Here is a 288,358-nt window from a genome sequence, read left to right as displayed (position 1 = left end):
CCTCCCAGCGTTCTGTCCTGTTTTCTCCTCCCACCTATCCTCTAACCAATAAAATGGGCCAGGGCAGTGCCTTTATTAGCCAATGACCTTCCTCCATCACTTACAAAGCAGCCTAATTCTTTCATTGTGGTCCTTTAATCCATAATAAAAAGCCCAGGTGGTCCAGGACTGAAAGGATGTGCCACAAAACACACTTGAATCCCAGCACATGAACTTCCATATACTGTACCAGTTTAAGGAAATCTATGAGCTTGTAAGCGTCTTCCCCAGTGGAGAGGTCCACGAAGTCCTTGGGCAGTCGGTAGCTCAGGTAGGGACTGGGCTGCACTGTGACTTCACTGTTTGTGCAGCGGAAGGCTGGAGAATCCTTTACAAAGAAAAAACAGCAAAGTCTGTCATTTTGTTCTTCGGTCGACTTTCTAAACTTAAAAACAACAGTAGCACAATTTCAATGCTATTGTTCTCTTCTGTACTAGAGAAGGAAGAAAGCAAGACTCTAAAGTAAGAGAAGGTACCAGAATTTAAGATACTTCTACAAGGTTACTAGAAAGTGAACAGAAAGTCTTTCGCAAGTACTCTGCCCTTGGGGAAGTACCTTGCCTTTCACAGGTAATGAGGGCAAATGAGTACTCTGAATTCCATACTTTTTTATACTCCTCTTAGATCATCTGCCATTGCACCATCTATGTGAACTGCAACTCATTCTTTAGTACACTTGGTCAAGTCTTGTGTATAATATGGACATGTTGCCTTGTGCCAAAAAGGACTCCAGAGACAGAAGGCCTTGGCTATGGACTTCCCAGGTGGCAGATATGTAGGTGAGGATGGCTGATGTCCAGCAGAGGAAGACAAGACGGGAACTTAGACAAGACGGGTTGCCTGCTTGAGCAGGGGTGGGAGGTATTTAATTGAGCAAAGGCAATGTATCTGTAGCTATCAATGAATATAACTCTTCCCCTCCCAGCAACCATTTACTTTGCCTCTAGTTCCTCAGGCAAGCAAGTTTAAGGGTAGAAAAAGGTAATGCAAATTTGTTGAAAGAAAAGTTAACTATGAAGATGGGAAAAGGGAAGAATGAAGCTGAGTAAATAAATGTGGTTAAAGAAAAAAACAATTAAGATGATAGCTACAATGAACGTGGCTGGACTCCAACAGACAGGAGTAGACAAGAAGAGGGTGAAAAACACAACACGCTAAGTTCAACAGAGAGCTCAAGGCTTAGGAGGGCAGGCAAGAGTATGTTCAAGGCTTAGGAGAGCATGATGGAGGAAGGTCATTGGCTAATAAAGGCACTGCCCTGGCCCATTTTATTGGTTAGAGGATAGGTGGAAGGAGAAAACAGGACAGAATGCTGGGAGGAAGAGGAAGTGAGGTCAGAGTCTTGACAGCTTTCCTCTCAGGAGCAGACGCCTGAGAGAGACGCCATGCCCCGCTCCCAGGATGAAGCTCCGACCCAGGATGGACATAGGCTAGAATCTTCCCGGTAAGCGCACCTTGGGGTGCTACACACAGATGATTAGAATGGGCTAAATTAATATGTGAGAATTAGCCTAGAAGAGAATGGGCCAAGCAGTGTTTAAATGAATACAGTTTGTGTGTTGTTATTTCGGCCATAAGCTAGCAGGTAAGACCGGTTCTCACAGATTATTAGAGATGGGTTGATCGGGATGTGAGAATTAGCCTGTAAGTGCTAGAGCTAAAGGGTCAAGCAGTGCTTAAAAGAATACAGTGTCTGTGTAATTATTTTGGGGCATAAGCTAGCCGAGCAGGCGGCCAGGGTGCTGGGAATGCAGCCCTGCCACCCTTATTACTACAGTTGGCGCCCAGACGGGTGGACAACTAAACCCACTTAAAAAACCTGAGAAGACTTAAAAATAAGGGAGAGAGATTTCCTAATTCGGCAACAGTAGCAGAAAAAAAACGCTGTGTCATTTTAAAACGCCACTTCCTGGGGCTGTGCCGCCATTGTGATCTCTGTCTGGCTCCTGCGGGAGACAGAGCTTTTGAATAGAGCATTTGGAGTAAAGTGCTACAATTTGTTTGATGGCAACTAGACTCGCTGTGTTCTCTGGTCTGCTCTGCTTGTTTGAGGCAAGCATGCACTTTCTTCTAAGAGAAGCTTCCTGACTCAGCTTTAGCTGCATAGCCTGCAGCTCATTAAGAGGTCCTGCCATGAAACACTTAAATGGTGTTGAGGAAAAGCTGAACGCATGCTTTTCGGTTTTCAGCCGTAGCAGGAAAAAAGCTGCGCCATTTAAAAATGCCGGCTTTCTGGGCTGTCCTGCCAGGACAAACTCTGACTCTTTTACACAGGCGGTTCCTGCGGTTTGCAAGCACAGGCTGCTGAAGCTCGCTTGCTGGCAGGGACCTTGAAATGACATACAGTTATGGCAGTAAACATGGCTACAGCCTGTATATCCGCCATGAGGCTGGAAAGCTAAGAAATGGACTAGATCTAGCTGACAAAGCCACGCCTTTAGTCCTACTGAGATTGCTTGGTAAATTAAAGACTCGTGTGGTCAGAAAAAGAGAGATATACAGTAAAGAGAGATTCAAAGACAAAGAAAATTTCTAAATGGTTTGAAGTGTGTTAAAAATATACGCAGACTAAAAGTTGAAGTTCTTAAAGTAAAAAACAAATAAAGGAAGAGAGTTGTGTGTGGTAGCACACGCCTTTAATCCCAGTGCCTAGAAGGCAGAGACAAACAGATCTCTGTGAGTTCAAGGTGTAGTAGTGTACACCTTTAATCCCGAATGCCTGGGAGGCAGAGACAGGCGGATCTCTGAGAGTTCAAAGACAGCCTGGTCTACAGAGTTACTTCAGGTCAAAGATACAGAGAACCTGCCTCAAAAAGCAAAGAGTTAAAAGTAAAAATAAACAAAATAGAGGTTAAAACACAGCTGCACAAAGATGGAAAATACACAGAGAATTTTGATACTGTATGCTATTATGCTCTCTTTGAATTGTTTGAATGCTGAGGAAGGACAAACAACTGCTAAAAGATATTTGTTTATAAATGCTGCTGAACTAATCCAACATAGATACTTTGAAAATGCCTTAAATTTGAAATTTGGATCTAAGGACATGATACTTTGGAAAGGAGTTTCTTATTTTGTTTTCACAGAGGATGAGACACTGTTCATTTCTTCTACTCCGATTTGGTATGATGGACCACGCCCTCCTGAAGGGTTGGTGTGAACACCTTCAGAAAATTGCTTCGCTCAACTGCCAACTGAGATGAAACTAGCACACAGGTTATACCATGAAAGACCTAATTAACGACGCCCCCATTCAGCAGGAAGCAGTTTGGAGAGAAAAAACTGCGCCCATGTTCCCAAATATGGTTTATAAACGTTCTTTTACATTTAAAGGGGGATATGATATAGATATGAATAATTTGCATTAGTATAGATTTTGCTTTATTGATAGAGATTTAAGGTCAATTTTGTTATATGTATAAGTGTTTCTGATTTTGATTAAGGTATTGTGATTGTGTAGTTCATTTAAATATGTACTGTATAATTAAGAAATATAGGTTGTTAATGGATAATCATCGATAATAGTAAAGCTTGTAGTCATGTTAGTTAGATTTTCTAGATATATAGAGATGTATTTCAGTTAGATAGACATTCTTCATGTCTTTCAAAGATTACAGAATAGGACATTTAATGTTTTAATAACTGAGGACTTTTCATGACAATGAGACACTCTGCTCCTGGCAGCACCAATCTACTTCAAGAGGAAGATGGGCATCGAAGAGGCTCGTTATGGAGTTTTGATAGCCATTTGGGCAAGAAACTGCTCTTGCCTGGACTATTGCACAAACTGGACACAGAGAACCCGCAGAGAGAGGACTACTGAACTTGCCTAAGGTGAGATGATCTTTCGGGGTTCCTGATTCATTTTGAAAGAGTCTGCGAGACATTCTGCAGGACACAACAGATAGTGACTGAACTGACTTTGAATTTTCCTGCTTTATGGAAATGTCTGCTGGATACCATGGGCCTGAAGGCTGAAGATGGATGCCCCAACGGTACAAAAGAACTTTGGGTGACTGTCCAGGCAGCGAGATGTCTTTGTCATTTCTAGAGTTTGAAGTTTCTTAGTTCTTGTTTACTTAGGTAATATTATATCTTTCTGGTGTCTTTGATGGAGTTAAGAATAGTTAGTTATAGTTTTCCTTAGTTATGATAAAGATTATTGTAACTTTTACTTGATAACTGTTTTGTTATATGTAATTTTGCTATGTTAAAGTTAAAGCTTTTTTTTTGTTTAAACCGAAAAAGGGGAAATGATGGAGGAAGGTCATTGGCTAATAAAGGCACTGCCCTGGCCCATTTTATTGGTTAGAGGATAGGTGGAAGGAGAAAACAGGACAGAATGCTGGGAGGAAGAGGAAGTGAGGTCAGAGTCTTGACAGCTTTCCTCTCAGGAGCAGACGCCTGAGAGAGACGCCATGCCCCGCTCCCGGGATGAAGCTCCGACCCAGGATGGACATAGGCTAGAATCTTCCCGGTAAGCGCACCTTGGGGTGCTACACACAGATGATTAGAATGGGCTAAATTAATATGTGAGAATTAGCCTAGAAGAGAATGGGCCAAGCAGTGTTTAAATGAATACAGTTTGTGTGTTGTTATTTCGGCCATAAGCTAGCAGGTAAGACCGGTTCTCACAGATTATTAGAGATGGGTTGATCGGGATGTGAGAATTAGCCTGTAAGTGCTAGAGCTAAAGGGTCAAGCAGTGCTTAAAAGAATACAGTGTCTGTGTAATTATTTTGGGGCATAAGCTAGCCGAGCAGGCGGCCAGGGTGCTGGGAATGCAGCCCTGCCACCCTTATTACTACAAGAGCAGGCAGCGGTGAGCTCAAGACTTAGGAGAGCAGGTAGGGGTGAGATCAAGGCTTAGCAGGCAATTAGCTGAAGAGCTTCTCCTTCCTATAGAGGGGCTGCAAGGATCTGCTGAGAGGACGATAAGGAACAATGGCTGGAAGAAATGAAAAGCCTGGAGAAGTGGGACCAGCCTGGAGACAACTGAGATGAAAGCTGACCAGGACACTCACCACAAAAGCAGGTCACAGTGAGAAGAGGCCCTGGTCTGGGTAGATAGGTAGCCACCGCTCTCTGTGAACGCACAGCAGGAAGCAAGGACCAGAGGAGCACTGGTACAAACTGACTGAGGGTCAAGGTTCTTCTAGGCGAGCATGACAGGCAGAGCATGGAAAATCCGAATAAGCAGAAAAACTCTGCTTTCCAGAGAAAGCAATGAGCCCAGGGACACCCATTCTGATGGGAAGTAAGAGCCAGCAAAGCTGTGTCTACGGGACCCTTTCCCAGAGGTCTAGGTCCTGTCTATGCGATCAAGGGCATGGTGAATGGACTGAAAAGGTCGGTCTTACCTGCCCCTGAGCATCCACTTCATTGAAGTCACTTCTTAGGTTGTTCAGCTCTTCCCAAGTAAACAACAGTGAGTCTGTGACTTCCCCAAATGGATTAAAGTCAATCAGCCACACCTTCCCCTGGAGCACAGACAGAAAAAAATCAGCTAAATATAAAATAAAAACAAACACAGCCTATACTCTAGGATTAAACAGGCATTTTCCTATTACTTTCCCTTCACAATCATCTTAAATGCTCAGGAGCTATTTCAAATGATCATCCCTCAGTGTCCCCTCCTAGAGTCCCGTGTCAAAGCAGACAGATCTAAGAGGGGGACTGAAGCAGAGAGAACCAGTTAGAAAGGCCCCATTGAGGGCCCATCTAAACACACTACAAAGAGTACAGGAATGTTTTTTATTTTATTTTTAGTTTTCCATTTGGCATTTAGTTTGCATGTATGACAGAGCTTGAAAGCACACGAAGGAGAGAGGAAAAAGATTATCTCAACCTTTGAAAGGAATTTCCTGTCTTCAGAAACAGCCTACTAGATGCTCACTTAAGGGAAAGAATGCTCCAACAGTTCAGATGTGCTGGAGTCAGGGACAGCTGAGCAGGAAGTGGCCCATACAGACCTATCTGGACTGGGAATGTGTGCAATCCTAGAGAGTCAAAGCCAGGCCATTTGATCACAAAGCCATTTGGGTCATAGGTAGACATGTTTACTTGAAATTTTTATCCTTCTACTTCTGGTTTGCTGTGTGTGTGTTGGGGTACTTGTGCAGAAGCCAGAAGGAGATGTCAGCTGTCTTCTTCAATTGCTTTCCCCTTTAGTTTTTGAGACAGAGTCTGTCACTGAACCTGCAACTCACTAACCAGGCTAGACAGGCTGGGCAGCAAGCCCCAGGGACCATCCTGTCTCTACTTCCCCAGAACTGGAATTATGATGTGGGAAGGTCATTTGTCAATCTGTTGTTTCATTGGTTAACCAATAAAGAAAACTGCTTGGCCTTATAGGTCAGAAAATTAGGTAGGTGGAGTAGACAGAACAGAATGCTGGGAAGAAGGGAGGCCAGCCAGACACCATGCCGCTCCTCTCCAGGGCAGACGCGATGAAGCTCCAGCCCAAGATGGACATACACTAGAATCTTCCTGGTAAGCCACCAGCTCGTGGTGCTACACAGATTGTTAGATATTGGTTAAGCAAGATATGAGAGTTAGCCAAAAAGAGTCTAGATATAATGGGCCAAGCAGTGTTTAAATGAATACAGTTTGTGTGTTGTTATTTCGGGGCATAAGTTAGCCAGGCGGCCGGGAGCCGTGCTGCAGGAACACAGCCCGCAGCTCCTTCAACAGAATTATAGGCACATGCCATTGCATCCAGCTTTTCAGATATGGGCTCTGGGGATCAAACTTTGGCCCTCACAATTGTGTGGCAAGCACTTTACCAACTGAGCCTTCTCCCCAATCCCTGATTTTCTACTGACGTGTTCACTTATTTTATGTACTGTTAACAATTAGATGTTTTATTATAGATGCAAAATTCTCACGTCTTGATCAGATAGCTGTGTCAAATTTGGACACTCCAAAGGAGAGAGAATGCTGAGTCAGCATTCTACTGATGCTGTTTTCATCTAGGCTAAATAAAATTTTAGAGAAGATGAAGTACCTTAACAGGGCTTACTTCAAACACATCCAGTCAATGGCATGGAGTCACTTCAAGAAGTTCTCCCCACATGTCATGTAAGTAAGGTTTCTATTTAATACAATCCCCAGGAGAAATCCTACAAGCTTCTCTTGCCACTTGAGCCATTGGCACACATCAGCCTAGCACCCACCTGCCAATTCTTAGACCGTATGAAATAATACTAGCCATCAGTCAGCCTGACATAACACCAGATTTGCTTAGGGGCCTATAACTAAGATAGCTTTAGTAGCCTGCCTGTTGTTTTTAACAAAATTCAAATTCTCTCTTCTTGACTTTTGTTTGTTTGTGTTTTGAGATGGTTTCTCTATGTAGCCCTTGCTGACCTGGAACTCAGTTTATAGAACAAGCTGGCCTCAAACTCAGAGACCCACTAGCCTCTGCCACCTGAGTGCTGGAATTAAAGGTGTGCACCACCATGTCTGACTCTATTTGAATTTTCATTATCAACAAAACCATCACATTATCAAAAAGGGGAAAACTCTGAGAAGTGTTATACCTGTTAGTCTAGGAATACTGACTATAAACTAAAATTGTATCTCAATACAAAACCAACAGCTGGGCGGTGGTGGCGCACGCCTTTAATCCCAGCACTCGGGAGACAGAGGCAGGCATATCTCTGTGAGTTCGAGGCCAGCCTGGTCTACAAGAGCTAGTTCCAGGACAGGAACCAAAAGCTACGGAGAAACCCTGTCTCAAAAATCCAAAACAAACAAACAAACAAACAAACAAACCCAGCATCATTGGTAGCTGGTTGCATTTGCTCTGAAAGGCAGATACCATTTTCATAAGCCCCCCAAATAAGGTAAGCCAGCTATAGTGAGGCATAAAACTGTGCAGAATGAAATTTTATGGTTGAACATGCTTTTATATGACATCTCAGGCCTCAGTCATCCTGAGCAGTTAATTCCATACAGGGAAATTCGTAAGAAATGAAGACTCAGACCAATGTTTCTTGAATCAACCAAATGACCACTCATCAGTAAATGTCTCTAAACTAAAAAGACCAATCAACAACAGAATCTGTCCCTTCAACAAGCTCAATCTAGATCACAACATACTTCCTAAACAACCAGAACCAACACCACCCACAATATGGAGCACACTGCCATGGGACAGAGCAAACTCAGGCGTGATGAGATTACAGCAGAGCTCAGGAGAACCTGCCTAGCTGAGGATGCTAGAAATGCTTCCCAGATGGCTGCTCTGAGAAAGATCCCACTGCACTGTCCAGTGCTCAAGTGAGTCTTCTGCCTCAGCCACCCAAACAGCTATAGTTACAGCTAGCACCACGGTCCTCAGTCTTCGCAACTCAGAATTTGGAGGACAACAGTAACAGTGTGGGTGAGAGAGCAGTGTGGATGGGAAAGCCGATAACTGCCGAGAAAACTCAAGAATAATACAACCATATTTGGTGAGGTCACGGACAGCAGATTGTTTTGGTTAGTGTGTAAAATTCATGATGGTTTGTTTCTACAATACACTCTGCTGAGGTGTCTTTAAAGACCTCCTATTTGAAACAGGATGAAATTCAAATTGAAAGAATCCCCCCTTTTTTTTTGGCGGTGGTGTACACTTTTATTTTTATTTTTTATTAATTATTTATTAAAGATTTCTGCCTCCTCCCCGCCACAGCCTCCCATTTCCCTCCCCCCTCCCCCAATCAAGTCCCCCTCCCTCGCCAGCCCAAAGAGCAATCAGGGTTCCTTGCCCTGTGGGAAGTCCAAGGACCACCCACCTCCATCCAGGTCTAGTAAGGTGAACATCCAAACAGCCTAGGCTCCCACAAAGCCAGTACGTGCAGTAGGATCAGAAACCCATTGCCATTGTTCTTGAGTTCTCAGCAGTCCTCATTGTCCGCTATGTTCAGTGAGTCTGGTTTTATCCCATGAAAAGAATCCCTTTAAATGTACAGACAACAACTGTGAGAAAAAGGGGAGAATCCCCAGTAGCCAGAAAGGAAAGGAGTCTGAAAACCAGAGGTAAGAGTCTAGTTGAGGAGCAGGAGCTTAGGGAGCTTAGAATTCCTCCCAGGAATCCAAGGGCAAGGGTTTCAACACCACACAACAGGCAGGGACTGGCCCAAAGGAGGAACTTAGGACTAGGGAGCAACTTCAGAGGGCTCAAGTTGATGTGCCAGGCTTTGTTGACGCCCAGTGGAGCCTTACCCTCTCTGAGGGTTAGATGTGGGATAGAGAGGGCAAAGGTGAGTGGAGCGGAAGGAGGGAAGGAGGGAAGGAGGAAAGGAAGAACTGGAATTGGTATGCAGATTGAAAAAAGATTGTTTCTATATAAAAAAGTAAATTAAAATAAATAGATAAATAAATGAATGGCTGGAGAGATGGCTTAGAAGTTAAGAGCACTGGCTATTCTTCCAGAGGTCCTGAGTTCAATTTCCAGCAACCACATGGTGGCTCACAATCATCTATAATGAGATTTGGTGCTCTCTTATGACATGCAGGAATATGTGTCAGAACACCATATATATAATCAATAAAATCTTTAAAGAAAATGTGCCAAAAAAGAAAGAAAAATAAATGCCTACCGACTGACTGGGAACCAAAGGCATCGTCTTTCTCCAGAGTTTGAGAAACATGATAGGAGCAAATGGAAATTCTGATCTCTAAAGTCCTTAGGATTCTCACAAGTAAAAGCTCATTAAAGATTAATTCAAAGTAAAACAAACAAAATGAACGATGAGATTAAAGGAAACAACATGGGTGAAAGTCTGCAAATATAGCAGAGACTAAAACCCCAAGATCTTAGGTGGAAAAACCATCATACTGAGAGATAATAAGAATAAAAATACTGATGTTAGGACAATTGAATAAGGTCTAGAAAAAGACAAAATTGGATCCATATTGCACAGCAAACAGATAAATGAAAAAATACTAAAGAAATCAAAGACTTAAACATAAAGCAAGAACTCAAACTAGAGGAGCTAAGAATGGTGGCTCACACTTGTAATTCACTGCAGTCAGGAAACTGAGGCAGGACTGCCTTGAGTTCAAGGTCAGGCTGCACTAGTTGGAAGGATCCTGTCTCAAAACAAACCAAAAGACTCCCCATATAATCCAACAATATTCTGTTTATAAGACAGCTAAACATAAAATCATAAAAAAGATGAACTCACAAAACAATCCCAAGCCTGCCATACTATTGATATCAGATAAAATATATAATGAAAAACATATTAGGAATAGAGAAAGCCCCTACTTAATGGTAAGATTTCACTTGAAATGATCTGTCATGGTTAACCTCAACTGTCCATTTGCTTGGACTGAGAGACACCCAGGAGATTAGTAAAGCATATTTCTGGATTTATCACTGAGGGTAAGTCCACAGATGACTGCTACAAAAGACAGGACTGAAGGAGAAAAACTCACCTTGAATATAGGCAGCAAAGGCCAAAGAAAGGGTCCTTGGAGGGAAAATAAAAAGCAGACAGAAGTCCATCGGTGCAGCGCTGGCCCATACACTCTTTCTTTCTCTGCTTCCTGGCATTCATGAGCTGAGCAGCTCTGCTCTCCTCTACCACCTCATTCTCTGGTGTCTGTCACCAAAGGCTCACAGTGATGGGGCCAAATGGCCATGGACTGAAACCTCTGAAACTGTGAGCCAATATCCATATGTCCTACTTTGATTTACATCGTATGTTTCTTCAAAATAATAAAGGCTGACACAGAAAAATTAGTATTATCTAAGAACATAACTTCAAAGTAGAGAAGAAGAAACTGACACAACTAGAAAGCAAGGTATTTTAGTAGACACTGGATTTTTTCCATGTGATAAAGTCTACACATCTATAAAAATAAACTAACAGCACAAAGAACCCGTTCCCTCCTGGTCTGCTGCACCAGTTTATCGGTTCATTGATAATACTGCTCATTGGCAACCCCAGCCCTTCCCCCAAAGTGCACTGAGTTTACAGAGATCCACCAGCACCATTCGCTCTAGAAGCTGCAGATTTTAGGAACAAGCTTGATCTAGATATAGCTACCTGTAGAATATAGCACACACAAGCTGAACTTCCTTTGGCAAGCACACACAGAACGTTTCCAAGGGCATGATCAAGTTATAAAGTCAAACTTACAAAAGCAAGACTCAAAACTAAACATATATTCTGTCCAAAGAGCAATGAAACTACAAGTTAATAACAATACAAAACATCTGAGGGGGGGGGAGAGATTTATTTTTTAAGACTCTAAAACAGGACTGGAGAGATGGCTCAGAGGTTAAGAGCAATAGCTGCTCTTCCAGAGGTCCTGAGTTCAATTCCCAGCAACCACATGGTATCTCATCTGTAGTGAGATCTGGTGCCCTCCTCTGGTGTGTGTCACATAATAAAGAAATCTTTAAAAAAAAAAAATCGAGAGACTGAAAAAAAGTCTATAAAATAACAGACAGATGGATCTCTGTGAGTTTCAGGCCAAATTGTTCTACATAGTGAGTTGTGAGTTCTAGGTCAGCTAGAGCTACATAGCAAAACCCTGTCTCACAAAAAGAGAAAAAAGAAGAATGCACATAATGACTAAATTCTACTGGTATATTACCATCCCTGTGGGAACTCGGAGAGCATTTTCCACGGCCCTATTTCAGACGTACTGAGTGGGTAGGTCACCAATGTGACGAGTACGGAACAGGACTCTGCAGACTAAATCAACACAATAAACACAGGTGCATCAAAGTGCCGCCAGGTACAAACACACCTCAGCTATAGTTCATGAACCAGACCACTTACATACATGAGTTCGCTTTCTACAAGAATAGCCTCACAATAATATATTCAAGAAAGTGTCTAACAAACTCTGATACACGTGCCATTGAGTAAATGCAAATGAGTTGTACAATATGGTCTAAATCTCTGAACAGAAACTGTCAGGATGTTTAGACTGGCGTGCTTCTCACTTTTAAAAATGTAACTAGTTTTAGATCCACACAATCTCAGCTACCATTACTCATGGACTCGTCCAACTTCACGTTAAGAAATTCCTCAACTCTTTTACAGGCGAAACAGCTGCTTCACCTGTCAGCCCTACTAAGTCAGTGATCACGACACCTGCCAAGGACAGGAGGAGACAGCTTGCTTGATTCCAACATTTCCAAGTGGCAGTATATGAAATAACTGGTTTAGTAGCTGTACAATGTGGGCAGACAACACATACCTCACAGCATTAGACAGACAGATATGGGATTAAATAATACTAACAGCCTTCTGGGAAAAGAGTGTGTTCTAGACAGTAGGCTGGGTTCATCCTGCTTTAATTGCCTTGATGCTGCCTGCAGCAGGCCAGTCCTCACAAACATTTACATGTCTGCCACTTCCGTGTCAAGATAATAAACTCCTCCACTGTCCGCGGTTATACTGATTGAAACTTTCTGTCAGAAGCGCAGCAGCCGGCACAGTGGATTCATATATGCTGGTCGTGTGAGCGATCTGCCAGTCTGCAGTAAGAAGCAGAGCTGAGTGATAGCCAGGGACTCTGGGCTGCAGGACCAGATTTCTACCCATGAACTCACCCCGCCTCCCATTCTTTGGAGCTTTATTTCCACACAGCTGAAACTTTCCAAAGCATTGTTCCTGTCTGTACCCTGCTTCATCTATTTGTGTATGCGCGATGTGTGTATGTACACACACAAACCAGAGGCTTACACTAAGGTATTTCTCTCCACTCGACTCATTGAGGCAGGGTCTCTCACTGGACCTAGAGCTCGCTGGGTTTACAGCACTCCAGAGTGCTACACCATGACCGCCTAACCTTTCCGTGGGTTCTGAGGGTCTGAACTCCGACCACCATGCTTGCACAGCAAACACTTTATCCACTTTAACTACCTTAGCCATCTTCCCAGCCCCAACTCCTCTCACTTTCTAACCCTCCTTTCTAACGCTTAGATCTACCTTCACTCTAGAAGAGAGGTGAACAGCAGACAGTGACAAGAGGACAAAATTCTATGGGCCACATTCGCTTGGTCAGTAGCATGGTGGAGTGGGAATGAGACACCGGCTGGTGAACGGGTCAGGCGTGAGGAAATCTATCTCTAACAGCTCAGTCACCAGGCAGACTCACAGGACAACATTCAGACTGAGGCTTCTCTGAGAATCACATGGCTTAGACAATGAAATCTCTGCTGTAGGAAGTTTGTGTGAAGTCAGGCTTTTGTTTTCTTTTTCATCTCACCAGTTTGCATCACTTTTAAGATGTTAAGTAAAAGTGTTCGATGTTTCTCAGAAGAAGATATACAGATGGCCAACAGACTCAAAAACACTCAATCCACCCACCAGAGGTGTGCAAATGAAAGCTAATGAGATTGCCCAGCACCAGCCGCAACAGCTGCTATCAGAAAGAACAAAGATAACAAGTGCCGGCAAGGATTTGGGAAACAGTGAGCCCTCATGTTCCTGGGAGGACCGTAAGCTAGTTCAGCCCATGAGGAGCAACATGGAAGTTCCACAAAAAGTTAAAAACAGGCCTCCTGTCAGCCTGTAAAGGCACTTGCTGACAATGCCGATGACCTGGGTTTGACTTCTGAACCCACGTGGTGGAAAGAGAGGACACGCGAGTGCCTCCACACTCTCACACATTATCAATGTAAATAAATAAATAAATAAAAACTGGAAGAACTGTATGACCCAGCAATCCCAGTCCTTGGCATACATCCGAGGAGAACTCAGTACCTGAAGAAACCACTGTCTCCCATCTTTATTCACAACACTATTGACAATAACCTGTAAGTGTGGATAGCTTAAGGGCCAGTCAGCTGATAAATGGGTAAAGAAAATGTGACCCAAATACACAACAGAATAATGTTGAGTAATAAAAAAAACCTGCTACCCAGTTATCTGAGGCAACACAGATGAACTGGAAAGCCTTATGTAAGGGAACTAACTGAGCCAGGCAAGGGCGAATACCACAGGACCTCATTCATATTAGAAATCAAACCAAGAATCTCACAGGAGTCGAGTAGAAATGTGGCTACCAGAGGGTGGGTAGACAGAAAGATGGGCAGACGTTGATCAATGTACAAAGTTAATGTAGGGGAATAAGAAATTCTGATGTGTTACTGCATAGCAGGGGGACTATTGGGATGTCCAACCTTTTAACATTGGGATAGGATATTGTCACCCAAATGTATTGGGTCCCATTAATAGCTATCCTGGGTCACATGTGACCACAGGCTGCAGGTTGGAAATGCCTTCTACATAATGATGATGTTCTGTGTTGTTCAAGAGAATTTTGAATGTTCTTACCATAAAGAATTACAAATATTTGAGTAGAAAGCTGTTTACCCAGAACTAAACATTACATCATGCAGACATGCATTGAATTGTTAAATTCGTCTAATTTTTATGTTTTTATGTATTAGATTAAAATCAATTTAAGTAAAAAATGTCAACCTGGGCTGGGGAGATAACTCAGTTGGTAAAGTGCTTGCCTCACAGTTACGGGGGCCCAAGTTTGATCCCCAGAAACCACAGAAAAATGGCAGGTATGGTTGGGACACATTTGTAAGCCAGCACTGGGGAGGTGAGACAGGAAGACCCTGAGGCTCACTGCCTAGCTGGCCTCATTTAATTGATGAGATCCAGGCCAATGACACTTGCTTCCTCAGTTGGAGACAGGTATTTCTGAGGATATTCCCTGAGGCTGTTCTTTTTCCTATGTGCACAACCCACGTGCAACATACAGCATGTGTGACCTTTCCACATGAATATGAATACATATACACACTCATTTAAAAATTTAAAGGATAAATATTAAAGAAAAAATAAAGAATAAATGTAAACAAGATCACATCTTTAGTTAAAGCAAGTCATGCAAAGAACCCTTTAGTTGACTTTAAAAGAAAGAAATTAAGTACCAAATTCCTGGCCAGTTAAGTGTGTACAATGAATTATTTTCAGCAGGGTCAGACCTCCCAAAAAGCGTGAGGAAGGATATAAAGTAGCCACTTATTTATCTACTTGTTCCTTTACTAGTCCCTGCATTGAGGGCACATGGCCATATTCCCGAGATCAGATGAGATCAGGCACATTCAGGGTCGTATGGCTATAGACCATAATCCCAACACACAGGAGCATTGGTAGGAAGGCCATGAGTTCAAAGCCAACCTGGTTTATATAACAAGATCCAGGCCAGCAGAGCTACACGGAAAGACAGTTGCAAAAATAAGAACGCTGAGTTTCTTCATGTTGGACATGCTATGTAAGGAGTAACCTTGCAGTGTGAATTCCCAGACCCCAGTTTGAGAACACATTTCTTGAGCAGCAGACTATTGTGGCCTTAATGGTTGTGCACTCTGCTCGCCCTTCCTTGCTTTAAAGCAGGTTAACTACAGTCTACTTACCCTACTGTCTCTGTATATATCGAACACAACTGCAAAGAAAAAAAAAACTCAGTTACTAATAAACTAATACTTTTATAATCCACATCTTTTGTTGAAACTCAAGTACATTTTATTACTAAACACAACAGATCATTAGCCTTGAATACTTAACTCTTCTAGATCTCTAAACTCAGTCAGGAATGGTGGCCCACATTCCTTAGCACTGGGGAAACTAAGGCAGGAGGATTGCTGTAAGGTCAGGGTCAGCTTGAACCACCAGTGGTATCCAGGCCAGTAGACTATAGTGTGAGACCCTGTCCCAAAACATCAATTAACCGACTCACTGATGAAACAAAATTCCAGACATAAAAGCATTCTGTGCTGTACTCTCTGTTTAACTGCCTCCTTCTTCTCTACCCGCAACTGTAATGATTCCTCATACTTAAAAATGCAAACCAAACACCAACATCATCTGAACCAGTTGCTTCCATGGGCAGAGGAAGCTGTCACCAAGAGAAATACTAATAAAAGGAGCATCCATTACTTATCTGAGGCGTGAAATGAGTAAAATTTGTCATAAGAAAGCACAAAATGTAATTATAAGACAGAACAATTCATCTTCTTTTTTAATTAAATCTGCTACGGAACTCAGTCATGGCAAGTAGAAAAGGCATAAATCATAGATATAATTCTAAGCTATTCAAAAACTCTCTTACACACCACAAACTTTCAGTTCCTCAAAACACCCCCCAGCTGTTTGCTCTGCGGCCCCTGCTGTCTCTGATTATACAGATGCTAAAATAGAGAAGCACCCTGAGGAATGCAAACCTCTACAAGCTCGGAGAGAACTGCACTGGCATCTCGTAGTGTTACCTGACTAAATGAGGTGAAACGCACACAGAAATCACCAGGATATCAACTGGTGATAGAGAAGCACGCTAAGAGCACAGACTTTGAGCCGAGTGTACAGACGGACCACAGTGAGTGAGGCTCAGTGACCAGTCTCACGTCACCGCACTGACAGAGAATACTCACAGTCTTCATCTAAGAACTTATACTGTATGTGTTCCTTGAAAAAGTCTTGAATACATCTGAGAATTTCTTCTTTTTGTTTAGAAATATGATCATAGTATTGCGTGTAGTCCCTCTGAGAAATACCTGGCAAGAAAACATTCCACAGATGTTATTATACAATGCTCCTAAAACACCAACATGTAATTCAAAGTGGTAATCAAAGCCATTAAAGCTGGCCGAAAGGCCAAGCAGGTGAGCCCTGCAGCACAAATGACTCAGCCACGAGGTCATGTGGTAAGAAAATCTTTAGCTCCACAATGCCATGCAGTCTTAATTTTGGAAGTAGTTATTTTATTTAGCAGAATGGAAAGAATTCAGTCGCAAAAAGCTTGTTGAGTAAAACATGCAAGTGGCAACTCTAAACCTGTGCATATGCACTTTTATTTTTCTAAGAGTCTTTTCAAATCAATAGCCTCTTCCACTGGGGAGGGGAGTAGCCCTCTCACACACCCGCCTTCTTCACGCTCTCTCTGTAAAAGCAGTCTATTCTTCCTGTTTTGGGGAAGCTGATCTATCTTTAGAGGCTGATCTTTCAAGTCACAGAAAATCAAATATTTCCTTTTTTAAAAAGTGAAAGGGCTGTTGTATGAATTCAAGTCCTAGGGAAAAGGTTTCTACTATAAAGAAAGGCTTCTTTAGCCACACACCTAGGTCTCTCTCTGCCTACTTAAACTAAGGACTATCTAACAGTCAAAATGCCTACATTTATTTTAGTTATGGAAATGAATGCTGATATCACATTCAACAAACAGTGGTGTGATGTGGGACTTCCCCATTGTATGCTGTGAATATTACCATTGGTTAATAAAGAAGCTGCTTTAGTCTATGGCAGGGCAGAATATAACAAGGTGGGAAATCCAAGCAGAGATAGAGGAGGAAAGAAGGCAGAGTCAGGGAGATGCCATGTAGCAGCTGAAGAAGAAAGATGCCAGAACCTTAACGGTAAACCACGAGTCTCATGGTAAAATAGAGAATAATAGAAATGGGTTAATTTAAGATGTAAGAGCTTGCTAGGAATACACTTGAGTCATTGGTCAAACAGTATTGTAATTAATATAGTTTTGTGTGATTATTCACATCTGGGTGGCCAGGAAACAAAATCACAGTCCCTGTTTACAGTGGTGAGCTGATATTCAATTTTACTTCCCTTTGTTAACAAATTTATTTTATAGAACACATGCAGAGATCCACAGCCAAACATTAGACAGAGCTCAGGAAATCCTGTGGATGAGGGGGAGGAAGGATTGTAGGAGCCAGAGGGGTCAAGACCATCACAAGAAAACCCACAGAATCTACTAACCTGGTCTTATAGGGGCTCACAGAGACTAAATCAACAACCAGGAAGCCTGCATGGAACTGATTTAGGCCCTCTGCATATATGTTATAGTTGTGTAGGTTGGTCTTCTGTGGGACTCCTAACAGAGAAAGCAGGAGCTGTCTCCGAGTCATTGCTGGCTTTTGGAACCCTGTTCTTTATACTGGGTTGCCTTGTCCTGCCTTAATACAAGGGGAGGTCCAGTCTTACTGCACTTGATATTCCATGTTTAGCTGATATCTATGGGAGGTCTGCCCTTTTCCTAAGAGAAATGGAGGAGGAGTAGATTGGGGGAATAGAAAGGAGAGTAGGGGGAGCTGGGAGGAGAAGAGGGAGGGAAACCTCAGTTGGGATGTAAAATAATAATAATAATAATAAATCATTAAAAATACATTGGAAAATTTTAAAAGAAATTATCTTCAGCATTTAGCTTGAATAAGTGATAGCTAACAAAATAATAACTTCAGAGGCAAGAACACGATGTACTTGTCTGTTGAATATATTTTCTTTTGCTCATGTAATAAACAGTGCCCTACTAACAGAAATAAAGATTGTAGGGGGCTGGAGAGATGTCTCAGTTAAGAGTACAGACAGTTCTTGAGTACAGGGGACAGCACCCACGTTAAGACTTCTTAGGATTAACTCCCTCAGCTTCAGCTCCAGGCAAATCCAATGGGCACCTGCACTATGTATGTATAACCCCATACAGAAACACAGATACACGACTAAATAAAATAAATCTTTTTTAAAGAAAGAAAGAAAGAAAGAAAGAAAGAAAGAAAGACTGTTAAAACTTGGCTTTTTATGCTGTTTACAAGCACGTTATAGCTAGTAACACAAAACTTTCTAATATTACAGACACTGTGTGTAGAGATTGGGAACAGTTGTTCCCTCCATCTCTAGAGTCCAGACAAGACTAACAATGCCACCTTTCTGTGTGGAAGTCGAACATAGGCTCAGGACCCTCAGTAACACAGGGCTCAAGACTCTATCAAACAGAGGCAGCAGCTGGCAGCAAAACTGCCCTAATCACTTAAGTTATTTCCTTCAAAAGCTTGCCTTCTTTTCTTTAGCTATTTTATTATTTAATGAAACATGACAATTGTACTTACTTATGAAATAGTGTGATGTGACATTTTGAAATACGTATGATAAAAATGATAAAATATATATTCACACAATGAAATACAATTTGATCACAAAAGAACAAAATTCTAAAATTTATTAACATAGTTATCCTTCTCTTTTAAAAACAAAATATTAATCATTTAAATGTTTATGTGTATGTGTGTGTGTATATGTGTGTATTTTCCTGTTCAGGCATGTGTGAACACACCCCTGCAAGCAAACAAGTTCATGTGGTGGTTAAGAACAACCTACGGGAGTTAGCTCTCTCCTTCCACCATTTGGCTCCAGGGACTGAACTTAGGTCATCAGACCTGGTGACCTGGACCCACTGAGCCACCTCACCAGCCATCTTCTTTTGGAGATTACTTTGGGTTTAGGGCTGTAACAGAGCACTTGCCTAGCACATACCAGGATCTGGGTTCAATTTCTGGAAACACATACGCATTAAAGATTACCTTCAAGGATAAAAACTCACCAATAAGCTTGTTTTCCTTGACAAAACATCGGAATTCAGCCCCAGGAATTAATTCACACCATTTTCGGAGGACAAGCTATGGACAAATGGATAAATATAACAGAAGTATACCAGAAGACCCTTTCAGACCCTTTCACATCAAGACTTTATTGTGATGATGCCATAAAAGTGGTTTGAGAAAAAGAGGCCACTTAAACAGGAGATGTGACATGAGATGCAGGCAACGGAGCTGCGACCTATCATTCTAATAAGAAATTGTTCTGAAACACTTTAGGACAAAACACATTCTTGTCCAGTTGGGGTTTAGGTTTGGCTCAGTGGTGAACATTTGCTTGAGCACGCTTCTTAAGAAGCTCAAAGCCCTTAGAGTATCCCAGTCAAAACACTCATTTTGAGAGATCAGAAATGCACTGAATCAAGCCTTGCAAATGTGGTATTTTAAAAACATGATAAAAGGCAGGAGAGATGGTTCAGTAGTTAAGAGCACTTGTTGCTCTTGTAGAGAACCTGGGTTCAGTTCCCAGAACCCACATGGCAGTCCACAATCTCCTGTAACTCCAGTTCTAGGGGATCTATGCCCTTTTCTGACCTCCATAGGCACCTAGCACACACATGATACATAGACATATATGTTGGTAAAACACATATAAAATGAAATTAACAAATTAAATTAAAAAATAAAAATAAACACCAAACTAAAATATTATACATTCTTATGTATTAAAGTTGGCCTTGGAATAGGGTATGTGTGAAAATATGGCTATGGAAATTTTATTTAGCAACAAATACGCTACTATAGCACATTAACAGCAACAAGCAACACACACAGTAGTTGATTTTAAAGCACAAAGGGGTAGAGTCTTTCTCCTTGCCTAGTCTTTCTGTTGTCCTCAGAAGCAGCCAGAACTTTCTGGTTCTTATTTGTCTTTCTAGAAGTAGTCCAGGAATACGTAAGTATATAGCATATGGAAACATTTTTAAAAATACAGACAGAAGCATATGCTACATGGGATTCTACTTGCAACATTTTTCACTTTAATTACTTGAGGAATATCACTTCCCTAGCTTTAACTCTTGTGTTCTTACCATGATGATGCTGTTTCAAAACAAAAGCAATTCAACGGCAAAGGACTGGTAAGCAAATCTTAACTTTAAACGATGACATTCCAGCCAGTATTATACTTCAATGAAAGACTAAAGAAGCAGGACCAAGGCCCTGCCTCAAGTGATGTGCCAGACTTTGTTGACTCCCCATGGAAGCCTTATGCTCTCTGAGGAGTGGATGAAGGGTGGGGTGGGTGGAAAGTGGGGACATGGGAGGAGGGGAGGGAGTAGGAACTGAGATTGGTATGTAAAATGAGAAAAAGATTATTTAAAAAAAAGGAAGGAAGGAAGGAAAAAAGGAAGGAAGGAAAGAAGGAAGAATACTAAGAAACAATCTTTACAGTTCTTGTACAGCTAGCACCAAGTCCAGCAGGTGCTTCACAGGAAGTGTGCAGCAAAGCAGTAGGTGTAAATATGTAATATGCATACAAATAATGCTATAAAAGACTGCATAATGACATAGGAAAATAACACTCTAGAAATCGGTAGGAAAAAAGTCCACACTGGCATATAAAGATCCCAGTAACAAACACTCTAAGACCCACTAACTGTTTGGTGACCTAATAATAAGTTCAATATCCTACAATAACCAGAGAAGATGTATGGCTATAGTTATTCAACAGAATGAATATTCAATTCAGGGAGTGTTGGTGAACAATATTTTTTCTTTTGTGATACTGGGAACACACCTAGAGCCTAAAGCATGGCACACAAACTAGGCTGCTTGATGAAAACACGTATATGTAGAGATGTCTAGAAGCAAATAATGAAAAATTTTAATCATGGCACTGAACCTAAGACATTATAAAAACCAAATATGAAAATGTTTTGCAATTAACAAGCATAGACAATTATACTTGCTTCAAATTTTTCAGAAATACTGTATTTTAATAATGCAAATTAAAAAAAGAATCAAGAGTATACAAGTGATAGCCTACTATGCAGCATTTAAAGGACAAGAAAACTCTAGATTTAATTGATTAGTTAAGAAATTAGCTGTATTTAAGAATAGTACCCATTTGAGAGATATTTATATGTACATTTTCAAAACAATGGAGTAAAACCAGGAGTCTGCAATGACTACAATGCCTTCTAAAGCTGGGTCATTACTTTCCATTCTTCGACATGTTCTTTCCAGGATGAGTGAATGATACAGAGGGAAAGCGAGGATAAGGTTTTTCCTGTCAGTGTAATTTGGATTTGGAGTCTCCCTCACAGGATCCTACTTTTCCACTGCTTGCTCTCCAGCTTGTGGTGCTATTTGGAAGGCTGTGGAGGAGCTGGTAGGTGGTGGCCCTGGCTAGCAGACACAGGTCACAGCACAGTACAGGCTCTGAATCAGACTTGATTGGGTAAAAAGCACAAAGGTGTTGTAGAAATTATTTTAAGGTGTGTTACATTTGTTTATGCTATGGAACATTTGTTTAATGATGCAAAGATGTGTTGCATTCTTTTATGTTTCATTTGTTTAACTCTGTGAAGCTGTGATTCTTTGCCTGTCTAAAACACCTGATGGTCTAATAAAGAGCTGACCGGCCAAGAGTGAGGCAGGAGCAAGGATAGCGGGGCTGGCAGGCAGGATAAACAGAGAAGGAGCAAGGGAACAAGGAGAGGAGGACGCTAGGGGCCACCCAGCCACCCAGCCAGTCACAGAGCAAGAATGAAAGTAAGACATACAGAAGAAAGAAAGATAAAAGTCCAGAGGCAAAAGATAGATGGGATATTTTAAGATAAGAAAAGATGGCTAGAAACAAGCCAAGTTAAGGCCGAGCTTTTATAAGTAATAATAAGACTCCACATGTATTTATTTGGGAGCTGGGTGGCAAGACCCTGAAAAAAGCAAAAAGAGTAAAAAAATATCCAACAACACAAAGACATTTATTTTATTAAAGAATGCGTATATTCTAATATATAGCCTATAAACAGTACATACTCATTTTTCTTTCTCTGGAGGTTTGAATAAGAATGGCCACCATAGGCTCATAGATTTGAATGCCAGGGAGTGGCTCTACTAGGAGGTGTGGCCTTGTTGGAGGAAGTGTGTCACTGGGCTTTAAGGTTTCAAATGCTCAAGCCAGGCCCAGTGCTGCTTGCCCATCTGGATGAAGAACTCTCAACTACCTCTCCAGCACCTGTCTGCCTGCATGTCACCATGTTTCCCACAATGACAATAATGGATGAAACCTCTGAAACTGCAAGCAAACCCTAATTAAATGTTTTCTTTTATAAGAGTTGCCATGGTCAACAGAACATTGACTAAGATCTCTCTCTCTCTCTCTCTCTCTCTCTCTCTCTCTCTCTCTCTCTCTCTCTCTTTGAGACAGAGTCTTACTGTGTGGCATTGACTAGCTTGAAGATTGCTTTGCAGACCAGATTGGCCTTGAACTCATCGGTCTGCCTGCCCCACCTGAACAATATATATTCTTCTATACGTATGACAAATTTCTGATGTTTAAAAATTTAGTGTTTCTAAGTTCCCAGAGAAATTAGTCCAAATTTTCAAATTTTTTTTATTCATTTACAAATAAGCAGCACTAGTTCATGACCTTTGACCAGGATTTTTAGTGTCATAAAAGGCAAAAAGATGCTTACCTCGTATTCTATACAAGGATCTGGAGAATCATCAGTACAATGAATGAATCTTTGGAGAGAAAAAATGCAATTGAGTATTTTTTAATATGTTAGTTTATGCACAGACATGTTCATAATTAGTGTGAGAATCAGATTTCATAGAAAGTATCCAGAAAAAAGGGACTAATGCAAATTCTGTCAACAGTTATTAAGTATTACTTAGTGTTATGCATTATGTCATCTCATTCAATCCTCAAAACAGCATGAAGAGTTCATACACTACTCCAGTATTCTGTTGTTGGGTCCAAACTTCATAAATAAGCAAGGACTATATACAAAACAGGCTGCCCAGCTTCTCAGTGAAGGTAGGATGCCACTGTACACACTCTCAGTGCTGGTCCAGCTGCTGAGACTCCAGACTGTAGACTGCTCTATGACCATGAGCTCTGCCAATGGGAGCCACACAAGTGACCATACTCCTCCAATGGAGGTAGGATGATATCCATTCTCCACCTTAGTGCTCACTCTGTGGATGAGTCAGCATGCTGACTGTGGCTCCATGAACATTAACTTGGCCACTGACAGCCATACAAAGTGGTTGTCATTTCAAAAAAATATTTGACAGAACAATTCAGCCGCCCACTACACCTCCCTCTAAGTATTGTTCCATGAACAATGATATATATACACCAGCATAAAACGTCCATCTGTGCCAAGCACTAGGCCAGGCACCAGAAGCACAAAAACACCTAGGACTCTCATGTCCTTTAAGAGGGGTAGCAGAGAAAGCTAGCAGGTACACACAATTTCAGAACACTGAGGTGAATAAACTCAAATACTCTGGCATCACAAATGAAGAACCAACTGGCTGGCTGTCATGTGAGGGAGGAAGAAGAGGAAGTAGGAAAAGAGTTTATGTGTAAGACAAAGGGAAATGTGTCAGGGCAGGAAGCGAATGAGAAGGCAAAGAGCTACATGAGATTAGCATGGGTGGGGTGCGGAACACAAGGGGAAGCCAGTGATAAGGATGAGCTGGGTAGATTTTTCTTCACTTTGACACAAACTAGAGTCACCTGAGAAGAGGGAACCATATTGAGGAACTACCTCCATCAGATTGGCCTGTGGTTGACATGGGAGGGGCCATCCTACTGTGGGCAGTGCTCTTGGGCAGGTGGCCCTGGGTTGTATAAGACAGCAAACTGAACTAGCCACGGAGAGCAAGTCAGTAAACAGCACCCTTCCACGGTCTCTGCTTTTGTTCCTGTCTTAGCTTCCATTGATAATAACTGTAAGCAGTAAGATAAAATAAGTCCTTTGCTCGCCAAGTTGCTTTGAGTCTGTGTTTTATCACAGCAAAAGAAAAGCAAGCTAAAACAAGGAGGAAACACAGATGATGTGGTCCCGGGGTGGTGGTGGGGACTATAACGGGGATTACTACATTTCATTGCATTAAAACTATCAGGATGGCACAAAGTTTTAAGGTCGTGGGGGAGAGACTAGCAATGTGAGGCAGACAGTGAGAAGGCTTACTACAACAGTCTCAGGAAGAGAGGAAAGGCTAAATGAGGCAATGGGAGGGGAGAGGGAGAAGAGTACCACACAAAGCCACTGGGAGGGCCAAATCACTCTAACTTAGTGAGGGATTAAAAAAGGAACAGGGCTGGAGAGATGGCTCCATTGTTAAGAATGTATTGTTCTTGGAGGACCCAAGTTCAATTCCCAGCACCCACACCAGTGGACTCTGTTTTTACAGGAGTGAACGTCACATGTGCCAAGCACGGCTGGAAGCCTTTCTCAGCTGCCGTCTCACTTAAACCTTGCAGTAAGAGCTGTCATATTGTCTCCATTTATCTGAGCTATCAAGGCTCAGAAGGGTGAGGTAACAAGTGGGAAAGAAGCATTCAGTCACAAGCTGTACCACGTGTCTAGGATGGAGATGCTAGAGCTCTTAGGTTAAGCCTAGTAGGTAGACAGAGAGAGAGGTATGTGTATACACACACACTATATACATACTGACAAGACATTAGCCTAAAGAAGTACCAGTGTTGAAAAAGAAAAGAAGCCAGGCTGTAGTAGCACACGGCTTTAATTCCAGAACTCAGGAGTGTGAGGCCAGCCTGGTCTACAAAGGGAATTCCAGGACAGCCAGGGCTACACAGAGAAACCCTGTCTCAAAAAAAGTTTAAAAAGAAAGGAAAGAAGGAGGGAGGGAGGGAGGGAGGGAGGGAGGGAGGAAAGGGGAGGAAGGGAGGAAAGGGAGGGAAGGGAGGAGAAAAATTTATCATTAACTATATCATATCTCCATGAGAAAGTTGGGGAACCTGTTTTAACATACTCTAGCACACAGTAGTGCTATCTGAAGACCTTATTTTCCCTCGAAAGCAAAAATTCCTTTCTTCAAGCTCATCTAAAGTATATTACCCAAAGGAGCTATATTCCAACACTAGCTTTGAGTATATTTAAAATTTCTTAAGCAAAAATGAATCTTACAGGTAGTTTTATGTTAATCAAAATTGAGGCCATGAAATGTCAGGTTAATAAAAATTAATACAATTGTTCCAGTCTCTAAAAATAACCACCTTTTCCCCACCAGGACCAGCAGCATAATAAGACTAAGAATATTAATAGAGTTCCTAGGTTCTGACACCCAAGTAAGTACTCAGGATTAGAGTACCCATACAAATAAGACAAGTAATCCAATGCATGTTAAGAAAACAGGAACTGCTTGGTGTAGCAGTGCATGCCTGGAATCCCATGACCCAGGAGGCTGAGGCAGGAGCACTTCCATGAACTCTAGGCTAGCCTAAACTACATAGTGAGTTCCAGGCCAGCCTGGGCTAAAGTGCATAAGAAAATAAAACTAAAAAGGGAAGAAAGGAAGACAGAGGAAAGGAAGAAGAGAGAGAATAAGGGAGGGAGAGAGGAAGGAAGGAAAAAACAAAGGACCAGAGGTCAAGAAAGAAAAAAATCATGCCAGCCGGTGGTGGCGCACACCTTTAATCCCAGCACTGAGGCAGAGGCAGACGGATCTCAGTGAGTCTGAGACCAATCTGGTCTACAGAGTGAGTTCCAGGACAGTCAGGACTGCTATACAGAGAAATCCTGTCTTGAAAATAAAAATCATAATCAAGAGCGTAGGTTCCGTATTAAGAGCCTTAGCTGCTTTTCTTTTCTTCTTCTCTTCCCCTCCCTTCCCCTTCCCTCCCTCCCTCCCTTCCTCCCCCCCCCCCCATCTTTCTTACAGTGGTTTTACGAGACAAGGTTTCTCTGTAGCTTTGGAACCTGTCCTGGAACTAGCTCTGTAGACCAGGCTGGCCTTGAACTCAGAGATCCACCTACCTCTGCCTCCCAAGTGCTGGTATTAAAGGCAAGCACAACCACCACCTGGCCCTTAGCTGCTTTTCTATTGTCATGATAAACACTGTGGGCAAGGCAACTTATAAAAGAAAGCATTTAATTTGGGGACCATGGTTCCCTAGGGTTAGAATCCATGGCCATCATGGTGGAGAGCATGGCAGCAGGCAGACAGGCATGGCAATGGACAATATCTGATAACCTACATCGTGATCCACAAGCACAGACAGGGAAAGAGAGACACTGGGAATGGTGTGAGCTTCTGAAACCTCAAAGCCCACCCCGGAGTGACACACCTCCTTTAACAATCCCAATCTTTCCCCAACAGCTCCACCATCCAGGGACCAGACACTGAGTGCCAGCCATCAGACTCACATGTCTGACCCCTCCACTCCTAGTGCCAGGGTTGCAGGCAAGGACCACATATCCAGCTTACATGTGGGTGTTGGGGACCTACACTCAGGTCCGCATGCTTGCACTTTGCTGATCCACTGCCCCGACTCCACTTGTTAAAAATGCTTCTTACAAATACCAATTCCGAATCTTAGTCATCATATTACTACTTAAAAATAAGTATATTTATATACATATTTACATTCTACCACCTTATAACATTATTTTTAGCTAGTTTAACATTTATGTAATTTTTAAAATGAGTAGTTTGAGAACATATGTGGTAGCGGAGGTTATTGCTGTAAGCTTTTTCTTACTGAGATGACTAACCAGATGGCCAAGTATGTTTATGAAGGGGATGCTGAGCCATCTAGAGGCTGAAGAGAAAAGTCGAAAGGAGCCCGTCCAGGAGCTCATCTTGAGCAGACATCAGGGACAATCTGATCATAGTAAGACCTCTCTCTTCAGAAAAAACAAACAAAAAAAAGTTGAAAAATTACAACATTGTGCTTCACACTAACCAAGGCCTAATTTTATGAAAAAATAAATCATGAGCAGAAAGACAAAGGACAAATTTTGAGCAAGAAGAAAATAATGCATCAAAGTTTTGGTGGTATAGCTTTTCATGTTGTTCAGAAAGGCAAAACAAGAGTTTTGGCATGCAGATGCCATTTCTTTAGCATTTTCAACTATGGTAGAAAGGGAAAGATTTAAAAAAAAAAGTGAAGTAAGAGTGATTAGATGGTTCATTAGAATTTTCATAGATCTTTTCTCCAAAGAGGCAAAATACTTAAATTTAAAAATTAAACCACCTATGGTAGTTTGAACGAGATGTCCTCCACTATCGCAGACACTGGAACACTTGGTTCCTAGCTGGTTGCACTGTTTGGCCCATTTAGGTATGTCCTTGCCAAAGAAGTCTATCTCTAGGGGTGGGGCTGGAGGTGCCTGAGGTTCCAAAGCCCCATAACATTCCTAGTTAGGGTTCTCGCTTCTTGCTCATAGTTTAAGATGTGAACTCTTAGCTGCTCCTGCCACATGCCTTCCCTCTGACGTCAGACACTAACCCTCTAGAACCATAAGCCCAATAAACTCTTTATTTAGTCATAGTGTTTCATCATAACAAAAAGTAACTAAGACACCAACACCATCTAAAGCACATATATTGTCATCTAAATAAATACAACTGAAAAATGATAGTGGCACAGTTACGTCAAGTCCACTTATACACAAAATTTTACTCCTGAGGCTACTGCTGAACTTCATTTGAAATTATAAACGTTTTATCAGCAGTTTTAGTGGCCTATGATTATGATCACTTATTTAAAAATAAAAATTCAGCTAATTATGTAGTGAGCTCACCATGCTTTCCTGCTTTTTACTCATCAGTAGTTACTGATTTTGTTCTTATAAGTATATTTAAATTTTATAATAGGAAAAATTACTAAAATGTTTTATCTATCTATCTATCTATACTGTGTTAGTAGTTAGGCATACCCATTGTAGCATTTGCTACAAAAGAAAAAGAAAGGTCCGCTTTGAAAATACCACTTGCGGGCCACAAGTAGCTCATGATGCAGAACTGTTAGAGTACAGCATTAGAGAGTAGAATTTTACCAATAGGAAGGTACTCACAAACACTTACGGCTGTGTGAAGTCACGAGTGATGAAATCAGAACTCTTGAACAGCAGGAAGATGTCACTGAGGGTGTTGCACTTCAGAGAACTATTCATTGCTATCCAGTATGCATCCTAAATAATAAACATGTGTGAGTTAAGACACATCCCACAGCTGCAGCTCAGACACATAAATGAAAGCAACAGCGCACAGCACCTCAAGGGTTTGAAGAAAACAGCCAAGCAAATTTTAGTAGAACTGTCGGATATCAAACACACTTCTTAACAGAAAGAGCATGACAAGGGCATGCCAAACTCAGTTATGTACACTGAAGACCAAGATGGTTCAGTCGGTAAAGGCACGTCCCCAAAGCCTTCATCACTGAAGATCAATACCTGGGCCACACATGGGAGAAGAAGAGAACCAAGTTCCACAAACTGTCCTCTGACCTTCAAGTATGTATGCACAAGAACACCCACAAAACAAACAAACAAATATAACTTTTTAAAAAGAAGGGCAGTTGTGCACATTGAGATAGTAGGATCCACACTTTTCAGCCCAGGGCCAAGTACTTTCCAGTGTTTTTCATGTTAATATGGAAGGCGAGTTAATGAAGTCACACACAACAGCTAAAAGATTCAATGGTAAAGAAACAGCTATTGTCCACAATAAAAGTCGTCATTTCCATCCTTCCTGTTTGGGAAGAATGACAAACACCTGGGGCTGGATGGCCAGCATAGTTGAGAGTCTATGTATTCAATCAGAAAGGAAGAAAGTGAAACAGTTTCAACCATCACATCCTAAAACAGTGGCTACGCTGGACATGTGGACAAAACATAAGGGGGCAAGGCTCAGTGCAGTGTGATTAAGTCCCACTTCCATAGTTACAGGATAAATACTCATTGAAAACACTGGGAGGAAGAGAAAAGGAAAAGAAACACTGATAATTACCAAAACTATCCAATTATCCACACTACATAGAAGAAAGCACTCGTGTATACAAGCCAATAAATAAAATCAATAAACAAATGGACAAATAAGGAACTTAAAAACCAAAAATAATCTTCCCATCATATAGAGATGAAAATCTGACTGAGAAACTAAAAATGAATTTAAAAACATCTACATGATGTCTTTATAATTTTTCCCAATGAAAAAGGCAGTAACTTCTGGTTAAAGGAAGAATACCTAGCATTTAATTCCACTAAGACAACAGTATTTACATAACAAACCACACAGTTGAATTAGAAAAAAACAAAAGAATGCAACTACCAACTCCAAGGAAAGTAAAATATGGAATAAAACATACTAATAATCATAGTAAGAATACACCAGTGAGTACATGGTGTTTACAAAATGAAAGCCACTGAAAACACTTAATACTGGGAGAAACCGAAGGCACCGCCAAGAGTGAATACACACTTCCTGCCGCTGTGCACAGCTCAGGTGTGGGAGGGGTGTGTACTGACACAAAGACTAAAGGGCAGCGTTCAAGGGTTGGTTCTCTCCTGCCTTGTTGGTCCCGAGACTAAACCTGGGTTATCAGGCGATCCCACTGAGCTATCTCTCTGGTCCAGCATATTTATTAGTACTTTTCAACAGAGAAAATCTTGCTCAACCGAGAAAGTGACATTTTAAGAACTGCAGACTATTGAAATAAAGAAAATTCTAGCACAATTGGCAACACGAGGGATCAAACTGTCTTTTGGTAAAATGCATAGTATTTCACAGACCCAGGAAAGTACACACAGCAAAATCAAAAGAATAAAACAGAGGAAAAAAGATAATAAGCTCAACAGCATTTTTTCTAGAATTAGGAATATAATCAAATCTTCCATGGGGATAGAAAATGAAATAAAGAGCAAAACAAACAAGTATTCAAATAAAAAGATTTTCTTATGTGTACCTACCCTTGGGGCGCTCCAGTTAAGCTTAGGGAAGACACTACCCCCCAAGGAATTGATAGCTTCCTGCACTTGAGTGTTGAATTCAGGAAACTCTGGTGCCTATAGAGACAGAGAACAAATCATGAACAAGTCAGTATCACGAGAGTCACAGAAAATATGATCAATGTCTCAAGATTGTAGCTAGGATGTTAAAAACAGAATTCTTTAAAAGACAAATTATTGTTCCTATTCATCCACTCGACTAAATAAAATCCGCAAGAAAATAATTTACTAGAAAGAGCTTTTCAAAGGGTACTTCCTAAAACAATCAAAACTCTTATCTCTGGAAATACACATGTCTGTCACCAAGTGCACGGTACAAAAGGAACAAATCACTTGTTCTTTCTGAATACTTACATAATGCCAGCATCTAAAGCCAACTGAGCTGGCATATGCCCTGTAATCCCACCACTTGGCAAGCAGAGACAGGAATCAGGAGCTCAGGACCATTGGCTATAGCAAGTTCAAGGCCAGCTGGGCTAAGGGAATGGGCGAGAAAGCAGTATAGAGTGTGCTCTGCACAGCAAGCATAAGGACTTCAGTTTAAACCCCAGTACAAAAGCCAAGTCTGTAAGCCCAGCAGGTTGTAAGGGCTCACTGGCCAACCAGCCTCGCTGAATGGCAAGCCCCAAGGTTATTGAGAGACCCTGGTTAAAGGCAATGAGAGGAAGGGCGACAGAGGACAACACCCAGTATCTTCCTCTGGCCTCCATGGACACACACACAAATGGACTAAGGAGAATTGGTATTTGTCAAGAGAAGAGATTGGGGCGGGGTGGGTAATGCCTGGACATACACTCCAGTTCTCAGAAATATTACGCAATGCTTAACAGGCCATCTGTGGAAAAGGGCCAGCGAAAATGAAAAATACATGATGTGACACACTACTATTTACAGACAAGTTTTAATACAAGCAAAAATCCCAAATAGTGTCTGTGTGAGTTAAAATGTCCTTTTTTTTTTTTTTGGTTGAATTAGAAACAGACATTTTTGGATAAAAAGTAACTCAGTCTAGTGTTTGTTTCAACCAGGAAGTGACAGAAAAACTACTATTCAACAGGAAGATGCACTTGATTGCCAAGAGGCCCTGCCTTTCGGTAAATATCAACAGGGATGGAAACAGGACTTTCTGGGAGCCAGAACACAAGGACATTGACAAACACTTCCTGTCACTCTGCCTGCATTACCCTCTAGAGAGGGGGATTGCTGACCCCTACTGGGCAACCGTAGGTTCTGAAAAAAATCTAATCAAACTCCATAGTAGAAAAATATTCTGACAAAGTCTAAAATTACCTACACACTACAAAACCCATGGACTCTCATGTTCTAGTCCAGAGAAGAGAAATAAAAAACTGAGAAGATTCTGGGAGAAAAGGCCAAAAAAGTAAGCTCTTAAAATTGGGAATATACCTCCCAATTAGAAACAATTCATTGGTGGTGGGTTTTGTTTGGTTTGTAGGCTAAAACTTGATCCCTGGCCTGTGTGCCAGGCAAGCACTCCAATACTAAGATACACTCTCAGCTCTAGAAAGGAATTCTAAGCCAGATGCTAACCTATAGGCTGGTTAACAAGTTCTCTCATGGTTTCATAGACTGCATCGTATCTCTCTTCCACTAGACTACCACTAACTCAGCTTATCAGAGTCATGAAGATCTCTCAATGAAAACTGAGTTAGGAACCCTGTATTCCCATTTGCCTCTTCCATCAAAACGATGTACCACTCCTCCCATGCAAATTACTTCCTCTTAATCACCAGAAGCTGCTGATCAGGCTGTCCTAGAGCTGTCAATAAAGCCACTTATGTAAGCTCTGCACCAGCAGTAGTTTCTAAAAGATACAACTGGGGCAGTAGAGATGGCTCAGTGCCTAAGAGCACTGGCTGCTCTACCAGAGGACCTAGATTTAATTCTCAGCACCCACACAGCGGCTCACAACTGTCTGTAACTCCAGTTCCAGGAGATCCTACTCCCTCTTCTGACCTCCAAGGCACCAAACATAAACATGGTGCGTAGACATACATGCAGGTAAAACACCCATACACATAAAATTAAAAAAAATTACAAAGACAAAATAATTCCATTTCCCCACTCTACAAAATATTGTATGGAAGGACCGCTACATTTCATACATTTGCTTTGGTTTTTGTAGTGCTAAAGATCAACTCTGGGGCTATGTGCACTTTAGGCAATCTGCAGAAACCCTGGGGTTTTTTGTTTGTATTGTTTTGCTTTGTTTTTTGAGATAGGTTCTCTTGTACACAGGTTGACCTAAGAATCACCATGTAATCAAAACTTGAACTCTTGACCCTACCTCTGAACCTCCCTTTTGCTGAAAGAATCACTGCCATGCACCACTAAGCCCAGGTCTATTTATTACAGTTTAAAAGATTTGATTGGTTCTCCCAAATCCTCAAAACCAACCAACCGTATGAAATACTAAACTATGAATACTACAGAAAAATTTAAATTATAAAGAATTTACATATAGCACACCATTATGTAATTTTTCACTATGCCCTACTATGAACAACTTGGTAAAATATAGCTAACGCATAACGATGCGAATGACATTCCATGGGTATTCTGAAGGGATCCAGTTGCCACCTCTCCCATCCCAAAGGACTACATATTCACATAATACTCCTGATCACTGTCTTTTCTTTACATTCTATTTTTAACCAGTTTTATTTTATTTTATTTTCATTAAAAATTTCCACCTCCTCCCCTCCTCCCATTTCCCTCCCCCTCCCCCTACTCCCCCTCCCCCCACTCCCCCTCCCTCTCCAGACCAAAGAGCAGTCCAGGTCCCTGCCCTGAGGGAAGTCCAAGGTCCTCCCCCACTCCATCCAGATCTAGGAAGGTGAGCATCCAGACTAGGCTCCCACAAAGCCAGTACATGCAGTAGAATCAAAACCCAGTGCCATTGTCCTTGGTTTCTCAGTCAGCCCTCATTGTCAGCCACATTCAGAGAGTCTGGTTTGATCTTTTAACCAGTTTTAATTACTACCTAGTTCCTCTAAGAGTTAATAAAATCTTTAAAAATGTGTTAAATCAAGAGTTTCATATCTGCATTGTAGTTATGATTTTATACTATAAAAACAACTTATAAACAGATGGCATTAATATTATTTCAAGCTCACAGCTCAATTGCCAGTTTGAACACGGACACCAGTCAGCTGTCCAGGGGAAAGTTCTCATTGTGAGTGAAGTAAAAACCCACTTTCATTTGAGATCTCATCAGCTGCTTTCTAACCTCAATCTATACCACACTCATTCAGAGAGGCTAGTTTCTTTTTTTCTTTCTTGGTCTGAATTGTTTGGTTGGCTGGCTGAATGGTTGGTTGATTTTTGGAGACAGGGTTTCTCTGCAGCTTTGGAGCCTGTCCTAGAACTAGTTCTTGTAGACCAGGTTGGCCTCGAACTCAGAGATCCGCCAGCCTCTACCTCCCGAGTGCTGGGATTAAAGGCGTGCGCCACTACTGGCTGGTCTGAATTGTTTTTAAAAACTACAAAATGCATATAAAATTACATTTACTCATGTTCCTAGATTGAAACATTCAAAATTTGGGCATGTTTAACTCAAACTTTTATGTGTTTTTGTTTTACTTTTTTTTCAGTGAAGCAAAGCTAAACTAATAGTTAGTTGTATATTTCTTAAAGGATAAACATTACTGAGAGGAATAAAAATCCTAACCATCATTATAAAATTGTTGTATATTCTTCTACACTCATGACTTTAACTCTACAGTACACACACTTGTCCATAAATATGGTACTCTAAGAATTTTATATACTATTATGACTTGCTATACATACTTCTATTTTTTAAGATTTTATTTTATATGTATGACTGTTTTGTTTGTATGTGTGTATGTACTGTGTTGTATCCAAGTCTGGCACCATAGAGGCCAGAAGAGGGCAACAGATTCCCTAGAACTGAAGTTATAGCCGTCTATCAGCTGCCATGTGGGTCCTGGGAACCAATCCTGGGTTGTCGAGAAATGCAGCCGGTGCTTTTGGCTGCTGAGCCATCTCTCTAGTCTCCAGTCCCTACACACACTTTTAATGACTTGACTTGGGGGAGGGACAGAGATGAATCCACGTTGCACTGTCTTTAAGCAATACTTCCAAATACAAGTTCACCGTGGTGCTTCTGAAATCTTAGTATTTCCTTCTCTGTTTTTGAAACAAGGCCAAGGATCTTAGCCCAAAATGGTGTCCAGATTGCAATCCAAATTGCACACCCAAGTCTCCTGAGTGCTAGGTTTATAAGTAGGTGATTCATATTCATCCCTCCCTCTCCTTCTCAAGGATGTGGTGTTCCTCATTCAATAGCTTTTAACTTATACTAGTGAATGATAAACTCCAGATTTTCCTTCAATGGACCAGGTTTCAATATCTCCTTGACTAAGAGTTATCCATCCATGAGTGTTCCTAGTGCCTGTCTCCACTTACTTCTATCTGGAGAGCTTAATTACTTAAATATATTTATTAGCTTTTTATTGTAAAATAATGGCAGACTTGTAGAAATGTAAGAGCAGCAAGAATGCCTACATACTATTCAGACTCTTTTCTCCTTTCACCCTATTGGCTTTGTCGTCGTTCCCCAAACCCTACTATCTAGGCATGTCTATTTATTTATATTTACACCATGTAGTGAATTCTTTTCCCATGATGTTTTAGAACACACTGCAATCATTAATCCCTTTACCCCTAAATATGAATATATATTTCCTAAAAAAAACTGTTAAAACATCCTTGTAGAAAAGAGTAAACAATCACAATCAAGAGGCTTACATAAATAGAACATCACTGCCTAATCTCATTGTACTGAAGCATGCCCACTATTCCTCACAGTCTTTTATAGCAAAAGGAAAACCAGACCCTTTTTCTTATCTAGAATCCACTGCAGTCATGTTTCCCCTAACTTCTAACAGCTGGTTCTCTCTGTGGTACTTATTGCTCACGACCTTGATGTTTTTAGAGAGTTTACAGAGAGCTGGCTTCTGGGATTTTTGTCATGATCCCATCATTCTTTTCCATTCCGTTGGTGTCTGGCACAGCAAGCTACTGTGGGTCCATTTCACTTTCCAACTTCAGTACTAAGTTTCAGTTTAGTGGAGAATGGTGTTCAGAAGCCTGCATAAAGGCATGAAGTATGCTCCCTGCCACCATGATGAATGTCACTGATTCTGCAACTTCTCAGTACACAGGAGCATGGAAAACACACACACACACACACACATAGTTAGCACTGATTTCAAGACTTATTCATTTATTTGTTGGATGGGTTGCTGTGCAGTGTGTGCTCACAGAGGCCAGAAGCCATAGAGCATGAGATCTCTGGAGCTGAAGGTACAGGTGGTTATAAGTCACCTGATATGGATGCTGGAAACTAAACCCAGGACTTCTGTATTACCAAAAACATTTTTCCCATTCCCACTGTTCTGATTTTAAAGTTTGTGTCTCTCCAAAATTCATGTCAAACCTGAATCCCAACCACAGTGATATTGGGAGGTTTGACGTTTAGGAAGTCACGAGAGGCTATACCTTCATGAATAGAGTTAACAGCTTCATAAAGGACACCAGAGAACCTTCCAGCTCTTCATCTCCCCTGCCTCCTTTAGCACGGTCTTATACAGCAATAAGGGGCCATCTTGAAGCAGTGACAGCCTCTTCCCAGACACTATGTGTACCTGTTCTTGAATTTCCTACGAGAAACAAATTTCTAGTATTTCTAAATTACTCAATCTAGGAAGCGGATACATGTGACATGAGAGCAGAAAGAAGAGCTAATTAAGCACGCCTTTAATCCCAGCACTCGGGAGGCAGAGGCAGGCGGATCTCTGTGAGTTCGAGACCAGCCTGGTCTACAGAGCTAGTTCCAGGACAGGCTCCAAAGCCACAGAGAAACCCTGTCTTGAAAAACCAAAAAAAAAAAAAAAAAAAAAAAAAGAATGGGAGCACCAAAGAGAGGGGAGAAGATCATGGGGAATGAAAAAGAGCAAAGTGTGACAATATACGTGTATGGAGATGTCTGATGGAAGTGTGATAATATACGTGTATGGAGATGTCTGATGGAAGTGTGATAATATACGTGTATGGAGATGTCTGATGGAAGTGTGATAATATACGTGTATGGAGATGTCTGATGGAAGTGTGACAATATACGTGTATGGAGATGTCATGATGGAAGTGTGACAATATACGTGTATGGAGATGTCATGATGGAAGTGTGACAATATACGTGTATGGAGATGTCATGATGGAAGTGTGACAATATACGTGTATGGAGATGTCATGATGGAAGTGTGACAATATACGTGTATGGAGATGTCATGATGGAAGTGTGACAATATACATGTATGGAGATGTCTGATGGAAGTGTGACAATATACGTGTATGGAGATGTCATGATGGAAGTGTGACAATATACGTGTATGGAGATGTCATGATGGAAGTGTGACAATATACATGTATGGAGATGTCTGATGGAAGTGTGACAATATACGTGTATGGAGATGTCTGATGGAAGTGTGACAATATACGTGTATGGAGATGTCATGATGGAAGTGTGACAATATACGTGTATGGAGATGTCATGATGGAAGTGTGACAATATACATGTATGGAGATGTCTGATGGAAGTGTGACAATATACGTGTATGGAGATGTCATGATGGAAGTGTGACAATATACATGTATGGAGATGTCTGATGGAAGTGTGACAATATATGTGTATGGAGATGTCATGATGGAAGTGTGACAATATACATGTATGGAGATGTCATGATGGAAGTGTGACAATATACGTGTATGGAGATGTCATGATGAAACCCATTTCTTTATGTGTGAAGTACTTGCTTTTCAGGAGTGATCCCCAGAAGTCACATAAAACTCAAGGCCAACACTGAAGTACATTGAAGTACATACTTATAATCTCCCAGCTAGAGTGAGGGACTAGAAAGAAACTTGGAAATTGCTGGTCAGCTAGTCTAGCCTAACTTGCATGTTCTGACCACTGATAGATTCTGTCTCAAATGAAGTGAATGGTGTTCCTTTTATTCTTTCTTTTTTTTTTAATAAAAGATAGATTTATTTATTTTTTTATTATGTATACAGTGTCCTGCCTGCAGGCCAGAAGAAGATGCCAGATCAAATTACAGATGGTTGTGAGCCACCATGTGGCTGCTGGGAACTGAACTCAGGTCCTCTGGAAGAGCAGCCAGTGCTCTAAACCTCTGAGCCATCTCTCCAAGCCCTCTTCCCTCTTCCTTCCTTCCTTCCTTCTTCTTCCCTTTGAGACAGGGTTTCTCTGTGCAATAGATAGTCTTGTTGACCAGGTTGGCCTTGGACTCACAGAGATTTGCACCCATCTCTGCCTCCCAAGCTGAAATTACCACTACCAGTTATGAATGACATTCTTAGCAATGATACCCAAGGTTGTCCTCTGGACTTCACATACACATGGGCATGTGTGCACGCACACCTATATGTATATGCACCTGCACACATATACATAATAAGTAAATATTAACAAGTAGATAGAAATGAATTGTCCAGTATACTTTGTTACAGCAGAAGGAACAGACTAAGTCACATACATCATCTACCCATCTCTATTATTAAATGTGAGCTCATATACTAATCACCCTTACCCCCATTAAGATTCAGGTCAAGTGTATCAGTGGATGGATGGCTACATACCCATGAGAGCACACAGAGCACAAAGTGGGTGGGTAATCAAAAAAGAGGACTCAAGTTGGGAGTGGGGACGGGAGGAGGGTCTGAGAAGTTAGGGGGAGGAGTAGATATGAATATGACCAAAAAATACTGTATGTAGATATGAAATCTCAAAGAGTTCATAAAAATATTATATTTTAAAAATCTTGGCCACATATTGTTTCCCATTGAAGCATTTCTGGATGCCCTCAGTTAACTGTTTTCTCTGCTTTGACCTTCTGGCCAACTACCTCCTGCCTTAAGACATCCTGCTCCCTGGTTTACAAACCCTCCGATGGCAGAAATCAAATATCTTTGTCCCAAGAGCCCAGTTTAGTGGTCTGAGTATGATAAAATCACACTGAGCTAAATGGGATTTTCATATACAAGAGTGATATGCATGGCATCTGGAGTAAACAAGACAAAAATGTCCCATCTCTGCATCTGTTGGCATGGTAATCTAAGAAATGACACCATCTCTCCACATCTTTTCATGTATCCTTGAAACTGTATCTCTTTAATCAAAATAAACGAAAGCACCTTTGAGTAGTACTTCAGTCTCACTCAAAAGAAATAACTTTATGCCATTTAAATATCCTTGAATAGATGAATACAGACTTTTCACTTTAATTCCTATTCATCTGGGAATCTCAGAGCTAATATTTGGCCTAACAGAAGCAAGTGGAGCATCAAATATGTACTTTTGATATTTCTTTTGTAAGCAGAGGAGAAAGAGGGCAAACGATGCTTGTCTGTTAATGACGTAAGGTTTTTCATAAATAGTAAGTGATAATCCACGGACAGTAGGCTATCCCAGCACAAGCACATTAAACCCAGAGGTAGGCACTTAGGCCTTGAGGCTCACTCTTGTGCGACAGTGTGAGCCTGCTCCAGGTTGGTGCAGCTTTGCTCTTACCGTTAGTGTGGTTGTGTTCTCATCATCGGACCACTGCATGGACAAGAAGACAGAAAGAAAACATTCAGTTTAAATGCTATACTGGGATAACAGAGGCAGTATGGTACCTAAAAATGACACACAGGAGACACCTTTCCCTGAACATGGTCTATGAGGAGATGGCTCAGTAGGTAAAAGCACTTGCTACTCAAACATGAGGACCTGAGTTCTAATCGTCAATACCCACGTAAAAAGCCAGAAGCAGCTGTGCAGTCCTGGAACCCGAGTGTTGAGGTAGGGTTGAAGGTATCCATGGGGCCTGCTGGCCAGTGCTAGCCTAGCTGAAGCACAGCGAGCTCCAAGTTCAGCAAGACAATGTTTCAAGGAAACACAACGGAGAGTGATAGAGCAGAGTACTGGGTGTCCTTCACTGGCCTCTGTGCACTCGCACAAGGGACATACATAAGCATGCACAAGCTCAGATACCACACATATATACCATGTATGTGTAGATATATATTTGACATAGTATGTCAAAGTAAGACTTTCATGCAATAAAACCTAAGGTAAGATCTGTCAAAAGTATTTCAGAGATTGTCTAAATGAGAACAAATACTAAACAGACTTTCTCTACTGACCTGTGTTTCTTCTGCTTCGTTATCACTGTCTGCCTGGGAACATGTTGGCTGATCTTCCCTAAGAAAACATAAAGCAAAAATTAAGTGAGAAAAATACCTTGGTGCCATGAAGACATAATTTCAAATGTACTGAATTTTATAAATAAATAAATGCAAAATGGTTTTACTACTGGAGAGTAATATAAAGAAATGTTCAGGCCAGACAGTGGTGGCGCATGCCTTTAATCCCAGCACTCTGAGCTGGCAGAGCAAGGCGGATCTCTGTGAGTTCAAGGCCAGCCTGGACTGCAATAGTGAGTTCCAGAACAGGCTCCAAAGCTACAGAGAAACCCTGTCTCAAAAAACCAAAAAAACAAAAAAAAAAAGAAAGAAAGAAAGAAAGAAAGAAATGTTCACTTTTTGAAACATAAATAAAATATGGAATTTAAAATTAATATGGAATTTAAATAAATAAATGTCAGGCGGTGGTAGTGCATGCCTTTAATCCCAGCACTCAGGAGGCAGAGGCAGGTGGATCTCTGAGTTTGAGGCCAGCCTGGTCTACAGAGCAAACTCCAAGACAGCCAGAGCTACACAGAGAAATCCTCTCTAAAAAAACAAACAAAAACAAAAAAAGAAAGAAAGAGGGGGCTGGAGAGATGGCTCAGCTGTTAAGAATACTGACAGCTCTTCCAGAGGACCTGGGTTCAAGTCCCAGACAGTTCACAACTGTCTGTAATTCCAGTTCCAGGGAATCCGACAAGCTCACACTGACATACATGCAGAAAAAACAACAATGGATATAAAATAGGAATAAATAAATAATTAATAATTTTAAAAACAGGAAAAAAAGGGGAGAGGCAATGATGCCAAGAAGCCAGAAATAAAATCCAGAAAGCTACACTAGCAATCCAGCAGGCAAGAATGAGGCTAACCTGCACACACAATAAACTGCTGGCTAGTGTGGGAATATGACAAAACGTCTGAAAACAACAAACAAGGGGGCTGAAGAGGTAGCTCAGAAGCAAAAGCTCTTGCTGCACAACCCCGAGGACCTAAACATAAATCTCAAGGACCTGCTTCCTTGTTTCTTTATTTATTTTGAGAAAGGCTTTACTATGTGGTAGATTGGCCTGGAAATTGGTGGGTAGACCAGACTGACCTTGAGTTCACAGAGATCCATCTGCTTCTGCCTCCTGAATGAAGAGGATGGTGTGCCTAGGCTAATCTACTCACCCATGCAAAACCGTTGATTTAATCAGTACACTGGCTCTTTATGATTATAAAGGATTGTTTTCTGATATGCTTTACCTTCCTGAAACCACCAGAGTCCCGTCGTCGAGTAGATAGTCTTTCACATTCTGAGGAAGTGGGAGGATGACACTGGAAGAAATAAAACATGTCCTTTAGAAGGACTAGTCACAGTGGAGATGCAGACAGATTTTCTGGGGGACCGCCAGCTCATAAAAAACCCATATGGAGACTTATTAAGTATGAAAGCTTGGCCTACAGCTTAGGCTTGTTTCTTTTTATATTCTTTTCTTTCTTTCTTCATTTATGTTTTTGTTTTTTGAGACAAGGTTTCTTTGTGTAGCCTTCGATGTCCTAGAACTAACTCTGCTGACCAGGTTGGCCTGAAACTCCCAGAGATCCGCCTGTCTCTGCGTCCCAAGCGCTCCACCACCACCAGGTTTAGGCTTGGTTCTAACTAGTTCTCATAACTCACATGAACCCATTTCTACTCATCTATGAGCTGCTACATAGCTCATGGCTTTTACCTCTCCTCCTGCAAGTCCTGTTCCCTGGGCTTCTGACGGGTGACTCCTCCTTTCTTTTTCCCCAAGCTCTCTCTGTCCAAAAGTCCTGCCGAACCTCTTCCTGCCTAGTTATTGGCCATTTAGCTCTTTGTTAAACCAATTGGAAGGTGTCTAGGCAAAGACATATCTTTGTACAAAAAGATTATTCCACAACAGAGAGAAAAGATCCCACACAAGTCATTTTATAACCATTTGTGGAAATAAAAACATATTTAGATCATTTTAACATGAAACATAGCAAAAACCAGGAGCTAATATAATATGAATAGTGACTGCAGTTCATATAATTACCACAGTAGTTCTTACAATGAAATAAGAAAACAAAATACCACCCAAATCCTGAGAAATGAACAGAAATCACACTGGCCAGAGCGCTGAGAAAGAGTGTAGAACAGCCATCTCTAACAGGAACATCTATATCACCCTCACTCCCGAGGCTCGGGGGACACTGCTGAAGAGCTGGTAGGAATCTGTAAGCGAGGCTGGAAGGAGCACGATGACATGCTGTTTTCTGCACAGTACGTGGCACCACGCTCATGAACTCCCAGTAGCCGTGGTAACCAGCAAAAGAGCAAGATAGACAAAATCCCAGCAGGCCTCACTCCCAGCTGAGAGCTATTGACAACTGATGGTTGCTGTGGGAAAAAGAGTCATTTTTCTTAGGTGATGTGGATACTGGAAGATTGCCCAAACTCCAGTGGATGGCCTTACTCCGTGCACATACAGGCATCACTAACTAAACTGAGAAAGATAGTAGGGAAAAAAAAGCAGGGTAGGAAGTTGGGAGATGCACTGTTTCTTAGACCCGAAGATGGGCAAGGGGGAAATGGCAAGACTAGGATCAAAATACCTGTGTACATGTAGGAAATTCTCAAAGAATAAATAAAAACTATTTTTAAAAAGGAATTTGCATAATCTTCTCTGAATCAAAACTCATAAACATTAAATACCAATGCTAAGCCAATAGGCAGTATGTGTATTTTCAGCTCTGAAGTAGACAATGTCTGCCATATGCCGTCACCTGATCTGTCTGGATTGTGGAAGGGCTGTCCTGTTAGGTGCTAGTGATATCACCGCTGGGTTAAACAGACCAAGGAAAGGGTTTAAAGCAGAATAAATGCTTTTAGGCTGCTAAACGACAGCTTAGTGGATAAGGCACCTGCCATCAAGACTGATGACTTGAGTTTCAAGCCCTAGGACTCACATGGTGGAAGGTGGAAACAGACTCCTGCAAGCTGTCCTGGAACCTCCACATGCCCAACATGCGCACGTGCGCACACGTACACACACAGAGACACACACAGAGGCAGACACACACACTAACTAAACGAACATTTTAAAGGTGGTTTCAGGCAGCACGGCTTAGGCATAGACTGTCTAGAGACGCCAGACAATCCCACTCACCAGCTTATTTCCACTGACGTCTTCACATACATGGCATACATTTTAAGTGAATTAAAATAATTTGCTCAATGGGAGCTTATTCAATTCAAAAGGAAACAAGCAATGTTTTGTGTGTGTTTATTATGTACTAGAAGGAGTATCAGCACTTTAAATATGTGACATTCATAACAAACCTACCACTTTCTGTGTTTTCCAAAGGAGGGCTAGGGAGATTAAGAAATCTGCTGAAAATGCTGCTAGAACCAGAATTCAAAGGCACACACACACACACACACACACACTACCTATCCCTGTTAGTGAATGAAAGCCTTATCTGCATCTTTCAGATTTAAAGATTGCTTTTGAATGCTGGAGATGGTCTCTTAGCTGCCTTGCATTTGAATGATAAGAGAACAGATTCACCAGAGGCATTGTGCAAACCTGCGTAGACTCCTTGTTCTAGGCCAGGGAACTAGAGAACAAGTATGACTCCACTCTTTTTCCAGCTGGATTGCTGCTTCTTAAACACTGGACCATCAGCAGCAACGTAACCACCTAAGGTTTCCTATACACGACCGCACTGGAGCTTCCCAACAGACTTGCAGGTCGGGTCATTAACACTGCCCTCATTTTACATTGAAGGAACTTCAACTGTCACCAGACGGGTTAGTCAACAGCAAAGCGCACTACCCAATTTGGTTTGGTTTTGTTTATCGCCTGGCACTTCTGGCAATTCCAAAAGTATCTATCTCGATTTAATTTGCCTATGACCCTCACCGCTTTCCTAGCTCTCTCGACACGCGCCTTGACTCGCGTCAGGAAACACGGCAAATGTCTGATCTACTTTGTTAATCCTGTCACCTCAAACCTCAGGGAGTCGACAGCTCCACACCTTCGCTCCCACTGAGTCGTTAGAAGGCCTGCCTTTTTGTTTAGTTTTCTGGAGGAGAAGGGATTTGCCCAAACATCGCAGCTCGCCTCTGGGCATCTTACCTCTTGATGGTAAGGCTTCGGAAGAGGGGGGTACCAGGCGGAGAACTGACAGTGACTAACATGCTCCTTCTTCATCCTCCACCTGCCGCGTCCACCGCTGCCTTTCTCCTCTCCCGCCAGCACTCTCCCGGAACCCGGCCTGTCACTTCCGGAAGTGCCCACCAAGCTATTTTGATGGAAGGACTCTTCCGGTCCGTTAAAAGTCAGGAGGCGCTAGAAGCTAAAGTAATGGTGGAGGGTACGTTTAGCATGCCCGCACAGACTCGCGAGACACAAAAAGACTTTGAGTCCGGGAGAGAAGCATCATGAAAAGTATAGACTTTTAGGAAGCTTACAACTCCTCTATCGTCTGTAGACACCTCGACCCGGAAGGTAATCATCTGAAGCTAGCAGAGTTTCTACGGGTGCTGGGAGGAGGACGTGTGCACAATCCTCCTTGCACCACGAGAGGCGCCGGTGTCTCTAGTGGTGGCGCCCGCTTCTACGGAGATTGCAGCTTCTGTCTGATTGTTTTTCCTTTCCTCCTCCATCCCTTCCACATCTCACAGCTTAGGGTAGGTAAGTAGGCGCGCGCCAATCTCGGTACTAAGTGTCCTCGGAGAGGGGAAGGGACAGGAGGGCGCGAGCACTGCTGATGGTACTTAGGACGCAGCTAGGCGCGCGCGTATTTCCCAGCCCGCGCCTGAGCGCGAGAACCCGAGATCCAGGAGAACCAGCCTGGGCTACGAGAGGAACCAAGGAACAGCACAATAAACATTTGAACACACTAGTCGAGGCATCTACAAGAATGGTCCCTTCTCATTGGCGAAAGTGAATTTCAGGAGACACAGGGAAGAAATCCCGCATGCACGATCCTGGGAAGGAGGCACGTATTTTACGGTCCTGGAGATGAAAGAGGCGATGTTCGTCTGGGGAAGCAAGGGAAAGAGGAAAGTTGTGCTTTGAAAGCTTAAAGTTCATTTAGTTTAGTCTTGAAAAAGTCACCAGTGTGGAAAAGCACAGATTTTATCAGTGTCGCTGCAATGGTGAAATCATAAGGTTGAAAGAGTTTTTACGTGAACTTGTGGCTTTTCTCCCTACTCCTTTTTCCATCTGTCTCCTTACAAAGTTCAGTTTTGTTTCTTTAAAAGAAGGAAAAACCCCCAGTTTCGATATCCACCCCCACCAAAAAAAAAAAAAACAAAAACAAAACCCCGCATATTTCCCGTAGCCTGTCTAAGCAGTTTAACTTAGAAAGATAGAACCCCAGCCACTGTTGACTTCTTTAAAAAGGTATTTGTTAGAATTAACCAATGGAATACTTTGTATTTTGAGTTAGAATACACACATAACAGAACTATAACTTGTTTAAAAGTTCCAGGTGAAGTGGTTGGAAGTATTGTTTAAAGAACACATTTTCAAAGCCAAGATAAATGGGTTATAGTGGTGTAGTGTACGTTGGTGGGTTGTGAATGACAACAATTCCAATTCAGGTACCTGTGAAATCCAGAATTAATTAGTTCCGTGGTTTTTTGTTGTTGTTGTCTGTTTTGTCGCTTTGAGACAAAGTATCTATAATCCTGGCTGTCCTGGAATGGGCTATGACAATGGTTCTCAGCCTGTGGGTCGCAACCCTTCAGGGGATGCACGTCAGATATCCCGTATATCTTACTTTTGTATTATGATTCATAATAGTAGCAAGATTGCAGTTATGAAGTAGCAACAGAATCATTTTATGGTTGGAGGTCACCACAGCATGAGGAACTGTCTGTATTAAAGAGATACAGCATTAGGGAGGTTGAGGAACACTGTAGACCAAGCTAACCTGGATGGAGATCAACCTGTCTCTATCTCCCTCGTGCTGGGATCAAAGGGATGCACCACCAGGTCTGGCTGCTTCTTTGAGGGAAAGCATCAATAATCCGTAGCTTCCTTTTCCTTTTTCTGGGGGATGGTGCTTGCACAGTTAAGAGACAGAGCATAAGTGAGAGGCCACTAATACTTTTTTTTTTTTTTTTTTTTTTTTTTTTTTTTGGTTTTTCGAGACAGGGTTTCTCTGTGGCTGTGGAGCCTGTCCTGGAACTAGCTCTGTAGACCAGGCTAGTCTCGAACTCACAGAGATCCGCCTCCCTCTGCCTCCCGAGTGCTGGGATTAAAGGCGTGCGCCACCATCGCCCGGCTTCACTAATACTTTTTTTTAATTGACCTGGAGACAAAGTTACAGTAAGAGGAAATATTAGCACTGGTTGGAATGCATTTGGGTAAAGTATTTTTTGTTGAAGTTAGTCGATCTATGGGAGAAAGCAGACCCAGGAACGTTATTCATTTGGGTAAAGCGATTCTTTAACAGCCCAGCAAACACTTGGGCACAGAGACTGAGACAGTTATTTGGAGAGAATCAGGTAAATTGTAAGCATTAGGAAGATGACAGGACAGAGAAGGAAACTGGAACAGAGTCTTGTGTATTCTGTGGCTTGATTGTTTGTCGTGGTTTTTCGAGACAGGGTTTCTCTGGTAGCCTTGGTTGTCCTAGAACTTGCTTTGTAACCCGGCGGTGGTGGCACACGTCTTTAATCCCAGCGCTCAGGAGGCAGAGGCAGGCGGATCTCTGTGAGCTTGAGGTCAGCCTGGTCTACAAGAGCTAGTGCCAGGACAGGCTCCAAAGCTACACAGAGAAACCCTGTCTTGGGGATGGTGGGGAGAAAGAAAGAACAAACTTGCTTAGTAGACCAGTGTGGTCTCGAACTCACAGAGATCCACCTACCACTGCCTCCCGAGTGCTGGGATTAAAGGCGTGCACAACCACACCCAACCTGTATTCTATGTTTTCAATAACTGTTTTTAGCACTGAAGTAGGTTCTGCTGCAGACAGACTTAGCCAGAATTCAATGAACTGACACCACGAATAGAAGACGTGCAAGTGTTTAACTGCCACGCTTGTTTTTATTTTCAATTTTTACAGGGTAGAAATAATCATATGTACTGTGTACCAGTGCAGGTGGGTAGTCCAGCAGGCTTGTGGAGATCAAAGGACCACTTTTCGGCCTTGGGGAGTCACTTCTCTCTTTCCACTGTTGGCTCCTGGGGTCTCACTTGAGTACTCAGGCTTCCATAGCAAGCTCCGGTTGAGGTGTCCCAACAGCCCTCTGGATTTTTTAATTTTTTTTTAAAATGTCAGTACCATTAGGGGCAAGGGGATTTACTGAGTGATTCCAAGGTGAAAAAAAATTTTAGTCACCGAGTAGTAGAATCTCAGTAAATGTCAGCTCCTCCATCACCCATTGCCCATCCCTACTGGGAGAAAGGACACACTGTGGACCTGAGTGCTGTTCCACCCCTACCAGTGTGAGTGCAAGATCTCTTGACTAGTCAGAGAATAATTTTCAGTGAAGGGAAGGGCACTGAAATCCATTTGATGTGGGCACTAAACTTTTACCCTGTACAGTACAAAAGAGTGTATATAGCCTGGTTTTTAAAATAAACTTTTAAAGTTATGATAATGGCTAAATTTTTTTGTTTTGTTTGTTTTGTTTTTCGAGACAGGGTTTCTCTGTAGCTTTGGAGCCTGTCCTGGAACTAGCTCTGTAGACCAGGCTGGCCTGGAACTCACAAAGATCCGCCTGCCTCTGCCTCCCGAGTGCTGGGATTAAAGGCGTGCACCACCACCGCCTGGCCTTTTTTTTTTTTTTTTGGTATGACTAAAATTATTTAACATTATACTGGTTATTTCATTCTTGTTTCTTTATTAAATGAAATTTCTATTTTTTTAAATTAATTCTTTGACATGTGTGTACTGCTTCTCATCCACGTAACCCTCTCTCCCCACCACACACACCTATGAATCTTCAGGTTCATGACTTGATTCGGTTTAGGCAGAGCCGTCTATGTGGCCATTGGATTAGGACTGTCATTGTAGGCTGGTGGGGGAGTCTCCAGTGGCTACCTAACTGACGGCAGTGATTCCCTCTGTCCCCTGAATTTTTACTTAGGAAATAGTTCAACGGTGAGGGTTGGGGCCCCTGAGTCCCTCCATCCTTATCTGACTGTTGAGCAGAATCATTGTCAGTAGTCAGTAGTTTGGGGAAGTTCTTAATTGTAGTTGCTGTTCATAAGATGGCATTTTGCAGCCCTTTTTCCTGTCTGCCAGCTTTTTCTTTCCTCCCAATCTTCCATACTGTTCTTCTGAGCTTTGGCAGGGATGCTATAAATGTCCTGTGTGGGGTTCAACACTCAACCATGATTTACTCTTAACACAAATGCAGTCCTAACAGTCTAACTTCATCTCAACTCCCTGGAAAGTGGCTTCTTTGGATAGGACTGAGGATGGTGATTGTCTATGAGTATTAATATGTGCTTTTAGTCAGCACTCTGGAGGCAGAGGCAGGCTGGTCTACAAAGCAAGTTCTGAGATAGCCAGAGCTGTTGCATAGAGAAAAAAAAAGCCAATAATACTAAATTATTTCTTCAAACTTTTTAAAGTTTTAATTCATTTTATTAAGGCTAGGAGATAGCTTACTTAGAACGTCAGAAATCATTCAAGATGCCTAAGTATGGCACCCTTCAAAAAGCCAGGGTTGATGGTTCAGTTTGTAATCTCAGTGCTGGGGAGGCAAAGACAGAAGGCTTCTGGGATAGGATGGACAGTCAGCCTAAGCTAATTGCTACGCGCCAGAAAAATAAGGTGGGTAGTTGCTGGGAACAAACACTGAAGGCTGACTTCAGGCCTCCACACACTTGTGCACAAGCACACCTGTCTGTTCACACAAAGCTTGTATGTGCCCCACACAACCACATTTTCCCTGCTCTCTCAAAGCGCCTTGTTGATTTCTCTCCTTATGTAACGGTCGCAACCGCCTGCTTGTCAGCCAGGGTTTCACTCAGGCTTTGAACGTCTACGTTTTGTTTTCCTTTTTTTCTTTTTTGAACTCGTAACTCACCATCTTATCCAAGCTAGTTTCAAAGTGGTGGCCTCAGGCCATTCTCCTGTGCCAGCCTCCCAAACGGCAAAGTCCTACTTCTTTGTTTTTTTTTTGTTTTGTTTTGTTTTGTTTTGTTTTTTTTGGTTTTTCGAGACAGGGTTTCTCTGTGGCTGTGGAGCCTGTCCTGGAACTAGCTCTGTAGACCAGGCTGGTCTCGAACTCACAGAGATCCGCCTGCCTCTGCCTCCCGAGTGCTGGGATTAAAGGCGTGCGCCACCATCGCCAGGCAAAGTCCTACTTCTTAGACAGGATGAGTATTGAGCAATGTCGACAACATTCCTCAGATTTTATCAGAGAGAAGGCAGTGACTTGTTCCCTCTTGTAAGGATTTGTTTCACTTTCCATTTTGAACAAATTGCAGCAATTCAAGGAATGGTAGCCATGAGCAGCGTACTAACTCCAGGATCTGACTTTAGTTTCTGGTTTCAGTTTTGCATCTTAACTCTCACCTGTCTCTTTTTTATAATTTTTAAAAAGTCTTCTGAGATTATAATAAATTACAGTATTTCTCCCTTCCCTTTCCTCCCTCCTAGTACTACCATATGCCCTTTTAGATCCTTTTTCAAACCCACGGCTTCTTTTGTTATTAATTATTATTACATGTTATGTTCCTAAATATGAACTGCTTAGTCTGTGGAATGTTAACCTGTGTGTATGTCTTCAGGACTGACCATTTGGTATAGAGCAACTCATTGGTGCGTCTTCCCTGGGGAAGATTGTTTCTCTCACTCTTAGCCTTCCTTAGTTGCCTGCAGTTCTTTGTGCTGAGCTGAGACTGTGGGATTGTAGTTGGGCTTTTCTTTGGGCCGCCAGCTCACAAAAAACAACAGAGAGATTTATATTAATTATGAAAGCTCGGCCTTAGCTTAGGCTTTTTTCTGACTAGCTGTTACAACTTAAATTCACCCATTTCACCCATTTCTTTCTGCCTCTTGGCTTTATCTCCTCATCTGCATATTGCTTATCCTGCTTGCTGTGTCTCCTGGTGTCTCTGCCCTTCTTTTTCCCAGCGTCCTCTCTGCCTGGAATCCTGCCTAGCTATTGGCCCTTAAGCTTTTTATTAAACCAAAATGACACATCTTTACAGTTTACATGAAGTTTATTCCACAGCATGAGATTGCTTCTGCCGCTGTCTTAGGGTTCAATTGGTGTAAGAGACATCATGCCACAGTAACTCTTTTAAAGGAAAAGTACTAATTGGGTGGCTTACATTTTTAGAAGTTTAGTCCATTACCATCATGGTACAACATGGTGGTATGCAGACAGACATGGTGCTGGAGAAGTAGCCGAGTGTCCTACATCTTGAGTTGTTAGGTAACAGGAAGAGGTCTGAACCACTGGGCATATAAGAGCCCTCAAAGCCCATCCCCACAGTTACACTCTTCCTCTAGCAAGGCCACCCCTCCTAGTAATTCCACTCCGTGGCCCCCAAGTGCTTATAAAAATAACATAATGCAAAAAAGTATTCAGTCCAACTTTAAAGTTCACATAGTCCCTCACAGTCCAAACTTATGTAAAAGTCTGAAGTTCAATGTCTCTTCTATGATTCCTACAATCTCTTTTAACTGTAATCCCCTATAAAATCAAAATCAAAAGTCCAGTCCCCTGCTTTCTTGGCCTCTGGCCAACTGTCAGTATTAAACCACCGTGTAAAAATCTTGTATTCTTTTCCTTAAATGTTGTGGTCACCCCACTTCTAAATACCACTGCCAGGTATTGGTTGGTTGTGGTGGCTTACACCTGTTTTCCCAACACTTTGGATGTAGCAAGCCCTGGGCACTTGATACCATTCTAGGCAGTTGAATTTGCCCACTCAGACGGACTGCGTGGTTGTCTAAAAGTTATTTTTCTTTAGAAGTAGAACTCAGAAGTTTCCTTGCATCAGCACATTTCCTTGGCTGCTGTGCATTGTCAACAAGAAGGAATGGCTATCTAGAAGACAGAAGGACCTCTAGTCAGACTTAATGGACAGGTCTTTAATCCCAGCACTTAAGTAAGAGGAGGATCCAGTGTTCAAGTCCAGCCTCCACTACATAACAAGTTCAAAGCCAGCCTAAACTACATTAGACCCCATCTCAAGAAACAAAGAAAAATTAGACCGTCCTTTTATGTAAGTAGAGAGTGTACAAGCTGAGACTCACGGGTTTCCCCCTTCAGCCAATTGTCCACGTTCTACATTGGTTACCTGTGGTAATGGCTTAGATCGATGCCCTTCACCAAATGCACCTGGTGCTTGTCTCTCATCCCAGCATATAAAAGGTAGGTTCAGGGTTGCCAGGAGTTTAGGGTCATCCTCAGCTACAGCAAGGCCAGCTTAGGCCACATGAGACCCTATCTCGAAAAATATATACGTGTATATGTATGTATCTTCCAGGCCATAGTGGTGCATGCCTTTAATCCCAGCACTGAGAAGACAGGCAGGCAAATCTTTGAGTTTGAGGCCAGCTTGGTCTACAGAGAGAGTTTCAGGACAGACAGAGTTAAACAAATGCAGCGTAAACAAAAGTCACACACCTGAAAATAATATTCCCCAACATATCTATATGAATATTCACATATATATAACAATATACATAGTGTGTGTGTGTGTACATGCATATAACAAAGAAAGAAAGAACTTGCCATTCAGGCTACTGAGATGACCCATTGAGTAAAAGTCTTCCTACACAGGCCTGACGAACTGTTTGATTCCCAGAAACCATGGTGGAAGAAGAGAACTTATTCCTAAAAGTTGTCCTCTGGCTAGCCAGTGGTATCACATGCCTTTAATCCCAGCACTCAGTAGGCAGAGACAGGTGGATCTCTGTGAGTTCAAGGCCAGTCTAGTGTACTGAGCGAGCTCCAGGACAGGCTCCATAACTACTGAGAAACCCTGTCTCAAAAAAAAAAACAAAAACAAAAACAAAAAAACAAAAAAAAAAATTCACACAGCACATACAGACATAATAAAAATGAATATGAATTTTTATGGGGGAAAAGTATATAGAAGTAGACTGTTGGGGGAAGATTAAAGATTTATTACATTCATTCATGCTGTGGAATATTTGTTTAATGATACAAAGGTATGTTGCATTTGTTTGACTCTGAAGTTGTGTTACTTTGCCTACCTAAGACACCTGATTGGTCTAATGAAGAGCTGAGTGGCCAGTAGCAAGGCTGACGAGGGCTAGGTGGGACTGCCAAGTGGAGAGGATAAATAGAAGGAAAGAACAAGAGGAGGAAGGAGGATGCCAGGGGCCAGCCACACAAGAGGGAAAGGAAATATAGACAGAAATAGAGAAAGATAAAAGCTCAGAGGCAAAAGGTAGACAAGATAATTTAAGAAAAGCTGGCTAGCAACAAGCCAAGCTAAGGCCAGGCATTCATAAGTAAAAATAAGTGTCTGTGTATTTATTTGGAAGCTGAGTGGTGGGCCCCTAAAGAGTGATGCTGTGGGACAATGGTATGGTACCCTGTAAAGATTTGTATTTTAATAAAACGCTGATTGGTCAGTAGCTAGGCAGGAAGTAGAGGCGGGGCGATGAGAACAGGAGAATTCTAGAAAGAGGAAAGGTCAGTCTACAGTCATCACCTGGATGCAGAAGAAGCAATATGAGAACACCTCACTGGTAAAGGTACCTCTGCATGCTTCCTGAGGCAGTTCTCCCAGAGAGTCACGAGAGAAGATGCTTTAGTAATAGATAATTTTTTTTTAATCTATTCCAATTCTTTGACCAGAGACTCATGTTTGGGGGAGCCTGACCAATCTCACTCCCTTACAGCGGAACTTCCCACCTGAGGATTGTGGAGACCAGCTAGGTTGAAATGGAGAACCAAGAATCAACAGATTCTTCTCAGAACGCCAAACAGCACATTATTTCAGAGGAGGTAGAGTTTGCTTTTTCCTATCCTTTCCCTTCCCCACATAACACTAAGTTTAAAATGAATGTGCAGGCTATTTTTTTTTTATTACCATGGGATTTTCATTCTTGAAGATAGTTTGCAAATGTTACTCACTCCTGTTTCAAGGCTAAGCCACATTTTGCTATTGTCTGTGAACAGTGGTTTATCCATCTTAATTATATGTATAATGAAATTGAGAATAAGTATATTTTGGCTTCTAATAGAGAAATTCTTTCTAAAAATTGCCCTGGAGAGAAAAATAAATAATATGTGGTTTTGCACATAGTATGTGGTTTTGAGATTTCATATTCAGTAATTACATCTTGCTGTTTGTCATCCCAGCATAAATGTTTAAAATAATAAAAACTTAAATTGTTTTTAGGTGGTGGTGGCGGCACATGCCTTTAATCCCAGCACTTGAGAGGCAGAGGCAGCTGGATCTCTGTGGGTCCAAGGCCAGTCTGGTCTACAAAGAGAGTTCCAGGACAGCCATAGCTGTTACTCAGAGAAACCCTGTATCGGGAAGGAAAAAAAAAACTTCAATTGTTCATTGTAGCTCAGATTCCACTGAGCTGTAGAACTAATGTTGAATAGAGTTTTTAAGGCTTTTTTCTCTGAGAAACCAATTGTTGTTGTGGAGAAATTTTACATATTCATCCTGGAACTGTGGTCCTGACACTTTTCTGGATTTCTTTTTGATTTAGAATCTTTCTGTGTTGTCTGTGAACAGATCTGATAAGGATTAGGTTGGTGTTGGCGAGAGGGTGGGATGGGGCTAGTAAGAAAAGGTTATTATCACAGTGAAAATCTCCTCAGCTCTGCCTTGTGCCCTAGGTGGCTTATATTCCTAGACTCCTTGCTGTGTGGGCAGAGCAATTCCTGATGCCTGTCTTGGATTGGGTGGGGACTTGGGTATCAGAAAGAAAATCTAGTTTTTTATTTATTTCCTAGTAATTTTTTTTTTTTTTGAGACAGGGTTTTTCTGTAGCTTTGGAGTCTGTCCTGAAACTCACTTTGTAGACCAGGCTGGCCTCAAACTCCCAGAGATCCGCCTGCCTCTGCGTCCTGCACCACCACCATCCAGCTTAGTAAAATTTTACATACAACTACACACCAGTGTGGTCAGCTTAGCACGTATAACCTGGGGTCTGAACTAGAGAAACACGCAGAAGATCTCCTCCACACACACCCGTACTCCCGTGGTTCCCTTTTTCTCCCCAGCCCAGGTATTTCTATTTTTCAGATACCAAGCGCCTACTGGCAATGAGCCACACCTGCTCTGCTCCATCCCTAGACAGCAATTCTATCCCCTCCTAGTTCTACCAAAAAAAAGCCCACACTTAGGGGACCAGCTTTGAATACTTAAGCTAGAAACTTTCCCACAAATTACTGGGGGGAAGGGACATAGAGAAAATTTAAAACAATACATGTTTTGATCTTTTAAAAAAAGACCAACTTGATTTGAACATTTCCTACCTTATAACTATCTGATTTTGTTTTAGTTGATTTCGGAAGGAAAATGGATCAAATTTGAAAAAACAACTTACATGGATCCTACTGGTAAAACTAGGTAAACTTCCTTCTTTTCTTTCTGTCTTTGGTTACTCCAGGTCTCTCTTGTGTCTGTATGGACACAGGTGTGTCACCATTGTAAGCTTTCTTTGAAACAAAGAGTCAAGTCCAGCTCCTGCTCCATTGCTAAACCCTTGGGTCATTGATAATCCCTGAATAAACTGAATTACAGTTGTTCCTATACCCAGTCTAACTCCATTCTCCATAGTACTGTGGGCCGAAAACGTGTCATTCTGGCTTAACAAGCTATAGAATACTCAACAGTGTTGATTGCTTCCTTCTAGTAAACCCAAATTTCTTGGTGGTTGTTGTTTTGGGTTTTTTGTTTTGGTTTGGTTTTTGAGACAGGGTTTTTCTGTGTAACAGCCCTAGCTGTCCTGGAACCCAATCCGTAGACCAGGCTGGCCTTAAACTCACAGAGGTGGCCTGCCTCTGCCTCCCAAGTGCTGGGATTAAAGGCATGGCCACTACTGCCCGGTTTAAAACCAATTTTTAATGTCTGCGTTAGAAGAAAAAGAAAACAAAGCCATTACTGGCTATTATATTTTAAAAGAGCTGTAGATGCAGCTCGGGGTATAGCACTTGCCTAGCATGTGCAAAGCCCTGGGTTTGATCCCAACCTAAACACACACACACACACACACAAAATGTAAGACAGTAGGAAAAAAATCATGTATTAAGTAGGCTTACTATTTATTCAATGAAGTGTAATAAGGAATAAAATAGAATAAAGCTGAATTTAGTATCTAGACTATATCACACCAAGTCATTACAAAAAAATTTCACTTGCTACACAATCATGAAAGAATCGTGAGTGTGTGTGTGTGTGTGTGTGTGTGTGTGAGCAAATACATTTCCCAAGGTGACAATACATAGATTTGTTGGTGATTGAAACAAACTTGACCTGTTTCTGCTGAACTAGCACAAACCTTAATAAGACCCATTACTTGAGAGCTGTGGGAGACATACTAACAGACGGCAGACAGAGCTAAGGATGGAGTAAACAGAGGGTGGGTGCAAACCCAGTACTCACCAGTGGTAGGACCTAAGCCTGGGATACAGTGTTGTGAGATGTGTGGCTGCTAGAACTCTGTACAGTGAAACAGTTTGACTCCTTTTCTCTGAAAATGAAGTTTGTAGCACAAAATACACCCTTTAACAGATCTAAAGAATGTGTGTCAGTTCACGCCCTCTCGTATCTTCCCTGACCACTCTTCGGGTATTTACTGACCAGGAAAATACATGTCTAAGTCATTGGCCCAGTTGGGCTACTATTACTGCAGTGAAGCAACACAGTCAGAAGCCCCTTGGAGAAGAGAGAGTTTATTGATCATGCGTTCATGTCACTGTTGGTCATCAGAGGAAGTCAGGACAGGGACCTGGAGGTAGGAGCTGATGCTGAGGCCCTGGAGAAAGGCTGGTTTCCCTGCATTCTACAGAACCCAGGGATGCCACCACCCATCATAGGCTGGACCCTCCCGCATCAATCACTAGTTAAGAAAGGGCCCTACGGGCCTGCACATTTTGTCAGTGGAGGCTCCCTCCTCTCTGGTGACTCTTGGCTTATGTCAAGGGACATAAACTACCCGGCACAGTCATTTAGGATTCTTTTCCTCAGGATTCCTGTGTCTAGGTTTCATTTCAGAGAGTCTAGTCTTTAATTTGGGAATGAGTTTGTAAGTCTAACTACCATGTTTCTGCTGCCTATGTAGAGCACTTTGACGTACCCTCTTCCATACATAATCCCCCTGGTCACTGATGAAGGGTTATGTACTGAATTAATATAATATCTCTTACCGTGGTGTCTAGCTCTGAAGCATGACGATTGACCATGATTTATTAATTTATAAACATTCATTCTCTGTTACCTCAAAGAAAAGCATATATATAAAGGATAAAAATAGCTAGAGAGGGGCTGGAGAGATGGCTCAGAGGTTAAGAGCATTGCTTGCTCTTCCAAAGGTCCTGAGTTCAATTCCCAGCAACCACATGGTGGCTCACAACCATCTGTAATGGGGTCTGGTGCCCTCTTCTGGCCTGCAGGCATACACACAGACAGAATACTGTATACATAATAAATAAATATTTAAAAAAAAATAGCTAGAGAATGATTTTTACTAGTGTCTCATTCATGGAAGAAGGGATCCTAGAAGTATTCAGTACTAATGTTAAGTCCTTACATTGGCACTGCAGACGAGGCTGAGTCGCCCCTTGCCATCTATCTCCTACCTCGCCGGGGGCTAGAGATAACCGCTCTAGGTCTCTAAGGAGAGACCAAATGGAGTAATTTAAATTTAAATAGAAATTCCAGTTCTAAAGCTGGAAGAGATTTTTCCAGATGATTTACTCTTCCCTGAGTTACACAAAGAGCAAGCTGCTGTAGCTTCGGTTTAGCTGGAGGACAAGTATAAGTGTGGGTGAATCCATGAGAACCCGAAATTAAGGGATATCAAGTATTTATTGGGGGACACTCACAAATAACCATAAGGTAGAGAGCCACCGGGGTCCTCTGCCCTTGGGGGCACTGAAAGCTGCAATCAAATCTCCAACCACCACACAAGAGAGCGAGCACGCTGCTTCTCTGCTTATTAGTCCACAGGTAGCACCTCAGACCACGCCCAAAGGGCCGGTACCCCAAAAGGTACTGGCTGAATGAATTGCCACAGCAGACAAGTAGAGAGTGAGCTTTTCTTGACAGCGAGTCCACATCCGTGAGTTCCAGGAGAGCGCCTGAGCTGTCGGGGGCACTCCTGTTGTAGTGTTTGGAATGTGTATTGACTCTACTGCTGCTCATGTACGGCTCATTGCCACTCATTTACTTCCCTTACCCACTGTAATGCTGCCACTCTGTTTTCCTTATTCCTAGTGTATTGGGATGGGACGTTCGGTGCTTTCCCCAGCACTGACTTCAGTCTTTAGGACTAACCTTAGGAGGCAGCAGAGATCTGTCACAACAGGTGTCTTGTCTCTGTACTCGGTATTATGTGTTGGAAATGGCTTGGGGTTGGCTTTCTTGCTACTAACAGGAGTGTCAGGCTACTGTGAGTTGTCACAGCAGTGTGTTTGGTTTTTGTTTTCACACGCTTGCCTTGGGAAACTTGGGTGTAATGCCGAGAGGTGTGCAGTTCACAGAAAGGGTTTGTGTTTACTCTTGCTTTAAGCCACATTAAATAGCTGGTCCTTTTTGTAGGGATGTGATATAATCAGACATCAAGGACAGCCAGGAAGAAAGTATGAGCAAGAGAGCCCCTTGGAGCAGGATGTCTTGTAATTTACTGGACTTAGCCTAGTGCCTAGAGCCATCCAGATTATAACCCACCTTTAAAGCACAGCCTGACTTTGTTTGCCTGACCACCTCCAGCATTATTTTAGCACTGCTTCCCCCTCCCAAGAGACGAGAACCAAAAGAGGTGAAATTTTCTGTTATTTACTCCCCCTTTTGAACAGTGTGTTTTTTTTCTCCCTTGTAACTCAATTTCCCATATAACCCTACCTGATGTTCCTGTAAGAGCAGGTAGAATAGCAGAGATACTACCAAAACCTGAGAGCAAGCAGCTAGGAACAAATCACTAACACGAAGGAAGCCATAAAAGGGAGCGAGAATGACGTCAAACACTTCACAGCTTCTTCTAGGGCCCTGTCCATTTCCTTACATAAAGCCACACTCTTGCAAAGAAAATCTAATTCCTCAGATAAGTGAAACTTTCTGCTTCCTTGAATTGTGTGGTTTGGTCACATATTTTACACCTGCATAATTTCAGTGGTTCATGTTGTGCATGGCATCCTTTGTCCTTGGAAATGCATCTGGAATGTCGCACCCCTGCGGAAGGCCTGGACAACTGCACTACCAGCTTATGCTGCTGACTGTAGACTTACGATTCAAACCAAAGTACTCTGAGGGCGCAGTGGCTCCAGTGCTCAGCCGCTTCCGCTTAGATGGCAGCCAGAGGCTGGGGGGAGAGGTGACAAGTTTCTTTATTTTCACCTGTGCTACAAGAAAGCACAGTTGGCTGATGAAGTACAGGTCTTTACTGTGCTCCTTGGCCACTCTCAGTAGCATATTTGCATGCATTGCATTATGAAGTTTTATGTCTACAGAATATTCTTTCCTCTGCCACTGATTGTTTTTCTTTGTTCTCTGCCTGCATAGAACTTGGGAAACAGTGAAACTCACAACCAGGAAGGGAAAATCTGCTGACGGTATGACTATTATAACTCTCTTTATGAAGGAAGCTAGCACATGAGATTATAACCAAAGACCTCAAAGAAGAATTACCCTCAGCTAGGATCTTTTATGCATACACTCACGTAGTTTTCTGTTTTTACAGTGCTGTGTTTTAGAATTTTCTGTATAAGTAACTTCTGGCTCCCGTTTTCTAAGCTAAGGGCAGTTTTTGAAGGAAAGATGTGTTAACCTATGTCAGTATAATTTGAAGGTACGTGCTGTGTCTTCATATGTTAGGACCAGTGGAGCCCTTTGTACTCTGAAAGTGAGTGCCTGAGGGTGCGGTGAAATGATCACCCACCTTCATGCTTCAGTTGAGCGGAAAAAGAATTGGGAAAGGGCTTCCGTGCACCTCCCCTTCCAGGCATAAATGACTTGGCTGTAACCACACCAGAAATATCCTGGTAGCCACATGCGGTCTGGAACAGCTGAGCTTTTTGCTTTGTTATCTTGGTTTGGTTTGTTTTTGTAGGAGGCAAACAATTCCTTTGCTCCAGCTGCTCTTAACTATCAATGCATCTGGGAGATGCTAACAATCCTCCTTGATGGGGTCTCTCTCCACAGCCAGCGACTTTCTGGTTTTGTTTTAAGGCCAAATTATTTGGAGCAGAAGAGCTTATATTCTAGAATAGCAGAAGTCGGACCATTGACAGAGAAGACACAGCGGATCTTCACTGGCTTCTGGCATAAAGGAGATCTAGTGGCCGCAGACACTCTTCACCAGGAGTCACCTCACTGGCTGCCTGGGGAGCAGGGGCTTCCCATGCTTGGCCCGGTGTGACATGTCTAATTTCAATTTCAACTTCATTTTTTAAAAAATTGTGACTGAGCTGGTAGTTCACACCTGTAGTCCTATACACTTGGGAGCCTGGAGCAGGGAAATCATGAGTTTGAGTTAGCCCAGGCAGTAGACACACATAGGCTCCATCTAAAAGAGAAAAAGGAAAAGGATGTTTTGACAACAAAAAGTGAACTTTTTATAATTAAGAGTATTTTAAAATCTGACAGAAGTGTTACTTTTTAGTTTCTTTTCTTGTTTTCTTTTTTATTGTTGTTTTTTGTTTGTTGGGGGGGGGTTCTTGTTTTTGTTTTGTTTTGTTTTCTGCTGTGTGTGTGTGTGACAGGGTTTCTCTGTGTAGCCCTGGCCATCCCGGAACTCAGCGGACCAGGCTGGCCTCAAACTCAGAGAACCGCCTGCCTCTGCTGGAACTAAAGATGTTCGCCGCCACTGCCCAGCTTATATTTTACATTATTAAATGAGACTAGTTCAGAGTGCTGCCAACATGTAGGTTAATTAATTGCTCACTGCTTCAACAGCAAATTCAGAGTATTTTAGATGCATCTTCAAATCTGAAATTTATGTTGGATTGCTGACCTTTCTTAAGGATTCCTTAGCTGTGTTTCTGTTTGACAGCCGTGTCAATCATCCCAGTGCTGCAAAGAACTCTTCATTATGAGTGTATTGTTCTGGTGAAGCAGTTCCGACCCCCAATGGGTGGCTACTGCCTGGAATTTCCAGCAGGTGAGTAACGCCAGGGCCTTTGCCTGAGACTGAGCATCACATTGCTTATGTCTTAACATCTTTTCATCTGTCCACGTGGCAAATGTTTAAGTAATAAACATGTCTAAGGCTAGGGACCTCTGGAAGAGCAGGCAGTGATCTTAACCTCTGAGCCATCTCTCTAGCCCCACACAGTATTATAGCAATGTATTGGACTGTACTCATGAAGAAATCAATAAACCCCGTGTATTTATCAAAAGTGGTATACTTTACAGCCAGTTTCATGAACCTCGCTAGGGTTTAAGTGCAGTGTTTACCCATTTAACAAAGCCCAATTCACAGCAATATATAGTTAGCTAGTTTCTTTCTCACTTGCCATTTTATTAAGAAAATAATAACACTGAAAGTAATTTAATAATTTAATAACCTACATTTTACTTGTTCTTTACACGGTTGTATTCCATTCAGGAAAATGAACCTGAGTTTTTACTTTCTCCCTCTTTTGACTATCTGGTCTCCATAGCAACCTTCAGGGCACTTCCTCCTGGCACTTTATTGCTAGGCCTCAGGATTTTTCTGTGAGGAAGGAAAGCAAGATAAGTAAATGGTTACCATACCAAAAAATGAAACAAAAAGAATCAGCCTCTTGTACTATAGTCACATAACTGGCTCCAAAACCTAGGCTGTTTGGCCACCACCAAATCATCTTTCCTCACGGTGCTGCTCCTCTTGTACAGAACATGGCTGAGATGTTCATGAAAACATCTGGATGTAAGCAAGAGGCAGGAGAAACACCTACCATAACCTGTTTGGTATGCAAGGGTGACCGTGACTTTCCTAAGTCAGCTCCTTAGGAACTGTTAGAAAGATGTTCAAAGAACTGGCTTCCCATCTGTCCTCCAGGGCTCATCGACGATGGGGAAAGCCCAGAAGCAGCTGCTCTGCGGGAGCTAGAGGAAGAAACTGGCTACAAAGGCGATGTTGCTGAATGTTCTCCAGGTTTGTATTGCTTTTCAGATGTCAGTTTCTTGAACATTAATGTAACAGGGCTTCTGTATGGTTGGAGTGTAGGCAGAGAGGGACCAGGGATTTAGATCGGTTTCCAGTCACGTGCAGTGATGTTTGTGATTCTAGTCCTCCAGGGCTGAGGAAGCTGTGTAAGATGAAGGTCAGCATGGGCCAGACAATAAGACAGTGTTTCAGTGCCCCTTTACCCCAAATTAAAAAGGCGGGCTCTCCATCTGCAAGTGAACCGCTCTTCTGCACGAGAGCATGTAGAGAACTGAAAACTGTGAAACCAGCTTGTCTGCAGTGCGCAGCAAACCTTGCTACTTTCTCACCTGTCCGTGGACACTCCCCATCAGAACCATCAACCCTCAGACCCCCCCAGACTGGTGCAGGAACTCCAGGAACTTTGAGAGCATTTTGATCACATTCTACAGTCTGGTAGCATCTACTGACTAGATACTGATGGCATGAACCCTGAGCCTCACCTCCTCTGTGACATTTAGTGAAACAAGTAAGCACTTGCCTCATTTCTTAAGACAAGTTGTCACTTCTTTTCTCAGCTGTGTGCATGAATCCAGGCTTGTCAAACTGTACCACACATGTTGTGACAGTGACCATCAATGGAGATGATGCTGCAAATGTAAGGCCGAAGCCCAATCCAGGTAAGGGTGGGTATGCTGGATGCATTTAAGTGGGTTGAGCTGCATTGAGTATCTTAACTCGCTAAAGCAAGCATGGTTTTCACTGGAAGAATCATAGTGTGCCACAGGTTCTTCGTGGATACTTGTCTGCTTCCCAGTGTTGGGTAGGTATTTTGACATAGTCTCTTTATTTAGCATTTCATTGATCTTTTATGTGTTTTGTTTTTATAAAATGTTAAACTATAAAAGTTATATTATTTGATTTTATAAAATGTTCAATGTCCAATTTTTTGGTGTGTGTGTGTGTGTGTGTAAAATTGATTCCTATTTAATGAGGTACAGGCCCAACTAGAAAGTGAGAAACTTTAAAATCGCCTTGGTTTTTGTCTTTATGTGTAAGAGCAGCAGGTGTTAAAGGCTGCAGCCTTTATTCAGCCAGTTTTATATTTGGAGAGTTTGTAAGGTTAGTCTTTGCACTAAAATATCCCCTAGCAAGTTGGGGTCCAAAAGCATTAAGACGCTGTCAATTCCCTGTCCTTTTTTCCACCCCTTTGAAGGTGGATTAATAGACGGGTGATTTATCAGTACACATGGTTATCAATACACACACACCATAGTAAATCATGTTTGAGTGGTAATTTCTTATCCTTGTAAATTAATCCTGCATATGCTTAATTATCTCTTGTAGCCAGTTTTAAATGCTTAATTGTTTAAACTGCATATATTCATAAGACATGGAAGAATTCCAACTTTCAGTTTGGGGTGGTAAAAGATTGTGAGCTTAAGGATGGTAACATTTGCATAACTTATATTTAATCTTGCTGAATCTTAATTTAAAAATGGTTAAAATGATAAATTTTCTATTGTGTCCACAGGTATAAATGTGGCAAACATGAATTACAGGATATGCTTTAAATTTTTCTATGAAATGATTGGAGAATAACATCGTTATGCTATTGAAATTGACTTTACTATGATATATTTAGTAGTCTTGAGTTTCTGTTAGATTCTTCTCCAGTTTTTATACTTGCACTGAAGTCTTCCAAAGGCTTGTCCCAGCAGGCTGTACTAAAATATAAATGTTCTTCCCTCTTTTTATTTGCAGGGGATGGAGGTATGTTATTCAACTCCCAATGGCTGGCCCTGTGATGGCTTAGTGTAGTGGTAATGACGGCTGCAGACATTTGGGGCTGTTGGGGTTCACTCCTGTTCAACTTTATTTTCACTGTATTCTGTTTGTTTAGAATTTGTGGAAGTGATTTCTTTACCAAAGAATGACCTCCTGACTAGACTGGACGGTAAGCACCTTAAGGTTATTACCCAGCCTTCTCTTGGTTCCCTGTCCCCATTTCTATCCACTAGGACATTAGTGTTATTCCCTCATCTTCATCTCATTAATGTCAGACACCTAAAAACTTTGAAAATTACTGTGGACCAATGCTAGTATTTTCAAGTGATATACAATTTGGAATATATATATTAAAAAAATTGTGTTGAGGGAATGCTTTAATAGGGGCCTTTTAAAATTTCCCTACATAATAGTGATTATTTTCCTGCAGTCTAACCAAAACTATTGAGTTCTTTGATCAGTACCATGTCCAGATGTAGATGTGTATCCAGCTGCACTGGTGTATTAGATGTCTTTGTGGACAGTCAAGTTAAATCAAGGTAAACTCTGACAGCACACACTTGACTGAGAAGCTGATAGAATGAATGAACCTTAGTAAATCAGGGCCAGTTGGTTATATCAGCCCATCCACAAAGACAGTGCAAAAATCCTGTCAGATATTGATACCTTCCCTAGATCCTGTTACTGAGGAGGTGGCACAGGTGCTCCTCTGTGCCCCAGCTTTGTGGACCCCAGCTTTGTGGACCGCTATTCACTCAATTGTGAAGAAGCAGAGCCTTTCATGATCCCATTTTTTTTTTTATAGATCTCTTTCAGGAAACAGATAACTTATTTTTGCTAGAGTTTTTAAGTAATTACTTTGGAGATTAACATAAAATAACAAGTATTCGTTGACCTAAAACCATAGGAATAGTCCTTAATTCCTCCCATGCCAGTGATTTATGGCTTCCCTTATGCAGAGAGCTCTATTTTGAAATGTCTATTGCTATTTAAAAATTAAGTGACTATCTTTCAAAAAAAACTATGGTTTTATATTCCCAGACAGCTTCAATTTCTTCACCTTTTCAAAAACTAGACCTGAGATAGAATTCATCTGAATACCTCAAAGTCAAATTAAATGCCACCATTTATTCAGAAAAGGCATGGCAGCCAATATTAGGCAGTACAGCTAATGATCGGACAGGCCTGGTGAGTTTGAGGCTCTGCCACCATTATCATTGTTACTAGTTTCTTGTTTTCTTGAATCAAGTAAGCCTCTTCCTGTGAGGATGCATGAGAAAACTTAGACAGATAATGCAGGCAAAGTGCTTAGCCCCCAGGTGCTTAAACAGTATGTGGTAAATGCTTTGTTTATAGAATGTCCTTCATAGGGTTCTCTCTCTCGTTCACCTGACTTCCCTTCTGGTCTTAGGAGGGGATAATTCAGCAAGAAAGAGGGGAGGGTGAAACAACCAATTTACCTAACCAGTATAATCAAACTACAGGAATCAACATTCATGTTGGTTTGTCACAGAGTGGCATACAGTTCTGCTGTACACAGGTGAATAGGACATGACCCCTGACCTCAAGGATCAGTCCTTTGAGCTTATTCCCAAATAAGTGGCTAGGAGACACTGGGCCAGTGAGATGGCTGCATGCTGTCCTGATGGGACATTTGTGTCGCTACTTTTAATCCTTTACTGTGTTAATTTTAGACTGTGTCCCCAGCATCTAGTATAGGAACTGGCATACATTGTGAACAGTGATTGTCTAGGCTCTCCTGTCATCATCTCTAAACTGTCATCTTTGCTTCCTTAGCTTTGGTAGCAGAAGAACATCTTACAGTGGATGCCAGGGTCTACGCCTATGCTCTGGCACTGAAACACGCGAACTCGAAGCCATTCGAAGTGCCCTTCCTCAAATTTTAAGGCCAAGAAGGACACTGGCCATGTTTTGTAAATGAGACCATAAGGCCTTCATCATTCAATGTATTCAATTAAGTTTAATGTAGATCGGAAATCAGCTTTTTCATAAAATAAAAGCAGCCCCGACTGCATGTGGCATGGAATTATAATACAGAGAGGATGTAACCTTCATTTAAACTTGTCAAATGCGTATGAGAAAGAACATAAATGTAGGTATGTATGTTAAGATTTCTTCAACTTCACCTAGTCTAGAAGGTGAGGGTATTTCTCAGGAATAGACTTGAGCTGCAAATTAGGTTGGCTATTTCCATCCTCAACTCCTAAAATAAAAATTATGTACTTAGGTCTGCAAATAGCTACTTATTAGATTCATAATAAGATTTTGATTAGATTTCAAAAGAAGAGGGTTAGGTTTCGTTTTGAGACAAGTTCTCATTCTAGCTCTCACTGGCCTGATACTTGCTTTGTAGACCAGTCTGCCTCTAACTCCTAGAGGTCCTCTGCCTGTCTCTGCCTCTCCATTGCTAGGATTGAAGGTATGCACCACCACACCTGGCCAAAATAAGTTTTAAAAGACTCTGATAGGAAATTAATTGGTTTCTCCTAATTCTATTTGCCTTATGGAATTTGGGTACTTTAAATGTAAAGTCAACAGAGAATAACATTTGCAGTAAATATTTAGCTACTTGTGGTACATGCTTGTAATCCACCTTCTTGGGAGGCTGAGGCAAGATCATAAATGTGGCCAGCCTGGGCTGCATAATGAAACTTTATCTCAAAAATAACTTTTAAAATGTAGTTGATATCCTTGTAAGGCCATTTAGTTCCTAAAACATGCCAAGACTAATGCTTCCGTAGTGAACGTGGTTAACTCTTAATATATTAAAGGCTAAAGCTAAGAGACTGAAAACTCAGGGCCCTTCCTGCAAGTGTGCATATACTTTAATTTCCTATCCTTACCTCAGAAAATTGTCTACTAAAGCTAAATCCATAGGAAGATTGGCATTGACTCCACATGTATATTGATGTCAACGGGCATGGGTATAGGGAGATACATTAGCCAGCTATCTGAAAGGTAAAACTATACTGGGAATGCAACAATGGTTTCCATCGAGTGCATGGAAAACTCATCAGCCAACAGTTCTGCCAGTGTCCTTGTTCTGATGAGCTCAGCTATTGTGTTGACTACTGTAGCTCAAGGATTGCTGTCTTGCAGCTCAGCCTCTAGCAGCATTCTCAGCATGATGCTTGTTGACCAGCTCAGTATGTTTGCAGCTGGATCCAGGGTCAAGGCAAACTCTCTGAACCTTACAAAGTGGTTTACCCATGTACAGTCAGGATCCATGCTAAGTGTTATCACCAACAGGTATTTTTATGTAAAAGTATAAGCTCTTTCTACAAACCTTTATATTGGACTTGAGGATGGAAATAATTCTGGAATTTTATAAACCAAATCTGCTTTCCTAATGAATGTGAAAATTAAGACCCACCTTTCTATACAACAGTAGCCTTTCCTATGATTTTAACACTTTAAAAAAAAACAAACTTGTTTTCTAATCATAAGCATGATATTTCTCCAAAGATACTAGTTTTTCCCATGAGTTCCCCAGGATCTTTCTTTCCCCCATGTTGCTTCCATCCTCTGAAATGAAGAAACAGGCTCCATACATTCATCCTCTCCATGGGGCAACTCTAGAGCCAGGTGCAATGGGAGTGGTCTTTGGTATTGGCCAGGACACAACATTTGTCCCATTCTCCCTGACCTTTGTGTCTCTTTCCATTTGTCCCATTCTCCCTGGCCTTTGCGTCTCCTTGTTCTAGGAGTGCAACTGGGCAAGAACACGTACCTCCTAGACTTGTCCTTAGTGTCATTTGTATCACCTGTGCACCTCAGAAGGGCCTGTTGGAGGTGAAGTCAGACTCAAGAGGGCTGGCCATCTGGCATCTTCACTGGATTTTTGGCTACATTTCTAAGGAAGCTTCCCTTTTGCATTCCTCTGTAAACACACAAAATGGGTCCTAATGCCCCGGGGTGTTTCCAGTGCCTGACTTCACTCACCTCCATAGTTATCTGACTTCATGATCCAAGTTAAGTCAGTACTACCTCCCATTCCTACTAAGGAAATCAATGATTGAAAACTGTACTTCTGAAAATAACTTAAAAATTAAATTTGATAATTTTTTTGAAAAATAAAGTATGCACTCTAAAAATGCTAGAGTATGTTTTAAAACACTTTGCCTGTCCCTTTCTAAATATGCATGAGCACCCTTCAACTGCCACTGCCCTTCAGGAATTTACAACTGAATTATGACTACATCTAACTTCTTTAAGCATATCTGGATGGTTTCCATAGAAATACAATGAGCTTACAAAATTAATCTTAAGAGAACATTTAATACCGCATCTCTTTATTTTTCCAACACAACCGCAACAGTTTTATTAAATAAAACTTTATTGTCTACTGTTTACGTTTGGGTCCTGCTATGCATGTAAGAGACAAAGTCCTAGTTTGAATTATTCACTGTTCACTTCCACTCAACTACAGACACTGCTTGGGGAAAGGAGAATACTAATGGTCATCACACTGAGTGCTGGAAGGAGAAGGCAGAGCCAGTGCAGCTGCACAGCACTCTTAGCTGTCACTGGGAGAAGAGGAAGAATGAAAAGCAGGAGGAATTAGAAACAGTTGTTTCCAGTGACAGAAATAACTTCGATGTTTGACTATTGCCCATCCAGGCTGAGTGGCAGTTTGGAGATAGGACAAATAAAGAGGGGTCGGGGCTGTTGAGGGAAGGTCAAGAACATGGATACGATGAGTTAAAAAAGTATAAAAATTATCTAAAATATACATTAGATATAAATGCTCCGTAACTCATTAGGGAAGCTCAAAAATACTGGAAAGTGGCAATTTGCACTGTTTAATTTTAAACAAGGGAATATTCAGTGTTCTGAATGTTGTGTGCAAAGCTAGTCCATGTCACTGTCTTGCTGTCTGACCAACAGCTAAGCAGATACACTGCGTCCCAGCATCATGGGCAACACTAGATGGACGGTGCCAACAAATAATGTAAACTTCAGTTTTAAGGCAGCTGGTACTAATGCTGCACACAGGCTTAGCTTGGTGCCCATTTCAGAAATGGGACAATTAGCACTAAAAACAACAGACTGAGGGAAAAAAAGGGAATCCGCATTATTTGACAGAAACAGTATGTCAAAATATTTTCCCTTTCACACACGCAAAGAAATATATGAACATTTAGAAAAACAAAGCACCCATCCCTCCAACTTCAGCCTGTTCCTTAACAAATATTTCAAAATACTGATAAATAATAGTGACTGCAAGTAGAATCCCAGTGCCAGAGCCAATGGCCCCAAGGAAGTCTGCTAATACCGACAGGGCACCAATGCACAAGCCCCCAAAGGCAGCTGCTGTGGGGATGTACCTGAAAGACAAAAGAACTTCAATCAGGCAGTAGGGAAATGGAAAGAAAAAAACAGCTAGAAGCAATGTAATGTCTAGTTAGCTCGAAATGGTTCCCTCTAAAGAGATACAAACTAGTCAGAACAGGTCCTCACTACTGAGACACTGTCCCCAACAGATGGGAGACTGACTAAGGCAATAATTATGAAACCCCAGATTTTAAAAATAATAGCTGCAAGGCAATGCAATTTTTAGGACAGAGGATTACATTCTGGGCTGAAATTTAAGTATTATTTATCATATAAATGGAGCATATATTTTGTGTGTGTGTGTATATATATATATATATATATACATGTGGATATATATGTACAAAATATGCTCTACATATAAAACATAGTGTATGTTACAGTGAATATATAGTACATATATTTTTTCAGACATGTATCTATAGCCTCAAATTGGCCTAGAACTCATAGCAATCCACCTGCTTCAGCTTCCAAGTACTGTGATTAATAAGCTACCACACCTAACTAAAATTTGGGGGGTTTGTTTGTTTGTTTGTTTAGACTGAACTCATGTAATGAGGGTTGGCCCTGAGCTCATCCAACCCTCACTTCAGGAATTTCATGATCAGAGAGACATATGCCACCACATCTGGCTAAACTATGTACTATTCTTAAGCAAGTATCCTTAAATTCCCTCTTGTAAAAAATTTCAAACCAGGCACATATATACACAGGCAAAACGTTCATACACATAAAATAATTTGAGATAGAAATACTAGGGCCAGTTCAAGAAACTGCTGAACTAATGAACAATGCACACACAACTGGGTTTTGTTGTACTGGCTTGGTACTCATAAGGTAGCCCAGGCTGGCCTTGAACTTGAGTCTCCCAAGTGCTCAGGTTAAAGGTGTGAATTATATATTTCAAACTGTATGTTAAGTGGTACATGAATTTTATCTCAATAAAGCTGTCACCAAATACCCGATACCTGAGAACAAATCCTATTTCCTGAATGTGAGGGTGCCAGGGTCTTAGAATTTCCCTGGTAGCTCACGTACAGCTAGCCAACAATGAGAACTACTAATATGCATTACGTTAACACTGGGGTGAGCAATGGTAGCACAGTTTCAATTCTAAATTATATAGGCTGCCTAAACAAAGCCTTAACAAGAACAACACCAGTAGACATGCTGACATAGAAGGGACCCAACCCTAGACAACTACAGGCAACTAAGGAATACTGAGAGCAGGAGAAAACAGCCTTCCCCAAAGAAGAGCCTCTGGTTATCCAATACCAAATGGTTAGCTCTGAAATCATGTATATTTATCATGTAACAAGAAGATTGAACAGATTTTATATATAATATATATAAATGTATAAATTTATGAATGAATATATATATATACACAGACACTTCTTTAGGAATGTAAGATACTGTGAACCTGAGAGACAGCAGGTAGGGGGAGTACACTAGAGGGGGAGAAGGGAAAAATGGTATTTTAAAAAAGTAATTTTTAAAAAGATTATAAAAGGGCCAATCCTTATGTGGAGAACAATTAAGACTTAGTTGATTTTAGTTCTCTTGTGAAGAGTAGAAAACTGAATTTGAATAAATCCATGTCCCTCAATGATCAAGGAAATGACTTTATGAGCGTACCTGTTCAGCTCGTGGACCATGGAGGTGTCTCTGTGGCCTCTCATCACCATCTGCTGCTCTTTCAGCTGCTTAGCCACCTGGCCAGAAAGAAGACTTGAAATAAACTTGCTTTCTACACTAGAAGAGCCTCAACACTGGCACTGTATCGCTCATATTAAACAGAGGAACTGAGGTTTCAGTGCTGCCAAGCATATGCTACTCATACATTACATCTGTACTCTCAGCATTTTTTTAAATTTTTTTTTTTTAATTCCTTGGTTTTTTTTGAGACAAGGTCACTGTGTAACAGCCCTAGGTGTCCTGGAACTAACTTTGTAGACCAGGCTGGTCTTGACCTGCCTGCCTGCCTCTGCCTCAGGAGTGCTGGGATTAAAGGCATGTGCCACAACTGGCTGGCTACTCTCAGCATTTTTTGTATTAGTTCTGTAAGTTTTAGAGGATCATAAAGCCACAGTAAAAGTCCAAAAGAACCAATTTTTTAGCCTGCTAGGGATATGTCTTACTAAGAATATATGAACAAAGCTAAAAACTGTATTTTAGAATCCAAATACTATGATTTTTACAAAAGTTTCCTTTAATACATTTTTATTTTATGTTCATTGTTTTGCCTGCATGTATGCCTGTGTGAGGCTGTCAAAGCCTTGGAACTGGAGTTACAGACAGGTGTGAATAGTGCTGGGAATTGAACCCGGGTCCTTTGTAAGAGCAGCCAGTGCTCTTACAATGAACCATCTCTCCAGCCCCACAAAAGTATTTTTAACTAGTCATATACTTACATCTTTGGCTGACGAACCAGACACTTCTATCCATGTCTTAGAAAAGAATGCACATGATCCCAACATGAAGATGATATATACAACTACGTGGACAGGATCCTCAAATATGGCACCCATGGACTCGGGAGGAGACAGGTAGTAGCAGAGGCCTCCAACAGGGTAAGAACGAGCAGGTCCTCCCCCACTGACATCCTATCAAACAAGAATTAAAACAAACAATGGTCAACCTGACTAGTTGAGAATACTAGGGTTTTTGTTTGTTGCTGAGGATAAACCCAGGTCCTGGAATACCAAGCGCATGCCATAGAATGTATTGCACCATAAACCTTAAGATTTGTCTCTGTTTTGGGATGAAGTCTCACTATGTTGCCCAAAATGACCCCAAACTCTTTTGAGGTGATCTGCTTTAGCTTTCTGCATATTTAAAACTACAACTGTCATGGCCAGAATATACATGTTTGAATTTTTCAAAAATAATTACAGTGTTTTAACTTTTTAAAGAGAAGCTTTATTGTTCTGTGAGTGTACACGATGCCTGTGGGTGGTGTGTGCTGATATGTGCACGGCACAGTATACGTGGAGGTCAAAGGACACGTTTGTGGGACTGGTTTGCTTCTGCCACCCTTTCATGGTCTCCGGGTCTAGTCTTAGCAAACACCTTTACCTGCTGAGCCATTTCACCAGCTCATGCTGATTTGAAACACAACAACAAATGAGCCTATATAATTTAAGAAGTTAACCTTGCATCCTTCAGTCCTTCAAAATTATGTACTTTATTTTGTGCAAGACACTTTGTTTTGAATAGATCATTAACAGAAGAGTGAGTTTTAAAAATATAGATCTATGAAATCTGGAGGAAAGATATAATCTCTGATTATATTTAGAATCTGAAATGGATAACCATTGCATTTTGAAGTTTTAAGAAAACAATCAAGCCAGGTGGTGATAGCTCACACCTTTAATACCGGCACTTCAGGAGGCAGAGGCTGACGATCTCTGTGAGTTTGAGGCCAGCCTGGCTGACAGAGCAAGTTCCAAGACAGCCAGGGCTACATAGAGGCTATACTGAGGCAAGAAGACTGCCTAGTCGGCCTGGACTATATAGCGTGAGACCATGTCAATAAACAACAAAGACTACAAACAAAGTCACTTTTGTGAAAGCAACTATAATTTTTAGCCTAAAAAGCTATTCAGATGATGTAAGAAAATGCTTTCCATATAGTAAAACATTCAAAACTACCTGGCAATCTTAGTCTTAGAACATTTACCAAATTTTCCAAATAACAAAATGATACAGGTAAATAAATTTCAAAATGCTTCAATATCTATCTCAATCAGTTAAAAATACAACTATGAAATATAAATTTTAAATATTTAATAAAAATAAACATACTCACGGCCCACTGTCCTAGTAAGTTTACTAAGAAGTTGCCACTAAATCGAACAGACAGCATCTGGGAAATGACATACAAGTTTGACACTAGGGCAGACTGGAGAATTATGGGAATATTCGATGTGTAGAAGAGCTTGATGGGATAGCTACTGTATTGTCCGCGATACCGGGCCGACTTAATGGGCAAGTCCACACGAAACCCCTAAAAATGAAATCACTAGTAAGAGGAACTGCATATCAAAGATTGCAGAGAGAGGAAAGGATAGCAGCAGAGAATTGACAAACCAGCAATAAAATTTGTCCCTTACCCAAAGATCCCTTTTTCTAGTTCATAGCTAGTATTGTCCACCTTCAAACTAGGGCACACTGGTTCTTGAAAAGCTGATTTATTAGACACCATCCTTTCAAACAGCATTCTTTTTACCAGAAAAAGAACAATGACATCAGTGAAAAGGTTACACTTACCTGAAAATATATGACAACAGCAAACACGAAAACTGTGGCGATGAGATTCATGAGATTGGGGAGGTTCTGCCGATAGAAGGCCTCCCTCAAGGCTCGAACTTTGTCTGTCCTGGTGGCCAACAAATGAAATAGAGCTATGACTGCACCTTCAAACTCCGTACCTGAGAAATTGAGACAGAAATGAACTGTGGGTGCCTCTTCCAAAATCGTCTCAAAAGTCTAAACAAATAACTTGAACCTCGAGTCAATTTACCAATTGATGACTCTGTTATACGTATGGCTTTGTAACATGGCCAAGCGTGTGGGTTCTAAATATGTTTCATGGAGGCAAATTTCAACATAAATCTGCAATTTTCATTCATAAAAGTTTGCCTCTCCTTTAGGGAAAGGAAGGAAGTATTTTTAGGGATAATAAAAAGCAGCAGCAAAGCAGAATAAAAATGTCAGAATCAGAGCAGGTATGTTTATCTACCATGCTTGCCTTTAGTTGACTGCACCAAGAATGTTAATAAATTATCAGTATTTTCTTAAGGCTGGGATCAAAGTTAGACATTGACTAGTTAGGACAGAATGACAACTAAGAAGTGCAAAGAGATACAGGGAAAAAACAGGATGAAATCTTTCAAACCTTAGATGCTAATACAAAGCCAGCTAGAGAGGCAAGGGTATGAGTGCTCTCAGAGGACGGCCAAATCATAATCCACTACCTTTCTGTCCTTCCGGTAAAGCTGCAATCGGGGAGGTAAATGACTCTGGCAGCAATGGCTTAAGCAAGGTCAACAAAATTGTAATACAGTTTGCAACCACTGAAACTTTAAACAAGCAGAGGTTAGATGCACTCTTTTGGACTTACTACTGCATACTTCACACATCTCTCTGCTCATTAAGTTTTAAACAGTTAGCATTCGTGGTCTAGGGTAGCAAACTGGAGTGCCTAGAGGCATGTGCTGCTGCATTACAGACTCATTTTCAGCATACATCCAGCAAAGCTCGTGCAGTTGCAGTCACTGTGCAATGTACCTCTGCCAGTGTTAATGGTAGTGGGACTAAAGGCCTTCCAGACAATGGTTTCACAGATGTTGGTGGCAATAAAGAGGGAAATACCAGACCCCAAGCCGTAACCCTTCTGTAGCAGCTCATCTAACAGCAGCACAATCAAACCAGCAACAAACAACTGTGGGGAAAGAAATGCACGTAAGCAGAAGCAAGAATAAACTCAGGAAGGGGCAGACGAATGGCTAGTTCACAGTTTGTGCATTCCCATTGTCAAACCCAAGCACTGTTCTTCACCGCTGTGCTATCTGCAGCCACTGCCTGCTCTAGTCTAGTCACCGGTCAACCTAAAAATCGAAGGACTAGGACTGCTGCCTCTTTATATAGCAAACGTTTCACCTCAGAGTTATATTTATACCAGCTAGATAGTTTCACTTACAATTTTTAAATTGTGCCCATGGTAGAGACACTAAATAATAATCACAGCTTAGAATTTGAAAGGAAGAAACATAAAATAGTCCAAATACCTCCATGTAAGTAAAAGGCCAAATAAATTACAGAAAAATTAAGAGATTCTTCACTCCCTAACGGATAAGATGAAATTAACACTTTTTATAAAGTAATACATCTTCTATATAATACATATAGAATAAGCCAAAAACTAGAGCACAATTGAGTATAGAAATTGTAATACAAAAATTCATGCTATGCTTATTATGACAAAGATTGCATACAGATTTGAAAAGCTAAGATTTCACTATGTTTTCTAGTTCATCTTTTTTTTTTAATAAAAACATACTAAATTTAGCTTACGGCTATTCTTGGAGAAGATACATCTATAAAAACATGTATCAATAAAACCAAGCCACAGTTTCTGTGATGTGGCTTCTTTCTGGCTAGAATAATCTTATGGAGAGGGAAATAAGGCATGAGCCCCAATCTTACTACCTTACACTTTACACCCTCCCCTACAGAAACAAGGAAGTAGTTTTGATTCCTCCCAACTCAAGCAGCCCACCCTCATTACACACTTTACCTACTATCACCTGTCAATGAACACGTTAAGCTGCATTATACCGTTTGAGCATGCTTACCTTACACACTGTAGTTGGTTTTTTTCTTTTCTTAAATGTTACTTCAGTGCTTGTACAAAGCCTAACTTGTCTTTTAAAGTTTTTAGTTTGACTTTCAAACAACTGGAAAAGGGGCATAACTCTCAAACTCCTGAGAGAGATCACTGTAACCTATCTCTGTATGAAAATCAAGTTTGATATTTTGACAACGTAAGAGGGAAGTTAGGGCTGAGTTTTATTTGGACACAACTGGGTAATTGTGTCAAAATACCAAGTTGAGTGTTCCCTGTCACAAATCCAGTAACAGTAACCCATCCCCACTGACGGGGAGAGTGCATACTCATAAATCAGTAGTCTTGGCTCTGACAGATAGATGGTCTGTCCAAAGACACAAGAAGTCCTACAATAATGAAGTCCCCTGTGCAGAATAATACACCTAGAATTGTTCCTGAATATCCTTGAGAATGAGACTCATCATCTTTTCCCAGGAGGAGTTAGAAAGTATAGATAAATCTAAATGAGGAATTGTTTGTGCCATTTAAGGAATAGAAGAGCTAGTAAACACCATGTGTGTTTGTGGAAGAGGAAGAGGAAGCAGAGAATGACAGCAGCATCTCCATGAAGCCCAGGGAGAACAGAACTGTGACCGGTAAACATGCGAATGCACACTATGACCCTCTGAGTGGGTATAAAAGTGCACTGGATGTCAAGTGGGGTGTGCATACCCACTCCACTTAGCTTGACAAAACACACTTACCTTTACTATGTGCCATGCACAATGACACTTTCTATTTAATTTTTAATTTCAACCAAGACTCAATTTAGATTTCAAAATCAATTAGTGGAAAGAGCACTATGTGAGCAAAACAAAAACAAAGTGAGAAATACCTTCCATACAGCATGCAAACAGTTTTCAAAAACCTATGTTTCTAGGTGAACACACACTGATCCAATCATAGATCTTCAGTGTAGCCACATATTGTCAGTGTTAGCAATCCCTTGAAAAGACACAAATGGATCACTGCCCACCAGCAATCAAACATGACATTTTCTTTATACATTAACACTAGAAGAATTCATCACAACACAGATATTTATATACCAGAATTTATGTCAACAAGTTAATACATATTTGCTTATTTCAATCTCAGAAATAATGAGATTTCTCAATGTGCAAAAGAAACATTAAAATAGCCTGAAATGCTGTAAAAGCTACCTCACCTAACTAGGCCAGAGCTGCTGAGCTACATTCCTTGACTCTAAGCCTAGCTTTTGGAAGGTGCCAGAGAAATTACACTGGTACAAAATGTTCTGAGGGCTTGATAGTAGTTCTGAATGTCTTTTTAGAAGACAACTCAAGGCTACTTTATGCTAACGGAGTGTCTCTGTAACAGTGCAGATTTAGCATTTTTAAGACCCTGAATCAATCCTTAACTCCAAAAGAAAACAAAAATTAAACAAAAAACCATAAAACTTTATTTGCTGCATAAAGCAAATGTTTTAAAGCAGTGGTTCACACAGAGTGATGGCAGCACACGCCTTTAATCCCAGCACTTGAAAGGCAGAGGCAGGCGGATCTCTGTGAGTTTGAGGCCAGCCTGGTCTACAAAATGCATTCCAGGACAGCCAGGACTACTATTACCTGGGGAAACCCTGTCTCAAAGACAAACAAACAAAAGGACAGGTTCTCAACCTTTCTAATTCTGTGACTCTATAAAATACAGTTCCTTGTGTGGCGACCCCAACCATAAAATTATTTTCATTGTTACTTCATAAATTTAAGTTTGCTACTGTTATGAACTGTAATATAAATACATGATATTTAGGATTTCTGATATTTGACCCCTGCAAAAGGGGCATTCATCCGCCGTGCCAGGTTGAAAACCACTGCTTTAAAGAAACAAGAACAAGCATGATGTCCTCAGCATATAAGAAACCATAAGCGCTGAAGGATACTAAAGCCAGGGGCAGAGGATTCTCTTTGCCCCATCCTCTGCATCTTTTCCTTTTCCAACTCCCAGTGGCTATAATGTCAAGCACATGATTTGTAAATGGAGAAATAAATGAACCATTACGCTCTTAGGACACACATTTTATGCTGGAAAAGAATGCACTAGGTCTCAGCAAGTTAGTAAAGACCCAATAATACATTGAAAATCCTGCCCTAGAACACAGACAAAACAGTTATAACCCATTATATTATTATCAGATACCTGACAATCTCTCTGTCCTGAGTCAGGCTCACTGAATACTCTTTCTTATTTGACTTGCTTCCTACATAAGGTTTATTTAACAATAAAAGGGGGGAGGGATTATGTACATCTGAGATTGTCATATTTCTCAAATACTGGCATTTGTGATTATTTTAAAAATATTTTCTGAATTTGATCTTTTGAACTATTAGGGAAAAAATCCTAAATTAATTCTAATTTTATACAATAGATCAAATGAATTTCCAAGGTAACCAGAACCCCAGGAGACATATTTTATTAACAAAACTTTAAAAAAATCTTCTGAACATTACATACAATCAAAATTATGTTGGTCTTTAAAATACCCATTTCAGAACTCCATGGAGGGCTGGGATGTCATTAAACTGGCAGCTGGCTTACTATGCACAAAGCTCTAGGTTTAATCCTTAGTACTCATAAACCAGATAATGGTACAGCAGATGTATAATGCTAGCACCTGGGACATGGGGGTGGGAGGAACAGAAACTTAATGTCACCTCAGCTACATACTAAAATTGAGACCCATCTAAGCTATATGACATTGTCTCAAATACCTCCATACAACACTCGTACCTGAGTATACATATGGTATTCTGCAGACACTAAAATTATTTAGAGCATCATAGTTTCATATTCCACCAAGAAAGAAAATAATACTGTTAGAAACCTGGGTAAAGACCTAAAATCTGAGCACTCAAGATGTGGAGGCAAGAGGATTCCAAGTTTGAAGACTGCCAGTTAAACTACGACAAAATATCTTATTACTACAAATTAGGTATTTCAGACTTAGCTGCTTTTCATCAAGTTTGCTGTTACTGTGCTTTCTCTAGACTAGCATGTTTCATTTCAATGATAACAATTTAATATTGCACAGGCTTGTCTCTAATTGTTGGTTCAAGAATCCTCCGCTGCAGCCTCCCAACTAGAACTAGAGGTTTATATCATCATGCTGGGTTTTCTGAAGTGACTTCAGCCAATAAGGAACTTCACATATCTACTATACCAATAGTGCATAAAGTAACCAACAGCTAGAGTGCTGATCCCTGCAGCTATGGCCAAGCAGACTGCCACACAAGAGTGATGAATGCCCCACCACTACCACCTGGCTGACAACAGCAGGAATGCACTGTTAACTGAGGGAATACATTAGAATTTCAGAGACATCAGAATGTAAATATCAAACAATGACGGAGTGGTATCCATAATTCTTTAAATGACAGATTCTAAAGCTATGAAAATAAACTTTTTAAAATCAACACAATGTATGTGTCACTTCATTTGTAATATGTAATTAAATAAAATGACTCAGAAGAAATGATTATATCATTCACCTACAGAACTGTTAGATAAAAGGGACCAAACTGTTTTTATTAGCATATAAAAACACAGGATTTCTTACCTGTATAATGATAAGGAGGCAGATCCCAGCACCCATTTCTGCAGGGTCCCCGTACATCCCCGTCATGACATACACAATGGCTTGCCCAATGGTAATGATCATACCAAATACTGATAAAAAAGGAGCACATGCTTACAACCAAAGACAAAAACCAACAAAACCAAAGAACTACAGGAAACATCTTTCCCCAAACCATCCTCAAATTTGGAAAATAACTCTATTATTGCTTACGTTTCTGGGCTCCATTGAACAGAGCTCTATCTTTGGGTGTATCTCCAACTTCAATGATTTTGGCTCCAGCTAACAACTGCATGATCAAACCAGATGTTACAATTGGGGAAATACCCAATTCCATCAATGTTCCTGTAAAGGAAGAAAATGAGTAAACAATTTGTATGAATGAATATGTAAAGAAAAGGTCTGGATGAATATCTGAAATTTATCAATATCCCAGAAACATGCATCATAAATGTTGGTGCATTTTATAAATACTGATTCACTGAAAAAATAATAAACCTTCCAAGAAACAGTGAATGCGTAGACTGTGGGAGCCCACGGATGTGGACTTGTTCCACCTTCACCAAAAGGACAGTTCAGACCTATTCTTGCTCCTTCAAGGTTATGACAGGAGGTTTATCCCAGGGTGTGGTTATTAACAGGATGGTTTGACCTAGGGTGTGGTTACTTGATGCTTTGGGTATTGAGAAGGTGATTACTTTGTTTGTTCCTTGTATAGTGGTAAAGAAGTCTTTTATCTTCCCCCTCCTCTTTGGACTGGGGTATATAAAACCTATAAAAAATAAACACGGGGCAGATTCAGTATTTGCTAGGTTGTCCTCCCATCTCTATCCTGTGTCTCTGTCTTTTCTTTATTATCTTTAATTTTTCTACCTGCCATTTCTTTATCTTACACTTCCCTCCAAGCATGGACGAATAGGCTAGGTGGAACCTGACTGATGTCGTCACATGGCCATGGGATATAGCAACAGACCAGTGCTATGCTCAGCCTTGATAAAAGCAGCCCCTCTCTACAGTGAACAGTGTTTATACAGAGATGTATGACTGGCCAATGTGCTGAAAACAAGTGACTACTAAGTGTTCAGCCTTCATAGGAAGGATCATATTACTACCACCATCCCCATGTTCAGAGAACAACTCAGAAAAGAGGTGGAAAGAATTGAAGAATTGGATAATGGGAAGAAGGCTCTGAAATGCTGTAGGATGTACATGTTATGGCCGTGGCACTCATTAGCCCACAGCAGATACAGTTGGCACAAGACGGAGCGACTGAACATTTGTTCTCCGTGATGTAGCCAGCTCCACACCCATGCCCTGGTTAAACCCACTAGGTCACAAAGTAACACTAAAAACAAGAGGCCTGCAGAGATGGTTCATCAGTTAAGAATACTGGCTGCTCTTCCAGGGGACGCCAGTTTAATTTCCAGCAACCAAATGGTAGCTCACAACTATCTATAACTCCAATTCCAGAGGATCTTGTGCTGGCCTCTGTTGTGGGATAATGCTTTTGCACACTGTAAAGATTTGTCACACGTATTAGTTTAATAAAACACTGATTGGTCAGTAGCCAGGCAGAAAATATGAACAGGACAACTCGACTAAGAATTCTGGGAAGAGGAAAGCAGAGAGTCAGCCACCCAGTCAGATGCAGAGAATGCCTTACTGAGAAAAGGTACCAAGTCACATGGCTAAACATAGACAAAACTTATGGGTTAATTTAAGTTGTAAGAGCTACTTAATAATAAGTCTAAGCTAAGAGGCCAGACAGTTTATAATTAATATAAACCTCTGTGTGTTTCTCTGGGACTGAACAGCTGCAGGACCAGGCAGGACAGACACTTCTTGTCTATAGGCCTCCATGGATACTAGCTATGCATGTGGTACACAGACATATATCTAAGCAAAACACCCAAAATATAAAAATAAACTAAAGAAAGAAAAAAGAGAGCGAGAGATGAAAATGGGATGGATGGGATAGAACTTGATGAGAGGATAGGGCTAGTAGTGATGGGGGTGGGGTATTAGTAAGTGTGGCGAGAATATATGAAACGGTTAATGAATTTGGAGGATAGAAAAGGAGAGGGTGGTGCTGGTGAGATGGCTCAATGATTGAAGACTTTGTGGCAAGCCTGGCAACATGAGTTCAATCCCTGCAATCCATGCAAAGGTAAAAGGAGAGATCAGCTCCAAAAAGTTTTCTTCTGACTTCCACATGCTCACTGTGACACGTGTAAGCATACAAACACACACACACAATTTTAATAAGTAAATGAACCAATATTACTCCTATAATCTAAAAAACTACCAAAAAAACCTGCCATTTATTCAAAAATATTTCCCCCAAACATGCATCACCATTTCTCAAATTCAAGAGGCTTCTGGTCCAGGGCATCATCTCCTGACACTGAAAATCTTGGGATTTTTTTTTTTTTTTTTTTTTTTTTTTGGTTTTTCGAGACAGGGTTTCTCTGTAGCTTTGGAGCCTGTCCTGGAACTAGCTCTTGTAGACCAGGCTGCCTCAAACTCACAGAGATCCGCCTGCCTCTGCCTCCCGAGTGCTGGGATTAAAGGCATGTGCCACCACCACCCAACCAAATCCTGAGATTCTAATATCTTGAGGAAATAGCTCAGTGGGTAAAGAGTTTGTGGCACAAGTTTGAAGTAGAGTTCAGATCTCCAGCATCCACAAAACACCATTTGTAATCCAAATTCGCAGGATACAGACATGGGTTACCTGAGGTAAGTTCTGGAGCACTAGAACTGGCAAGCTCTGGGTTCAAATTGGAGACCCAGTCTCAGTACATAAAGTGAGCTGGACATGATGGCACATACCTGTAATCCCAGCAATTGGAAGGCAGAGGCAGGAGACTATCTGAGCGTCCCAGACACCCTATACAGTAGAGAGTGATCGAGGAAGACACTAGTCAACCTTTGATCTTCACTGTGTACACATACATATGTGTACAGACCACATACATTCACACACATGCACGCACAAAACACATACAATAAACCCACTGTTGTCACTATTACAATAGTGGTTTCTCCTCCTAAGCCATGGGTTTCTGTTCTAGCTATCCCATACAAAACCACAACTGATGGCAGGATGGAAGTCAGAAGTGCATACCTCTGTTGGATGCAAGAATAACTCTCATCCAGTAGAAGGGATCTGCAGAATCCGATGACATGATCCCAAACAGTGGAATCTGAAACATCATATAAAACAACAAGGACACTCTTAATTTAAAATGCACTTGTTTGGCCTACAATGCATGTTAGTTACTTCTTGTGATTTCTAATAAACAAGCTTACCTTAAAGTTCTCTAACAAACACCAGATATCATTACTTAGTAAATATATATGCCTGTAAATACAGGAGAATATGCCTAACACTGCAATATATCTAAAAATAGCAAAGAAGATCAATTTTGTTATTTTTCATCACAATTTAAAAAAATACCCCTAACAGATTAGTGTATGTATTTGTCAAGGCATGGAACAACTTCGCAAAACTGAGAGTATCCACCAACTAGAATAAACACAATCCTGATTGAAGACCCAAGGAAATGTATATAACTGGAATAGTATGCAGCCACTGAAAACAATACCTATGAAATTGTAATATTATAACATAAATACTTTCTCAAGGTAAGAAGAAAATGTCATGATTTTCCCTTCAGGAGAGCATTTGGAAATAACTACAAACATATTCGACTGTCACAACTTGGTGGAGGAGAGCAATATTGATTCCTGATGAACAGACATCCATACCCAGGAACAGCCTGTAGCATGATAAATAAAAACCCAAAGACTGATATTGGAGTTCAACCTAAAGGTCAGAAAAGCAAAACAGACAGCCACTGGTTTTAACCTCTACCTCAATCTGAAATGGTGATCCTGCCTCCAAGAATCCTCAGAATGAGACTGAGTCTGAGAGCTGTCTCCTCCTGTCTTATAGTCCTCTCTAGTGCTGGGATTAAAGGCATGCATCATTGCCGCCCAGTTTCTATGGCAACTGATGTAGCTACTGGGATTAAAGGTGTGTGTCACCACTGCCTGGTCTGTAAGGCTGATCAGTGCGGCTGTTTTACTCTCAGATCTTCAGGCAAGCTTTGTTTATTAAAACACAAGTGAAATATCACTAAAACGGCCCCCAGCACACAAGATGCCTAAAATTCAGTAGTACCAGTATTAAGATATCCTGGAATAAAAACTAAAATTCAAAATTGCATACAGTGTAAATGCAAAAATAAGAATACATACAGAAAATAACACTGAAAAACCTTTCCAGTGTTAAAATACTGATAATATCTAAGAGATAAGATTATAATTGATTTTTGTTCCTTATCTATCATAAGACATCATTTTCCACCCAGTTATTTTGACAAGGTCACACTAGCAATTCCAACACTTAAAAGACTGAGGCAGAGGGACTGCTTCAAACAACAGCAGGGGGTAGGAGGAAGAGGAGGAGGAGGGAGTGGAGAAGGAAGAGGAAGAGGAGGAGGAAGAGGAAGAGAAAGTAAAGGAGGAGGAGGAGGAAGAAGAGGAAGAAAAGGAGGAGGAGGAAGAAGAGGAAGAGGAGGAGGAGAAAGTAGAGGAGGAGGAGAAAGAGGAAGAGGAGAAAGAGGAAGAGGAGGAAGAAGAAAAGAAGGAGGAGAAGGAGGAGGGGAGAGAGGAGGAAGAGGAGGAAGAGGAAGAGGAGGAGAAGGAGAAGGAGGAGAAGGAAGAGAAGAAGGAGAAGAAAGGGACGACAGAGGAAGGAGCTAACTTTCAATTTTTGCCCATGACAGGCCCTTGTTTAGTTCCCTTACCATACTGGGGAGGAACCCAGGGCCTGATACATGCTAAGTAAGCCCTTCCCCACTGGGCAATGCCTCCATGCCAATACACACATATATGACAAAGCAGTTAGTGCAAGCTTCTTCTCAAACATGATAGATTCCTTTCTCAAAAATGCAGGTTCAGGCCGGGCGGTGGTGGCGCATGTCTTTAATCCCAGCACTCGGGAGGCAGAGGCAGGCGGATCTTTGTGAGTTTGAGGCCAGCCTGGTCTACAAGAGCTAGTTCCAGGACAGGAACCAAAAGCTACGGAGAAACCCTGTCGCGAAAATCCAAAAAAAAAAAAAAAAATGCAGGTTCAGGCACAAAGAAAATTACATTGCTAATTTCAAAACTCTATAGCAACTGAGGAGATAGCTCAGTTAAGAGTGCTGTCCACACAGCATGAGGACCTGAATTAAGGTTCCCAGTGCCAAAGGAAAAGAACCGTGTGCCAGTGCATGTCTATAACCACAAGACATGAAGGGACAGAGGCAAGAGGAAAGACACACACACACAGGAAAAAAAAACTGTAAAACAATTTTAAAAGTTCCAAAATATCCTCAAGAAATTTTAAATAACTGAATCTCTGGAATATTTAAACTATTATTAAGTTAGGTGACAGAAACGGTAACTCAGAAGGCACGACTAGTTTGTGCGTATCCTGTATCTGTGAGAAGTGAACAAGGAAGTCACTGTGCAGTAACTCACTAGCACTACAGGGACAGCTCCTATCTACGGCCTTGAATAGAACCCTCTACATTTCTCTGGTGCTGTCAGATTAAGTCCTTAAATGTCCAAATAAATCACTAAGTTTATTTTCTGTAAAGTCTTTCTTTTAGCAAACCCAGCAAAATATTAATATAATACAGCACTGCGGAAAACCCAAATACTCCCTGTTCTAATGGAAACCTGAACTAACTGTATGGAGATATGGAAAATGAGCACTACAAATCATCTAGAGCAGTGGAAAGTCAAAGCTAAAGAAGGAACGTCCGGGATGAGACTGCAAGTTGCAGGCGTGGAATGTGGCTTGCTATTTGCCTAGCATGCTCAAGGGTTAGGGTTCACCTCAGTGCTGAAAGTGAACAAGATGGCAAGTTGCAATCATATTACAGATTTCCCCCTCTGGCACATAATAAAATATAAACATAGGAAAGAATAAAGGCTAATCCAAATTTTAAAAGCTGCAGGAAAAGGAAAAATCTCCAAAGCAACTATGACGTTAGCTTGACTGTTAACTTGGTAGGATTTAGAATCACCTAAGAAACAAGCTCGAATATATCCACAAAAGTATTTTCAGAGACATTTAACCGAGGAGGGAAGAGCTCTCATAAAAGTGGGAGAACCACCCCATGTGTTGGGTCAACAGGTCAAGCAAGCTGAGCATCAGCATTCATCTCTCTCTACTTCCTGACAGCAGACACGATGTGACCAGCCACCCTATGCTCCTGTCACCACACCCTCCTGACAGCAGACACAATGTGACCAGCCACCCTATGCTCCTGTCACACCTTTCTGCCACTGTGGACTGAACCCTCAAGCTGTGAGCCACACGAAACCATTTCTTAAGGTGCTCCTGCCAGGTAAAGAGAGTGGCTAATACAGCCGCTAAACAAGAAAAAAGTGATAGATTCGAAGCACCAACAGCCATGGTGCAGGGCACAGAAGATCAGTAGACAGCTGCCTACCTATTACCATGTAAAGCTAACAATTCCCAGAATGCCCACCAACATTTCAAATGTGGAGAAAAGGAAACTAGAGATACCTTTGTTCTTCGTTTTCATTAAGAGGAAAGAGAAACAGCAGCTGAGAAGAAAGAGAAGGAAGTTGAGCAAGGAGGGTGAGTGGCTAGGATGAAACTGAAGATTATGGGGCTACGCAAAATTTGAGAACCGAGGAGTGGCCTGAGCCTAGAATGAATTAGAAGCTCTCAAGACAGCCAAAAAAAAAAAAAAAAAAAAAAAATCAAAGCAGAGCCCTAGAAGCATCTAATGTAATGATCTCAGCTTATCTCACCTCCCACCATTCCCTCAAGTTAGAGAAAACTGGCTGGAACTTGTTTTATGTTCAGTTGAAATCACCCACACTGGGCAGATCTGCCCAAACGTGAGAAAGACAAAAAGCAACCACTTAGCAACTATATAAACACAGGGAACTAGGTAACACAAAGGCATAAATGGGCCAAAGCAGGAGACATTCCTAAGAAATAGTACTGGTTTTTTAATAAGAAATGTTGTGTGTGGGGGGGGGGGGTATTTTTGTGATGAGATACTGAATGGGGGGGGGGGGCTTATATAAACTAGGCAAGCACCCTAAGGAATCAGGAAGGTAGGAAGTGTTTTGTTTTGTTATCATTATAACATTAAAGATAGGGTCTCTCTAAGCTATCCGGGATGGTTTTCAACTTGAGACTCTCCTTGTCTTAGTCTTCAGAGTAGCTAAGATAACAGGCCAATGATACTAGACATGGAGCTCTTTCTTCTATTTATGTTTCCTTTTTGGGATCTGGGTAATGATTTAAATCCCAACATTGCACTATCTGAACTTTCACAGGCTAAAGTTTGTTGATCACTATATTAGAAGATTCAATATTTTTAGGATGGTAATTCTCATAAATTGACCTAAAAAGTCAAAGCAGGAAATATATATACATATCTCATAGTCAATGAACTTTCTTACAAAAATACACATAATGATTCTAGATGTTTCTATAAAAATATAAAGGACCTAGAGTTGGTCCTTCTCAATAAAGAACAAAGCGGCAGAACTTTTCCTAACTGATCAGTGTAAGAAAGTGACATCAGATTCCAGATGCTGCTCAGAACACAATATATCCAGTAGCTTTTCCCTGTCATGGCATCCTACTGAGACATTTGGGTCCCTAGCTAAGAGACTTTCAGGTGCCAGCATCTCTCTAGCCTGAGAAGCAAGATTAGATCAAAGTGAGATTATTAGATCATGGCCACACATCTTGCTCCTTACCCTCTTCCCTGCCTCCTGCTTGGGAATGAAAGAGCCTGATTATAGGCTCATGCTGTGATTCTCAGACACACGTAAGAAGAGACCCACACTTCGGCCATGTGGGATGCTTCCTTTCTTCAGAAACACCCCCCTGGCATGCTGTCATTGATGCTGGGACCTCAACTTTCCTCACAGTCCCCACTGTGCTACTGCCTCTCTTCCTATCCATCTACGGCATTAATAACTCGTATTGCCTGTGTTAATAAGGGTGTCTATTGCTGTGAAGAAAAATACCATGCCCAAAATCAACTTGGGGGAAGAAAGAGCTTATTTCATCATCCGGAGAAGTCAGAGCAAGAACTCAAGACAGGAAACGAAGCAGAGGCTTTGGAGGACTGATGATTATTGGCTTGTTCTGTTTTCTTATGCCATCCAGGACCATCTGCCTCAGGGTGCACCACCCACAATGTTCTGGGCACTCCCACATCAACCATTAATCAAGAAAATGCAAAGGGCATAGTGACAGACAGCTTTAATACTAGCACTCAGGAGGCAGAAGCAGGCAGATCTCTGTGAATACTTGTTCAGCCTGGTCTATATAATGAATTCCAGCCACATACATAGTGAGACCTCTTTCAAGAACAATAGTATTGATGTTGGGCAGTGGTGGAGCACACCTTTAATCCCAGCACTCAGGGGGGCAGAGAAAGGTGGGTTCAAGGCCAACCTGGTCTACAGAGCAAATTCCAGGACAGCCAAGATTACACAGAGAAACCCTGTCTTGAAAAAACAGAAACAAAGCAAAAAAGATACTTTACCAAATATGCATCTTACAAAAAAAAAAAATGCTCACTATCATTAACCAAGGGAATTTAAACTAAAATTGCACCTATGAGGACAGCTACTGTTCCTAATAGATGAGCTAGTTGAAAATAAACAAAACCTTAGCATAAGACACATGGGCGTCTCACCTGGAGGTTCACAGGTAAAGAACACTGAACACAGGTACCATGCAGACCAGCAATAGGATCCTAGTCATGCACTACTGGGGAGGAGAAACTCTTGTACAAAAGTGTTCACAATAACCTGTTTCAGCAAAAAGCTGCACATAAGCCAAATGTCAACAAATAAGTGAATGCACTGTGATATATTCACGTACAGAAATAAAAACTGCTGACATGAATAAATATCAAAAATATTATAAAGTCAGAGTCTAGACACCCTGCTACATATATGTGGAATTCTAGAAAAGACCAATTATAGCAAAGAAGGGCAGATCAGGGCTTGCCTAGGACTGGGGGTAAGATGAACAGTGAATGAAGAGTTACAAGGATCTTTTGAGGGTAACAAAAATGTTCTGGACTCACTTATGTAATAGACTCTTGGGTGTACACATCTGCCAATATTCTTTAGAATGTAGAGTTAAAACTGTTACTTTGTACATATAGCTCTCTAAAGTTGATTGTTTTTTAAGTGGGGGGACAACTTCAAAGATGTCAAATGCATATGGGAGAAATATAGTGCCTGCTTTTTTCTTTGAACTTTCTGTGTGTGCGTGTTTTTTAACTACTCTCTCCTGCCCGCCCCCCAGAAAAAAATTAAATCAGGTTCAGCAGTAAAAGTTCTTTAATAACCCAATCTTTCATTCTTCAACACACATGGAGCAACAAGATGGCTTAGCAGGTTAAGGCACCTACAACCAAATATGCCCACCTGAATTCAATTCCTGGAACCCACAGGGTGAAAGGAGAGAACCAACTCCCACAACTGTCCTCTGGTCTACACACACATGCCATGGTGTGAAGCGTGTATGGATTCAGATACACACACACACACAAATAAATATTTAAAAAAAGAAAAAAAAGGTGGGCAGCCATGGCACATGCCTTTACTCCCAGCACTTGGGAAGCAGAAGCAGGCTGATCTTTGAGTTCAAGCCAGTCTGGTTTACAGATCCGAGTTCCAGATTAACCAAGGCTACATAGAGAAACCTGTTGTTGAGGGAAGTAGGGAAGGAGGGCAGATCTCTGTGAGTTTGAGGCCAGCCTGGTCTACAAAGCAAGTTCCAGAATAGCTTTGAAACACTGTAGAAAGAGAAAAACCGGTCTGGAAAAAAGAAAAAAAGAAACAAACTAATAATAATGCTCAGCGTAAAACATGACTTGGTCCCTCAGTCACACAGCACTTGCCTTGCATGTCCAAGGCCCTGGGTGTGATCCCCAGATCACAAAGAAATAAAAGCAGCAGAGCTCAGAGCCAAATAGATGGCTCAAAAACTAGGAGTCCTTGCTGCTTTCCAGAAGACACTATTTCAATTCTCAGAACTGACACTGGATAGCTCACAACTAACTGTAACACCACCTGTAGGAGATCTGACACCCAATTCTGGCTTCCATGGGCAACTGCACACACGTGACATACACACACATACACACACACAAACAAAACACAAATAAAAATAAATCTTACCAAAAAAGCATCACTCAATATATTTTAGTATATTATTTTATCATTTTTCTAATTCTTACTAATCAAGACCTTAAAATAATACAGACATGTGTTCAATAATTTGGTCACATACCTGACAGCACACTAAGAAAATGAAGAGTGTTATAGCTGTCCATAGTACCTTCTCTCTAAACTGAATCTGTACAACAGAAGTACAAAGAATGATCAATCAAAACCAAGAAAAACCAACTCAAAGCAAAATTCCACATTAAGGATGATCACCATTCCCCATTAGGCACGCTCCTATTATTTACGTACCCTAGCTTGTTCCAGCTAAAGTAAACAACCAATCAACTCAAACCTAACTCTCTTCTTTACCAAAAGAAAGTTATTATTTGTAAGTATTCTGTGTTCTTTACATATTCTAGATATTAACCCTCAGTCAGTTGTACAGCCATGGAAGAATAAGAATTTTCTCTCATTCCGTATGTACTCTGCCTGCCTTTTCCTTTGCTGTGCAGAAACTTTTAATTTCATGAAAATTCCATTTGTCTGCTGTTGGCATTATCTTCTGAGTGACTGAGTCCCATCCAGAAAGTCTCTGCATACACCTGTATCTTAAGATGCTTTCTCTACTCTTTCTCACTGTTCAGGGCTTCTGAACCACCTAGCGATGACGAAATTTGAAGATTTGACTATAGTTTGTAATAGTTAAGTCTGTATCTCCAACTAGCTCCCATGTGTTGCCACAAAAAAGATAATTTAAATATAAACATGCTTCATGATCGCCAGCTGGTGGTAGCATACGGCTTTAATCCCAGCACTCAGAAGGCACACACAGGTGGATCTCTATAAGTTCAAGGCCAACCTGGTCTAGAGAGTGAGTCCCAGGACAGCCAGAACTAAGACTTCACAGAGAAACCCTGTCTCAAAAAGCAAACCAAACAAACAAACAAAAATGATGCGTCATGTACACTGTACAGGGAAAATAACTGGAGAGGCGGCAAAGTAGAGCAAATCTAATACACGTTTCATGCAGAAAGGGAATTGCATGAAACACTGAACAATTTTACACAGTTCTAGGATATTCATAAACTATCAAAAGTTTTATTTTGTATGCCTAAAGTAAAACTGAGTAGCCATCTCTACCACTTCAAATCATTAAAAATTAAAGGTGCTTCTAAATAAAACAGTAAGTCCAACAAAAGTTTTATCAATCTTTAGGTCCCTATTTTGTTATTAAAAGGGTAGTATGATAACTGAAAAACTTGAAATTAATGTTTTTTTCTGGAACTTTAAATATCTCAGTTCCAAATACATTCAATGACTGAATAATGTAATTTAGTTATGGTACCTCCTAAACACATTCCTGCTATTTCTTTCCAAACAAGAAATCAAAATATGGGATTATACAATTACAATTTATTATGCAAACTCACCAAACCTACCCAGCAGACCTTATCATTAACTAGCAATATATACATCCTACAGTGAAGAAATTATAAAGTTCCAACATGGCCAGGAGAATACCATATCTTAACTAACACACAGGCCAAGAAGCACTTGGGCTGGAAACATTATAACTTAGAGTAACATTTTTGATAGAATGAGAATCCTAGTCTTAAAAAGGGTCTGTAACAGTGCCAGCCAGACAGTTGTAGTGATTTGAATGAGAACAGCCCTGTAGGCTCATATATTTGAAAGCTTAATCCCTAGTTGGCAGAACTGTTTTGGAAAGGATTAGGGGCCTTGTTGGAGGTGTGTCACTGGAGGTGGGGTTTAATGTTTTAAAACCCCATACTAGGTCCAATCCTCCCTCCAGCCTCTTTCCTGAGATCCACCTGGTGAGAGAAAAACTATAGTACACTAGGGAACAGGTACATATGCATATATAAGAAAAAATACATATAACTTAAAAAACTAGAAGCAGGTCTATAGTTGTTTGCAAGATGAGGAAACATTTTTGTACTTACAACAGAAACGGGTCGGGTAAGCAAACGAACCTTGGTGGTTTGGCAGAATAATTCACTCTGCTACTTGCTGTATTATATTAAAGTATTATACTTACTTTCCTTTCAGGCTTCTGAATTTCTGGTAGAACTGCACAGAAAGGTTTGATAACTTCTAAAAACTTGACTGTAAAAGAAAATTATCAAGTTTAAAAATGTATCTGTGAACGGTTTGGAAAAAAATTCTTTAACAGCTGTTTATCCCATCCACCCAAATTAAATAATCATGATGTTCTCAAGTTCAAAGGAGCTGGCCTGCAATAGATAAAACCACCCAAATGGCTAGGAGGTAAATAATGAAGGAAAGTGAATAATGAGCCATGACTTTGCTTCTTCGTACTTAAACCCAATCTTGTATTTACACAGAAGGGAAACCTTCAGATCACCACTATGAAAACTACGCAAACGCGGTTTATACAGTACTTAGATAATCCACTAATAGATGGTAGAAAAAAGGGAGCCTTTCCCAGGGACGGTGTAGTAGGAACTGAGCTTAACAAGCTTAACTCATGCACTGACCTAAACAGCTTAGAGATGGCAACATTCACTAGACAGGAAAAAATCAGGATCATGTCCTACAGGCAACTTTTTAAAGTCTACCAACTCTCCTTCATTTCCGTTAGCCACATTTCACAGCTTGGTAACCATATCAAAGTAACCATATCTCCAGTAACCATATCAAAGTACTTACAAGAATCAGCTCAGAGAACAGCAATTACATTTCATTAGAAAGTACTGCATTCCCAAGCTATTTCTGAAGCAAAATAAAGTAAGATAAACCAAGGTTTAGGGATAGACATTAATCTCCTAAGTCCCACTGGACTCAAAGGTGGAAGTAACTGATGTCGCTTAGAATTTATAATTGTCATGTTTGCTATTTAAGTTTGGACTACTTATAAAGTAAATCCATATTAAAAAAAAAAAAAAAACTAAGGGTCACATCAAGAAACTCTATTCCTTTTCCTTCCCAAGCGACTCTCTGGGATTTCTTGGCATTTTATGATTTACTGTAACTGGCGTTCAGGTTTAAACAATGCTGTTGCGTGCGGCCATGTACTGCCTATCCTGAGAATTCCATTTGTCATTCGTAATTCACAGCCAAGGGTCTCTTCTGTTTCCTTTCCAAATGTCTACCAGCTGGCCAACTGGGTGCATCGCTTGGACCTGCAGTTAGGTATGCCTTTATACACAAACATGTGAACTGCTAGGTTAAGTATCTGTGTGAATACACATGAGGACGAATGTTTGGGGCAGGGCCCTCTTAGAACCCCCATTACACGAGGTCTCGTCCTTATCGCGCGCACCAACTTACAGTTTTCAATGAACACTACAGAATGACTGGGATGAATATTTCAAGGAAAATGCTGAGCTACCGATCACACGCCTTTCCTCCCCTAAAACACACGCTATGAATCACATTTTTTTTAAAAATTGGGGGAGACTTATTCATCTCAGCACGCCAAGGAAGCGTGATTCAGGAATTAAAAAAAAAAAAATTCCTAAAATCCAGAAAAATCCCAAGTGGTCCAAGCTAAAGAGAGTGTCCTAACTCCCCGCCCCCCAGCCAATGGCTTCCCCGCGCCAACCACGCGCCATCAAGGCCGCCTAAGGGGCGCAAACCAGGACCTCCGGGTCTCCGTGACACGCCGGGCAAGGCCTCGCTGACCAGAGACGCCTTGGCGGAGGCCACCAGCTAGAGTCATCCGCGGCGACCACGACGAGGCCTGCGCATCCTCGGCCCCCCTGACGACCCTAACGGGAAAGCGGCTCCATTGCTCATAGCTCGGAGGAACCCGCGACCCTTGTGGTTCCCGCTCTGGCCATCATACTCACTGCCCATGGCGGCGGCTCAGGACACCAGGCGAGGACCCGCGGCCTCGCAGCTGCTTTCGCTCCCTTCCTCACGACTCTGGCCTAGGAGACGGAGGCTTGGGACACGCTCCGGCCGTCCCCACACAAGCTCCGCCCACGAGTCATGTGACACACGCTCTCAGCTCCTCCCAGACCCGCCCCCGGACCTGGCCCCAGCCGTTGGACGACGGCCACCGCGTTGCCATAGTCACCGTTGGCGCGGCGGCAGGGGCGGGGCTGAACGCCAGGAGGCGGGGCTTATCTGCCATAGTGGGCGTGTCTTGATTGCCCTACCCAGTTCCATGGCCTCCCAGAGGCCTTGGGGGACCCAGAGTTTCCCTTTTCAGAGTTGGTTTCCCAGATTGGGTTTCCTAGTCCAGGCATCCTGCTGGTCCCCTGAGGCCGGGGGGTTGAGCTGCCAGAACCAATCTTTTCTTTCAGTCCCATCTTAACTGTAACTTCTAAGAGATTTGTAAAAATTGGGGACACACTTATGCATTCAATAGCCTACAAAAAGTACTCTCCAGTTTACTATCATGTGCCTACCCCCCCCCCCCGCCGCCGCAAGTACAGACATCAAGGTTTTATGACTCCTGTGATTGAGGGGTTCGTGGAAGTCAGTTCTTTGACCCCTCTGGTGGTTCCTGCCTCTCTAATTTTTGCTTTCTTGGACAGCATGTGGTAAAAAAAATACACAAACACACAGAGTGTTAGAAATCAGCGAGCCCTACATTTAATCCTCATGAATGCCTTTGGGCCATCAACCTAGATGGCTACTTTGACAAAATATGGATAACAGCAGCCACCTCATGTGGGTATGGTATAGAAGTTAAATTGAGACACTAGACACAAGAAGGCCGTCAAATTAATTTTTCTTGCTCAAACTTTAAGCCACTCCCCGAAATCAAGTATCTGTTCTAAAGTCTGCTGCAGCAAGTTGAGTCGCAGGTACATCCTATGCTCAGTCATCATCAAATCCAAAGATGCGCTCACCTGTTCAGATCTATAGCCAATAAGAAAACAAGATAGCATCTGCAGTGGGGGCGGGGACTGTTAGAGTTGTCTTGCAGGGGCCTGCAAGGGTTTTCCCACTTCTTATGGCCAGCTAGGAAAACTCAGGAGCTCTCTCACTCGGATCTGGCCATCAGTGCTTACTGTGAGCATCGACACATCCATTTGGTTTCCCAGTGTGTACTGGGCCTCCTCACAACATTGTAGCTTAGCGCCAAGAAATGCCACTGGCAAAGAGTCTCATTTTTTGCAGTGTGTAGAGGCAGCCAGGAAGGTCTGCTCAAGTTCTGAGAGAAGAGAGAAAAGGCAGCATCTCTAGGGGCAGGCATGACAAAGCTGGAAGATCTTGAGTAATCTCCCATCCTTTGAACTCACCCTTATTTCATCCTGCTTTGTCAGCCATTATTTTTCTTCCTCCCACCCCTACCTCTGTTCCTCCTCCCCCTTTTCTTGAGACAAGAATCTCTTGTACCCCAGGAATAGATTGATTCCACAGATTAACTTGAGTAAAGCCTCCGCTATTGGGTCTTTCTGGACTTTCTACACGCTACCCAGAACTTCTTGACTGATATGCTTGCTACCTACTCTATGTCTAGCAGGAATATCGTTCTACGTTTAGTCTTCAAATTGTTTTAGCAAGAAATCTCTCGGGTTGGAGAGATAGCTCCGCAGTAAAGAGCACTGACTGCTCCTGGACTTGGGCTCAGTCTGTGTTGGCTAGCTTCACGTCAACTTGACACTGGCTAGAGTCATTTGAGAAGAAAGCTCAAGTGAGAAAATGATCTGTAAGATTAGCCTGAGGGTAAGCCTGTCCAGCATTTTCTACACTGGTGAGTGAGTGATGTGGGAGGCCACAGCTCACAGAGGGTAGTGCCACAACTGGTACTGGGTACTATAAGATAGCGGGCTGAGAAAACCATGAGAACACAGCCATTGAGAAGCATTCCTCCTCAAAGAGACCAGAAAGACTTCATCCGGCCACTGATGGGAGCAGCTGCAGAGTCAGACAGGCAAACAGTAGGGAGTCCTGCAGGAGAGAAGGAAGGATTGGAGGAACTAGAGCAGTCAGAGACACCAAGAGGACACAGAATCAATTGAGCGGGACTCAAGGGGTCTCATAGAGATCAGAGAGCCTGCAAGGGGTCTGAGATAGGTTCTATGCATGTTATATCTGAGTAACTTGGTGTTCTTGTGGGACTCCTAACAGTATGAGCGGGGGTGGTCACTGACTCTTTTGCTGAATTATGAGACCCTTTTCCTCCTGCCGGGTTGTCTCATCCAGCCTAGATGTGATAGTATGTGCCTGGTCTTATAGCAGCATATTATGTCACGTCTGGTGGCTGACCCTAAAAGGCCTGCTCTTTTCTGAGGTGAGACTGGAGGGAGGAAGGATCAGGGGGAGAGAGGAGGTGGGGAACAAAGAGCAAGGGGAAACTGTGGTCAAGATGGGATATATGAGAGACCAAAAAAAAAAAAAAAAAAAAATCCTCCTCCAGGACTTCTGCTTCAGTTTCTGCCTCCAGGTTCTGCCAGGTTCAGTTCAGTTTTTGACTTCCTCCAATGATGGACTGTGATGTGGAACTGTGGGCTGAAATAAACCCCTTTCCCCTCAAGTTGATTTTTGGTCATGGTGTTTTATCAGCTGTAAAAAGTGCCCAGGACCCACATGGTAGCTTACAGCCATCAGTAACTCCAGTCCCAGGGTATCCAGTGCTTTCTTCTAACCCCTGTAGTGACCTGCTATGCACATGATACACACACATACATGCAATACATACACATAGGAAAAACAAACATACATACACATACATACATGCAATACATACACACAGGAAAGACAAACATATGCATAAAATAAAAAACAAATTTAAAAAAAAAGCCCCTCTTGCCAGGCATGGTGGCACATTCTTTAATCCCAGCACACAGGAGGCGGAGGCAGATCAGACCAGCCTGAGCGACAGACACATCCAGTTCCATGGCACCAAGGGTTATACAGGGAAGCACTGCTTTAAAAGGGAAAAAAATTTTTTTTAATTCACACACTGCTAGTTTGTTAAGGACCAAAGCCTTCTAAAGCAAAATAAAAACAATGCTATATGTACACGAACCCAGAAAAATATTTCTTGATGAAATATCTTTTTACTCTTAAATTGTTGTTTCTTATGTTTTGATGTTCATTCAATATATCTGACTTCATATGAATAAGAGAAGATAGTGAACAATACTAAAAAATCAGTAAAAGTTTTCTAAATTAACAGGTCTTGTAATTTAAAGAAATTGGTAGGTTTTATGCTTCATTTTATCAGAAGTAAACAAAAACATGATAGAGCCAGTTAGGGGTTATTTGTACAGGGTGTGGTGTGTATTCTGTTGGTTTTGTCCAAATTTCCCTCAAAACAAGCTTATTTTATGTAAAATGGACTCTCTGGGAAGAAATTGAGATAAAAATTAAACATGCCAGTACATCCAAGAGATATTTACAGAAAGCTTTTGGAACTTCAAGACTAAAAAGCACTGATTCATAATCTGTGACTTCCTTCCTGGTCAACTCTCTTTTCCTTCCATTCTGTAAAAGCAATACTGTTTGTATCGCCATTTTAAGAACCTTAAAAGTGGAGCTGAAGAATTCAAACTTAGTTCCCAGCCTGCACATCTGGCTGCTGCTGACAGCTATGTGCAACTCTAGTTCTAGGGGATCTGGAACTGTGGCCTCTGCAGGCACCTGCACTCCATACTCTCTGTCTCTCTCTGTCTCTCTCTCTCTCTCTCATATACACACATAAATAAAACTACTCTTTTTTAAAGTACTAAAACTTCCAAGATAATATAGGCAAACTAGAAAAGTTAATTTCCGAACATATTTCAAAATAGGAAGAGCAAGTATATGGAAAATAAAGCAAAAACGATTCTTACAAGGTAGAAAATTTTATTTTACTAAGAATAATGTATCATTTCAAGCAAAATTGAAATTCTCCCATGATTGTTGATATTTTAATTTACTAACTACATAATTTAAGCTCTATTCCTCAGTGAACATTAAACAAGCATAATTATGGATAGCACATATGAGAAACTCATGTCACATTTTTAAGAAGAATAAAATACAGTAGTATATGCTTGACTTGAAATTCTTCAAATGGTCCCTTCTGAAAACCAATTCGAAATATGGCTGTTGTTGAAATGGAAGACACTTTTATGGTTCATGCAGGTAAAACCATAACAAGAAACAGTAAACTTGTGAGGTACATTGTTATGAAGAAATTCAGAAAGAGCAAGACAATTCTTTTTCCTTTTCTTCCTTTTTTTGGGGTTCAGGACTGAGTTTCTCTGTGTAGCCCTGGATGTCCTGGAACTTGATCTATAGAACAGGTTGACCTTGAACTCAGAGATCTGCCTGCCTCTGCCTCCTGAATGCTGGGATTAAAGGTATTCACCACTATCCTGCTATGACAAAAATATTTTTTTTGTTTCTTCGAGACAGGGTTTCTCTGTGGTTTTGGAGCCTGTCCTGGAACTAGCTCTTGTAGACCAGTCTGGTCTCGAACTCACAGAGATCCACCTGCCTCTGCCTCCCGAGTGCTGGGATTAAAGGCGTGCACCACCACCGCCCGGCGAAAAAAATATTTTTAAACATATTAACTTCCATTTTATTTTATAACTAGAGTTTTAAAATCCTTTAAGAAACCAAGAGATCTGAGAATAAAGATACATTATGCTTTTTTCTACCTAAATATACATTATTATTCTCATCCAACAGGCCTTTGAAACTTTACTGATTTATTTAAGTAGTACTAAGCTACAAGATTTATGAGGCTTGATTCAAGAAAAAAGGACTGAGAAATACAGAGAGAAAAGGGAGGTAAAGGCTCGGTGGTGGAGCTAGTAAACACAAGGTTCTAGAACTGATACCCAGATCTAGAGAAAAGAAAAAAAGAAAGGAAGGAAGAATGAATGAACAAAAGAAAGAGAGGGAAGGAAGGAAGGAAGGAAGGAAGACAGGAAGGAAGGGGGTAGGAAGTCACAGGAAAAAAGAGAAGCAAATATTATAGGAATGTTAAATAAGTACACTAAAGAATAATTTTAAAATGTAAATTGTAGTCTGGCATGGTGGTGTTCACCTTTAATTCCAGCACTCAGGGAACAAAGGCAGAGAAATCCGAGTTCCAGGCCAGTGAGAACTACATAGTGAGACCCTATCTCAAAAACCAACAAAAAGTTATGCATTACAAACCTATTACTAATCTAGAACTGCCTATTCATTAATGATTTAAGACACCACCCATTGATGGTCAAAGAGAACAGGGAATAGACGCATTCCAACCTGTCATATGCCCCCATGATCTTTTAGAAAAACAGTATTATAAAGCAAAATGGTACATGGCAGATGCTCCTCAGAACCAGTTCAAATGAAGCCACACAGCTACTGTTTTGATTTGGTTCCAACATTAGGCTTAACTCCAAGTGGAGTGGGTCACTTGGTGACTCTAAGGAACCCCAAGGACCTGGATTTGGGAAGGTAGCTAAAAAATTAATGTCCTTTACAGGACGAACATACATCATAGTTGTACTTGAAACTTTTAGAGACAAAAATGATTAGCCTGATACTAAAAACCACCCATCAGACACCAAAGATAGTTTAAAAGTTAGAAATGTCAAAGCAATATAATGGGGGGGGGAATTAATGATAAAATAAAGCACCAGCCAGTTTTAATACAGCTAACACTTCATAATTTAAAAATCATTAGAGGCCAGGGCTGCAGCTCAGTTGGTAGAGTCCTCCCTCATCACCAGTATTAACTAGGCATGACCGCACAAGTGAGGAGTCCCAGCACTCATGAGGTAGAGGCAGAAAGAGCAGAAGTTCAGTCAGTGATCCTCTGCTCTACAGTGAGGATGAGGCCAGCCTGGACAACAGGACAACAACTGTGTGTGTCTCAGCACAGTGCTAGAAGATCACACAATCAGAAAGTTGTATTTAACAGGATTTACTTTTCATGATAATGGATAAATCCTGAAAGAACACAAATCCGGAATGATCTAATTCTACTGGTACTGGGTGGAACATTTCGTAGAGTGGCTCAGAGATGTCTTAAAACAAAAATATTGCTGTTCAGAGGTCTTTTAAAAAGGGGGAAATTAAGATAAGTTATGACAATTAAGTGGTCGTGTTCGGGCTGCCTATACACTGCCTATATACATGTTTTAGCCAAAGAACTTTCCTTGCTCATTTATGGTCAGTTACAGTGGAGTCTGAATACATCTGGTTAATGACCTCCTTTTCCAGTTCATTCATATCTAACCAAAGCACAATAAACACTATTGTCCTGCAAAGGATAATAATCTACTATCTCTTTCATTACTTCTAAAATCATTTCCCGCTTATTCCACTTATTCCAGAGTCATTTGTCCAAATCACTCCACGGGCTTCCATGCTAGCCGGGGGAAAGGAGAAAGGGTGGAAGAAGCAGGTTCACCTTTACAGCACTTTGCTTAAAAGGCAATCCTGTTTTTCTCAAAGCACATTATGAAGCAAAGGTCTTGGTGAGGATGTCTTCATGCTGCTGCTGGTGCATGGTGCCAATTCCTACTGCAGGTGCTGGTAAAGGGGGCCGGCTTACAAGACGGAGCTGTCATGGGAGCAAAGAAGAAACCAAATGACATTTTGAGTGCACTGAAGTTCTGTTCAATTCCACCAAAAAGTTCCATATATTCTCTGTTAGCTTGTTCAAGGTAAGAAGAAATACTGACTACAGAGGACAGATTAGAATAAAATATCTACCCCTGAATTCCAAACATGATAAGATAAAAAAAACCTATCTTTTGATCTTAGCTATAGTTTCTTTAACTAGATGTATTTCACATAAAAATGATCTTATCATAGCAAACTCATACTAAATGAGGGAACTACATTCTACTGCACACAGAATAAACAGATAAACAGAAGTACAACTATTCCTATTGTCTCTCCTTTCCTGAGAAAGGTAAAGATGTACAGTCTAACAGCATTATAAACATGGCCGGAATAAGTGCTAACTGGGTATCTCTGGCACAAAACTGAAAAAAAATTATTCATCAGCATCTTTCTCTGGCACTTGGACAAGATATGGTGAGGAAATAGTAAGAAAAGTAACGACATACAAAGTTCATCGTTTTTCTGAGATACAAGCACACTTTTAGCATAATATTACAGGTTGAGCATCCTCAAACCAAATTCTCCAGATAGTTATTAAAAGGTCTTGGGTTTTGAAGCATTTCAGATTTTGGAATTTTTTTTAAGGCTTCTCAGCCTAGGAAGTGTACATAAATACTCCGAAATCTGAAAACCTCACATATCTGAAACACTTCTGGTTCTGACCATTCTGAATAAGGAATACTCACCCCTGTAATCTTAATACATAGACAGCTCCACAAACTCAACATTTTCCTCCAAAGGAATAATCTAAAACTAGATTTCTCTTTTTATTTCCTCTTCCTCTCGCATGTATCAGGATCTGACTATGTTGCCTGATGTCAAACTCATAAACTCAAGTGACCCCAACCTCCTAATATAGGCATGCACCACCATGACCAGCTGAAAAAGAGAGGTTTTCATTTCACTTTATCTTTAAACAAATGAGGAAGCTGAGAATAAAAACCCTTACGTTGTTACTCCAAGAGAAACAAGAGAGAGAGAATATGAACGAATATAAATTGGAGAGTAAACACTCACCTTGCAGGCCAGCTGTTTTTCAAACCTTGGAGAAACAAAAAACCATGGACCCATGTTCTGAGGCTCCTCCTGACTCCAAATGATATCTACAAAAAGAAAAAATTGACTTCAACACCTAATATATAACTTATATACCAAGAAGTGGAGTAGAGAAAAGGATGGATGGAAAATAGATAAATTTTCAACTTCAATTAAATGCTTTTCCAACATGTTACCATCTTAAATTTTTTATTAGGTATGTGTATGTATGCATGTCTGTATAAATGTGTGCCCTGTGCACAGGTGCCCAATGAGGACAGAAGAGAACACTGGATCCCTTGAAGCTGGAGTTACCGGTGGTTGTGAGCCACCAGTGTGGATACTGGAAAGGGTTAACACCTGAACCATCTCTCTAGCTCCTAATGTTATTTCTTCCTTCCTTTCCTCCTTCCTCCTTCCTTCTTTCCTTCTTTCCTTCCTTCCTTCCTCTTTCTTTTTTTCCTTTCTGGCAAGTACATAGTTATGTGTTCATCAAAAAAAATAATCATGATTCAAAATACTTCTTTCATCCTGATCGTTTGCAGTTAGTATGCTTCTGAGCCCCAAATGTTAGCAAGAATCAGCCTTTTGTCTACCGTGAAGTTTCATCTTACCAAAATGCCATATATATGGAGTCATACAGTGTGTAGCCTTTTGGGTATGATGTGAATTGTCAAAATACATTTGTGATTTACCCAGGTTCTTGTGAATAGCAACAGTTCATTCCTAGAGGTTCAGAGCTAGCCTGGTTGCCTTTAGCATCCTTGAGGCCCTGCATAGCAAACAGTTCGTCCTTCCTGCTTTATTGAGTATGATAATATACACATTTCTTGCTACAGGGGAACTGTGTTTATTCATTGCCTAGGCGAAGAACAATTTGATTATTCCAAGCTTGAGGCAATTACAAATAAAGCTACTAAAAACAAAAAAACAAATGCAGCTGCTAAAAATACCTGTATGCAGATTTTCCTGTGAACCTGTTTTCATTTTCTGGGTAAACCAGCAGTGGGAATTCTGGGTTACAAGGTAAACTAGGGTTCATGTAGTAAGAAACCATCTTCCAGAGTAGTTGCAAACACTTACAATCCCAGCAGTGATGAGAGAGGGTTCCACTTGCTTTGCTTTGCATGCTCGGTTTATTGGGGAAGGGTTATTTTGTTTTACACTTTAAATATTTTGGGGGGAGGGGTATTTGGACTGCATGTATTTCTGGGCACCACATATGTGCCTGGAGCCCTCAGAGGCCAAAAGAAAATGTCAGATCCCTTGAAATAGAGTCATTAAGCACATTAAGTACTACCCAGCACTAGTGCTGAGAACTGAGCCAGATAACTTCGGAAGAGCATCCAGTGCTCTTAACCACCGAGCCATCTCTCCAGCCCCTACAATAATTTTTACAATGAAAGTTTCTCATGCTGATTAAGCCAAATTTTTGATGACACAACTAAAATCTTTCTATACCAAGCTCATAGAGGTTTTCTCCTAACAGTGTTACAGGTACATTTAGGTCTGTAATCACTTAATTTCTCTCAGGTGCATACCGATGTCAAATTTTCCAACCTAAGTACTGAAAGTGCTTTATCATTTACAATTATATTGCAATTATCACATATGATGGGACAGCACTAATGACCCACAAATTTTCAAGAAATTATGTTTAGATCATAGTGGAACACCAAGAGAGACATGGCCCTAGTGGTAGGTACTTCAAAACATATCCTCAGATTCCATGCGATTTGACTTTCTAGTGCCTTTAACTTCCCCCACCTCTTTCCATCTGAAATGGTGTGAACAGGTTTCCCTAACAGGAACAAGTGTTGTGGAATATTAGTTGAAGATGTGTTGCATTAGTTTATGCTGTGGAACATTTGTTTAATGATGCAAAGATGTGTTGTATTCTTTTATGTTGCATTTGTTTAACTCTGTGAAGTTATATTACTTTAGCTGTCTAAAATACCTAATTGGTCTAATAAAGAGGTGAACAGCCAATAGCTAGGCAGGAGAAAGGATAGGCAGAGCTGGCAGAGGGAGAAAATAAATAGGAGGAGAAATCTGGGAAGAGAGATTGGGGAGCCAAAGGAGAAGGAGAGGAGGACATCAGGGGTCAGCCACTCAGCTACACAGCAAGCCACAGAGTAAGAAGTAAAGAAAGCTATATAAAATAGAGAAAGATAAAAGCACCAAGGCAAAAGATAGATAGAAAAATTTAAGAAAACTTGACTAGGCTGTGCATTCATAAGTAAGAATAAGTCTCCATGTAATTTATTTGGCAACTAGGTGGTAGGACCCCAAATAGCAAAGGGTAAATAAAACAACCAACTACAAACAAAAGGCTTTACCTTGGTGGGTAGTGGTAATGCACGCCTTTTTTTTATCCCAGTACTCGGGAGACAGAGACAGGTGGATCTCTGTGAGTATGAGGCCAGCCTGGTCTAGAGAACTAGTTCCAAGACAAATTCCAAAGCTACAGAGAAACCCTGTCTTGAAAAACCAAAAAAAGAAAAAAGCCTTTACCTTTAACATGTTTGTATTTGCTCATCTCTTGTTGTAATGAATCCAGCGGGAAAGGGCAGAGTTCCTCTATTCGAATGATGGCAAAGTCATGCTTCTTGGCCCCCAAAGATTCTCTTTGCTTCAGCAGGGCATAAAAATGTTTACCACAGCAAAATATGAGGGTTTTAACGCTGTTGGGAACAAAGCAAGTATCAGTGTGGAGCAAAACATCCTTAAGAATTGTGTCAGAAGAGAGAAGAGACTCGATTTCAATGTGTTGCAATAAAGCTGCTTGGGGCTCTGCTGCTGGGTTCAGTCACCTGCAGTTCTCTTTCTGTGCCAGCTGCCCCAGGATTCACTCTTTCATACACACTCCCCTTAAAACATGGCTATAAAGGGGCTGAGATGTAGCTCAGCAGTATTAAGCATGGTAAGGCAGTGTATTCAGTCACACACACAATTTATAACAGGATATAAGAAATTTTGTTCACTTATTAAAACCCCTGCCCAAAGTAGGAAACAGAGAAACACCAAATTACTTTTTTGGATCTACAGATGAATCGCCAATGACAGGTTTGAATGCTGTTCCTGGGGCCATTTCCTGAAGAGTTGACACAGCTGCCTAAAAGAGAAGAACAGCCATACCCACGTGAACAATAGAGAAGAGCTACAGCTGTTTCTGCAAGCAGATCTTAGAGAAACAGTTCTAGAACTCTGGCACAGAACCACACTCAAGCATGCTCAAGAACACAGTGTTCTCCAGGGTACAGTTCTGTGTGGACCAAACTGAATGATAAGAGCTTGCCTTGTCCATACCATAAGACAGCTTTGTTGTTGTTTTTTTTTTAGTTTGTTGTCTGAGACAGAGTCTCACTATACAGCTCATAATGGCCTGGAGCTCACTATGAAGACCAGGTTGACCTTGAACTCAGAGATTCTCCTGCCTCTGCTTCCGCACCCAGAAGAAGCTGACGGTTGTAGTAATTTACACTTTGACTTGGCTTGAGGCTTCTATTTCAAAATATCTGTATCAGAAGAGCCCTTTCACAAAAAAAAAAAAAAAACAAGAACAAAACACGTATGTGTGTGCATGCATGCACACACACACAAACACACACACCAAAAAATCAAAATAAAAAACCAACCTGTCCTAAAGGGATTGTACGACTGTTCTTGAATTTTCTGTGATTTCTCAAGACTCCCAAAAATATTGTTGAAAGGAACTACAGAGAAAACCACAAACAAAAAGGGAAACAAACAAGCAGTCTCTGCTTACACCAGCACCCACACTGACTGGCTCATAACCACCTTTAAGTCCAACACTTCTGGCCTCTGGGGGCTCTTACACACACACAGCGCGCGCACACACACACACACACACACAGAGCACATAAAACTTAACAAAAAATAAATACAATTAAATACATAACACAGAGAAAATAGACTATAAAAAAGTTAACGAAAGGAAAAGGCCTTATGAGATAGCTCTTTCTACTTACAGGGTACCTGAGTAACACTTTGGGAGAAGCAACAATGAGAGGTTTTCTGAAATTCCGGATCATTTGTCTTCTAAGCAAGTGGAAATACTGAGCGGGCGTGGTTGGGTGTACCACAAACATGTTCACAGTGTCGCTGTCCACCCCTTCTTCTGTACTATCGCACATCTAGGAGAGCAATGGGAAGAGAACACAGGCACTCTGGGATCATCTGCTTTAGTCCCAGCACAGCCCAAGACTAAAGTGAAGCACATAGATTTTAGCTAATAAGATATTTCTCTCCGTTGTGTATCAGAAAAGTATTAGAAGGCATTTCCCCTGACCTATAAAGTATTAACCAAAGAAGAGACAGAGGGTTGTCTCCATCCACTCACTTCTAACAAAGCTACTTCCAGACAAGGCTGTTTGAAAAAGGCACCTGGGAAAGAATTTTTAAAAAAAACATATCCTTTCTCTTGAGCAACCAGTACCCACACATAGATGTGGAAGGTAGAGGCAAAAGAGTAAGATGTTCATGGTCACCCTCTGCAACAACTGAATTTGAGACTAGCCCAAGCTACATGAAAACCTGTCTCAAAAAACAAATAATAAAGGATCCTCTATCCTTCGTTGTTATGCTCCTATACTCCCACCACCCCCCATATAAAGTTAAGAGCAATAGTTATTTGGCACACATATTCTCTGGTGTGTCTTACTTTCTTCTGAGTGCCTCTCCCCTTTTCTTATTATCTTCATTTAAGCTTATATTAAAATATCTTTATGCCAGGTGTTGGTGGTACATGCCTTTAATCCCAGCACTCGAAAAGCAGAGGCAGACAGATCTCTGTAAATCTAGGGCGAGTCTGGTCTACAGAACTAGTTTCAAGACAGCCAGCACTACACAGAGAAACCCTGTCTCAAAAACAAAACAAAAAATCTTTCTGTCCCCCACAAATCTTCTCGTTATCATCAGATTAAGACGGTAAGAGGGAGCACTAACAGAATCTCACACTTTTGGTGAAATAAAATCATAGTGTGCACATTTCAGGACAAAAGAACAAACAAATGCAGATTGAGCCAGGTGTGGTGAAATCCCAGGAATTGGAAGAAGAGAGTCTGAAAGGTTGGGAGTTCAAGGTCAGCCTTGGCTACAAGACACTGTCTCAAAAAAAAATTTAAGATGTATGTTAAAAGGTTGAGAACAAAAGAATAATCTCAGAAGATCCTGCTGGCCCCAACCCTAATATGGAAGCAGTGTGGGTATGGAAAGAGGATTGAAAAAAAAACCCTACTATCCCAGAAGAAAGGCAGTAAGGAGCATCCTGGGAAATGTCAAAGGCACAGTCTTCTCTAGTAAGAAGCTCCTACAGAAGCCTAATGGAAGTGGCATCCATCTCCCATAGGGAGGAGATATTTGTGGGCAATTACTGAACCTCAGAAAAATACCCAGATCAAAGAGTTCTTTCCCAGTTACAGCCTCAGGACCCAAACTCTGGAGCCTATCCTCAACTACTGTTGTAAGAGAATATATTGTATCCACTGTGCAGGATAAATAAATATTTATTCATTCTTGATTGGAAAACACAAAAGGTCTTCGAAGAGGCCTAAGTAACAAAGACAAGATGAAACGAAACAGCATAAGGATAACACAAATGCCATGTAGGCAAATAACTTTATGAAGAAGGAAGGACAAAAGAAAATAAAGGAATACAGTGGGCTAAGGACAGAGTTTGAGGGTTTTGTTGTTGTTGTTGTTGTTGTTGTTGCTATGTTTTTAGGGAGGATGACACAGTCTCATATAGCTCAGGCTGCCTCAAAATCACTAATAGCTGAGGATGGCCTTGAGTGTTTGACTCTCCTGCTTCCACCTCCCAAGTGTTGGGATTACAGGCATGTGTCAAGTAACCATGCCTGGTTTTGTATAGTACAGGGACTGAACCCAGGGTTTCGGTGCATGACAGGCAAGCACTCTCCCTACTGAGCCCAGGACAGAGTTTTAAAGAGAACAGAACAAAGTCAGACAATAACGAAGAGCATAAAACTAAGAACACAAAGTGAGAACTCTACTCAAACTACTGAGGTTTAAGTAAATAAGAAGTACCAAGAACAACAACTGGCAAGAGGCCTTGGTGATTCAGAGCATTTGCTCCTCCTACAGAGGACCTGGGCTCAGTTTCCAGCACATACATGACAGCTATCAACCATCTATAACTCCATTTCAGGAAGTCTGTTACCCTCGTCTGGCTTCCATGACACTAAGCATGCACATAGCACATATATACATATATATATATATATATATATATATGCAAGCAAACACTCATATACATAAAATTAAGTTTTAAAAAAATGTGAAGCTGGAGAGATGGCTAGGAGGTTAAGAGCACTGGCTGCTCTTCCAGAGGTCCTGAGTCTAATTCCCAGCAACCACATGGTGGCTCACAGCCATCTATAATGGTATGCACGTGGAACACTGTATACATAATAAATAAATAAATCTTAGAAAAAAGAAATGTCAAGAACAGACAAGGCTGAAAATATAAATGACACAGAGAGCTTGGCATAAAGACAATGAAAACAGAAAGCAGAAGAAATAGCAGGCATTTACATGAGCAGCGAAGTCTCTTCTTTTATTATTTTTGGTTTATCGAGACAGGGCTTCTCTGTAGCTTTGGAGCCTGTCCTGGAACTAGCTCTTGTAGACAAGGTTGGCCCCAAACTCACAGAGAACCACCTGTCTCTGCCCCCCAAGTGCTGGGATTAAAGGCGTGCACCACCACCACCCAGCCAAAGACTCTTCTAAGTTATTTATAGATGTGAATCTTTTCATAAGGCTGAAAATAAAATAATTAAAATAAACAAAGGACTTGAGATAACCACTATGGCAGTATATGAAATCATGGCAATAAAGATTTAAACCCACAAGTGTCAATTTATTTGTTTTTTAGTGAGTGGCTCTGGCTGTCCTATCTGTAGACCCTGGCTAGCTTCTAATTTGCCTTCCTCTGCCTTCCTGAATGCTGGCATCAAAGGCATGTGCCAACATTCATGCCTATAATTTTCAATTATTTTAAGAAAGAAGGTGTCAAATCCTCAGGGATGAAGTTTTTGACATTCAAAGCTTAAAAGCCATAACACTATGGCATGGGAGCTGGAGATATGTCAACATATCTCAAATAGTTAAGAGTACCGACTGCTCCTCCAGAGGAGCCAAGTTCAATTCCCAGCACTCACATGGTAGCTCACAATAATCTGTAATTACATTTCCAAGGAATACGATGTCCTTTCCTAGCCTCTGCAGGTAATGCATGCATTTTGTTCACAAGCACACATGTAGACAAAACACCCATACACATAAAAATAAAAAAAAAATCTGAAAAAAGCTGTAACACTCTCCTTTGCTCATCTGCTATCAATGCTAGCTACTTCTACAAAGCATGGACCATAACTAGTCCCTGAATAAATGACCACCAATAGTCCATGGTGGTTCGAAAGAGAATGGCCATGAGACTGGGTAATGTTGTTTATGTTATGGTTTTAAGACAGCATTTCATGTAACCCAGTTGGCCTCAGACTTACTAAATAGTCAACGATGGCTTTGAACTCCCAATCCTCCTGTCTCTATCTCCCATACATTGGGATTATAGGTATGTCCAACCATTCCTGGTTAAATCCAGGTTACTTAGGAACAACATACATTTATTTCTCACGTTTATGGAGGCTGAAAAGTCCAAGATCACAGAGAAAATTTGGTGTTTGATCAGGGCCCATTCCCTGACTCACACATGGTGTCTTCTCATGTGTCCGTACATGGAGTGAAGAGCAAGTATGCAGCTAGAAGGCTCCTTAGTACATTCTCAGCACTAAGAGCTCTATGTTTACGACTTCATCACTCATCACAGGCCTCGCAACCTAATTTCCTCACCTGGCTTTGGATGAGGGGTATAATTCAATGAATGAATTTTGGGAAAACACATACAGATTGTGGCGCAAGATAATATTCTTGATATAATCAACAGGATTTTCTCCATAAGCTCCATTTTGTGCATCCCCCTTTCTGGTCACCTTTTCTATCTTTCTTTCTAGCTCACTCTTTTGTTGTTCATGTTTCTCTCTCTCTCTCTCTCTCTCCCTCCCTCCTCTCTCTCTCTCTCTCTCTCTCTCTCTCTCTCTCTCTCTGTGTGTGTGTGTATGTACACGTGTGGTGCATATGCATTCATGTGCATGTAAAGGCCAGAGGTCAACATTGCGTGATCTCCTAAGTCACTTTCCACTTTATTTTTTAAAACAGAGTTTCTCACTGAATTTGGATCTCACACTTGGGCTGGAGTAACTGGCCAGTGACCTCCAGGGCTCCACCAGTCTCTACCTCTCCAGCACTGGAATTCCTCCTGCTCCTCTCCCTCTCCCCAGACCACCAGTCATGTGTCTAGTGCAAGGAATGGAACTCAGGGCCACTTACATGTTAGGTAAGTACTCTATCGCTGCGCTGCAGCTCCAGCCTGAAATCAATCATTCTGTGTCTGTGAATGTGTGTGTATTCATGCGGGTGAACATGTGTACATGGGTGTGCATACATGTGTTTGATGTGTTTGTGTGTAAGCATTTAGGACAGAATTAAATCCTGGAGGATCTTTCCTCAAGTGGCACCCACCTAGTTTTTTCAAACAAGGTTTCACTTGGTCTGCAGCATCCTGATTGGGCTAGGCTGGCTGGCAGTGAGCACCAAGGGTCCTCCAATCTCCTGCCTCACCAACTCTGTTAGTACGAACCTGGCTTTCACTGGTCAGGACTGTAGTAGGGCACACCTTTAATCCCAGAACTTTGGTGGCAGAGGCAGGAGGATCTCTGTGAGTTCGAGACCAGCATGGTCTGCAAGGTGAGTTCCAGGATACTAGGACTATACAGAGAAATCCTGTCTCAAAAAAACAAAAAGAAAATAAAAAGCCAAGACCCCCACTCCCAAGCCTGATTTTTAAATATGGATGTTGGAGATCAAATTCAGGTCCTTGAGCTAGGGCAACAAGTATTTTACTAAGCTATTGCTCTAACCTGTCTCCTATCCCCATTTTTAAATTTATTTTTATTTTATTGAGACTGTATCTTCCCATATGTCCCCACGCTAGTCTAAAACTGAAGGAAATCATTCTTCCTCAGTCTCCTAAGAGCTCAAATCACAGGCATGCACAACCACGTTTGACAGAAACACTTGAATTTCTTTTATTTCCCAGAAACTGTGGTATTATCTAGAAGCTGAGACATTGCACTCCAAGGAATAGTCTCATTGCAGTGAGTTGGCTTCACTCAGCTACAGTATCTTGCACTTGAAGTGCCCATGAAGCTAGCTACAGGAGGTAGTGTATGGAATGGGGAAGAGCCTAGGGAAACAGGAAAACATGTTTTAGACTCCAGTGGCATTTTACATACCTGCAAGAACCGCTCTATTCGACAAGATGAGTGGTCAGGTCCAGCCCCATCATAGCCATGTGGAAGGAGGACGACAATGCCACTCTGCAGGAGCCACTTGGCCTCTCCTGAAAACACAAGATAGAGATTTCCCTAAGAAGCAGAACAAAATAACCTGACATGACTTGGGGAATGGAACAAAATGCTAGTGTGGTTCCCGAGCCTCCAAACCACTTTCATTATCTCATCTTACTATACTTGGATGGAAATACCCATCTGAATGTGTGAAACCCTGCGCTAGCAGATGCTTTGGGCTCAAGTGACTAGAAGACCAATTCAGTGGTAAATGTACCAGTGTCTCAGACAACACGTGGCACTCTGATTTCGTTATGTAATGACTGTTAGCAAAGACAAGCAACTCCTGCCATGCTCATAGCACAACGGACAACACTGGTCACTATCCTCAAACAGAGAGCAGTAGACATTCGACAGTAGTCCCTGGGAACAGGGAGGATAGCTCAGTTTGTAAAATACTTGCTGTGCGAATACAAGGACCTGAGTTCAATCCCCAGCACTCACATAAAAAGCCAGGCATAGTGCACACTCGTAACCCTGATGCTAGTGAAGCAGAGAGAGGGATCCCTGAAGCTTGCTGGCCAATCAGCTTAGCCTGACTGGTGAGTTCCAGGTCCCAGCGGGAGACTCTGTCTCAAAAGCCAAGGTAGACAGCTCCTGAAAAGTAACACTTGAGGTTGACTCCTGACCTCCATATGAAACTACATACATATGCATGTACACTTGCACACACATGAACACACACGAACACACACAGATTCTTCATGCATTCTTCTTTCTTCTAACACATTTCAGATGTTCAGGCGAATCATCAATCTCAACCATAAAGTGTCACTATGTCACCTCAGAATGCTGGCTAATCATGCTGCTCAACACTCCAAGAGCAGGTGCAGAACCACATAGCCTAGGAGCTGCCTGCAGCTAGACGCAGTCCTTGGGAGGTGGGGGACAATGAAAAGCTGACAGAAAGCCAAGATACTCTTCCCAGAAGCTCACTAAGCTGTTTGCCCAAAGGCTGTCACTGCCTGTACATAACAGGGAAATCCCCCAAGCTCTCTGGAGATGGTGTGGTACAGAGAGTCTCAGAGGCAGTGATGGCCACTTCCCTTTAACTTACGATATGAGACTGGGCCCACCCACCACCCAGCCACTCACTAACACCAACCTCCAGAGATGAATGTGTCAAAGATGATCTGGGCTCCATTGAAGAAATCACCAAACTGAGCTTCCCAGAGGGGCAGCAACTTTGGGCTCTCAATGCTCATTCCATATTCAAACCCCAGGACAGCCTCTTCTGACAGCGGGCTGTTGCTAACCTAAGAGCAAGGAAGAGAATCAGACACTGATGTGCCTGAGACATCTGGGAGAAGCCAGCAAAAGTAAAGCATCACAAGGATACAAACCTCTCAAGAGGAGGAGGGCGTGGAAGGGAGCACGGCTCTCACTCATCACCTTTTCTTTGCAAAAGGAGACCTACTGCTCAGTATCACTGGCACACTTGGAGAAAGTCAGGACAAAGAGGAGAAGACATTGGAATACAGTCATTCAAGAATTTCTTCAAGAATAAGTTGTACAGGGCTAGGAAATGGCACAGTGGTAGAGTACTTGCATAGCATTCACAAGGTCCTGGGTTCAAAACCCAGCACTACCACTGAAAAATAATGGGAAAAAGGAGGGGAAGAGAGCTATTTGGGAGGATAGCAAGATAGTTAAGAAGGTATCACTAAGCCTCAGAACCTGAGTTCTATCGCTGGAACCCAGAAGATGAGAGAACAGACTCCTGAAAGTTGTCCTGTCACGTCCCCACCCCTTCCCACAAAAATGTAATAAAAAATCTCGAGAATAAGCAATTCTTCTCATATGATACACATTTAACCAGAAAATAAAACTGCCACATTTTTCAAAGATATCATAAAACAAAGATGGAAAAGTTACAGTATGAAGGTCTACCTTTGGTTAGACTGTTGCTGTAACATCTGATTTGTAGAGACCAAAAGAGTCATCGTGGTGAGATTGACAAAGCAGAAACTATTTCATCGTTGAGGAGTGGAAAGAAGCGCCCTGCTGAGAGTTAATGCAGCAAGATTCTAGAGTGCACTTGAGAAAGATGGGAGAAAAAATGTCACTGGCTATGCTGAGTGATGCAGGAGGATGCCTTTGATTGAAGCAAACACAAATTGCGAGTGTTACGTTGGGAGTTTGCTCTCAAATGGCTTAGGAAGGAGAAAACATTCTTTTATATATACAATTTAAAATATAATTCTCTATTTGTTTCAGAATGTTTTTTTGAGATAAGGTCTCACTCTGCAGCCCAAGATGGTCTTGAACCTGTTATGTAGCTGGCCTCAAACTCATGGGGATCCTCATGTTTTACCTTCTAGATTCCTAGGATCGTAGGCATGAGCCACCATACTCATCTTGTTCCAACTTTTCTTTTTTTCAATTTTTTAATGTTACATCTCCATGGAATAATTTTTGGCAATGAAAAGCAATGAAGTACTGACATACATGACAGCATGCATAGGCCTTGAAAATACTAATAATATGTCAAATTAATGTCATAGAAGGGAATATATCAGCCTGCGTGTAGTAGGAAGAGTCAACTGCATCCTGTTACCCGGCTACCTTAACCCCTGAAATAACTACACAGAAAATTGTATTAATGAAATTACTGCCTGGCTCATTATCTCTAGCCTCTTATTGGCTAACTCTCACATATTAGTTTAACCCATCTCCATTAATGTGTATTGCCACTTGACTGTGGCTTACTGGCATGAGTCTAACCAGCGTTCCTCTCGGGCAGGAGAACCATGGCATCTGCCTGTCTGTCCTTCTTTCCAGCATTCAGTTCTGTCTTCCCCGCCTACCTGAGTTCCGCCCTATCGACTAGGCCAAGGCAATTTCTTTAATAACCAATGAAAACAACACAAATACAGAAGGGCCTCCTACACCACCTATGTACATGAGCTTCCTTGAGACAGACAAATCCATTAAAACAGTCAATTGACTAGCAGCTGCCAGCAATTAGAGGGAGGATGAATGGGAGACAGGTGCTGAGAGTTAACAGCATTTCCTTTGAGGAGATGAAAGTCTTCTGAAACCAAACAGTGGTGGGTCTCATTGCTGAACTATACACACTCAAAGGTCAGATTCTGAGTTGTATTTCAACAAAACCTTTAACAAATCAACAACTCCAGAGGGCTTGAGAGATAGCTCAGTCAGTAGAATGATACCATGCACAAGGACCTGAGTTATCTTTGGTTTTAAAAAAAACAAACAAACTAGGCGTTTGCAATCCTAGAGCTGAGGTGGTAGAGACAAGTGCCTCCTGGAGCTCCCTGGTCAGTCAACCTGGCATACTTAGCCAGTGAGAGATCACATCTCAAGAAAGGAGATGTGGGTGGCACTTCAGAGACAACACCCAAGCTTGTTCTCGGGTCTGCACACGTACATGTAAGCATGCACACACACACACACACACACACACACACACACACAATGTGCTGGGTAGTTTTTGTCAATGTAATACAAACTAGAGTCACCTTAGAAGAGGGAACCTCAATTAAGAAACTGTCTGTATTGGACTGACCTGTGGCCATATCTGTGAGGCATTTTCTTAATTGCTAATTGATTTAGGTGGGACTACCCCGCTGTGGGTGGCACTGTCCCTGGACAGGTGGGCCTAGACTATGAGCAAACCACAGGAACAGAATGTTAACAAGCCTCAGTTTCCCTCCGTGATGGACTATAGCTGGGACATGTAAGGCTTTCTTCCTCAAGTTGCTTTTGGTCATGGTGTTTATCAAGCAATAGAAACCAAACTAGAACACAAACACGTATACACACACACACACACACACACAGAGAAATTATATAATTTCTAATTACAGCTATAAAATGTGATTTATAGAGATAAGAACTAAATGGCGAACATAAAAATGTCACTGGATTATCTTCGAGCATGGTGGGTGGATCATGCTTAGCTCACCTGCTGGATGTGTGTGCATTCTGACTTCAGGTTTTAGGTTGATGTGTGTTATGAATGCATGTTAGCCCAGGCATGTTGCATGCATCTCTCTCTCTGCTCTCACTTCCTCCTTCCCCTCTCTTCTTCTCCAAGACTGGCATGCCCACTCATTCTCAATCCCTCACTTCTTTCTGTTCCTCCCAGGTCCTGGCTCTGTTACCTAATTCCTCCTTTCTGAACTTTACCTCAACAATGAGACCATCAAATGCTTAAAAATAAAACAAAAAGTACTCCCGACTTGAGCTCCTTATAGCCATTTTATTCACTTCTTTTCAGCCTTCTAGAAAGTAACTCAATCAATTTGTCTTCAACTCTTAGTTACTTTTATCTACCCTCTCTGTAAGTATACTTGCTCTGTGACTTGTGATGGGGTCATGTTCCAAAAAACCCAGTTTATTGGTTTGAAAATACTATAAGCCCACTGGGCTAGAAACATAGCTCAGGGGTTAAGAGCACTGGCTATTCTTCCAGAGGACCTGGGTTCATTTCCCAACATCCACATAGTGGCTCACAATTGCCTGTAATTCCAGTTCTAGGAGAACTAATGTCCTCTCAGCCTCCTCAGGCACCAGGCACACAGACATACACAGACATACACACAGGCAAAGCACTCAGACACATACAAATAAAGGAGTCCTTTTGTTTCAAGACAAAAATCTCTCAATGCTGTCCACAATGGTCTTGAACTCCTGGGCTCGGTTTCCTGTGGAACTTGGCTATAGATATGTACTATCACACACAGCTATCTGATTGTCATACACTGACTCATTCTTTAGGGTGTGACAATATGTCAAAAGTACACTTAGCATCTAATGAGGGAGCATCCTAGCTCAGCAACTCTACACCAGGGACTGGTTTCCCTCATCACTACCTGATTAAACAGGAGCAATGGCTTGCGCCATGACCTGCAATGTATCAAAACTGATACTACATGCCAAATCACAGTCCAGTGAAAGCCTGATATGAGGTGCGGGGACACTAAACACTTCTATCCTGGTTCATAATTCTGACTGATACATACAAAGACAGATTCTAAAAAAAATGAAGAAAGGGATGCATCTCCTCCTTTAAGTCACCTTGAAATCCCACATCTTCTTCCACCACTCCCCAACCCACTTTTTTGGGTTTTTTTTTGAGACAGGGTTTTTCTGTATAGCTTTGGAGACTGTCCTGGAACTCACTCTGTGGACCAGGTTGGCCTTGGACTCACAGAGATCCACCTTCTTCTACCTCCCGAATGCTGGGATTACAGGCATGTGCCACCACAGCCTGGCTCCCACCTTATTTCTTGAGATAGACTATCTCACTGGATCTGAAGTTCACAGATTCAGCTAGACTGGCTGACAAGTAAGGCCCCGATCCTCCTGTCTTTACCTCTCTAGTGCTAGGACTGCCATGCCTGCCTTTTTACTGTGTGCTGGGGACTGAACTTATGCCCCATAAAGTAGGAAACACTTTATTGACTGAGCTGTCTCCCAGCTCCCCCAAACACACAGGTTATATTCTCAAACCAACAACTGGAACAGGAAAGAAGGTGACAAGTTATTTGTTTTCATAAATATCATGTGCTGTTCACTAAAGTAACTGTCGAAGAGACAAAAATGAAAAGACCCTATTCTTAAAATCTTAACAACCCAAAGAAATGTCTATTAAATTTTAGGGAGCAGCATAACCTGGAGGAAGTGTTTCTGCTGCATTTTGTTTTGATTTAGCAGGCTAGAAATAGTTGTTTACTCTCCACAACTAAGTTTAACACATCGCAATAGTTGACCGGCTGCAATGTTGATTTTAACTTGACAGAATTCATATCTAGGTGATATCACACAATTACAGATAGGCGGCCCAGTTAATGCTCTAGTCTTCAAGTGCCAGCTCCAGCACGGCTCTTATCTGTCCCTTCCAGTCCAAATTTATAGACCTCCATTGCATTCCTTTATCTAAAAAGAAGTGTTGAACATAAAGTTTCTGACATCCGAATTGAGTTGCTTTAAAACTCCTCCACCTGTGGGGTGGGATGGTGCAGTCCTAAAGCCCCCAGTACTTGAAGTAGAGTCAGAAGGATCAAGAGGAATTTAAGATCATCTTCAGCTACTGAGGAATTTGAGGGCAGCCTGGGCTATGTAGGACTCCATCTCAAAACCACGAATCAAATCAAACGTTGTAACTGTAAGAGTCAGCACACCAGTACATGGAGTTTATGTATGAATGTCTTACCTCCAGAAACCCTTTCTGACTTGGGTCCATGTGGTTCAGAGGAATGTAGGCATCATCTGTGTTCTGGCAAACCACCATGGCATGCCTTTGACTGAAAGTTCCACGGCCAACATCTTGGCCACTCAGACGAACATTGAAACCTGAAACAAGCAAGCGGGGGAAGAAAAAAGATTGCTCTGAATAAACAGCACAAAAATAAGATATAGCAGCCCTGAAGGCCTTTTCGTTTTAAGACAAATTCTCTCAATGCTGTCCACACTGGTCTTGAACTCTTAGGTTCAGTCTCATGTGGAACTTGGCTATAGCTATGTCCTGTCACACACAGCTATCTGATATCTATCATACACTGGCTTCAGGGTGTGCATTTTCCTTAGGATAATACATTCTCTCAATTACAATACACCTTTCCTGATGCTGGTTCACTGGTTAAGAGCACTTGCTGTTCTTCTGAGTTCAGTTCCCAGTGCCCATATGAAGCTGCTTACAAATGCCTGTAATTCCAGCTACAGAGGGATCTGAAGACTCTGACCTCCTTGGGCACTAGTATGCACATACCTACACCGAGACACACAAATATACATAATTAAAAGCAGTACATCTCTGTATGTGAGTATATGTATATATCCTTCCTATACTTGAAGACACATAGTCAGTGTAAAATTTGTAGAAATGGAGAGTCATTTCTGGCCCTACAATTTTTAGAGAAATAGCTGTCCAGTACAGCCAGGAGTGAGCCCTGTGGATCCCAGTTACGGCTGCAACCTTGTCTATACGCGGATGAAAGTGTTCAATGTGCCTTATAACTAAGGAGTGTTGTTAGGTAAAATATTTTAGAAGCCTTCTAAGCTACGAAAGTGACAAGTGGTCACTGAAACTCAGAAGATCACGAGTAACAAGTACAGCTCAGAGCATCTCCTACCAGCTGTACAGCTAAACGGAAATGTCTTACCTTGAACAAGTAAGGAGCCCAAGGCAAGGGTTTCTGCTGTGGCCCAGTCCAAAGCTGTTCCCTGCTTCACCTTCTCCATCCTTGACTGAAAAAAATAAGGAAAAGAATAAAACAAACTTTTAAGAATCCATATCCTGAAGGCTAGAGAGATGACTTAGCAGTTAAAGATACTTCTGGCTCTTGCAGAAGACCTGGGTTGGATTACCCACATCCACATGGTGATACACAACCATCTGTAATTCCAGTTCCAGGGGATCTGAGATCCTCATCTGACCTGCACAGGTACCATGCATGAAGGTAGCACATATGTGTATATGTGGGAAAACAATCACACACATAAAATAAAATGAATAAATCTATTTAAAATTTTTTTTTAATATCCTTTTCCATTTTTTCTTTGCTTTGTCTTCTTTTCTGCAACATTATAGGATGAACCTAGCGCTTTACATCTGGTAGGCAAACACCCCACGTGTTATACACAGTTTTAAAACAGGCAAAATAAGTGGTCACTTCTGCTGAGGTTTGAGCAGATGGAAGCAGAGAAGAAACTTTATTTGTAATGTTTTGTTTCTTTTTTAAAAAAGATTTATTTTTTATTTTATTTTACATGTATGAGTGTTTTGCTTACACGTATGTATATATGTAAACCATGTGCATGCCTGATGCCCACGGAAAACAGAACAGGGGTCAGATCCCTGAAACTGGAGCTATAGACAGTAACCACCATATGGGTACTGGGAACTGAACCTGGATCCTAGGAAGGAGCAGCCAGTGCTCTTAACTACTAAACCTTCTCTCCAGCCCCAAATTTTCTATTTAGGCTAGATGGTGAGTGCATTTTGTTTGTAAAAGTTCTGCTAAAATAGGGCAGGACAGTTGGTTCAGCAGTTAAAAGCACTAGCTGCTCTTCCTGAGGACCTGGGTTCAATCTCCAGTACCCACATGGTAGCTCACAACTATTTGTAAACTCCAGTTCCAGAGGATCTGACACCCTCACAGACATACATGTAGGCAAAACACTGATGTGCATGAAATTTAAAAAATTAAAGAGTTCTGCAAAAATAAAAACTTAAAAACAAAGGTATGGGTATAAATGGTCACCTTTCAGGTACATGTGTTGGCTGTTATTATTTTATTTAATCTACCTGAAGGAATCATAGTGTTTTCTGTCCACTAGTTAGAAAAATCATATTTCTGTACTTTTTAAAAAGGAGCATGCATTTCTAGCATATATAATGTATTCAACACACACAAAATTCCTATAGAGGAAAACACAAGTAGAGAAAATCTGAACTGACTAAATCATAGCTTTAAAACACGAAGAGCTGGGCACTCGGGAGGCAGAGGCAGGCGGATCTCTGTGAGTTCGAGGCAAGCCTGGTCTACAAGAGCTAGTTCCAGGACGTGTTCCAAAGCTACAGAGAAACCCTATCTCGAAAAAAACAAACAAACAAAACAAAAAACAAAGAAAAAAACCACGAGGATCAGTTGCTACAACCTAGTAACAAACATCAAATAATTCTCAAACTAGCAAGCAAAAGCATCAAAATGACACATCTGCTTTGCCGAGCAAAGATAAAAGGCAGCAGAAGGCGACATCAAGGCTTCCCACCTGAACATACATCTTGAGAAGGTGGCTGTGTAGCTGCAGCTCCTCTGGGACCTCCACGGACTTCACACCAATAAAGCGAAGGAGGTCAAGGGGCACACCTGTGTCCCAGGTGGTGATGCATGCTTCTGGCTCTGCCAGGCCCTGCCAGTGGGCCTGCAGGTTAGTGGCCGGGGGGCTGTAGTGGGCCGCATTGGTTAAGTGGTCATTTAACTTGGTGTAGTAGGAGGCTTTTATGTCAGAGACCTCCTCCTGGGTCAGGAGTCTACTGGCAATGAGGTGCTCCGCATAGGTGTCAGGGATGCTCTTCCGGGCTCTGTTGGAGAGAGGCGGGGAGTGGGGGAATGGAGACATGGTCAATCAAATACACACAATGCGAGCTGGAGAGATGGCTCAGCAGTTAAGAGCATTGCCTGCTCTTCCAAAGGTTCTGAGTTCAATTCCCAGTAACCACATGGTGGCTCACAACCATCTGTAATGAGGTCTGGTGCCCCCTTCTGCCCAGCAGGCATACAGACAGAATACTGTATACATAATTAATAAATAGATAAATATTAAAAAATTGTGTTTCTTCTTTAAAAAATAAAATAAAAAAATACACACAATTCTAAGAGATAATCATTGCCACAGGCACTGCAGAATGTTTTATCCACTTTGAAAGTCACTTAAGAAATGTTCTGGAACTAGATGGAGATGGTGGTTGTAAAACACTAATATAGTAAATGTTACTGAGTTGTTCTTTTCAGAATACTTCAGGGAGCTGGAGATACACCTCAACAGCTTAGAAGAGTTTGCTGCTTTCTCATGAGGATCTGAGTTCGGATCTCAGCAGCCATGTCGGGTGGCTCACAAACACCTATAACTCCAGCTCTAATAGACACCCTCTTTTAGCCTCTGTGGTAACCTGCTCACACACATGTGTAGTGTGTACATATTCACACAGAGAAACAAACACACATAAAATAAGATAAAACTGCTGGGATACCAGCTAGTCTAACCTAATTGGTAAACTCTTGGCCACTAAAACATTCTGTGTCAAAGGAGGAAGTGGCATTCCTGAAGATGATTTTACTTCTCTGCCCAACCTACCTACACACAAATTAAAATACAATTTCTTGAGCTATTTCCTCTTAAGGTAGAAGCAGCTCCTTTAGTACAACAGTTTAAAGAAATGAACCATGGAAGGCCTACTCCTCATCCTGCCGGAGTATTACTACTAACTAGCCTCAAGCCAGGTTTTACCCAGTCTTCTTACCTAGTCTTGCTATCTGCTAAGTAAGTAAAGTGGTCCATTCTCTACTTAATGAGGAGACATGAAGTGTGAAGAATACAGGGACCTCCGAGCCTTGTAAGATGGCCACTCTGGTTTCTCTAGGACAGGCACAGTTTAGATGTTCATCCCACTTCAAAGTATCTAACAGACATTGGAGCCAGGCAGTGGTGGCACCCCCTTTAGTCCTAGCACTTAGGAGGCAGAAGCAGGTGGGTCTCTGTGAGTTCGAGGCCAGCCTGGTCTATAGAGTGAGTTCCAGGACAGCCTAGGATACACAGAGAAACCCTGTCTCAGCCTCCGCCCCCACCCCCCAAAAAAATCCAGAAGGTGACAACAATGGGGGTGCAGGCTGAAAAGATGGTTCAGCCGATTTGGGCACCTGGGTTTGTTCCAAAGGACCAACATGGAGAGGACAGCTGCCATAAGTTGTCCTCTGACCTCCACAGATGTGCGCATGTCTGCGCGCGCACACACACACACACACACACACACAAACACACACACAAACACATACACACACACACAAACACACACACACGCATGCCTAGCATTCACATGGCTCTAACTTGGATCTCCACCACCACAAAAATGATTGATTGATTGATTGATTGATTGATTGATTGATTGATTGAGGAGGAGCAGGTTAGCCTGTTATTAAAGGAAGGTTTCTAACGGTACCTGATGATCTTGTACATGACTGGGTTGGTGAAGAAAGGTTCATCCAGCTCATTATGGCCCCACTGCCTATAGCATAACAAATCAATAATCACATCCTTTCGGAACTGGCGCTGATATTCAAAAGCAAGTCGTGTGGCTCGGACCACTTCCTCTGGACTATCTCCATTGACGTGGATGATGGCACAGCCTACAGGCTTTCCTAAAGAAGGTAAGACCCAGATTTAAAAAAAAAGTCAGTTAACACGGTGTATTTCCCAACACACCTATTTGCCTAAGTAGGAAGACAGCCCTGAAATCCAGAGGTAGTTTAGCCTGGGTGCTAAGAATACAAACTTAAGAGTTCAGCTGATCAGACTCAGCTCTATGACTGACTATGTGACATTGGGAAAGGTAGAAATCTCAGTCTAGAAGCTAGAGAGCACGGTTAAGAGACTGATGTTCGTCCTGAGGACCTGGGTTTGAGGCCCAGCATCCACACGGTAGCTCACAGCTGTCTGTAATGCCAGTCCCCATGGGATCCAACACTCTCTTTTGGTCTCCATGGCTACTGTGTGCATGTGGCACACAGTCATACAAGCAGGCATAACATAAAATAAAGAATATAAAAATTCGAAAATATATTAATAATTGGGTCTCGTCTAGGCTCTGAGTGACGTTGTCAAGATTTCCTGAACTAAGGAATACAGTGTCAGTGTTTCACAGTGTCTTATACAGTGACAGTTAACATTTATTTTGTTATTGTTATTATTATTATTATCTTTCCTCCTGAGACAATAGGTCATTGAGGCACGAATCCTAGGAAAAAATTTTTCTCCCAAGAATTCTTAAAGTATTTTTCCTGTGCCAGACAATTTAAAAGGCATCTAGTCCAGACTCCAGTTATAAAACTGGCTGACAGTGACTGTAATAGTTTTGTGGACTATGAGCGGACAATAAAATCCCTTATTTGTGCTAAGGCTGTTATTTCCACTGATTAAAATAAACTGACTTTGATCCTTTACAACATTTTTTTTTTTTGGATACAGGGCTTCTCTGTGTAGCCCTGCCTGTCCTAGAACTTGCTCTATAGACCAGGTTGGCTTTGAACTCACAGAGATCCTCCTGCCTCTGCCTTCCGAGATTAAAAACTGGGATTAAAAGCATGAGCCAGCACAGGTTGGCTACAATTTACTTCCAACTAGGACATTTTAGCAAATTTACCAAGTGAACACAGCCTTTTTACTGAGACTCTGAACACTCTAAGTTTGAATAGTCCAAAGGTAATTACTCTAGAATTGTACCAAGTACACCGTTCTTTGGTTTCTACCAGATAATTCAACTGACTACGGAGCAATACGGGATTGGACACTCACAGCTCCTCTGACTTAAGAGCTCACACTTGAGGCAGAAGTGTACCTCTGTGGAACAGTGTTTGCCTAGTACGCATAGCATACTAACGCAGTTCTGTGGCAGAGAGCTTGCCTACCATTCATGATGCCTTGTGTCAACTAACATCGTATAAAATAAACAAATAGCTTAAGCAAACTAAAAATAAATGTTAATTTGGTAAATTTGACCGACCGACCATATCCAACTTCAAAAAATTACAATGGTTGGTAGTGGTGGCAACACCTTTAATTCCAGCACTTGAGAGCGTGGTGTTTTGACTGAGAAAGGCCCCCATCGGCTCACATGTTTCAGTGTTTGGTTCCCAGTTGGTGAACTGTTTAAGAAGGATTAGGAGGTGTGGTCTTGTTGGAAAGGTTTGTCACTAGAGGTGGGCTCTCAAAAGCCCATACCAGGCCTAGTCTCTCACTCTCTCTGCCACAGGCTTGTGGATCAGACGTGAGTTCTCAGCTACTGCTCCAATGCCATGCCTGTCTGCCTCCTGTTCTGAGTCCCACACTGCTGGTCATGGACTCACCAACTGAAACTGTAAGCAAGCCTCCAGTTAAAGGTTTTCTTTTATAAGTTACTTTAGTCATGGTGTGTAGCAATAGAACAATAACTAAGACAAGGAGGAAGAGGCAGGTGGATCTCTATGAGTTCCAGGCCAATCTGGTTTACATAAGAACAATCCCCATTACACAACCCTGTTTTGAAAAACAAAACAAAAAACCCCAAAACCAAAACAACAACAATGAAACAATCTCTGGATCAGTTATGATGAGGCCTTGTTTAAAATAAAATGAAAATGGGATAACCAGCAAGACTCATTGCTCTGAATGAACTAGAAGTTTTTCCTCTGTTAGTTCCCTGTCTGGTTGACATAGCAATGCCAATTCTGGTGTGCTACTTACCAATATCACTGCTGTATAAGGAAGACCGTCCTCTCTCTGCTGGCGTGGTGTAGCCCAGCTGGTTGTTGACGATTAGGTGGATACTCCCACCAACTCTGAAATGTGGGAGGTTGGAGAGCGTGAACGTTTCAAGGACAATCCCTTGGCCACAGAAGGACGCATCACCATGAACCTAAAACACATGCGAGATGGAGGAAATAAGGAATTAACAGACTTAGATTTTACTGATTGAAACCAGCTGTTTAAAAATATTAATTGGAATACCAACAACCACTGTCTCATGACTCTCCTGTCCTAAAAATATATAGGTTGCAGGATTTCTTAGTGTGTTTAAGCTGATCCCTTTTCAAAGATGCCTTCTCAGCTCTCCCTGCTAACACTGTACCACTTCACCCACCCCACCCCTGCATCCAACTCATTGACTCCCCAGACATTCTAGCATCTATAGCAGCACTATGGAAGGGACGGCTACTACATATGCAATGAAAGCATCACTCTGTTGATTTTGTCCTGAGCTACGGATTGAACCCAGGGTCTCCTGTCTCCTAGGCAAGCATTCTACCACTGAGCTACAGGTCCCGATTCAGCGCTAGGAAATTTTGCAAGAAAATAGCCTTTATATATGAGAAATAGGACCATGAGATAGATGCCACAGAGGGTAAAGGTGCTTACCTCACAAACCTGAGTTGGATCTCTGGAACGCGGATAAAAATAAAAAGATAGAGCTGACTCCATAAAATTGTCCTCTGCCCTCCACATGCACTGCGGCACACACACACCCACACACATCACACACATACAAGCCTATGAGGAACAGCGCACACCTCTGAACTCTTCTCTCCAGTCACTCACGCCTGAAAAGAGACAGAGAAGTAGCTCCCATCACCAAAGCCTGCTCTTCTCATGAGTATAAGAGAGCAAGGTGATGGCACGTGTTAAAGCCAAGGTGCAGGAAGACAATCACATATAAGCAGAAAAGCAAAATATTATTATGAAAGGATATATAAAACATGCTAATCTTTTAGAATATTCAAAGCCACTACATCATATTATCACTATGAAATTTGGTAGACAAGGTGGCTAGGGTGGGGAGCTTTTCTCTAAACCTACCGAAAATAATAAACATATCATGGAAATTTTTAGAAAGAAAAGCCCCAGAATCCTCTTTTTTTTTCTTTTTTGGTTTTTCGAGACAGGGTTTCTCTGTGGTTTTTGGAGCCTGTTCTGGAACTAGCTCTTGTAGACCAGGCTGGTCTCGAACTCACAGAGCCTGCCTCTGCCTCCCGAGTGCTGGGATTAAAGGCATACGCCACCACCGCCCGGCACAGAATCCTCTTTTCTAAAGCTGTCACGTCACTTCACTTTCCACTGGAACATCTGTCACATTTGCCAACTCAGACAATGTTATTTTCAGTTTTCCTCCTTTCCCAAACTCAAGTACCTGCAGGCAAATGACTCTGTCCCCAGGCTGAGCAGAACCGTGCAGTGAGTAGTCCCCCTCTCCCCGAGACTGCTGCCTGCCGCGAGTTTTCCCAACAGCCACAGGGTTAACGGCTTCCAGATGCGAGGGATTAGGCAGCATTGTCACGTGGAGGGGACGGTGGGCACCAAAGTCTAGGTCCACCGAGGAGGTCAGATGGGACAGGACATCTCCAATGGCTGAGACGTCTTCTGGAAATTCACTTAAACCTCGCATTTTACGGAACATCAGCTATTAGAACAAACATACAAGATATCAAGCAAGTCTTATTACAATGGAGTCTAAGGTGAGCTTCAAGAAAGATTAGCATTATGTAAATTCTTTTATAGTTATTACAAACATACCTTATTCAAAGATAGGCACAGATTTCTAACTGTTGGGTCACTCAGAATTACCAGGAGGTCTACTTGTATATATGTGTGTTGATAAGAGCACAAGAGTGTAGGTATCCACAGAGTACAGAAGAGACTGGACCCTTCAGCCAGAGAAACACTTCACTGAAATGTGGCCGGTATGTACTTTCCACCAGATAACCCAGTAAGATTCCCTGGAGCCTACCATCACAGGTACTGGAAGCTAAATTCAAGTCTTCTGCAATACCCACCTATACATCCTTACCTACCTATACATTTCTCCAGACCCTGGTGGCAATATTTTCAGAGGAATCAAGGCAAACAGTAGCTACCTCGCTCTACCTTATATAACTTTCAAAATATGTAATCATTAGCAGTGGTTCCAGCCACCATATCTCTGTAAAGACTACAATTTAGTATTTTTGTAACTCTGAGGAAGGTGGAATTTTAATTAGCTTTCTACACTACCAAATTTCTACTTTGAAATGTCTGCAGTCTTAACTATTTTAACGTGTTACTATGGCTTCAAAGAAGCTGTTGATTCTGAAGTCGTAGATTTCGATTCCACTGAATATTCTTTAAATGCTGTTTGGGGTTCGGTTTTCTCATGAGGCTTCTGGAGTTCCAACTAAGGTACTTATGCTTGCAAGCAAGCCCTTCAACAGTTGAGTCACCTTCCCAGGCCACACTCTTTCTAAGGTTCTTTTCTTATTCTTTCTTGGTTTTCAGAAAATTCTTTTGCTTATCTTCCGCTTTCCACCCATGTCACCACATGCAGGAGGCGGTCCTGGAGAGAATGTGCAGGATGCCCTCTGGGACTTCCACAGAGATGATGAGTGCAGGAGAGCCTATGTTCCTGCCTCTTTCTCCCTTCTCATCACTGAGACAGCCAGGCCACATCTCACTCAAATGTGTAAAGCCCTCACAGCTTTCCCCTTAGATTCTGCTTATCTGCATCTGAATATTAACATGGGTCCTGCAAATAACATGACCTGCCCACGTCATTCTACTCTAGACGCTGTCCATGTGACACCATTCCCAAGACACGCTGAGGATGGAGGGGACACTCTCACATATCAGCTAACCCTGGAGCCCTTCCTTCACGATGCTAACAGTGTGTCCTTATAGAAGACCAAAAATCCAGTGCAGTGACCATGAGTCCTCAGAGTTTGTAGTTCTCACCTGTGTTTGTTCTTTCTCTGTCTCTCTCTGTGTCTGTCTATTTCTGTCTCTGTCTCATTCTCTCTCTCCCTATCTCTTACACACACACACAAACACACACACACACACACACACACACACACATACACACTGGCTTGGGTTATCTGCACAATGGCAGAGACACACAACTGAGTTTTCCACTGTCCCTGAACCTAGCATTTGAACATTTATGTGCAGATAGATTAAAAACTTAAGGAAAACAAACCCAAAGCAAGGTGGGCACTCTAGTCATATCTGGGACCCCTTCTGTCAGAAAAACACTTCCCTGAAACATGGCTGGAAGGTGTTTCCACCAGACACCCCAATAGGCTCAAAGTCTAGCAAGTGGGTATTCTTAGGCCTGGTCAGGCATTAGGGTTTCAGTAGGCAGTGAGGTAAGCAGATCCCCATTCTGTGGATAACCAGAAGCCCTTACTCAGCTCTCCAGACACCGTCAGCTGTATAGGAAGTTCCTAATCCTTCCAGTCAAGAATCCCTGCTACCATAGCCCAGACGGGTCTCAGTTAAGGGTGATGGTGACAGGTTGTTTATGCCTCTCCTAGCCAGCTGGAAGTGTGAGCTACAGGCTGTTCCCACCCTAACGCAGGAAAGTTTCCCTTGGTGTCCCTAGCTCTGGAACACTGAAAAAAATCAAACAGGACCACATCATGAACTGAGGAGAACATGAAACCTGGCCACTGCCAAAGGAACTCACTGCAGGCTAGAAAAGAATCTTCACAAAGAATTGGAAGAGAAAATAAACCTAGAAAGCATATACTAAGTGTTTTCCTGTACAGTAATAGGAGGAAAGAAGGTCCTGCCATGACAGGAAGCCTCGTGGAGAGTACCTGGCTGAGGCTGGTTCTGAGCATAGGTTCAGGGCTGGACTGCCCAGCAGTCCTCCTGAGCCCCTCTTGCAGACTCCAGCATTGGAAATGTTCTCATTATGCTGGACCAAAGATGAAACTGAGGGCCTTCTTGGTGGCTGTGGTGTTGACATATCATAGATCCACCATGAAAACCCAGTTACCCTTGGTTGAAGTTTCATGGAACATATCACACAAGGAAGGAGGAGTCAAAGACCAAGCAGCTGCCTTCTGCTCAGGGCTGATTCACCCACCCTACCAGCTCACATACACAGAGTATTGAGACATAGGGAACACCCATGGAAGCTGGTGGGTCCACAGTGCTCTGTGCTCACAGCCTTGGGGCTCAGCACAGAGAGGAGCATTTCCCAAAAACACTGTTCCGAAGACAGCGATCTGCCCATGGTATTTCTGATAATTTCCAGGGATGCACACACCCTGGTTGACAAGGAGAAAGGTGAAGCACTCCCTGTGGAGAGGGCTGTGCACTTTCCAACACATGGGAGGCTTCAGTTTGAGAAGATGCTTATGAGCACATTGCAGAAAAAAAGTCTAAAATTCTACTCTATCGCCTCCACATCAGGATTCTGAGCATACTGGGAGAAGTTAGGTGTGGTCCAGAGGTCAGAGAGAAAGAAGATCCCAGAGTTCTGGATGTAGGGCCCTGCTCCCAGCTCCAGATGTGCCCCCTCCCAGGTAAGCTCTTCAGTACAGTATACTCGAAGTGATGGAGAACCTTTAGTCGAGGCTTTTGGGGTGCACCCCATGCACTCTAAACACTGGTAGTACATAGTGCCACTGTGTAGTCCTTTGGTATCTACGTCCTGCAAGATGGAGCTGAACAAGGCATGCTACTGGGGCTTCTCCCCACACATGGGTTCCCAGTTGGTGGAATAGTTTGGGATGAATTAGGAGGTGTGTCCTTGTTGGAGGAGGTGTGTCACTGGAGGCTGAGCTTTGAGATTTCAAAAGCTAAGCCATCCCCAGTTAGCTGCCTGACTGTTTTGTGCTTGTGCATCAGAAGTAAGCACTCAACTACTGCTCCAGCATCATGCCTGCCTGCCTGTCTGCCACCTTGGTCTCTACTATGATGGTTGTGGACTTACCCTCTGAACCAGTAAGCAAGCCACCAATAAATTCCTCTATAAGTTGCCTTGATCATGGTGTCTCTTCACAGCAACAGGAAAGTAACTGAGACACGCCCAATTCTGTGGGAGCTGGAGCCTAAGTTTTATGGCAATGGTGTTGATGACAATGCTGTGCTATGCTCCACCAGGCACTTTCTTTTTCCTTTATGTGATGTAATATGATGTGGTGTGTGTGTGTGCGCGCGTGTGTACGTGTGCGTGTGTGTGTGTGTTGAGATGAGGAGGGCAGAGGACAACTTTCCTTATCGTTCTTTGACCACCATGCATGGTGAAGAAGCAACCTAACCTTTAATTTCCCTGGTGGAAGAAAGAATCCCTGAGAACATTACAAAATAAACCAACATCAGTTCTACCTGTCAGCACTAAGTTCCCACCCATTCACTAAGCTATCTCCAACCAACTGCTCAGAGGCTCCATTGGCTTCTAAAGGAAATTACCACCATCAGTTTTATTCTGCTCCAGTCCTACACTGTTAAGAACCACAGAATATCTCCTAGAAATGTCAGAAAAGCTACATTCATGAAGTCTCCACAGTATGGCCACCTGAACAAGACTTGAACATCAGCGGGTATGCTAACATGGAAAGAAGGATGCTCCAGGGGACTCAACAAACAACCACAGGCAACTGGGGGATGCGGAGAGTGAGAGAAATGGTCTCCTCTCAGGAAAAAGCCTCCATGTGGTTATCCAATACCAAGTAGTTTGCCTTAAAATGAGATACATACATGTAACATTATACAAACGGTGCAGGTTGCATTGTGTACTTTGGAGTGTATAAGTATGGGGTAGGGTAGGGTAGGGTGTGTGTAGAGAAAAAGAGGCTGTAAATTTGAAAGAAACAAGGAGGTACATGGGAGGGGATGGAGGATGAAAAAGGAAGGAGAAAAATGATGTGATTATATATATGTGTGTGTGTGTGTGTATTGGTTTTTCAAGACAGGGTTTCTCTGTAGCTTTGGAACCTGTCCTGGAACTAGCTCTTATAGACCAGGATGGCCTTGAACTCAAGAAATCCACCTGCCTCTGCCTCCTGAGTGCTGGAATTAAAGGTGTGCACCACCACCACCAGGCAGATTATAGCATAATTTTTTAAAAAGCTAAAAAATTATTATAAGAACACATGAACATTAAGAAGAAACAAAGAACAACAACAACAAAAACATAGAAAGAAATCTTACCTCTGGAGGTAACTGCAGAAGGCCTGTCAACAAATTCAGCCTCCCTCTATGGGGCATCCCAATAATGACATCAGTTATACCGCCATAGGCTGACGACTTCAGTAACTCGTGGAAAAAGCCCATCATGCTCTCAGCCCCTTCACCGCCATATCTCTTCACTGTGGCAAACTTGGTGGCCAAAAAGTGGTCAAACTCCTGTGGAACAGACATATTAGCTGCTGGAAGACCACAAGTGCTCAGGCGAAAAGCAGGTAAGTTTTGTGTGCTGTGTGAAGGCCCCACATTACTCCAGAGGTCATGTATGTGCCCTTTCACTACATATTCCCAGAGACAGACATCCCGGTAAAGCAGAGCTCTACTGGGCCCTGACACAGAAGAAGCTGTGAGGAGAAGAACCTGAGTGGTAGAAGCACGTATCTGGGAACAAGCTCCTTCTGTGTTTGTTTTTCCAGCCTTGAGGCCAGACTTAGCTATCTGCTGCCTAGCCCAAGATATCAGGTCTCCCAGACCAAGGTCCAACACTGTCCTACTACTCAAACAGGTGGGATGCGACTTCCTTTCAGTTTGACGTGCCTAAGCCCTTCCCACAGCACTGGTGATGATGTGCTTCCACTAACTGACAATGAGAACTTCCGCTGAGCAGTTGATCAAATCCCTCCAGGAAACAAATGGAGAAGCACAATCTTAAGGACTTTATCAAGTTTTATAAAATAAGCAGAGGATATATTAACATACTTTGATGCTGAAGAAAACCAACAGCTCAAATGTCTAGCGATCTGCTTTGCTTCTGCTTGCTGTTCAGTCTGGTGTGCTGAAGCAACGGAAGATGGCCCCTACACGGGGGCCAGATCGAATGCCTTCCTTTCCTCTCCCCAGAAGCTAGCTATTTTTGTAGGAAGTGAGAAGACTTGATCCACTAATGTTAGCTAATACTTATTTCTACATTTATTTTTACCATTTCTAGTTATTTACAGTTGTATGTATCTGTATGTCAGTATGTGCATATGAGTGCAGGTGCCCTCAGAGGCCATAGGCATTGGATCCCTTAGAATCGGAGGTAAAGACAATTGTGAGGCACCGTGTGGGTGCTGGGAATTGAACCTGGGTCGTCTAGAAGAGCAGCAAGTGCCCTTAACCAGCTCTCCAGCCCCTACCTGATACTTTTTATACCTGAGATTCTAGCAATAGTTTGGCCAGGTGTTTTCGCTCTTCTGTGGTAAACGACTCCTTCTTCAGCTCCTCAAACCTTCTGGCAAACCAGTCTTTCTCCTCCTGGCTCTGAAGCTGTGCAGTTTCAATAGAAATTGGCCCGCAGAAGATATGGTTCAAATAGGCTAAGACTTCCTCAAGAGAAGCCTCTTCTTTGCCCATGTTCAACAGTCCTGTGAAAGAGAACAAAGGGCTCACTTCAAAGAATAACCAGCCACACGGAAAGTAGGCTGTGGGGGCAGAGCGGAACAGCTCGCCCTTCAATCTGAGCGTGGGGACAGGGTGTAACAGCGACGCATTTCCCTCTGAGCACGCCATTACAAACTGAATCATCACCAATGACTGCTAACATTTCCTTTACGAAAGGATTGTGGAAAATATATCTAGGATCCCTCACATAACAAGCAAGTATTCTGTCACTGACTTAAGCCTCTGCCCCATCTAGACCTTTTCTAAAGTCAAAATTAAGATTATGGTTGATGGCCATAAAGTAGAAAAACTAGATTAGGAGGAGACCTTCCCGAGGACACACCTCTATCACGTCACGCCAAGTTTTGATCCCAGGTCTCATCCTTGTACCACAAATAATACTAATAAAATAATATAAATAACATGAGATAAACCCTAACATCATGACTTATGACCCAGGCCCAATATTTTGTTTGTTTGGTCTTGCTGTTGCTTTGCTTCCCAGGCTTGGAAAGAAATTGGAATGCGGGGTTTAGGCTTTGGAATGAAAGCAGGCACAGGATGTTTCCCTCCCTCGGCCCTGCAGCAGCTCCATATTGCCTAAGTTCTCTCAATCTGTTTCTGTCTGGGGTAGTTTCAATGAGAGGTGTCCCCATAGGTTCAGACACCGCAGCAGGTCACAGCAGGAAGCGTGTCACTAGGCGTGGGTTTTGAGATTTTAAAAGCCACGTGCTACTCCTAGATGTGTGCTCGCTCCTGCTGCTCCAGCTCCGTGCCTGCTTGCTGCCACAGTTGTCCTCTGGAACGGTGAAGGGTTCTTCTCTCTCTGGAACCACAAGCCCCCGTGTAAGATGCCTCGGTCAAGGTGTTAAGTTTATCTCTCAACTAAAGACGGGAATATTTATTAATGTTATTTTATCGCTACACTAAATACGGTAATAACTTTTGGGAGCAGTTAGGAAAATGAATCAACATTCTATAAGCAAAGTGTGTGGCACCTACCTGTTTGGATTTTTAAATACTGTTATCCAGGTATCGGGGAGACACCAAGTGCATTCCGTCACGCATGGCATAAGAAGGTCAGAGGGAAACTTTGGGAGTTGGTGCTCTCCTCCTACTATGCTTTTCCCACTTGGTGGCAGGCATCTTTACCCACTGAACTACCCTGCCAACCTGTTCTATGTTTTTTTTGTTTTGTTTTGTTTTGTTTTTGGATTTTTTTCGAGAAAGGTTTCTCTGTAGCTTTTTGGTTCCGGTCCTGGAACTAGCTCTTGTAGACCAGGCTGGCCTCGAACTCACAGAGATCCACCTGCCTCTGCCTCCCGAGTCCTGGGATTAAAGGCGTGCGCCACCACTGCCCGGCTCTATTCTATGTTTTTAACCACATAGAAACAAGAGCACTCTAGAACATCAAGACAGCTCCCACGTGAAGACAACGCAGTGTGTCCTTTGTCCCTTCACCTGATGGAAGTCTCTAATCCAGGGCATCCCATTCCTCAAGAACAGAACAAGACCCTCCACCTGACAACTCCCCTCTCATGCCCAGGTGCTGCCTTACCTGTGGTAGTGAAGGGTCCCTGCAGGGTCTGTACGAGGGCTTGGATTTCAGGCACAGTATCCAGCAGGGCTTGTCCCGGGAAGAGAGGGTTGATCTGGGCGGCTTTGTGGCCATGCTCACAATAAACTGTCACCAACCTAGCAAGGCTGTGATCAACTAAATTGGAAGAGTGAAACAGCACAGTTAAGGAGATGCTCAGAAACCACAGAGACACTTGTCACAGAAGGGCATTTAACTCGCTGTTCCTACTCCCATTGCCAGTGGATTTCAGGGTTAAAGACTGTCAGATGCTAGGTAAGCACACTTTCTTTTTGTTGTTGTTGTTTTGTTTGTTTGTTTTTGTTTTTGTTTTCTGAGACAGGGTATCCAGGGTTTCTCTGTGTTGCTTTGGAGCCTGTCCTGGCATTAGCTCTGTAGACCAGGCTACCCTTGAACTCACCTGCCTCTGCCTCCCGAGTGCTGGGATTAAAGGCATGTGCCACCACCACCCATGGTAGCTAAAGTCATGGAAGCAAAAGAAAAGGAAATAGGAGAGGAGCTAGCTTCATGAGTGCAAACGTGTAAGAATAACTGCGCGTATGATAGAATTAGGAGAGAACTTCTGAGACTGAGGAGCATTACTTCCACCCTGACGTTAAAGACACGGTCCCTGTTAGGTCCTTCTTTCCTGGTTAGTGCAGGGGTATTTAGATCTTAGCTGGAACATTAAAATAGGGCTAAGACTGGATGTGGTGCACACCTTTAATACCAGCACTTGGGAAGCAGAGGCAGGCGGATTCAATGAGTTCAAGGCTAGTATATATGCCATATATATACACATACATATGCCTATATATCTTTCCCTTTGGTTGGGGTTATACATGCTTTTAATTTGGGAGGCAGAGGCAGATGGATTAAGACCTACATAGTAAATTCTAGGCCAGCCAGGGTTATACAGAGAGATTCTATCTCAAACAAACAAACAAACAAAAGCAACAGCAATAATAAAGCTAGGTAAAACCCCAAATCAATGTTACACTTCCTTTTCCCCACTCAGTGTTGGGAACAAAAATCCACAGCCACACGTTTGCTAAGCAAGTACTCTACCATAAGGCCAAATACCCAACCTCACACCTCCCTTGTTTAGAAATGTGCAGTTGTTTATTTTGACAAGGGGCGCATGTGCTTGCATGTGGAAGTAAGGGGACACTTGCAGAAACCAACCACGTCAGTTCCAGGGGCCAAATTTAGGTGCTCAGGCTTGGCAGCAAGCACCTATATCCTGTGAGTCATTTTGTCGGCTCTCTTCTTCCCTTATAGACTCCAGACACAGTTGTTTTATAAACTGTAGACAAAGAACCTAAATTATTTTGTGAGTCACAGAACACAAAACTATCAAAGAGCTCTGTAGATAAGCTGGCCACAGTGGCTCACGCCTGGAAGCAGGACTGCTGAGTACAAGGCCATGTTGGGCAACACAATGAGGACGAGCACAGCCTTACCTATGGAGTAAGACCCTGTCTCAAAGCAAAGCCTCTACAGATCAGGGAACGGGACGAGCATGGCTAGCATGTGTGAGGCCCTTGCTTAATCCCCAGCACTTAAATCATTCATTCATTCATTCATTCAAACAAAGTTAGACTGGTGTGGTGGTATACACCTTCAATGCCAACACTTAAAGGGAGAGGGAGTGGCTTCCTGAGAGTTCCAGGACAGTCAGGCTACATAGGGATCCCCATCTCAAAAAACAAACAAAGCTCTTCAAATGTCTATTTTATGAACAATTATTGCCATGAAATGGTTTCCTAGCAACACATGTGCTTCAGTCTGTACCAAGCTTGCCTCTTTATACGTGGCAGGCAAAGTGAGAAGAGATTAGGGATGCAATGATCAGAGGACATCTTTGCATCACGTCAACAGCTAGGCAGCCCCATGGTACACCAGACACCCAGAGGTGACTCTGGTCTGTTCCCTTCCCGAGTCTTAACCGCTGAGCACGTCCTCTAGTTTGAGGAGACATCCCTATAGCTTCCACATAGCATTCTTTGTTTAGGATGGATAGAAATTGTTGGGAAAACAAATGTTGTTTACAAACACTATGGTGAAAACATCAATCTGCATTGCTGTTTACTGTAAATAAAAAAAGCAGTGAGGCACACAGACCACAGTTCTGTTTCAGGAAGGAAAACACCAAGTTAGCCAGCACGAAGTGCACGTCAGCTAATTTAAACTAAACTTGATCTTTCAGTTAAAAGCCAGGTGCTGGGGAGATGGCTTAGCAGTTAAGAGCACAGGCTGCTCTTCCAGAGAACCCTGTTTCAATTCCCAGCACTTACATGGCTGCTCACATCCCTGAACTCTACTCCCAGGGGACCAGACACCTCTTCTGGCCTCCTGGGCAGTGTGTGCCTTCTCCTCTCACAGTCAGGATGTGTCAACTTTTCAAGTGCTGGGATTACAGGCATGTGTTACCATGTTTGACACTTTGTTTTGCCTTGGTTTTCTTTTCTTTCCTCCTCCTCCTCCTCCTCCTCGTCCTCCTCCTCCTCCTCCTTTTCTTCCTCCTCCTCCTTCTCTTCTTCGAGACAGGGTTTCTCTGTGTAGTCCCAACTATCCTGGAACTCACTCTATAGACCAACCAGGCTGGCCTCAAACTCAGAGATCTCTGAGTTTTCCACTTCCTGAGCACTAGGATTAAAGGTGTGTAACACTACCTTTGCACACCACCTCCCAGTTAGGGTAAGTAATTTCTAAAGAATGACACTAGTAGTAAAGAAGCTGGAATCTGAACATAAGTGTTTTTTACTTCAACACTTCGTTACACACACGCACGCACGCACGCACGCACACACTTTTTCCCTGGAGATAAAACCTAGAGCCCTGAGCACACTAAGCAGGTATTCTGCCACTGAGGCAAATTCTCGTCCCTGCATCTATTACAACAAAAGTTGAAGAGGGATGTCTTGAACCTATAGAAGGAATGACTAGAACTATAAAAGGCTAAGGTTGTCTACTTTTTCCATCTGCATTAATATTTTAGAATTTTCTACAGTTGTGAAAATCACTAATGTTTTCAGTTTCTTCAAACTATTTCTTTACAATTCCAGTAAAGGTCACTGTGGTTTGTAATACGGAACATCCCCCAAAACATTACTTCAACTATCAAAGCTCTACTGTGATAGAGACAGTAACTGCCAGCCTTGGTCTAGAATCCAGTGACTTCCCTCTCTGGAAAGTCTCGGTTACCGGTTGAACGGGAAATGCTCCCTATGGATTGGTGTGTTAAAACATGTTGTTCCCAGCAGGTAGTCCTGTTTGGAGAAAGAACAGAACATCTGGGCCATGGGGACTGGTGTTGGTGGATGTCGGCCTGTTTGGCCAGGCCTTTAGAGTTACAGTCATTGCTTCCTGAACTGGCAAGATGTCAGGAGCGCCTGCTCATATTTCTGCTGCTACAATGCTGCCCAGTTGCCTTGCTTTCCTCTCCATAATGGACTGTCTCCCCTGAAACTCCAGCTAAGATAAGCCTTTCTCTTTTGATTTGCTTCTATCATGTAGTTTGTAATGTAAATAAGAAAAGTAGCCACAGTTTTGGGGTTTGGTTTTTTTTTGTTTTGTTTTTTTGTATGACAGGGTTTCACTGTGTAGCCCTGGTTGTCCTGAAACTCACCCTGTAGACCAGGCTGGCCTCACACTCAGAGATCCATCTGCCCCTGCCTTCTAAGTGCTGGGATCAAAGCCATGCACCACCACTGTTCAGTTTCTAACACCGTTTTTCTGTTTGTTTGTTTGTTTTCAAGACAGGGATTCTTTGTAACTTTGGAACCTGTTGTGGAACTAGCTCTTGTAAACCAGGCTGGCAGCAAACTCAGAGATCTGCCTGCCTCTTGAGTGCTAGGATTGAAGGCGTGTGCCACTACCATCCAGTCAAACACAGTTTTTAAAAGATGCAAAAAAAAAAAAAAAAAGCCAGGTAGTAGTAGCATGTGCCTTTAATCTCAGCATTTGGGAGGCAGAGGCAGGAGGATTTCTGTGAGTTTAAGGTCAGCCTGGTCTACAGAGCTAGTTCTAGGACAGGCTCCAAAGCCACAGAGAAACCCTGTCTCGAAAAACCAACCAAACAAACAAACAAACCCTGTCTCAAAAACAAAAAGAAAGAAAGGTAGATAGAAAGAAAAGAAAATCTAAAAAGTCTAAAACCCTTCAGTATAAAAGTATATGTGAGAATCACTACTCTTAAACTCACCTCCACTGTAAATTGGGAATTTAAATAAATAGATTCAAAGCTGATGCATAATATTCTAGGTTTGATACCACACGCGAATAAATAAAATAAATAAATAAAGTTACTTGGTAACTAAGGTTTACTGAGACTAAAGTACAAGCCATTACCAAGAGTAAACTACAAAGAACACAGCCTGGGTCAAAGTTTAACTGATGAAAACACTAAGAACCACCCCAATCTAAGAGGTTTCTAAAGGCAAATGTAGTGTTTCCTTAAGTCCTCAGCACAAAGCAAGGCTTGGTGAATGGTATGGGTTCCTGAGGCAGGAGCTGACTGTAACCAAGACAGGTATGAGGGTGAAGAAGCCTTCCACAGCCTTCACTTCATTCTCTTTTGGTGCTTTTCCTGGGATTCTACCATAAAGTCTAGGCTGGCCTTGAACTCATTATCCTCCTATTTCAGTCTGGGAATGAATTATAGGTCTGTGTCACCAGTTCGACCACTGTGTCACTTCTGAAGTGTCAAGTGTCCATTTCCAGAAGGTTTTGTATTTTACCTTATAAATACTTCAGAATTAAATCATGATTCATAATAGAAAATCATTCCTCTGGATTAAGACTGTACTTTCACAGCAGCTGATATACTTGAAAAATACTAAAAACATGCCCATGGCCTCACCTGATTCTTATTCTTTATTTAAAGAAAGTTAGTTTATTTATTTACTTTGTGTGTTTGTGCACGTGTGTGTGTGTGTGTGTGTGTGTGCATGTGTGCCTGCAGAAGTCAGAAGAGGATGTCAGATCCCCTGGAGCTGGAGTTACAGAAGATTGTGAACTGCCCAGAATCTCTGAAAGAACATCAAGGCTGTTAACTCCAACTTCCAGACTCCCAAATTATAAAATACTAACTATAAATACACTTGTCCAGAATTTAAGGACAAATGCAGAAAGACATCATTATATTTATACCAAAAAGCACAGAAACAATGTATTGGCCCATATTTAAAAGGCATCTTCTTGGCCAGGCAGTAGTAACACACACCTTTAACCCAGCACTTGGAAGGCAGAGGTAGGCGGACCTCTGTGTGTTTGAGGCCAGCTGGGTCTACAAGAGCTAGTTCCAGGAAGATAGGAAAAACAGAGAAACCCTGGCTGAAAAACATAAATAAATAAATAAATAAAGCATCTTCTCCTGATACTCAATGTTCTGGTTATATAAGAAAGAGTTATATACCCCAAACACATACACACACACACACACACACACACACACACACACACACAAATTGCATGAGCCTAGCATGGTGATGCAGTCCTGTAATCCCAGGATGCAGGTAGCTGAGGCAGGAGGACTACCATGAGTTCAAGGCCAGTCTAGGTTACAATAACAAGTACCAGGTCAACTAGAATTACAGAGAAAGACTCAAAACATTGCATATACAAGGACATATGATATATGTGTCTTTTTTAACCTTTATTTTTATTTTTGTAAACGGGTATTTTGCTTTCATGTGTGTCTGTGTACCATACGTGTGCCTGGTGCCAGCAGAGAGCCCTGACCTTATATGTCTTACTAAGGAATAAACAGTGGGACTGGAGAAGCAGTTCAGAGATTAAGAGCACTGGCTGCTCTTCCAGAGGATCCAGACTTGATTCCTAGCACCCACAAGATGACTCACAGTCCCAGGGACCTCTGGGACTGGGCTATGCGGTACACAGACACCAGGCATATGTGGTACAGAGACACTTCTATACATAAAACTTTAAAAAATCTTTAAAAGAATGAAAGAAAGCATGAGGTCAAGTGGAAACTATATTATCAACAAATGGGTAGAAATTCAGCACTGCTATCGAGAGCAGCTGTGTCTTAGCACGTAGAACAGAATATAACAAGGAGAAAAGAACAGGACCCAGGGCCAAGAGCTCCAGGCAAAGTGCTTGCCTCGAGGGTCACGGGATCAGATTTTGATTCTGCACACTAAGATAATAAAATGAGGTCAGGAATAATGATTCCAGAGAGGCTGTCTGGGAGACTCATTTTGTTTTTGTTTTAACTCAAATATGTTTACTCAGTACCTGCTATGCCCAGAGATTTAGGTATAAACAATACATATTCTACATTGTTCAAGTTTCTAAATACCAATGAGGTAAAGAAGAAATAATATCTGAATCTTAGGGGAGACATCCTCCACCTGGTATGACCAGCCTTTTGTATGCAGCACATAATGTCATTAATGATGTTTAAGGGGCTGGAACATGGCCCAGCAGTTAAGAGCATTAGCTGCTCTTGCAGAAGACAAAGGTATGGTTCCCAGCATCCATACTGAGTGGCTCACAACCACCTATAACTCTAGCTCTATGTGTGCACATGCACACACACACACACACACAGAGAGAGAGAGAGAGAGAGAGAGAGAGAGAGAGAGAGAGAGAGAGAGAGCGCACAAAAAACAAAAACAAAATCCAGGCTGTGGTGGTGCACACCTTTAATCCCAGCACTTGGAGGCAGGGGCAGGTGGTGGATTTCTGTGAGTTCGAGGCCAGCCAGGTCTACAGAGAGAATTCCAGGACAGGCTCCAAAGCTACAGAGAAACCCTATCTTGAAAAACAAACAAAAAACAAAAAGAAAGTAAAAACAAAACAAAACAAAACAAAAACAACACAATTTTCCTTCCCAAAAAATCCCTTAAGCCAGACACTGCAACTCACAAATAACTGTTTCCATCATCGACTTTGCTTTCCTTCACACTGGCCCTAATATGTACAATCATACCCATGACCTGAGGTTATAGTTCAACACTGAACTTTTAGAGTTACCAGGAAGCTCATAATAAAGCAGGTTCTCTATTAGGAGGCTGCGGAAAGTGATTTGGTGATAAGGGAAGAAAGAAGGACTTAAACGTAAAATCAACTCCAGAGATATTCTTCTAACTATACCAGCCTGAAGTTCCCAAAGTGATTCTCATACACTTTTCCAAATGGTAACTATTAGACGGGTTTTTCCACAGCAATCTTAATTCATTAGGTCAGTCGGATGTGAAAGAAAAGGTCAAACCAATCACAGCAGCTGTATGTTGAGTGTGCACTGACACGACCTTAAAGGTTTTGTCCCTTCATGTACAACATACATTCCTTATGACTAGCCAAAGGCGGACACACACAGATACACACATTCACATAATCCTAGGCTGAGGGCGTATGTAGTGGTCCAGAACTTGCCTAGCATGCACAAGGCCCTCAGTTTGATCTCCAACACTATAAAAAGAAAGGGGGGGGGGTTATGTTTCAGAACCTGGTCACTGAATTAGAACCTGGGTAAAGAGAAAAGATTCAGATCTAGGAACTGGCATTTTAAGAACCAAAATCACTGTTCATCAACAAATAAGTTCAAGAATAATGGATATGAATTATAGGGAGCTGAGAAGTAAGTAGCTCGGTAAGTAGGGTTATAGGTTCGAACGACACTGAAAAAAAGTCTACACACTGAATTTGCAATGTGGAAGAAAATATCTATAGCCTTGCAAATGCAGAATTAACAATCTAGTTAGTCAAAATGCTTCCCCCCCCAAAAAAAAATTGACTACAGCCAGGTATGGTGGCCATGCTTTTAAAACAGCACTCAGGCAGAGGCGGTGGATCTCTGAGTTTGAGTCCAGCTTTACAGAGCAAGTTCTAGGACAGCCTGGGCTACACAAAAGAAAGAGATGAGATTTATTTTCAATGGTTCTCAAGATAAAAAGCAAAATACTCTAAGGTTCCAAACTGTGAAAAGTCAAAGAAAGATCTGGTAGCACTTAAACAATAAAAAGGATTTGTTTATTTTAGTAGAAACGGTCTCACAACGTAGCTTCAGCTGACCTGAATTCGCTATGTAGAACAGGATGGTATTGAACTCACAGAGGCCCAAGCTGCCATTGCGTCTCCAGTGAAAGGACTAAAGGCATATACCAAGTCTGACAGAGGGGACTGTCAACATTAATATTAGGATCAAAGAAGCCAGCTGGGGGGTGGGGACATTGTGGCGCACACCTTTAATCCCAGTGCTTAGGAGGCAGAGGCAGGCAGATCTCTGAGTCTGCGACCAGCCTTGTCTACACAAGCTCCACATCAGCCAAGGTTACATAATGACACCCTGTTTCAAACAAACAAGAAGCTAAATGGTGGTACCGAATAGAAGACCTGGATATCAATCCACACATCTTCTAACACCTGATCTTTGATAAAGAAACAAAAAATATCAAATGGAAAAAAGAAAGCATATTTAACAAAGTGGTGCTGGCATAACTGGATATCAACATGTAGAAGAATGAAAATAGACCCATATCTATCACCACACACAAAACTCAAGTCCAAATGGATAAAAGACCTCAACATAAAGCCAACCATACTGAACCTTATAGAAGAGAAAGTGGGAAGTACACTCGAACACACTGGCACAGGGAACCACTTCCTAAATATAACCCCAGCAGCACAGACACTGAGAGAAACAATTAATAAATGAGACTTCCTGAAACTAAAAAGCTTCTGTAAAGCAAAGGACATGGTCAACAAGACAAAATGACAGCCTACAGAATGGAAAAAGATCTTCACTAACCCCACATCAGACAGAGAGGTCTGAGCTCCAAAATATACAAAGAACTCAAGAAACTGGACACCAAAAGAACACACAATCCAATATAAAATGGAGTACAGACCTAAATAGAGAACTCTCAACAGAGCAATCTAAAACGGCTGAAAGACACATAAGGAAACATCCTTAGTCATCAGAGAAATGCAAATCAAAACAACTCTGAGATTCCATCTTACACCTGTAAGAATAACCAAGAACAAAAATACTGATGACAACTTATGCTGGAGAGGTTGTGGGGAAAGGGGAACACTCGTGCATTGCTGGTGGGAATGCCAGCTGGTACAACCCCTTTAGATGTTAGTGTGGCAATTTCTCAGAAAATCATGAAACAACTTTCCTCAAGACCTAGTAATACCACTTTGGGGTATATATCCATAGGATGCTCAATTGTGCCACAAGGACATGTGCTCAACTATGTTCATAGCAGCTTTGTTTGTCATAGCCAGAACCTGGAAACAACCTAAATGCCCCTTGATCGAAGAATGGATAAGGAAAATGTGGTACATTTACACAATGGAGTACTACACAGCAGAAAAAAATAACGACATCTTGAATTTTGCAGGAAAATGGATGGAGCTAGAAAACATTATTTTGAGTGAGGTAACCCAGACACAGAAAGACAATTATCACATGTACTCACTCATAGGTCGTTTTTAAACATAAAACAAAGAAAGCCAGCCTACAAATCACAATCCCAGAGAATTTAGACAACAATGAGGACACTAAGAGAGACTTCCATAGATCTAATCTACATGGGAAGTAGACAGTAGAAAAAGACAAGATCTCCTGAGTAAATTGGGATCATGGGGACCTTGGTGGAGAGTTGAAGTGGGGAGGGGAGAGGCTGGGAGGGGAGCAGAGAAAAATGTAGAGCTCAATAAATATCAATTTTTTAAAAAGAAGCTAAATGGGGGCTGGAGAAATGGCTGAGTAGTTAAACAAGCATAGTTGCAAAGGATCGGGGTTAGATTCCCAGCAGCCACATGCTGGTTCACAGTATCTGTGCATCCAGTGCCAGGGAATCCAATGCCTTCTTTGGACATCAGGCATGCACATAGTATACATATATGCATGCAGGCAAAACACTTATACACATAAATAAATATGAAAGTTATATAACAAATAAGTAAATGTAAAAAAATTTAAAGATGCCAACAGTTTTCTCTAATAACCTGCATTTTTCTACTGCATAAGGACAAATGATAGAATAACTTAACTTTGTAGCATAAACCAAATACTCGAAATCATTCTTGGACACGAGATTGCAAAATAGTTCCAAAAACTGATTTTCGCGTTGGCTAATTACTTCAAAACCTATCAGCCACATGGTTACAAGTTCAGCAATTAAAGCGAAAGGTTAGCTAGGTCCAAGGGCAAATAATACCACTGTTGTCTAGATCATGTACCAACTGCCCTCCTGCAAGTAGCACAGAGATGTCATCTGTTGGCCATGCAAATATATTGTCTGGTTAAGAGCTGGGAGATCTTAGAACGTGTGTCTTTTCACAGAACCATCTCCACAAAGGGCTAAATTCCTACGTGTTGATGGATGAGGAATGGAAAAGAGAAGCTGTTCCCAAACTAGGATCCAACAAAAAAGATGGGGAGACTACGGAATACAAAGCCCAGGGATGCCCAATTGTGGAAGCTAGACAGTGGGGTGACCTCGACACTGACAACTCCCACACCTTCCTCCTACCATATCCTCAGCTCTCCCAGGCAGCGATCCTTCACAGGCCAGAAGTTCCCAGGCGCCCAGTACCCACTTTCAAGAGCACCCCACCACACGCAGTGCAGGTTGGTCCCTGCCCTCCCAGTGTCCTGCCGCACCCCTAACCTGAGGGGCGTGTACGGTCGCCTCGGGGCTCTCCGCTCTCGGCCTTCCTAGGCCGGTAGCCATAGACGCCCCTCTCCGTCTGGTAACCGCGCCGGAAAAGCGGGACAGCTAGGCAGAGGGCTCTCCTTGCAGCTGCCATAGTGGCCGGAGCCATGTCAGTCTGGGTCCGAAAGAATGGAAGAAACGGGAGCTGCAGCCAAGGCGAGAGAGATGGTCGCAGGAGAGTGAGAACCTGAATGCACCACGTGAGGCTGAGGACTCGCCCAGGGACAACGCCCCCGGGCTTCATTGGTCAAGGTGTTGGACTCTCAGAGCCAATCAGAGGCTGGAAGCTGAGGCATAGCTACGCCCAGTACCCAGGCTGGTCTGGGGGAAAGCCCAGGGCCAAAGGCCTTCTGGATTTGGACCCAGTGCAAGAATGGCAGCCGAGCAAGACTAGCTTTCTGGTATACAGTAGAGCTATATGTACATCCTGAAGTCTCCCGCCTTAAAATTCACCCTCTGCTGGAAGTTGCAGAGTACAGCAGTGTAGTTTTCCTTACAGAAAGGACAAAAAACAAGGATGCAAAAAGAAAGGATTTGGGGGAAAGAAGAAAACTCAGTTTCACCATTTTTTTTTAAAAAGTTATCCTACAAAGTGATGTTGCATTTTCCTTCATACTTTTTTCTCAATGATCCTCCTTCCTTACTCCCCTGCCCTTCCACTTTGACCCCTTTCTTCCCTCCTATATCCTCCATTAGGCTTTTTTCTGCCTTCTTTCTCTCTTCCTTTCTTCCTTTCTCTTTCTTTCTTTTGTTTTTTTGAGACAGGGTTTCTCTGTGTAGCCCTGGCTGACTTGAACTCGCTCTGTAGACTCAGCTGGTCCTGAACTCAGAAAGATCTGCCTGCCTTGGACTCCTGAGTGCTGAGATTAAAGGTGTGAGCCACCAGTGCTCGGTGCATTTTCATGGTTTTTATAATATTTTATGTCTATAGGTGTTTCCCCTGTGTATATCTGCGCACCACGTGCAAGCAGTGCCTGTGGAGGCCCAAAGAGGGCACTGACACCTCAGGATCTGGGGCAACAAATGATTGTGAGCTGCCATGTTGGTGCTGGGAATTGAAGCCAGATCCTCTGGAAGGGCAGCCAGTATCCCTAACTGCTAAGTCATCTCTCCAGACCTTAACAATCTAGAATCTACATCTCAATGAAAAAAAAAGTAGTACTTTTCCTTCTGAGCCTGGCCTACTTTGCTCCACTTGATGTGGTGGTTTGATAGCAATGGCCCCATAAGCTCACAGATTTGAATGCTTGGTCACTAGGGAGTGGCTGTTACTTGACACGGATTAGGAAGTGGCCTTGTTGGAGTGGGTGTGGCCTTATTGCAGGAAGTGTGTCACTGGGAGTGGGCTTTGGTGGGGGGGGGGGTCTCAAAAGCTCAAGCCAGGCCCAGTGTCTCTCTCTTCCTGCTGCTTGCTGACCCAGAAATCTCAGCTACCATGTCTGCCTGTCTGCAGGCCAATGTGCTCCGTGAGGAGAATGGACAAAACCTCTAAACTGTAAGCAAGACCAATGGAAAGCTTTCCTTTGTAAAAGTTCCGATGGCCATGGTGTCTCTTCACAGCAATAGAACATTGACTAAGACGCGCGATAGTTTCTTTCACCACAAATGACATGATTTCACTCTTCATGGCTGAATTCTCTTTCTCTCTCTCTCTCTCTCTCTCTCTCTCTCTCTCTCTCTCTGTGTGTGTGTGTGTGTGTGTTAATAACTTTTTTCATTCGACACCTCATAGGCTGATTACATGGCTTGGCTATAGTGCATGCTGCCAAGTGAACACAGTGTGCAGGTATCTCTGCTAATATGCTGTCTTCAATACTTTCAGGTTTATACTCAGGGATGGTATTCGTGGATCTTGCAGTAGTTTATTCTTATGGTTTGTTTGGGAATTTTTAATTACCGTTATATTGGTGTGGAGAGACACTCCAACCAGGGCAACTCATAAAAGAGAACATGTAATCTGGGTCTTGCTGCCTGTTTCAGAGAGTTAGTCAATGACTCTCATGGCAGGACTATGGCGGCAGCAGGCTGACAGGATGCTAGAGCAGTATCTGAGAGCTTCTAGCCTGATCCACAGCATGAGGCAGAGAGAGAGTGTGTGTGTTGCGTGGGCTTTTGAGCCCCCAAAGCCCACTTCAGTGACACACCTTTTCTAACAAGGTCATACCTCATGAACCCTTTTAAAACAGCCTATGAACTGAGGGCCCATGAAGGTCACCGTCATTCAAGCTATTACAGACCTCCAGACTCACATACTCATTTCCATACTGTTTACAATAACTTATATTCCTCCTAACAGTGCGTAAAGGTCCCTGTCTTTTCCATCCTTGCCAATGTTTAAGCATTTTTCTTTTCTTTTTCTTTTTCACTCGTTGCTTTTTGAAACTAGGCCTTACTCCAAAATTCAAGCAAATTACCTCCCAAATGCTGGGATTACAGGTGTAATTACCACACCTGGCTTTTTGTTATCTACTTCTTTGATAATAATGTGTTTTCCATTCTGCCCCAGGTCTGGCTAAAGATCCTGAGTACTTTTAAATGTATTTATTAGCCATTTATACTTATTCTTTTTGATATGTTTAATTTATAGGCAATTTGTTGGTTGGATAATTTGTTTTCTTGTTTTGTTATCTATATATTCTGAACATAATCCCATGTCTGATAATATCTGACATAGATATTCCTCCCATTCTGTTGACTGTCTCTGCCCACTGGCAACTGTTTCCTTCATTGTTCAGATCCTTTTATTTATTTATTTATTTATTTATTATGTATACAATAGTCTGTCTGTGTGTATGCCTGAAGGCCAGAAGAAGGCGCCAGACCTCTTTACAGATGGTTGTGAGCCACCATGTGGTTGATGGGAATTGAACTCTGGACTTTGGAAGAGCAGGCAATGCTCTTAACCACTGAGCCATCTCTCCAGCCCCCTCAGATCCTTTTCTTTTCTTTTCTTTTTTAATATTTATTTATTTATTATGTATACAATATTCTGTCTGTGTGTATGTCTGCAGGCCAGAAGAGGGCACCAGACCTCATTACAGATGGTTGTGAGCCACCATGTGGTTGCCGGGAATTGAACTCAGGACCTTTGGAAGAGCAGGCAGTGCTCTTAACCACTGAGCCATCTCTCCAGCCCCCCCTCAGATCCTTTTCAATCTGATGTAATCCCATTTGTAATCCTTGTCTCTGGGCCTAAAGAAAACTACAAAATACTCAGGCACTCAGGCACTAAGCAGTAGGACCTAGGGCACTTAATGTCTTCACTGTGTCCAGGGCACCAGCCAATTATTTTCCCTGGAGTAGCTTCAGTTGGTAGGTTAAAGCGAAGAGGCACCTGAGTTTGGTAATGCATAGCTGTGATCCCAGAACTCAGGAAACTGAGGCGAGAGGATGGCAAAGTTGAGGCCAGCCTGGCTTACATGGCAAGACTCTGTCTCAAAATAGCAGCAAAACAAAAGTAAAAAGCAAAGCAGGCAGGTACATTCCAAGTCATGCTGTAACTGAAGGATGGCCACTTGGAGTTCCTGGGCAAATGGTGAGCAGTCCCTTTAAACAGAAGAGCTGGGAAAGCAGGGACTCCAGTCTGGGAGCTGTGGGAGATGCCTTAAAGTTTTTATATCTGCTCACCAGCTGGCTCCATTGTGGTGGAGTCTACCAGATACTCAGGCATGGATAACTCAGTGTTGCTTCTGATTGAGGAAGTTAAACTTGGGATGCCAAGGCTTTATAAAATTGTACTCACTCACTTCAGAAATACATCATACCTATAAAATACATGGATGTGGCCGGGCGGTGGTGGCTCACGCCTTTAATCCCAGCACTTGGGAGGCAGAGGCAGGCGGATCTTTGTGAGTTTGAGACCAGCCTGGTCTACAAGAGCTAGTTCCAGGTCAGGCTCCAAAATCACAGAGAAACCCTGTCTCGAAAAACCAAAAAAAAAAAAAAAAACCAAAAAAAACATGGATGTGAATATATGTATATGAAATATTAAATGACAAAGATTGCTATTGTTTTTGCTTATCTATTACCCCACAATTTAGAGTCTTAAAACAGAAAATATATATTACCTCAAATTTTCATAGGTTAGTACATCAGTTTATCTCAGCCTGTCTGGCTCAAGATTTCTTAGGAGAACTCTGTTAAGTAAAATTTCCATTCATCTGAAGGTTCAACTGGAAAAAGATCGATTTCCACATTCATTCATTCCCACGGACACTGGGAGGACTGAGTTCTTTGTGGGCTCCTAGATAGTCTGTTGCCATGTAAACCTCTTCAAAGTGCACTCTAAAGCAGCACCTTTCTTTCAGCTTTTGAAAAATATGTATTTTCCAGGTATGGTGGTGCACACCTTTAGTTCCAGCACTTGGGAGGCAGAGGCAGGCAGATCTCTGAGTTTGAGGACAGCCTGGTCTATAGACATAATGCTGGGGTGGGGGGTGAAGGTGTTTGGAAAAATACCTACATGTAGAAAATAAATTCTAAATGTTAGCTGTTATTATATTGCTTCAAAGTAGAGAAGAAATGTACAGAAATTGCCCCATATTAAGTACCTAAAGGATAGCAGTGATCGTTCTTAGCTTAATATTGATATTGACTTTTTAATGTGAAAACATTAATATGAAGTGACAAGTATATTTAGATGAGTCTTTCATTAAATAGGAAACAATGGATTGACTCTTCCTACAGATTTCATGGGGAAATAGACTATTGTGCCTGCAGTGTAGTACCTTCCAGAAGAAACACATGCTAAAAATAATAACTTCACCTTCTGACACATAAAGTGAGGCTGTGAACTATTCCCTTGGAAAGAACTTTTTCCCCTGTGACTTTTCTCAATGCAGCACTCTGAGTTATGAAAACAACCCCTTTGCACCTTGATTTTAAAATACTTGGAAGCAATGATAACATGTTGCTCGAAACAAAAACAATGGAGCTTAAAGTTCTAACTTTAGAACTAAAATAAAGCACATGAATCGCAAAGTTACAATGACTTGGCCTTTTCTAGGAGCCACCAAGTCTCTGCAGCCCATATGGAAAACTACAGGTGCATGCACCAGGCCCAGTTAAAATTACGATTGTTGTAAAAAATCTCATTTATAATATACTTTGTAAAGAGATATTCTTTCCAAAACTGCAAAGAGAGTGTTTAACTCTCAGAAGGCTGCCTGCTAGAGTTGGTGTTGACAAGCTGGCAATGAGCAGGCTGTGAAAGAATTTACCTGGGGGCTGGAGAGATGGCTCAGAGGTTTAGACCACTGACTGTTCTTCCAGAGGTCCTCAGTTCAATTCCCAGCAACCACATGGTGGCTCACAACCATCTGGAATGAAATCTGTTACCCTCTACTGGCCTATAGGATATATGTAGGCAGAATACTGTATACATAATAAATAAATCTTATTTTATTTTTTTAAAATATTTATTTATTTACTTATTTATTTATTATGTATACAATATTCTGTCTGTGTGTATGCCTGCTGGCCAGAAGAGGGCACCAGACCCCATTACAGATGGTTGTGAGCCACCATGTGGTTGCTGGGAATTGAACTCAGGACCTCTGGAAGAGCAGCCAGTGCTCTTAACCTCTGAGCCGTCTCTCCAGCCCCAATAAATCTTATTTTTTTTTAAAAAAAAGAATTTACTGACATAGAAAAAGGCAGAAGTAGAGTATATTAAAAATACTGAAGCCTAAGGCAACCATCTCTAAGATCAAGGCTAGCTTGGTCTATAGAGCGGGATCCAGGACAGCCAGGGCTACAGTAGCAAAACTGAACAAGGGCATTTGAGGGGTGAAGAGAGTACCTTTACAGACAGTCAGGCAGGGTTTCAGAGTCATGGCGCTGGGTGTTTTAGAAGTTAGGGAGCGGGACAAGGATGGGCCACTAGGGAATCAAACTCCTGATGATCTCTTCCTACTCGTTTTTATTTTATATGCATGGGTGTTTTGCCTGCATGTATTTGGCTGTGAGGCCACATTAGATCCTCTCGAACTGAGCTGCCATGTGGATGCTATGAATCAAACCTAGGTTCTCTGCTTGAGCAGCCAGTGAGTGTTCTTAACACCTGAGCCATCTCTCCAGCCCCTGTGCACACTCACTAAAGAGTGAGTTCTCCATAGTTATGCCGGGATACCCTAAGGCAGAGTGCAGCCAGGGCTTGCTAAGGTTCACTTCTTCAGACCCAGGTTGGAGGCAGCAGGTACCGTGCTCTGAGCCCAGCTTGTTCTGAAGCACAACAGCCTTTTTCTGAGGCTAGAATGGCTCACTGCAGCCAACTGTCTTGGAATGGCACCCATAAAATCTACTCACTGTATTAAGTGATCAAAGTTGACAGCTTTCTGGTAGTTCCAGGGAAGGGTCAGTAGCTCAGGATCATCTTTGGCTACATAGTAAGTTTGAGGCCAACTAGGCCTACATGAGATCCTCCTCTGGTACACGAGTACACACACAGAGAAACACCCACATGGAGAGTCGGCACGGGTGAGAGAGAGGGCACCCCAACTGAGGCCATTTGAGGGATAGTCCTGAAGCTGAAGAGCTATTGTCAGGTGCCCTGTCCAGATGGCAGCAATTCTAGGGGGAGGCACCACGGCCTATCAGACTGAGGACCCAGAGCACATTTGGGCCCTACAGATGGCACTTGGAGTGTAGCAGTGAAGAACCCGAAGAACTGGAGGAAAGAGGCAGGTCTGGTAGGCTGCTCCCACCAGCCCCTCAAACAAGATCCTGGACAAGAAGCTGTGGAAATGGCACCAGTGACTGAGGAAGGCATCGTTGGTCTTATAGTTGGTGATATCCAAGGCCAGGATCCAGGCCCTGGGGTTTCATTACCAGACTCACCGTTAGAGGGAGGATGAAGATGCACAGGGAGCCTTAGCCCCAAACAGGCACAGAACAGATAAACCTGGTGAAAAGAATGATGTCTGGGGGATGCCTGCCTGCACCAGGGCTCCTGTCTGGATTCATGGGAGAGATATCAGTGAGATGATACTGAAAGCCCTTCAAGCCTGGTAAGCACGTCCTGCCTGGATGTGACCATGCTGAGTGCTTCCCTATCTGCCTACATCCCAAGCCCTATCTCCACTCCATTCCAGAACCAGATTGATCACTTACCTGTATGTAACACCCCCTTTTCATCTTCCCATCTCCCTTTTAAAGGCAAAACAAATTTCTGAGAGATCCACTTTATTCAGTTCTATACATATGTTGACATTAGCCCCAGCCTTAGTACATGTCACTATGGGGAGAACAAAATGTCTGTCTCTCTCTCTCTCTCTCTCTCTCTCTCTCTCACACACACACACACACACACACACACACACACACACGATAAGGTATGTCTTTAATTGCTTTGGAGATTTTAGCTCTGAATTGTGTATGGACCATTTAATCACAGATAGCCCACATCAGGGACCTAGCAATGCAGCTAGAAAGTTCAATAGTGAAGAACAATTAGATGGTAGAAAACTGGCTTTCTCACCTTACCCATCTGACTGCCTGGTTATTCTGTGGTACAAAATGAAATGATACTGATGGTTAGAACTGATGATTACACTCACAAACCTTTGCCATTAGTGGCAAACATACCATTAGTGGCTACAACAACAGAAAACTCTTCCTCTCCACCCTGCCCTTTCATTTCAATCTTTCCCTTCAAATTCATTATCTTGGCACGGATTCCTAGTATTTGGAGTAAAGGGACTCAGGTGCACTGGTTCCTAAGCAGTGTTAAAACGAAGAAAGTTGGGGAAAATTACAGTACTATTATTTAACCAAGATGTGATAGATATGTAATATTTTCTCTGAATTTGACAAATGCAAACAGACTAGACATTGTTGCTGTATTTATTGGCTGTATATACTGTATATAGTCATTGTACTTAATATATATAGTTTTCTCATATTAGTTATAGCTTTCTTTATTTTAGACAAAAAGGGGAAATATAGTGGCATTTCAATTTCATTTTAATAAATGAAGCTTGCCTGAAGATCTGAGAGTAAAACATCCCCACTGGTCAGCCTTACAGACCAGGTAATGGTAACACACACCTTTAATCCCAGTAGCCACACCAGTTGCCATAGAAACTGGGCAGTGCATGACTTTAATCCTTGAACTAAAGAGGATTATAAAATGGGAGGAGACAGCTCTCAGTCACAGTCTTATTTTGAGATTCCTGGAGGCAGGATCGCCATTTCGGACTGAGGTCAAGGTAAGAGCCAGTGGCTGGCTGCTCTGCTTTTTGGGTCTTCAGGTTGAATCCCAATATCAGTCTCTGGATTTTTATTAATTGTGCTTTTGCCCTGTTTCAAAAATAAACGGGGAGTAATTAAGGAAGACATTTGGCATCAACCTTGATCCTTCTCATGTGCACTCCCACACATCTAAAATAGGATCGAGGAGAAAGTCCTTCCTAATTTCCCTCCTAGTCTACAAACTCCCTTTTACAGGCACCCATTGCCTTTGCTTTGTGTTCTAACTTAGAATGTCTCTGCTTCGACTCAGGGCACCATATTCTCCCGCACTTCCGAGTCTGTCCCTTCATTCCACCACAAGGAGCTTGCCTCTCCAGAGGCCTTTTTGCTCTCTTCTCTATCATTAGATCTTTCCCTTCTAGTTGGATCATTTTAACTAGAACATATTCGACATTTCTCTCTCTCTTCCTTTTGGTTTTTTAAGACAGGGTTTCTCAGTGTAGCCTTGGCTGTCCTAGAACTTGCTCTGTAGACCAGGCTGGCTTCAAACTCAGAGATCTTGCTTCTGCCTCTCAACTGTCTGGATTAAAGGTGTGTGCCCCCACCACCTGGCCATTTATCTCATTTTATCCCAGAACTCGGGAGGCAGAGGCAGATGGATTTCTGTGAGTTCCAGTCTTGCCTGGTCTACAGAGTCAGTTCCAGAACATGTTCCAAAGTTACACAGAGAAACCTTGCCTCGAAAAACCAAACCAAACCAATCAAACAAAAGACATAAAGAAAAAAATAGGGATAGAGTGTAGCCTTGTGGCTGAGTACTTATGGAGCAGGTACACTACACTGGGCTTGATCCCAACACTTGGTTACAAAAATCAAAATTCCAAATTCTTTTATGGCTATGTTTTTCCTACTGGTCTTCACAGTAAAATTCCCCAAATATAGATCCCTCCCCCATCTCCGACTTAATCTTCAACAATCCTAATATAGTCCTATCATTTTATTACCCTGCCCCCTGCAAGGCCAATATGGTTTCTGAAATGAGCACGTCTCATCATGGTGTTCTCCATTTTCTCAGGGACACTGACAGCTACTCACTTTCCCTCCCTGAAACATTTCTTCCTCTGCCTTTCATGACACCAACACTCTTACTGGTTTTCCTTTTTCTCCTTCATCTCCCATTTACAGACCCAACCTTTATATATTTAGAAGTTTCTCTGGGACTAGTCTTGAGCCTTCCTCTTCTTGATATTTTCTTGGGCAGTCTTACCCATTTTTATGATTGCACAGATAGTCCCGAATGTAACTACGGTTCAATTTAGGGTTTTTTACTTTATGATGGTACAAAAGTAAACTTACATCCAGTAGAAACTCATGTTTGGACTTTTGATGTTTCTCTTTCTCTCCTCTCTCTCTCTCTTTTGTTTTTCGAGACAGGTTTCTCTGTGGCTTTGAAGCCTGTCCTAGAACTAGCCTTTGTAGACCAGGCTGGCCTCGAACTTGAACTCAGAGAGATCCGCCTGCCTCTGCCTCCCGAATGCTGGGATTAAAGGCAATGTTTTTTTTTTCTCAAGACAGCAAACGTTAATCTGGGTGCTAGGCACTACAGTTCCCAGTTAATTACGTAAGTACTCATGAGACAACAATATCACTGTAAGCAAATTGTGCTGTTGAGACAGAATGTTTAGTAGGTTAAGTAGGTGAAATATTTTCAATTTATGTTGAATGTAACACAGTTTGAAGATGATGCAACCCTGCTGTAAATGGAGCTGCATTCATGCCTAGTTGATGATTAAACTTTCATCTCTCGGGCAGAATTCATTGCTGTGTTTATAGATATAATTATATCTAGCTGGATAAGTCAGGCTTTAGTGTATTAAAATACTATGATTTGGTGCTAGGGAGCAAACCCAGGGTGGTCTGCACGCTAAGCAAATGCTCTACCACTGAGCTTTATCTTAGCTCTTCTCTTTGATCTTTGTGTTTACAAGGTTTCATAATAACATCTGCTAACAAGACATGGGTTGACTTGTTTAGGACGAGAGCTTGTTAGTCACTACAGGGGCAAATCTTTCCTTTTTAAAAAGTCTTTAAAATACGTGTGTGCCTGGATGTATAGATGAGGCCTGCAGAGGTCTGGAAGGGTCTCAGAGGCCCTGGAACTGGAGCTAATGGTTGGTTGCAAGGGCAACAAGTGATTCTAACTGATGAGCAATCTCTCCAGCTCCCATTTTTTAGGTTTTAAAATGGGATCCTGAGTTGGAAGCCAAGGCTTCAGGAAACAGAAGGCAATTCTCTAAGCCATATCCCCAGGCCCAATAAATAAATACTTTGTTTTGAGATAAGATGTTGCTTATGTTTGCCAGGCTGGCCCCTAACTTGTCAATCCTCCAGTTTCAGTCTCCCAGGTGCTGGTATTACAGATGTGAACCACACCGGATCTGGAGCAGGTTTAAGACAGTGAGAAAAAGCAAAGGAGAGAAATGTAAGCTGTCCTCACTTGTGTGGTGTCATAGAAAAAAAACACCTCATAATTACTTATTAATAATACAGAATGGGAGCGGTCACCTCTCTCCTTTGGTCCTTACCCTCCATGTGCTTGACCTAGCGGTTGTGTTGAACAAGAAAAAACACAGAAAAGGCACAATTTGAAAGAGGATTATAACAAAAGGGTGTTTTTTTAAATAAGGGAAGAGGCTGGGCTGTGGTGCACACCCAGTACTCGGGAGGCGGAGACAGCCAGGTCTCTCTGAGTTCAAGGCCAGTCTGGTCACAAAACGAGGGTGCAGGACAGCCAGGGCTGTTACACAGGGAAACTCTGTCTCAAAAAATAAATGAATTAAAATAAATAAATAAGAAAAGGGAAATTAAATGGGCAAAGGCTGAATAAAAAGGAGCCTAGACATCTCAAGAATCCAGGCTTGTTCTGCACCTTTGTTCCTTTGGCTACGGTCCAGCCGGAGCGGAGCCATATGCACATCCTGGCAGATTCACAATTTCAACAAAGATTGGCGGTCAGACGTACAATTACATTCACTTAGGAAAACGGTCGGTCGAGCAGTTGATAACGCATTTCAAAGTCTATTTGGTTCAAGTTCGTATCCTTGTCCCTTTAAAAAAGGGTGATTCGTTCCATTGTAAAACTTAAAAAGCTTACAGTAGAGGGCTTTGTAGAAGAACCATGTAGGAAAAGTCTTGACTGCGTTTCATTCTAGTTTTTCAGGTCCAACACCCACAACTGATCCTGGAAAGCCCCCCACGAGACTTTCAGTCTAGTTTTATCCCTAAGACACCTCTATCTTCCTCACCAGCCATATTCTTTAGCTTCTCCAGTTTTCAACTTCTTTAATCTTCAATCTTTTCGGTATTAGTCCAATCAAACTTTGCCTCCTTGAACCTATTCCTTACGATCACACTGGGAAACTCCGCCGAGAGGCGAGTGACCAAACTTGTCCCCGACAGCGCTCCGTAATTGTACTGTCCCACCACTCTCCTCCTCCTCCTCCTCCTCCTCCTCTAGTTCCGCCCCGCCTCATTCCGGCCCCCTCCCTCCCCGCGCCACAGGAGAAGGATTTGCGCCTGCGCACCTCCAATTCAGGCGCTTTCCCTTTCCTGACGACCAATCCACTTCCCGCCTCCGGTCCTTGGAACGCTCCTCCCCTCTATCGAGGCCCAGGTTGGAGGCACTGGTCGCAGTTGGCCTAGGCCATGCCTGTATATAAAAAAAAGATGCACCTATCGGGAAACTCGAACGAGTCACAGAAGAAGATGGCATATGCTTGAAAAGCTGGTATATATTTATCACTTTTGACTCAAAATGCGGGCTTGAATAAGACCCAAGCCCGGCAACGAGGGTCATTTTGGATTGGGCAATAGTGCGGGCAGCCTTCCCCTTTTCCTTCCCACCCTCCGCCCCGCCCCCCGGCAGCCCGGCCGCGTTGGTGAGTGGCGGGCGGGAGGGCCGACGGGCGGAGGGAGGAGGGGGAGCTGAGGGAAGGCGGGCCCTCGGCTGCGAGAGAGGTGGGGGGAGGGGAGGGGAGAGCCCGAGCGCTGGAGTTGGTGCTGGGAAACCCGGGTCTAATGTTGACAACAGGCTCTAGGTGAGTCCCGGGGAACCTCTTTCCCCTCCGCTCCAGCGCCGGGGAGGATCTGGCGCTGAGGGGTCCCGGCCTGGACTCCTACTCCCTGAGGGACCCGAGAGGCGACTCTGCACTCCAGCTGTCCGGGGGCGGCGAGCAGCGGAGGGACGAGCGGGTCGGACGTCGTTCTCCCGAGACTCCCTCTCCCGGAGGGGCTGCTCAATGTGGGGGGATCTCTCGGCCGGGCCCGCCCGGGGCTGGCGTGAAGGGCGGCCGGAGAGATGCCTGCCCCACATGCCTGGGCCGGGCCTCGGGGCTGGAGGCGGGGGAGCCTGCTGTGGAGGGGGGAAGGTTTTCGGGGGCGTGGAGGAGTGCGGGGAGAGGCTGGGGCGAGCTCCGGACTCCGGAGGGGGGAGCTTGGACAAGGAAGTGGGACGGTGTAGAGGAGCCAGCCGAGCCCGAGAGGCTGCGGTGCTGAGGGAGTGTGGGGCGAGAAGTTGGGGTTAGGGCTAGGATGGCTCCCGGGAATGGGAGTCGCGGCCGGGAAGTGTGTCGGTGGTGGGACACTGAACCACAGCGGGGGTTTGTGGGAGCTGCGTGCGCGGGGAAGAGGCTCGGGGTGGATCTGCGGATGGTGGCAGTGGGGTTGTTTGGATTTACTTCCTTTTAATCAGGTAGGTTGGTTGATTCTTCGCCTCTTCTCTGAGGCTCTCAGTACTCTCTTAGTAGTACTGTTGAACTTAGGGAGCGATCACATGATGATGTTTGATCTCTGGTGAACCAAGCAGCTTACAGGTTTGGGGTTACGCATGGTAGCGACTAGCTCTACTCTCTCAAAAAACTTAAATGTGCTGACTGACACATTAGACGAAAGTAAGAGTTACTGACCCTTCTCTTTTGTCATAGTTTTTAGGTGGTCATAAAAGTCGCACACAACATCAGGAAAGCCATTTTTGTGCTGTGGTGAAATTTCTGAAAATTTTGAATGAGTCTCATATATATACATCTATATAAGGACTTTGTAAAAGAATAAAGTTAGAGACTGGAAGATATCTCTGTGCTGTTCTACCTTTAGAACATTTTGAGTTCAAAACACAGGCTTGAAAGGTAAACCAGCATTCTCTTACTCTGTAGTATTTTCAGAGTAGTCTAATTGTGATTTCATACATAGACCATATGGTACTTAGCAAATTACAGCTTTATTAGGGAAACACCTCCGTTCTCTGTCCTGCACACTGCACTGGGATCTGTTTTACTAGTAAAATCGTTTTTACTTACTTTTGGAAGTTTAGAGTATATTTAGAAAACCAAGTAAAATAATACAGACCGAGTGCCAGGGCATTCTTTTGGGAGCTAGAAAGGTGGTTTTGTACCATGCTTTCCTTTTAAGGTTGTCTGAATGAAAGTGTATTCAGCAAAGTAGTTTGTAAGAGTTAATTGTATTTCAATTTCAAGAACACTAACCTTTATGTTCTTTATTTTTATGTAATAGTACATGGGAAATTTGGAAACACCTTAGGTTAATTATTTTCTGTTGTTAAAGTTTGAGTTATTAAAGTAAGAATTTAGCGTTAAGTATGAGCTCAGTTTAATTTTTTAAAGTTGGCAAAATGCAAATATGTACTTGTTGGATTCATGTTTCTAGTGTTTACTTGGTCTTTAAAAATCCTTTGCGTCTGTGAGTATAGTGGGAGAGAGAGAACTGGGTGGCCACTAAAGCCAGTTGGGTAAACTTGGGCAGGTCACACGGCCTTCCAGCACTCAGTGTAAAAGCTAACAGTTCTGTCTGTAAGGCTCTATCATAGTGTAATGGCCTATTCAGGGTTAAGTGTGAAAGAGAATTGACACTTATTTAATGGCTTTCTTTACTGTGTTTAGTAACTCCTTAAGATATGTAGCCATAGCTCCATCTTATTGGCGAATAATTAGAATAAGCAGAGAAGTTAAGTTACCTGATTTCCATAGCTAGTAAGTTACAGAGTTGGCATGCAAATCTGATATCTGACTTGAAAACCTGTTCTGTTCTCACAAGTTGCATTGTTGCCTGCACTTTTGGATACAAATTTGGTAGCTAAAATTTAGCTCTGAGACCAGCACTTAAAGATCTAGTTGGGAATCTGGTTTGTCATCCTCTGAAATAGGATTTGTCTCATTTGTCACTGACTTTTATCATCTATTAGTGTAGTAGTTCTTTACAGTTTAGGTGAATATTGGAGAGTCATGAAAGTTTGGGACCCTGTTAAACTTATAAATGATGATCTTTCATGGATTTGTCAGATAAAAAGTGAGTTTGTTTATGCTGTAGAAGAATTTAAGATTTAATTTGTAAGCAACACCTTAGCTATAAATTCTGATGTTCTTTTGTTGTCTGAGAAATGTATGTTCTTGTAATCTTTGAAATATCTTGTTGATACTTCAGTCATAAAATTCAATTTCCTAAAATTTTGTTGCATTTAATGACCAATACCCTTAAGTAAAATTGTGTTATTACCTTAGACATTATGTTGCCTCCGTTCTTTCAGCCAATGTGTGCCAGTAAGGTAAAAACATGTAGCAAGTGCTTAACCATTATCAGATACCTACTGAGATTCACAATTCTATGACTTGTCATAGTCAAGTGTCTGTGATCAAGTCTTCCATTTCACAGGTTGGTACTCTCAGAGGGTTCACATTCCAGTTCTATCACCAGCTGTGAAGGCCTTGGTCAAGTTACTTGGTTAAGTCTCAATTTACTCACTTAAAAAATAGGGAAAACAATATCCACCTCATAAAGATTTTAGTATAGAGTGAGAAGGTACATAAAATGTTTAGTGTGATACCCGTGACTGGTTATTGGTGGTATACTGTTTGAAAGTTTATTTTATAGTGTGTTTTGAAAGTTTATTTTATACTGTGGCATTTTCACATTAACGGTGGGTATATACTGGAGAATAAGAAAGTGAAAGAAGGGAGCTGAAGGAGGTAAAGACTGACTACTAAGATCTACAAACTTTCAGTATTCTGGTCTAGGTTGTCTTGCTGGTATAATGTTTTAGTGTGTTCAAGTAAATTCCTTATTTGTTTATACTTTATATTATTGCAAATGTTTTAGCTATTAACCTGGGGTTTGTTTGCTATAATTTAAATTCTATAGTTGAAAATATATAAGAATACTGTGTATATCCAAACTACTTACTAAGACACTAAGAAGTTTAAGTAATTTTATACTTTGAAAATTAAATTGTGGTTTTCTTATATGTAACTTGTATATTATTTAGAAATTAAAACAAAAGGATTACCTAATAAATTATATGAGGTAGCTAATTCTGGGTGGAGAAATGTATTTTTAGGAGACTCCTATGTTTTGGTGAGATATACAGGTTTTTTTCTTCCAGTATTTGTAGTTTCTAGTTAAGGGTGTGAGTTTGTTTAGTGTTGTTCAAATAGCACTTTTTTGATGGTGGAAGTGTTCAGTATGTATTAGGCATGGGGAACTGCGATGAAATGTGGTGGTCCTGAGGAACTGAATTGCAGATTTTATGTTTAAGTGACTTAGTGCTGTGGGTCCTCAGCCAGTGATACTCTTTTTCCTCAGGAGCATTTCTTAATACCTGGAGTCATTTTTGTTGTCATACTGAGGAGGGACTGTTGCATTACTAGATGGGAGGCGCAGCGGTGCTTAGCTGCTTCAGGGATATAGGATAACCTTTGAGTTTTACAAAGAGGCTGGGGATACAGCTCAGTGGACAGAAAGCCTGGGTTTCATTTCTATCACTGCTAAACAAACAAAAAACAAAAGAACACCAGGCCTATTCAAAATGGTAATAGTGCTGAGGTTTAGAAGCTCCTGGGCTACAGGCTACCTACCCTATTGACAAATATAGAACAGAATATACAGATATATTAATATATAATATATAATGTTTATAAATATTGCCTGTACTAATGAGATTGTAAGCCTGGTCTAATTTGAGGTGATAAGTTTTTTTATTTTAAAAGTTTGAAGAGATTATAATAATGGGGTAAAATTTGTGAATCTTCTATTCTCTATCCATTGATTTGTAGGTAGCAAGAGTTTTTCCTTTGTACTTATTCTCTTGTGTAAACACATCCCATGAATATCGTATAAACAGTAAAACAGTATCTTTCTCTCCTCCCTTGTATTTTGGGGTGCTGAGGGTTGGACCAGGACATTGCTCATGTTAGATAGTATTCCCTTCTTTCAACTATGATCACAGCAAAAGAGACAAACTTGCTTGCTTGTTTAATTATGCCAAGGATCGAATTCAGAGCCTAAAGTGTGCTTAGCACTCTTCTACTGAGCTGCATCTCCAATGTTCAAGTTTTTTATTTCTTTAAAAGCTTAAAAAATTATTTACTTATTTACTTAGTGTATGTGGAGGTCAGATGCCAACTTGTAAGAATTGGGTCTCTCCTTCCACCATGTAGGTTCCTGGAATGGTCAGACTTGGTAGCAAATACCTTTACCCAATGAGCCACCTTGCCAACCTATCTTTTTTTTTTTTTTTTTTTTTTTTAAAGTTAGGGACTTAATCGTATAGTGAAAGCTGATGTGCAATTCACTATATAACATTAGCAGACCTCTCTTTTTTATATACATTTTTTATGGATATTTATTGAGCTCTACATTTTTCTCTGCTCCCTTCCCTTCCTCTCCCCATCCCCCCTTCAGTCCTCCCCCAAGGTCCCCATGCTCCCAATTTACTCAGGAGATCTTGTCTTTTTCTACTTTCTACTTCCCATGTAGATTAGATCTATGGAAGTCTCTCTTAGTGTCCACATTGTTGTCTAAATTCTCTGGGATTGTGGTTTTTAGGTTGGCTTTCTTTGCTTTATGTTTAAAAACGACCTATGAGTGAGTACATGTGATAATTGTCTTTCTGTGTCTGGGTTATCTCACTCAAAATAATGTTTTCTAGCTCCATTCATTTTCCTGCAAAATTCAAGAGCCGTGTAGTACTCCATTGTGTAGCTGTACCACCTTTTTCTTATCCATTCTTCAGTCGAGGGGCATTTAGGTTGTTTGCAGGTTCTGGCTATGACAAACAAAGCTGCTATGAACATAGTTGGGCACATGTCCTTGTGGCACAATTGAGCATCCTTAGGATATATACCCCAAAGTGGTATTACTGGGTCTTGAGGAAGGTTGTTTCCTAATTTTCTGAGAAATCGCCACAGTGACATCCAAAGGGGTTGTACCAGCTGGCATTCCCACCAGCAATGCACAAATGTTCCCTTTTCCCCACAACCTGTCCAGCATACGTTTTTGATCTTGGCCATTCTTTCAGGTGTAAGATGGAATCTCAGAGTTGTTTTGATTTGCATTTCTCTGATGACTAAGGATGTTGAACATTTCCTTAAATGTCTTTCAGCGATTTTAGATTCCTCTGTTGAGAGTTCTCTATTTAGGTCTGTATTCCATTTTTTATTGGATTATGTGTTCTTTTGGTGTCCAGTTTCTTGAGTTCTTTGTATATTTTGGAGCTCAGACCTCTCTGTCTGATGTGGGGTTAGTGAAGATCTTTTCCTATTCTGTAGGCTGTCGTTTTGTCTTGTTGTCTGTGTCCTTTGCTTTACAGAAGCTTTTCAGTTTCAGGAGGTTCCATTTATTAATTGTTTCTCTCAGTGTCTGTGCTGCTGGGGTTCTATTTAGGAAGTGGTTCCCTGTTCTTTCTTTTTTTTAAAATTTTTTTTATGATTTATTTATCTTTATTTTATGTGCATTGGTGTGAAGGTGTCATATCCCCTGGAACTGGATTTTCAGACAGTTGTGAACTGCCATGTGGGTGCTGGGAATTGAACCTGGGTCCTCTGAAAGAGCAATCAGTGCTCTTAACCGCTGAGCCATTTCTCCAGCCCCTCAAGTGTACTTTCCATTTTGTCTTCTATAAGGTTCAGTGGGGCTGGCTTTATGTTGAGGTTTTTACTCCTTTTGGACTTGAGTTTTGTGCATGGTGATAAATATGGGTCTATTTTCATTCTTCTGCAAGTTGATATCTAGTTATGCCAGCACCACGTGTTAAATATGCTTTCTTTTTTCCATTTGATATTTTTTGTTTCTTTATCAAAGATTAGGTGTTTGAAGATGTGTGGATTGATATCTGGGTTTTCTATTTGGGTTCCATTGGTCCTCCTGTCTGTTCTTATGCCAATACCAGGCTGTTTTTAGTACTGTAGCTCTGTAGTAGAGTTTGAAGTCAGGGATTGTGATGCCTCCAGACGTTCTTTTATTACTCAAGATGTTTTGGCTATCCTGTGTTTTTTGCTTTTCCATGAGAAGTTGAGTACTGTTCTTTTGAGGTCTTTGAAGAATTTTGCTGGGATTTTGCTGGGCATTGCACTGAAACACTAGCGGACCTCTTAACTCAGGGCAGTTTTCTGCCTTGGCCTCCTGGGTATTGCTCTTAACACATTTAAAAAACTTGGGTTAGCTAGGTGGTGATGGTGGCGCTTCATGCTTTTAATCCTAGCTCTCTGGAAGCAGAGACAGGCCGATCTCTTTGAGTTCTAGGCAAGCCTGGACTACAAGAGTTAGTTCCAGGACAGCAAGGCTTTACAGAGAAACCTTGTCTCAAAAAAAGCGGTTGTGGGGACGAGGCAGAAATCCTTAATAAATAAATAAATTAATTAATTAATTAATAAAAAAAAACAAAAAAATCAATAAAAGAAGAAAAGGAACAACCCCCCCCCCGGGGGGTGTTTAAAACTTACTCATGATGTTTCCAGTTGCAGTGCTGAATTATTTTGGAGTTGGAGCTAGATGTTTTTAGAAGTTCCAAGTGCTGTGCTACAACTCTTTTGTTATGCTTTAGTTTTTGAGACTTGGTCTCTAATAGAGTCCTGGTTGTCCTGGAACTTGTATACCAAGCAGCCTAGAATTCAGGGAGATCTCTCAGCCTCTGCCTCCCAAGTGCTGAGATAAAAGTGTATACCACCATGCCTGATCCACTTTTATGCTTGAATATTTTCTTAGAGAGTAAAAACCAAACCAAACAAAAATCCTTAGATATAGGAGTAACTAATAATGATAAAACATGGAATGTAACCAACAGTTTTTTTAGTGGTGCTGGAGATCGAAGTTTTGTGCATGCTAGGCAAGGTCTTTACCACCAATACACCCTAGTCCCCAAGACATTATTTTTCATCACAGCAATATTAGTTTGAATGCATTTTAAAATTTTATAGTTGCCAAGATTCATATGTTTTGTTTGAAATATAATGTCCTATCATTAAATAAAAGCCATTCTGCCCACAGTACTGACATTCTTTTATTCCTACAGATTGTCCTGGGTCACATAATGCCAGCTGAGCGTAAAAAGTCAGCAAGTATGGAAGAAAAAGACTCTTTACTAAACAATAAGGAGAAAGACTGCAGTGAAAGGCGGCCAATGAGCAGCAAGGAGAAACCAAAAGACGATCTCAAGATCCCTGCCAAGAAGGAGGTCAGTAAAATCCCTGAAGACAAAAAGAAGAAACTTGAAGAAGATAAGAGAAAAAAGGAAGACAAGGAACGTAAGAAAAAAGAGGAAGAAAAGGCAAAGGCAGAAGAAGAATTAAAGAAGAAAGAGGAGGAAGAAAAGAAGAAACACGAAGAAGAGCGAAAAAAGCAGGAAGAGCAGGCCAAACGGCAACAAGAAGAAGCAGCTGCTCAGCTGAAGTAAGAAACCTTAGTTATAGTGTGAAGGAGTGAGAGTAGATGATTGTTTTAGAAAAAATGCTGCCTGCAAACTTCTTGAGGTTTGGGAGGATGTTAACTTGATTTATTAGTTCTCCATTTAATGTTTATGAGATCTAGGGTGATCCGAGTTTTGTTTGTAAAAGCTTTTTTTTTTTTTTTTTTTTTTTGGTTTTTTGAGACAGGGTTTCTCTGTGGTTTTGGAGCCTGTCCTGGAACTAGCTCTTGTAGACCAGGCTGGTCTCGAACTCACAGAGATCCGCCTGCCTCTGCCTCCCGAGTGCTGGGATTAAAGGCGTGCGCCACCACCGCCCGGCTTGTAAAAGCTTTTATTATGGTCATGAAACTTCCCCCTATCCCCTCAGTGAACCTTCTACATAGTGACAAGTACTCTTCAACTAAGAAGTACTTTGCAATACACTTTACAAACTCTCAGTCTCTCATTTATTATATATACACATACACACACACACATATATAAACTATTTTTTAATGTGCTTATGTGAGTGTATATATCATGTTTGCAAGTGACCCAGGAGGCCAGAAGAGGGTATCAAAACTCATGGAGCTGTGCTTACAGGTTATGTATGGGTCCTAGGAACCAAACTTGGTCCTCTGGGAGAATGACAAGTTCTCTTAACCGCCAGTCTCTGTCTCTTCCTTACTGCTTAATTCTTTGCGTGTGTGGTTTTGTTGTTTTATTTTGTTTTGTTTTGTTTTTTTTGAGACAGGGTTTCTCTGTAGTTTTGGAGCCTGTCCTGGAATTAGATCTTGTAGACCAGGCTGGCCTCGAACTCATAGAGATCCATCTGCCTCTGCCTCCTGAGTGCTGAGATTAAAGGCGTGCGCTACATCACCTGGCTTTCAGTCTCTTTTTAAGGAGAAGTTTGGAAGGCAGGAATATCCACAACCATAATTCTTAAGAATTTCTTGCTTATTTATTTTCTTCCAAAACTAATTTTTAATCAGACTCAGTTGTCAGGCTTGTATAGTAAGTACTTTTACCTGCTGACCCATCTAGCTGAAGTTGTAATTGGTAAACATACTTGATTTCACAAGTTTACCAAGTAAACTTTGATGTTTATGAGAGGAGATGGATGTGGTCATGTTAGGATGAGTTGGTTTCTTTTGTTTGGACATGTTAATTAGTATAGCCAAAAGGGGGCTTTTGATTGCAGTACTTTAGTAATTTGATAGCTGGACTGTGGTAGTCAGTCTCAGAGGGAGGAAATGGTAAAATAAGGGAATAGAATTTATAAGGGAATAGACCTTGGTGGCTAACTTTAGGAATGTAATCTAATGGTTTAGTATGTAGAGGGAATGGGAGAGAAAGGTAAGGAAAAAACTGGTGGTACCATATTTGCCTTGCTCCTTAAGTTATGTTTTTGTTTCTTTTTATTGATGTTCATTTAAAAAGTTTGGATTTTATTTTTATTTTATTTATATGGGTACTTGCCAACTTGTATATCTGTATACCACATGCATGCAGTGTCTTTGGAAGCCTGAAGAGAGTAGCAAATCAGGGACTGACATTCCAAATTGTTGTGAGCTGCCATATGGGTCCTGGGAATTGAGCCTAGGTCCTCTGGAAGACTAGACTAGCCAGTGCTTCTAGCAATTCTTAACAATTCATGTAATTGTTTTATATAAATATATATTTATTTAAATATATTTTATAATGGTTGTTCCCCCCCCCCCCCCCCCCACACACACAGGGTTTCTCTGTAGCTTTGAGCCTGTCCTGGAACTAGCTCTTGTAGACCAGGCTGGCCTCGAACTCACAGAGATCCGCCTGCCTCTGCCTCCCAGTGCTGGGATTAAAGGTGTGAGCCACCACCACCCAGCTATAATGGTTGTTCTTTAATGGAAATGTTTCTTGTATGAATGTTTTTCTGTTTGCCTAGTGCTTCTGTTAAACATTGGATATTATTCCCAGGCATATCACTTTATATTTTACATATTGAACGTTATGTCTTAATCAGTTGAACTTATAAATTGGCGGAATGATTAACAATTTGGATTAGTTTAAAATCCTACCACAGGCCGGGCGGTGGTGGCGCACGCCTTTAATCCCAGCACTCTGGGAGGCAGAGGCAGGCAGATCTCTGTGAGTTCGAGACCAGCCTGGTCTACAAGAGCTAGTTCCAGGACAGGCTCCAAAACCACAGAGAAACCCTGTCTCGAAAAACCCAAAAAAAAATAAATAAATAAATAAAATCCTACCACAGTAGGTGTCAAGATTTACTGTGCTATTATTACATTGTCATTAACAAGATACCTTTGAAAATAATGAAAGAGGTGGTCCATGCAGCTCCATAGTACAATACTTGCCCAGCATACTTAAGGTCCAAGGTTCTGCAGTTCCACAAGACAAAAAAATAAAGTAGTGGAAGGTCTTTTTTGCACCTTTTGTACATCTTGGATTCTTATACTTAGATCATAGTTTTTCATTGGCTTTTACTCTTAAGTGATTTATAAATGATGCTCCAAAATGTGTATTTTTATTTGTGTTTTGTCTTCTACATAGAGAGAAAGAAGAATCCCTTCAGCTTCATCAGGAAGCTTGGGAACGGCATCAGTTACGAAAGGAACTCCGCAGTAAGAACCAAAATGCTCCAGACAACCGACCAGAGGAAAACTTCTTTAGCCGCCTAGATTCGAGCTTAAAGAAAAATACTGCTTTTGTCAAGAAACTAAAAACAATTACGGAACAACAGAGAGACTCCTTGTCTCATGATTTTAATGGCCTGAATTTAAGCAAATATATTGCAGAAGCTGTAGCTTCCATTGTGGAAGCAAAACTAAAAATCTCTGATGTGAACTGTGCCGTGCACCTCTGCTCTCTCTTTCACCAGCGATATGCTGACTTCGCGCCCTCACTTCTGCAGGTGTGGAAAAAGCATTTTGAAGCAAGGAAAGAGGAGAAAATGCCTAACATTACCAAGCTAAGAACTGACTTGCGTTTCATTGCAGAATTGACAATAGTGGGAATTTTCACTGACAAGGAAGGTCTTTCCTTGATCTATGAACAGCTAAAAAGTATTATTAATGCTGATCGAGAATCCCACACTCATGTTTCTGTGGTGATTAGCTTCTGTCGTCATTGTGGAGATGATATTGCTGGACTCATACCAAGGAAAGTCAAGAGTGCTGCAGAGAAGTTTAATTTGAACTTTCCTCCTAGTGAGATAATTAGTCCTGAGAAGCAACAGCCTTTCCAGAATCTTTTAAAAGAGTACTTTACGTCTTTGACCAAACACCTGAAAAGGGACCACAGGGAGCTTCAGAATACTGAGAGGCAAAACAGGTGATTTTCAAATGTTTCTCAGAATTGAGAATTTATTGTGGAGCTCATACTTAAAATGTTTAAAGTCTTTATGCCACTGATAGAACTTATGGAAAAGGTCTTCTTAGAGGTGATTTCTTAGTATTCCAGGGAACTTTCAACAGTATCATAGTCATAAGTACTCGCGTGTAAATTTGACTCTTGGATTAGATTTTATTTCTGATTTCAGAAGAAACCTGGCAAAAAGTTGGTAATTTTTACTTTGTTGATATGTTTTCTTCCTGTGAGGTGTGTGTATGTGTATGTGTATGTATATCTGTATATCTCTATACATATAAATATTATAGATAGATAGAGATATACATATATATCAAAACAAAAAACTCATTAATGTAAATTTTCTGTTTGTCACTTTAACTGACCTGCCACTGTTTTTCTGTTTTAGTGTGTCTCCTAACAGGTTTGCTTTCATTGTTTTATATTTTAAGTCATTAATGTCACTGCTACCACTTGCTCTTGTAAAGAAAATGAGTCAGTCATTCATTGGCAGTGATTTTTGAGAGACAGTGTATGAAGTTAGCTGTGAAAAGAGTTGCTGGATAAGTTTTAAAGTGCTTTGATGGACTCTTTGTGAGGGCTGTTTTTTACAGTTTGAAACAAGTCATGTATCTGTGATCATTGGTAAAATGACCCTTTAAGAACCAATTAAATTATATGCTTAGGAGTCTAGAATTTCTATTGCTCAACAACTAATGAGGAGGCATATTTTTGTCTGTCCTCCTGATCTGCAGTGGGGGAGAAATGGTGTAAGTAATTACCCCTGGAAGATGCTTGATTTAACCAGAAAGACAAATGATTGTGTATGACAATAGTACAGGTTCAGGTTGATGTTAGACTATGTAAGAAATCCTAGTGACCAAAGGTCACTCAGATGAGAAATAGACTCTCTGTGCAACATAACAAAATCACATCCCAAAGAAAAAAGTAAAATGGAAACAATTGCCATTCTAGTTTATGCTTTTGAATGTTACTTATCACATATTTAAGTTTCTTAATTATGATTTGCATAATGCTTTGTTATTCTCATCCTACCTAATATTTCTACCTAATACATTGCAACTGACTTTGTAAATATAACAATTGTTGAGTTTTATTGACTTCTTCATGGTTTTATTGGTTTCTTTATAGTTTATGCATTTAGTTTTAGCCTTTTAGCATCTTAGTAGAGAGAAACTACAGTGATTTAATGCCAGAATGAGCCATGTGTCTCTGATTCCTGACTTCAATTGCACATTTTATGATTGCTTTCTTTTTTCAGGACAACTATCTTCAATTCTACAATCTTTAATCATCTTCAAACACTCTCACTATCTATCCTTCGGACATTCATTTTTGATTCATTCTTTTCTGTGATCAAAGTTGCTTTTTTTTTTTAACCGTCTTGTCATTTGTCTTTTTTTTTTTAAGCTGTCTTGTCATTTGTCTTTTTTTTTTTTTTTAATGTATTTAATGTGCACTGGTGTTTTGCCATTCTATACTTTGTGTGAGGGTTTTGGGTCCCTGGCACTGAAGGTCCAAACAGTTGTGAGCTGCATGTGGTTGCTGGGAATTGAATTCAGGACCTCTGGAAGAGCAGCCAGTGCTCTTAACCACTGAGCCATCTCTTCAGCCCCTTGTCTTTTGTTAGGCCTTTTTTACACTGAAGCCTGATTCTCAAATGGACTGGTTTTTGTTTTGTTTTGTTTTTGAGACAGTGTCTCACTAGGTAGTCTTGACTGGCTTCAAGTTTGCTATGTAGATCAGACTGGCCTTGAACACATAGAGATCACTGGTCTTATTCTCCTAGTTCTGGGACTAAAGGTGTGTACTACTATACTTGGTTCATATGATCTACTCTTAAGGTAGTTCTTTACTTTGACCTGGTTAGTGCAGTGATTTTTACCCTGAATACATATTTGCTGAACTATTTAGTTTTTAAGGTGTTATCTCACTGTTTGCTTAATTTAGATTTATTTATATGATTTAATATGCTAATTAATGAAATGATTTTGCAAATGATTTTATGTGTGTTATTAAGTGCTCAGTTTAGTAAATGGGTTGCTTGTTTTGTGTAGCCCTGGCTGTCCTGGAATTAGCTCTTTAGATGAGACTTGCCTTGATCTCATAGAAATCCTCTTGTCTTTGCTTTCCAAGTGCTGAGATTAAAGGCATGTGCCACCAAGGCCCAGCAGTAAATGGGTTCTTCTCTACTGGTCCACCTATAGTCAGAAACTTAATTGCCTTGATAACAGAACTGGGTTCTTTTGGGGGGGAGATAGCTCTGTCTGACTGGGAACTCGCTCTGTAGACCAGGCTGGCCTTCCTCTGCCTCCCAAGTGTTGGGATTAAAGGCATATGCCGCCACTGCCCAGCAATAACAGAACTGTTAATCTATAGTTTTAGAGTTTACTTCCAGGGTAGATTGACATTAACATCATGGAAGTCATTTGTCCCAGCACACTTGGTTTACTTAGAGATGCAGTAATTCAGGGATGTGAAACGCCACCATCACCACCACCACCTGGAGATCCACCTGCCTCTGCCTCCCAAGAGCTGGGATTAAAGGCGTGTCTCACCACTTCCTTGCTGGATGTGAAAATCTTAATAGAAAATATTTGACATCTGGCTTAGTAAGTTACGTAGGGCTCAAGATAACTTTCATTTGCTTATTAACTTCAATAGTGACGATACAGATAACCCCCAGGAAAAAATTAATTTGGGAAATGGATTAGTGAAGAATCCCTTTCTTCTGAAAGGGCTTATTACAATGCACTTCAAAAGTAATCAGTTTTTAAAAGTTTCTTTTCATAACATGTTGCTTTTGAAAACCAGTTAGTGATTTGGAATAAATATTTTTGGTTAACTGTTTGCTAAAGAGTTTCGTCCTTGTAACAGAATACTAAATATTTTGTTAATTAGTAAAGTTAAATATTATGGTAATTCTGACCTTGTAACAGAATACTAAATAGTTTGTTAATTAGTAAAGTTAAATATTATGGTAATTCTGAATACATACTTTTTAATCTTTGAGTAAACTTAATTGCTTGGGTGGGCTTATTTTTTTTGGCGTTTTTGTTGTTATTATTGTATTTTAGTTTTTATATATAGCCAGAGAATGTGAGATAAAAAAAGAATAAATGAACAAAGAACATTATGTTAAATTTCTGTGGTAAGATCCAATTTTATGGACCATTTCCCATGATCATGTCTGCTTTGACAAGCTTATCAGATTATTTCATCATTTGTTTATAGGCGTATTCTGCATTCTAAAGGCGAGCTAAGTGAAGATAGGCATAAACAGTATGAGGAATTTGCTATGTCTTACCAGAAGCTGTTGGCAAATTCTCAGTCCTTAGCAGACCTTTTGGATGAAAATATGCCAGATCTTCCTCAGGACAAACCGACACCAGAAGGTAAGATATAACCCAGTGTGTGTGTGTGTGTGTGTGTGTGTGTGTGTGTGAGAGAGAGAGAGAGAGAGAGAGAGAGAGAGGAGAGAGAGAGAGAGAGAGAGAGGAGTGAGAACACAACTTTGTGGAGTTCTCTGCTTTCACTGTATGGGTTCTTGAGATTGAGCTCATGTCCTCAAGCTTGGCAGCAATATATAGCAATATATTTGCCTATTCAGTCATCTTGCGAGGGCACAGTATCCTCTCTCTGGCACCACTTCCGCATCTGTTACACATAGCATACATGCAGGCAAAACATATACATAAAATAAATATAAAATTTGTATAGCCCTCAGAGATCCACCTCCTCTTCCTCCTGAGCACTTACATTAAAGACATGTACTTCAGTGCCAGGCTACCTTAATTTTTTAAGATGGTTTCTTGTTGGGCCTGAGCCCTTACTGATTTGGTTAGGATTACAGGTGTGTACCATCACACTAAACTTTGGTCACATGCTGCCATGTGGGTAAAAGTACTTGTGTCACAAGCCTGGTAGCCTGAATATTAGAAGAGTCAGTATTTTCAGGATGACAACTCATAAATCTACCTTAAAAGTCAAAGCAACAAATATATATATATATATATATGTTACTTATTCAATGGACTTTTTTACAAAATACATATGATTCTAGATGTTTCTATGGAAATATGCTTCTCAGAATCCCATGGAACTAGGAGAAAACTGACTTTTGGAAATTATCTTCTGGCCTCAAACACACATTTGCCCACATACACACATAACATGTAATAATTATTATTTTATAAAAATGCACCTCGCAGTGGTGGCGCACACCTTTAATCCCAGCACTCCTGAGGAAGAGGCAGGCGGATTTGAGTTTTCTGAGTTTGAGGCCAATCTGGTCCACAGAGCAAGTTCTAGGACAGCCAGAGCTGTTGTATAGAGAAACTGTGTCTCAAAAAAGCAAAACAAAACAAAAAAGAAAGAAGGAAGGAAGGAAGAAAGAAAAGATAGATAGATTGATCGATCATCACTGGCTGGAAAGATGGCTTAGCAGTTAATTAAGAACACTTACTGTTCTTTGAAAAGACAGAGGTTTGGTGCCCAGCCCCTACATTCAACATTTATAATTCCAGTTCCAGGGAATCCAGTAAACTCAAACAGACACATACTTATGCATACACATAATAAGAATAAATAAAAATTTAAAAAGCCAGACATATTGGCACTAGCCTTTAATCCAACATTCAGGAGGCAGATGCAGATGAATCTCTGAGTTCAAGACTAGCCTGGTCTGCAGAGTGAACTCCAGGAAAGCTGGGGATACACAGAAAAACCCTTGTCTCAAAAAACAAAACAACAAAAAAAGTTATCACATGTAATTTCAAGTGCTTCTTTGTTTAAGGAAATTCTAGTCAGTTGAAACAATAGAGGTTTGGTAGCTACAAAATTGAAAATAAAAAGTAAAGTGCTATGTTTACCATGCTATTTCTGAAATAGTGTTATCTGCTCATGTTTTATTTTATTTGTAGAGCATGGACCTGGAATCGATATATTTACACCTGGTAAACCTGGAGAATATGACTTAGAAGGTGGTATATGGGAAGATGAAGATGCTCGGAATTTTTATGAAAACCTCATTGATTTGAAAGCATTTGTTCCAGCCATTTTGTTTAAAGATAATGAAAAAAGTCAGAACAAAGATGCTAACAAAGATGATTCCAAAGGTAAACTATTTTTTCCAATGTTATTTATCTTATTGTTGTGCATATTTAATATGTGTCAAGGGTTGGTGGTAGTGCATGGAGATCAGAGGAGAACTTTACAGTTAGGTCTTCATGTGGATTCCAGGGATCAAACTTGGTTTTCAGGCTTGCAGGGCACGTGCTTTACCCACTTAGCCATCTACCCTCCTTCCAAAGGCAAACTCTCAAGGAAACACCTAAAATTCCATATGATGGAAAAAAGCTTCAGAATGGTATATGTTTAAAAGCAAACACTGGCGTGTGAGCATCAGATTAAATGCATTAAGTAATAATGAGGAACAGAGCATTAGAAGGTGATGGTTACCATGTTTGGGTTGGTGTGCAGGCTCAAGGTGACATGAAAAGTTAGAGGAGGACATTTTGTGTCCTCTTTTGTTACTTTCCATGTTACTACCTGTAAACAGGTTCTCTTGGTTTTTCAAGACAGATCTCTTTTTGTAACAGTCCTGGCCATTTGGAACTTGCTCCATAGACCAGGCTGGCCTTGAATTTACAGAGATCTGCCTGCTCCTGCCTCAGGAGTGTTGGGATTAAAGGCGTGGCACACCACCATCTAGTTTAGATAGGGTCTCCTACTGAATTTGAAACTGAACTGACAATCAGCAAGCCCTCCTATCTCTACTCCACATCATTATCCTGTGTGTGTCCCCTCTACACCCATAGTGTGGAAGTTAGTGGTTTAAGTGTCCAAGTTTGTGTACTTTATGTGGATGCTGGCTATTAGAACTCATGTTTGTACAAGTGCTCTTACCCATGGAGCTATCTTCATAGCCACTGACCGTCTTTGCTAGAGCCAGTATCTTCACACTATTTTGAATTGATTTGGAAGTGTTTATTTTTATTATCTTACAATGGAGTCATGTGAGATCTTAGGAGACAAGAGTTTCCCCCTCAAAGCATAGGTCTTATATAGTTTTCTCTCTACATAATATTCTTTCTAGGCTAGATCTAGTCAGGTCTCTGAGAACGTTGAAAGAAATCTAAAAGTCTGAAACAGTAGGAGGTGCTGTCCAAACCTGTTTCTCAGATCCATCTTTATGCTGCTTTTTCAAACTATTCTGTCTTTGTGCTCCTACCTGGTTGCTGTTTTAGCTGTTACTCTTTTCTTAAGAATTATTTTTACTCTCCTTACATATATATATATATATATATATATATTTTTTTTTTTTTTTTTTTTTCAAGACGGGGTTTCTCCATAGCTTTTGGAGCCTGTCCTGGAACTAGCTCTTGTAGTCCAGGCTGGCCTCGAACTCACAGAGATGCACCTGCCTCTGCCTCCCGAGTGCTGGGATTAAAGGCTTGAGCCACCACTGCCTGGCTCTAATATATATATTTTTATGATTCTTTTTTTTTATTTATTAAAAATTTCTGCCTCCTCCCATCCCCCCACTTCGCTCCCACTCTCTCCCCCTCCAGTCCTAAGAGAAGTCAGGGTGCCCTGCCCTGTGGGAAGTCCAAGGCCCTCCCCCCTTCATCCAGATCTAGGAAGGTGTGCATCCAAACAGACTAGGCTCCCAAAAAGCCAGTACATGCAGTAGAATCAAAACCCAGTGTCATTATCATTGGCTTCTCAGTCAGCCCTCATTGTCAACCACATTCAGAGAAGTCTGGTTTGATCACATGCTTGTTCTGTCCCAGCTGGCCTTGGTGAGCTCCCATTAGATCAGTCACACCTTCTCAGTGGGTGGACGCACCCCTCGTGGTCCTGAGTTTCTTGCTCCTTCTGCTCTTCATCTGGGCCTTGGGAGCTCAGTCCAGTGCTCCAATGTGGGCCTCTGTCTCTATCTCCATCTATCGCCAGATGAAGGTTCTAAGATATTAAAAAAAAAATTTATTTTGGCCTCAGGCAGACTCTTCAGGCAACAGCAAAAGGTAGCCACATTCTTCACCAAAATATCACAAGTACAATCTTTAGGCAACATACTAAAATTCTTCCTGTGAATACTCTTGAGTGAGCCTCCATGGTTCATCAAATCAGCACCATTGTCTTCCATGCTCCTACTAGTCTGGCCATTAGAAAACACTTAAAACATTCAATTGCTTTTCTAATCCACAGCTTCAAAGTCCATATTACTCTAGACAAAAACATGGTCTGGCCTATCACAGCAATACTCCAGCCCCAGTACCAACTTTTGTCTTAGGGTTTTTATTGCTCTGAAAAGACGTTATGACCATGGCAACTCTTGTAAACCTCAAAGCTGTCTCCCCACAGTAACATACTTCTTCTATCAATGTCACTCCAACAAAGCCATACTTCCCTCGTGCCACACCCTGTGGGATTGTGGGGGCCAAGTACGTTCAAACTACCACACTTTGTATTTTTGGCTGTCCTGGAAAACTATGTATATCAGGCCGGCCTTAAATTTAAAGAAAGTTACTTGCCTATGCCTCTGGAGTGCTGTGATTAAAGGTTGAGCCACCATACCCAGTGATGGGTTTTTTGTTTATTTGTTTGTTTTTCCTGTGTAGCCTCAGCTGTTCTGGAACTCAAGATATCCAAGTGCCTCCTAGTGATAATTGTAATGGTTTAATGGCATTACCCAAGTTTGAAACCCAGTTTAAAATTGTTGTCATTGTCTCAAAAACATTGCATAATTTGTCTCAGACTTCATCATGTGTATTATACCTTGACTTTTCTATCCTAAACATTCAGTCTCTGAGTAAGCCAGTCTTGCCTTATGTAAACCTTTCAAACATTACTTATAATATGTTCACCATTGTACTCCACTTGACTTCTTCATGAATATTAGTTTAACCTCCTCAGGTAAGTTATACCTATTCTAAGCATAGGAGCCATATTTTAAAATTCAGCATTCAGTAGCTTACTGTAGTTGTGATTGTGTACTCACTAATCAGTAAATGTGTGTGTTTTCTTTTTTTGTATTGGAGATTAACCTTGTGTTAATTAATAACTAAAACATATTAGTAAGAAGAGGGCCTGAGGTAAACACTTTTACCACTGAGCTCTAACCCTGTGCAGTAAATCCTTTTGTAAAGTAAAAAAGATACTTCTTCCTTTCCTTTTTCTCCGTATGTGCACACATGTGGCAGTCAGAGGACTACTCCTGAGAGTCATTCTCTTCTTTCCACAGTGTTGGCTCCAGGGATCAAAATCAGGTTGGCTTGGTAGCAAGTACCTTTCCCTGCTGAGCCATCTTTCCAACCTATAAATACTCTTTTGATAGCCAGATATTAGTAAATATGGAGGGGTAAATGCATGCTACATATGGGAAGTGGCCTTTATGTTTATTACAGTCAAGTTGTATCTCTGTTGTTTAGAACCATATGTAGCTGAATAGTAGGAATTCGGCAAATAATTGCTGAATAAAGAAATGAGTGAGTGTGGTCTCTATATTTAGAAGGCAACAAAAGCTTTCTGTAGAGCTTTTTTATATCTTTGACTATCATGATGTGAAACATTTCTTCCTTCATTGCAGAATTTAAAGGATAATAGAAGACATGACACTGATAATATTTTAGGTGGTTTGAATTTAAGAGCAATTTTTATTCCTTTTTTTTTTTTTTTTTTTTTTTGGTTTTTTTCGAGACAGGGTTTCTCTGTAGCTTTGGTGCCTGTCCTGGAACTAGCTCTTGTAGACCAGGCTGCCTCAAACTCACAGAGATCCGCCTGCCTCTGCCTCCCGAGTGCTGAGATTAAAGGCGTGCGCCACCACCGCCCGGCTTTTTATTCATTTTGTATATATGAGTTTGGATATATAAGCATAAAGGTTTTAGCTTGAGTTCTTAAATTGTATTTTATTGAAACAGCATCTCTCTCTCTGTAGCCCTGAATGGCCTAGAACATTATCCCAGACTAGTCTTGAACATACATTAGCCTTCCTGCCTCAGTCTCCTTAGTGCCGGTATTACAGGAATGAGAAAGCACACATTCTCTTTCTTATTTCTTATTCTCTCTCTCTCACTTAATAAATAGATTTCTTTTAAATCTCAAGGAGATAAAGGCTAGAATGATGAACTCATATTTACCTGTTACTCAACTTATACAGATATCAACATTTTGCCAATTTTGTTGAAGTAAGGTTTGGTTCTATTTTATTTATTTCTAGCCATTTTCCCTTGTTAGGTTCATTTGTTTCCTCTAACCTCCTTCCTGATTGTTTCTTCTTTGCCTTTAGTCTTTTCTAATTTGTTGAATATATTGCTACTAAGTTAATTTTCATATCAAATTATATTTCAGTGTTACCTCCTGCATAACCCAAGAAAGATAATACTGCATATAGAAATAAAAAGGAGGAGACAGGAGAGATACCTCAGTGGTTAAGAGCACTGGCTGTTTTTCCAGAGGACCCAGGCAGGTTTGATTCCCAGCACCCACAGAGCAGCTTATAGCCATCTTTAACTCCATTTCCATGGGATCTGACCCCTCTTCTGGTCTCCACAGACATACATTTAGGCAGCACATCCATACAAATAAAGTAAAATTTAAAGGGGGAGTAGAGAGAGAGCGCGCTAGAGAGAGAGCTGGGGAATGGATAGACCTGAATTTATCTTGGAGTTTGAGGGCTTTCTTATGAGATTATGCTAAGGAACTTTATCTCCTATCTTTAACATAGATCCTGGTAACATGTTAGCTAGCTAGCTAGCCTGCCTCCATACCTCCCTTTTCTTTCTTCCTTTTTTTTTTCCTTTCCTCTTTCCAGTGAACAAATATAGAAATGAAGAAGTTGGGTAGCTTATTCCAGTGGTCACTAGGAGTACAGATGGTCATACATATTTACATACAAGCCAAACACTTACACACATAAAATAAAATTTAAAAACCATTAAGAAAACAATAGAATTGAAAAGATTCATATTTTATAGATCAATAAGCTTAATCTATTTTATAAAAATCTCTATTTAGTTTTCATTCAGATCGTATACCTAAGGTTTTAGACAAGTCATATAAACTTCTCAAACTTTAATTTTTTGGGGGAAGCAGGCATAAAAATTTTAGAGAAGTTAACATAGATTTTGTGAATCTTTAATATTTTTGTAGTAGGATTTACAAGATTTGTTTTTTGTTTTTCTATGTCGGGAATTTTGCCTGCATGTATATCTGTGTTCCACATGCATGCCTAGAGCCCTTGAAGAACAGAAAAGGTGTTGTACCCATTGGGACTGTTGTTACAGACCGTTGTGAACTGCCTTGTGGATGCTGGGAATCAAACTTAGGTCCTCTGGAAGAGCAGCCAGTGTTCTTTAGCTGCTGAGCCATCTCTCTAGCCCTGTACAGTATTTTGAACTGATTTGAATTCAAATATATTTGTTGTTTGTTTTTATATATTTTAATTATTTTTACTGTATTGAACCCAAGCCCCCCTGCATGCTAGGCAAATATTCTGTAATTATATCCCAGTTTCTTATTCTTTGTTTTTAAACAGAGGCAAAAGAACCAAAGGATAATAAGGAGGCATCAAGTCCTGATGACTTGGAACTTGAGTTGGAGAATCTAGAGATTAATGATGATACGCTGGAGTTAGAAGGTGGAGATGAAGCTGAAGACCTTACAAAGAAACTCCTTGATGAACAAGGTAAAAGCCTAGGTTTTATTTTTTGTTATTTTTCACACATACCTCCTAGTGAAAAATATGGATCTTTTATTTTTAATCCCTCATTGTTTTCTTAATATTTTTTATTTTTTTATTTTATGTGTATGAGTGTTTGGCATGTATGTATATATGTGCACCATTTGTGTTCCTGTGCCCATGGAATTCAAAAGAAGGCATCAGATTCCCTGAAATTGGAGTTAGGGAAGGTTATGAACCATTGTCTGAGTGATGGGAACAGTACCCCAGTCCTCTGCAAGAGTAATAAGTGTTCTTAACCACTGTGCCATTCTCCAGCCCCAATTGGTTTCCTAATTATCTTTTCTGTTTTCTTTACTTAGTCACTAAGAGAATTTGATATAAGTTAGAATCTTAATATTATATGACTATTGGCTTTACTGACCATGTGTATTTCAAATATTTTAATTATAAAGATGTTAAATTATTTCTCAATACTTTCCCAACAATGTGCTAACATTGTCCTGAATATATTTGTGTGTGTATATATGTGTGTGTGTGTGTGTGTTTGTGTGTTTGTGTGTATGTGTGTGGTGGATTTCCATCTGTATGGAAATCAGGTGACAACCTAGAGTGTTGGTACTTACTTTTCACCTTCTTCGAAATAGGGTCTCTTTTTTGTTCCCTGCCTCCTATACCAGCTACCAGGCCTATGAGTTTATGGGGATTCTCCTATCTTCATCTCCCATCCTCCCATAGGAACAGAGGGATTACAGATCTGTGTTACAGTGTCTGTCAAACTCAGGCCAATTACACTGAGTTATTCCCCGCCTTAAATATTCTCATTATATTATAGTTGTTATTAGGATTTGCCATAAACATGTTTGAAAGTTACCCTAAAAATGTTGAGATAGAAATGACTAGATTTCATTGTTTAGTGTTAATTTTATCTATCTCTTAAATTGAGTAGTTTTCTATTTAGTAATAAGTATACTTATTGTTTTCTAAATAGTTATCTTTATTTATTTGTACATGTGTGTATCCATGTGAATGTATGCTGTATATGTGTGCAGGTGTCCACGGAGGCTAGATGAGGGTGTTGGGTTCCTTAGAACTGGAATTATAGGCAAGTGTGAACTATCTAATATGCCTGCTGGGAAATGAATTCTTGTCCTCTAGAAGAGCAACAAGTGCTAACTTCTGAGCCATCTTTCCTCTCCGTGCTAGGATTTTTAATTACAACAATACCTTCTATCAGTATTTATTTTCTCTGTTTTCATCATAGTTTTATAGAGCAGATTTTGTTTTTCTATATCAGCAAGAAGAGGCATGGACGTGGCTAATTCCTTAGGTCTAAATCATACTAGCTCATGATGTCAAAGAGTTTCTTTCACTGGCTGTGTATAAATATCACAGAAGGGGCTTTAGTTCTATGCTGTGCTTATACAGTTTGTTCAATGGCTGATAGTGTGCTGTGCTTTGGCAGCAACCACCCCCAAAATTACACAGAATGAGGAACCTTGGTTCTTTATCAGCAAAAGTTGATAGGGATATTAATTGCAGAACGTAAGAAAATAAATGTCAGGAAGATAACTACTAGATTTACTGTAAAGCTATATGAATGTTTTGAATAGATTTTAAAAAAAAAATTTTGTGTATTTTTATGTAATAGGAGGGGTGGGCTGCATCTCTGCCTGGCTAGCTTAACCCCCAAAATAACCACACAGAAATTGTATTAATTAAATTACTGCCTGGCCCATTATTTCTAGCCTCTTATTGGCTAACTCTCACATGTTGATTAACCCATTTCTATTAAATCTGTGTATTACCATGTGACTGTGGCTTACGAACAAGATTCTAACCTACATCTGTCTCAGGCCGGAGATTCATGGCGTCTGCCTGTCTCTGCTTTCTTCCTCCCAGAATTCAGTTCTGTCCTCCCCACCTATCTAAGTTCTGCCCTATCAAAAGGCCAAGGCAGTTTCTTTATTCAACCAATGAAAGCAACACAAATACAGAAGGACCTCCTACATCATGTTTAGGGTAAAAGTTGTTTATAATTAGTATCTGAAATATTATAGTGACTTGATATTATGATTTTAGTGATATCTTCAATATCCTTAGCCCTCTATAAATACTTTACAGAATGGGTTTTTTTCTGGTCTGGAGAGAGAGCTCAGTGGTAAAGAACACTTGTTGCATAACTATAAGGACCATCGTTTGGATCCCAGCACCCATATAAGAAGGGGGACATTGTCTTCATCATGCTTACCACCCCAGTACTCTGGGGAGCAAAGATAAGAGTATCATTGGCATTTGCTGGGTGTCAGCCTAGCCAAGAGGCAGAAGTTCTAGATTTAAGAAGAAACTGGACACGTGACTCCCCTCTGCCCCTCTGACCTCTGCACAGGCATGCACATACACATGTGCATACATGTACCATACAAACTTATCTTCTTCATGGTTTATTTTTCAGATCACTAATAATTGGATGATTTTGTTCTTACAGTCTCTATTTATTTTTTTAACCTATCCACAAACTAATTTTATATTAGAACAAGAAGATGAAGAAGCCAGCACTGGATCTCACCTCAAACTCATAGTAGATGCTTTCCTCCAGCAGTTGCCTAACTGTGTCAACCGAGATCTAATTGACAAGGTATGTTTTTAATGAGCTTTTCATTTAATTAAATTTGATAATTTTTAAAAAGTTAAAATTATATCATTTCCATCTATTCCCTCTCCTTCCTCCAACTCCTCTTATGTTACCATCTCCCATGCTCTCACGTTCTTGGCCTTCTCTTTGTTTCTGTTAAATATATATGTATGCATAAATACAAATAAAGTTAGGGGGCTTCTTCCAGGGATGGGGACTGCTTCTCCTGCTCTCACCAGCCCTTAGTTGCCTATAGTTCTTAGAAGGGTTTTCTTATCCTTATATAGTTTAACAAAAACATATAGATCTTGAAGAGCCTGTCTTGAAGAATACTGTCAAATATCAGTATTATTAGGCTGTGGCAATTATACAGTGAACCAATTTATTTTCAGAGGGAGTCTTTTGTGGGAGTAAATATAGGTAAAATTGGAACTAGTTATACATTCTTTGTTTAGAAGTAGAAGTAACTCCAGATTCCTGTTGGTCTGATACCTTTCCCCTTCACATAGGGACCTTCAGTTTTAGAAATGTGGTTTTAGAGAAGAATGTGCTGTGTAGATTTCTGATGGCACCCAAGGCCACCAATGTTTTCATAATATTCAGAGTGCCCCACCTTTTACTGTTTTGGCATTTGCAGACCTGGTGGTGAGGAATTTCCTAGTATGTATATAAATGAAGGAGTTAGCACCATTTTATTCTTCATGCCTATAAATTTTAACTTTTAAAATATTAACTTTCATTTAATATCAGTACTAGTTCTATAAAATGAATGCTTTTATTGCATTCAATTTTAGAGTATACTTCCATATGTATGTATGTTTTCCTTTTTTAAAATAATTTGTTATATTTTTTATTTTATGTGCTTAGTTTTTCCTATATGATTGTCTGTGTAAGGGTGTCAGTTCCCCTGGAAGTGCAGTTATAGACAGTTGTGAGCTGCCATGTGGGTGCTAAGAATTGAAACTGGGTCCTCTGAAAGAACTGCTAGTGTTCTTAACCTCCGAGCCATCATTCCAGCCCCACTTTTCTTTTAAATCCTCACATATTTGTTTTATTTTGTAAGACTAGGGTCTTGGTATTTATCTCAGGCTACCATGGAATTTGCTATGTAGAACCAGGATTGCCTCTCAGGAATTTTCAGCTCATCATATTTGGGTTGTTCTAGTTTGCTTCTCTGTTGCTGGGATAGATACTGACCAAAAGCAGCTTGGGGAAAAGATTTTTTTTTTTTTTTATTCTGTAGGCTATAGTCATCCTTGAGGGAAGTTAGAGTTAGGTACAGGAACTTGAAGCAGAAGCCATAGAGGACTGCTGTTCACTGCTTGCTCCTGGTTTATGTTCAACTGCATTTCTTAGCCAGGCCAAGCCCACCATGCCTAAGGATGATGGTGGTACTTCCCACAATAGGTTGGACCTACCTGCATCAGTTAGCAATCAAGAAATGCCCCACAGTTATTCCCACAATCCAGTCTGATAGAGACAATGCCTCACAGAGATCTGCCTGCCTCTGCCTCCCGAATGCTGGGATTAAAGGTGTGTGCCACCACTGCCCAGCTTGATACAGTTTTAGATTCCACATTGTAACTACCTTTATTTAAGTAACTATTTCATGTCAAATTTGGTATGGTATAAGAGAAAAGTAATTGCAGAAAAAGTAATTATAGAAGTCCCACATGGTGGTGCAATCCTATCATCAAGAGACAGGTAGGATTGAGTGTTAGAAGAGTCTGGGCTGTATATTTATTGCTTTATAGTAAAACCCTGTCTCAAAAGAAAAGAAAAATAATTGTGATAACTGAGGTTTCTTTTTGGTTTTGTTTGTTTTTGCGTTTAGACACAGGGTTTTTTGTGTAGCCTTGGCTGTCCCGGAACTTGCCCTGTAGACAAGGCTATCCTCAGAATCAGAAATGTGCTTGCCTCTGCCTTCTGAGTACTGGGATTAAAGGCATGCACCACCACCACCTAATGTAGTCCAACTGCTTTTTAAAACAGTATCTACCCTTTTTCACTACTTTATTTTTACAAATTGTAGGGTTTTTGTTTTTTTTTTTTCGCTTAAGACTTTTACTAAAAACCAGGCAGTGGTGGTACACACCTTTAATCCCAGCCGAGGCAGAGGTGGATGAATCTCTGTGAGTTTGAGGCTAGCCTTGTCTACAAAGTGAGTTCCAGGACACTCAAAGCTATTATATAGAGACACCTTGTCTTGCCACCCCCCAAATTATTAAAAGACTTATTTTTATTTTTAAGTGAATTTATGTTTTAGAAACTTCTCTTTGTTTCTCATACAATAATTGGTATTGAATGTTGCCTATACAAAAAGGTCTTTAGCTTGGTGGTGATGAGTCATGTCTTTAATCCCAGCTCTGGGGAGACAGAAGCAAACCAATCTCTTGAGTTTTGAGGCCAGCCTGGTCTACAGAGAAAGTTCCAGGACAACCATAGCTCAACGGAGAAACCCTGTCTTCAAAACAAAACAAAACAAAAAACAAAAAACAAAAAGAAAAGGTCTTTGAAGTTCTGAATAATTTTTTAGTGTAAAGTACTCGTCATAGAAAATGTGTATAACTACTAGTGACTTCCTTTTTACTTTTAAATCAAATTTATTAATCTCTCTCCTTTTTTTCCTCATAGTGCTTAGAAGAGCCCTTTCTAGAGACCCATAGTTACATAATTGTCATTTCTAGGTTTTCTTCAAATGATTTAGAGACATTTTTGTTACTTTTTATGTGATTGAACACATTCTAAATTGAATATTCTCTATGGTCAGTATAGTTTTCAAAAAGTTAGTAATTGTAGCATTTATCTCTGCAATCCTTTTTTTTTAACAGTAGTGAAGTACCACTTTTGTCCAAAATATTTGCAATGTGATGAATACTAATATTTTAAGCAGACTGTCTAGAGAACTCTCATTGATACAGAGAGGAAGCATTCTTCCTAATCCGAGATACTTTTCTACTCTAGTTAGGGTTAATACCAATAGGTTTATTGGCAATAATCTTATAAAATTTATTCCAGATATGTGATGTTACAGACTTTAGTTTCTGTAAATTATGCATGATCCTTTGTATGTAGCTGGCATAAACCCTATTATCTTATCTCTTAATTGCTTCTGTTATTTTTTTCTTTCACCAAGACCTATATAAGTCTTCTGTAAATGCATCCAGTAAATAAAAACATAAACTGAGACAAAAGCTTTACATTCTTAAAATTGCCATATTTCTCATGCAGGATACAGGTCTTGAGCTTCCTTATAATGACTTTCCATTGGAATGGGCATTAAACTGGTCACCTGTTTATACTGTGAACAATCTCTACTCAGTAGCACTGAGTAAGTTCTATAATCTATAGGGCAGATGGCAACTGTTTTCAACGTCTTCCCTACACCACCACACACAGCAATCATAGCTGCCATGGTTCCTTGTCTTTTTCATTTCTCTAATAGCTTCCTCCACAGGTCCCTTTTATCTTTGACATTTAGAAGATTACTTGGAGAAAAATATATATAGCTCAATAAAAACAATAAAAAAAATGACTGAATCTGTCCCCAAAAGATACATTATTTGTCTGTAATTCCAGAGTGAGAACAGTATCTTGACATGGCTGCTTCCTTCCACTCTGTATTTTGGTGCTAGCATAAAGCTGCAGTGGAGAAGCTCAACAGTAGTGTATATTAGTTACATCATTACTACAACTCTCAAGCTGTAGTTCCCTAGTTCTCAACTTGGTATTAGAGCCATTTCTAGTAAATTCTGGGTTAGCTTTCTGAGAGCCAGATAGATGAATAACACTTTCCTTTGGACCATCGCTTCTTCTTGAGAGGAATTTCTTCCATAGTTGCTGTCAAAGAACCGAATGACTAAAGAGTTTTGGAAAAGTGGCAATTAGGCAGAAAGGTTTAAGACTTTCTAAAATGTAATTCAATAATTTTATGAAGGTACAATTAAACTTAAACCGTATATTTAACCACAAAAACTTATAAAGCTCAAGTTTTTCTTATGGATCTAAGTCTGTGCTTTCATTTTACAGATGTGAATGTAAGAGGCTCTCAAGATTACAAATACCTGAATTTTATGTGTTGTGTTATGTGTTTATATTAATTCATCCATGGCTTTGAAATGTGGTTTCAGGGCTCCTTCCCCTTGTTATAGAGCTTAATATGTACTGGCAAGATAAAAATACTTGGTTTGTCACTGTCTTTTGTGCTGTCACCAATTAGAATTCCTTACAGGTTCTTTTTTTTTTTTGTTGTTTTTGTTTTTGTTTTTGTTTTTTCAAGACAGGGTTTCTCTGTGGCTTTGGAGCCTGTCCTGGAACTAGCTCTATAGACCAGGCTGGCCTCGAACTCACAGAGATCCGCCTGCCTCTGCCTCCCGAGTGCTGGGATTAAAGGCGTGCGCCACCACCGCCCGGCTCCTTACAGGTTCTAAATATCAGTTTTTCCATTCTTGACAGACTAAAGAAATAGGTCTTTTAGAAACATTTTCTGTTCTATCTTTTTATTTTGTATGCAGTGTGGGCACACAAATGCCATGGCATGCATGTGGAAGTCAGAGACAAACTTTGGAAATTGGTTTCTCTCCTTCCATGTGGGTCCTAGGGTTTGATCTCAGATCTCAGATGAGACTTGGCATCAATGAGCCACCTTTCCAGCCCTAGTTTTATTTTTCAACTCTCAAATGACAAGGATGAAGGACACTGAGGGACCCATGTACCATTCCTATGTAATGAACTGTTGTAAGGAGGCCACTTGTTGGTTCCCAGCTGTTCAGCCCCGAAACAATCACACAGAAACTATATTATTTAAAACACTGCTTAGGCCATTAGCTCTAGCTTCTTATTGACTAACTCTTACATATTAATTTAACCCATCTCCATTAATCTGTGTATTGCATTCAGTTTAGTTTTTCCCACATACCTAAGTTCTGCCCTATCAATAGACCAAGGCAGTTTCTTTATTCACCAATGGTATTCACAGTATCCAGAGGGGAATCCCACATCAGTGAACAATGTGAAATTATTTGTGTATATATGATGTCATTGACTATGAATGTTTTCCTAGTGTTTTGTTTGTTTGTTTTTGTTTGTTTTTTGAGACAAGGTTTCTTTGTGTAACAGCCCTAGCTGACCTGGAACTAGATATTGTAGACCAGGCTGGCCTCGAATTCACAGAGATCCACCTGCCTCTACCTCCCAAGGGCTGGGACTAAAGGCATCCACCATCTAGGTTTTAATTCCCCTAGACATAAATCTAAGGGAATAAATGAGTTCTTTAAAAGATTATTTTAGGCCGGCGGTGGTGGTGTACTCCTTTAATCCCAACACTTGGGAGGCAGAGGCAGGTGGATCTCTGTGAGTTCGAGGCCAGCCAGGTCTACGAAAGCTAGCTCCCTGACAGGCTCCAAAGCTACAGAGAAACCCTGTCTCGAAAAACCAAAAAAAAAAAAAAAAGTTTTGTTTTTTTTAAATGATTTATTTTTTTGTTTTATGTGCCATATGGGTGCTGAGAATTGAATCCAGTTCAATTCTGAAAGAGCAGTTATCTGGAAGAGCAGCCAGTGCTCTCAACCACTAAGCCATCTGTCCAGTCCCATAAATCAGTTATTATCTCAATTAGAAATGTTTTATTTCAGTAGTTTTTCTTTTTAGATTTAGTTTTAGTTTTATATTTGTGTGTTATGTTTGCTGGTACCCACGGTAACCAGGAGTGGGAGTCAGATCTCCTGTATCTGGAGTTACAAGCAGTTGTTAATGATACAGAATGGGTCCTGAGAATGAAACTTGAGTGCTCTGAGTTTTTGTTGTTGTTTTGTTTTTTTAATGTTATTTTGAAACAGGTTTCTCTGGGTAACTCTGGTTGTCCTGGAACTCTTTGTTGACCAGGCTTCTCTAACTCAGGGATCTGCCTGCTGAGTGCTGGAATTAAAGACATTTGTACATTGCTACCACCACCACCCAGCACTTGGAACTTGGGTACTCTCAAAGAGCAGGAAGTGCTCTTAACCACTGAGCCATCTGGAAAGTCCAGTCCTTAGTAGTTTCTGTTTTGTTTTGTTTTTTTTAACATTTACATATTATGTATGGATACCTTTGCCTTGTACTTATTTGGTGATTGGAGTTGGTTTACTTCTAAAGTGTGGATTCTGGGGATGAGGCTCAGGTTAGGCGTGATGACAAGTGCCTTTACCCTCAGATCCATTGGCTAGTGTATATAATAATGAGAAAAGTTTTAAGTTTCCTTGATTCTGGCAACCATTCTAATCTTCTTTTTAAAGTTCCCTTTTCCTTTTTTTAGGGTTTACTTATTTTTATGTTATCTGTCATCTTTTACATACATATATATATATATATATATATATATATATATGTGCACCATGTGTGTGCCTGGTGCCCACAGATGCCAGAAGAGGGTGTCAAATGCTCAGAATGGAGTTACAAATAGTTGTAAGCCTCCTTATTGGTGCTAGGAATTGAACCCAGGTCTTCTGAAAGAGCAACCAGTGTTCTTAATTGCTGAGCTAGCTCATCTTTTTTGTTGTTGTTTTCTGTAGTTTCTTTAATCTTTCTTAAATAAATAAAAGACATATTTGTGTTCTCTAGTTACTTCTAAAATCCCCTGATGGAAAAATATGCCCAGACATGGGTCGCTCACCGTCAACTCAAATGCATTGTGAGCCTTCTTGGTTCATACATTGTCTCCTTCACAGCAGGTGAATCACTGTTGTGAATATTCATTCATAAACAATTCACTTTCGACTTTTTAATTTCTCTCATAGCTTATAATTATATGTATACCATTTATCCCAAAGTAAGAATTTTCTTTTTGTGTTTTTTGTTTTTTTTGTTTTTCGAGACAGGGTTTCTCTGTAGCTTTTGGAGCCTGTCCTGGAACTAGCTCTTATAGACCAGGCTGGCCTCGAACTCACAGAGATCCCGCCTGCTTCTGCCTCCCCGAGTGCTGGGATTAAAGGTGTGCACCACCACTGCCCTAGTAAGAATTTTCTTAAGTAACTTCTGTGAGAATGCCATTCATTTTTCCCTCCATGAATTTGATGATCAGAAAATTTATCTTTGTGTAAGGTAAAACATTGGTTATTGAGTTTGTATTTTATTTACTTGAGCATTTGAAACAAGTTTTCAAAAAGCTGCTTAATGAGTTGTCATACAATAAAGAAACCTTACTTGATTCTCATTTATCCTTATATGGCAGGCACTGACTGGCTGGAATTTTCACTACCCTGTCTCTGTCTCTTAAGTATAGAGGTGTGTGCCACCATGCCTGGATTCTTGTTTTTAAAGATATCTTCAAATATATTAATTCTTGTAGTTTATCTATTCTAGTGTTATTTTTTTCATTTCACATAAACCCTGTGTGTACTAGATGTTGACATTCTGTACTTAGCTTCAGATATGTGGAACATTAAAATTTTTGTTATATTTATTTAGTGTGTGTCTGTGTGTGACTGTGTGTCAGAGAGAGAAAGACAGAGAGGCGGGAGAGTGCGAGCGAGCCCATACTGCTCCAGGGAGTTTTAGAGGATGGTTTATGGGAGTTGATTCTTTTTCACTGTATATTAGGTCCAGGGGATTAAAACTCAGGTTATCAGGCTTGGCAGAAAGTGCCTTATCCTTTTGAGCTATCTTGCCAGCCCCCCAAGTAGAACACTTTAACACAACTTTCTATGTGTGTTTACCTAAGTGGCCTTTGATAATTAAGGTAAGAAAAGTCTTAGCTGGGCAGTGGGTGGTACACATCCTTAATCCCAGCAGTTAGGAGGCAGAGGCAGGCAGATCTCTGAGTTTGAGGACAGCAAGGGCTACCCAAGGAAAGTCTTTATTGCCTTGTCTATTTTTCTTAAATTCATTTAGATAGATAACAGAAGGTAAGTACAGACATCCCTCTGTCGGCTGGTTTCACCTCTGTAGATTCAGCCAACCATAGGTAGTAAATATTTTTTTTGTGTGTGGAAAAAAAATGCATCTTTCCTGAACACATACACTTTTTTAGGTTTAAATTATCTATATTTTTAAAGCATTTACGTTGTGTTACTGTCAGTAATGTAGAGATGATTTAAAATATATGGGAAGATGTGCCTAAGTTACATGCAAACACTATGCTTTTATATACGCAACTTGAGCACCTGTAAATTTGCATATTTTGGGAGATTTCTGGAACCAGTTTCCTTATGGATACTCAGGGACAGTGGTGCCTGCTAACTAATGTTTCTGTTTTTCCAAAAACTTTCTAGAATGTAAGTCTTTTCTTGTTTATCTTTTTATGCTTATGTTGGATTTAAGACAGCAATAGTCTGTTTGCTTCCTAAAACCTGTGTTTTGGTTGTTCTTATCAGCACTAATAGATATCTTTACTTACACTAAATATCCCAGGGCCTCCCACATGCTAAGCAAGCACTCTGCCACGGAATTGCAGCATAATTTCCTTATTCTGTCGTGTGGTGGTGGTGCACACCTTTAATACCAGCCCTCAGGAGGCAGAAGCAGATGGATCTCTATGAGTTTGAGACCAGCCTGGTATGCAGAGCAAGTTCCAGGACAGTCAGAGATACACAGAGAAACCCTGTCTCAAGAAAACAAACAAACAAACAAATAAATAGACAAAAAATGACTACTTATCCTAGTACTGATTTTATTTGGTTTTAGACACAGATTGAACTTTTAAAGTTACTTGTACTTTAATCTCATGGTAGATTTTTATAGCTACCTATAAGTTCTATTCCCAATACAAAGTTGCATTTTTTTTTTTTCCGTTTGGTTTTTCGAGACAGGGTTTCTTTGTGGTTTTGGAGCCTGTCCAGGAACTAGCTCTTGTAGACCAGGCTGGTCTTGAACTCACAGAGATCCTCCTGCCTCTGCCTCCCGAGTGCTGGGATTAAAGGCATGTGCCACCACCACCCGGCCAGTTGCATTTTTGTTAAAAATAGGACATACATACATATATATATTAAAAGTAGGCGTGCGCCACCACGGCCCGGCTGGAACTAGCTTTTATAGACCAGGCTGGCCCTGATCTCACAGAGATCCATTTGCCTCTGCCTCCCAAGTGCTGGGATTAAAGGCGTGCACCATCACTACCCGGCTAGGAGATATTTATTTTTAGACTTGTAGAAAGAAAGGACTTTAGGGCTTTATGATCTTGTAGTTTGGGATGTGCTTATTGTTTATAATACCTAATGTCTTAAAGACTATTTTTGGGATGTTTAAGAACAATTAAAACATTGGCTTAGGGTTTTTACTTTTAGTAGCTATGCTAAGGATTTTTTTATATATACAAAATAAAAATGTTCTTTTTCCTTTAGGCAGCTATGGATTTTTGCATGAACATGAACACAAAGGCAAATAGGAAGAAGTTGGTACGAGCCCTCTTCATAGTTCCTAGACAAAGGTCAGTATTTGGAACAGAAATTTGTTGATAGTTGTAAGATCAAACATTCTTACTATTTCTTTAAAATGATCACTTGACTTAGTTTTCTTCGTTCAGTAGGTGCTATTATTATTAGCATGTTCCTAGGACTTTTATTAATTTTTGTCTTGTTTTGCTTTCTTCTACATGCTACTTTAAGAGAAAATATTTAATAATAAGAATAACTTGGTGCATATGGTGCTGTATAATGTAATTCCAGCACTCAGGAGGAGGCTGAAGCACATGGATCTAGTATTTGAGGACAGCCTAAACTATGCAATTGAGGCTCAAAAAACAAAACAGGCTGGGATTGGCAGTTTATGCCTTTAATCCTAGCACACTAAGGCTGAAGCAGGTAGGTCTCTATGAGTTCATGGCCATCCTTGTCTGTATAGTGTGCTGCACGCCAATCAAGGCTACATAGTATGATCCTGTCTTAAAACAAAACCCCCAAAATGAAACAAACCAGGTGTGGTGGTATACACCTTTGATTTCAGCAAAAATTATTTGACAGAGGCAGGCAAACCTCTGTGAGGAGGCAGAGGCAGGAAGTTCAGTTTAACAATAGCCTGGTCTATGTAGTGAATTCCAGGAAGCCAGGGCTATGTAGAGAGGTCCTCTCTTAAAACAGAAACAAGCAAAACAAAAAACAAACCCTAAATAATAAACCCAGTAATGCTAGAAGCAGTTGGTTAGTTTATTATATAGGTTTTTTGAGAAGGATTTATATTTTGATATATAGATATGAGAGTAATTTAGTATATTTAATTCTTAAGCTTAAATGGAAATTTTCAAGTTGTTTGAATTTTAATGTTAGGGAAGAGATAAATCTGCCTAGAGATTTCACTCAGTAAAATTGAAGGCTACAGTAATGATAGTGGTAACTCAAGATACCCAATTACATAACACAGAATTTTGATGCTCTGTCAGCTAAATGAAAATCTATCTATATCCTTCAGATCTTTTCAGACCATTTACCTAGATCTAAAGGAGGTCCATTTCTGTTACTAGATTTTCTTTTTTTTTTTCTCTTATGAGACAAGATCTTATTGATGCTGGTCTGGAACTCTTATATGATCCAGTCTACTTCAAATTTGAGCTTCTCCTGCTTTAAACTTCTGAACAGAAGGTTTATGGGTGTGACCACTGTTTCTGGTTAAGAAGTGTGTTGGGGCTAGAGATGATTCAGTGGTTAGAAGGACTTGTTCTCCAGGAGAATCAAGGTCTGATTCCCTGCACCGACATCGTGGTTTATAAATGAAACACCAGTTCCAGGGGATTTAATCTAATGCTTGACTCTGCCATGACATTGGTGGGCACTAGGCAGGCACACATGTAGGCAAAATACCCATGCATGTTAAATAGAGTAAATTAATCTAAAGAAGTTTGTTAACTACCATGATTAACTACTTAGTTTACAATGTAACTAAGATTGTTTCTTGCCTCCAAAGATAAGGATTTTATTGAAGATTTTATGATACATTGATACATAGAGACTAGGGTTACTCTAGTACTGCTAAAATTTCTCAGTGAAACCAAATCCTTACTTAGCCTTTTCCTTTATCTTAAAAATTATTTACTTTCTTTTGTTATGGGTTATGGGTATTCTGCTTGCATGAATGTCTGTGCCATCTGTATGCCTGGTACCCATAGACATAGAAGAGGTATTGGATTCCCTGGAACTGGAGTTAGAGATGGTGGTGAGCTGTCATGGATGGGTGCTAGTAATCAACCCCAGATCGTCTGAAAGAATAGCCAGTGCTTTTAGCCTCTGAGGCAACTCTCTCGCCCTTCTTTTTCTTTTTCTTTTCTCAGCACTGTTAATTTGAGCATATTTTTTTTATTTTAATAGGTGGAGGAGTAAGGAATACTAGTACAGTGAGATAGTGATTAATAATATACTTTAGAAAGATGACTTTATATTGATTTATCCATTATATTATTATATATTAAATGAGGGGCAAGGGCTGGAAAGATGGGTGGGTCAGTGGTTAAGAGCACTAGTTGCTCTTCAAGAAGACATAGGTTCAATCCTCAGCACCCACAGGATGGCCCAGGACTGTCTGTAATTCCAGTTTTAGGGTTTCTGACACCCTCACACAGACATACATTCAGACAAAACACCAATGCATATAAAATAAAAATAAATATATTAAAAATATGAAATTGTATACTTTATCAAATTTAAGGTGCTACCAATTAATGTGTACCATTAACTTATGTACAAGAGAAAAATGCTGTCAACATTAAGGCTTTAGTCTGTTCTGTTTTTATATTGATGATAGGGATAATATATACACCTTTAATTGATGAAAATTCAGCAGTTTTTCCTCCAATATCTTGTATTATATATGCATATAGATTATATATCTGTGTATATATACACATATACATTTTATGGATCTATTTTGTGTTTGGTTATGTAGGCGCATGCACATGCTTGGTACAGTGTGCATGTGGTAGTAGACAATCAAAGAGAGTTGGTTTTCTCCTTCTATGTAGGTCCTGGGTTTGAACTCAGATTATCAGACTTGTTGGCAGGTGCTATGAAGTTGTCTTGCTAGCCCATTTGGCCTAATTTTTTTTTCAGTGATTTTTACATTATCAAGGAATGTTTTACTTTTATGTTTTTTCATTCAAATAAAGACATGTATCAAAAATTATCTATTCTTATTTTATAACAATAAATCAGTTTGCATAATAAATTGATTCTCCTCTTCCTCCTCCTCCTCCTCCTCCTCCTCCTCCTTCTCTCTCTCTCTCTCTCTCTCTCTCTCTCTTTCTCTTTCTCTCTCTTTCTAGATAGGGTTTCTCACTCAATCCTGAGCTCAGATTCTACAAGGGTGACTGACTAGTGAGTTCCCAAATCCTGCTATCTCCTTCCTCCTTAGTGCTGGGATTATAGGTGCATGCCAAAGTACTCACTCCCTTGTTTATATGAGGGCTGAGGGTGAAACTCGTGTTTGTGCAGTAGGCACTTCACCAAGTTCTTTTAGAACTAAATTTATCTGTATAACTCATGAGTAGAAGGTTGTAATAGTTCCATTCTGCTAGATACACAGACTTGAAAATAGTAGGATTTTACAAGTTTAGAGCAGTGGTTCTCAGTCTGTGGTCCTTGACCCTTTTGGGGGTTGAACATCCCATTTACAAGAGTTGCCTAAGACCACTGGAAAACAGATATTTGCATTACAATTCATAGCAGTAGCAAAATTACAGTTATGTAGTGGCAACAAAAATAATTTTATGGTTGGGGGAGGGGTCACCATACTATGAAGAACTGTGTTAAAGGGTCACAGCATTAGGAAGGTTGAGAATTACTGGTTTAGAGGAAAGAAAAAAAAATGTGAAAGAAAAAGGATGCATTTAAACTGGGCATGGTGGTACAAACTTGTAAGCCCAGCCCTTGGGAGATACAGCCTGGAAGAGCAGAAGTTCAGGATCATCCTCAGATAAATACAGTGTTCCAGGCCAACGTAAGAGAGATGAGCTCCTGTCTCAATTTTCTTAAAATTATGTAACATCTTAAAACCCTGAGAAGTAGATGTCTATTATTACCGTAAATGTTTGATATGATAATTTGAGTTGGTTACTTAAACATTGAAAGATGAAAGTATGTCCTAAAATCTAATCACTAAATAATGGTCAGCTGTATGCTGTGATTATTCCAGAAGATACAACAGGTTGATTTTGTTTTTGTATTTATGTATAGCTTAATATTTGGAGAGAAAACAGGTTAATAATTCCAAGTTCCATTATCAAGAAGAGAAAGAAAAACATGACATACTTTGAAATACAGAGCAAGTGGAATTTGGAGATTTAGTCTAGGGCAACTAGAGAAGACTATATGAATCCAAGGGTTGTTTTTTTAATAGGCATACGAAGGATGGGTGAGGAAAACAAATCTAAAGTGTTTCTGATAGTAGCAGTCTGTGTATAGAGACTAGAAAGATCATGGTTTCAAACCATAGCAAAATCCCTTTGTTTTGTATACAGTAAACTGCAGGAAGGTAGTCATATTTGCTGTTATCCCTAGTACTTAACACAATGTTTGATATGCAGAAGTTGATAAAGATTATGTGACTTGTTTAGTTTTAATGCTCTCTCTCCTTTTTAAAATGAAGTTTATAGATTCAACCTTTTTTTTTTAAAGATTTGTTTATTTACTATGTATATAGTATTCTGCCTGCACATATGCCTGCAGGCCTGAAGGTTGGTTGCTGGGAATTGAACTCAGGACCTTTGGAAGAGCAGCCAGTGCTCTCAACCACTGAGCCATCTCTCCAGACCAGATTCAACTATTTTTTTTTTTTTTTGAGAGGGTTTGGGTATAGTTTATGCGCCAGGTGGTGGCAGCGCACGCCTTTAATCCCAGCACTCAGGGGCAGAGGTAGGTGGATTTCTGTGAGTTCGAGGCCAGCATGGTCTACAAGAGCTAGTTCCAAGACTGGCTCCAAAGCAACACAGAGAAACCCTGTCTCCAAAAATCAAACAAATAAACAACAACAACAAAAAAAAAATAAACAGGCTCAATATTAATTCTCTTTTATTCTCTTTTAAAATCTCTGTATGTATAGAGTGACCAAGTGGAATACCTTTGTTTTCTCCATTTCAGAGTAGAATGCTTTCTACTGTGTGGGACTCCTTTGTGTTTTATTGGGAATGATGACTCAACTTTAAGTCATATCACAGTAGCTGTCTTGCTGAACAGCTGTCCTTTGTTCCTTTGCATAAAGTAAATGCGGTGTTCTTTAAGGAAGAAATCAAGTGCATCATATTACAATTGTTGGCTTGCTGACTGTACTGTAACTAAACTGTGGAAATAATCAGCATGGCAGAGGCAGAGGCAGAGAGGCAGGAGGATCTGTGAGTTCGAGGTCAGCCTAGTTTACAAGGCAAACTCCAGGACAGCCAAGGCTGTCACACAGAGAAACCTTGTCTCAAAAAAACTACACACACACACACACACACACACACCTTGTGTTCTCAATACCAGAAGTCTAAGACATCTTTTAGTAGTAAAAAGAATCCCTCATCTCCCTATTTACTCAGCTTTCATGTCTGCTAGTGGAAAACCATTGTCTTTATTCTCAGATATATCTTTCTCAGGTTTCTTTTTCATGTACAAGAAAATAGAAGTTTAGAGTCTTCTTCCTTTTTACACAGACAGCTACCTCTTATGTATATATCTTTCATCGGTATGAAAAGGTCTCCCTTGTTGTTTTTTATAAGGCTTCATGAGTGTCCCATATTTAACCATTTTGGGCTTTTCAGCTTTTTTTCTGTTACTGACAGCTATATTTGCACTTCCTTTTTCTCTTCTTATTTACATTAACTAGTATCTTTTCGGTTTTGCTTTGTTTTTCCTACCAAAACTTTTAGATTTATCATTAATCCTATTTTACTATTAATAATTTTGACTTATTTTTACTCATTCCCTTCTTTGGGGTTATTTCATTTGTTTCTTTTTTGTTAATTTCATATATGTCTTGGCCTTTGAGTGTGGCTGTAGCTATTCTGTTGTTTTGTAATATGGTGACTTAATGTTTTCTAGGAATTCTGCATCTTTTTATGATACTTGTACAATTTGGCTTGTCTCTGAAGAAGATGTTTTGGTCCCTAGTGTTGCTAGAATTAAAATCACCCAACAGTCTCCTGTCATTTTATCTTCAGTCTCTTCATTCCCATTAATTCAGAAACTTTTCTTTATCCCTTAAATAAGAAAGATAACTAATTGGTAGCCCTCAAAGGTGGGTAGATGAGAGGAGGGAAGGAGGAGAGAAGAACACAAGAGAGTAGAGTTTAGTATAAACAGGTTATATATACTGTTCTGGGCTAAGAAGTGTTGGGGGTAAAAAGTTACTCTTTGAGCTATCTGGATCATAGATAGTTGGCTTGAACTCACTTGAAAGGTATTCTGAGTACCTTCCCCTCCTCAGATGCTTAGTTTACAGCTTGGAGTATTGTTATTGTTTTCTGAATTGTCTTTGTATTTTCTTGGTGTAATGTGTAAGACCAAAAGATTTTAAGTTTGATATAGTTCATTTCTTACAATTTGTAGATCAGGCTGGCCTTGAACTCAGATCTGTCTGCCTCTGCTTCCCAAGTGCTGGAATTAAAGGCGTGTGTCAACAATGCCCCATCTTTTGCAATTCCTTTCTTTCTTTTTCTTTTCTTTTTGTCTTTTGTTTTGTTTTTCTACACAGGGTTTCTACTAGCTCTGTAGACCAGGGTGGTGAGTGCTGGAATTAAAGGCATGCACCACCACTCTCTGTCATTACAATTATTAAAGGTGTGAGCTGAAACAGGATTTAACTTTCAGTTTTGTTTGTCAGATGTTAGTGAAAGCGTGTCTAAAGGCTGTTGTTTTATCTGTTAATTTATTAATTTGAAGGACTCCTCAGAAATGAAGCCTATAAATTTTCTTAGACATTTGTATATCATTTTATAGTTAATTTGTAATAGCCACAACACATAGAAGGAATTGAAACTTTACATGAAATATTTAATCTTTAAATATACTGTGTGTACCACCCAGATTAGGTTATGCAAAATTTTCATCATTCTAAAGGCCATTTACCTAAGCTAGATTTTGAGTTTAAAGTTAAAATCTGGGAAAGTACTTTAAAAATCTTTTTCCTTGTTTTAATTACTGCCGTACTGTGTTTCTTTTAATGACTTTAAGTTCACATAGAGTTATAAGTATTAAGAGGTAGATGTGAAGAATATCCTCAGTGATGTAAACACAGTGCTCTTCACATTTAAGATTTACACCTGATTCTGGAGGAGGTGTTTTGTTTTGTCTAGTTTGATAGGCTTTTTCTGTAGTCCTGTCTGTTCTCGAACCAACTGTGTAGACTAGAGATCCACTTGCCTCTGCCTAACAAGTGCTGGGATTAAAGGTCCAGCTGGCTTTTTGATATTTTTTGTGAGATTTTCAAATTAGATTTCCTTCCTCATTAAATTTAAAACTTAAAGAATCAGAGATTTTGGTTTGGTTTGGTTTTGCTTTTTCTATTGGTATGTTATACCACTTGGTGGCACTGTTTTATTTAGAATGTCAGGACTATAAAAGAAAACTGAACAGTTACTTGGTTCTGGATTTCAGAGAAAATGATCCCAGTCTTTATTATATTTTGCAATTTTTGAATCATATTCTACTTTAGTATTATTTTGTAAGTGTGTGTGTGTGTGTGTGTGTGTGTGTGTGTGTGTGTGTGAGATCCAGGTAGACCACAGCATCACAGCATATGTGTGAAGGTATAGGACCAGGTTCTGAGAGTTTTGTGCCTTTTTCTACCTGGGTCCCTGGGATCAAACCTAAGTTGTCAGACTTGGTGACAAGTTCCTTTTTTCCACTAAGTCATCTTGTCAACCCCTACTTTACTATTTCCCATGCTGAGATTTTTGTTGTTGTTGCTTTGTAGTGTTGGGAATCAAATCTGGGGTCTTACACAGGCTAAGAAAATTCTCTGCAACTCTGAGCCCCCTCCAGTTTTTTGTTTTTGTTTGTTTTGTGGTTTTGGTTTTAGTTTCAGTTTTTTGAGACACGGTTTCTCTCTGTAGCTTTGGCTGTACTGGGACTCCCTCTTTAGACCGTGCTGGTCCCGAACTCACAGAGATCCGCCTGACTCTGGGATTAAAGGTGTGTGTTGCCACCACCTGGAAAAAGAGTTGTTTTTAAGTCATTCACTATTAACAGTTAAAAGTAATTACCACTATCAGAAGATTATAGAATTTGGCTTTGAAAAGAAGGATCCAAGTTATTTCCCATGTACTTTTTAGAAGATTTAAATTACAAGAACTCTGAGATGGGCTGTGCTCGTGACTACTAGATGCCGTCTCACTTTTAGATTGTATTGCATTGTATTGCAATGCAGAAATATATTTTTTGCCAGGCTTAGTGGCATGGGGCTACAATCCTCAATATTCCAGAAACTGAATGAAGCAAAAGAATCTCAACTTCAGGGTCCACCTGGCTGTGAGAGAGTTTGGACAGGCCTAGCAACTTATTAAGACCTTGTCTCAAGACGTAAGGTAAAGGCAGGTTGTTTGCCCAGTATGAATGAGGTCCTAGATTCAAATCCCTGTTGTGGACGAATGAGAGAGGGAGGAAAAAGGACAGAGGGAAGGAGGGAGGGGAGAGAAAGGGAAAAAAGGGAATGTGATCTATAAATTAATTAAAATATCTTTTTGCCAGGCAGTGGTGGCGCACACCTTTAATCCCAGCACTTGGGAGGGAGAGGAAGGCAGATTGTTCTGAGTTTGAGGCCAGCACGGTCTACAAAGCAAGTTTCAGGATAGTCAGTACTGTTACACAGAGAAACTCTTGTCTCAAAAAAACACAAACAATACGACTTAGTCCCAGCACTCCGGAGGCAGAGGCAGGTGGATCTCTGTGAGTTCATCCAGCCTAGTCTATGAGACAAAGTTCCAGGACAGGCTCCAAAGCTACAGAGAAACCCTGTTTTGAAAAACCAAAACCAAACCAAAAAGAAAACAGAAAAACTAACCTCACAATAACTTAAAAATGGTTGATGTTATGTTTTTCATTTTAGCCCTTTTAGGCTTGTATTTATTCTTAGGAAGGAAGGACAGAGCATTCTTAAGTGTTGTGTCATCCTGAGAATGATTTATTTTCTTTCTATTTTCAATAAGTTTATAAGACAAAATAAAAGAATGACTAGCAAGTGGTAGATTTGTAGAAATAGCAGATAAATAGCAAAATGTCATCAAATCAGGCAGAGACACCTGGAGTAGCCTCACTGAAAGAGTAAACAAAGGCCACATCATGTTGAGGCCTACAAACATTTAGCAGAATTACCAGAGAAGTCCAGCAGAGGCAGTCAGTTCCTGATGAAGAGTCTCAGATGGAGCAGACTATTCCCTTAGATAAGGCTTTTAAGTAAAAGATCAAATAGCAACGGATAATGTCATCACGTTGGGAACGAATAGGAGAAACTGGCAGTTATTTGGAGTTTCCTATTAAATTGTCACTTCCTTGGATAAGTTTCCCATTGCTCAGTTTATAGCTGCTGTTCTCACTACAAGCTTTTGGTTTGTTTGGAGTCAGGGTTTTACTGTGCATACTCAGATCTGCTGCCTCCCAAGTGTCTGAGATCTGCCTGTCTCTGCCTCCTAAGTGCTTCGATTAAAGGCCTGTGCCACCATCACTCCTGGCCTACTGCAAACGTTTTTTATAATATGGGATACAGAATTGTAACCTCTATTAGAAATAATATTTGTTCTATCTGTTCTCAGGGGACAATGTTTTAATGTACTTTGCTGCCTGGTGTTTTTCCTCTCCCTATTATTGAGCCAAGAGGGGCAGCCTGCCTCACAACAGAGAGTTTTGGAGGATACTTGAAGTAAACCTGCTTGAATCTGGGGTAGAAGTCTGCTTTCAATAAGATAACAGCATGTAACAGTTGACTAATGTACACTACAGTTACCATAATTGGCAGTGAGCAAGTAACTTTCTTCTTTTCTTTTCTTTTTTTTTTTTTTTTTTTTGAGACAGGGTTTCTCTGTAGCTTTGGAGCCTGTCCTGGAATTAGCTCTTGTAGACCAGGCTGGTCTTGAACTTACAGAGATCTGCCTGCCTGTGCCTTCACCTCCCAAGTGCTGGGATTAAAGGCGTGCGCCACCATCACCCAGCGTAATTTACTATCTTACATACAGTGTAAGAATTTATTTTGTAGAGTAATGGATGGACACAGAACTGAATATACAGCACTGTAAAATTTAGTATAAACTATCCATTCTATAGGAGTTCTGAGAAATGGAGTGTGTATGTGTGTGTGTTTGTGTGTGTATGTGTGTGTGTGTAGACTTTCTGTGCATGAGCCTTTGGAAGTCAGAAGGGAGAGTTAGATCCATTGGAACTAGAGTTACAGATGATTGTGAACCACTATGTGGGTGCTAGGAATCAAACCTGGGTCTTTTGCAAGAAGAGTAAGCACTCTTAACTACAGAGTGATCTCTCCAGCCCTCCAGGATTTTTTTCTTTTATTTAAAAACACTAGCAATACCCAGGAAATCTTACAGGAGTAATGTGGCCCAAATCATGTCCATTTTATATATTAGTTGTATAACTTTCAACAGATAAACCTTTAAAAATGTTTTAAATAAATATCTAAAGTTTTATTTTTTAAATGTTAGAGTTCAAAACACTTTTAAATCTTGCTTTTAAAAATAAGGATTTTTTTTTTTTTAACCTGGGCAATGAGCACTTGGGAGGCAGAGGCAGATGAATCTCTGAGTTCGAGGCCAGCCTAGTCTACAGAGTGAGTTCCAGGACAGCCAGGACTATACAGAGAAACCCTGTCTCAAAAAAAAAAAATATGATTTTTAAAATTTAAGATATGAGTAGATAGCAAACACAATCTTTTCCATCTGTCTTGTTATTTCTGAAGTGCTGACTATAATAACCATTTCATAGATTATTATTAACACGTTGAATAATATATGTATATATATTAGGATTGGGACTATTTCTACTACATTAGTAATTTTTTTTAACTTTTAAGTTTTCTTTAAAATCATTTAAACTAGGACTGGAGAGATCCATATGGTGCCCTCTTTTGGACTGCAGGCATACATGCAAGCAGAACACTATAAACATAATACATAAATAAATCTTTTGTAAAAATTTAAATTAGCGCCAGGTGGTGGTGGCACACATCTTTATTCCCAGCACTTGGCAGGCAGAGGCAGGTGGATCTCTGAGAGTTCAAGACCAACCTGGTCTACAGAGTGAATTCCCGGCCAGGCTCTAAAGTTAAACAGAGTAACTCTGTCTCCAAAACAAAACAAAAAAAGTACAACACTCATTTAAATGTGCAGTAGTGTGTGAAGGCTGGAGAACAGCATGGAGAAGTTGGTTCCTTCCTTCCACTTTGTGGGTCCCGTAGGTTGGTTCGGGTCCCCTGGTTTGGCAGCAGCTACCTTATTAACCCACTAAGCCATCTCTCTGACTTTCAAGTTTTGGTGTTTGCATTTATAAAAAATATTTGCTCAACTTAAGAATAGTCAGTCTTCTTTCCTTTTTATAATGGTAGAAATTTTGATGCTAAGGGACATTCAATCACTCATGAAAAGGTTTTGTTTAAAAAGAAAATCTTGGCTGGGCGGTGGTGGCGCACGCCTTTAATCCCAGCACTCGGGAGGCAGAGGCAGGCGGATCTCTGTGAGTTTGAGGCCAGCCTGGTCTACTAGAGCTAGTTCCAGGACAGGCTCCAAAAGCTACGGAGAAACCCTGTCTCAAAAATCCAAAAAATAAAAAAGAAAATGTTAAAACTTTTAAAAGAAGTTATAGAAGTCAAAGAAGAAAACCAAGTTTTTAAGATTTTAGCCATGAATTTACCTTTTCTTCCCCTAACCCCTTATCTCCTTTACCCTCCTTGTCTCAGCATCAATCTAATTCTAATTCCAAGTCTAATTCTAATTCCAAGCCTGCTATGACAGGTATCCTTTTAGTAGTAATGACCTATTTTCCTACACTAGTTAGTAATGCAGGGATATGTTTGGATATAGTTAATTAGGAACTGTAGGGTTACTTCTTTGTCTTCTAAGAGCTTCCAGCTGTCGTCATGGTTTCAAATACTCTGTGGGGTTTAGCTTCCCTGCCTCTGCCCTGGTGGTTCTACTGCTGCAGGTGTAACCATTTCTCGTCTCCAGCCTGTGTGATCTGCTGAGTGTTGAATAGCTAAATAATCAAGTCGTGTAAGATAATGGCTGTGATGGGAATGGAAAATAAGTTGTAGTGTGTGTGTTGATTCCAGTTAGCAGTGATTGCCTGGAGTATTGGATTAAATAAGCAGGATTCTGGAGCTGCGTCCACATTTGATAGGAAAGAGTGCTCTGTCAGTGGAGTGAGGTGACATCATGAGTGCCACATACTGCCACTGGCCAGAGTGAGATCTTATGTGAGGGTCTGCATGGGTTTTGTGATGAACAGAGTTTATTTGCATCATTTGATACTATGTTAATAACTTAGGTACTTTTTGGTTCTTGTTTGCTTTCTTCAGAAATTGGTATTTCCAAATGACTTACTTCTGGATAAGTGAAGGAATTTATTTTTTTGAAAGAATTATGACTTGCCATATTTAAGTTGCCTTTAGATTTGTAAATATTCTGTTACTGAGTAATTATGTAATTAAAAATTTAAGCCATTTCAGAATGCATTTTTTTTCACATAGCATTTCATATATGAAAATTATATACCTGGCCAAAATATAGACTAAAAAATGCCAGGTTATTAATACACTTTTACAAGGCTTACTGAATATTCAGAAGCTCCATAATGGCAATAAATTGACATGTCTGAATGATTAGCTTTTTGAAAATTATTTACTATGTGAGTAAATCTGAGAAAGTTTTAAGTTTTAAAATGAACTATTTCTGGTATGTCTTTCTTTTTACACATATCACATATAACTTTTGCAGGTTGGATTTGCTACCATTTTATGCAAGATTGGTTGCTACATTGCATCCCTGCATGTCTGATGTAGCAGAGGATCTTTGTTCCATGCTGAGGGGGGATTTCAGATTTCATGTATGTATTTAAGCATTTATTTTGTGATATGTATATATCCTAATAAGTTGAGGATTCTTTGGATGAGCATTATAATTTTATCAATAAGTGTATTTTTGAAATTGATAGTGGCACAGTAGTTGAGAATTTATGGAATTCTATTTTTTTTGAAAGATTTATTTATTTATTTATTTATTATGTATACAGTGTTCTGTCTGCATGTAGGCTTGCACACCAGAAGAGGACACTAGATCCAATCATAGATGGTTGTGAGCCACCTGTGGTTGCTGGGAACCGAACTCATGATGTTTGGAAGAGCAGCCAATGCTCTTAACCTCTGAGTCATCTCTCTAGCCTGGAATTCTAAATCTTTAAAATGTAAGTGTACTTAACAACGCTTAAAGTTGTTAATGCTGCTCCAAGTAGGAGGGGAGTTGTTACTATTTTGTCTTCCCATTATATGTATTTTTTTTTCTCTTTACAAATTAAAAATCATTCTTCAGGATCAAGTCACAGTCCTTATTTGTTGACCCCAGAAAAAAAGAGAATTATCCACGAAAAGTTTGATATGCTGTCCCAAAGGGACTTTTTAGGTGTTGAGTTCCAAAAGTGGGAAGTATAATAGCTTTCATAAATTCTGAGTCATCGGTGAACTCTGCTCTTGCCTGTGTTTTATTGATTCTTGCCTTAAGAATTTTTATCTTGGATAGTGTTAAGTTCTTTAAACAATATTCCATTAAATACCAGAGATATTTTAACAGGCAGCGTCCCTTCTTTTCAGGTTCTGCAAACCTGAACAGACTGTTTTAGTCTGTGCTCTAGTTACCCAGTCATTTTATGGAAGTAATATGATAGAGCTTCAGATACAGGGTTGGTGGGTGAAAACAACACTGCTAATGCCGAAAAGTGGACATTGGTAGACTTTGAAACAACTTAAGTTCAGGTGTTACCATAGCCAGTGAAAAGTTACGTTTATAACACTTTGCAGCAAGTTGTTTGGAATGTCAGTAAAACTATTGTTTGCTGTGTTTAGTAAACTCTATTATATTAACTATTTATAAGTCAGTAGTATTGTTGAGCTCTCAAGAGAACAGATAATTTCTAAAGTCAAGAACTTCAGAATATAACTCACAACTAAGACAAATTTAAAAGCAAAAAGAAAAATATAAATTATGATGGTGTACTTGCAAAATGACTAATGAAGAGTGCAGAGCAAGAAAATCTCATGAGGGACAGATTGATCTCTAATTCTTGTAGTAAGTGTCTATTTGTTGCTGTCTTTGTGATTAAGATTTTCCTGAGCCATGTTTTGCTTAAGTGTTTTAAATTTTCATAGACAATACCAAGCCTGGTAGAGTTTCTGTGTTTAGAGAACATGGGACACACTGAGCTTATTAAAACTAACAGTTTTGTTTTGTTATAAAACTTCTCAAAACTTCATGAGGGTAATTGTGCTCTGTGTAATGTACTAGAGGAGTATGAGTGTATGTCCCATAAAGAACACACTTTGATAAATGCTGCTATTTCAGGAATAGATAAAGCAGAAGTCTTATTCTTGCTGATGTAATTCATTTCTTGTACCAATGAGGATCTGTTAAGCCACTGAACTTATATGGAGCTTCTGTGTCAATATATGCATCAGTCTCTCAACCAAACCCTAAATTAAGCCCTAAACTGTTGCACTAAGTATGATTAGTGAAAAACATACAATTGAGAGTAGTCTATTCATGCATACTCTCTTATCCTAAAGATTGAAGCAGAATTTGAAGGCTTTGGCATAATTTATACTGCTGCAATCTTGGGGACCCACTGTTCTCAGAGTAGAAAAGAAGTTAGTTGAAGTTACTTTCCATCTCTCACAGGATCTCTCCTTCCTAACTTCCTAATCTTCAGACTCTTTCTTAACTTCTATTAGGTTTTAAATGTATTTAGTGTACAACTATTATCAAATGTAAACAAAGTAACAGCTGCAAAAACCATATGTGTCAATCCTGTTAACACAGTATACCCTACAACATCCATATTTCATTTTCTTATTTTGAGACACGGACTATCTCAGGCTGACCTCCTATTCACTGTATAGTGGGCTTTTTTTGTTTGTTTAGCATGTTCATTTGTTTTCCTTTTTATTGTTTTTTTTTTAAGAGTATATTTTTTTTTCCCTAAAACCATCATAGCAACATCCTTGATAGAGATCACTAAATTTCCTGATCATCCATTAGTTGATGTCCTTGTAGATTCTAAACCCTGGACTCTGCTGATTTTTTGGAAGACATCATTCTGATTCCACCATGTAAACATTGTGACTAAGATTTAGTTACTCAAGTGATAAACAGGTCTATTTAATAATAGTAATTTTGCTCTTTGAAGCTTCATTTGGCCTAATTAAATGAGAAAATCCATATATAGCATAGTACCTAATATAAATATCATTATCCAGGATCTTTTGTTTATTCTTGTTAATCTTTTTTTAAGCTAGGCTTATTTGTTGGGATTCCTTAGTCTTCTTTTGCACTGCTATTTTGCTTGCGACGGGATTTCATGTAATTTGGGCCAGCTTCAAACTCATAAGTGTAGCAAGGCTGGTTTTGAATTGATCCTCTTTATTCCACCTTCCAAGTGCTGGGATTCCAGGTGTTTTCTGCTTTTTGAATGGGAACACAATTGTTTGACTTCTGTTAACATTTGTTTCCCAACAACTTCATGTCACCAAATGTGTGTATCTTGCTAGAGTATATCCAGTGCATACACCGATTTTTTTTTGTCCTTCTAGAAACCAGTTGTATCCACAAAACAGACTGATAATTTTCTTCTAAGAATATCTTTATATTTTTGTTCATTTAATGTACTTCTGTATTTTCCCCATAAATTCAGTATTCAACTGTTAAGGTTCTTTCATATCCCATAGCTATGCTCACCAAATTCTTGTCATGGCATTCTGAAACACTCTACTTTAGCTACTTCTCATCAAACCCGCTATCACTGTCTTTCATAATCCACAGCTTGAGATATGACAATAGCTCTTTAACCAGGTTTCCCTGTCTCTGTCTTCTATCTAGGTCCAATATATTGCCACAATATGATCATATTTGCCCCCTTAAGAATCTCAGCTGAGAAGTAAAGCTGGTAAAACTATATGTAGTCAAAGAAATTCTAGTTAAACAATGGATTTGCTAATTTGACAGATCAATAAAGCTAATAGAAGTGAGAAATCAACATTCTTATATACTTCAATCAGGTAAGAATTTAGATAAAACAGTTCGGCAATATGTTTCAAGATCATTAGAGACTGAACAGCTCTGAAGAAAAAAATAAAAAGCTTTGTTTACATCATGAACTATACTAGGAAAAACTGATGATCTCAAAGCCCAACTCTAATCATGGTGCCAAAGTGATATAGTCACTAACAAATAGTTTTTTTTATAAAATCTTATCTTTGGATAGCACAACTATGAGGAATATTTTGTTTCTAGTGTTCTTTTTTCCTCCAGACTTTTCAGAGTCTCCTTCCTAAATGAAGGAGAGGGCAGCTTTTGTTTAAGCAGATCATTCTCACTGACATTCTAAAAAATGGTCTCTCTAAGTTTTTTAAATTAAAATTCGTTATTGGTGCATTAGCTTTTCACAACTGACCAGAACACCTCACATAAACAACTTAATAGAGGAAGGGCACATTTTGTTCATCTTGGAGAGTTGAACTGATGATCGCTTGACTCCATGTGTTTGGGGAAAGAGAGCATCATGGTGGCTGGGATATCAGAGTGAATGGGAAATAGAGAATGAAGAAGAGGGCAGCAACCAGGTGTGGCATTCAAAGGCACACCTAGTGATCTGCTTCTCCCACTTAGGGCCTTCTTCCCAAGTTTTCCATAACAACGTTCAACATATAAGCTTCTAGAAACATTCATAGTCAAACTACAACAGTTGATCAAGATAAGTGGAATACAAATATGTTTATGTGATATAACTGTATATTCTATATGTATATGATTTTAAACTTACATTTGCAATTATAACATTTTATCTACACTGTAGAACAAAAAAATAAATGAAAACTGAGGCAAAATGTGTGAGTAAAAGTTTCAAATTTATCTTCAACCCTCACTCCCTGTCCTATAGATTGACTGTACACCTTTTGAGACCAAATTAAGAAATATTATATGTACATTACAGCAAATCTATTTATTCATAGACTCAGAACAGATTACAAGGTTAGCATAAAGTAGATTTGTAGAAAAGTGTATTGAATTAGTGGATAAAGTTAATGTAGAGTCAAAAGGACAAATTATACAGGGAAAAAATAACTTCTTGGACAAGTATCTTTTAGCCCTTCTAGAAGGGCCAGCAGTTTCTTTTATATAGGAGAATAGTAAATGATAGGTATAAGATAGTTTTAAAGATTTATCGGTAGACATATTTGAAGAGGTTATTTGGTGATGCACACTAACAGTAATTTAGTTTTATCTATCTTTAAATATTGAATTGGAAGCAGCATTTTTGTTAAGGTTAATTGGTAATATAAGTAACATCTTACAGTAGTAATCACTGAACTGATAGTATATAAACAAATGCATATTGTTGGTCAGTATTTAGTTTCATAGAAGTATTGCTTCTCTTTTTTTGGCTAAAAGCAAGTGTGGTTTTGCATAAATTTTTGATATGTCTATGATTATAAGTCATGAAGAAATGATAGTCAAGAATACTGGATGAGGAGTTATGATAAGTTTATGGGGGTTCACCCCCAGTTATAGTTTTTCATGTTTCAGCTTCTCTTCTGAACATCAGGAATAGAGATAATTGATCTTTGCTTTTAAATTTTCATAGTTTTGAAGGGAATAAAAAAAATAGATCTCGCCGGGCGGTGGTGGCGCACGCCTTTAATCCCAGCACTCGGGAGGCAGAGGCAGGCGGATCTCTGTGAGTTCGAGGCCAGCCTGGTCTACAAGAGCTAGTTCCAGGACAGGAACCAAAAGCTACGGAGAAACCCTGTCTCGAAAAATCAAAAAAAAAAAATAGATCTCATAGAAATAGAAGTAAAATAGTGATTTCTAGGGCAGGAGAGATGGCTCTGTGGTTAAGAGTACTGGCTCCTCTTGCAAAGGACCTGGGTTTGGTTGCCAGCACCCACATGGTGATTTGCAGCCACCTGTAGCTCCAGTTCTAAGGGATCCAACATGCTTTCCCAGCCTTCACAAGCACCAGCACCAGGCACACACATGGCGAACATGTATACTTGCACATACATATAAAATGAAAATAATTTTTTATTAAAAAAAAGTGATTACCAGAATTGGGAAGGGGTGGAGATGGGGAGAAATGCGGAGATGCTCCACAGTACAGGAGGTTAACTGTAGTAGGTCACATATTCCAGAATAACTAGGAGGGCTTGGTGGGACTGCAGAGAAATGAGGAGATGCTCCACAGTACAGGAGGCTAACTGTAGTAGGTCACATATTCCAGAATAATTAGGAGGGCTTGGTGGGGCTGCAGAGAAATGCAGAGATGCTCCACAGTACAGGAGGTTAACTGTAGTAGGTCACATATTCCAGAATAACTAGGAGGGCTTGGTGGGGCTGCAGAGAGAGAACATGTGCTTGTTCTGCTCTGGCTGTGTTTTCTCTTTGTCTCTAACTACAGCTAATAATTACCTTTTATCTATAAATAATATGACTAAAATGAAGTTTTCTGGAATGTTTGTGATTTTGTTTTTGCTTGATATTCTTTTTGTTGATACTTCGGATTAGATTTAGTAATAGTGACCTCCTAGTTTGCTCTGGGGTTTTAATAAACATGGTTTTATTTTAAAGTCATCACTAAAGAGACTGAGTATGGTGTCACATACCTATAATCCTATCACCTATGAGACAGAGACAGGAGGACTATTGCAAGTTTAAAACACCCTGGCCTAGATAGGATGCTTCAGGTCAGCCAGGACTACATAATAAGACCCTGTCTCAGTTGGTCAATCAATCGATCAATCAAACAAAAATCACTAAAACTTTAAATACTTATCTTTGTTTGCTATAGAAAGTAGATGTCTGAAAGTCAACAAATTCCATTGACTGTTTAGTTGTCTGGTTTATAAAAGTTCAATAAAATAATGATCATGAAGTATATGACTGCTGATGAGATTAGCCCTTGTTTTTATAAACTTGGAATTCCATCATATTATGCTGAGTAAATTTCAGTTGACAGTTTGGAAATTTGAATCTTGGTGTTTGATTACCCTGGTCAAATCATTGACACTTCTAAGATCTTTTTTTTAAATTGATTTTTTATTGAGCTTTACATTTTTCTCTGCTCCCCTTCCTGCCTCTCCCTTCCTCTTAGATCTTTCTCCTTCTTTCTCTCTCTTTTGCTGTCTCTCCACCCTACCCTGCTGCACCAGAAGAGTAAAGCTATCATTTTTCCCTGAACATTATAAATGTTCTGGATAAAATAAGTGGGTAATATTCTGGAAAGAGCATTGAATTAATTGGAGATGCTACTATCTCATAGTCGTTGTTTACATAATAATTTTCTAGACTGTCAATTTGGATTTATGAAAATATAATTCTACAACTAAACCTAATTACACTTTTCTTAATGTGTCTATATTATACTGTTTTAATGAAATTTTACTACATTTTATTACTTTTAAATGCACGCATCAGTGTAGAACTCAAATTTGCAAAGGATTTGAACTTTGACACATGATTATTTCTGGTAATAAAAACAACAGTGAATATATTGCATGTTTCATTGTAGTGAGTTATGCAAAATATGTAATATACATAGTATAACAACATCTGAAAATATTTTTCACTTAAATGAGCTTTTAGCATTTATATTTTTTAAAGCAGCATTTCCTAAAGTGTGTTCTTAAAATATTAATCTGATATACTGTTAATTGATAAAATTGCTTAGATTACTTGAGAAATACTGATTTAAATTCAGTGGGTTATTTTGAGGTCTTTAAGCCTTAAGAAAAATTATTAAGAAAAAATAGTGTGTTGGTTCCCCAAATTACTTGATCATGAGCAGTTTTGCAAAGCACTACCCAGAACTGGTGTGGACAATGTGGGCAAATTTTTCCTTAACTTAAAGTAATATGAAGACAAATCTTTACGAATTGATTTGAAATATTTGAAGTGAATTAAAATATATTAAAGTAGTTCATATCACAGGTATTCAAAATGTTAATTACTAAGCAATGTCTTACTTTATAGGTACGAAAAAAGGACCAGATCAACATTGAAACAAAGAACAAAACAGTTCGTTTTATTGGAGAACTAACCAAGTTTAAGATGTTCACCAAAAATGATACACTGCATTGTTTAAAGGTAGGTGCTGCAATATTTTTAATAGAAAAATTTTAAGTTTTGTTTATGTTATAGATAAAATGAAATGATTAAACATTTGATTAACTTAAGTCAAAGTTCATTTGTCAAGAGCAGTAAAAAGGAATATTGGTAAATATGAGTAAAATAGAAAAGAAATGGTAAAATGATAGATAGAAATTCAGAAATTTTAGTAATTAAATAAAAGGGACAAAATATATCATGTAAAAGCCATATAAGTACAATATTTAGTTAAAATAATTTGTTGCTATCTACAGGAGGGATGGTCCTAAAGAGATAAACAAAATAGGCTAGAGTAAAAAAAACAAAGTACACTTTGTAAATACTAGTCAGGAAAACTGATCTCACCAAACTGTTTTCAAAGTATGAGGCAGAAAGCATAATGAACAGAATCGCTCTTATTTATGGAGAGGTTTCTTAACAAGAAAGTATTACGGATCTAACAGCATAACTTCAAAATATATGAAGAAGTAACCACAGTAATGATAGGAAGAGTTCTGTTAGAGTTTGATGAACAGTTTATCAAACTTGGATCTAATTGACATTATATGTGACACCAAGATAATATCTTCAGATGTGCATGGGGTTACTGAAATACTTCAAATTATGTTTTTTGTCCATAATGAAATTAAATTAGAAATCAAATAATAACATTAATTTTATGTGGTAAAGTTAGAGCAGAATTGATGAACCTGCATTTTAAATTATTTTTTTTCTAAAATTCATTTTTTCCTAAAACAAACATTCTACTTAAACTGCATGTTTTTTTAAATTTAAAAATACTAATAGTTATTGTAGATATTCCCTAGGGAATCTCAAAAGAGTGTTTAACAGCAGAAGACATCTCAAGCAAACCTCAGGCAGCTAAGAGTGCCTGGGAGCCATGCCAGAGTCTCTTTAAATATATTAATTCATTTTTGTGTAATCTGAATTATATAAATCTATGTAGGAAGTGTACATGTTTCCTGACATAGAATTCTGTTTCTAAGAATTTATTTTAAGAAAATAGTCATCAGTATACGTACAGATTAATCTGCAGGGATTTTCTCATAACTTTTTGTTTTCTTTTTTGAGAGTCTCTCAAGCTTACTACTTTTTTCCTAAGGTACTAAGATAACAGGCATGTGACACTAAACCCAGCTTTCATACCATTTTGGGGTTTTGCATTTGTGTGTTTGTTTTCTGTCATTTTCAACAAATACTTTACATGTGAAGGCTGCTTTACCCTGTCTTAGGGTTTCTATTGCTGTGAAGAAACACCATGACCATGGCAACTCTTTTAAAGGAAAATGTAAACAGAAGTTTCCATCCTGCCCGGTCGGAAGAAATACACAGAGGCTTATATTAATCATAAACTATTTTGACCTATTAACTCAGGCTTATAGTAATTATCTCTTAAAAATTAAATTAACCTGTAATTCTTGTCTATGTTGAGCCACATGGACTTGGTACCTTTTCTCAGTGAGGCATTCTCATCTTGCTTCCTCTGATTCTGGCTGGTAACTGACTAGCTCAGCCTTTCTTCCCAGAATTCTCCTAATGTAGTCACCCCCCCTATACTTCCTGCCTGGCCAATCTGTGTTTTACTAAACTAATGCGAGTGACAAATCTTTACAGTGTATGAAAGCTTTATCCCACAGCTGGAAAGCATTTAATTGCTGCTGTTTTACAGTTCAGAGGTTTAGTTCATTATCGTCATGACAGGAAGCATGGCAATGTGCAGGGAGACATGGTTCTGAAGAAGGAGCTGAGAGGTCTACATCTGGATTAGTCGGCAACAGGAACAGAGAGAACCACTGGGCTGGGCTTGAGCTTTAGGAATCTCCAAGCCTACCCCAGTGTGTAAGTCAGTGTTTTGACTAGCATACGAAAAAATAGGTTTTAATGTGGCATTTTCATACACATATATTATTATACCAGTTCCTTTCCACCCCTCCCCATTCTTTTTAGTCTTGATCCTCTCTCCAGAGATCCCTTAGCTCTCATGTGTCCTGTTGTTTTCTTGTTCCTTGCTGACCCCTCTTTAGACCTCTTTCTTCCCCCTCATTGTTCTTTCTGCACATATACATATATAAACACACAGTTCAATCTAGTTTTCATGTGATAGAAAACATGTCTTCCTTATTTCACTTAACATAATCATTAATTTTTCTATAAATGATATAATTTCATTCTTACAACTAAATGAAATTCTGCTGTATATCTTTACTATGTGAGTTCCATATCTTGCCTGTTATATACAATAATATGACAGTAAACATTTATGTTCAAATATTTCTGTAGTCTGCTGGCCATATGGTTAGGAGTGGTATAGTTGATCATTAGGCAGTTCTGTTTTGGGGATTTTGAAGAATTTCCATACTGACTTCCATAGTGGCTGCACAAGTCTGTAATTTTTACTAGTTCTAAATAAGGATTTCCCTCTGCCTCATCAACATTTGTTGTCATTTGTTTTCTTTGTACGTGTAGGTGAGTACCTGTGTGTATGTGCTGTGTTGATGGTGGTGAGGTTGTGCCAGGTTGGGTATGTAGGTCAGAAGAACCTTGTTTTAGGCAGGGTCTCTTTGTTGAGCTTCCATGCATGTTCAACTATCTGACTCACAAGTTTCTGGGGGTCTCTTGTCTTTGCCTCTCATATCACTGCAGGAGCATTGGGATTTCAGATCCACATTCCATCCCTGGGAGGTCCTGTCATCATTGTTGATGTGACAGTGTTTATTGAGCCATCTCTCCAGTCCTAATTTTTTTTTTTTAAATTTGTGTGTTTTGGGTCATAGTTACTTTGATGGGTGGCATAAAATCCCAATGTAATGGGGTTTAATTTTCTTTTTTAAGATTTATTTATTTTTGTGTGTGGGCGTTTTGCCTGCATGAATATCTAGTGCACAATCTGTGTGCCTGGTCTCTACAGAAGTCAGAAAAGGGCACTGCAACCAGAGTTACAGATGGCTGCAAGCCACCCTCTTAGTGTTGTGAGAATACTCACGTATGAGAGTTCAGGTTCTCTGAAAGAGCAGTCTGCGCTTTTAAATGCTGAGCCATTTCTCTAGCCCTTGATGTAGTTTCAATTTGTATTTTCCTAATGACTAAAGTTTTGAACACTTTTTCAAATATTTTTCAGTCACTTGTATTTCTTCCTTTAAGAATTGTCTTTTCAATTCATTAGCGAAATTGTTGATTGGGTGTTTTGTCACTTTTTAATTTTGGGGGCACTTTATAGATTGTAGATATTGCTCCCTTGTCAGATTCTCACTTGTGCTGTATACTGTCTAATCATTCTGGTGTTTACTTCCTTTGCTGTGTACAAGCTTTTTAAAGTCGTGTGATCTCATTTGTCGGTCCTTAAGGTTGGTTCTTGAGCTATTGGAGTTCCTTTCCGTTATTTCCTGTGCCTATATGTTGAAGTGTTTTGCCCATGTTTTCCTCTAATACTAAGGTCTCTTATCCATTAAATTATTTTTTGGATAGTGAGAGGAGAGGGTGTGTGTGTGTGTGTGTGTGTGTGTGTGTGTGTGTGTTTTAAAGGCATGTATGCATGTACACGTGGAGGCCAGAGATTCATGTTAAGTGTCTCCCTCTACAGTCTCCACCTTATTTTTTGTGACAGTATTTTCAGTGAACCTGAAGCTTATTCATTTGGCTAGACAGGCTAGCTAGTAAGCTCTAAGGACTGAAATTAAGGTTCTTAAACTTAGAGGTTAAAGTTTGTGGTTCACTGAGCAATTTCCCCAGAACTCTTGTTCCATAATATGCCTGTCCAATTTTCCTGGCACTGTGCGAAGATTTCTTTTCTTAATTTATGCTTTTGACACTTTCATTAAAGATTAGGTGGGTGTGTATATATACGTGTGTGTGTGTGTGTGTGTGTGTGTGTGTGTGTGCGCGTGCGTGGGGGGGTACTTTTGGGTCCTCTGTTCTAGGCCATTGGTCTATGTGTTTGTTTTTGTGCTGATACCATGCTGTTTCTTTCTTTGTCTCTGTAGCATAGTTTGAGGTCAGAGTTTGTGGTACCTAGCATTCTTTCTGCTTAATAATTGCTTTGACTGTATAAGGTGTTTGTGTCTCTATATGAATTTTAATTTTTTTTCATTCTGTGAAGAATGTTATTGCGATTTTGATGGGAATTGCATTGTGTCTGTAACGTGTTTTCAATTATATGATCAATTTCTTTTTTTTATTATGTATGAGTGTTTTGTCTGCATGTATGTCTGTACACTGGTTGTATGCTTGATATGTTGGCAGTCAGAAGAGGGTATCAGATTCCCTCGAGCTGTAGTTACAGATGGTTGTGAACCCACCATGTGGGAACTGGGAATTGGACCTGGATCCTCTGGAAGAGTAAGAGTTCTTAACAGCTGAGCCATCTCTCCAGCACTCAATTATATAATCATTTTTACATATTAATTCTGCCAGTTCATGAGAATGGGAGATCTTTCCATCTTCCATTGTCATCTTCAATTCTCTTTGACTTTTCAGATTTTCATTGTAGAAGTCTTTCTCTTTATTGGATTACCTCCCACCTCTGTTTGTTAAGGAATTGTGAGTGGATTTTTTTACCTCCTGATTTCTTTCTCAGCAAGTACTTTTACTCACAGAGCCATCTAGTTAGCCTGGTTTGCAGGTTTGTTTTTTTTTTTTTCTGAGAATTTTATTCTATGTTCTAGACAATTGTTGTAGACAATTTTTTGTTATTTTTATCCAGTTTTATTATCAGGATGAGACTGCCTTTATAGAATGAGTGTTGTGGTGTTCCTTCTTCTGTTTCAGAGAACAGTTCTGTGAGTACTGGCTCTTCTTTAAGCACTTGGCAGAATTTAGCAGTAAAACTAATTTGTCCTGGGCTTCTTTGTTAAGGGCCCTTTACTATTTTAGTCTTATTGCTGGTTAAGGGTCTGTTTAAGTTGTTTGTGTCCTAGAATTCGATTTTGGTGTGTGATATATATCTAGGGATTTGTTTCTTGTATATTTTCCAGATTCTTTTGGAATATGAGTTTCAAAGTATTCCATAATGATATTCTGAATTTCACTGGAATCTTTTATTTTAAAAAATTTATTAATTTTACTTTTTTCAAAGGATTAATTTATGTCTGTGTGTGTTTATATATACATGTGTGTCACATGTGTGTGTTAGCTGTGTATGGGTGCCTGCAGAGACTAGATGAGAGCATTAAATTCCTTGAAACTGGTGTTAAAGGTTGTGAGCCACCCCAGTGTGGGTGCTGGAAACTGAACTCAGGTCTCCTATAGGATCAGCAAGTACTTGAATGCTGAGCCATCTGTTTAGCCCTGAAATATCTGACTTTTTATTGTCAGCACTCATAGCTGTAAACTTTTCTGTTAGAACCGCCTTAGCTGTATCCCAAAAGTTCTAGTAATTTTGACCTGCTTTTTCATTTGATTCTAGGAACTGAAATTTCCTCCCTGATTTCTTCAGTGACCCACTGGCCACTTAAGAGTGTATTGCTTGGTGCATGACATTAATCACAACGCCTGAGAGGCAGAGGCAGAGACAAGAGGATCTTTCTGAGTTCAAGGCCAGCCTGTTTTCCATAGTGAGCTCCAGGACAGTCAGGACTATACAGAGAAATTCTGTATTGATTTTATATATATATTGATTTTTTGAGACAGGGTTTCTCTGTAGTTTCGGAGCCTGTCCTGGAACTAGCTCTTGTAGACCAGGCTGGCCTCGAACTCACGGAGATCCGCCTGCATCTGCCTCCCAAGTGCTGGGATTAAAGGCGTGCATCACTACCACCTGGTAATATTTTTTTTAAAAAAAAAAAAAACCAAAGAGTGTATATGTGGTTGATGTCTAATAGTATTTCATTATGATCTGATAAAATACAAAAGTAATTTATATTTCTGTTGATTTTGTTCAGACTTACTTTGTGGCTTAGAATATTGTCTGTTTCAGAGATGGTATTACAGGCTACTGAGAAGAATTTGTATTTCATATGTTGAATGACTATTCTGTAGATATTTGTTATATTGATTTAACCTATGGTCTTATTTAACACTTCTTTTAATACAGGGTTTTTCCTGTGTAGAACAGCGCATGCCTGGCTTCTAACTTAATTCTTAAATCTCTTTGTGTATTAGTTGCCTGACTTATGTAAAGATGAGCATAGAGTTTGAAATTATCTGCTAATGTGTTAGGAACTGTGTCATCTATTTTACCTACTAGGTTTGTTTTATGAGATTGGGAACTCCAGATATTCACAGCATATCTAGCCATATTGTTAAGTCTTTTTTCATTGTTGGTATTATATACCAACATACATATATAATACATATAAAAATACGTATATATTTATTTTTTACTGTATGACTGTTTTGCCTGCATTATATTATGTCTTTTTTACTACATGTGTGCCTGAGTCCTGTGGACATTAGATTCCCTGTGAGCCACTATATGGGTGTTTGGAATTGAACCCGATCCTCTGCAAGAACAGTTAGTGCTCTTAACCTCTGAGCCATCTCTCCAGTTCTGTTTTTCATTATTGTTGCGTGTGTGTGTGTGTGTGTGTGTGTGTGTGTGTGTAGCCATGGTTTATGCCAGCTATCTTCCTCCATCTCTCTTCACTTTATATGTTGAATCTGGGTCTCACGCTTGAAACTAGTGCTCACTGATTTGGCTATTCTAGCTAGCCAGTTTTCCCTGGGAATACATTATCTCAGTCTCTTGAGCACCAAAATACAGGTGGCCACTATATCCACTCAGCATTTACATTGCAAGGAATTGAAATTTGCCCTTTATTCCAAGTGCTTTACCTGCTGAGCTATTTAGTTCCCTATCCCAGCCCCTGTTAAATGTTTGTGTAAATTGTTCACTTCATTATTATATAGTTGCCTACTTTATCTCTTTTGACTAAATCTGGTTCAAACTCCATTTTATTTTAAAGTAAATCTACTTTATTTTAATTGTTACTTTGACTTAATCTAGAAGAAAGTCTCAGTCAAGGGATTTCCCAGATCATATTGGCCTATGGGCATGTCAGTAGTGTATTGTCTTGGTTGGTAATTGATATAGCAGGAACCAGCCCCCTATGGATAACACAATACCTAGGCAAGTGGTCCTGGACTGTATTTATTTTTTTTATTTTATGTGCATTAGTGTTTTGCCTGCATGGATGTCTGTGAGAGGGTGTCTGTAGTAATAAGGGCGGCGGCGGGGCTGCGTCCCCGACACCCCAGCCGCCTGCCCGGCTAGCTTATGCCCGAAATAATTACATGGAAACTGTATTCATTTAATCACTGCTTGGCCCATTCTCTTCTAGGCTAATTCTCACATATTAATTTAGCCCATTTCTAATCATCTGTGTGTAGCACCCCAAGGTGCGCTTACCGGGGAGATTCTAGCCTAGTCCATCCTGGGTCGGAGCTTCATGGCGTGTGTCTGCCCGGGAGCGGGGCATGGCGTCTCTGCTGAGGCATCTGCTCAGGAGAGCAGAGCTGTGGAGTCTCTCAGCTCACTTCCTCTTCCTCCCAGCGTTCTGTTCTGTTTACTCCTCCCACCTATCCTCTAACCAATAAAATGGGCCAAGGCAGTTCCTTTATTAGCCAATGACCTTCCTCCATCAGGTGTCAGATCCTAGAGTTACAGATAGTTGTTAGCTGCCATGTGGGTGATGGAAATTGAACTCCTGTTCTCTGGAAGAGCAGTCAGAGCTCGTAACTGCTGAGCCCTGTGTCCAGCCCCCAGTCCTTGCTTGTGTAAGAAAACTAGTTAAGCATGTGCCTGTGAGCAAGCCAGCAGGCGGTATCCTTCTTCCATGGCTTCTTTGAGTTTCTGCTTGAGTTCCTTCCTGACTCCCCTCAATAGTGGACTATAAAACCTGTAAGCTGAAATAACTGTTTGCTCTTCCACATGTAGAGTGTTTTATTATAGCAGCAGAAAGGAGACTATAACAATGAGATATTGGATTAGCTATGTCAGTTTGTTTTCAGCTTTTGTTTGCTTTAGATATTTGCATTATGCATTGATTTCCATCTTTGACCTAATCTTTGAGTACCTTTGTTAGATGTGTTTCTTCCAGACAAGTAGTTAGATCTTGTTTTCTCTTATCCCATAAGCTAGTTATATTTCTTTTTTATTGATGAGTCTCTGAGCCCTTTTCCATTTAAGATAAGCCATCCACATACATGCACACATATACATAAACTACACACATACATAATAGAGTAAAATACATAGCATCTAATAAATATAGAAAAGAATTTGATATCAGTTTTCCTTTCTGAAAAGAGATGTTAAACATATCTAAGTTTTTAGTAAAGATTTGATGTTGAACAAGATATTCAGCAATAAAACCTACTAAAGTAGACTTGATTTTCATTATTGTCATATTACATGTTATTACACACAGATGCTTGTATTGTTTTCTTTCTCTCTTAGAATTCATGTGTTGTCTTTGTAGTTTTTCATCATTCTTATTATTCCAGATGCTTCTGTCAGACTTTTCTCATCATCATATTGAAATGGCATGTACTCTACTGGAGACCTGTGGACGATTTCTTTTCAGATCTCCAGAATCACACCTGAGGACCAGTGTGCTTTTGGTAAGGACTTGTAGATCCTGGTAAAAAGTTGAGGGTCTTGATTTACCTCAAGGATTCAAAGTATTAATCAATGTTGGTTGTCTTCCTCTGCCATTTGAGTACAAGCATTTCTGCCTAACCTAGAGTATACTGCACAAATGAATTGCTATCCTGGAAAGCCATAGGAATTTTTTCACCTTTGTTGCTAGTTAATTCAAAACAAAAATTAACCGGGCAGTGGTGGTGCACGCCTTTAATCCCAGAACTCGGGAGGCAGAGGCAGGCGGATCTCTGTGAGCTCCAGACCAGCCTGGTCTACAAGAGCTAGTTCCAGGACAGGCTCCAAAACCACAGAGAAACCCTGTCTCAAAAAACCAAAAACAAAACAAAAAAAAAAAAAAACCAAAAAATTAATGAGCTGGCAATACAGTTCAGTGGGTAAAAGCACTCTCTGTGCAAGGCTGGCAACCTCAGCTTGATTCCTGGAATCTACACAAAAAGTTACAAGAGAACTGACTCCATAAAGGTGTCCTCTGGCCTGCATACATACGCTATGACACACATGTACCCACATACACGTTGTGCGTGCATATTCACATATACATATGTGCACTTACTAATGATACATTTTTTATTAAGGGAGAATGAATTTTACTCAAAAACAAATTATTCAAATGAAAAGGTACTCAGTACTGTTTGGTGGGGATCATTTTTGGTTTTGCTGTTTCTACCCATTTTTAATGTGTCATGTAAAGTATAACCTAGAAACTATAAATTTTTAAAGATTTATTCATTTCTTATGTATATGACATTCTGCCTCCATGTATGCCCGCATGCCAGAAGAGGGCTCCATATCTCATTACAAATGGTTGTGAGCCACCATGTGGTTGCTGGGAATTGAACTCAGGACCTCTAGAAGAGCAGCCAATGCTCTTAACCACTGAGCCATCTCTTTAGCCCCCAAAATTATTTTTTATAATAAAAATTATAAAAATAGTGCTGGAAAGATGAAGCAATGGTTAAAACTATGTACTGTTCTTAGAGGACCTAAGTTTTGTTCCTGATGTATATTTTAGGTGACTCATAACTTCCTGTATTTTTGCAGGAGATCTCATACCCTATTCTGGCCTCCACAGGCATCACACACATATGTGCATGTGTACAACTCCATATATACATAATATAAAATACATAGATTTTAAAAGTTAGAGAAAATCATAAAATATAATCTTAAATTTTGATTTGAAAGAGAAGTTGTTTAGCTGATTAGGATTTTGAAATGAGCATCAAGTTTATTAAGCATTATTACACTTATTTCATAATGTAACCTACTACACATACCTTGGTTGTGACATTTTATCTACCTTACTTAATAATCTACTTTTGAGGCTAAATAGTTCTGGTAAGATTTGAGATGAAGAAACATGGATTTATTTGTATGGTTTTTGGCAGAAACTATTGTGATGACCATCAAATGAAACCAAAATGCTCTCATTCTAGGATTCTCTATTCCTAGCTTAACTTTTGTTCTCAGTGGTAAGATTCAAAGCTAAAGGTGTGTGTGTGGGATCACTCACCTTATCAGGATGTAAACTATCATGCTACCACAATTTTTAGAACATATTAGTTCATAGGGTTGAACCCAAAAAAATATTAAAAGAGTACTGCTATAAATGTGACTTGATTTATATCTACGTGAGCCTGTATTAACCCTGAGGAGCAGAAGGCTCAAATGTGTAAGTGAAATTAAGGAATAGAAATCAGATAAAAGTACAACTCTGACTTGAGCTGTTCTGTGTGTAACTGATTATAAATTCCTTCTTAGAGTTTATGTCATCCAGTATTTTACCATTTAATCTGGACTATCTCTACAGAGAAGAAAACTGTTAGCCCCCAAGGTCTTAGAACTTAGTGTGGTCAACTTCAACTTGAAGTGTGACTGAAAAGGTCTCCTCATCAGGATTTAGCCTCTATGCCATAGCCCTTTCAGAGCAGGTAAGTGTTTTTACTTCATGCATTATAGAATGTTTGGGTTAATCTAGACATTTTCTTTTAGGAACAAATGATGAGAAAAAAACAAGCAATGCATCTTGATGCACGGTATGTTACAATGGTAGAGAATGCATATTACTACTGCAACCCACCTCCAGCTGAAAAGACTGTGAGAAAGAAACGTCCTCCTCTTCAGGAGTATGTCCGAAAACTTTTGTACAAGGATCTCTCTAAGGTCACTACTGAGAAGGTAAAATCTGAATCAGATCATTTAGTAATGGTCACCTTGAAATTTGTGATGATACTGCACTCATACACATTCTAGAACAGGTAGGAGTAGACCACTTTTCTATTATGAATGATTTTGTTCAAGTTATCCTAAGAAGGAATTCATGGGATGGTACAGAATATTTAAGGTGTATGCCTTGTTTTTTTTTGTTTTGTTTTGTTTTTGTTTTTTGACTTTTTATCATGTTTTGTAACTGGAGGTTTCTCTCCCACCCTCCAGTTCTGAAAAACCACTCTGAGGCTTAATATTAATTAAAACTCTTTGGCCTATTAGCTCACGCTTATTATTAACTAGCTCTGACAACTTAAATTAACCCATTTCTATTATTCTATATTTTACCGTGAGGTTTGTGTCTTGTTACCTCACATCTTGCTTCTCTGGTGGCTGTTGGCATCCCCCTTGACTCCATGTATTCAGTTTGGCTTTCCCACCTGGCTATATACTGCCCTGCCACAGGCCAAAGCAGCATCTTTATTAAACATTGGTAATAAAACATATTTGCAGCATACAGAGGGGCAGCCCACATCAGTGTTTCACTTCTAAATTTAATTGTAATGCTGTACATATTTAAAATGTTTTCTTTCTGTTGTTCTTTTTATATTGTTGTTTAGTGTTTATAGGGATGCTGGTGATAACCAGAGCCTTGTGCATGCTAGACAGAAAACTGGTACATGATCCCTCTGAAGTTTCATAAATTGAGATATCTATTTTTTTGAGAGTATCACAACAAGATGATATTTTTCAGAAAAGGCTACGAACCACTTAATTGTTGTGGTTACCTTGTTAAAAACTGTACTTTTTAAGATGTTCCTTGTTAACTTTACAAGTTGGCATGTAATAAACTGCAGAGCTTTATTGTTTAGGGTAGAAAGTGTTAAGAAATGACTACACCTTTGAAAATTGAAGCTGTGCTTCAGAGTTGTTTAAAGCAGTTTTAGAATGGGGTGAAAGTTTGGAAGCATTGGAAGGTTCCATAGTGATGAAGTGGTGACATTTCCAGTGAAAGTGATAAGGAGAGCATGCTCAGTACTTTGCTCAGTACTTGAAAGATGGCTATAGAAAACAGCCATGAAAGGACTATTTCACAATCTGCCAGTAGTATCCGTTTTCTTCCATAATAAAAGTGGAGAGTCTGTCTTCAGCGAGAGCTCTGCAGATTATCTTGTTTCTAAGAAATTTTGAAATAGTAAAACTAACATCTAGAGCATTTTTATCTTACTATACACTTCAGTATATGCTACACATAACTTGTTTGATCCCGTGAACTAGGAAATAAGTGTTAGTACTTTTACTATTTGACACACAAGGAAACCGAAGTTATCCTCTCTCTTAAGTGACTTAAAACATTTGTGTGTATGTATACATGTCTGTGTGTGTGCATGTATATATTCATGTAGAGGCCAAAAGGTTAGTAATGATCAGGTGTTTTCTCTCACTAAATTGTGAGCTCACAAATTCAGCTTTCCTGACTTGTGAGCAAATTTCAGGTAGTTTCCTGTCCCTGCCTGTCCAGCATTGGATCGCAGGAGTGTTTTCAAGCCTGGCTTTTTTTTTTTAATGTGGACTTTGAGGGGCATCAAACTCAGGCCCTCATGATTGCATAACAGGCACTTCATAGCTGAGCCGCTTCCCCAACTTGATTTTTAAACTTTTTAAATATACCAAATAATGGGTCTCACTATGGCTTTTTCATACATAATGTGTCATTCTTTTTCCTCCTCCTACCCTCCCCCACACCTCCTTTTTCTTCTTGATCCCCTTCTGTCCTTCTGTTAGTCTTCTCATCTTTCATATCTCATACATTCCTTTACCTTCCCTTATTCTGTCCTTCCCCATCATCCATCCAAGTTTTTGTCTTTATTCCCCAAGTTTTTTTATACTTTGTATTCTACAAATGCATACACACATACATAACATAAATTTAAATTTAGAGTCCCCATGAGAGAGAATGTGTGCTATATGTCTAAGTATGATTTATCTTGCTTAATATAATGATCTGTATCTCTATTTTCCTACAAATCTCATAACTTCATCTTTTTTTATAACTAAGATTCCATTGTGTGCTATATTTTTTTTATTCATTCTCTGTTGATGGGCGTCTTAACTATTGTAAAAAGTGTACCAGTAAACACGGATGTTCAGGTATCTCTGTGGTACGGTAACTTAGAATACTTTAGATATATACCCAGGTGATATATTTGGTCATATGGTGTAATAGTTTTGTTATTAGTTTCCTTGAAGAATATTCCCATTGACTTCCATAGTGGCTATACTAGTTAATATTTCTACCAATTGTGATGCAAGGTTTATCTTCCCACATTCTTATCAGCTTTTTTTTTTTTTTTTGATGATAGCCATTATGATTGGGGTAACATGGACTCATAATGTTTAATTTCTTTCTTTGATGGCTTAGGATTTTGAACACTTTTCCATATATTTATTATCATTTATGTTTCTTTCTCCTAATTCATTTATTGATTAGAAGATATTGTCAGTATTTAACTAAACAGTAATAATCAGTTCTCATTTCTATATCTTTTCACTCTGGTGATTTTTAATTTTTTTTCAGGTGCAGGAGCTTTTAAATGTCAACTCCGTTAATTTTTTGGGTTATTTCTTATGCTTATGTAGTTCTTTTAAGAAGGCCTTTCCTGTGCCTGTGTGTTAACATGTTTTCCTCTAGACTTTCAACATTTCAGGTATTTCATTAATAAAGTCTCAATCCATTTTGAATTTGCTTTTCAAGGGAAAGATAATGATCCAGCTTCATTTTTTCCCTGATGGATATCCAGTATGTTTTGCTAAAGAGGCTGTCTTGTTTGGTTTTGTTCTCTGGTGTATGTTTTTGTGAAAGATTAGATGGCTCTGATTGTGTAAGTTTATTTTTTAGGTCATCTGTTCTGTTTTATTGGTCTGAACTTGAGGGTTGATTTTTGTTTTTTTGTTTTTTTTTTTGTTAGAAAGTAAATTTTGAAGTGAGATTATTTGTGTCAAACAAGAGAACACTAATTTTGGCAAACCTTGGCTTTTCTTTTTCAGTGAGCTAAGTCTTTAACTATATACCATTAGTTTGATTTTTTTTTTTGTAATTACCTACTAAGCCATCTCATTAGCTCTTCTTTAAGAACCCAAAAACTCTAAGAATTTTGAGAAAGGTTTAGAGAATAATGATAATAAATTTTCAGTATTAATAAATCTCATTTTACCTGTTTCTAAAGTAAGAAAATTGAAGTATTTCAGATTTTAAAAGTTCTCTGTCTCTGCATGATAATAAGACTAAATAAAGTAGCTGAATTATTATACATGCTTATCTTAATAATTTAGATATTTTCTTCATGTAGGTTTTGAGACAAATGCGAAAGTTGCCCTGGCAAGACCAAGAAGTAAAAGACTATGTCATTTGTTGTATGATAAACATCTGGAACGTGAAGTACAATAGTATTCACTGTGTAGCCAACCTCTTGGCAGGATTAGTACTCTACCAGGAGGATGTTGGAATCCATGTTGTGGATGGAGTACTTGAAGATATTCGACTGGGAATGGAGGTAACAGATTTCCTTTATTGTCACCGGGTTAGAATTTGTGGAGAACATAAACAGTCTCTAAATCTTAGAATTAAATAATAATTTGGGCACACACCTTTAATCCCAGCACTCGGGATGCAGAGGCAGGAAGATCTCTGTAAGTTCAAAGCCAGCCTAGTCTATAGAGTTGAGTTCCAGAATAATCAGGGCTACTCAGAGAAACCTTGCCACGAAAAAACAAACAAACAACAACAAGAACATACAAAAAGAAAAATAATTATTGGAATAACTGTTCCTTTTTTTCATTAAATTATTTGCTGCTCCTTGGGAGTTATTTGTGAATAAACTTGTATTAAATTTCCTGCTACAACCTCAGACAGTCACTAGTATTTTTTTTTCTGAAGCTTTTTAAAGCTTATTTTGTCAGATTATACTAAATTTTTATTATTTCTAACTTACTGTTGAGAATTAACTTTGAGGAATTTATAAGCATATTAATTACAAAAATTGATAATTATAGGAATTTTCTTTAAGTACTTTTTACTTTTATTTTCTTTTTTTCTAAGTACTTTTTAAATAATATGAATCTTATATAATCAACAACTTGTGTTTCTTGATTCATAGTTTACAAAGAATAGGTTGGGTGGGCTGATAGGAAGAATTATAGTGTAACTATTTAGGAAAAGCTCATTTAATGATAGCTTAATTTTCAACTTAATATCTAACATGTTCTTTATATGCCTAAAGAGTGAAAGAATACTTAAAGTTGGCCACATTATTAGGCAAAGAATAAGGAAATTATCTTCATTTCTCTGGTGAATGTTCTTTGAATACTTGATAACTGTTAAGTTTGATTAACCCCTCCAGTTATTTTGCTACTCTTCAGTGAAAACCTGTGGGGTGTTTTTTTGTTTTGTTTTTCAGGTTAATCAACCTAAATTTAACCAGAGGCGTATTAGTAGTGCCAAGTTCTTAGGAGAACTTTATAATTACAGAATGGTGGAATCAGCTGTTATTTTCAGAACTCTTTATTCTTTTACTTCATTTGGTGTCAACCCTGATGGTTCTCCAAGTTCACTGGACCCTCCTGAGCATCTGTTTAGAATTAGATTAGTATGTACTATTTTGGATACCTGTGGCCAGTACTTTGACAGAGGTTCCAGTAAACGAAAACTTGACTGCTTCCTTGTATATTTTCAGGTATGTAAGCACAATATGCAGTTTGGTATCATTGAATGAATATACAACAAAAATTTTAGCAAAGACATGATATATGTTTATATATGTTCAAAATTAGGTTGTACTTATTGTAGAGACCTTAAATTAATTGTGTGATGGATTCATACACAAACACACTCTAATTTTTTGCAGCATTTATTATCAATAATGATTGGTTGCTAATTTTGAGAATTATGTAGATTGTGAATTTGGCACAGTATATAGATTATGGTATTTGATACAGTAATTCTTAAAGTACCTGAAGGTTTTGGGTGTTTGTTTTTTGAGCAAGTGTGTCACCATAGCCCAGGCTGGCCTTGAATTCATGACCCTCCTGCCCCAGCTTCCCAAGTGCTAGGATCATAGATATGCATTGCCACAACCAGCTACTTGCAACTTGATAACATTCTTCTCTCATGCATGTTTTAGTTTATATCCAAAATGCTTGTTTCTAAAAGATCCAATTTAATCTGCTTAATTGTTTACTTACTAACCTATTTAGAGAAATAGCAGATCATGTAAACATTTATAGTTCAGAAACCAAATGCATTTATTAGTAAACTCTTGGGCTGTGCTTTTTATATTTTATTTATTCCATAATTCGATTTAGATTAAGTATGGCGTAAATTAAATTCAGTACAAATATAGGTGTAATTGTACAACTTCTGTAAAGTTTGTATCGCACACGGTAACTTCTAGGTTGGTTGCACATACCTCAGTCATCATTCCCTGTAAAATACAATATAATAAATATTAATTAGAAAGGACAGCTCGTCATCAAATGCTTAAGTTGTTGCTGAGTAAATATCAATAGTATTCGATCATACACAACCACAGTTGTTAGCAATTTACCTCTTGAGAAGAAGTATTATAACTCCAGGCATTGGAAATGCATCCACATAGTAGCCAGGATTGATCTGGGAGTAAATAATGTTGGGGAATTTCATTTTTAACTTAATCCTACTCCTGTATCTACTGCCTTATTTTATGAATTTATGAGCAAGAAAAGAGGGAAGAAGTTCGCAGGTTTGGGAGTCAAAAGTCTGTTTTATGTAAGGACTGTCTTAAACTGGAGATGTCTATATTAAATACTTGAGTTATGCTTAAAAGAGATGGCTGTAAGTATTAATATCCAAAGTAGAATCTTTTTTGATGCCTGCTATTTCAGCCTCAGATACAAGAGCCACACAGAAATACCCAGGACTGAAAATCAACAAAGGTGTTTTCCAAGTTAGTTTGATAGAAAAATAAGAGTTAGGCTTCAGAGATGAGATTTTTATTCTGCCTAGAATATGAAAATGTAAGCCCTCTACGGTGAGGTTGTTATATCTCACTAGAATAGGTATAGGTTATGTTTTAGAAGGTTCTAGAAGGCAGGTTAAAAAAAATGCTGAACTCCAAGTGCATGTGTATTATCTGGGACATTGCTAAAATGATTGGAACTTAATCTACATTTCATTTTAATAAGCTTCCTGGTGAGACCCACACTTTGAATAACAAGAGCCTAGGCCACAAGGTGAAGAGGAAGAAGAACACGTTTGTGCTAGCAAAAATATATTTTTTATAAAAAAGCATTTTTTATAATATATATGTTTAGGTTGTGCTACTTGTTAATATATATTAGGAATAGAACATGAGCGGGTAAAATGATGGAACACACTAGTATAGAGGAGAAATATCTACATAGTAGCATGTACATGGTAGCTGTTTAGTAAATGTTCATAATTTACTTATATTTTTCAAAAAGTTCAATCCTCAAATACTTTAATGACCTTTTTAAAAAAAATATCGAAGCAAATAGCATAGAAAAAATAATGACAATTTATCAAAACTGTGGCATCGAATCTGCTTCTATAAAGTTAAATGTGTCAACTATGGGGCATGGAAATGGGTTTTCTACTTTTGTTTCAGAGTACCTGAAAGAGTATTTGGCATTTCGTTTATACTCTCCATGTCTGTTTCTTTCTTTCTTTTTTTAACCTATGACAGCCAGAATAAAAATGTTTGACTAAAGTCAACAACTGGCTCAAAAATTACATAGATAGGAGGAAATGGTTGGGATTAGGATCATTGCTATTGACTTTTAATAAAAAGTATAGGTTTCTTGTTCAATCTTTTAACTTAGTTATTTTAACTAGGTAACATCACAATACAACTTATATTTTAAATTTTTGTTATTAATTTCTTATAGCTAAATTTATTTTTCATTTGTTATCAGCGTTATGTTTGGTGGAAGAAAAGTTTGGAGGTTTGGACAAAAGACCATCCATTTCCTATTGATATAGATTACATGATCAGTGATACACTAGAACTTCTAAGACCAAAGATCAAACTCTGTAATTCTCTGGAAGAATCCATCAGGCAGGTACAAGACTTGGAACGAGAATTCTTAATAAAACTAGGTAAGCAATTCGTTACAGAGAGAAAATGAAGGGGCTTTGGTCAGATTGTCTCTAGAATCTGTTTTGTAATGTTTCCAGTCAGAGTTTTGTATTTGCATACTTTGTATCTTTGATGTTGAGTATTGCATAATAGGGTTAGGTGAGACCTTTGTGACCTATTTGGTTTCACTAAGAGATCTCAGATTGAAAAAAAAAAAAGTCAAGCAGGACTTAAAGCAAGTGATAGTGAAGGAAAAATACAATCTTGTGAACTGCTCTTAATTTTAGACTCGGGTTTCTGATCAAGCCTTTGGATGAAAGGTCTCATATATATCGCATATTTTCAACTGCTATTATTCCTGAGAACACACGGACTTTGGAGTGTGGAAGGGAGTACCACTTTAAAGTTTGGAGTAACTCTACAAAATTTCCGATCTTATTCGTTAGTAGAGTTGGCTGTCCTTCAGAGTCTAGAGAAAATGCGCTGCTAGAAGATTATCTTTACAATTCTCTTCATCCTTCTGAGGTAGTTGTAGAAGACTTAACCTCATTTGTGTGTCACCCCCTGAGGAATACAGCAGTATACTAGCTCTGTCACCAGGTAACAAGTACAAGGTCTAGTCATGTCAACCTAGTTTGTATGCTAACAGCTCTTCTGTCTCATCTGTTTTATTGTAGTATTTTCAAAGTTATGTTTTCAGGATTGGTAAAACTATTATTTTATTTCTCATTAGCATATAGAATGTTCATGCACATCTTTAGTTTCAGTTACGCTTATGCTATTACTTTATTAGGTTATATGTCTCAAGAATCAGTTTAAAGTAAAGGGGGCATAAATAATAGTCCCCTCCCTACCCCAGGCATCCAGAATATTGGTAACTTGCTATCTCCAAGGTAATTCCTCATTTGGAGAACATACTTGTGCTTGCCTGGTTCTTTCAAATTCCTGCCACTGACTGTGCAAGTACTTTCCTGTTGCTCACCTCACAAAGAACTAGGGTGAATCTTGGCTTTTCAACCTTGACCCAAGTTACCCAATTTCTTTTTCTTTTCAGATTTCCAATTACATAAACACTTCAGCAAAGCTTATCATCTTATATTTATCATTTTAAGTATTCATATTCTTTATATGTTTTTTGTAGTAATAGGGACGGCGGGGCTGCATCCCCAGCACCCGGCCGCCCCTACGGCTAGCTTTACCCAAAATAATTACACAGACACTGTATTCTTTTAAGCACTGCTTGGCCCTTTAGCTCTAGCACTTACAGGCTAATTCTCACATCCCGATCAACCCATCTCTAATAATCTGTGAGAACCGGTCTTACCGGGAAAATTCTAGCCTAGTCCATCCTGGGTCGGAGCTTCATGCCGGGAGTGGGGCATGGCGTCTCTCTCAGGCGTCTGCTCCGGAGAGGAGAGATGTCGAGACTCTGACCTCACTTCCTCTTCCTCCCAGCATTTTGTTCTGTTTACTCCACCCACAGGGCCAAGCAGTTTCTTTATTGGCCAATGACCTTCCTCCATCAGTTTTTAAATTGTTAAAGTGTAGCCTAGAGCCCAGAAATTTTCATAAATGGTTCAACTGCATGTAAAGATAGAGAAAAGATTATTTTTTTGTAAATTAAAGAGTTAAAAGACTGAATTTCTTTTGGGAGGGCCCAAAGAGCAAAAAATGAATTACCATATATGGTTTGAAACTCTAAATATGGTGGCACTTAAAATGGGTCTGTGCCAAGTTGTCTCTGTTTTCCTCCTGACTTTAGAGGTTAGATAAAAGGAAGAGTTTATATGCAGAGGATATATTTTAAGTAAGCTTTCTGTTAATAGACTATAGGATTGTGCAATATTTTTGCCTTTCATTGTTTGTCTTTATGCACCTGGAAACGCCTCATTTTAGTTTTATAGCATCCAGTGCAAAGAGTAAAGCTAGTGGGAAATACTAAAATTATTTTTTAATGTCTTAAACCATTTACAGTATTATCACAGATAATGTTTATGGCAGTTATTCTGAATAATTCAAAGAAAATCACCTATTGCATTCAGAAAGAATGATGTGTTGATATACTTTGTATTCTTTTTTTATTTTTCATGGTTTTTGCTGTTTTGTAACTGGACTTTTTTAAATCTTTTTTTTTTTTAAATAGATTATATTCCTTTGTTTGAATTTGCCTTAGTTACTTAATTCTATTGTTTGACTCTAAGGTTTTTCCCATTTTATACACTGTTATTTTTAAAGTGACTTTCATTTGTTTAGATAGATCGACTAGAACGAAAAGGGGGCTAAGACTTTTTTAAATTAAAAGTAAAGCCAAAGTGATATTATTTAATTTTATTTTGGGAGTTCCAACTAGTACTGCAAAGAACAGATGAGAGAGAAGTGACAATAATATTCAAGCCAGGTGGTGGTGACACAGGCCTTTAATCCTGGCACGCAGGAGGCAGAGGCAGGCGGATCTCTGTGAGTTGGAAGCCAGCCTAATCTACAGAGTAAGTTCAAAGACAGTCAGGGATACACAGAGAAACCCTGTCTGGAAAAATAAAAACATAAAAATACAAAAATGAAAGAAAATAAGATACATAAATAAATATGTTTTAGAGCAAAAGAATATGTTTCTTAAATTGTAAACAAAGCCAAAAGCTATTAAAGGTCCAAAACTAGTTCTAATTAATAATAAATAAGGCAATTTAGCATATGATGAATAAGGATTTTTAAAAATAGAATAAAGAAAACCAGTGAACCAAATGTGTTGAATATTTATTTTTTAAAGGCTTAAAAATGATTTAGTACCAGTGTTTCCCAATTTTAAATTGTAGAAGAATGCACCCAAAAATAACAAATTTGGTTGTTTGAAATTTTCTGTATATGTGGTTCAGTGGCAAACACCTGTAATCTCAGCACTTGGAAGGCAGAGGCAAAGAGTCAAAGGCCAGTATGAATATTAAGGGAGACTCTGTCCCAGAAAAACAAGATAACAAATCCACAAAATAAACAAAACTCAACAAAATGCACACATTTTATACAGTTTGAAATTAAGAGAAAAATTTTTTCCATGCCAAGTTATTATCACTTTTAAATGAAGTGCACAAGCAAATTGATAGGCTAGCATCTGTAAGGATAGGTAAATGAACATGACATATGTAAACCAAGAAAGTTTGTTCTAATGAATATGGTTTGTTTGCCAGAATGATGGAGGTATTACTTATGTGTCACAAACAAAGCTCAAATTAAAGCACCAGCTAAGGTATAAGACAGGATAAAAAACACACGCTCTTGTGACTTCCAACTATATGGAGGATAAGTTCAACTAAGCAGAGAAATACACGTTAAACCACCTAAACAGAGGCTTTGCAGCTGTTACCACTCCTGTGATAAGCAGAAAAACTGAATCACGAAGCAATTCAAGTTGAAAGATAAATGCATTTTATTTTGTTCCCCAAGTATACTTCTAACATTTTAATATTCTAAATTTTGTCTGTATTTTGCATGGTTTATATACATTGTTTACATTGACAGTTTCCTAGGAATTCATAGTTTAGTTATTATTTAGTTGAGCAAATGCAAAAAGCAGTACTTAAAAATTGGTTTTGAAGCTTTGTTGCAGTACAAATGAAATGTTAGAAATAATATTTTTCCTGATATTTTGGAAGCATTACTATCAAAATGGTTCCTTACATATTGTTTTCTCAGTGATGCATATTTAAAGAAGGGAGGACAATGATGTAATGTTTCATATCACAGAAGTTATCTCTGTGTTGATATGTTTACTGGTAACATTTAGACTTTGCCTTTGATAATTATCAGTCATATTTTGGTTTTTAAAATGTTTTTATTATTATTTATGTGCATTGGTATTTTACTGTGTATAGGTGTTGGGTCCTGGAGTTGCAGACAGGTGCAAAGTGTCATGTGGGTTTGGGGTACTGAACCTGGGTCCTCTAGAAGAGCAGTCAGTGCTCTTAACCGTTGAGCCATTTCTCCAGCCCCCAAATGTTTTGTTTTTAAAATCTAGTTAGGGATTTGCAAGATGGCTCAACAGGTAAGGATGCTTGCCACCAAACCTGACCTTGACTTTGGTTCCTGGAACTTACATGGTAGGAGAGAACTGACTTCTGTAGGTTGTCCTCTGACCTCAACACTTATGCCATGACATGATATACACACAACATACATATACATACACATACACACATAAAATCTACTACTTTTATGTATGAAAGCTAGTAAGCAATAAGTAAATACTTCCATTAATGGAAACGTAACCTGAGACACTATCTGTTGGTCTTCAGTATGAATTTTGCTTTAAAATTAGGTACTTCTGAACTTTATTCATCTATTCTCTTTTTCCCTCTAGACTGAAAATAGGTACATTAATTGCTCTGTGCTTAAATAATTTTACCAGTTGCTTGGGCTTAGAGCACTAGAGTAAATTTTTGTTGTTACTGATTTGTCTAGTAATTCAAACGCTGACATTTGATACTCATAAAATGCAAAGACTAATACACATTATTAGTAATTCTTTCCTTTTTAAAGTGCATTGAAATTGATAGCCAAATGTAATTTCTCCATTAAAGTGACTTGATTTTTATTTTATTTTTGTAGTTTTGGAGCTTGCTGAACTATTATTTGTAGACTGTGGCCATGGGTCTTTTTTATATATGTCTGAGAGAGTTTAGTCGGGATAGGATACTCTTTTAAGTATTTGAAGCTTTAAGAAAAGGGAAAAGAGGTATATACATACTTACATATTATTTTTCTAGTCTAGAGGCAAATGTATAGTTTTTTTACAGTGTTTCTCAATTATTTTCAATTCTGATCATTTATTCTGAGAAAATGGCTTTTGATTATTTAATTCATAATTTTTAAGTAAAGCGTTGGTTTAAAAAATATTATAGTGTTTATCTTTCTAAATGTATTTTCCTACTTTTATCCTGTTTTCAAGGCCTAGTAAATGACAAGGAGTCCAAAGATTCTATGACAGAAGGGGAAAATCTTGAAGAGGATGATGAAGAAGAAGAAGGAGGAGCTGAAACTGAAGAACAGTCTGGAAATGAAAGTGAAGTGAATGAGCCAGAAGAAGAAGTAATTTCTTTTATATCTACAGATAAATTTGTGGCTATATGTGCAGAAGAATATTTGATCGAGTAAATAGTTTAAAAGCTTTTTATTACATACACACACATGGCCCTGTCTGTACCATAGCACACAATTGGAGCTCAGGGATCAGTTTGTAGGAGTTAGTTTTCTCTTTGGGTTTTAGGGGTTATACTCAGACCATTAGGCTTGGCAGTAAGTGCTTTTCCATGTGAGCCATCTCCAGCCTGAGTAAAGATTTTTAGTTAATAGACATCTCTCGTTTGTTTTATTACTGAAAATGTAACTAATATAATTCTATTATAACATCCTTGATGAAGGGTTTTTATAGACACCAAAACTAGGATGATCATAGCATTTTTATTTAATTAGCAGTTCGAGAAAAACATTGTTTTAATCTCCTATGTGTCTTAATCTTATTGTTGAATATGAACAATCTGTGGGCTTTACAATCTGAAAACTATTTTATTGACTAAATATTCATATACGTTGCTTTATTTTTACCGACTTGAGTAGTTCTGAAACAAACTCCCTGGAACTGGAGTTACAGACAGTTGTGAACTGCCATGTGGATGCTGGAAATTGAACACAGATCCTTTAGAACAACCAGTGCACTTAACTGCTGAGCCATCTCTCCAGCCCTCATTTCTTTGGTTTCAGTATTGAACTTTGTGTTTTGGAAGGGTTTATCACTTTAAATTACTTGTATTTCAAATCAAAGAAGGTAAAATTACACATGCTATATCTGTGGTAGAGAGAAATGCAAACAAATGTTTAATTGGAGGAGTTATATGGCTGTCTAAAAAGGTGGGTTGACTGAGAAAAATGAGATTGGAATGCTTCTCTTCACCCTTCAAGGTTCCTCTGTTCCTCATAGCTATCTTTCAAATACAAGCAGAGAAATTATTAAAGAAGAAAGATGTGTTGTGGAGTAATAAACATGGGGAGAGGAATTCTATGACTGTTTACTCCGGTGGAGAAAGAAAAGGCAAGACTTCAACTTATTAGAAACAGAAGGAGCCAGGTGGTGCTGCACACCTTTAATCCCAGCACCCAAAAGGCAGAGACAAGTGGATCTCTGTGAGTTTGAGACCAGCCTGGTCTACAGAGTGAGTTTCAGGAAAGGTTTCAAAACTACAGAGAAACCCTATCTCAAAAAACAACCAAAAAAAAAAAAAAAAAAGAAAAGAAAAGAAAAAAAATAAAATACAGCCATATAATGATATATATATATATAAAATGATAAGTGTATAATATAATGATAATATATATAATACATACACACACACATATATATACACACACACACACACCACTGAGCTAAATCCGTGTGTGTGTGTGTGTGTGTGTGTGTGTGTGTGTGTGTGTCTAGCATGCACTGGAGCCTTTACAGCTAGAGCTACAGATCATTGTGAGCTGCCATGTGGGTTTGAGGAACCGGTCCAGGATCCTCTGCAAGAACAGCAAGTCCTCCTAACCATTAGGCCATCTCTCCGGCCCCATCTTTACTTTTTTTATGTCTTAGCACCTCCCAAACCAAAAATTTTCTCTTAAATATCAGCTAAAAACACAAATAATTGTTGAAGATTAATTAGATGATCTACTAAAACATTTTCTGCAACATTTATATAATTAATAAAAAGTGATAAGGTTTATTGTTAAAATAACAATAATATTTACTGGATTTTTGCTATACTGTTCCCTATCGTAAATATGATTGTTTCTTATGAACATGGTTGATATTAATGAGAAACTAAGGTACAAATTGGGTAAGTAATTTGCCCACAATCTCAAGAGTAGTACCAGAGCCAGTATATATCATGGGCACTTTGTTTTTTGTTACATTGTCTCTCCTGCTTACATGACCAGCTAGCTCAGGCTTTGTGGTGTATTAATGATCACTTTATAATTCTACCTATTATGGTAGCATTTAGGGAAATCAGGACAGATGTATTCTTGTTCTTCAAAATGAATATATTTATCCAGTTGGCCCTTCCTCTATGCATTCTACTACTCACATAAAAAATATTTGAGAGTAATATATTTGTTCTAGGCATATGCAAACTTATTTAGTCATACCCTAAACAATGCTGTATAGCACTTAAACATATTAGATATTACAAGTTATCTAGCGATAATTGTGCTTCATGGGAGTCCTTGAACCAATCCTGAGAAGCAGTTTTATTGACTGAAAAATAACGGGAGGGGTGTTAATTCATTCAGCTTAGTTTAACCTAGTTTTTTAATATGAGGCATCTTTTATAATTAATTTATTTATGGGTGGGGCCGGGAAGATGGCTTATTTCGTAAATTGCTTGCCTTGCCAAATTTGAACACTAACACCCACATAGAAACCTGCAATTCCCATTTAGCTGAATAATCTTGGAGGATCACTGGCTACCCAGTTTAACTGAATCAGTGAGCTCTAGATTTATTGAGAGACCCTGTCCCCTGAAATATATGTATATACACACACACACACACACACGAATTCATTTTCATTTTCTTCAAGGGCAGATTTAAGACTAGTTTTTTGTTTTGTGTGCTTTTGATTGGTTGTTTGCTTGTTTGTTTGCTTTTGAGACAGGGTCTCCAATATCTTACTGTGTACCTGAAGATGATCTTTGTCCTACTTGGGTTTTTGTTGTTGTGATAAACACCATAATCAAAAGCAACTTGGGAAAGAGGATGGTGTAGATCATGTTAGAGATTGCAGTCCTTCGTTGAGGAAAGCCACAACAGGGGTTGGATGGAGAAAGTAAAGCAGAGACTCCAACTAGCTTGCCCAGGTTTTTTTGTTTTTTGTTTTTACGTGCATTGTTGTTTTGCCTACATGTATGTTTGTGTGAGGGTGTCAGATACCCTGGAATTGGAGTTAAAGACAATTGTGAGCTGTCATGTGGGTGCTGGAAATTGAACTCAGTATCTCTGGAAGAGCAGCCAGTGCTCTTAACCACTGAGCCATCTGCCCAGAGTGGCCTGGCCATCCCACATCAGTTATTAATTAAGATAATTCCCCACACATACCCACAGATCAGTCTGGAGGCAGTTACTCAGTTGAGGTTCCTCCTTCTCAGGTGACTCCAGCTTGGCTCAGCAGTATAACCTTGAACCTTCCTTTCTTAGTTACTGGATTTATTATAAGCATATACACCATGCTTAACTAAGAACATTTGTGAGTTTAATTTTAAATTACAGAACTACCTTAGAAAATAGAGCTTATGCTTTAAATTTTAACTTTTATTATTTATTGGAGGTGGGTATGGGTGCACAAGTGTACCACAGCACTGCTTTGAAGGTCATAAGAGAGCTGTTGGGAGTCAGTTCTTTCATTCTAGTGGGTGTATTCCAGGGATCAAGTCCAGGTCATCAGGCTTGGTGGAGAACACTCTTTACTGGCCATTGTATTCTTTATGAAATCTTTCCATGTAGAATTCTTAAAACTTAACAAATGTTTGTAGTAACAGTGTACTTTTGGGACTTGGAATTATTTTTTACATGTAACAACTAACAGTAGTACAAATTAATGTCATTTATTTTAGGGAGTATTTCTCACTTGGCACGTTGAGAAGCAGCCGAGTTTAGCATAGTGGATTTAAAACTTATTGACACCTATTTGACCTAGTTATTGAGTGTATGTTTGTGATACCTAAATACACTGAAATAATCAGGTTGGTAACTGTCAATTCTGTATCAATCATTGATGGTTTCTGTGGTTTAGAAGAAAATATGGTATGTCTTCATTGTGAAATGTTAATTCCCTTATATAAAAAATGCTAACTTGTGTCATTGTGAATGGACCTGAAAGGTATTGTGTTAAGTGACATGAGCCTAGCACAGAAAGAATAGCATATGTTTTCACTCACTCACAGAAGCACTAAAGAAAAAAAAAAGAATCTCATGTTTAAGAGTGAAGTAATGTGTTTGTTGAGTAGCAGTGAGTCCTTGGACACGTTACTTTTCTGAGCTGCAGATTGAGTTTTTGTGTTTTTACTGTAAAAAATGAGAGCAATAAAGTACAAGATAATTTTTAAATTAAAGAACCTTGTAAAAAAAACTTAGTGTTGTATCATTGCCTTTATCTAGTGGTATTAAATTTGAAATGAATATTTTAAAAACTACAGTGAGAAATTTCCTTAGAGACGAGAAGGTTCAGTAAATTCTTCTTGTGTAATTCAAGTTTATGCAACAGCTTTGTGTGCTGTCTGACCTACCCGGTGACTAGCTTTTAGTTTCTGGCATGTAGGAATGTTGTCTTCTGACTTCTGTCATTCATTTTGAACAGACTCCATAAAAGGAAGCTTCTTAATATATGTCAAGTCCCCTTTCAGAGGGCTTAATCATCTATTGATGTTAATTTCAGGAGGGTTCTGATGAGGAAGAGGAGGGAGAAGAGGAAGAAGAGGAAAATACAGATTACCTCACAGATTCCAACAAGGAGAATGAAACTGATGAAGAGAATGCTGTATGTATGGCCGTTTTTTTTTTTATTATTGTGTAGTGATTTTGAATATTTGAGCCTGTGATTATGAAAAAGAAATTAGCTTTCTTGAAAATTTACTTGCATTCAGTTTTCCCTTGGGTAACATGTTCTTTTAACTTTCATTCTTTGGTTATATTAACTACATCTGTATAGAAAGGCTCTGACTTATGAAGCATCACAGTGAACGTTTGTTGTGGTATTTTCTTTGTTTTGACAAGGAGGTGATGATTAAAGGAGGTGGACTGAAACATGTGCCTTGTGTAGAAGATGAGGACTTCATTCAGGCTCTGGACAAAATGATGTTAGAAAACCTTCAGGTATGAAATACTCTCTCTTTTTGGTTAGCCTCGAACCCACAGAGATCCGCCTTTCTCTGCCTCCCAAGTGCTGGGATTAAAGGCATATGTCACCACCACCCAGCTGAAATATTCTCTATTTAAAGACTCTTTTGAACACAAAACACTGTAGCACATAAAATTCTGATTAATGTGAAAGTCTTTGTAAGCAGCCTCCTCTGTAGCATATCTCTCATGTTCGTAGGTTGTGACTGCCATCCTGGGTCCCTGATTTGCAATTTGGAGGTGGGGAGATGGGGGGAGGGAGATAAATGTAGTTAATTTAAGACTGGGAACAGAGTCATTTTTAAGAGCATGTAGTACCCTTACTGAGCTTGGTTCCCAACATAGTGTTGGACACCTAACAGGTACCTATGATTTCAACGCCTGGAGATGAATAAATCTTTATGTCTCCAGCATTAATAAACTAGATTTGGTTTGGGAGGATGAGATGTGGTTTCTCCAAGTGGCCCTAGCTGTCCTGGAACTTACACTGTTGACCAGGCTGACCTTGAACTCTGAGACCCACCTGCCTCTGCTTCCCAAATGCTGGGTTTAAAGGTGTGTACCACCACGCCCAGCTAATGAAGTAGATTTTATCAAAACTCACAAGGCTGTTCATTTTTGTTTTGATATTTAGTGCTGGAGATCAAACCCAAGACCTTGTGCACTGAACTGTAGCCTTAACCCTCAATTTAACAGTTTTTAAAATATCACAGTAATTTGGAATAATTACATTTTCCTGTATTTGGAGAGAAAATCCTTTGGGTTGTATGCATCTGCCTATTAAATTCCTATCGCTCTTTGGTGACATTGCAGTGCTTTTATTAGAACATAGAATTGGCAAGGAGTAAGCATTGGGGGGTAGGTTCTATTGAAGGGAAATAAAAATGTTCAATACAGATAATTGTTGATCAGTTTGTATTAGAAAGAGAAGAGAAATAGGGAGTGGCTAGGGTAGGGCATAGAGCAGGGTGGTTTCTTATCTTGTTTTTGTTTAAGATTAACTCATTATCTGCTGTGAACTGGTTCTTTAGGGAAGACATACTGTCTTTTACTAATGGCATAGTTATTGAAGGGTTCAACATTTCTTCTTCCTCCCTCCCCAAAGTATTTATTATTCTTCCTGTAGTTATTATTAAGTTTAGGATATCATTTTACATATATTAGGTTATTAGGCCAAATTGCTTCTTCCTGCAGATATTAGGTATTTCTTTGTATCTCCAGATGCTTTGTTATATGTATTTGGGGGCGTTGTTTGATTGGTTTTGGGTTTTTTTTTTTGTTGTTGTTGTTCTCAATATAATATTTTTATCTATTTTATTTGGGAATTTCATACAGTTTGCCCTGGAAACTTGCTTCCCATTCCTCCCAGGTCTACCCTCCTACCTCTGTGCTCCCTCCTCCAGAAAAACTGAGGGAAAAACCCCCCAAAAAAACAAATAAAACACCAAGTCAAATTTGTATTACCTATATACTCATTGACAAATTGTCAAACTCCTAGTGGCCAGCCCCTTAAAGAAAAGCAAACCCTCTCCCTCCCACCCCCATAGCCCCCCACCTCCATCAGAGGCCATCTTCTGTGAAGAGCTACACAGCAGCATCTTTATCACAATTTGTGAGGGCTCTCTTCAATAGCTTTCTGTCTTGGCTGTTCCTTTATTTTTTTTATTTTTTTGGAGGTGGGGAGATTGTCATAGAAGGCTTCAATGTCTCTCTGGATTTTTTTTATTTTTTTATATTGTTGTTGTGCTTTTTGTTTGTTTGTTTGTTTTTATTTGTTTTGTTGAGGCAAGGTCCCATTAGGTAACTGAGGCTGGCCTTAGACTTAATAATTAGCCCAGGCTGGCCTTAAATTTACTCTCTTCCTGCCTCAGCCTCCCAACTGCTTGAATTATATGCACATGTTACCGTAATTAACCCAAGAGTCCTTAATTTATGAAGTAAATTTCATGTCATTTTGGAGGCATGTCAAATAAAGCATAGTTAATTATTCTAATCTTCTGAAAGAAAAATAGTTTGCATAAAGAGGCTTATAGAGTCAGTACCATTTAATAAACATTATGCAACTACTATGTGACTATCATTGTTCAACGGGTGAAGTATAAGTAGTATATAAGACAGATGCTCTTCCTGTTCTTAGAGAAGATAGATTTTTTTTTTTTCTTTTTCGAGACAGGGTTTCCCTGTGGTTTTGGAGCCTGTCCTGGAACTAGCTCTTGTAGACCAGGCTGGTCTTGAACTCACAGAGATCCGCCTGCCTCTGCCTCCCGAGTGCTGGGATTAAAGGCGTGCACCACCACCACCCGGCCCAAGATAGATATTTTAAAACTGTCAAGAACATTACTCCTAAATTGTGGTAATTTGGTAAGGATAGAATGTTTTGATTTATAGAAAGGGAAGATCCTTAGTGGGATGGTGGAGAAGACATTTCTAATATCATGATGGAGCTGTTTAAGGGTGGGCAGATGAAATGGCTGGTTAAGAGCACTGGGCTGCTCTTCCAGAGGACATAGGTTTAATTCCAAACACCCACATGGTGGTCACAATCGTCTGTACACCAGTTTTAGGAAATCTGATGCCTTTGCAGGTGCCAGGCATACAAGTGGTACAGAGTCACATGAATGCAGGCAAAATATCCACACACCTAAAATAATTTTTTTTAGTTAGGGGAAAGTGGAGAAAATTACCAAAGTCTTGAGGCAGAAAAGATCTTGCCTTAGAAAATTAAATAGAAGCTTAGTATCAGTGGACATGCTCTATGGGAAAATGATGACAAGAACAGAAAACTATAATGGGAACCCTTGGAAGAACAAGTCCTATGTGAAGGTCGTGCTGATGGGGTGAGACTGCAAACCTGAAAGCCTGGATAGAAGGCTGTTTTGATAATCACCAGGTTTAACAGATGGTCAGTCTAGTGCCGTAGTAAGAAACAGAAACATCAGTTTGAGAGCTTTTCAGTTTGTAGAATGAACTGAATTTATTAGGTTCTTGACTAGATACAGAGCATGGGTTTGATCTTTTGTAGCTATGACAGATGCCTGAAAGAAGTAGTTTAATGGAGGAAGAATTTGTTTGGATCTTGGTTTCAGTCCTTGATTGACTCTTATCACATTTAGAGTGACCTATAGCATTACAGAAACATCATTAAGGAAGTGCATGATGTAGGCAACTATAATCCCAAGGAAACATTAAGGGACAGGGACAAGGTACACTTCTAAGAACATACCTCCAGTAACCCGCTTCCTGCAGACAGGCTTGTGTTGGTTAGACCCTTTGTCCCTGTGACAAACACCTGAGAGAACAACTTATAATAGGGAAGAAAGATTACTTTTGGTGCCCATTTCAGTCCTTTTCTGCTTTATGCCTGAGGCATGGTAGTAGGGGGTGTATGATAAAGACTATTTACCTCATAAAGGTGGAAAGCAGAGACAGCAGGACAGGGGCCAGGTAAGACTCTTCAGAGGTACTTTCTCCATAATGAATTTCCTCCAGCAAGTTCCCACCTCCTAAAATTTCTAATATTCTCAAAGTGGCACTCTTAGCTGGGACTAAAGTTTTAGACAGAAGTCTCACTATTGTACCATAGTGGGCCTGGAACTTGCTTTATAGATCAGACTAGCTTAATTCACAGGGATCTGCCTGTCTTTGCCTCCCTAGCGTTGGGATTAAAGGCATGCACCATCACACCCAGCCTGAGCACTAAACTTTTAATGTGAATCATATAAGGATATTTCACACTGTATAATTAGACTTTCTGGGGGGGGGGGTCATTATTTGGACCAGCCTCCAAATAATGACACAGAGTCTTTTATTAATTATGAAAACTTGACCTTTATCTTAGGCTTGTTCTTAACTAGCTCTTGTAATTTAAATTAACCTATTTCTAGTACTACGTTCTACCACATGGCTTTTTACCTCTCCTCCATTCTATATGTCTGACTCCCTCTATGTCTTGCTGGCATCTCTTCTGTACCTCAGATTCTTCTTTAGTTCCTCTCTCTCTCCCCAGAAGTTCCGCCTAATCTCTCCTGCCTAGCTATTGACCATTCATCTTTTTATTAAACCAATGACAGCAATACATCTTCACACAGTGTACAAATATCCATAACAATACTGGATCCATAGCAATGTTTCACCTCCTAAGTTTCTGTTACTTCGCAATAATGCTATTTGTGGATTAACACCCTCATGATCCATAACTTCTCAAGAACACTACTTGGAGCCTGTGAGATGGCTCAACAGAAAAAACATTTGCTACCAAGCTTGATGACCTGAGTTGGAGCCCAGGCCCTGCATGGTGGAGGAGTAAACTAACAATTCCAAATTGTCATCTGACCTCCATACATACACTGTGGCACATTGTAGTAAGGAGGCCGCTTGTTGGTTCCCGGCCACTTAGCCCCAAAATAATCACACAGAAACTGTATTATTTAAATCACTGCTTGACCCATTAGCTCTAGCTTCTTATTGGCTACCTAGTCCCTGTTAGACATACCTCTAATACATTTTAGCTTATATAGTCTCATTTGAAAGTTTACAAGCTTTCTGAAGGTACACTAAATAAGTCCTCCACCTGTGCCAAGGGTGTGTGTGTGCGCGCGCGAGCGTGTGTGTGTGTGTGTGTGTGTTAGACTGAAATAGACATTGTCATCATCCCTCGTTCTTCACATTATTTTTTAAACCTAGTGATTGGCTTAGTCTGTCTGGTCGGTGATCCCCTGGTGTCTTCCTATGTCTGCCTACCATTGCTGGGACTACAAATATAACTGTGCCCAGCCTTTTATATGGGTGCTAGTGATCCAAACTTAAGTCTTCATGCGTGCATCTCACGCATTCTACCTACTAAGCCATCTCCTCAGTCCCTAGACTAAATCTTTTTGCTCTTACTGCCTCCAGGCTTAACACTAAGTAAGCATCAATGAAGGTTCATGTAATTAATCACTTGGAAATTTATTGTAAATACTAAAGTCAACTGATACTACAAACCAAGTTTTAATGTGAACTGCTATGATTTCAATTGCTATAGGTTTCACTTGTTCTTGGGTGTTTGTTGTATGTAAAGTACTGCCTGCGAATGCTGGAGAGAGGGTGATTAGCTCTCAGTCTTGTGGAAGAGTCGAACTTCAGACACTGAGATTTTCTGATCATTACAAAAGCAAATGTAATGATCTGTAATGATTTTAAGAGTGAAAGGACAGAATGCTTTTGAAGAACTTAGTCTATGGGACCTGCAGTGCTGTGTGCCTATAGGAGGCTGGTGCACTGAACAGAAGCCAAATCCCATGGTTCCTTGGAGGTCAGACACAAAAGGTTTTTAGGTAGTGATATTTCTATTTCTTGGTTTCACTTGTGTTTCAGAGTCTCTGTATCTTAGGGTTGTGTTTTAAGAAATATCACATTTGTTGGGCGGTGGTGGCGGCACACGCTTTAATCACAGCACTTGGAAGGCAGAGGTATGTGGATTTCTGTGAGTTTGAGGCCTGCTTGGTTTTCAAAAGTGAGTTCCAGGACAGCCGGGACTGTTATACAGAGAAACTCAAGCCTCCCCTCCTCCCCCCACCAAAAAAAAAGAAGAAAGAAAAGAAATACCATGTTGAGTGAATCATTTGCACTTTATATTTCTCTATGTTTCAGAATACTTACATACTTTTTAAATTTCTGTCTTGAAGCAGAGAAGTGGTGAATCTGTTAAAGTGCACCAACTTGATGTTGCTATTCCTTTGCATCTCAAAAGCCAGCTGAGGAAAGGGCCCCCACTTGGTGGTGGGGAAGGAGAGACTGAATCTGCAGACACAATGCCATTTGTCATGTTAACAAGAAAAGGCAATAAACAGCAGGTAAGAAATGTCCACTGTGTAGTTAATTGGTGGTTATCAGGTGTGAGAATTAACTTTGTTTAATAAATTCTAAGTTACCCTTTTCCTACAAAAAGAGATGAGAACTTTTTAAATATTCAATGATAGAAATATTATCTATTATATGTATGAAAGAGGCATTGATTGACTTTTACAGAATAGATGTGTGTCAATGGAAAGGACTTTTAAATTCTAAGTACGTATATATTCATAAGAATATATAAATTCCAAAATAAAAAAGAATATATAAATTCCTTGACTTCACATAGTAAACTATATGAGGAAGTTCATGGTAGGGAGGAAGAAGATATTGACTAACATCTCAAGAAAATGTTGAACTGCCAAAGGTTTTCTTGAAATTTGTTATCTGACCCCGAGCCTTCTCTTATATTCTTACTATTTCTTACTATGCTCTCCTACTTTGCTATATGTTACATATGGCCTCTCAAAATCATTTCCCTGACTACTAAGCCATTACTTTGGGGATTCATGTGTTCATTTAGCAGGGTTTTTTTTGTTGTTGTTGTTTTTTGAGGCAAGGTTTTCTGTAGCTTTGGGACTTGTCCTGGAACTCTGTAGACCAGGCTGGCCTCGAACTCACAGAGATCCGCCTGTCTCCCGAGGACTGGGATTAAAGGTGTGTGCCACCACTGCCCAGCCATTTAGCAGAAATTTACTGAGCATCAGTTCTGTTCCATTAAGCATGTGTATGTGTTTAGGTCCTAAAACTATAGTGACACACACCATGAAATACCTGTCTTCATGGATCTTATGTCTCACTGAGATGATAAAACCTGGTATACAAGGATAAAAGCCAGCACTCAGACATAGCTCCTGGATGGACATGTATTGGTTCTGTTTGTATGCTTTATTATTTCTGATATCAGGTTCATTTCTAAAGTTGATTAATTCATGTAATAATTGACATTTTTCCATTCTAATATAAAGTAAGATAATGGTATATATTAGAATTAAATACTAGATTTTATGAAATAAGGTAGCTGCCACAGGTAGATAAGTGTAATACTTGGTTTTCATGTTATTCACATAGCCATTTGGCATATTTGTTTCATGCTAAGTCCTTTGTTTCAACCATAAGTTAAGCAAATTCTTTCTTGGAGCTTCATTCTGGTTTAGGGAACCATAAAGTCAAGAAAGTCACTGTCAGCTTGGGATATTGTGAGGGAAATAAAGCAAGATGAAAAGAGACAGTGGCAAGGCTAGAGACATGGAGACTTTCAGTGATTGTGATGGAAAGAAGGGTCTGTATTTAAAGTAATGATGCCAGCACGGTGAGATGGTTCAGTGGGTGCAGGTGACAGGCTGAGTTCAATCCCAGAACCCACCTGGGAAGAGAGAGCTGACTCCCAGAAATTGTCCTCTGACATACACACTGTATATCTATCTATCTATCTATCTATCTATCTATCTATCTATCTATCTCACACACAGAGACAAACTGAAAAACTAAATCTAACTATAAAAACAATCAAAGGTCTTTCTGGAGATGGAAGCTAAAGAACCTAGGAAGAGGATATGGTAAGCAGGAATCCCTGAAAGAATAGCATGGTGAATGCCACCATTTGGTCTTGGATGTCTGCTTCTCTGTCCATTTCTCCTCTACAGTCCTGGGCCCAGCTTGCCTCCCTGCTATCCTTTCAAACTTAGCTCCTTCTGGATCCAGTAGCTGAGACCCAGTCCTGTCACTTCAAGAACAGAGGAACACCTTCCACAATTCCCTAGGTCCTCCAAGCCTAACTCCAGCCCTGAATTGGGGACAAAAAACGCTCTGCAGCACCATGCTTACTCACCAGTGCCAGCAGATGGCAGCCCAGGCAAAGACACTGACTCCCTACACACTCCTGCTTAGACCTTAGCATGGAACTCAGCTACTTCTTGGACCTGGTGCTCAAAGTGGGCTGCCACTTACATGCCCTCAGCCTTGTTCCAGAACCTAAAAACTGCCACATTGCAATATCCTTCATCCCCTGCACCTTCCCAAGGAACTAGAGTGGGTACAAGTACTCAAACCTTGGGAGTAGGTAAGATCGGGGAGTCTCTATTCTTAACTATCAAGCTGCTAAGCAGATGTGAGGGCCGAGGGCTTGCCCCTTAGAAAAGAATCTTCACTTAACTTAGTTAAGACCTGATACCACCCTTCCTTCTTTTCTAGTAAGAAAAAACGAGAAATTAAGACAATCACCAGCACCCTAGCCCCAAGGCAGAGGGGCACAGAGGCAAAACCTTGCAGCCATGCTTACCCACCTTCCACACTGCCACTTCTAGTCTGTTTGATGTTTGGGCTATGTGACTATATAAAATTCCCCTCTGTGTATTTTAAATTTGTAAATGAGTATCTCTGTTCTTGTCCATAATTTCTTATTTAGATAAGGGATTATAGAAGTCCTACTTTATACCATTCTTTTGCGGCTGGTAAGTAAAGAAATCTCAATAATATCAAAATAATAGGGCCAGCAAGAACTTTCCATCATGCCTAATGTTAAAGTTAACATGTCAAAATCAGACACTAGCTTCCTTCATCATGCCCACCTTCTCTGTGCATGCACACACACAGCTCTAACCAGGTCTCGTTGTGTTTTCATAAGGCCCACCCTCTCTGTAGACCAGGGTTGTGCTTTCTATGCTCACTCACTCTAAAGAGGAAAGAGAGAGCCGGTTTTGGTAAGAATCCTAAATTAGGTGTTATTCCCTGATCTTTGCCAAAACTGCTTCTCAGTTACCTGGTCTTGATATTTTACCACTGTAACCAGGGTTCTCAAATCCCAAGTATTGAACTTTTTCCCTAGGCCTACTTAGATTTTTGAGCTAGACTTTTTTTTTTCTTTTAAAGGAAACTTAGTCATCCCATTTTAGGTCTCCTTTATCTTTCTCTCTGCTCTTCCTCTGTACTCCCTACCCATGCCAATGGCTTTTCTTGGCATAAAAAAAAGTAAGTCTGAAAAAGTCATTTAATTCTAACATTTTAAGACATAATACAGCGCATAAAACCTTTACATGTGTGGGGGTGGGGACAAAGAGTAGTGTTTAGCTACTATAATTAGGTATTTCTTGGTTCCCATTACTGCATAACTACTCATGTCTTGGCATGTACCTTGGGTCCTGAGTTTTATTAACTAAAAATAAGCTTAGTAATATCTTTCTGAAGAAAAGCTATACAATAGTTTTCCTCTTTATTGTATTAAGGTACACATAAAAATCCATTTGTCAGCATGTCCATATACAACTTGTAGGCTTTGACAGTACATCGAAATATACCTCAAGGCTAGGCATGGTGACATACACCTGTAATTCTCAAAGGCTGAGACAGGGTCATTAATTTGGAGGCCAGTTTCAGGTAAATTATTGGAAGAAGCATTATGGTATTTTGTAGTCTGAATAAGTGTATTTTGTTCTGTTTTTTTTTTATTTACCATTTGGATGTTGGCTTTTCTATAAATGTGAAATCTGTTACTGTATAGGAATGTTTAATTCTTCACCTCAGTGAAAGATCTCTTTGTGACAGGATTTCTGTTTAGAAAAACCTTACTGTGGTAGTCATCTGCAGAAAAAATGTATCAGTGAAGTGAGTTGGTAAAGGGAAGTAAAAGTGCCAAAAGTTAATGTCTATATTTATGTATTTATTGATTTGATCATTAAAAATGTTTTAGCATAATAGCTTTGTTATATACTTTAGCATATTTTGTTTTTAAAAAGACAAAGTAAATCAGGCAGTGGTAGCACAACCTTTAATCTCAGCACTCAAGAAGTAGAGGCAGGTGGATCTCTTGAGTTCCAAGCCAACCTGGTCTATAGAAGGAATTCCAAGACACTCAGGGCTACACAGAGAAGTCCTGTCTTGAAGAAGGAAAAAAAAAAAAAAGTTGGGGTTAGAGAGATAGCTCAACCGTTTGGTGTTTGCATGAGGACCAGAGTTTGGATCCAAGCACCCATATAACAAACCAGAATCCTACAGACACACGTAACTCAGTTCTGAGCAATCCAGCACTCTTTTCTCCCTCCCTCAAGCAAATGTGCAAATAAAATGAATTTTTAAAAAAATGTAAAAATGTAAAGTAACAGATTCAACACAATGCCCAGCAAAATCCCAGCAAAATTCTTCAAAGACTTCAAAAGAACGGTACTCAACTTCATATGGAAAAGCAAAAAATCCAGGATAGCTAAAACAATCCTGTACAATAAAAGAATGTCTGGAGGTATCACAATCCCTGACTTCAAACTCTACTAAACAGTACAGTGTTACAGTACTGAAAACAGCCTGGTTATGGTATAACAGACAGGAGGATCAATGGGAACCAAATAGAAGATCTGGACATCAGTCCACACATCTTCAAACACCTGACTTTTGACAAAGAAGCAAAAAAAATATCAGATGGAAAAAGGAATGCATATTTAACAAGTGGTGCTGGCATAACTGGATATCAGCATGTAGAAGAATGAAAATAGACCCATATCTATCACCACGCACAAAACTCAAGTCCAATGGATCAAAGACTTCAACATAAAGCCAGCCACACTGAATCTTATAGAAGAGAAAGTGGGAAGTACACTCGAACGCATTGGCACAGGGAACCACTTCCTAAATATAACCCCAGCAGCACAGACACTGAGAGAAAAAATTAATAAATGGGACCTCCTGAAACTGAAAAGCTTCTGTAAAGCAAAGGACACGGTCAACAAGACAAAACGACAGCCTACAGGATAGGAAAAGATCTTCACTAATCCCACGTCAGACAGAGGTCTGATCTCCAAAATATACAAAGAACTCAAGAAATTGGACACCAAAAGAACACATAATTCAATAAAAAAAAAAAGTGGAGTAAAGACAGAGAACTCTCAACAGAGGAATCTAAAATGGCTGAAAAACACTTAAGGAAATGTTCAACACTCTTAGTCATCAGAGAAATGCAAATCAAAACAACTCTTAGATTCCATCTTACACCTGTAAGAATGGCCAAGATCAAAAAACATGCTGGAGAGGTTGTGGGGAAAAGGGAACACTTGGGCATTGCTGGTGGGAATGCAAGCTGGTACAACCTCTTTGGATGTCAGTGTGGCAGTTTCTCAGAAAATTAGGAAACAGCCTTCCTCAAGACCCAGGAATACCACTTTTGGGTATATATCCAAAGAATGTTCAATTGTGCCACAAGGACATGTGCTTAACTATGTTCATAGCAGCTTTGTTTGTCATAGCCAGAACCTGAAACAACCTAAATGCCCCTCGGCCGAAGAGTGGATAAGAAAGTGGTACATTTACACAATGGAGTACTACACAGCAGAAAAAAATAATGACAGCTTGGATTTTGCAGGAAAATGGATGGAGCTAGAAAACATTATTTTGAGTGAGGTAACCCAGACACAGGAAGACAATTATCACATGTATTCACTCAGAAGTGGTTTTTAAACATAAAGCAAAGCAAGCCAGCCTACAAACCACAATCCCAGAGAACTTAGACAACAATGAGGACACTAAGAGAGACTTCCATAGATGTAATCTACATGGGAAGTAGAAAGTATAAAAAGACAAGATCTCCTGAGTAAATTGGGAGCATGGGGACCATGGGGGAGGAGAGTTCAATAAATATCAATTAAAAAAATGCAAAGTATATTTAACTTAATACTGGAAGACGAACAATTGTTTTGTAACCAATACCCATAAAGAATTATAATTTGTTACATGTTTTGACTAGGATAATTAGAATTTACTGTAACCTGAGACTATATTATATATATGCATATAGTTTTAAGATACAGCCATGTTATGATTCAGCTTAAAACAACACCTTTAGCACCCCACTGTTGCTCCTACTGACTCATGCTCCAGAAGCTCGGTAAGTGATCACACCTTTGATCTGGAGTTATTGATGAGGTCTCTTATGATAGTGCAACAGAGAATTTAGGTTATGAGACACCTAAATGTTTTATGCTTGCTGGTTAGCATAGCTTACTTAAAAAATTTCCCAGGGAGCCATGAGCTATATTTATAGATTTTTATCTAGGTTTGTCTGCCATATGCATTCCTAAGCTAGAAACATCTTGCTTAGAACAAGCATTCCAAAAAAGGGAACAGGATCTCAGGATGAGATGCTTCATTCTCATCTTCGAAACAGAGAAGTGCTCAGAATGCTGAAGATGGGTAGATTTGCCATATATAGTTTGGGAGGCAAGTAGAAATGTAAGGAATGTGCCTTTCATTTTGATCTATAAAAGCCTTTTGAAAGTTGTTCACATGAGGGGTCTGCAGGATGAAAAGTTGCTCTGTCTCTAGGTGTATGCTTCCAAAGAACTGAAATTTATGAATTCAGTCAAACTTAGTGGCCTTCCACTTCAGGTATCTTTTGGAAAAGTCTGATTTATAGTGAAGGATAGATTGGGTTGTTTTGGTTTGGTTTTTGGTTTTTTTTAGACAGGGTTCCTTTGTGTAGTCTTGGCTGTCCTAGAACTAACTTTGTAGACCAGGCTAGCCCCAAACTCACAGAGATCTGCCTACCGCTGCCTCCCAAGTGCTCAGATTTAAAGGTGTGTGCTACCACTGTTCAGCCTGACAGTATTGTTTTCTAAACTAATATATTTAATTCTTAACTATTTTATTAGGCTATTTGTGATTCCAATGTTATTTTTCCTCCAGTTTAAAATTCTTAATGTGCCCATGTCGTCCCAACTTGCTGCAAATCATTGGAACCAGCAACAAGCAGAACAAGAAGAGAGGATGAGAATGAAAAAGCTCACATTAGATATCAATGAACGACAAGAGCAAGAAGATTATCAAGGTATAAAATAATTTATAGCCCATAGACTTCCAGTGCCATCACTCTGGAGACTGAGGCAGGAGGGTCACCATACATTTAAGGGCAGCCTGGGCTACAAAATAAGACTCTATCTCAGCCGGGCGGTGGTGACGCACTCAAACTCACAGAGATCCTCTTGTCCCTTTGCCTCTGCCTCCCAAGAGCTGGGATTAAGGGCGTGCATTGCCACTACCTGGCTGTAAATAAATCTTAAAAAAAAAAAAATAGTGTTTACTGTGCAAGCATGAGTGCTTGAGTTGGAATTCCCAGCACACACATTAAAAAAAAAAAAACAAAACAGGTGTGGTGATTAATATTTGTAACCCCAATGTTAGAGAGGCAGATCTCTGGGGCTTGCTGGCCAGCCAACCTCAAGTAATAGGCAAGGCCCAAGTCCCAGTAAGAGACCATGTTGAAAAACAGGATGGACAGTGCCTGAGGGAAAAAAAAACCCTGTATGTTATCCTAGCTATCAAGGTTGTTACTTCCTTTACCTTTTCATGCTTTCAATACTTCATGATCATTAGCCTAAATGTTTTTTGAAAGTTGCTACCTACATATAAACACCAATGAACTTGATCTCCTGGTTTTTTGTGCATTTGTAGAAGCATATATTTACAAGAGTTAACAGCATTTCTCTCTTTACTCCTAATCACAGAAATGTTGCAGTCTCTTGCACAACGCCCAGCTCCAGCAAACACCAATCGTGAGCGGCGGCCTCGTTACCAACATCCAAAGGGAGCACCTAATGCAGATCTAATCTTTAAGACTGGTGGGAGGTAAACAGCCTTTACTTGATTCCTCCTCACAAGGGTTCCTGTTCATGTTTTTGTGAAAAATTGAATTTGGGATTAGCCTGTTACATCACTGCTAAACATACAAAATAGTTTTAAGAGTTTGAAGTCAGGGATTGTGATGCCTCCAGAAGTTCCTTTATTGTACAGAATGGTTTTGGCTACCCTGGATATTTTGTTTTTGCATATGAAGTTGAATATTGTTCTTTCAAGGTCTGTGAAGAATTTTGCTGGGATTTTGATGGGAATTGCATTGAATCTGTAGATTACTTTTGTTAAGATTGCCATTTTTACTATGCTAATTCTACCTACCCAAGAGCATGGGAGATCTTTCCATTTTCTGGTGTCTTTATCTATTTCTTTCTTCAAAGATTTAAAGTTCTTGTCATATAGGTCTTTCACTTGTTTGGTTAGAGTTATCCCAAGATATTTTATTATTTGTGGCTATTGTTAAGGCAGATGTTTTTCTGATTTTCTTCTCAGCCCAGTATCATCTGTATAAAGGAGGGATACTGATTTTTTTTTACGTTAATATCTTGAAATTTGCAGGCAAATGAATGGATTTAGAAAAAAACATATTGAGTGAGGTAACCCAGACACAGAAAGACAAATATAATATATACTCACTCGTAAGTGGCTTTTAGACTTAAAGCAAAGAAAAACCAGCCTATAGTCCACAACCCCAGAGCACCTAGACAAGACCCTAAGAGAGGCATACATGTATCTACATAGCAAGGAGAAAAAGACAAGATCTCCTGAGTAAATCAGGAGCATGGGGGTCGCTGGAGAGAGTAGAAGGGCACAGGGGAGGAAGAGAGGGGAGCGGGAAAAAAATGTATAGCTCAAAAAAAAATTAGAAGCAATGAAAAATATTAGTTTTCTGCCTGTTCATTTTCTTTAAAGTAGCTTAAAGTGTATGCTGTAGTATTGATATCTGTCACTTTCATAAAATCATCAGAAACCAGAACTGTTAGAATGTTTTCACACTTAATATTGACATTTTCATTTGGTAGGTTAACTTCTCAGGTGTTCTTGTCAATATCCAAGACTCTCTCAACTAAAATAATATCTTTTTTATCATTCTTATATGATGGGTTGCCAAAAAGTAGAAGAAAACAGTGTCCATACCCTCAAGACTAAAGTCTAATGAAAAAATGTATTTACGAGTACTTGAAAGTTAATTCTGCACTAGTTGTTTTTGTTTTGGGGTTTGTTTGTTTGGGGGGGGGAGGGTTGTAGTCCTTGATGCCCTAGAGCTCATTGTGACTGGGCATACCTTGAACACAGATATGTCTGCTTTTGCCTCCCAAGTGCTGGGATTAAAGGCGTGCACCACAACACTCGTCTTAGTCATTTTAAAAAATTATTGAAATATGAAGTATTTCCTAGGAAGTAGGAAACAGAGTACCAAGCCTCAGCTGCTCTCCCTTCATGCCATCAAAACCAGTACCACCTGGGTGACTTTTTAACTCTACCAAGTCTACTGCCAGCTCGAGGCACAACCTTGGCCACCTGTGGAACACAGCTTCTGTGTACTGACTCTGCAGAAACACTTCCCAGATTTCACCTTAGTGAAGCTGATTACTTCTTAATCACTGCTAACTTCTCAGCTCCAGCTGACCAGCATGGAATGTCCCAGCAAAGCAAAGGTTTCGCTTCAGCAGTTCTGCTGTCTTGTTAATCCCAGCTCACCCTAAGCAGAACCACAGACTTCTTAAAGCAAATATCCCTGATTGAGTCTTTAAATATCCCCCTGAAATTTCACAAGCCAGGCCTCCATCCTCTGCACTACTCTCAGCATTCTTCCAAGCTCGCACAGTCCATCCCACTTATCTCTCAACACTTAGAGGCATCTCTAGTCCAAAGTTCTAAAGTCCTTCCACAAGCCTCCCAAACCATTGTCAGGTCAGTCACAGCAATACCCCACTACACTGGTACCAACATGTTTTGTTAGGGTTTCTGTTGTTGCAACGAAACACCATGACCAAAAACAAGTTGGTGAGGAAAAGGGTTTATTAGGCTTACACTTCCATATTGCTGTTCATTACAAAAGGAAGTGAGGACAGGAACTCAAGCAGGATAGAATCCTGGAGGCAGGAGCTGATGCAGAAGCCATGGGAGGTGCTGTTTACAGTTTTGTTTCTCATAGCTTGCTCAGCCTGCTTTCTTATAGAATCCAGGGATTACACCTCCCACAATGAGCTGGGCCCTCCCCCATTAATCATTAAGAAAATGCCTTACAGCTCCATTTTAATGAGGCATTTTCTCAATTAAGGTTCTCTCATTTCAGATAACGCTAGTTTGTATGTCAAGTTGACATAAAACTAGCCAACACATCCATCATCTTTAAGAATGGCTCTCTGAGCCTATCATGGTGGCATATGCTTATCCTAGTACTTGATTGGGCAGAAACAGGTGTTGTTTCTGTGAGTACAAGGCTTGCTTGATCATAGCAAGTTCCAGACCAGCCAGGGATACATAAGAAAGACCCTGTCTCTAAAGGGGCAGGGTAGAAGTGGCATATGGCAGGGGAGTACTTTCCTCAGTAGTTAGGAGTACTTACTGCTCTCTCCATGAACTTGAGTTTGGTTGTGGCAACTTAGAACCATCTGTAACTCCAGTTTCAGGGGATCTGACGCCTTTAATCTCCACAAGATCAGGCACACACAGGTAAAACATTCACAAAAAAATCTTCTTAAAGGCCCTTTGTAAAGAAAGTATAACAAATGCTTTAAAGATATAGGCATGCTGGGCAGTGGTGGTGCACACCATTAATTCCAGCACGAGGTAGGCAGATCTCTGTGAGTTTGAGGCCAGCTTGGGCTACATAAATTCCAGGACAGAGAAGGTCTACCTTGTCTTGAAAAAAAAAAAAAAGAAAGTGAATGCTTCAGTTTCATGTGGATTATTCCAGCACTGCTCAAACTTTACAGACGCACATCAGTTATTTACTGAAATGCATCTTGCCTACTCATGTTTTCATAATAGTGTTGCTGTGTTGTCTAGGTTCATTTAAGCTTAGTTTTCCCATCTCATCTTTTCAAGCAGCTAGGACAGCTGACTTAAGCTTTTATTGTATACCCTTCTCACACACACATTGCTGGATAATTATCCCAGCTAGGCATGTGTTCTCCCATTGAGTTAAACCCCTAAACCATTGTTCTTGTTTTTTTGAGACAGAATCTCCCTATGTGCAGCTCAGGAAGGCCTTCAACTCTCCTAATTCCTGTACAGAGATTAGAATTATGTTGTTCCACCATACTCCATGTAGGAACTTACTTATGAAATAGTGTACCTCCTAGAATAACAGCCCAAGTGTGCATTAGAAATACTTTTTTCAGCTCTTAGCATCAGTCACTCAGGGTGATTCTTTGCCTATAAGCTAATCAAGTGACATGCTACTAAGTCTGAAGTCTGTCTTACAAAGCTTTTTAACGTTTTCTTCTCTCATCCGTTGAACTTAATTCCATTTTAGGCAACTGCTTTGTGTTTACTTCAGGAGAGACCTTTGCATCTTTGAATTATTTCTTTCAGGGGATGGTTGCATCGATTTCCCCCTCATTCAGTTTGTTCAGTTCCGGGGTTGTTTTGTTGTTGTTTTGGCTTTTTTCATGTGGGTAGATACAACTCAGGATACACTTCTCCATGTTTATGTATTTTATTCCTTGAAGGTTTTTTGCAAAACATAATGTGGGAGTTCATTCAAACTGTCATGAGGAAGTGCAGCAGAAGTTTGTTGTCTCAGTTTTGGAGACAGGAAATGTGAGGCCAGGAAATCAGCAAGGTTGATTTCCTCTGAGCTATAAAGAACATATTTAGGCTTCTCAGCTTCCAGAAGCTTGCTGGCAGTCCATGGCTTACAGATGTGTCACCGTAGTCTGTGTCTTTATGTCCACATAGTGTTCTTTCTGTGCATCTCTGTGTCCATGCTTTATTTTATAAGAATGTCCTCATGTCTGGAGCTCACCCTATTGCAGCATGCATGGCTACATTTTAACTGATCACATCTGTTAACAGCTTTCCAAATAAGGTTATAGTCTCATGTTTTATAGGTTAGACTTCTCCTTATGCATTTAGGTGATACACAAGTCAACCACTCATAAACTGATTTCTTAGCATATTAGAAATTAGTTGTAGAGAGCCACATAAGGTGTTATGTGCCTTATTATAATACTATGACTTGGGAGCAGAAGACAGGAAAACCACGAGTTCATGATTATCAGCAACATAGTGAGTAGAAGGCTAGGTTGGGCTACATATGACCATATCAAAAGTGTGGGAGACAGAAATTAGCTGCAGAAAAGGTATAGGAGCCATGTGTGGTCTATGGAAGACATGTGTGATCTTCAAAAGGCATTTACTAGGAGAAGTTGATGTATGGTGATTGCTGGTGCTTGAGTCTTTCTTGCTCCAATTTTGTCCTGCAGTGGTAAAGTTTCTAACGTCAGCCTGTTTGTACCTTTAGGAGACGTTGATCCAGCAGCACGTGTCATTTCATTAGGTCCTGTATCTGATGTTGTGGATAGTGGAGTCCTCCAGCAATTGAATGAGAGCAGCGGACACATCTCAGCATGTCGGTCTAGAGAGTTGCGAATCTAAACCTGGGACAGGCTGGGGCCATGAGGCAGAAACACCAGCCTCCGCCAACACCGGAACAAGCCGACGCTTCCAGACAAGGCAGAAAGGCCTTTTGTAATGGAAATCACGTGAGGGTTAATCTTCTCTTGAGAATGTCAGTCAAGAAATGAGAAGGTTCACTTGACTACTGAGCAGTTACACCAGGAAGAGTGTCAATGAGATGACTGAGCCGGAGAAGACACGGTTGAGATGGGAATGGTATGGGGGAAATGAACTTGAGTTTTAAACTTGATTTAAGTTACAGTGTCTCTGAATTGAACATCCCATGTTGGAAGAAGATACATTTGGGGGCTCCAGGACTACAGTAGAAAAGTATAGAGCAAGCAGTAAAATCTTCTAGTAAAAACTTACATGCAGGACAACAAAATGATGAAAGATATACAAATGCCAGATAAGCCACCAGGAAGGGTTTTGTTAAGGAGTTTGTTTCAAGAGGAGCAAGGGATGAGAAAGGAAAAACCTGTTTTATCCATCAGAGTCAGTGATGTAAAATTGCCTATTATAGTGAAAGAAAATGTGAAGACTGTTAATATGCAAAGCATTAATTCAGATGGTTTAGAAAAGTCTGATACCAGCCTAAGAACGGGGATATAGTTGAGCCCATTGTAAGTATCATTGAAAACAAAACGTGCCAGTGAGCATGTCATGGAAGAACGAAGGACAACAAGAAGTGGATCAGAGTATTTTGTTGACCTTCATGGGTTTACAGCCTCTGTGTCTAAACAAAATATGGAAACAAGTAGAGCTTTTACTTTGCTTTTGTTTTCGTTTCATTTTGTTTTCTTCCCCTCCCCCCAAATAGAAATGAGGGTTCTTAGTCTGTTTCTGACAGTCTGTTAATTTATTAGGATAGGTATTTTTCATTTGCTTTCAATAGGCATAGTAATTTAGTTAAAGAACACATCTGTATGCTACAACTTGATTACATCTTTTTTTCTATTTTGCATCTTTCTTTTACCATGTTTCAGTTTCTGCATGTAGATTTCAATAAGAAACAAAACTTGTAAAGTTGTAACATTTCACATGGAAATGCTGCCCAATCTTCACCAGCTTCAGAAATCTGACCTTTGCCGATGCTGCAATAAAGTGTTGTAATTTGGATTTGGCATGATTTGTTTTATTTGGTTTGGGAAACCTTTCAGCTGGTCAGTATCACCCAGGGTCTTCTTCATGCTTTATAAAAAATATTCTCTGATAGATAAAATGGTACATGACTATAATCCCAGAACTCAGGAGGAGCACAAGTTGGAGGACCAACCTGAGCTATATAGTGACCTTAGTATATAGTGAGACTTTGTCTTTTTAAAAAACAAACAAAACAAAACAAAAAAAAACAACAGCTAAGGTCTCCCTATAGCCTTGGCTGTATATAATCATCCTTTAGACCTTGGAACTTAATTACATAGACCTGGAACTCTGCCTGCCTCTGCTTCCCAAGTGCTGGGACTAAAGGTCCCGTGCACAGAAGACATTGTCTTTAAACACCTAGTAGTAGATTTCTTGTCTAGCTTGACCCTGGCACTGTGTTATATCTCTTAAGAAAAATGAAAGAAACAAAGGCAAGAACTTCCAATGTTCCTAAGTTACCCCCCCGCCCCCGCACACATTTATCAAAGATAAGCAGATATTCACAAACCCAGCTGTCAGACTCCTTCCTTCCTTCCTTCCCTCTAGTGATCTACCTTTAAGAACTAATGAACTGAAAACTAACCCAACTGAGAACCTTTCTCAAGGAAAGCCCCTGCACTTTCCTAGCAGGGCCTCAGACACCTTTTTATATATATTATAAATATATATATATTATATATATATATGTATGTATGTATATAGTCTTTGCATGACAGCCATTGCAGAATGGACCCACTTAAAACCAAGCAGCCAGCCAAGGGGAAGGTCATAGTCAGGAAGCAGTGGAAAGAGATGAGGAAAGTGGAGGAGGGAAAAGAAACAAGGAGCAGCACTTGGAACCACAACCCAAGAGGCCCAGTAGGGGGCGAGGTTGTAACTGTCATGCTCTAGGTTTGAACCTCAGTACCAGAAATAACAAAAGTTAGGATGGCAATAATCCCTTTGCCCTGCAAGTAATAATACCAATCCAATAAGCCAGTGGGATATTACCTTAGAATATAAAGATTAGTATGGAGAAACGCTTTCATTCTGCAGATGAGTTGTCCTGAGAGGTGTCTTGTTACTCAGTGTCAATAATTATTGGGAATCCGAGGTCCCGAGTTCGATTCCCGTCTGGGTAATTAAGTGTGTGTGTGTGTGTGTGTGTGTGTGTGTGTGTGTGAATGTAGATATGCATGCATAATTAATCGGAAAAAAATATCTTTATCCATAGTGAGAAACTTCAGGGCTGAAATTATATTAAATATGCCCTAGGTTCTCATTGGAAGTAAGTTTAAAGTATTTAAAGTATTTACACTTTCAGGGGTGGAGAGATGGCACAGTGGTTAAGAGCATTGACTTTTTCTTCCAGAAGACCCAAATTCAAGTTCTGCACCCACATGGTACCCAACAGCTGTCTGTGACTCCAATTCCAGGAGATCTGATAACCTCTGGTCTATTAGGGCACTGAACACATATATGGTACAGTGTTTATACTTCAGGGGTGAACTTTAAGCTAGACTTCAATGTGTTATTTAAAGATAATTTGAGTTTGCTTAAAGCAAAGGTTATTATTATAAGGATTCTAAGTATAAAGCAATGTTCAGAAACCCATGGACAAGTAAGTGCAAGCAGAAATATTTTCTGCTCCTAACTATTGTTCATGCTCATGGTAGACTGTTCTTGTTACTCAACAAAATGTCACAGGACGGGCAGTTTAAGCAACGGCTTCTAGCGCTAGATGCTGCATGTCCAAGGTTGGCAGGGTTGGTTTCTCCTGAGACCTTCTTCACTATGTCCTCACATGGCCTTTTGTGTACAACATTTCTCTTCTTTTTTTCCTTGAAGACACACAGCCCACAATGTCTTAGAACTGGGTATGTAACAAAAACTCGTCTTGAACTTCCATCTTCCCAGGTACATGAACTTCCGTCTTGAACTTCCATCTTCCTAGGTTCTTGGTTTCTGTGGCGCTGAGAATCAAAACCAGGGGCTCATCCATTTCAGATATGCATTCAGTGGGAGCAGCCCCAAGCAAGCAAGCTCCATGGGAGCAGGTTCGGAAAAAAACTCAGGATTGCTGAGTGACCCCCTGGAGCTCTGAGTGTCCTCTGGGGCGACTGGAACAGTGTCCCTGACTGCACCATGAGGAGTAACCATCTGAGCCTTAGATCTACTGGCATCTGTAAAACTGATCACCAGTCACAGCCCCAACTACAGCAATCAGAGGAAAAGATGGGTAGACAAGGTAAGAGCACAACACCACAAAGAGCAACATGACACCAACAAAAACTAGTGGCCCTACAACAGCAGGACTTGAATACCCAAATATAAATGAAGCAGAAGAAAATGACTTAAAATATAACTTTAGGAGAATGTTTGAGGCCCTTAAAGAGGAAATGAAAAATTCCCTCAAAGAAATAGAGGAGAAGACAAAAATTTGGAAGAAATCAACAAATCCCTTAAAGAAAACCAATAAAGAGCAATCAGACAGATGAAAGAAACAATTCAAGATTTGAAAACCAAATAGAGACAATAAAACACAAACCAAGGGAATTATAGAAACAGAAATTATGGAAAAAAGTCAGCAACCACAAACATAAGCATAATCACCATAATACAAGAGATGGAAGAGAGAATCTCAAGCGCTGGAGATACAATAGAGAAAATAGACCCATTAGTCAAAGAAAACATTAAATCTAACAAAAGCTTAACCCAAAATATCCAGGAAATATGGGACACCATGAAAAGAACAAACCTAAGAGTAATAGGGATAGAAGAAGGAGAAGAAATCCAACTCTAGAGCACAGAAAATATATTCAACAAAATCATAGAAGAAAACTTTTCCAACCTAAAGAAAGATAGGAATATGAGGATACAAGAAGCTTACAAAACACCAAATAGACTGGACCAAACGTCCCCTTGCTACATAATAATCAAAACACTAAACAAACATAATAAAGAAAGAATATTAAGAGGGGCAAAGGAAAAAGGCCAAGAAACAAAGACAGACCTATCAGAACTACACCTGACTTCTCAATTGAAACAGTAAAAGCCAGAAGGTACTGGTCAAGTGTTATGAAGACATTAAGAGACCACGGATGCCAGCCCAGATTACTATACCCAGCAAAACTTTCAATCACCATAGATGGACAAAACAAGATATTCCATGATAGAACCAGATTTAACCAATACCTAGCTACAAACTGAGCCCTACACAAAGTACTAAAAGGGAAAAACATACACAACAATATCACCACTAACAAAAACTAAAATAACAGGAACTAGCAATCACTGTTCATTAATATCCCTTAATATAAATGGACTCAACTCACCTATAAAAAGACACAGGCTAACATTGGATACGAAAACAGAATTCATCCTGCTGCTGCATACAAGAAACACACCTCAACCTCAAAGACAGAGGTCGCCTCAGAGTAAAGGATTTGGGGAAAATATTCCAATCGAATGAACCTAAGAAACAAGCTGGTGTAGCTATCCTAATAGCTAACAAAATAGACTTCAAACTAAAATCAATCAAAAGGGACAAAGAAGGACATTTCATATTAGTCACAGGAAAAATCCATCAAGATGAAATCTCAATATTGAATGTCTATGCCCCAAATGCAAGAGACCCTCATATGTAAAAGAAACACTTCTAAAATTTAAATCACACTTTAAACCCCACACTAATAGTGGGGGACTTCAACACCCCACTCTCACCACTGGACAGGTCTATCAGACGAAAACTTAACAGAGAAATAAGGGAACTAACAGATGTTAGGAACCAAATGGACTTAACAGACATCTATAGAACCTTCCATCCAAACATAAAAGAATAAACCTTCTCAGCACCTCATGGAACCTTCTCAAAAATGGACCGTATACTAGGTAACAAAACAAACCTCCATAGATACAAAAAAAAAAATGCAATAACCCCATCATCTTATCAGCTCACCATGGCTTAAAATTAGAATTCAACAGTAACACTAATTTCAGAAAGCCCATAAACACATGGAAATTAAAAATGTTCACCTGAATCAACAATATGTCAAGGAAGAAATAAAGGAAGAAATTAAAGACTTCCTAAAAGTCAATGAAAATGACCACACAATATACTCAAATTTATGGGGCACAATGAAAGCAGTGTTAAAAGGAAAATTCATAGCACTAAAAGCCTACATAAAGAAGCTAGAAAAGACCTTGGGGGAGGGTTGAAGGGGAGAGAGGAGAGGCAGGGAAGGGAGCAGAGAAAAATGTAGAGCTCAGTAAAAAGGGGGAGGGGGAGAAGCTAGAAAAATCCCAGTGAGTTAACAGAACACCTGAAAACTCTAGAAAAAAAAAAAACTCACCTAAGAGGACTAGACAGCAGGAAATAATCAAATTGAAAGCTGAAATCAACAAAATAGAAACAAAACAATACTAAGAATTAATGAGACAAAGAGTTGGTTCTATAACAAAAATCAAAAAATAATAGACAAACCTTTATCCAAACTAACCAAAAGGCAGAGAGAATATCCAAATTAACAAAATCAGAAATGAAAAGGGACATAATAACAGACACAGGAAATCCAGAAAATCACTAGGTCATATTTTGAAAACCTGTATTCCACAAAATTGGAAAACTTAAAGGAAATGGACAATTTTCTGGATAAATATCACTTACCAAAATTAAATCAAGACCAGATAAGTAAATCAAATAGACATATCTGATAAAGAAATAGAAACAGTCATCAATAATCTCCTAACCAAATAAAGCTCAGGGCCAGATGGTTTCAGTGCAGAGTTCTATAAGATTTTCGAAGAACTAATATCAATATTCCTCAAATTGTTCCACACAATAGAAACAGAAGGAACATTGCCAAACTCCTTTTATGAGGCTAAAATTATCCTGATACCCAAACCACACAAAGACATTACTAAGAAAGAGAATTACAGACCAATCTCCCTCATGAATATTGATGAAAAAAACTCAATAAAATACTGGCAAACTGAAGTCAAGAACACATCAGAAAAATCATCCACCATTATCAAGTCGGCTTTATTCCAGAGATTCAGGAATGGATCAACATACGAAAATCTGTGAATGCAATCCACCATATAAGTAAACTGAAAAAAAAAAGCCCCATATGATCATATCATTAGATGCTGAAGAGGCCTTCAACAAAATACAACATCCCTTCATGATAAATGTCTTTGAGAGAGCAGGGACACAAGGAACATACCTAAACATAATAAAGGCAATATACAGCAAGCCAACATCAAACTAAATGGAGAGAAACTCAAAGTGATCCCACTGAAATCAGGAACAAGACAAAATTGCCCACTCTCTCCATATCTATTCAATATAGTACTGAGGTCCTAGCTAGAGCAATAAGACACCAAAAGGTGATCAAGGGGGTACAAATCAGAAAAGAAGTCATGCTCTCACTATTTGCTGATGATATGATAGTTTACATAAGTGACCCCAAAAATTCTACCAAGGAACTTCTACAATTCATGAATACCTTCAATAATGTAGCAGAATACAAGATTAACTCAAAAAAAAAATCAGTAGCCCTCCTGTACACAGATGATAAAAGGGTTGGGAAAGGAATCAGAGAAACAACACCCTTCCCAATAGCCACAAATAACATAAAGTATCTCAGAGTAACTCTAACCAAACAAGAGAAAGACCTGCATGACAAGAACTTTAAATCTTTGAAGAAAGAAGTTGATGAAGACACCAGAAAATAGAAAGATCTCCCATGCTCTTGGGTAGGTAGAATTAGCATAGTAAAAATGGCAATCTTATCAAAAGCAATCTACAGATTCAATGCAATTCCCATCAAAATCCCAGTAAATTCTTGACAAACCTCGAAAGAACAATACTCAACTTCATATGGAAAAAACATAAAACCCAGGATAGCCAAAACCATCGTGAACAATAAAGGAACTTCTGGAGGCATCATAATCCCTGACTTCAAATTCTACTACAAAGCTACAGTGCTGAAAACAGCCTGGTATTGGCATAAAAACAGACAGGAGGACCAATGGAACTGAATCAAAGATCCAGATATCAATCCACACACCTACAAACACCTGATTTTTTAAAAAATATTTATTTATTATGTATACAATATTCTTTCTGCGTGTATGCCTGAAGGCCAGAAGAGGGCACCAGACCTCATTACAGATGGTTATGAGCCACCATGTGGTTGCCAGGAATTGAACTCAGGTCCTCTGGAAGAGCAGCAGGCAATGCTCTTAACCACTGAGCCATCTCTCCAGCCCCCAAACACCTGATTTTTGAAAAGAAGCAAAAAATATAAAATGGGAAAAAGAAAGCATATTCAACAAATGGTGCTGGCATTACTGGATATCAACCTGTAGAAGAATGAAAATAGATCTGTATCCATCACTATGTACAAAACTCAAGTCCAAATGGATAAAAGACCTCAACATAAAACCAACCACATTGAACCTTATAGAAGAGAAAAAGGGAAGTATACTTCCTAAATATAACCCCAGTATCACAGACACTGAGAGAAACAATTAATAAATGGGACCTCCTGAAACTGAAAAGCTTCTGTAAAGCAAAGGACATGGTCAACAAGATAAAACGGCAGCCTACGGAATGGGAAAAGATCTTCACCAACCCCACATCAGACAGAGGGCTGATCTCCAAAATGTACAAAGAACTCAAGAAATTGGTAATCAAAAGGACAGATAATCCAAAAAAAAAAATGGGTAACAGACCTAAACAGAGAACTCTCAACAGAGGAATCTAAAATGGCTGAATGACACTTAAGGAAATGCTCAGCATCCTTAGTCATCAGAGAAATGCAAATCAAAACAACTCTGAGATTCCATCTTACACCTGTAAGAATAGCCAAGATCAAAAACACTGATGACAACTTATGCCGGAGAGGATGTGGGGGTAAAGGGAACACCCTTCCATTGCTGGTGGGAATCCAAACTGGTACAGCCCCTTTAGATTTCAGTATGGCAATTTCTCAGAAAATTAGGAAACAACCTACCTCAAGACCCAGCAATACCACTTTTGGGTATATATCCAAAGGATGCTCAATTGTACCACAAGGACATGTGTGCAACTATGTTCATGCCCCTCAACCAAAGAATGGATAAGAAAAATGTGGTACATTTACACAATGGAATGCTACACAGCAGAGAAAAATAGACATTGAAATTTGCAGGCAAATGGATGGAGCTAGAAAACATCATATTGAGTGAGGTAACCCAGACCCAGAAAGACAAATATCATATGTACTCACTCATAAATAACTTTTTAAACATACAGCAAAAAAAAAGAGCAGCCTACAATTCACAATCCCAGAGAACCTAGACAACAATGAGGACCCTAAGAGAGACATACATAGATCTAATCTACATGGGAAGTAGAAAAACACAAGATCTCCTGAGTAAATTGGGAACATGGGGAACATGGGAGACGGTAGGAGGGGAGGGGAGAAGAAAGGAAGGAAGCAGAGGAAAATATATTGCTTAACAAAAACAATAAATTAAAAAATTAAAAGTTAATAAAAAATAATTGATTTGACATAGGGATCAAATTGCTGAGATTATACAGAATTCATTTGTTGTGACCATATAATATATGTATAAGGAGCACAAAAAAGAGCACAACGGGACAGTTTTGTTCTTTAGTCAATTTTGACCACCCGCTTGTGTCTCCAGCTCAAAGGGACAAAGCAGTTCTCTACTCATGAGCCCATGTGTAAGAGTTTGTATTAACAATTGAGTCTGTGAGGGATGGCGCATGTCTTTAATGATTTGCAGTCTGATTACCACATCCAGAACATCCACCTTCATCTTTCAATATAGGATCAACTTTCTAGCTGTCTTCTTCCCATCCTTCTGGTGTAGTGGAAGGGATGTGGGCCATGGAGTTAGATGAGCTGCCTTGGACTGTAGGCCCTTACGAAGAGGTTCTGTAAGCTGACCCTTTCTTCACTATGTAGTGGGGAAGTGGGGTGGCAGAGAACCAATGAATAGACAAACAGCTTTTCCAGGGCATTGTGAAAATTGGATGCAAAATGTTCAACACTTCCTATATGCTGACTTTACAACCAGGTGCGAGGCAGGCAAAACCATACTTCTTGGGAGCCTCTGTTGGAGGAGGGAATACCACATGAGCACCCATGAAGGCCGTTGGACAGGAACGTTCGAGTGGACGCTGCCAGACATCTTTGTGTAAACACCTGTTCTGAGAGCTACTTGGAGTACACTTGGTAGGCCGCATCTGACTGATAGCCCCAGGGATGGTCTCTGCTGTGTACTCAACCAGAGGTGGCCCTGGAAAGGTTCCATATAAAGACAGATCAATACAAGTTGATAAGGGTCTGGCTATCCAAGGCCCAAGTCAAAGCAGCTCTGAAGGACCAATGTAACTGCAATCTAACTGCATGTCATTAGGCCCAGGATAGTAGTTCTACGGCAGGTGTCTCTGGAGATAGGGGATGTGGAGTAGGAAGAGTCTTCTACTCTGAGTCAAGACCTGAGTAACCAGCAGTCAGCCTTTGGGCAGGGCAACACTCTTGGTGAAATGATCAGAGGAAGGAGCAAGAATGGCCTTCAGAGGAGCCAGGAAGAAAGGGAAAGAGGAAGAGTAGATGGAGAAAGGATTGGAGAACAGGACCTATGCCAGAGCAAGAACTTTAGATTCTAAGCTGGGGGTACTGATTTGACTGGTTTAAGGCCCTCCTCAGGCTGGAGACTGCAGATGGAATTAGAGGAGCAGGTGGGAATAGAGCAAGAATCTAGACTTTGGGCGATGGTGGACAGAAGCGGGGGGGGGGGGGGTACTGGGGGTGATGGCAGACAAAAACATGGGGGACTGTGGGCGATGGTGGACAGAAGCGGTCAGATGTGCCTTCTGAGGTGTTCTCACTGGTCCTGGTGGTTAACGGGCTAACGGAGGGTAGAGTGAAGGCATCAGGGCTCCTGGACTGAGCGTGTGAAAGGCAGACTGGGTTAGCCTGTGAAGAAAGCTCCCAGCCGTTTCACTCACTGATGGCAAGAGTTTCCTTCACCGTGCTGTTCATGAGGTTTGTGTAACCTGGCACCAGGCTTAATATTTGTAGGGGGTTTCCGGTGAAGATGGCCATTGCCAAAAGGACCTGGTCTCCAGTCTTCCAAACCTGCAAGTCTTCCAGATAGCAGAGACTATGCTCGCAGAGAAGCACAGGGGTGACGGCAGTGGAGCTGAGTCTTCTCTCGGAACTGCTGCTCAGCAGTAAGACTCTAGAGCCTGGGCTCTACCTGTCCTCTTGGTTCTGAGCAAGGAGCTTGAGAGAGTGAGCAGAGACTTCACGAGAAAGGACTGATTATAAGCCAGTTCTTGTCTGTGCTGCCTGACCTGGATTTGCCTTTCATTGGATTTGACTAGTATTTGCTTGCCCAATATGTGTTTTGCATGGCTTCTGAGGGATGCTCATGAGATTTAGACCAAGTGGTCTATGGTGACAGTATTTGTGCATATTATACACCTGGATCAAGCAAGACTCCCAGCCACAGCCTGCTGTTGTCCTCCTAGACACCTGAGCCTCACTTAGCAACCCTTGTTACCTGCTGCTCGGTGAGACAATGCTTTGATTCTCACACTGCATTTGATATTGCATAAGAACTTCATCTCTTCCTAGCCCTTGTCTCGGAGGCTCTGCTTCTTCCTTCCCTGCATTTTATATTTTGTGTTCTGTATTTAAGTGATCAAACTTTAAGTGTATTTAAGGTTGAGTTGTGAGATTCGGTTATCTCTGTCACCCTCCACACCTTCTGTGGTCTAAGGATCAACCCCGGGGCGTGCTAAGCAGTCTCTACCTGAGCCAGCCACATCCTAGGTTTAGACTTATATTTTGCCCAAGAATATCTAAGAGCTGCAGTGCCATTTGAAGGGCTGTCCCCCCGCCCCCCACTGAATAGCTTTTATACCTTTGTCAGTCTGTTGAACATAGTTATTGTGGGTTTATTATTCTGCCCCTTTGATCTCTGAGCCTCCTTCTTCAAACACCATACAGCCTTGATAACTGTAGCTAAGCAGTAAGCCTTGTGGGTGGAGCAACTCTTCCCACTTTGTTCTTTCTCAAGAGTGTGTCAGCTACTCTAGCTCTTGCCATATAGACTCGGTGACAAGTTGTCTATGTCTGTTAAATGCCTTGCTGGAATCTTGGTAGAAATTAGGCTAGTCTAGGTGGAATTATTAATTTCATTTCCAGATTGTTCATTGCTTCTATATAGAAATACAGTTGACAGCTTATGTGTCCTAAAACATTGCTGGATTCTTTAGCGCTAATAGCTGTTTTCTGTATTCCTTGAGGACGTCTTCATACAGGATTGGGGCTTGCTTTCCACTCCAGACATCTGTTTGTTTTCTCACCTGATTGCACTGGCCTAGAATCTCTAGTACAGTGCTCATTAGAAGTGATTTGTGCTTTCTTCCGTTCTTATCTTGGGACAAAAGCATTCCTTTTTAACCCTGTGATGTGAACAAAGAAAACCATATAACCACCATGTAAGGTTAAAAAAGGAAAACCATACACACACCATGAAGATCCAAGAGAGGGGAGGTTGGATGAAGACCATTTAGTTAGATGGGTCCACTGGGGGCAGGAAGTTCATTAGTTCCAGTAGATGAACTGCCTTCAGAAGAAGGCAGGCTTGGTGTTACTGACTTAGCATGGTTTTGTTGTGCCTTCTGATGGAGAAGATCTGTTCTCTTTTCATCATCCCTCCAGGAGGGACAGCACGGAGCCCTCCAGAGCAGCTGCCAACACAGGCTGCATCTCTGCCCCATCACTCTGGCCTGGAGTTGGCGGGGAAGAGGCAAGAGGTCTTTCCCACCATTCAAGAAGAGAACTCCAAGACCAAGCCTGTGGCACACATTCTGAGGCAGCTGTTACCCTCCAGGGCCTTGCAGGCCTCCTTCCTGCATTAACCTGACCTTCCCATGCTCCTTCCTAGTTAACCCATTCATGTGTTGTGTGCACTTGAATACCTCGTGAGGCACTGAAAAGTCCAGCATGGACTAAGAGGACCATATTCAGTAGACGTTTGTCACTTACAGCAGAAAATGAAACTCAAGTAAACTTCGTGGGCAGTGTGAGCTCTGTGGTAAAAGAGAGCTCTGTGCTCACTCAAGAACCAACAGCTCACCTAAGTGTGGGTAGCTCTGGGACGGGTAGCTAGAGACCTCCTATCAAGGAGATTTGCACACAGGGAGCATAGTCAAGCTGTGATACATGAGATTTTTGCCTTTAATCCCTCTAACACTTAAGAAGCTGAGGCAGGAGGAATAAGAGTTTGAAGCCACCCTGGACTGTATAGTGAGAGCCTGCTTAAACACACACACACACACACAAACACAAATACAACTCCCCAGAGTAAGGTTTCCCGAGGGGTGCAGCCCTTGAAAGGTGTCTCAGTTAGGGTTTTTACTGCTGTAATCAAACATCACGACCAAAAAGCAAGCTGGGGAGGAAAGGGTTTATTCAGTTTACACTTCCACATGGCTGTTCATCACCAAAGGAAGTCAGGGCAGGAACTCAAACAGGGCAGGAACCTGGAGGCAGGAGCTGATGCAGAGGACGTGGAGGGGGTGCTGCTTACACTGGCTTACATCCCCTGGCTTGATCATCCTGCTTTCTTTTAGAACCCAGGACCAGCAGCCCAGGGATGGCACCACCCACCATGGGCTGGGCCCTCCTACACTGATCACTAACTGAAAAAATGCCTTACAGCTGGATCCCATGGAGGTATTTCCTCAACTGAGGATCCTTCCTCTCTGATTACTCTAGCTTGTGTCAAGTTAACACACAAAACCAACCAGTACAACTGACCCCTTGTTGACTTGACACACAAATACACACTATCACGCCACAGCCCTTTCTTTCTTATTCATCCCCAAGAACTCATGTTAAAAACATAAATAACTTGGAATGTTCCACAATTTCAAACACATAGAAATTTCAGTACCTTTAAAATAGCCAGTCTCTTTTAAAATCCAAAATCTTTTTTTAAAAAAATATTTATTTATTATGTATACAATAGTCTGTCTGTGTGTATGCCTGCACGCCAGAAGAGGGCACCAGACCCCATTACAGATGGTTGTGAGCCACCATGTGGTTGCTGGGAATTGAACTCAGGACCTTTGGAAGAGCAGGCAATGCTCTCAACCTCTGAGCCATCTCTCCAGCCCCAAAATCTTTTAAAAGTCAAAGTCTCTCAACTGTGGGCTCTAGTAAAATACTTTCTTATTTCAAGAGGGTAAAAAAAAAACAGGATAAAGTCACAAATCAAAGCAAAGCAAAACCGAATTCCAACCGTCCAATGTCTGGGATCCACTACAATTTTCAGGACTCCTCCAAAGGGCTGGGATCACTTCTCCGGCTCCACTCTCTACGGCACACATAGCCTGTCTTCTGCTGCTGTTCTTGGTGCTCATTCCATGGCCCTGGCATCTCCAAAACTCAGGGGTCTTCTCCTGCCACTGGGCTGCACCTCCGCCAATAGCCTCTCATAGGCTCTCTTCATGGTGCTGAGCCTCCACTTCTTTGCATGACCCCTTCCGTCTTGGGTCTTCAACTGCCACTGAGGCTGCACCTTCACCAGTGACCTCTCCTGGCCTCTCACATTGCCGAGCGTCAGTTGTTTGCCATGACCCCTTCATGCCTTCCAAACCAGTGCCACCTGGGTGACTCTAGCATATAGCCAGGTCCAGCTGCCAGTGCGAGGTACAACCGTGGCACGTCTGGAGCACAGAGCCATCTCTGTGCTCTCAGGACACCCTTCCCTGAAGATTTCACCTCGGTGATGCCGGTCTCTTCTGAGCTCCAGCCAACCACACCAGTTGCCCCACTGACACAAAGGTTTCACTTCAGGGGTGCTGCTAGCTTATTGATCATGGCTGACTCTTCAGTCCCAGCTGACCAGAAAGCTCCAGATTCTCCCATCTCCACCTCCGCAATGCTAAGATTACAGAAGCACACTGCTGCCCTGGGTTCCGTGTGCTTCTGTAATCTTAAAACAAAAAAAAAAAACCAAAAAACTAGTGAGATATATTTGGGTAAAAAAGCGTTCAGTTAAAACATCCAGAGGGTGAGGCAGACAATGGGAAAAGAAGGGAAAAGAATGCTTTCAGGAGTTTAAAATTGTTAAAGATGGAGATGAAGAGAACCAGCTGTGGGGCCAGAGGAGCATACTAGTCAGGGTCCTGTCTGCAAGTAACAAAACTGGTTCACCTGATGTCGGGCTGCCGGTGGCTCAGCAGCTCATTGGTGACAAGCCTTAGCAGGTGCTTAACATCATACCCTGTCCCCCTCTCTCTGAGGATTGTCTCCGAGACGGAAGGTTGGAGTCAGTTGTCTTAGTTAGGATTATTATTGCTGTGATAAAATACTATGGCCAAGTGGGAGAGGAAAGGGTTCATTTGGTTTACACTTCCTCTTTGCTGTACATCACCAGGGGAAGTCAGGACAGGAACACTAGCAGGATAGAAACCTGGAGCAAGGAGCGGATGCAGAAGCCATGGAGAAGAGCCAACGGACTTGCTCCTCATGGCTTGCTCAGCCTGCTTTCTTATAGAAAGAACCCAGAACCACCTGCCCAGGAATGGAACCACCCACAATGGGCTGGGCTCTCCCCTCACCAATCACTAATTAAGAAAATGCCCAGAGCCGGGCGGTGGTGGCGCATGCCTTTAATCCCAGCACTTGGGAGGCAGAGGCAGGCGGATCTCTGTGAGTTCGAGACCAGCCTGGTCTACAAGAGCTAATTCCAGGATAGGCTCCAAAAACCACAGAGAAACCCTGTCTCAAAAAACCAAAAAAAGAAAAAAAAGAAAAAAAGAAAATGCCCTACAGGCTTGCCTATGGCCAATCTTATAGAGACATTTTCTCAATTGGGTAGCTTGTGTCAAGGTGACCTAAAACTAGCCCACGTGTCAGTGAAGGTGAGTTATCCACTCTCAGAGGATCTGCGGCATTTCCATATCCCTGCCTGTGCAAGCATTTCACACAAATCATTCTGTGGGTTCTTCCCTATAACATAAGGAGTATTGTCTTTACCTTTAGGATGAGGCAAGTTGAGCATAAAGAGATTTATTTGGTGGCTTGCCCAGGGTGACCCAGCTACCAGGCACCGGAGCGTCAAGCAGAGCTGTCTTTTGGGAGTAAAAATACAGGAGACTGACCTAGAAGGAGGTAGGCCCAGGCTACTAAAGAGAATCTTGGCAGGGCCAGGCCCAAGTCCAAGGGAGTCAAAGAGCTGGGAAGACAAAGTCATGTGATCTGCAGGGCTCTGATGCAGATGTGACATCAGTAGAGGCAGGTGCTGGGCTGGGAGAGACCATACATTGAAGGGACTAGGCAGAAAAGTAGGACAGTGTGCAAGGAACAGTTAGTGTTCCATGTGCTCCCGGAACAGCAAACTCCTGGGACATGGAATCAGGAGGGAGGTCAGAAAATCCTAGCAAGACTGGAGCTTGGAGACACAGGAGAGCACGAGAGCCAGGAACAGAAGTGAAGGCTGTGTATACCCAACGCCTTAGTGTGTGATTGAGGCCAAGTGGTATACCCAGAAAAGGCTGGAGGAGACCCCAAAGGAGAGAGGGAAAGAGTACTAACCGTGGAAGGCAATGAGGAGGACAGAGACAGAGCAGGATTGTAGCACAGAAGCCTGCAGCACGCTGGACACTGCAGTCCCTGGACACTGCTCAGTGGTCCATCTGGGACAAACACCCTCTGTAAACACACTCTTTCTGTCTTTCTGCCTGCTGTGGTTTCTGGGTGTCCTCCATTTATTCACATGTTGGAATTATAATTCTTCAATGGGCCAGTGTTGAGAGGCGGGGCCTCCTGGGATTAAGTTAATGGCTTCCTTACAGGAGAGACTTCTCCTCCGCAGGACTGATCAGTCACTACCCAAAGCAGGCTATGGAAGGTCCTATCTTCCTTTTGTTTTATGCCGGGAGATATTACTAATGGTACGATGCTAGCGGACTTCCTAGACTCCAAAACTATGACCTTAAATCAATTTTCCTTATAAACAACCCAATTTCAGGTATTCTATTAGAGCAACAACAACAAAACTAAATAAAGCCAGGCACTGTAGTGCATTCTTGTAGTCCTAGCTATTAGGGAGCAGACACGAGAGGACTGCTTGAGCCCGGAAGTCGGAAACTATTTTAGACAACATAGTAAAACTGTGTCTCAGAAAGAGTAGGGGTTGGGGGTGGGAAGACGGCTCAGCTGGAAAAGTGCCCGCTGTACAAGCCTGAGGACCTGAGTTCAGATTCCAAGCACCCAGACTAAAGGTGTTTGTAAACCCTAGCACTAGAGGCGTGTGTTTGGGGGTGCAGGTGTGGGTGGGCTGTGGGGGTGCAGAGATATACAGTTCCCCAGAGCTGTCTAGCTAATCTGTGAACTTTAGGCTCAGTGAGAGACTGTCTCAAAATACACTGTGGAGAATGATTGAAGAAGACACCAGGCGTCTGCCTCTGGACTCCTCACATCCTCGTACACACAGAGAGAGCCTAAGTCAGAGAGGCGTTTGTGGAAGGGCAGACTGAGGTGATGTGAGGTGAAGAATGGTAAATGATCTGTAAAGGCAGAGAGAGGCAAGCGGGCAAAGGTGACACCAGAAAGAGGAGCCTCGGCTGGGACTGTCAGAGGCCCTGTGGGAGTGTGTGTACTGGAACAGGGCACGAGGTATCGCTAACTCCAAGGGGGCTGGGTGTGAAGGGAGTTTTCAGATACACTTCCCAGAGAATCATAGGGGTCGAACTCCTCAGTCTGCAAGGCTCATCTAATAAAGGACCACACACTGGGGGCTTGAGCCACGAAACCAAGCCTAGTAGCTCTAAAAGCTGTCAGTCCAAGGTCAAGGAGCCTAGGGCTGGGTCCTGTGGCAGCCCCTTTGCTTTGTTCAGGGTTTACTCAGCCTGAGAAGGGAGGCCTCTGGTGTGTCTTCCTCTTCCTTTTTATTTAATTTAATTAATGCATTTATTTCTCCGTACGTGTGTGCACACACCTTGTTTTTAGAGACAGCATCTGTCATGGAGCCTGGAACTCACCAAGTCAGCCAGTATGCCCCAGGGATCCTTCCCCCCCCCCCCCAGGGATCCTTTTATCTCCTCCCCTCTCCCCTCACCAGTGGTAGACTGACTTTTACTTGGGTGCTGGGGATTTGAACTCAGGTCCTCATGCTTGTGCAGCCACCACTTTACTGACAGAGCCATCTCCCCAACCCCACTTCCTCCTCCTATAAAGACACCAATATTCAGTTATGGTCCCATCTTCATGACCTCTTTTAACCTTAATTACCCTTATGGCCTCATCTTCAATACAGTCACACCGGGAACAGGGACATCAAAGGGCACATTCATCCTATAACAAGAACCATGTAGTTCAGGTCCTTATTTTACAAATGAGTACACCAAGGGTTAGGAGGAGGTTAAGGGATTTGCACAAGGCCACACGGCTGAGGGGACCCAATCAAAACTTGGACGGGCAATCAATGCCTTCAGCTATTGTGGTATGAATGGAGACTCCCCTTACCCCCCCCCCCCCACCCGCTGCAAGGAACCAGTCTGTTGACCTGAAACCACAGTAGAGGGGAACAGGCCTATCCTGAAATCTGAGAAAGATTTGCCTGGACTTTCTGTTTTAAAAAGATGTGTCATTGGAATGTAGGGAGGGTGGCAGTTGTGCGGGTTCCTTTGAAAAGGAATGAGCAGTTTCATAACTGTTCAGAGATGCTTGTAGACTTGGGTTTCTATGGTGGTGACGGAAACCTTGAACGCAGGAGCCTTGCCAGGAGGAAACAGAAGGAGAAAAAAAAATCTACCCCTGTGTTCTAGCTTTGGCTCAACAGCCCAACCTTGGGGGTGTGGGCAGGGACCAGCTACAGCTGTTTGCCTTGGTTGGGTAACACAGATAAGTGGCCCTTTCTGTTTGTGTTTGCACATAGGAGGCCAAGTTTTGGTGAGGAAGGTCAAGTCCAGAGCATATAGAAGGAGTTAGGGAGCTGGTAACCAGGCCAGGGTCTGTCCGTGAGTGATGCAAGAGACATACATCCAGCTAGGGTCTGGCCTCTCTGTGGGGCTACTGTTTGTCTACTCACAAGGACCTCTCAGCAGTGACCCCTGACCTTCCTGTACTGATTCAGTCCAAGGGTTTAGACTTTTATTTTTTTGTAGGAAATTTTAATTTTTTTAAAAAAATGTATAAAAAATAAAGCAAGAGAAAATATATTAAAATACAAATTTAGACAATGCCCTTCAGAACCGCAGGGACATCATGTAGGAAAATAAGGGCTTGGGAGACCTACCCTGCCTATGTAACACTAACTGCTGGCCTCGTAAAAAGTGACTCCCAACAGGAATCGGAAGAATGTGGTTTCGGGAGAAGCCACAGCGTGATACAGCACATAGCTAGCGCATTCTTCTTACAGCCTCGTGGTGACCTTTGCTCACCATTCCCTGACTTCGTCTGATAAAGCCATGCCCCCTTTGAAAGCTGGGAGAAGGAAGTTGGAAATGGGGCTAACAGTTTCTACTATTATACCTCCACGAGCGCCACCTGCCCTGCATAGTTCAAAGATGCAGCCCCCTACACACCTTAGCACTATACACACACACAGCACTATTCACACCCTCACCTTAGCACTACACACACACACACACACACACACACACACACATTTACAAAACATAAATCTGTGCTGGGAACCTGTCTTAGCTCTCTGTGACCCCCCTGGACTCCTTGCTTAGCCAGCTCGTACCTGCAGAAAGCCTTATGTCTGTCACGCTGCAGGATGGAGGTGCAGCCCTGCAGGAGCTGAAGCTGCCAGAATGGTGCTGTCTTCTAGCGCCCCCGAAGTGATTGCAAGGGAGAAAGGAGTGTTGTTTTTTTCCAGTGACCACAGGGCCACAGGTGTGATTTCCGCTCCCACTGTTCCCAAGGACAACTTTTGGTTGCAGGCTGTCTGTTTGCATGTGGTCAGTGGGTCAAAGGCCCTCACTCCAGTTTACTCTAGAAATGAGAATTCAGTGGTTTTACAGAAGAGCCATTTCTGCAGGCAGTGCAGAGTCTGTTCCTGCCCATGGTGTTGCATTGTGAATGTGGGATCTGGGCAGGTGCCGCACAACTCTGCTGGCATCTGTGAGCATGTGGTGAGGTGGATGTGGGCTGCAGGGGGGAGAGTGTAACCTCTTCAAGTTCACACTTTGGTTTTGTTGTTGTTGCTATTGATTGTTTGTTTTTCTATTTGTTGTTTGAGAGAGGGTCTCAGTCTATAGCCCAAGCTGGCCCCAAACTCACAGCAATCCTCCTGCCTCAGCCTCCTGAGTCTGAGGATTAGAGGCCTACCAATACTCCTTACCTTTTTTTCTTTTTTCCTTTTTTTATTTTATTTTTCGAGACAGGGTGTCTCTGTGTAGCTTTGGAGCCTGTCCTGGAACTCACTCTGTAGAGCAGCCTGGCCTCGAACTCACAAAGATCGCCCGCCTCTACCTCCTGAGTGCTGGGATTAAAGGCGTGCGCCACCACTGCCCGACTTTTTCTTTTTTTCTTTCTTACCTCTTATAATTAGCTCTTATATGCTTTTCATTAACATCACACCCAGATGGGTACAGGAGAGTGGATGATAACACCCACCTGGTCATTTGACCTCGGTGTGTCCATGGAAACTAAATAACACTGTGGAAACGGTGTGTCCCAGGGCATCTTCATTCTGCCTGGCAGTTTAAAGGTCTAGATAAAGGATGAGTGCCAAGGAGTCTGATGGCTGGGCTGTGCCCTGTCATTCACTGTCTCTGTCACCTTGGAAGATCTTCACCTCACAGGTTCTTCAATGGAGAAAATAAGGGGCCACCTCACCGCCTGTCAAGAGAGTTGGTTTGGAGAGTCCACTTAGGGCCGCAGGACCATTGACAATGTCCCTGGTGTGTAGACAGTGTATGCTCACCCCCTTGACTGTCAATTGCACCCCTCACTCGCCTGACCTGGCCTTGCCCAGCCAAGGTGGAATCCTGATGAAGTTGGCTTTTCTTGGGTAATGAGAACAGTGAATCCGCACTCAACAGGCCGATGGGAGGGAGGGACGGCACTCTCAGCCACTCTCAGTCATGGGGACCTGGCTTTAGTACCATTTTATCTCCAGGGGGCTTCATTTCCCTAAATGTGACCACAGCTTGAGTGAGTGGACTCCAGAAGCACACAGTGACCATTAGGCACAAGTGGACCTTGCCAGTTTCCAGCAGGTCCACAGACGATTGTAAGGCAATGGTTCCTGAGGTCTCCAGGACTAACTATAAGGTGGCACTCATCCCAGACAGACACTTCTCCAAGATACTTAGACTCAGTACAGACAGCAGCCAGAGACAGAGAAGGCCACAGTAAAGCCAGTACGAACAGAGGATCCCCTCTGCCTTGGAGATAGAGCGGGACTGGGGCTCCGAATGCACAAGCTAAGAGCTGAGATGTCGTTTCTGGCCTGACTTGTAAGTCCCATTGGGTGGGCCCGGTCACTCCATCTGAGGACCTCCTCCAGGGTGGCACCAGGCAGCCCTGAGGCCGAGGCCTGATGGGGAGAGGATGGAGGTGTAGCAGATAGGAGATGAAAGGCTGGTAGAGGGAGGCAGTGAAGCCTGATAATTGCTGGTTTGAACTCCTAGCCAGGACCCAGCGGGGTCTCCCTGGAGCTTCACCCTTTGCCAGAGAATGCACTGCTCCTGGCAAAGGGCCTCAGAATGGAATGTTCTGGGGCCAGCAGGTGTGAAGCAACTGCTACAAATGCTTGCTCAGTGATGTCAGAGGTCAGGGCTGGAAGGAGGCCAGACTCACAGAAGTGAAGGTTGACTGTGTCAGCCCAGTTTCCCTGACTCCCCTTCAATCCCTCTGCTGCTCTTTTCATCATTGTTTGGTGAAGCGTTCTGTTTCTGACAAGGTCTCACTGTGCTGACCTTGAACTCTCAAACTCAGATTCTTACCTCAGGCTTCCCCGTGTCTGAGGATGAGAGGCCTGCCCTGCAGCGTCCAGCTCTATGCCCTCATTCATGGTTCTCATCTCCCTCCTCTCCCTGAGTTTAAACGATTTCCTTAGGAAGTGAGTGTGTTTAGACTTCTACCTTCTTTCTTCTTTCTTCTTCTTCTTTCTTCTTCTTCTTCTTCTTCTTCTTCTTCTTCTTCTTCTTCTTCTTCTTCTTCTCCTTCTCCTCCTCCTCCTCCTCCTCCTCCTCCTCCTCATTCTCCTCCTCCTCTTCCTCCTTCTCCTCCCTCTCTCTTTCTCTCTTTATCTCTCTTTCTCTCTCTCAGTTGACAAGCCCTTGATTTGATTTGGATCCTCAAGAGCTATGAATCCTTGAGATTACGTGGACATGAGCCAGGAAGCAAACAAAGCCACAGGATAACTTGCTGTACCCTTTGAAGTGTCAGTTTGATTAAATGATTGGGGGACAATTATCTATTACAATAAACATAAGAACATACGCACAAGTGCGCGCGCGCACACACACACACACACACACACACACACACACCAAAGAAACAAACAAAAAACAAGTGCACAGTAGAGAGAAGAGAAGGGTTTTCTTCCTAACATTTTTGTATATGCATTGCTGTTTTGCCTGAATGAGGGTGTCAGATCCCCTGGAATTACAGACAGTTGTGAGCTGCCATGTAGATGTTGGGAATTGAACCTGGGCCCTCTGGAAGAGCAGCCAGTGTTCTTAATCTCTCCAGCACCTGCTTCCTAAAATTCTTCCTAAAATTCCTAAAATTTATTTTTAGTTTATGTATATGAATGTTTTGCCTGCATGTGTGTATGGGTACCACATATGTGTAGTGCCTGTAGAGGCCAGAAGAAGGTGTCAGATCCCCTGGAACTGAGCTACAGGTGTCTGTGAGCGGTCATGTGGGTGCTGGGAATCGAACCCTGGTCCTTTGGGAAAGCAGGCATCTCTCCAGCCCCACTGCCTGACTCATTTAGCAATGACCTCACACTTTCACGGAAAAGCTTGAAAGTAGAAATTTTGATTTTTTTTTTCAGAACCATCTGGGAAAACCTTGTGTCAGGACCCCATCACTTTCAAATATGGAGACAAACATTTTCAGCAAGAACGCCTTCGATGTCACCACGATACAGGTGTCAAAACCTGGGCATTTGTGTTGACTATCATGACCAATCGTTCAAGTTCTCCTGATCTTCCTGTGATGTCCTTTTAATGAGAATCAGAGAATTTGATATGGGTTAGAAAGGTGGCTCTCTTGATGAAGTGCTTGTCACACCAACATGCGGCCGGAACCGAATCTCCAGAACCAGGTTTGTAGAGAGCAGAGAGTGATCATGTGTGCTGGTAATTCCAGCGCTGGGCAGCAGAGGCAGATTCTGGGGATTTGCTGGCCGACCACCCAGTATCCTTGGTGAGGTTCAATGAGAGACCCTGTCTTAAAAAGAAAGAAAGAAAGAAAGAAAGAAAGAAAGAAAGCGAAGGATGGCTCAGTGGGTGAGGCTCTGCTATGAGAGTGGGGTGACCTGAGTTTAACCTCTAGAGTGAGAGACCTCGACACTGTAGAATTGTCCTCTAACCCCCACACAGACATCATACACACAAATAATAGTAATACAATTTTAAAAAGTGGATGACATCTGAGAAAGACAGCTCAGACTGACGTCTGCACACATATATGCACATGGAAACACACACACACACACACGAGCACCCCCACATATACAATATATATATATATATATATATATATATATATATATATATATTTTTTTTTTTTTTTTGGTTTTTCGAGACAGGGTTTCTCTGTGGTTTTGGAGCCTGTCCTGGAACTAGCTCTTATAGACCAGGCTGGTCTCGAACTCACAGAGATCCGCCTGCCTCTGCCTCCCAAGTGCTGGGATTAAAGGCGTGCGCCACCACCACCCGGCTTTCCTCATATACAATATTTGAACACGCATGCAGAACATATGTACACATATACATACATAGAAAAACAGTAGTGGTATTTACTAGCGACCATCTGAGCATTATTGTAGGACTACGTGCACCTTAGGAATTACGTCATATTCCAGGAAACTAAAGCTGGAGGACATTTGTAAGCATAATATGAGGAGGATTACACCGGACGGTTTGGTTACCAGAGCACTGACAGTCTAAGGCTAAACAGGCATTTCCTTGGCAAGGCTTCTACCGATAGAAGAAGGTGTTATAAATAACCTTTTGTTCATAAACCCTGTGTGTGTGTGTGTGTGTGTGTGTGTGCGCGCGCACATGTGCATACGTGAGCATATGTGCCCCAGGTCCATGTCAGTTGCCTGTCTCAATCACTCTCTGTCCTACTTTGGGGCAGGCTCTCTCACTGAGTCTGGAGCTCACCGATTCAGGGAGGCTGAGCAGCAAGGATCCCCGTTTCTACCTCCCTGATGCAGGGATGGCAGATGTGGACGGCCAAGCCCTGCTGAGGATCTGAACTCAGGGTCTTCCTGCTTGTATTTACCCTCGGAGCCATCCTCCCAACCCATACACTTCCAGCTTGATTTCCTTCTGTTGTTGTTAAGGTTGACACAGACAACACCATTTTGAACTTGACAGCTTTGACATTTCGTTTACACAAGCAGAAAGGTTCCAGAGCAGAAATTTGTGTATTTGATTGTCACGTCTTTTATGTCCCTTCCATCAGGGAGTTTATAGCCTTTTATTAATTTACGATGACAACATTTGAGTATTGCTGAGCCAGCTGGAATTTTCTGCTTTCTGATGTGGGGACTGAATGGAGGTTTCAACTCTGGAAGGAACAGTATGAAGTGACACTGTTCCCATGGCGTGATTTCTGTCCACTTCATCCCTGGTATTACTGTGCCAATTGAATGAGGTAGCGTCTACCTCATTCAAAAATGAAGTTATTTTTGCTTTGTAATTAGTTAAATATTTTGTGAAGCGATACTTTGAAACTACATAAAAATCCTTTTACTCATCAAGTAAATCATTATAGTTAATAATTAATGATAAGTATGTTTACGAATATAACCATGACTAGTATAATTAATGTATATTTGGCCTCACATGGATTCCCTTTTTATTTAATGGGTTGTAATGGGCTATAATCTATTATCACTGTTTCATGCTCAAATGACATCAGGTTTGGTCAGTGGGAGCCCCTTCAAGCCAGCTTCTGGGTCCTGCATGTCACCATCTTTCAGACATTTCTTCTTCTCCTCCTCCTCTCCTTCTTCTTCTATTAAGGTCTCACTGTGTAGCCCCAGTTGATCCGGAACTCTGAATGGGCCAGGACCAGACTGGCCTTGAACTCACAGAGATCCACAAGCCTGGCTTCCACGCACTGGGATTACAGGCGTGCACTACAACCCCTACGTTATTTTCTGTTCTCTGTGGTCCCTGCCCCAGCTCTGGAGTCACCTCCTCTCTGTAGAGCCCTTCTCCGGTCAGCAGAGAATGAATAGGATCAGAAGGCCACGTCTGTGTGGGCCCAGGGAGCTCATACTGGGACTGGCCTGAGGCCTTTGGTGCTTGCAGGCTCAGGTCCGTCTATGCACATGGACTTGCAGATACACATGTTTGTGCCTGTGCTGGCTCACTCTTAGTCGATGTAGAGTAACAATGGAGCTCACATCCGTGTCTCTCCAGCTCCACAGAAAAGGTTCATTCTGGACGTTCTATGCTCATAGCGCTCCCTTGGTAGGAGAGACTGGCTCTACGGTCCTTCAGACCCTGACTTATCTGGTCACACCCTCTGTAGAGATTGGCCTTGTAACCCTTGCCTCTTCTGTGGGGATGCTATCTATACTCTCCTGCAGTCCCAGGCCATTCGCCCCCACCCCCAGCAGCCTTCTCATCCTCCACTTGGGCCACTGGATTTCTTTCAGCTGGGGCCTCATCTTCCTCTTGGGCCAGTGAACTTCTTTCAGCTGGGAGCTGGCACTTCCTAGTTACCCTTATCTACCCCAGGGGCCTCCTGCTGGCAGAGAATATTCTAGTCAGTTGTGTTGGTGACTTTTGAAACATACAAACCCAGCTAGGCATGGTGGGTAGCACAAGCCTTTAATCCCAGTGCTCAGGTGGCAGGTGGATCTGAGTTTGTGGCCAGTTTGGTCTATTTAGCAAGTTCCAGGACAGCCAGAGCTACATAGTAAGACCCTGACTCAAGCCTACACATTCCCTACCATACAAAAAAGAAACATGCAAGTCCAAAATGTAGCCTGGGTGATAACTCCCTCAGATGACCTTCAGGAGTGATGCTTTCTGGTGAGGGTGGGTTACTTGTGACGCTGTAACAGTGATGGTACCCAGGGGTGGAGCAGGCCCTCACTTCCTCCTCAGACTGCCTGCTGGAGGCTGGCTGGGTTACCTCCTTCTGCTCCACCAGCTTCCTGCCCACAGGGAATTTCCCATCTCCCCTCGGGTTCTTGTTGCTTTCCAAAAGTGGGTGTGTGCTAGCCCTTCCCATTTGGATCACTCCTGCCACCAGCAACCCGCACCCCAGGCACACCTAAGGGGCCGCATCCCACTCCACAGGGAATAGACAACGAGGCCAGCTATTCTGGAATTTTTCTTCGGACCCCCTGAGCTCGTTTCTAGGATGTCGCTTCACTTTTCCAGAGAAAAGAGACACAGAAGAAAGACCCTGAGGAACCCTAGTTCAGTTAGGTTTTGTATTTTGTTGCTGTTCGGTTTTTGTTAGTTTGTTTTCTGTTTTTGTTTTTGTTTCTTTTCAGATAGGGTCTCACTATGTAGCTCAGGCGAGTCTTGAACTCACCTGCCTGTGCCTCCCAAGTGCTGGGATTGAAGTCATGTGCCATGCCTGGCCTATACTCTATGTACAATAAATGTCCCCAAGTCATCTAAGCTGCTAGTCCCACAGCCTTGTTCATGTCTTCAAGGCTCTTAGACTCAGGGCATCCCAGAATGGAGAGAAAGTGCCTAGGACAGGCCCCTCTGAGGGGGACAGCAGCCTGGGTCACATCAAAGAGGCTGCTGTGTTCTCAGCTCTGGCCCTGACTAGCTGTAGGACCCATAATGCATCTCTCTTGGGGCTGACCCGCTGGCTAATACACATATTCGGTCTGAATCCCAGACAGCTCTCAGATACACTCCCTCTCCGTCCGACTATAACACTGGTGATGCCGTAAGACACAGCATCCTGGAGGCTCTGTGGTCTTCTATTTCCACAAAGACAGTCTGTTCCAGAACTTCTTTGCTTCATTTTGCCAAGACCTCAAAGCCTGGTAACAGATTTCAGGATGGATGTCCTGGGCTGCTTTGCCAGGTTAGTGGTTTGGCCTCACCCACCATAGGCAAACACGTTCATACCTCAGCAGTGTGAGGCAGAGCCCGAAGGCCAGGCCTTGAGCTCCCCCTGGCCTGGTCCTCAAGGGAAAAACCACACAGTGGTTTCCTGCTGCACACCTCTTCCCAGTTCAGCTCAGTGATGTCATGCCCTGGAAACTGGCCCAGTCGAGTAGGAGTGTGTAAGTCCCCGCAGTAGGCAAATACGACAAATGGGGGCTTGGCGTATTGCTTTGTAGCTGGGGCTGCACTTGAGAAAGAGATGAAGGAAGAAAATGTGAGTAGGCAGATCGACTGAGACATGGGTTATACCCGAACACAATGCTAAAGACAGAGAGAGAAAAGGTGGGGAGGATATTTTTTTTTCTAGTCTTTGAAAACTATTACCCAATTCACTAAGACCTTTTAATAAATATAATTTTTAATAAATAAAATCTGTGTAAAGATCACATCGCAGGTTTAAGGACAATAGATTTTTTGGTTTTTTGTTTTGTTTTTCGAGACAGGGTTTCCCTGTAGCTTTGGAGCCTGTCCTGTAACTGGCTTTTGAAGACCAGACTGATCTCGAACTCACAGATATCTGCCTACCTCTGCCTCCTGAGTGCTGGGATTAAAGGCGTGCACGACCACCACCCAGCTGACAATAGATTTTTAAGGGTTTGTTTATATGTTTGTTTACGTGTATAAGTGTCCCAAGTGTGTCCGTGTCACGTTCCAAGTGTCTGTGGAGGCCAGGTCTGAGAGATCTGTAGAGCTGGGTTAGCAGGCAGCTGTGAGACACTGGATGTGGGCTCTGGGAACTGAACTCAGGTCCTCTGCAAGTGCTGTATAAGCTCCTAACCACAGAATCATCTCTCCAGTCCCTAAGGACAATAGTTAATGGGAAAATTAAAGGTGTCAATTGAGACATGAGTTCATTTGTCAAATCATAGCTAAATACAAGTTTGACCCAAATCACTGAACAAGTCATATATGAATCAACTGGGTATACAGAATTTACAATTAAAGTACTGCATATTTTAACATTATTTATAAAATAGTTATAAAAATTGTCTTTTCTGCACCCTTTATACCAGCATAATTTATAAGAAACACATATTTGGGGTTTTTGTTTGGTGTTTTTAAATCTTATGTGTATGAGTGTTTTGCTTGCACCCCATGTTTGCCTGGTACCCAAGGTCACTAGAAGAAGGCATTGGATTTCCTGGAAGAGGAATTACATTTGTTGTTTGCCACCATGAAGGTTCTGGGACCTGAACCTGTGTCCTCTGCAAGAGCAACCAGTCCTCTTGACCACTGATCCATCTCCCCAGCCCCAGAAACACATTACCGTGTGTATATACACAGATGTGTTTTGGGGAGAGCCAGTTGCTAAATCACCCTTGGCGTCTCTCCAGGCTGCACCCCTTGTCACCGTCCAGGACTGTAACTGCTGTGGCTCTGTGTGTCACTCACTGGACGGTTTGAGGACAGGGAAGTCTCAGTGGCTCCCACATGTAACTTCACCTGCCACCTACTCCAAAGTGGAGCATGAATGACAGGCAGCATTCAGCACCGGGAGTGTGAAGCCCCTGCTGCGTGCCCTCCACAGTTGTGTCCTCCTGGGGAGACACACCTGATCGTGCACCGCAATGAACCCAGTCCAGTGATGGGGGGCGCAGCAGGAGGAGAAACGTTAGCCAGGCTGGGCCCCCCAGATGCTCCCAGTGCCTTCTCTGCTGCAGAGACACTGTGGGTGCTGTTGCAGACTGCCGCACGCTGCTATTCTGGAAAGCCACTGCCTGGTCAATTACAAACAAGAAAAATTCAAGTTGGCTCACAGGTTTTTTTTTTTTTTTTTTTTTTTGGTTTTTCGAGACAGGGTTTCTCTGTGGCTTTGGAGCCTGTCCTGGAACTAGCTCTGTAGACCAGGCTGGTCTCAAACTCACAGAGATCCGCCTGCCTCTGCCTCCCGAGTGCTAGGATTAAGGGCGTGTCCCACCATCGCCTGGCCTGGCTCACAGTTTTGAGGTCAGGAAGTTCAAGGTGGGGGAGCTGTGTCTGGCGAAGGTCTTCTCTGGTGAGAGGTATTGTCTGGCAGGAAGACGTGCCAAAACCGGCAAGAGAGGGCTGAGCTCGCTTATATAACAAAGCCACTGGCCATCCTTCTGATTGTCACCCTGTCCAGTAGACCCCACATCCTGCACTGTCGCACTTGGGGTGAAGCTTCTAATACTGGAATTCGAGGGGATAAAGTTAAACCATAGGCTGGTGCCCCCAGCCTCATGAGGACAGGGATACCAGACCTACGGGATGGCAGTAAGTAAAACAGACTTCATTTTGTTAAGCCCCTGAGACCACGGGGGTTTCTTACCGTAGCAATGTCTGAGGGCTCCTGGCTCATCCCACGAGGAGTGGAAGGATGGGAAATGGGCCGGGCTGCGTAGCACATTTGTGGCAGGGCCCGGCAGGTGCTCATCTTTATTTTCAGATAAACCAGTTTGCACCTCCAGCCATTTCCTCCTCCTTCACACTTCTTCAGACGTACAAAATGAGGGGCTGAGCTTTGGGCTCAGTGGTTAGGCGTGGGTTCTTGTGGAGGACCGAGTGTGTTTCCCTGCACAGCTGCCTGTAACTTACATGTGCACATATCCACACACAGACCCCCCCCACACGCATAATTAAAAAGGAAATGCATCTTTAAAAAAAAGTGTTCAAAAATAGAAAATGTTAACCCAAGGTAAGTTTTGTTCAAGGTCCAATCTGATGAGGGCTCCCCTGTGCTGACACCTCCAAAGGCAGCCAACCCACGCAGGAGGCACACCCACCCCGCGTCCTCTATGATTAGAGGATCAACCAGTGTGGCTGCTGTCTGGATCCGAGACTCCATCTCCCATTAAGTGTGATTAGCCTGACCCACAGGCCCCGCCCTGCCCGCCATTCATCATTTGCCCGGACACAGTCTGGGAAGTGAATGGACAGAGAGCCAGCTTTAGAAACGGCTCTGTCACCCCACAGCATGGGACTGAGGCCCCAAACGCCAAGCCCAGCAAGTGGGGCTCCTTGTTCTCAGCTGCAGGAACCTTGACTCAGTTCTGGAAACATTTGCCGAGCAGTGCTGCAGTGTGGTGGCGCAAAGTAAGGAGAGCGTGGGGGAGCCAGTGGGCGCTGCGCGGTGAACAGGCAGAGCACAGGGCCCTACAACGCAGAGAGTATTTTCTATCTTCCCAGGAAGCCTGGACATTTTCCCTTCTTTGACCGCAAGCAGGGATGTTGAAGCCATCAGGCTGAAGCTGCCGAGGTGACTTGAGAGCTGACTTGGCACATTCCCAACTCTTAATTACCTGTGACGACACAGCCCTTCCACTCGCGGGCCCCACCCACCCGACCTGTCAGAAATTCCAGCTACGTCTAGGCCCTAGCCCTCTCCCCACAATTGCTCCACCTTTGTTTTCTGTCTTCGCCACCAGAATAACAAGGTCAAGAATAGGACTTTCCTTTTCCTTTTGGCTTCTGTTTGACTGTGTCCCCAGTGTGCGGAATGGTGTTGTTTGTTGAATGACTATTGGTTGTAGCGCCTGGGTGGGCAGGAACCACAGTTCTTCCCACAGGCCCTGCCTCACTCAGGGGCAGTGTTTGCCCAATGACAGACAGTACAAGCCACTGTTCCTCCTCACACACCTTCCTCTTCTTAACCTGCTCTGGGTCTTTTCCAGTGCTGTTCCTTCTGTCTGAGCACCCTCGGCCAGACTTTCAGTCCCATTAGCTCTGGTTGGTCCTTTAAGTATCAGCTTGGCCATGTCCCTGCCCTCAGTTCCGAAGTTCCCATATTTGCCCTTCCACAGTATGGTTACAGATCACCCTGTCTGTCCCACCACCTGAGCTGCAGGCCTGGGGAGGATGCGGCCTGAGTGGTCTGCTCACCACTACGTGCTCAGCTCCCCAAACAGCACACAGCAGGGACAACATGCTGGTAGGGCGAAGCCATTCAAGGTAAACCCAGAGGCCACGTGTGGAAGATGCCGGAATCAGAGCCTGACCCTTGTCAGGGTCTCCATTGATTATCTGGATAGTGTCATGCTCAGCTCTTCAAAATGGCCTCAGCCTACTGTTGTCTGTCTGTCTGTCTGTCTACTCTGCATCCCCTCCCCTCACCGTCCTCTGAGCCTGCCTGTTTCTGCTAAGAGAGTAACAGACTCTTAAAAGTCTGAACTGCTCTTATTCTCTCACAACTGTTCAATTTACTAGCTGTTTTGTTGTTGTTGTTTGTTTGTTTGTTTGTTTTTTATGAGCCAGAGGCCACTTCAGGTCCACTGGAGCGGCAAAGGTAAGTATAACGTGGCCCCCACCTCACAGATACTGCAGTCCAGCACCCAGTCCTTAGGGAACTTCTTTCACTGTGCACCTCAGCAGAGGAATACACGCTCTGTTTTCTGGCCACGCATTGGAGGCTCACAAAGGGACTCTAACCCAGCCTCTGCCAGGCATGGTGTGCACACCTTTAATCTCCGCACTTAGGAGAGGTAGCTGGATCTCTGAGTTCCAGGCTAGCCTGGTCTACATAGTATGAAAATGGTGTGTGTGGGACACATCCCAGGGCCATTGCTGGCCACACAGTCCCCCAATGTTCTGGCAGAGCTGCCTGGCATTTCCTCTAGGGAGGAGACCCAGAAGGGAGGCTCCAGGGAGAGCTTCAAGTCCTCCACGGGCCTAGAAAGGCGACATGAAGTATGGGCTCAGATACCCAGCAAGATCCAGCACTGGGCTTCTGAGCAGGAAACCAGGCAAACCCAGCCCCAGAGAAGGAAAACAAACTCTGGACACATATTTTTAGAAAGTGGGCAAGCCCTGCAGCTTAGTTCCCTATGGAATGGAATCTAAAACCAGTTGGTTGTGTCTCTAAGCAGGAAGCCAGGCCCCACAGACTGTGTGCTGGCTTGGGACCTCTGCAGAACAGCAGCATGCTCTGTCCTGCTGCGGCCATCACTCCACATCTTGCTCAGGTCCCCAGGGCCGTGGAGGACTTCCCTGCTGTCATCGTGGTATGGGCAATAGCCGTGGTGATGGAGGTGTGAGCCAGTCATGTGCTAAGCCTATGATCTCACTCAGGCCCCTCAATGACCCTGAGAGCTAAGGATGGCTCATCCCGATCAACCCCCTTGGGACTCCAAGGGTCAGACCTATAGTAAGCAGTCACAGGCTGGGGACTCAGAGGTGGGTGATCCTCTGTGTGGGTGGACACCCTTCCCCCTCCAGCCAGTCTAACTGCTACACAGTTCACACCAACCCTCGGGGCCTTTAGACCCTCTCCATGCCCAGGTTCAAGGTGTTTAGTCCTTTTGGGACCTCTCTCCTCCTCACTAACACATAGGGCACTGTGTGGAATCTGAAATCCAGAGGCCAAAATTCTTGATGTGTTTGTTTTCATGTAGCCCAGGTTGGCCTCAGGTCCACTGTTTAGCCCAGGATCACCTTGGACTCCTGATCCTTCTGCCGCCACCTCCCCAGTGAGGGATTGCAGAGGTGTGTCCACACCCCTGCCTGGATCTCATGTTCAGAAATAGCAAATCATTCCTAGAATTAAGACTGTAGGAGGTGAATGACTGAACTGAGGGGGAAAAAAAACTAAAAGGAAATTGTGAGGTGTTCTTTTTACTGTCTGGCCTAAAGGCACAGAAGGCAGTTATTGCCAGAAAATTTTTTTTTTACAAAAATAGCAACAAGCTTAAGGGAAGGGTAGCGCCTCCCAAGGCAGGAAACACTGTGTTCTTTGATGCAGGCACTTCTCGGCAGAATGGGGTACAAATGTCAGCAATACCATTTGCAGACATTGGCAGAACTATCGTCATTTCTGCCAAGATGGTTAGAGGGCCAGGGTTTGCACTGTGGTAGTACCATGAAGGGAATGGGGCCAGATACGTGGGGACCATGCACCTTCTCAGCCGTGTCTTCTCGGAACCTGCAGCCCTAACCAGAGTGCCACACTGAGGCCTATCAGTCTTTCCAGGACCTGCCATGACTTCTAAGGATTGCAGTGGGCAGCTGGGCAACTCCTGTCCCCAAGTTCCCATTGTGCAGAGTTCTGAGTTTCAAATCAAGTCCTGGGGCGAATGGATGGAAACAGGGAACTTCTCTTAAAGTGGTTCTTCCAAGGTCAGAGGCTTCTGCCCTTGCTGCAAGTCCTGGCACACTCCCTCCCTTCTCCCCAAAGACTCAGCTGTGCAGACTCCAAGCCCAGATTCAAGACGACCCAGGCTCATCGCATTCAAAGTGAAAAGCACCCACCACCACCACACGTGCGTGCACACACACACACCTGCTCTAATTGTAGGAGGACCACAACTCCAAGTCTGGGAGAGAGCAGGAGGTGACTCAGAGAGAGGAGACAAGCTCTGTAGAGAGGCACTAGGGGGGATGCACACACCCTCCTCGTGATGACCTGGTGGGGTGCAGCCAGCTCAACACCGAGGAAAACAGAAGGCTAGGAGGAACAGCCCTGGCCTGGCTTGAGCATCAACAGAGGGGTGGGAGGTGAGGCAACTGTAGGCCACCAGGGCAGTGGAAACAGGGTTTCCAGGAGGACCCGGTGGAGAGGAACCTTCCTGAGTGGCCACTGCTCATGCCACACCCCTAGCAGGTATTTAGGACCAAAAGGGTATTTATCACCACTCAACACCCACCCTGGGCAAGGGACCCAAGGCTTTTGCTGAATAAAAGAAACTGATATCATTTGGCACTTACTGGTTTGCCTCCCAAACTTTAGAGAATAAGAAAACTAGTTTTAAATAGAGCCAGGTGATTTGTTCCTGTAACCCAAACTGCTCCGGAGACTGAGGCAGGAGGACAAGCGTGAGATCAGCTTGGGCTACGCAGTGAGACCCTGTCTCAATAAGCAAATTATGGAGTCATGGACGCACTCCCATTGGCTGACATCAGACACGCCTTAATCCTACTCTTTTGGAGTGAACTGAGAATCCAGGCATGGCGACACACACCTGTGCTCCCAGGATTCTGGAGGGCCAGGTAGGAGGACTGGAAGATCTGTGGGTGATGGTAGCTTGCTGGGGGAAGAGGGCTTGCTGCTCAAGCATTAGGATCTGAGTTCAGATCCCCAGACCCCATAAAAAGTCAAACGTGGTTTTATGTACCTGTAACACCAGCACTGGTAGTCAGGGCTGGGGGCTGGGGTGGGGGTTGGGGGGGTGGCAGACTAGCTGAAAGCAGTTAAGCTCCAAGTTCTCTCACTAGAGATCCAGAGACCCTGTCTCAAGGGAATAAGGTGGATATGGGTGTTAGGAGAAGACAGCTGATAATCTTTCTCTGCCACCCCTAGGTGCACAGAAGCACATACAGTACACACATGCACACACACACACATGCACATGCACACATACACTCAAGTACACTGAAAAATAACCTTACAGAAAGCTTCAGAAACATAGATATGAACATAAAAGAATATGGTTGAGTTTATAATATAAGCATAACAGCTTGGATGGAAAGGTATCCTGGCAGTCAGGAGCCAAGGAATACCACAAGATCACACCACACAACAAACCTCACACAAGAGGTTTATTGGGAGGGAAGAAAATGGGAGGGTGGCTGCCTCTGCTCAGGAAAGAAACGGAACAGGATACAGGTTTGCATAAAGTTTCTTGCCAGGAGGGTGAACTTTTCAGGGTGAAGACTGGTGGAATTTCACATTAAGAGATTGGGTTTTTTATTCTGTAGGGTTGGGGGCAGGTCAAGCAGTTAGGGCAGCTAGAGTATTCTTTGGTGGAACCTGGCAGTTGGAGGTCCTCGGGAAAGGGGCCTGGCTGGAGGG

General features: G+C 40.9%; 5 protein-coding genes and 1 long non-coding RNA gene across 21 annotated transcripts in view; 2 read left to right on the top strand and 4 right to left on the bottom strand.

Moving 5' to 3' along the window:
• Cdc123 (cell division cycle 123) overlaps nucleotides 1–44,032 on the bottom strand; it is a 45,058-nt gene extending 1,026 nt beyond the window's left edge. Inside the window, 13 exon segments of the mRNA XM_041630842.1 lie at nucleotides 230–367; nucleotides 5,400–5,519; nucleotides 15,428–15,456; nucleotides 16,442–16,564; nucleotides 19,399–19,474; nucleotides 23,095–23,143; nucleotides 28,466–28,572; nucleotides 30,349–30,444; nucleotides 39,023–39,055; nucleotides 39,640–39,697; nucleotides 40,930–41,001; nucleotides 43,812–43,840; nucleotides 43,842–44,032. Of these exon segments, the coding sequence (XP_041486776.1) occupies nucleotides 230–367; nucleotides 5,400–5,519; nucleotides 15,428–15,456; nucleotides 16,442–16,564; nucleotides 19,399–19,474; nucleotides 23,095–23,143; nucleotides 28,466–28,572; nucleotides 30,349–30,444; nucleotides 39,023–39,055; nucleotides 39,640–39,697; nucleotides 40,930–41,001; nucleotides 43,812–43,840; nucleotides 43,842–43,886 (975 nt within the window). The 5' untranslated portion in view covers nucleotides 43,887–44,032.
• A 7-nt stretch (nucleotides 44,033–44,039) lies between these two features.
• On the top strand, nucleotides 44,040–67,098 carry Nudt5 (nudix hydrolase 5). Of its 8 annotated transcripts, XM_041630847.1 has the most exons (11): nucleotides 44,040–44,183; nucleotides 44,360–44,369; nucleotides 52,531–52,636; nucleotides 54,154–54,221; nucleotides 58,374–58,423; nucleotides 59,863–59,970; nucleotides 60,853–60,948; nucleotides 61,518–61,619; nucleotides 62,704–62,712; nucleotides 62,843–62,896; nucleotides 64,525–67,098. In XM_041630847.1, exons 3-11 carry the CDS (start codon nucleotides 52,574–52,576, stop codon nucleotides 64,632–64,634), a joined length of 660 nt encoding a protein of 219 aa, XP_041486781.1. In that variant the 5' UTR covers nucleotides 44,040–44,183; nucleotides 44,360–44,369; nucleotides 52,531–52,573; the 3' UTR covers nucleotides 64,635–67,098. The 8 variants fall into 8 exon arrangements, with proteins under 8 accessions (XP_041486781.1, XP_041486783.1, XP_041486778.1 ...); XM_041630849.1 differs by lacking the exon at nucleotides 44,360–44,369; XM_041630844.1 differs by lacking the exon at nucleotides 44,040–44,183 and having other exon boundaries at nucleotides 44,215–44,369; nucleotides 52,487–52,636.
• A 623-nt stretch (nucleotides 67,099–67,721) lies between these two features.
• Sec61a2 (SEC61 translocon subunit alpha 2) lies at nucleotides 67,722–92,276 on the bottom strand. Of its 2 annotated transcripts, XM_041630840.1 has the most exons (12): nucleotides 92,144–92,276; nucleotides 90,370–90,437; nucleotides 88,435–88,500; nucleotides 81,196–81,274; nucleotides 78,282–78,413; nucleotides 78,051–78,160; nucleotides 73,375–73,528; nucleotides 72,355–72,515; nucleotides 71,894–72,091; nucleotides 70,497–70,688; nucleotides 69,721–69,797; nucleotides 67,722–68,075 (listed from the first exon to the last, which is right to left on the bottom strand). In XM_041630840.1, exons 1-12 carry the CDS (start codon nucleotides 92,148–92,150, stop codon nucleotides 67,889–67,891), a joined length of 1,431 nt encoding a protein of 476 aa, XP_041486774.1. In that variant the 5' UTR covers nucleotides 92,151–92,276; the 3' UTR covers nucleotides 67,722–67,888. The 2 variants fall into 2 exon arrangements, with proteins under 2 accessions (XP_041486774.1, XP_041486775.1); XM_041630841.1 differs by lacking the exon at nucleotides 88,435–88,500.
• Nucleotides 92,277–96,709: 4,433 nt separating this feature from the next.
• Nucleotides 96,710–142,407, bottom strand: Dhtkd1 (dehydrogenase E1 and transketolase domain containing 1). The gene is made up of 17 exons (XM_041630758.1): nucleotides 142,229–142,407; nucleotides 131,559–131,714; nucleotides 129,773–129,984; nucleotides 128,603–128,797; nucleotides 123,819–124,088; nucleotides 122,378–122,549; nucleotides 120,099–120,297; nucleotides 118,151–118,463; nucleotides 116,539–116,623; nucleotides 115,590–115,729; nucleotides 110,514–110,664; nucleotides 109,295–109,401; nucleotides 103,892–104,056; nucleotides 102,932–103,014; nucleotides 102,414–102,583; nucleotides 99,882–99,967; nucleotides 96,710–98,799 (listed from the first exon to the last, which is right to left on the bottom strand). Exons 1-17 carry the CDS (start codon nucleotides 142,380–142,382, stop codon nucleotides 98,695–98,697), a joined length of 2,763 nt encoding a protein of 920 aa, XP_041486692.1. The 5' UTR covers nucleotides 142,383–142,407; the 3' UTR covers nucleotides 96,710–98,694.
• An 11,780-nt stretch (nucleotides 142,408–154,187) lies between these two features.
• Nucleotides 154,188–255,221, top strand: Upf2 (UPF2 regulator of nonsense mediated mRNA decay). Of its 7 annotated transcripts, none has more exons than XM_041630763.1 (22): nucleotides 154,188–154,250; nucleotides 161,820–162,196; nucleotides 164,742–165,521; nucleotides 168,792–168,952; nucleotides 170,480–170,674; nucleotides 176,098–176,247; nucleotides 178,776–178,879; nucleotides 188,194–188,279; nucleotides 200,745–200,853; nucleotides 208,041–208,154; nucleotides 216,615–216,731; nucleotides 218,767–218,952; nucleotides 222,333–222,536; nucleotides 223,440–223,715; nucleotides 225,952–226,135; nucleotides 231,055–231,194; nucleotides 235,570–235,671; nucleotides 235,908–236,006; nucleotides 241,697–241,864; nucleotides 248,529–248,670; nucleotides 249,347–249,467; nucleotides 253,948–255,221. In XM_041630763.1, the coding sequence occupies exons 1-22, from the start codon at nucleotides 154,236–154,238 to the stop codon at nucleotides 253,955–253,957; spliced, it is 3,840 nt and encodes a 1,279-aa protein (XP_041486697.1). In that variant the 5' UTR covers nucleotides 154,188–154,235; the 3' UTR covers nucleotides 253,958–255,221. The 7 variants fall into 7 exon arrangements, with proteins under 7 accessions (XP_041486697.1, XP_041486698.1, XP_041486696.1 ...); XM_041630764.1 differs by lacking the exon at nucleotides 154,188–154,250 and adding an exon at nucleotides 154,453–154,560; XM_041630760.1 differs by lacking the exon at nucleotides 154,188–154,250 and adding an exon at nucleotides 155,016–155,213 and having other exon boundaries at nucleotides 241,700–241,864.
• LOC121432652 lies at nucleotides 224,308–273,099 on the bottom strand. Of its 2 annotated transcripts, none has more exons than XR_005972212.1 (5): nucleotides 273,021–273,099; nucleotides 265,621–265,719; nucleotides 252,046–252,186; nucleotides 241,671–241,811; nucleotides 224,308–224,462 (listed from the first exon to the last, which is right to left on the bottom strand). It is a non-coding gene; the product is annotated as an uncharacterized LOC121432652 (long non-coding RNA). The 2 variants fall into 2 exon arrangements; XR_005972213.1 differs by having other exon boundaries at nucleotides 241,675–241,811.
• Nucleotides 273,100–288,358: the final 15,259 nt, after the last annotated feature.

The sequence above is a fragment of the Microtus oregoni genome, unplaced genomic scaffold (genome assembly GCF_018167655.1).
Source record: "Microtus oregoni isolate MIOR12 unplaced genomic scaffold, Mior012 000035F_ref0000213, whole genome shotgun sequence".
NCBI classification, from domain to species: Eukaryota; Metazoa; Chordata; class Mammalia; order Rodentia; family Cricetidae; genus Microtus; species Microtus oregoni.
Note: the sequence above shows the minus strand (reverse complement) of the source record. Positions and strands in the feature narration are given on the sequence as shown.

Coding starts and splice junctions, on each gene's coding strand:
- Nudt5 (XM_041630849.1), top strand. CDS start 52,574: ATGGAGAACCAAGAATCAACAGATTCTTCTCAGAACGCCAAACAGCAC. Junction 52,637..54,153: donor AGCACATTATTTCAGAGGAG/GTAGAGTTTGCT, acceptor ATTTTGTTTTAG/TTGATTTCGGAAGGAAAATG. Junction 58,424..59,862: donor GAAGGGAAAATCTGCTGACG/GTATGACTATTA, acceptor TCTGTTTGACAG/CCGTGTCAATCATCCCAGTG.
- Sec61a2 (XM_041630840.1), bottom strand. Junction 81,275..88,434: donor TTTTCTTAGTGTGCTGTCAG/GTATGTGACCAA, acceptor ATGATGTTTCAG/ATTCCACTGTTTGGGATCAT. Junction 78,161..78,281: donor GTTCAATGGAGCCCAGAAAC/GTAAGCAATAAT, acceptor CTTTTTTATCAG/TATTTGGTATGATCATTACC.
- Dhtkd1 (XM_041630758.1), bottom strand. CDS start 142,382: ATGGCTCCGGCCACTATGGCAGCTGCAAGGAGAGCCCTCTGCCTAGCT. Junction 122,550..123,818: donor ACAGAGTCATTTGCCTGCAG/GTACTTGAGTTT, acceptor CATGTGTTTTAG/GTTCATGGTGATGCGTCCTT. Junction 104,057..109,294: donor GAATAGAGCGGTTCTTGCAG/GTATGTAAAATG, acceptor TTGCTCTCCTAG/ATGTGCGATAGTACAGAAGA.
- Upf2 (XM_041630759.1), top strand. CDS start 155,067: ATGGGAGTCGCGGCCGGGAAGTGTGTCGGTGGTGGGACACTGAACCAC. Junction 178,880..188,193: donor ACCGAGATCTAATTGACAAG/GTATGTTTTTAA, acceptor TTTTTCCTTTAG/GCAGCTATGGATTTTTGCAT. Junction 226,136..231,054: donor AGAATTCTTAATAAAACTAG/GTAAGCAATTCG, acceptor CCTGTTTTCAAG/GCCTAGTAAATGACAAGGAG.